Below are 288358 nucleotides of genomic sequence, written 5' to 3'. Positions count from 1 at the left end.
GTTTCTATATGTTTCTCATTCCCATTGTCCTGCCTTGTCCCCATAACCCCGTTCCCTAATTAATCAAGAACTTATCTCTCTCTGTCTTAAAGACACCCAGTGATTTGGCCTCCACAGCCTTCTGCAGCAAAGAGTTCCACAGATTCACCACCCTCTGGCTGAAGAAATTCCTCCTCATCTCTGTTTTAAAGGATCGTCCCTTCAGTCTGTGGCTATGCCCTCGCGTTCTAGTTTTTCCTACTGGTGGAAACATCCTCTCGACGTCCACTCTATCTAGGCATTTCAGTATCCTGTAAGTTACAATAAGATCCCCCCCTTATCCTTCTAAACTCGAACGAGTACAGTCCCAGAGTCCTCAAACACTCCTCATATGACAAGTTCATCACTCCAGGGATCATTGCTGTGAACATCCTCTGGACCCTTTCCAAGGCCAGCACATCCTTCCTTAGATACGGGACCCCATACTGTTCACAATACTCCAAATGGGGTCTGACCAGAGCCTTATACAATCTCAGAAGTACATCGCTGGTCTTGTATTCTAGCCCTCTTGACATGAATGCTAACATTGCATTTGCCTTCCTAACTGCCAACTGAACCTGCACGTTAACCTTTAGCAAATGTTGAACTAGGACCCTAAGTGCCTTTGTGCTTCTGATTTCCTAAACCTTTTCTCATTTAGAAAATAGTCTATGCCTCCATCAAAACCATCATCTCTTGATATTCGATGGCATTACCATCACTGAATCCCCCACTATCAACATCCTGGTTGTGAGCATTGACGAGGAACTGAACTGGTCTAGTCATATTAATACTGTGGCTACATGAGCTGGTCAAAGCTTAGGAATCCTAACTCACCTCTTGACTCCCCAAAGTCTGTCCACCACCTACCAGGCACAAGTCAGGAGTGTAATGGGATACTCCCCACTTGCCTGGATGAGTGAGGCTCCAACAATACTCCATAAGCTCAACACCACCCAGGACAAAGCAGCCCCACTTGATTTCTACCCCTCCACAAACATTCAAACCCTCCACCACTGACACACAGTAGCAGCCGTGTGTACCATCTACACGATGCACTGCAGGAACTCATCAAGGTTCCTTCGACAGCACCTTCCAAACCCATGACCACTGCCACCTAGAAGGACAAGAGCAGCTGAACTGTGGCACCCACCACCTGGAGGTTCCCCTCCAAGTCACTCACCACCCTGACTTGGAAATAGATTACTGTCGCTGGGTCAAAATCTTGGAAGTTCCTCCCCAACAGCACTGTGGGTGTACTTACACCGTATGAAATGAAAAATGAAAATCGCTTATTGTCACAAGTAGGCTTCAAATGAAGTTACTGTGAAAAGCCCCTACAGCGGTTCAAAAAGGCAGCTTGCCACCAACGTCTCAAGGACAATGAGGGCTGGGCAACAAATGACAGCCTTGCCAGCGAAGCCCACACCCTGTAAAAAAGAAAAAACAAAAGGTGGGCAGAGCAGAGGCAAATGGAATTCAATCCAGAAAAGTGTGAGGTAATGAAGTTGGGGAGGGCTAACGAGGCAAAGGTTTACACTATGAATTGTAGGACCCTTGAAAATATTGATGATCAGAGGGTCATACAATTCATATCCACACATCCCTGAAGGTGGCAGGGTGTGTAGACCAGGTGCTTAAGAAGGATTATGGGATACTTCCATTTGTTAGTTGAGATATAGAATACAAGTGCAGGGAGGTCATGTTGGAGTTGTTGGTTCGGCCTCAACTGGCGTATTGTGTACAGTTCTGATCACCACACTATAGGAAGGATGTGATTGCACTGGAGAAGGTGCGGAGGAGATTTACCAGGATGCTACCTGGGCTGGAGAGTCTGAGCAATGTGGAGAGATTAGCTAGGCCGTGGCTGCATTCCTTGGAGCAGCGAAGGTTGAGCGGGGACATGATAGATGTGTATAAGATGATGAGCAGCACAGATAGATTGGATAGGAAAGCAAATCTTACATTAGTATGAAGGGTCAGGGGGTGTAGGTTTAAGAGGTAGAAAACTACGGCCAAGGGGAGATTTGAGGAGAACCTTATTCACCCAGAGGATGGAGAGAGTTTGGAACTCACTGCCTGGAATGGCGATTGAATCAGAAACTCTTGCAACATTTAAGAAGTATTTAGATACTCACTTGCATTGCTGTAACTGCAGGCAACAATGGCCCAGCACTGGAAAATGGGGTCAGTAGCGTCAGGTCTTGTTGACCAGCGTGGACTGAATGACCTCCTCTGTGCTGTAAAAACCTATGAATCGACATGTTTAGAGAGTGAACATATGTGTGAATACAGATATACATCACAAAATCTTAGTATGCCAACATCCTGGGGGTTACCATTGACCATACACTGAACTGGACTAGTATAAATACTATGGCTACCAAAGCAAATCAGGGGCTAGGAGTCCTGCAGCAAATAACTCACCTGCTGACCTCCACCAACAAGGCACGAGTCAGGAATATGATGGAATACTCTCTACTTGCCTGGTTGAGTACGTTTCCAACACCATCCAGATCAAAGCAGCCCACTTGATTTGTGCCCCATCTACAAACATTCATTCCCTCCACTACCGACGCAGAGTAGCAGCCATGTTTACCATTGACAAGTTGCACTGCAGGAACTCACCAGGGCTTCTTAGGCAGCACCTTCCAAACCCATGACCACTGCAATCTAGAAGGACAATAATAATAATCTTTCTTGTCACAAGTAGGCTTACATTAACACTGCAATAACGTTATGGTGAAAAGCCCCTAGTGGCCACATTCCGGCGCCTGTTCAGGTACGCAGAGGGAGAATTCAGAATGTCCAATTCACCTAACAAGCAAGTCTTTCGGGACTTGCGGCAGAAAAGCGGTGCACCCGGAGGAAACCGACGCAGACGCAGGGAAAACGTGCAGACTCCACACAGACAGTGACCCGAACCTGGGACAGTGCTAACCACTATGCGACCGTGATGTCCAAGAGCAGCAGATAGTGGTAATACCAGGTATTGCGGTACCAGAGAGAGGAATAACCATTGGCTAGACCGCGAGGTCTACCATTGGGCAATGTACATAGCCCCGCCCTGAGAGGCGGGGTATAAGAACCAATGCCGTCCCAGCAGCCTTCACTTCTGTAACTTCGCTGCTGGGTACAGTTCTATCTGATTAAAGCTGAATCGATATGACTCAACGTGGACTCAAGCGTATTGATTGTGTATCAATTTAATCAGATAAGTACTTTTGAAGGATGGATCTCTGCATCAAGCCGGCGTGCCTTGAGCTCAGCCCGCACGCAGAAAACTCTGCCGCGATTTTTAAGCATTGGCTGGCATGCTTCCAGAGCTACCTCGAGACGGCTACCGACACCCCCAAGGAAAGGCAGAAAATAGACCTCCTACGCTCGCGGGTCAGCCCGGCGATCTACCCCCTGATCGAAGGGGCGGCGAACTATGATAAAGCCATGGAACTGCTGGAAGGACACTACATTCGTCCACTTAATCAGGTCTACGCCACTCACCTGCTGGCAATGAGACGGCAGAGCCCAGGTGAGACGCTAGAAGATTTCTACAGGGCACTGATCGTGCTGGGCCAAAACTGCGGCTGCCCAGCGGTGACGGCGAACGAGCACTCTGAACTTTTAATTTGAGTCGCTTTCGTGGCAGGTATGATCTCCCCCGACATTTGCCGAAGGCTGCTCGAAATGGAGACGCTGGGCCTCACTGACGCCCGGGCCCTGGCAGGGTCCATGGACGTGGCATACAAAAACCCCTTGCATACACCCCCGCGCGCACCGTGCCCCCCTGGGCTGCGTGGCACCCCGCCGCGGCAGCCCCCCAGACTTACCCGTTTAACCCCCAGACTTACCCGCTAACTCCGCAGGCCAACACTGCTTCTTCTGCGGCCAGGCGAATCACCCGCGCGCGCGCTGCCCAGCCCGCACCATCACCTGCAAAGGGTGCAGCAAGAAAGGCCACTATGCCGCGGTCTGCCTTGCCCGCGCGGTGAACGCGGTGTCCAATGACTACCCTCAGCCATTCCTCCAGCCGCCCGCTGCGCAACCACAGCCGTTCTTCCACATCCCGACCGTCCCAGGACCACCGCCGCACTCCCTTTTCCCAGCCCCGCCAGCCCAACGCGCACCACAGCCGTTGCGCCGCCAGGCAGCATCGCAGCCACAGCCATTCTTCCCCCCGGCAACCATGCTGGAGGAGTACGCTCAGCCATTTTGTCCCTCGCCGGTCCAATCGTCGGGGTCTCTGTCCCCGAACTCCATGGGCGATCCCTGGCCGGCGCCATCTTGGATGGGGCCTCAAGCCCCCAGCGCGGCTGGCTACGTGCTGCTGGACCAAAACTCCTTGCTGCAGCTGGCCTCCGTCACACTGGAGCAGCATGCGCCGCTAGTTTAGTCCTCCCTGCCGCCATCTCCGGACCCCACGTATGATCCACGCCCGGCGCTATCTTGGATGGGGCCTCAAGCCCCCAGCACGGCTGGCTACGCGCTGCCGGACCAAAACCCCCTGCTGCAGCTGGCCTCCGCCACGCTGGAGCAGCGTGCGCCGCCAGTTTGCTCCTCCCCGCTGCCATCTTCCGAGTCCCCGGACTCCACGTGTGATCCATGGCCGGCGCCATCTTGGATGGGGCCTCAAGCCCCCAGCGCGGCTGGCTACGCGCTGCCCGACCAAAACCCTTTGTTGCAGCTGGCCTCCGCCTCGTGGGAGCAGAGTGCGCCGCCATTTTGTCCCTCCCCGCCGCCATTTTGTTTCTCCCCGCCACCATCTTCGGAGTCCCCAGACTCCATGTGCGATCCATGGACGGTGCCATCTTGGATGGGGCCTCAAGCCCCCAACACGGCTGACGATGCGCTGCACGATCTTCACTCCTTGCTGCAGCTGGCCTCCATTACCCTGGACCAGAGTCGGCCCCGAACGCTAGCAAAGGCCACCACGACGATCGGCATCAACGGCCACATGACGTCATGCTTCATCGACTCCGGGAGCACGGAGAGCTTCGTCCACCCCGACACGGTAAGGCGCTGGTCTCTGGTCACCTACCCCACCCAACAAAGGATCTCCCTGGCCTCTGGGTCACACGCGGTGCAGATAAAAGGGTTCTGCCTCGCGAACCTCACCGTCCAAGGCAGGGAATTCCGCAATTTCCGCCTATACGTGCTGCTGCACCTCTGCGCAGCCACCCTTCTGGGACTGGATTTCCAGTGCCACCTACAAAGCCTTACTTTTAAATTCGGCGGCCCTCTACCCCACCTTACTGTTTGCGGCCTCGCGACCCTTAAGGTCGACCCGCCTTCCCTGTTTGCGAACCTCACCCCGGATTGCAAACCCGTCGCCACCAGGAGCAGACGGTACAGCGCCCAAGACCGGACTTTCATCAGGTCCGAGGTCCAAAGGCTGCTGAAGGAAGGGGTCATCGAAGCGAGCAACAGCCCCTGGAGGGCTCAAGTAGTGGTGGTAAAGACCGGGGAGAAGCATAGGTTGGTCCTCGACTATAGCCAGACCATCAACTGGTTTACGCAACTGGACGCGTACCCCCTCCCCCGTATTGCCGACCTGGTAAACAGGATCGCGCAATACAAAGTCTTCTCCACGGTGGATCTCAAGTCTGCCTACCACCAGCTACCCCTCAGTAATAGCGACCGCCAGTACACTCTGCCTTCGAAGCAGATGGGCGGCTCTGCCACTTTTTAAGGGTTCCCTTCGGTGTCACAAACGGGGTCTCGGTCTTCCAGCATGAGATGGACCGAATGGTTGACCGGTACGGCTTACACGCAACGTTCCCGTATCTTGACAACGTCACCATCTGCGGCTATGACCAGCAGGACCACGACACCAACCTCCGAAAATTTCTCCAGACCGCGCACCTCCTGAATCTGACCTACAATAAGGAGAAGTGCGTGTTTAGCACCGACCGTCTAGCCATCCTAGTCTACGTAGTGCGAAATGGAGTCATAGGCCCCGATCCCGAACGCATGCGCCCCCTTATGGAGTTCCCCCTTCCTCACTGCCCCAAGGCCCTAAAGCGCTGCCTTGGCTTCTTTAGCTACTATGCACAATGGGTCCCTAATTACGCCGACAAGGCTCGACTCCTAATCCAATCCACAACCTTCCCCCTGTCGACGGAGGCCCGCCAGGCCTTCTGCCGCATCAAAGCGGACATCGCAAAAGCCACGATGCGCGTCATCGACGAGTCCCTCCCCTTCCAGGTCGAGAGCGACGCGTCTGACGTAGCTCCGGCCGCCACCCTCAACCAAACGGGCAGCCCCGTGGCTTTCTTCTCCCGCACTCTCCGTGCCTCCGAAATTCGCCACTCCTCGGTCGAAAAGGAGGCCCAGGCCATAGTGGAAGTGCGGCACTGGAGGCATTACCTGGCCGACAGGAGATTCACTCTCCTCACGGACCAACGGTCCGTGGCCTTCATGTTCGATAATGCACAGCGGGGCAAGATTAAGAACGACAAGATCTTGCGGTGGAGGATCGAACTCTCTACCTTCAATTACGAGATCTTGTATCGTCTCGGGAAGCTGAACGAGCCTCCTGATGCCCTATCCCGTGGCACTTGTGCCACCGCACAAGTAGACCGCCTCCGAGCCCTCCACGAGGACCTATGCCACCCGGGAGTCACCCGGTTCTTCCATTTTGTTAAGTCCCGGAACCTGCCTTACTCCATCGAGGAGGTCAGGACTGTCACCAGGGACTGCCAAATCTGCGCAGAGTGCAAACCGCACTTCTACCGACCAGAGAGGGCGCATCTGATAAAGGCTTCCCGTCCCTTTGAACGCCTCAGCATGGACTTCAAAGGCCCCCTCCCCTCCACCAACCGCAACACGTATTTCCTGAACGTGATTGATGAGTACTCCCGGTTCCCATTCGCCATCCCCTGCCCAGACATGACCACAACCACCGTCATCAAGGCACTCCAAACTATTTTTACACTGTTCGGTTTCCCCGCATACATCCACAGTGATAGGGGATCCTCCTTTATGAGCGACGAGCTGCGTCAGTTCCTGCTTAGCAAAGGCATCGCCTCAAGCAGGACAACCAGCTACAACCCCCGGGGAAACGGGCAGGTAGAAAGGGAGAACGGAACGGTCTGGAAGACCGTACTGCTGGCCCTTCGGTCCAGGAATCTCCCAGTCTCCCGCTGGCAAGGAGTCCTCCCAGTGGCCCTGCACTCCATTCGGTCACTGCTATGTACTACCACAAACCAGACACCTCACGAACGTCTCCTTGTTTTCCCCAGGAAGTCCTCCGCAGCACCCGGAACTGTCCTGCTGCGGAAACATGCGAGGGCGCACAAGTCGGACTCGCTGGTCGAAAGGGTCCACCTGCTGCATGCCAACTCCCAGTACGCCTACGTAGCGTTCCCCGACCGTCGGCAAGATACGGTCTCCCTCCGGGACCTGGCGCCCTCCGGAGCCCCACGCGCGCCAGAGCCACTGCCCCCACCACCCCCCCCCCCTCCGTACCTGACCGGAGGGTCAGTACTGCCGCCAGAACCCCGACCCAGAGCCGAGCAGGCACCGACGCCCCCGACAGGCACCCCTTCCTTCTGCCCATCTTTCGACCTTACAGCGTTGCCTAGGGGTGACGAAACTGCCTGGGAGGAAGACACCACGTTCCCGGAGTCACTACTGACGAGGCCCTCACCAGGATCGCCGCCGAAACTTAGACGCTCCAGTAGGACGACCAGGCCGCGCGATCCTCTGATTGCAGCGCCATGAAGAAAATTAACAACGCAAGAACTTTCTTCGCAACCCTCGATAGCATGGTACCTGCAATACCTGGTCCTACCATGAAAAGGCGACAGTAATACTGGCCATCACCCCGCTGACTCTTTTTTTTAACAGGGGGTGAATGTGGTAATACCAGGTATTGCGGTACCAGAGAGAGGAATAACCATTGGCTAGACCGCGGGGTCTACCATTGGGCAATGTACATATACCCCACCTCTCAGGGCGGGGCTAAGAACCAATGCCATCCCAGCAGCCTTCACTTCTGTAACTTCGCTGCTGGGTACAGTTCTATCTGATTAAAGCTGAATCGATATGACTCCACGTGGACTCAAGCGTATTGATTGTGTATCACAGATACCTGTGAACCCCACCACCTGGAGGTTCCTCTCCAAGTCACCACCCTGACATACATAGATACATAGAGGATAGGAGCAGGTGGAGTCCTTTTGGCCCTTCGAGCATGCTCCACCATTCATCACGATCATGGCTGATCATACAACTCAATAGCCTAATCTTGCTTTCTCCCCATAGCCTTTGATCCCATTCTCTCCAAGTGCTATACCTAGCCGCCTCTTGAATATATTCAATGTTTAAGCATCAACTACTTCCTGTGGTAATGAATTCCACAGGCTCACCACTCTTTGGGTGAAGAAATGTCTCCTTATATCTGTCAGAAATGGTTTCCCCCGAAACCTCAGACTGTGACCCCTGGTTTTGGACACACCCATCTTCCCTGTATCTACCCTGTCTCGTCCATTAGAAATGTGTATGTCACTATGAGATCCCCCCTCATTCTTCTGAACTCCAGCAAGAACAATCCCAACTTAGTCAATCTCTCGTCATATGACAGTCCAACTTCGCTGCACTCCCTCGAGAGCAAGAACATCCTTCCTCAGAGAAGGAGACCAAAACTGCACACAATACTCCAAGTGTGGCCTCACCAAGGCCCTGTACAATTGCAGCAACACATCCCTGCTTCTATACTCGAAACCTCTCGCACTGAAGGCCAACATACCATTAGCCTTCTTTACCGCCTGCTGCACCTGCATGCTTACCTTCAGCGAATGGTGCATAACGACACCCAGGTCCCGCTGCACGCTCCCCTCTCCCAATTTACAACCATTCAAGTAGTAATCTGCCTTCCTGTTTTTGCTTCCAAGATGAATAACCTCACACTTATCCAAATTATACTGCAGCTGCCATTGATTTTCCCTCTCGCCCAATCTGTACAGATCATGCTGTAGGATCCCTGCATCCTCGTCACAGTTCACCCTCCCACCCAACTTGGTATCATCTGCAAACTTTGAGATGTTACATTTTGTACCCTCATCCAAATCATTAATGTATATTGTGGATAGCTGGGGTCGCAGCACCGATCCCTGTGGTACCCCACTGGTTACTGCCTGCCAATTTGAAAAGGACCCATTAATCCCTACTCTTTGTTTCCTCTCTGCCTAGCCAGCGATGCCAGATCCTGTAAATGAATTATTAACAGTCCATTTGACCTCTCCACACAACAAAACATAAGGCCCACCCCCTCCCTCCCCCACAGAAACTCCTGCCCACAACACATTTTGGTCCTGTTGTGCATCCTGTTCAACTTGACTATTTGAAAATAAACACTTGTTGGGGCTGTGCAGTACTGATGGTCTAGAGTGAGTTCAGTTCCAGGTATTGGCGCCTTTGTGAGGGCCACGAAGAATCCAGCACGAGTTGAAGGATAGAAAGAAATCACATTTATTTACAATAACATAGATATACAACAGCAGCAGCAACTCCCTTGCTGCTCACTCTCCTCTAGCTGGATCCAAACTGGCCAGCTTTATTTATGCGGGGAATCTGCTGATGATTTCTCCGCCCTCTCATTGGGGAAGCTCATACTTCCAAAGGATTGTGGGATTGCCATTAGTCCCCAGCCAGTGGTAAGCAGGCAGGTTATAACATCCTTCCTCCCCCAAAGTCCAAGGAATCCACCGAAGACCCTGGCGAAGGAGGGCGCTGGAACTCGTTTTGCCGCAGGCCGGACACCATTTGCACGCGGCGCTGGATCGGGCGGCGTGTAACGAGACGGAGACCGGCGCTTCCGTGATGACCGGCGTAACAGTTGTACATCCACAGCCCGTGGGCCCGAGGATTCCCCCTCTGAGGCGTCCTGTGTCTCCTTCTTGGAGTCGGAGTCCGCTGCCTCTGTCACCTCGGCGTCTCTATCTCCACGCGGTTCTGCAACGACCTGCGCAGGCTTTGAGTGCGGCACCAGAGGAAGATTGTGAGGAATACTTTCCACTGTGCCTGGTCTCTGTGGCTGTAGAAATGAGCTCCGGGGGCGGGGAATCTTTGGAAGGGAAGGTCGTCTGGACCGAACGTGGTCTACATACTTGCGCTGGAGACGACCCTGGGCTTGCACCTGGTAAGAGATAGGGCCCGTTTGGCGAAAGATTACACCAGGGACCCACTGGGCACCAACAGCAAAATTCCAAACGAACACTGGGTCACCGGGCGGAAAATGCCGAATCGGCCGATGCCGAGAAAAACCATGTCCCTGCCATCTTTGTGTGCGGCGTACTTTTGCGCCAATATCCGGGAAAACCAGGTGCGAAGTTTCTGGCCCATTAGGAGTTCCGCGGGAGCTACCCCAGTCACCGCATGTGGTCCAATATGAAAACAAAAAACGAGCCAGTCTCGTATCCATCGACCCGGAAGACTGCTTCTTTTTTAAAAAAAAAAAAATATTTTATTGAAACTTTTTGGTCAACCAACACAGTACATTGTGCATCCTTTACACAACATTATAACAACACAAATAACAATGACCTATTTTATAAACAGAAAATGAATAAATAATAAATAACAAAAATGAAAACTAACCCTAATTGGCAACTGCCTTATCACAAGTAACACTCTCCAAAAATATAATTTAACAGTCCAATATATAATTATCTGTAGCAACGACCTATACATATTATACAGTATATATTAACAACCCTGAGAGTCCTTCTGGTTCCTCCTCCCCCCCCCACCCCCGATCCTGGGCTGCTGCTGCTGCCTTCTTTTTTCCATTCCATCTATCTTTCTGCGAGGTATTCGACGAACGGTTGCCACCGCCTGGTGAACCCTTGAGCCGACCCCCTTAGAACGGACTTAATCCGCTCTAGCTTTATAAACCCTGCCATGTCATTTATCCAGGTCTCCACCCCTGGGGGCTTGGCATCTTTCCACATTAGCAATATCCTGCGCCGGGCTACTAGGGATGCAAAGGCCAAAACATCGGCCTCTCTCGCCTCCTGCACTCCCGGCTCTTGTGCAACCCCAAATATAGCCAAACCCCAGCTTGGTTCGACCCGGACCCCCACTACTTTTGAAAGCACCTTTGTCACCCCCATCCAAAACCCCTGTAGTGCCGGGCATGACCAAAACATATGGGTATGATTCACTGGGCTTCTCGAGCACCTCGCACACCTATCCTCCACCCCAAAAAATTTACTGAGCCGTGCGCCAGTCATATGCGCCCTGTGTAATACCTTAAACTGAATCAGGCTTAGCCTGGCACACGAGGATGACGAGTTTACCCTGCTTAGGGCATCTGCCCACAGCCCCTCCTCGATCTCCCCCCCCAGCTCTTCTTCCCATTTCCCTTTTAGTTCATCTACCATAGTCTCCCCTTCGTCCCTCATTTCCCTATATATATCTGACACCTTACCATCCCCCACCCATGTCTTTGAGATCACTCTGTCCTGCACCTCTTGTGTCGGGAGCTGCGGGAATTCCCTCACCTGTTGCCTCGCAAAAACCCTCAGTTGCATATACCTAAATGCATTCCCTTGGGGCAACCCATATTTCTCGGTCAGCGCTCCCAGACTCGCGAACTTCCCATCCACAAACAGATCTTTCAGTTGCGTTATTCCTGCTCTTTGCCACATTCCATATCCCCCATCCATTCCCCCGGGACAAACCTATGGTTGTTTCTTATCGGGGACCCCCCCCAAGGCTCCAGTCTTTCCCCTATGCCGTCTCCACTGTCCCCAAATCTTCAGTGTAGCCACCACCACCGGGCTTGTGGTGTAGTTCCTCGGTGAGAACGGCAATGGGGCTGTCACCATAGCCTGTAGGCTAGTCCCCCTACAGGACGCCCTCTCTAATCTCTTCCATGCCGCTCCCTCCTCCTCTCCCATCCACTTACTCACCATTGAAATATTAGTGGCCCAATAATACTCACTTAGGCTCGGTAGTGCCAGCCCCCCCCTATCCCTGCTACGCTGTAAGAATCCCTTCCTCACTCTCGGGGTCTTCCCGGCCCACACAAAACCCATGATGCTCTTTTCAATCCTTTTAAAAAAAGCCTTCGTGATCACCACCGGGAGGCACTGAAACACAAAGAGGAATCTCGGGAGGACCACCATCTTAACCGCCTGCACCCTCCCTGCCAGTGATAGGGATACCATATCCCACCTCTTGAAATCCTCCTCCATTTGTTCCACCAGCCGCGTTAAATTTAACCTATGCAATGTGTCCCAATTCTTGGCTATCTGGATCCCCAGGTAACGAAAGTCCCTTGTTACCTTCCTCAACGGTAGGTCCTCTATTTCTCTACTCTGCTCCCCTGGATGCACCACAAACAACTCACTTTTCCCCATGTTCAATTTATACCCTGAAAAATCCCTAAACTCCCCAAGTATCCGCATTATTTCTGGCATCCCCTCCGCCGGGTCTGCCACATATAGTAACAAATCGTCCGCATACAAAGATACCCGGTGTTCTTCTCCTCCTCTAAGTACTCCCCTCCACTTCTTGGAACCCCTCAACGCTATCGCCAGGGGCTCAATCGCCAGTGCAAACAATAATGGGGACAGAGGGCATCCCTGCCTTGTCCCTCTATGGAGCCGAAAATATGCAGATCCCCGTCCATTCGTGACCACGCTCGCCATCGGGGCCCTGTACAACAGCTGCACCCATCTAACATACCCCTCTCCAAAACCAAATCTCCTCAACACCTCCCACAAATAATCCCACTCCACTCTATCAAATGCTTTCTCGGCATCCATCGCCACTACTATCTCCATTTCCCCCACTGGTGGGGGCATCATCATTACCCCTAACAGCCTCCGTATATTCGTGTTCAGCTGTCTCCCCTTCACAAACCCAGTTTGGTCCTCGTGGACCACCCCCGGGACACATTCCTCTAATCTCATTGCCATTACCTTGGCCAGGATCTTGGCATCTACATTTAGGAGGGAAATAGGTCTATAAGACCCGCATTGTAGCGGGTCCTTTTCCTTCTTTAAGAGAAGCGATATCGTTGCTTCAGACATAGTCGGGGGCAGTTGTCCCCTTTCCTTTGCCTCATTAAAGGTCCTCGTCAATACCGGGGCGAGCAAGTCCACATATTTTCTATAGAATTTGACTGGGAATCCATCCGGTCCCGGGGCCTTTCCCGCCTGCATGCTCCTAATTCCTTTCACCACTTCTTCTACCTCGATCTGTGCTCCCAGTCCCACCCTTTCCTGCTCTTCCACCTTGGGAAATTCCAGCCGATCCAAAAAGCCCCTCATTCTCTCCCTCCCATCCGGGGGTTGAGCTTCATATAATTTTTTATAAAATGTCTTGAACACTCCATTCACTCTCTCCGCTCCCCGCTCCATCTGTCCTTCCTCATCCCTCACTCCCCCTATTTCCCTCGCTGCTCCCCTTTTCCTCAATTGGTGTGCCAGCAACCTGCTCGCCTTCTCCCCATATTCGTACTGTACACCCTGTGCCTTCCTCCATTGTGCCTCTGCAGTGCCCGTAGTCAGCAAGTCAAATTCTACATGTAGCCTTTGCCTTTCCCTGTACAGTCCCTCCTCCGGTGCTTCCGCATATTGTCTGTCCACCCTCAAAAGTTCTTGCAGCAACCGCTCCCGTTCCTTACTCTCCTGCTTCCCTTTATGTGCCCTTATTGATATCAGCTCCCCTCTAACCACCGCCTTCAGCGCCTCCCAGACCACTCCCACCTGGACCTCCCCATTATCATTGAGTTCCAAGTACTTTTCAATGCACCCCCTCACCCTTAGACACACACCCTCATCTGCCATTAGTCCCATGTCCATTCTCCAGGTTGGGCGCCCTCCTGTTTCCTCCCCTACCTCCAAGTCAACCCAGTGTGGAGCGTGATCCGAAATGGCTATAGCCGTATACTCCGTTCCCCTCACCTTCGGGATCAACGCCCTTCCCAGCACAAAAAAGTCTATTCGCGAGTAGACTTTATGGACATAGGAGAAAAACGAGAACTCCTTACTCCTAGGTCTGCTAAATCTCCACGGGTCTACACCTCCCATCTGCTCCATAAAATCTTTAAGTACCTTGGCTGCTGCCGGCCTCCTTCCAGTCCTGGACTTCGACCTATCCAGCCCTGGTTCCAACACCGTATTAAAATCTCCCCCCATTATCAGCTTTCCCATCTCTAGGTCCGGAATGCGTCCTAGCATCCTCCTCATAAAATTGGCATCATCCCAGTTCGGGGCATATACGTTTACCAAAACCACCGTCTCCCCCTGTAGTTTGCCACTCACCATCACGTATCTGCCCCCGTTATCCGCCATTATAGTCTTTGCCTCGAACATTACCCGCTTCCCCACTAATATAGCCACCCCCCTGTTTTTCGCATCTAGCCCCGAATGGAACACCTGCCCCACCCATCCTTTGCGTAGCCTAACCTGGTCTATCAGTTTCAGGTGCGTTTCCTGTAACATAACCACATCTGCCTTAAGTTTCTTAAGGTGTGCGAGTACCCGTGCCCTCTTTATCGGCCCGTTCAGCCCTCTCACGTTCCACGTGCTCAGCCGGGTTGGGGGGCTTCCTACCCCCCCCTTATCGATTAGCCATCCCCTTTTTCCAGCTCCTCACCCGGTTCCCACGCAGCTGTATCTCCCCCAGGCGGTGCCCCCCCGCCCATCCCCTCCCATACCAGCTCCCCCCTCTCCCCAGCAGCAGCAACCCAGTAATTCCCCCCTCCCACCCCCCCCCCCGCTAGATCCCCCGCTAGCGTAATTACTCCCCCCATGTTGCTCCCAGAAGTCAGCAAACTCTGGCCGACCTCGGCTTCCCCCCGTGACCTCGGCTCGCACCGTGCGATGCCCCCTCCTTCCTGCTTCTCTATTCCCGCCATGATTATCATAGTGCGGGAACCAAGCCCACGCTTCTCCCTTGGCCCCGCCCCCAATGGCCAACGCCCCATCTCCTCCACCTCCCCTCCTCCCCCATCACCACCTGAGGAAGAGATAAAAGTTACCACATCGCAGGATTAGTACATAAAACTCCTCTTTCCCCCCTTTTTAACCCCCCTCTTCGCCCCCCACATTCGCCCCACCACTTTGTTCAAACGTTCTTTTTAATAACCCGCTCATTCCAGTTTTTCTTCCACAATAAAAGTCCACGCTTCATCCGCCGTCTCAAAGTAGTGGTGCCTCCCTCGATATGTGACCCACAGTCTTGCCAGTTGCAGCATTCCAAATTTTATCTTCTTTTTATGAAGCACCGCCTTGGCCCGATTAAAGCTCGCCCTCCTTCTCGCCACCTCCGCACTCCAGTCTTGATAAACGCGGATCACCGCGTTCTCCCATTTACTGCTCCGAGTTTTCTTTGCCCATCTAAGGACCATTTCTCTATCCTTAAAATGGAGGAATCTCACCACTATGGCTCTGGGAATTTCTCCTGCTTTCGGTCCTCGCACCATCACTCGGTATGCTCCCTCCACCTCCAACGGACCCGCCGGGGCCTCCGCTCCCATTAACGAGTGCAGCATCGTGCTCACATATGCCCCGACGTCCGCTCCCTCCGCACCTTCAGGAAGACCAAGAATCCTCAGGTTGTTCCTCCTTGTGTTGTTCTCCAGTGCCTCCAACCTTTCCACACATCGTTTCTGATGTGCCTCATGCATCTCCGTCTTCACCACCAGGCCCTGTATGTCGTCCTCATTCTCGGCTGCCTTTGCCTTTACGACCCGAAGCTCCCGCTCCTGGGTCTTTTGTTCCTCCTTACGCCCTCCGATCGCCTGTCGTATCGGGGCCAACAGCTCTTTCTTCATTTCCTTTTTGAGCTCTTCCACACAGCATTTCAAGAACTCTTGTTGTTCAGGGCCCCATGTTAAACTGCCACCTTCCGATGCCATCTTGGTTTTTACTTGCCTTCCTTGCCGCTGTTCTAAAGGATCCACTGCAATCCGGCCACTTTTTCCTCCTTTTTTCATCCGTATCCAGGGGGGATTCCCTTCTGGTTTACCGCACAGTGTTTTTAGCCGTCAAAATTGCCGTTGGGGTTCCTATCAAGAACCCAAAAGTCAGTTTCACCGGGAGCTGCCAAAACGTGCGACTCAGCTGGTCATCGCCGCACCCGGAAGTCGGAAGACTGCTTCTTTAGGCCTCGTTTGAATGTCTGCACTGCGCGCACCGCCATCCAATTTGAAGCCGGGTGGTAAGGGGCAGTGCGGTTATGGCATACGCCGTTCATCTTCATGAACCTCGCAAACTCCTCACTTGTGAACGGAGTGCCTTTGTCCCTGACCACCTCGGGGAGTCTATGCGTACTGAAAGACAAACGCATCTTCTCGATTGTTGCGCAGGACGTTGTGCCTAACATCTTATGCACCTCTAACCATTTCGACTGGGCATCGATTAAGAGAAGGAACATGGATCCTTGAAAAGGGCCGGCGAAATCAACATGCAAGTGCGCCCAAGGCTGCCCTGGCCATTCCCAGTGATGTAGGGGCGCGGCCGGTGGAAGCTTCTGATGCTCCTGGCAAATGGAGCAGTTTTGGGCCACCTTCTCAATGTCGGTATTGAGGCCTAGCCACCAGGCATAACTCCGGGCCAACATTTTCATTTTGGTCACACCCGGATGCCCATTGCGCAAGTCTCTTAGTATTGCTCCTGTCCTTTTTCCGAACAATCACACGCGTCCCCCACAAAAGGATACCGTCTGATGCACAATCAATGACCACTAATGCGAGGTTGTAGTCCAACTGAAGGCTTTAATACGCTAGCTGTTTCCCCCAGCAGCTCAGGTACAGAAAGAAGGCTGCTGGGGCGGCACGGGCTCTTATACCCTGCCTTGCAGGGTGGAGCTACCATACAGCTTGACCAATAGGAAACATACAATATCTACCAATGGTGTTCCAGCATTACCAGGTACCGTAATACCTCTACACAGACTACCACATTCACCCCAATTCACCACCGCGGGGGTGGTGGATTGATATTACAAAATGGTAACATGGTAGAAATTATAGTTATGGAGGTATCGTAATACCTCCGTACACTGTTTTTGTCTTATTGTCGTACTATTTACGGATTCACAATTAACTATATACACTTTAAAATAAAGCAATCAGTCAATCGGGAGCCCTGGTCGTCCTCTGTGATCATCGAAGCTCTGGTGATGACGCCTGTGGAGGCTCGGGCGTCTGTGGCTCCGGGAGCGTGGCCTCGATCTCTGTGGCAGCTTCGACACCCCTAGTCGGCGCAGGTGGGGAAAACGGTTGACCTGGGAAGGGAGCACCTGCTCCCTTCCCAGGTGTTGGTGGGTGGGGGGGCCTAGACGGGGCCGGCGGAAGGACTGATCCTCCTGGGAAGGGGGCGGCTGTAAGGTGCACCATTGGGAGGGAGGGCGGGACTGGTGGCTGGGGTGTGCGTGGGGATCCGGTGGGCGGCAGGTCTCTTAGGGATCTTGCCGGCCGTCGGGATACGCCACGTAGGCATTAGCGTGGAGAAGGTGGACCCTCTCGACCAACGGGTCCACCTTGTGCGCCCGCAAGTGTTTTCGGAGCAAGGTGGGTCCGGAAGCTGCCAGCCAGTTCGGGAGCGAGGTCCCAGAGGAGGACTTCCTGGGGAAGACAAGGAGACGTTCGTGAGGTGTTTGGTTGGTCGTGGTACAAAGCAGTGACCGGATGGAGTGGAGGGCATCCGGAAGGACTTCCTGCCAGCGCTTCCGCTGGGAGATTCCTGGACCGTAGAGCCAGTAGGACGGTCTTCCAGACCGTTCCGTTCACCCTCTCTACCTGTCCGTTACACCGGAGGTTTTAACTGGTCGTCCTGCTCGAGGCGATGCCCTTGCTGAGCAGGAATTGACGCAGTTCGTCGTTCATAAAGATGCTATGGAGGGCCTTGGTGACGGTGGTTGCGGTCATGTCGGGGCAGGGGATGGCGAATTGGAACCGGGAGTACACGTCAATCACGTTCAGGAAGTATGTGTTGCGGTCGGTGGAGGGGAGGGGGCCTTTGAAGTCCATACTGAGGCGTTCAAAGGGACGGGAAGCCTTTATCAGGTGCGCTTTCTCTGGCCTGTAGAAGTGCGCTTTGCACTCCGCGCAGATTTGGCAATTCCTGGTCGCTGTCCTGACCTCCTCGATGGAGTCGGGCAAGTTGCGGGTCTTGATAAAGTGGAAGAAGTGAGTGACCCCCGGGTGGCAGAGGTCCTCGTGGAGGGCTCGGAGGTGGTCCACTTGTGCGTTGGCACATATGCAGCGGGACAGGGAATCAGGAGGCTCGTTTAGCTTCCCCGGATGATACAAGACCTCATAGTTGTAGGTGGAGAGTTCGATCATCCAACATAAGATCTTGTCGTTTTTTATCTTGACCCGCTGTGCACTATCAAACATGAAAGCAACCGATCGTTGGTCAGTGAGGAGAGTGAATCTCCTGCCGACCAGGTAATGCCTCCAATGTCGCACAGCTTCTACTATGGCCTGGGCCTCCTTTTCGACTGAGGAGTGGCGGATTTTGGAAGCATGGAGGGTACGTGAGAAGAAGGCCACGGGTCTGCCCGCTTGGTTGAGGGTGGCCGCCAGAGCTACGTCAGACGCATCGCTCTCGACCTGGAAGGGGAGGGACTCGTCGATGGCGTGCATCGTGGCCTTTGCAATGTCTGTTTTGATGCGGCTGAAGGCCTGGCGGGCCTCTATCGACAGGGGAAAAAATAGTGGATTGGATCAGGGGACGGGCCTTGTCCGCATAGTTGGGGACCCACTGGGCATAGTAAGTGAAGAACCCTAGGCAACTCTTCAGGGCCTTGGAGCAGTGAGGGAGGGGGGAACTCCATAAAGAGGCGCATGCGTTCAGGGTCGGGGCCTATAACTCCATATCGCATTACGTAGCCGAGGATGGCTAGGCGGTTGGTGCTAAACATGTATTTATCCTTGTTATACGTAAGGTTAAGGATCTTTGCGGTCTGGAGGAATTTTCAGAGGTCCTGCTGGTCGTGGCCGTAGATGGTGACATTATCGAGATACGGGAACATTGCCCGTAAACTGTACCGTCGGTGCATCTCGCGCTGGAAGACCGAGACCCCGTTAGTGACACCGAAGGGAACCCTTAAGAAGTGGTAGAGCTGCCCATCTGCCTCGAAGGCAGTGTACTTGCGGTCACTCGTGCGGATAGGGAACTGGTGGTAGGCAGACTTAAGATCCACCGTGGAGAAGACCTTGTAATGCGCGATCCTGTTTACCAGGTCGGCAATACGGGGGAGGGGGTACGCGTCCAGTTGCGTAAACCTGTTGATGGTCTGACTGTAGTCGATGACCATCCTATGCTTCTCCCCGGTCTTTACCACCACTACTTGAGCTCCCCAGGGACTGTTGCTAGGTTCAATGACTCCTTCCCTCAGTAGCCTTTGGACCTCTGACCTAATAAAGATCCGATCCTGGGCACTATACCGTCTGCTCCTGGTGGCGACGGGTTTGCAATCCGGGGTGAGGTTCACAAACAGGGAAGGCGGATCGACCTTGAGGGTCGCGAGGCTGCAGACAGTGAGAGGGGGTACAGGGCCGTCAAATTTGAAAGTTAGACTTTGGAGACTGCACTGGAAGTCTAAACCTAGGAGTGTGGCCACGCAGAGGTGGGGAAGGACGTAGAGCCGGTAATTTTTAAACTCCCTTCCATGGACCGTGAGGTTTGCTACACAAAACCCCTTTATCTCTACTGAGTGGGAACCGGAGGCCAGGGAGATTTTTTGATTAACAGGGTGGACGAGGAGAGAACAGCGCCTTACGGTGTCGGTGTGTATGAAGCTTTCGGTGCTCCCAGAGTTGATTAAGCAGGACGCCTCGTGCCCGTTGATTAGTACTGTTGTTGTAGCAGTTGAGAGTGTTCGAGGCCAGGACTGGTCCAGGGTCACCGAGGCTAATCGCAGCAGTTGAGTGTTCTCTTCGGGCGATGTGCGGTCAGCCGAGCTGGGGTCCTGGGAGTCCATCCAAGATGGCGGCTCCCATTGGTCGTACATAGCTGGGGGTGCACAAAATGTTAGCGCCCATCCATCGCATGTGGCGTCCGTGGGACAAGATGGCGGCGCCTGACGGCCGCACGTGGCCCTGGAGGAGGAAGCTGGCAGCGCCTACTGGCCGCACGGGGACCGTGGAGATGGTTGTGGTGGCGGTCCGCCACCGGAGACCATGGCAACCACACGGGCCTGGCAAACCACCACAAAGTGGCCCTTTTCACCGCATCCCTTGCAGGTGGATGCGCGGGCCGGGCAGCGCTGCCGGGGGTGCTTGGCCTGCCCGCAAAAGTAGCAGCGGGGCTCCCCGGGGTTGCCAGGCACAAGCTTGTGGGGAGCAGCACAAGCTTGTGGGGGGATGGGAGAAGTCTCGGGGTCGACTGCGGAGGGGTTTCACGCTGTCCAGGGGGATGCCGCGCGGTCAGGAATGTAAGCGTGGGCGTTTCGGGAGGCCACATCCAGGGAGTCTGCAAGGGCTCGTGCCTTCTTGAGGCCTAGGGTGTCTTTTTCCAGCAATCGCTGGCAGATTTGGGAGGACAGCATACCTGCAACGAAAGCGCCCCAGATCAAAAGTTCTGTGTGGTCACTTGCCGAAACTTGCGGGCAGCTGCAGTTTCTCCCGAACACCAGGAGTGCACGGTAGAATTCTTCCAGCGATTCCCCAGGGATTTGTTGCCTCGTTGCTAGCATATGTCAGGCGTAGACCTGATTTACAGGGCTAATGTAATGTGCTTTTATCAGCTCCATTGCTGCATCAAAGTCGTCCGCGTCCTCGATGAGGGTGTAAATTTCCAGGCTCACTCTTGAGCGCAGGACTTGCAATTTCTGTTCTCCCGTGGGTGTGTTTTCGGCCGTTCCGAGATATCCTTTAAAACACACCAGCCAGTGCTTGAAGGTTGCCGCAGAGTTCGCCGCGTGGGGGCTGAGTTGCAGACACTCCGGCTTCATTCGGAGCTCCATCCTTTTAAATCTAGCTTATTAAATTGATGCACGATCAATGACCACTAAAGCGAGGTTGTAGACCACTGAAGGCTATAATAAGCTAGATGTTTCCCCCAGCAGCTCAGGTACAGAAAGAAGTCTGCTGGGGTGGCACGGGCTCTTATACCCCGCCTTACAGGGTGGAGCTACCATACAGCTTGACCAGGTACCGTAATACCTCTACACAGACTACCATACCGTCTTCCACGCTAAATTCTGACAGCTTGGAGGAAAATGCCCGCAACTCGCCTGGGAGATGTCTATGCTGCCCACCATACAGGACTATGTCCACTCACGGATCTGTGATGCCGTGACAAAGTGTCCATAAAATTTAGGGTTGCAACCACCTCACCGGTCATGGGGGTCAACATGGGGCCAGTCGATAAAGGCAATCGGCTCAAAGAACAAAGAAATGTACAGCACAGGAACAGGCCCTTCGGCCCTCCAAGCCCGTGCCGACAATGCTGCCCGACTAAACTACAATCTTCTACACTTCCTGGGTCCGTATCCCTCTATTCCCATCCTATTCATGTATTTGTCAAGATGCCCCTTAAATGTCACTATCGTCCCTGCTTCCACCACCTCCTCCGGTAGCGAGTTCCAGGCACCCACTACCCTCTGCGTAAAAAACTTGCCTCGTACATCTACTCTAAACCTTGCCCCTCTCACCTTAAACCTATGCCCCCTAGTAATTGACCCCTCTACCCTGGGGAAAAGCCTCTGACTATCCACTCTGTCTATGCCCCTCATCATTTTGTAGACCTCTATCAGGTCTTCCCTCAACCTCCTTCGTTCCAGTGAGAACAAACCGAGTTGATTCAACCGCTCCTCATAGCTAATGCCCTCCAATACCAGGCAACATTCTGGTAAATCTCTTCTGCACCCTCTCTAAAGCCTCCACATCCTCCTGGTAGTGTGGCGACCAGAATTGAACACTATATTCCAAGTGTGGCCTAACTAGGATTCTATACAGCTGCAACATGACTTGCCAATTCTTATACTCAATGCCCCGGACAATGAAGGCAAGCATGCCGTATGCCTTCTTGACTACCTTCTCCACCTGTGTTGCCCTTTTCAATGACCTGTGGACCTGTACTCCTAGATCTCTTTGACTTTCAATACTCTTGAGGGTTCTACCATTCACTGTATATTCCCTACCTGCATTAAGCCTTCCAAAATGCATTACCTCACATTTGTCCGGATTAAACTCCATCTGCCATCTCTCCGCCCAAGTCTCCAAACAACCTAAATCCTGCTGTATCCTCTGACAATCCTCATCGCTATCCGCAATTCCACCAACCTTTGTGTCGTCTGCAAACTTACTAATCAGACCAGTTACATTTTCCTCCAAATCATTTATATGTACTACAAAGAGCAAAGGTCCCAGCACTGATCCCTGTGGAACACCACTGGTCACAGCCCTCCAATTAGAAAAGCATCCTTCCATTGCTACTCTCTGCCTTCTATGACCTAGCCAGTTCTGTATCCACCTTGCCAGCTCACCCCTGATCCTGTGTGACTTCACCTTTTGTACTAGTCTACCATGAGGGACCTTGTCAAAGGCCGTACTGAAGTCCATATAGACAACATCCACTGCCCTACCTGCATCAATCATCTTAGTGACCTCCTCGAAAAACTCTATCAAGTTAGTGAGACACGACCTTCCCTTCACAAAACCGTGCTGCCTCTCACTAATACGTCCATTTGCTTCCAAATGGGAGTAGATCCTGTCTCGAAGAATTCTCTCCAGTAATTTCCCTACCACTGAAGTAAGGCTCACCGGCCTGTAGTTCCCGGGATTATCCTTGCTACCCTTCTTAAACAGAGGAACAACATTGGCTATTCTCCAGTCCTCCGGGACATCCCCTGAAGACAGTGAGGATCCAAAGATTTCTGTCAAGGCCTCAGCAATTTCCTCTCCAGCATTCTGGGGTAGATCCCATCAGGCCCTGGGGACTTATCTACCTTAATGTTTTTTAAGACACCCAACACCTCGTCTTTTTGGATCTCAATGTTACCCAGGCTATCTACACACCCTTCTCCAGACTCAACGTCTACCAATTTCTTCTCTTTGGTGAATACTGATGCAAAGTATTCATTTAGTACCTCGCCCATTTCCTCTGGCTCCACACATAGATTCCCTTGCCTATCCTGCAGTGGGCCAACCCTTTCCCTGGCTACCCTCTTGCTTTTTATGTACGTATAAAAAGCCTTGGGATTTTCCTTAACCCTATTTGCCAATGGCTTTTCGTGACCCCTTCTAGCCCTCCTGACTCCTTGCTTAAGTTCCTTCCTACTTTCCTTATATTCCACGCAGGCTTCGTCTGTTCCCAGCCTTTTAGCCCTGACAAATGCTTCCTTTTTCTTTTTGACGAGGCCTACAATATCTCTCGTTATCCAAGGTTCCCTAAAATTGCCGTATTTATCCTTCTTCCTCACAGGAACATGCCGGTCCTGAATTCCTTTCAACTGACACTTGAAAGCCTCCCACATGTCAGATGTTGATTTGCCCTCAAACATCCGCCCCCAATCTATGTTCTTCAGTTCCCTCCTAATATTGGTATAATTAGCCTACCCCCAATTTAGCACATTCATCCTAGGACCACTCTTATCCTTGTCCACCAGTACTTTAAAACTTACTGAATTGTGGTCACTGTTACCGAAATGCTCCCCTACTGAAACATCTACCACCTGGCCGGACTCATTCCACAATACCAGGTCCAGTACCGCCCCGTCCCTAGTTGGACTATCTACATATTGTTTTAAGAAGCCCTCCTGGATGCTCCTTACAAACTCCGCCCCGTCTAAGCCCCTGGCACTAAGTGAGTCCCAGTCAATATTGGGTAAGTTGAAGTCTCCCATCACCAAAACCCTGTTGTTTTTACTCTTTTCCAAAATCTGTCTACCTATCTGCTCCTCTATCTCCCGCTGGCTGTTGGGAGGCCTGTAGTAAACCCCCAACATTGTGACTGCACCCTTCTTATTCCTGATCTCTACCCATATAGCTTCACTGCCCTCTGAGGTGTCCTCCCGCAGTACAGCTGTGATATTCTCCCGAACCAGTAGCGCAACTCCGCCTCCCCTTTTACATCCCCCTCTATCCCGCCTGAAACATCTACATCCTGGAACGTTTAGCTGCCAATCTTGCCCTTCCCTCAACCAGGTCTCTGTAATGGCAACAACATCTAGTTCCAAGTACTAATCCAAGCTCTAAGTTCATCTGCCTTACCCGTAATACTTCTTGCATTAAAACATATGCACTTCAGGCCACCAGACCCGCTGTGTTCAGCAACTTCTCCCTGTCTGCTCTGCCTCAGAGCCCCACTGTCCCTATTCCCTAGTTCTCCCTCAATGCTCTCACCTTCTGACCTATTGCTCCCGTGCCCACCCCCCTGCCATACTAGTTTAAACCCTCCCGTGTGACACTAGCAAACCTCGCGGCCAGGATATTTATGCCTCTCCGGTTTAGATGCAACCAGTCTTTCTTATATAGGTCACACCTGCCCCGGAAGAGCTCCCAGTGGGCCAGATAACGGAAACCCTCCCTCCTACACCAGCTGTTTAGCCACGTGTTTAGCTGCTCTATCTTCCTATTTCTAGCCTCACTGGCACATGGCACAGGGAGTAATCTCGAGATTACAACCCTCGAGGTCCTGTCTTTTAACCTTCTGCCAAGCTCCCTGAACACCTGCTGGAGGACCTCATGCCCCTTCCTGCCTATGTCGTTGGTACCAATATTTACAATGACCTCTGCCTGTTTGCCCTCCACCTTCAGGATGCCCTCTACCCGTTCGGAGACATCCTGGACCCTGGCACCAGGGAGGCAACATACCATCCTGGAGTCTCTTTCACGTCCACAGAAGCGCCTATCTGTGCCCCTGACTATCGAGTCCCCTATTACTATTACTCTTCTGCGCTCTGACCCTCCCTTCTGAACATCAGAGCCAGCTGTGGTGCCACTGCTCTGGCTGCTGCTGTTTTCCCCTGATCCCCCCGACAGTATCCAAAGGGTACCTGTTCGAGAGGGGGACAACCACGGGGGATTCCTGCACTGACTGCCTGCCCTTTCTGGTGGTCACCCATTTCTCTGCCTGCACCTTGGGTGTGACCACATTTACATAACTGCGATCTATGACGCTTTCCGCCACCTGCATGCTCCTAAGTGCATCCAATTGCTGCTCCAACCGAACCATGCGGTCTGTGAGGAGCTCCAGTTGGGTGCACTTTCTGCAGAGGAAGCCACCCGGGCCGCTGGAAGCCTCCCGGACCTGCCACATCTCACAGTCAGAGCACTGCACCCCTCTAACTGACATTGCGTCAATTAATTAAAATTAAAATTAAAAATGTTTTAAAAAAATATATATTTTAAAAAATGTTTCAAATTTACTGTTAACTATCTGTTTCCTAGCACTAGATTTCTAATAGAAATGCGAAAGCTAAATATAGTACTCTCCGATCTCTGGCTTAGATACCCCTCTTTTGTAAGGGCCACGAAGAATCCAGCACAAGTTTTAAGGCTACAAAGTTATAATGTTTATTTACTATAATAATATACACATAACAGTAGCAGTAACTTCCCTTGCTACCTTCTCCTTTCTGCTGGTTCCTGAACTGGCCAGCTTATTTATACTAGGAGTTTCTCCGTCCCCCTCATTGGGGAAGCTCATACTCCCATAGGATTGTGGGATAGTCATCAGTCCCCAGCCAATCGTAAGTAGGCAGGTTATAACATCCCTCCCCCCCCAAAGTCCAAGGAATCCACCGAAGACCCTGGCGAAGGAAGGCGTCAAACTCGTTTGGCCGCAGGCCGGACGCCATTTTCACGCGGCGCTGGATCAGGCGGCGTGTAACGAGACGGAGACCGGCGCTTCCGTGATGAACAGCGCGGTTGGACATCCACGGCCTGTGGACCCGAGGATTCCCCCTCTGATGCATCCTGTGTCTCCATCTCGGAGTCAGAGTCTGCTGCCTCCGTCATGTCAGCGTCTCTATCTCCATTCGGTCCCGTAACGACCTGCGCAGGCTTCGAGTGAGGCACCAGTGGAAGATTTTGAGGACTACCTTCCCTTGTCTCTGGTCTTTGCGGCTGTTGAAATGAGCTCCGGGGACGGGGAATCTTTTGAGTGGATGATCTTCTGGACCGGACGTGGTCTACGTGTTTTCGCTGGAGACGACCCTAGGCTTGCACTTGGTAAGATATAGGGCCCGTTTGGCGAAAGATTACACCAGGAACCCATTGGGCACCACCAGCAAAATTCCGCACGAATACTGGGTCACCGGGCGCAAACTGCCGAATCGGACGATGCCGAGACAATCCCTGTCCCTGCCGTTCTTGTGTGCGGCGTACTTTTGCGCCAATGTCCGGGAAGACCATACTAAGGCGGGTGCGAAGTCTTCGGCCCATTAGGAGTTCTGCGGGAGCTACCCCAGTCACTGCATGGGGGGTGGTCCTGTACGTAAACAAAAAGGGAGCCAGTCTTGTGTCCATTGATCCGGAAGACTGCTTCTTTAGGCCTCTTTTGAATGTTTGCACTGCACGCTCTGCCAACCCATTTGAAGCCGGGTGGTAAGGGGCAGTGTGGATATGGCGGATGCCGTTCATCTTTGTAAACCTAGCAAACTCCTCACTCGTGAATGGAGTGCCATTATCCGTGACCAGCACCTCGGGGAAGCCATGCGTACTAAATGATAAACGCATCTTTTCAATTGTTGCGCAGGACGTTGTCCCCTGCATCTTATGCACCTCCAGCCATTTGGACTGGGCGTCAATTAGTAGAAGGAACATGGATCCCTGAAAAGGGCCTGCGAAATCTGCATGTAAGCGTGCCCAAGGCCGCCCTGACCATTCCCAGTGATGTTGGGGCGCGGCCGGCGGAAGCTTCTGATGCTCCTGGCAAATGGAGCAGTTTTGGGCCACCTTCTCAATGTCGGTGTAGAGGCCTGGCCACCAGACATAACTCCGAGCCAACATTTTCATTTTGGTCACGCCCGGATGCCCATTGTGCAAGTCTGATAATATCAGCTCCTGGCCTTTTTCCGGGACAATCACACGCGTCCCCCACAAGAGGATGCCGTCTTCCACGCTGAACTCTGACAGCTTGGAGGAAAATGCCCGCAACTCGCCTGGGAGCTGTCTATGCTGCCCACCATACAGGACTATGTGCCGAACCTTTGACAGGACTGGCTCCGTCTGGGTCCACTCACGGATCTGTGATGCCGTGACAGGCAAGGTGTCCATAAAATTTAGGGTTGCAACCGCCTCACCGGTCGTGGGGGTCGACATGGGGCCGGTCGATAAAGGCAATCGGCTCAGTGCGTCGGCATTTGCTATCTGCGTACCTGGTTTGTGCTCCAGAGAATACTCGTATGCAGCAAGCAACAAAGCCCAGCGCTGGATCCGTGCAGAAGCAATGGGCGGTATTGGCTTATCCTCTCTGAAGAGTCCCAGCAGGGGCTTATGATCAGTCACGATAGTGAAATGGCGGCCGTACACATACTGGTGGAAGCGTTTCACCGCAAAAACCACTGGCAGGCCCTCCTTCTCGATCTGCGCCTACTTTTTCTCCGCTGCAGTCAATGTGCGGGAGGCGGAAGCTATCGGTCGCTCGGCCCCGTTCTCCATCTTGTGGGACAGGACGGCCCCAATACAATACAGGGATGCATCACATGTGACGAGCAAAGGCTTTCCCGGATCATAGTGGGTTAGTAACCCAGACGACGACAATTGTTGCTTTACCCGCCGGAAAGCGGTTTCTTGCGGCTGACCCCAAACCCAGGTGTGATTTTTCTTTAGCAGCAGGTGCAAGGGGGCCAGCGTAGTTGCCAGATTGGGCAGGAACTTCCCGTAATAGTTTACGAGACCGAGAAAAGGACGAAGATGCGAAGTGTCAGTCGGGGTGGGGGCATGTTGAATTGCACGCACCTTCTCTGCGACGGGCTGCAGACCCTCGCGGTCCACCCGATAACCTAGGTAGACTACTTCTTTTGCCTGAAATACGCACTTTGTGTGACGTAAACGGACTCCAGCCTCCGAAAGGCGTCTAAGGACAGCCTCCAGATTTTCCAAATGTTCTTGCTCCGACGTCCCTGTAATCAACACGTCATCTAGGTAGACAGCCACACGTGGTAAACCTCTCAAAATGCCCCCCATAACACATTGAAAAATTGCGCAGGCTGAGGATACTCCAAAAGGCAACCGTGTATATTCATACAGGCCCCGATGTGTGTTAATTGTTACATATGGTCGGGAGGCAGGGTCCAGCTCCAACTGTAGGTAGGCGTGACTCATATCTAATTTTGTGAATGAGAGTCCACCTGCAAGTTTCGCGTAGAGATCCTCTATGCGAGGCATTGGGTATCGGTCGAGTCGGGAAACTGTATTCACTGTAAGTTTATAGTCGCCACACAAGCGAACTGTGGCATCTGGCTTCATTACTGGTACAATTGGTGCTGCCCAGTCAGCAAAACGGACGGGCCTGATAACACCCAAACTCTCCAAACGAGTGAGCTCCCCTTCTACCTTCTCGAGCAAAGCGTAAGGCACTGGGCGCGCCCGGAAATAGCGCGGCGTGGCTCCTGGTTCAACTTGGATACAGGCTACGGCCCCTTTTATTTTCCCCAAACCAGGCTGGAATACCTCTGGGAATCGTCCTAGCACCTCAGTCAACCCTCCAGAAACTGTTTGGAGGATGTGCTGCCATTGCAACCGCAAATGGCGCAACCAGTCCCGACCCAACAGGCTGGGCCCATGGCCACGCACTACGATAAGTGGGAAACGCCCCTCCTGGCGTCCATAGACAACAGGGGTCATTGTAGTTCCTGCAATGTCCAGTGGTTCCCCCGTGTAGTTGGCCAACCTGGCCTGTGAGTCAGTTAATGTAAGGGTCTATATACCCTGCTTGATGCGGTCGAATGTCCTCTGGGCGATCACGGAGACCGCTGCGCCAGTATCCAACTCCATCTCCAGCGGGTGGCCATTGACCCGTACTGTCACCTTAATGGGGGCCACACGGGGAGCTGCCACACAATGCAGCTGCAGGCAGTCGTCCTCCATCTCCACGTCCCCAGGAGTGGTCGCCACAGGTTCATCCACATGGAAGGTACGGCCTCTGGGCTGGTCCCAGTTACGGCCCCTGGGCTGGTCCCAGTTTCGGTCGGAACGACGGCGCCTCTGGCGTCCCCAGGACCGCCGTCCGTGACGGGGTCGGCGCCTACAAGTCTGACACGGACATGGCTCCTCATCCATTGGCTCTGCAGAAGGCTCCCTTCGGGGAGGAATGTCCGATGGCCACTGGCGTTGGTCCGGTCATTGCCTCGCCCAAGGTACCGCAGGAGTGCGGAGGGACGTTTTTGGGCGGAAAGGGTTGCGCCCCAAGGCATGCACTTCCATTCCCTGTAGCTCCTGCACTCCCCGTTCTGCACTCTCTCGGTTCAATACTATTTGAATGGCCTGTTGAAAAGTCAATGTTGGCTCCGCTAACAACGTTCTCTGGGTTGCTGCATTGTTAATACCGCAAACCAAATGGTCGCGTAACATTTCTGACAAGGTCTCACCATAGTCACAGTATTCCGCAATCCCGCGTAGCCTGGATAAAAAAATCGGCAAGGGATTCTCCAGGGGTCCTCTCAGCGGTATTAAACCGGTAACGCTGGACTATCGTGGACGGGGTTGGGTTAAAGTGTTGCCCCACTATATTCACAAGTTCGTCAAACGTTTTGGTGTCCGGCGCAGCTGGGTACGTAAGGCTCCTAATCACCCCAAACATATGCGGCCCGCAGGCGGTGAGCAATATGACCACCTGCCGCTCGTTTTCGGTGATATTGTTTGCCCGGAAATAGTAACGCATCCGTTGTGTGTACTGGTTCCAGCTTTCCAGCGCAGCATCAAAAACATCCAAACGTCCGTACAGAGGCATGGTATAATAGAAAACAACTTCCAACCTGTCCAACAAAAATCCAGGGAGGTGGCTTCAGCAGTGTAGACAGCTATTCACTTTTACCTTCGTCACCAGTTTTGTAAGGGCCATGAAGAATCCAGCACAAGTTTTAAGGCTACAAAGTAATAACGTTTATTTACTATAATAACATACACATAACAGTAACAGTAACTTCCCTTGCTACCTTCTCCTTTCTGCTGGTTCCTGAACTGGCCAGATTATTTATACTAGGAGTTTCTCCACCCCCCTCATTGGGGAAGTTCATACTCCCATAGGATTGTGGGATAGTCATTAGTCCCCAGCCAATCGTAAGTAGGCAGGTTATAACACCCTCTAAATTATAATTAAGTAATTATGTTTAATTAGTTACCAATGCTTAATTTTTAAATTTAGTGTAGATTCCCAACCAGCCACTCAGGTCACAGCTTTTCTGTGATGTCACTTCAGTTTCCCCCCGACACACCCAATTTGAAAAAGGTATAAAAGTAAAAATGAGTAAACATCACTTACTTACCTTCTGAGTGTCTTAGATGTTCTCAGGTTCTCTCCCTGACAGAGACTGCTCCTCCTCCTCCGAACGGCTCCCGAAACTAGGCCGCGATCTTTTAAAATCTCCTCTCCGACTTGCAGCTCCCGCGCTTTTTAAATCTCCTGCGCTGTTTTCACTGTCCCGGCTCACTCCGCTCCCGCGCTGTTTTCACTGTCCCGGCTCACTCAGCTCCCGCGCAGTTTTCACTGTCCCGGCTCACTCAGCTCCCGTGCTGTTTTCACTGTCCCGGCTCACTCACCTCCCGCGCTGTTTTCAAAGTCCCGGCTCACTCACCTCCCGCGCTGTTTTCACTGTCCCGGCTCACTCACCTCCCGCGTTGTTTTCAAAGTCCCGGCTCACTCAGCTCCCGTGCTGTTTTCACTGTCCCGGCTCACTCACCTCCCGCGCTGTTTTCAAAGTCCCGGCTCACTCAGCTCCCGTGCTGTTTTCACTGTCCCGGCTCACTCAGCTCCCGCGCTGTTTTCACCGTCCCGGCTCACTCACCTCCCGCGCTGTTTTCACTGTCCCGGCTCACTCACCTCCCGCGCTGTTTTCAAAGTCCCGGCTCACTCAGCTCCCGCGCTGTTTTCAAAGTCCCGGCTCACTCAGCTCCCGTGCTGTTTTCACAGTCCCGGCTCACTCACCTCCCGCGCTGTTTTCAAAGTCCCGGCTCACTCAGCTCTCGTGCTGTTTTCACTGTCCCGGTCCTCTCTCCTCCCGCGCTGTTTTCACTGTCCCGGCTCTCTCTCCTCCCGCGCTGTTTTCACTGTCCCGGCTCTCTCTCCTCCCGCGCTGTTTTCACTGTCCCGGCTCACTCAGCTCCCACCCTGTTTTCAAAGTCCCGGCTCACTCAGCTCTCGCGCTGTTTTCACTGTCCCGGCTCACTCTGCTCCCGCGGTGTTTTCAAAGTCCCGGCTCACTCAGCTCTCGCGCTGTTTTCACTGTCCCGGCACACTCAGCTCCCGCGCTGTTTTCAAAGTCCCGGCTCACTCAGCTCTCGTGCTGTTTTCAAAGTCCCGGCTCACTCCGCTCTCGCGCTGTTTTCAAAGTCCCGGCTCACTCAGCTCTCGCGCTGTTTTCACTGTCCCGGCTCACTCTGCTCCCGCGGTGTTTTCAAAGTCCCGTCTCACTCAGCTCCCACCCTGTTTTCAAAGTCCCGGCTCACTCAGCTCCCACCCTGTTTTCAAAGTCCCGGCTCACTCAGCTCCCGCGCTGTTTTCAAAGTCCCGGCTCACTCCGCTCTCGCGCTGTTTTCACTGTCCCGGCTCTCTCTCCTCCCGCGCTGTTTTCACTGTCCCGGCTCTCTCTCCTCCTGCGCTGTTTTCACTGTCCCGGCTCACTCAGCTCTCGTGCTGTTTTCACTGTCCCGGCTCTCTCTCCTCCCGCGCTGTTTTCACTGTCCCGGCTGTCTCTCCTCCTGCGCTGTTTTCACTGTCCCGGCTCACTCAGCTCTCGTGCTGTTTTCGTGCTGATGCTCAGTGCATCAGCATTCGCTATCTGGGTTCCTGGTTTGTGCTCCAGAGAATACTCGTAGGCAGCGAGCAACAAAGCCCAGCGCTGGATCCGTGTGGAAGCAATGACCGGTATTGGATTATCATCTCGGAAAAGTCCCAGCAGGGGCTTATGATCAGTCACGATAGTGAAGTGGCGGCCATACACGTACTGGTGGAAGCGTTTCACCGCAAAGACCACCGCCAGGCCTTCCTTCTCGATCTGCGCGTACTTTTTCTCCGCTGCAGTCAATGTGTGGGAGGCGAAAGCTATCGACTGCTTGGCCCCGTTCTCCATCTTGTGGGACAGGACGGCCCCAATACCATACGGGGATGCATCACATATGATGAACAAAGGCTTTCCAGGATCATAGTGGGTTTGTAACCCAGACGACGCCAATTGTTGTTTTACCCGCCGGAAAGCAGTTTCTTGCGGCTGACCCCAAACCCAGGTGTGCTTCTTCTTTAACAGAAGGTGCAACGGGGCCAGCGTAGTTGCCAGATTGGGGAGGAACTTCCCATAATAATTTACGAGGCCGAGAAAATAACGAAGATGCGAAGCGTCAGTCGGGGCGGGGGCCTGTTGAATTGCCCGCACCTTATCTGCAACGGGGTGCAAACCTTCGCGGTCCACCCGATAACCCACGTAGATTACTTCCTTCGCCTGAAAGACACACTTTGTGCGACATAAACGGGCTCCAGCCTCCGAAAAGCGTCTAAGGACAGCCTCCAAATTTTCCAAATGTTCCTGCTCCGACGTCCCTGTAATCAAAACGTTGTCCAAGTAGACAGCAACATGCGGTAAACCTCTCAAAATGCCCTCCATGACACGTTGAAAAATAGCGCAGGCAGAGGATACTCCAAAGGGCAACCATGTATATTCATACAGGCCCCGGTATGTATTAATTGTTACATATGGCCGGGAGGCAGGGTCCAGCTCAAACTGTAGGTAGGCGTGACATATATCTAATTTTGTGAACGAGAGTCCGCCTGCAAGCTTCGTGCAGAGATCCTCTACGCGAGGCATTGAAGAAGGGTCGAGCCGGGAAGCCTTATTCACTGTAAGTTTATAGTCGCCGCACAAGCGAACTCTGGCATCTGGCTTCATTACAGGTACAATTGGTGCTGCCCAGTCAGCGAATCGGACGGGCCTGATAATACCCAAAGTCTCCAAACGAGTGAGCTCCCCTTCTACCTTCTCGAGCAAAGCATAAGGCACCGGGCGCGCCCGGAAATAACGCGGCGTGGCTCCTGGTTCGACTTGCGTACGGGCTACGACCCCTTTTATTTTCCCCAAACTGGGCTGGAATACATCTGGGTACCGCCCTAGCACCTCAGTCAACCCTTCAGAAACTGTTTGGAGGATGTGCTGCCACTGCAGCCGCAAATGGCGCAACAGGCTGGGCCCGTGGCCGCGCACCACGATAAGTGGGAAACGCCCCTCCTGGCGTCCATAAACAACAGGGATCATAATAGTTCCTGCGATGTCCAATGGTTCCCCCTTGTAGGTGGCCAACCTGGCCTGTGTGTCAGTTAATGTAAGGGTCTGTATACCCTGCTAGATGCAATCAAATGTCTTCTGGGCGATGACAGAGACGCTGCGCCAGTGTCCAACTCCATCTCAAGCGGGTGACCATTGACCCGTACTGTCACCTTAATGGGGGCCACACGGGGAGCTGCCACACAATGCAGCTGCAGGCAGTCGTCCTCCGTCCCAACGTCCTCAGGAGTAGTCGCCGCAGGTTCATCCAGATGGAAGGTATGGCCCCTGGGCTGGCCCTAGTTTCGGTCGGAACAATGGCGCCTCTGGCACCCCCAGGACCGGCATCCGCGACGGGGTCGGCGCCCACAAGTCTGACACGGACATGGCTCCTCATCCATTGGTTCTGGAGAAGGCTCCCTTCGGGGAGGAATATCCGACGGCCACTGGCGTCGATCCGGACGTCGCCTTGCCCAAGGTACCGCAGGGGTGCGGGGGGATGCTTTCGGACGGAAGGGGTTGCGCCCCAAGGCATGCACCTCCATTCCCTGTAGCTCCTGCACTCCCCGTTCTGCACTCTCTCGGGACAATACTATTTGAATGGCCTGTTGAAAAGTCAATGTTGGCTCAGCTAACAACTTTCTCTGGGTGGCCGCATTGTTAATACCGCAAACCAAACGGTCGTGTAACATTTCTGACAAGGTCTCGCCATAGTCACAGTACTCCGCAATCCAGCGTAGCCTGGATAGAAACTCGGTAAGGGATTCTCCTGGGGTCCTCTCAGCGGTATTAAACCGGTAACGCTGGACTATTGTGGAGAGGGTTGGGTTAAAATGCTGCCCCACTAAGTTCACAAGTTCATCAACATTTTGGTGTCCAGCGCAGCTGGGTACGTAAGGCTCCTAATCACCCCAAACGTATGCGGGCCGCAGGCGGTGAGCAATATGACTGCCTGGCGCTCGTTTTCGGTGATGTTGTTTGCCCGGAAATAGTAACGCATCCGTTGTGTGTACTGGTTCCAGCTTTCCAGCACAGCGTCAAAAACATCCAAACACACAGAAGAGGTGGTCGGGACGGGGGTCCCCCCTCTGGGGGACTGGAGGGTGAGGGAGGCGTGGATACGGGACTGGCCCAGAAAAGCAGATGGCTAATCGGCGGGGTGTGGGGGGGGGGGGGTGAGAGCCCCTCCAATCCGGCTGATAACGTGGAATGTGAGGGGCCTGAATGGGCCGGTGAAGAGGGCTCGAGTGTTCGCGCACTTAAAGGGACTGAAGGCGGACGTGGCCATGCTCCAAGAGACACACCTGAAGGTGGTGGACCAGGTCAGGTTAAGAAAGGGATGGGTAGGACAGGTATTCCACTCGGGACTGGACGCGAAGAATAGAGGGATGGCAATATTGGTGGGAAAGCGGGTGTCATTTGAGGCCAAGACTATTGTAGTGGACAATGGAGGGCGATATGTAATGGTGAGCAGTAGGCTGCAAGGGACGTGGGTGGTGTTGGTAAACGTATACGCCCCGAACTGGGATGATGCAGGATTCATGAAGCGCATGTTGGGGCGCATTCCGGACCTGGAGATAGGAGGCCTGATAATGGGAGGGGACTTCAATACAGTGTTGGATCCAGCACTGGACCGCTCCAAATCAAGGACTGGAAAGAGGCCGGCGGCGGCCAAGGTACTTAGGGCGTTTATGGATCAGATGGGGGGAGTGGACCCATGGCGGTTTGCAAGGCCGCAGGCCAGGGAGTTTTCTTTCTTCTCCCATGCACACAAAGCCTACTCCCGGAGAGATTTCTTTGTTCTGGGTAGGGCGCTTATCCCGAGGGTGGAAGGGACGGAGTATTCGGCTATAGCTGTTTCGGACCATGCCCCGCACTGGGTGGAACTGGAGCTGGGAGAGGAGCGGGACCAACGCCCGTTGTGGCGGCTGGATGTGGGACTGCTGGCGGACGAGGTGGTGTGTGGGAAGGTGAGGGGGTGTATCGAAAGGTACTTGGAGGCCAACGACAACGGAGAGGTGCGGGTGGGGGTGGTATGGGAGGCGTTGAAGGCGGTGATCAGGGGAGAGCTAATTTCTATTAGGGCGCATAGGGAGAAGACAGAGGGTATGGAAAGGGAGAGGTTAGTGGGGGAGATTTTGAGAGTGGACAGGAGATACGCAGAGGCCCCGGAGGAAAGATTATTTGGGGAAAGACGACGGCTCCAGACCTAGTTTGACCTGTTGACCACAGGGAAGGCGGAGGCACAGTGGAGGAAAGCGCGACCTACGAGTATGGGGAAAAGGCTAGTCGGATGCTGGCACACCAGCTCCGTAAGAGGATGGCAGCGAGGGAAATAGGGGGAGTCAAAGATGGAAGGGGAGCCACGGTTCGGAGTGCAACGAAAATAAACAAGGTATTCAAGGCCTTTTATGAAGAGCTGTACAGATCCCAGCCCCCAGCGGGGGAAGAGGGGATGAGACGATTCCTAGATCAGCTGAGATTCCCGAGGGTGGAGGAGCAAGAGGTGGCTGGTTTGGGGGCACCAATTGGGTTGGAGGAGCTGAGCAAAGGTTTGGGGAGCATGCAGGTTGGGAAGGCCCCGGCACCCGACGGATTCCTGGTGGAGTTCTACAGGAAGTACGCAGACCTGTTGGCCCTGCTACTGGTGAGGACCTTTAATGAGGCAAGAGAGGAGGGGACCCTGCCCCCGACAATGTCGGAAGCGACAATTTCTTTGATCCTAAAGCGGGACAAGGACCCACTGCAATGCGGATCGTACAGGCCGATCTCGCTCCTCGATGTGGATGCAAAGTTGCTGGCAAAAGTGCTGGCCACGAGGATCGAGGACTGTGTCCCCGGGGTAATCCACGAGGACCAGGCGGGATTTGTAAAGGGCAGGCAACTAAACACCAATGTGCGGCGGCTCTTAAACGTGATAATGATGCCATCGGAGGAGGGAGAGGCGGAGGTAGTGGCAGCTATGGACGCGGAGAAGGCCTTTGACCGAGTAGAGTGGGAGTACCTCTGGGAGGTACTGCGTAGGTTTGGGTTCGGGGTAGGGTTTATCAATTAGGTCAAGCTCCTTTACAGAGCCCTGATGGCGAGTGTAGTGACGAACTGGCAGAGGTCGGAGTACTTTCGCTTGTACCGAGGGAAGAGGCAGGGGTGCCCCCTGTCCCCCCTGTTGTTCGCATTGGCAATCGAACCATTGGCCACGTCATTGAGGGAGCCTAATAAATGGAGGGGGGTGGTCCGAGGGAGAGAAGAGCATTGGGTGTCGCTATATGCGGATGACCTGTTGCTGTATGTGGCGGATCCAATGGAGGGGATGGTGGAGGTCATGCAGACTCTAAGGGAGTTTGGGGAGTATTCGGGCTATAAGCTCAATGTAGGTAAGAGTGAGCTCTTTGTATTACAGGCGGGGGACCAAGAAAGAGGGATAGGGGACCTACCGCTGAGGAGGGCGGAGGGGAGCTTTCGGTATCTGGGGATCCAGATAGCCAGGAGTTGGGGGACCCTACATAAACTGAATCTGACGAGGTTGGTGGAGCAAATGGAGGAGGATTTCAAAAGATGGGACATGTTACCGCTCTCGCTGGCGGGTAGAGTGCAGTCGGTCAAAATGGTGGTCCTTCCGAGGTTTCTGTTTGTGTTTCAGTGCCTTCCCATCGTGATCACTAAGGCCTTTTTTAAGAGAGTAGGCAGGAGTATTATGGGGTTTGTGTGGGCGAATAAGACCCCGAGAGTAAGGAGAGGGTTCCTGGAACGCAGTAGGGACCGAGGAGGTTTGGCGCTGCCAAACCTGGGGAGCTACCACTGGGCAGCAAATGTGGCGATGATACGCAAGTGGGTTATGGAGGGAGAGGGGACGGCATGGAAAAGGATGGAGATGGCGTCCTGTAAAGGAACGAGCCTGGGGGCGTTGGTGACGGCACTGCTGCCACTCCCGCCGACAAAGCATACCACGAGCCCGGTGGTGGCAGCAACGCTAAGGATCTGGGGCCAGTGGAGACGGCACCGGGGTGCAATGGGAGCATCGGTGTGGTCCCCGATCAGGGGTAACCACCTGTTTGTACCGGGGAAGATGGACGGGGGGTTCCAGAGCTGGCATCGGGCGGGGATTGGAAGAATGGGGAACCTGTTCGTCGACGGGACGTTTGCGAGCAGAGGGGCACTGGAGGAGAAGTTCGAGTTACCCCCGGGAAATGCCTTTAGATATATGCAGGTGAGGGCTTTTGTGAGGCGACAGGTGAGGGAATTCCCGTTGCTCCCGGCACAAGAAGTTCAAGATAGGGTGATCTCGGGTGTATGGGTCGGGGAGGGCAAGGTGTCGGAAATACACCAGCAGTTGAAAGAAGAGGGGGAAGCGCTGGTAGAATAGTTGAAGGGTAAATGGGAGGAGGAGCTGGGGGAGGAGATCGAGGAAGGTCTGTGGGCTGATGCCCTAGGTAGGGTTAATTCCTCCTCCTCGTGTGCCAGGCTCAGCCTGATACAATTTAATGTGGTCCACAGAGCGCACTTGACGGGGGCGAGGTTGAGTAGGTTCTTTGGAGTAGAGGATAGATGTGGAAGGTGCTCAGGGAGCCCGGCGAACCATGTCCATATGTTTTGGTCATGCCCGGCACTGGAGGGGTTCTGGAGAGGAGTGGCGGGAGCAATATCTCAGGTGGTGAAAGTCCGGGTCAAGCCAAGCTGGGGGCTAGCAATATTTGAAGTAGTGGACGAACCGGGAGTGCAGGAGGCGAAAGAGGCCGGCATTCTGGCCTTTGCGTCCCTAGTAGCCCGGCGAAGGATCTTGCTAATGTGGAAGGAGGCGAAGCCCCCCAGCCTGGAGGCCTGGATAAATGATATGGCTGGGTTCATAAAGTTGGAGAGGATTAAGTTTGCCTTGAGAGGGTCTGCGCAGGGGTTCTACAGGCGGTGGCAACCGTTCCTAGACTATCTCGCGGAGCGTTAGAGGAAGGTCGGTCAGCAGCAGCAACCTTGGGGGGGTGGGGGGTGGAGGGGACATCCTGGGAGGGGGGAGGAGGTGGGGGGGAAAGGGGGGACTGCCTGGGAGGGTGGATGAGCAAGAGATAACATGAAGGGTTGGGGAAACTGGCACGTACGGGTGAGGGCCAGTGTACAAAGCTGTGTAAATATATCATTTTGCCATGTATATATCTTGCTCTGCGCAATTTCTCTTTTTTTTGTTACGGGGGGAGGGGTTATTGTTTGTAAGGGAGAAAAATTGTGTTAAAAAACTTTAATAAATATATATTTAAAAAAAAACATCCAAACGTCCGTACAGAGGCATGGTATAATAGAAAACAACTTCCAACCTGTATCCAACAAAAATCCAGGGAGCTGGCTTCAGCAGTGTAGACAGCTATTCACTTTAACCCTCGTCGCCAGTTTTGTGAGGGCCACGAAGAATCCAGCACGAGTTGAAGGATAGAAAGAAATAACATTTATTTACAATAACATATATACACAACAGCAGCAGCAGCAACTCCCTTGCTGCTCACTCTCCTCCAGCTGGTATCAAACTGGCCAGCTTTATTTATGCAGGGAATCTGCTGCTGATTTCTCCGCCCCCTCATTGGGAAAGCTCAAACTCCCAAAGGATTGTGGGATTGCCATTAGTCCCCAGCCAGTGGTAAGCAGGCAGGTTATAACAGGCGCTGTAATAATCCAGGAGACACAAAGAGAAAGGTTAAATTTATTTCAACTCAAAGGTAAAGTTGCAGCTGCGCCATACAACACTAGTATCCCAGCCCAGTGCTAACAGGAACTCTGAATCCCGGTCTGGGACTGTATTTAAAAGGCTCAATAATGAGTCCCATTTGGAGAGGCCTCAACCTGTTATCATGGGAACACAAACTCCACGAGCTGCAGAGAAAGATCAGTGAGTGATTCCTCATGATCCTCATCAGGTTGATCACATCCCGCTCCCCCAGTCCAGACCGCCCCCTTGCTTCCATGAACATGAGGCCTCCTTCGCACTTTGCGTACAGTCTTGAGACCATCGTCAGTGAAGTCGGACCTGGGGGCGTCGATGCGTCCTTGTTGATCGTCGAAGGGTCATTGATGGGGTTCTACCTCAACTTTGATTTTCGGCTGCGGATCTGTCACCTCACTTTCCTGCTCGGAGCCTGAGTCTTCATCCTCCTCGGGAAAAACTCGTGGGTGTATCATGGGTTTAGTTCCTTGCCCGGTGGTAGGTTCCAAAGACATTGGGGGCATCATCCTGCACAAAGTAGTCTCTGCAGTCGAGGGTTCCTCATTCTGAAGATGGTCCTTATGCTTTTTTACAGTCCGTTCCCTGGTCTTGACCTTGTATGACCCTGGGCCAGTCTTCTCCACTATCACTCCCGGGATCCAAGGCGACATGCCTCTGAAATTGCGAATACAAATGTAATCTCCAGGCCTGAAAGACCTGTTGGTATGTCAGGTATATTAACTTTTCTTTTGAGCCTCCTGTTTTGACATTGCAACTTAGGTTAGGAAACAGTAGACTGAGTCTGGTCCCTGCGTCGGCCCATCAGCAATTCCACTGGAGCAATCTCTGTTGTCACATGTGCCATGGTTGAAAAGGAACCAAACTTCTATTTTCTGTATTTTGGCTGTGGTAAAGATGCACACAAAACATCTAGTTCTTGACCAGTAAGATATTTTATTAACACTTGGAAAGATAACTAAAGAAACTATAATAGAAACGGTAATGATTAGTGAATTCTCCTGGAGCTACTTCTAATGCGACTGCCCTCTGATACCACTTACTACCAACTCCCGGATCTGTGGAGTCGCTTGGTGGATCTCTGTCCCCACCTGCTGGTCGGAGGTTGTATATCTATGCATATGCTTTTAATCACACAAACCATCTGGGTGTCGAGCGGGCGGTGGTCTGTTTCTTCATAATATTTTGAAACGTTTGGACCGCCAGCTCTGCCAAGCCATTAGAAGATGGGTAGTTAGGTGCCGCTCAAATGTTCTTCATCCAATTGGACTTTGTGAACGCCTGGAATTCCCTCCTGGTGAATGGAGGAGTCCTGTTGTCAGACACAATGACCTCCAGTATCCCATGAGTGAAAAATGATTGCCGGAGTTTTTCCATTGTGGCGCTGCAAGACGTGGAGGACATCCGATGTTTGTCCATCCATTTAGAATGGATGTCGACCAAGGTCAAAAACATTGACTCCATAAATGGCCTGACAAAGTCTGGTGTACCCGTTCCCAAGACTTGCCTGGCCATTCTCACGGGTGTAGCAAGGCCGATGGCAGGATCTTCTGATTCTCCTGACATGGCAGGCACTGTTTAACCAAACGTTCAATGTCAGAATCAAGCCTGGGCCACCAGACAGCTCTTGGTGAGCCTCTACATCTTGTAGACTCCTGGGTAACCACTCTGGAGCTCCTTTAAGATGGGGCACTGGCCAGGGTGAGAGACAGCCACTCGGGCTCCCCACAGGATGATGCTATATTCCACGCCGAATTCTTAATGTTTAGACAGGCAGGACTTCAAGTCCTCTGTTGAGTGTCCTTGAATTTCACCGTTTAGGATCATATGGTGCAGTTTAGGGGTCTTTCTAGCTTCATGTCTGGATCTGCCTGGCGGACACAGGCATGATGTCAATAAAATTCAAAGTCATGATGTCTTCACAAATTCTCGAGGAGGTGCGGAGGGGGAGAGGAGAGCTTGTGGGCAACACTAGGCAACTCAGAGATCACTGGCCATGTGCGGTCCCAGGCGGTGCTCGAAGCAGTATTCGAATGCCACCGAAAAGAGTGCTCAGCGCTGAATCTGAGCCAAGGCGCTGTGAGGGATCATTTTGTCCTCCTTAAAAAGTCCCAACGGGGATTTATGGTCCATGATTATCGTGAAATGTCAGCCGTAGATGTATGGATGTAATTTCTTCACGATGGGTATCACAGACAGACCCTCTTTTTCGATTTGGGACTAGCATTAATCTGCATCTGCCAGGGTTTGTGACACGTGGCAGAGGTCGCTCAGTGCCGTCATCCCAATGATGGGGAACGACTGCCCTCACTCCGTAGGGAGAGGCCTCACATGTCAGTGGCCTTGTGGGATCGGAGTGCGCCAAGGGTTTGCACGATAGCAGCTGTTTCACTTTTGTGAATGATTCGTCCTGCGTCGCCTGTCACGACCACTTCTGGTTTTTCTTTAGCAACGTTTGTAGGGATGCCAGGAAGGTGACCAGGTTGGGGATAAATTTTGCATAATAATTGATGAGGCCTGGGAACGAATTCAATTCCGTCGTGTTTTGTGGAGTTGGCGCCTCTTTTAGGGATTTAACTTTGTCCTCTATGGGGTGTAGCCGTCCTTGTCAACACGGTAACCGAGGTATGTCACCTTGCCCGTCTGAAAATGCACTTTTCCCTGCATCTGAGGTTCACTGCAGGACTTCCTCATTACTACGTGTTCTTTGGCAGTGACTCCTGTGATTAACATATCATCTCGGTACACTGCCATCCTAGTTTTGTAAGGGCCACGAAGAATCCAGCACGAGTTTTAAGGATACAAAGTAATAACATTTATTTACTATAACATATATACATAACAGTAGCAGTAACTTCCCTTGCTACATACTCCTTCCTGCTGGTTCCTGAACTGGCCAGCTTTATTTATACTAGGAATTTACTAGTGGTTTCTCCGCCCCCCTCATTGGGGAAGCTCATACTCCCACAGGATTGTGGGATAGTCATTAGTCCCCAGCCAATGGTAAGTAGGCAGGTTATAACACCTAGGAAACCCTTGAAGGATATTTTCCATTACACGCTGAAATATGGCTCACGCCGATGAGACTCCAAAAGGCAGATGGGAATATTGATACAACCCTTATGGGTGTTGATGGTGACCGATACTCTGGATGCCCTATCACATCCAGCTTGGTAAAGATGTGGCCTCCAGCCAGCACAGAGATCTTCTATACATGGCATGGAGTACCAGTCAAGGTGAAAGGTTCTGTTGACAGTCAAAGGCGGACTGACTTTTAGCACTGAGACCACCGTCGCAGCCCATTCCGCAAACTGTACCAGGCGTATTATGCCAAGGTGCACGAATTTCGGCCTCTACTTTGGCGAGCAAGGCATACGAGACGGGTTGTGCCCTGAAATATTTAGACAGGGCCTCCAGGCCCACGTAGATCTTTGCTCTTGCTCCTTTGATCTTGCCAAGGCCTTTCTGAAACACCACAGGATATTTCCCGGTGACTTCAAATAGGTTCCGGTTTAAAGATCTGCTGCCAGTCCAATTGGATTTTATGCAGCAATTTCTGCCCAGAAGACTGGCTCTTGGTCCTTGTATGACTATTAAGGGGAGTCAACATTGCACATGGGCAACCAGGTGGTGGTGGTTCCTTGATTCGTGGAGGCTCCTCCGTGCATGTAGCAGGGATATGGGCGTCATGCCAGCTTGGAGGGCTGTGGTCTCCCACAATGGAGATGGTGACTAGGGTGTCGACTTCCATTTCCAAGGGGTGACTGTTGACCCGGAGTTTAATGTTGATGGGGCAACATTTGGGCTGGTGATGCAGTTCAACGGCATTAGTTTGTCCAGTTCAGGCTGGTGGATTTGCAGGGCCCAGCCTGAGGTGCTTTTGGCTTCTGGCCTGGGTGGTAGGTGTACTGCTGATTCTGGCAGCCTTGCCTTGGTGTATTCTTCAGCAGGTACAACACCCTTCTGACTGCTCCATGAAATCCTCTGGGGAAGCTACTTGAACAGTCCTGGAGTTTCCGGGCCATTGACCCATGTCCCTGACTGCGTGATAAGTTAAAGTCGCCAGAGTCCCAGCTGACCATAGGCTGCTTTCGCCTTTGAGGTGGAGAGCTAACTGGTGGTGGTTTAACCTGAGGATCAGCACAGCTCAGGACAGAAGACGGGGTCTTCAGGAATAACTTCAACCGGTACACCAATTCAACCCATGTTGTTGGCCTTGTTCTGCATCACAAATCAACTGTCTAGCCCACTGAGCTAAACACTGGCTCCTGGCTAAGTAGTGACTAAGTAGTGGCTAAGTAGTGGGTGGGGCATGGAGGTATTGTCTACAAGGAGTCGGTTTCCAATATAGGGGACGTCCGACACTGAACGAAGAATTTACAATGCAGCAGGAGGCCATTCGACCCATCAATTCTGCACCGACCCTTGGAAAGAGCACCCCACTTAAGCCCCACATAACCCTATACCCATAACCCCACCTAACTTTCTTCGACACTAAGGGCAATTTATCTTGGCCAATCCACCCAACAGCACATCTTTGGACTGTGGGAGGAAAACGGAGCACCCAGACATGGGGAGAACATGTAGACTCCGCACAGACAGTGACCCAAGCCAGGAATCGAACCTTTAAGCCTGGAGCTGTGAATCAACCGTGCTAACCACTGTGCTAACCCACTGCCCCTGAGGACGCTGTAGTCCATTGAAGCTTGGTGTTCCTGGGCCCCTTTGTTTTGGCATTTTCCAGGGATAGCGCCAGATCAATGGTCCTTTTAAGATCAAGCTGTTTTCTTTTTTGTGACTTTGCTTATACCGCATACCAGTCAGTCCTGGCAGGGATGGCCCATACTCACAGTACTTGGCTAGTTTCCTAAGCCTGGTCAGGAACTCCATTACAGGGTCCCCAGTGAGTTTTTTGGCTGTATTAGACCTGCATCGCTGGAGAATAACCGATGACCTTGGGTCATAGTGGTTTGCCACAAAGTCCACCAGCTCAGTAAAAGTTTTAGACTCCGGGTAAGTCAGGCTCTTAAAAATGCCGAATGTCTGGGCTCTGCATGCAGTCAAGAGGATTACCTCCTGTCTGTTATCACCCTCTATGCCATTCGCCCAACAAAAGTAGTGCATTCTTTCGGCACACTGGTGTCGATCCTCCACATCCGCATCTTACGGCTCAAGTTCCCAAATAACGGCATTTCCGGGTTACCTTCCTACACTTGTCACTGGAGGTATTTTTCTTTTAAGTAAGGCTGCCTGGAATCCCATTCTAGCTCCTCGTTGCCCATGTAGTAATCCAGCAGACATGAAGATAAAGGTTAAACCAAATTTATTTGAACATAAAAGTAATGTTGCAACCGCCACACAAGAGTCCCAGCGGGGTCCATTAGGAACTCTCAGTCCAGGTCTCGGATGGTGTTTAAAAGGCTCGATAATGGGTCCTAGCTGGATGGGCCTCCGCCCACTACCATGGGAACTTGTATTCCACGAGCCCCACTGGGAGATCAATGAGTGATTTGTGGGAGTTATCACAGCCCCCAGGAACGATATCCTGGCATTGGAGGGAGCAGTGCAGAATCAGCTAAGGCTCAAATGGTTAAAATATAAGGATTCAAAGAACAATACAGCACAAGTGCAGGCCCTTCGGCCCTCCAAGCCTGTATCGGTCATGATACCAACCTTGGCCAAAACCCTTAGCCCTTCTCTGTGCCGTATCCCTCTATACCCATCCTATCTATGTATTTGTCAAGGTGCCTTTTCAACGCCGTTAATATATCTGCTTCCACAACCTCCCATGATAGCGCGTTCCAGGCACTCACCACCCTCTGTGTAAAACACCTGTCTTGCACATCTCCTCTAAACTTTGCCCCACGCACTTTAAACCTATGATTGACCTTTAACCTTGCGACTGACCCCTCCACACTGGGAAAGAGTGCCTGCCCATCCACTCTATCCATGTCCCTCATAATGTCCCTCTTGTAGACCTCTATCAAGTCACCCCTCAGCCTCCGTATTTCTAATGAAAACAGTCCAAGTCTATTCAGCCTCTCCACATAGCTAACAACCTCCAGACCAGGCAACATCCTGGTAAACCTCCTCTGCACCCTCTCCAAAACCTCCACATCCTTGTGGTAGTGTGGCAACCAGAATTGTGCTCAATATTCCAAGTGGGGCCTCACCAAGGTTCGATACAACTGTAGCATGACTTGCCAGTCTTTGTACTCAATGCCCCGTCCATTGAAGGCAAGCATTCCATCTGCTTTCTTGACTGCCTTATCCACTTCTGTTGCCAACTTCAAAGATCTGTGGACCTGCATACCCAGAGCATTCTGACTTTCTATATTTCTAAGAGCTTGCCATTTGCGGCATATTTCCCCTCTATGTTAGACCTACCAAAATGCATTACCTCACATTTGCCTGGATTCAACTCCATTTGCCATTTCTCCGCCCAAGTCTCCAACCTATCAATGTCCTGCTGTATCCTCTGACAATCCTCAACACTATCAGCTACTCCACCACCCTTGGCGTCATCCGTGAACTTAGTAATCAGACCAGCTACATTTTCCTCCAAATCGTTTATGTATATTTAAAACAACAGAGGCCCCATCATCGATCCCTGTGGAACACCACCTTCCATTCAGAAAAAACACACTTCTACTGCTGCCCTCTGCCTTCTGTGACTGAGCCAATTCCGTATCCAGCTTGCCATCTCACCTCTGATCCCGTGTGACTTCAACTTTTGTACCAGTCTGCCAAACAGAGGCACCTTGTCAAAGGCTTCTCTAATGTCAATGTAAACAACACTCCCCTCATCAATCATCTTTGTCACCTCCGGGAAATTACTCGTTTCATATCCTGGGCTCGTACTTCCTGGAGTAGAAGATTGAAAGCTGATCCCATTAAGATGATGTCAGATTGTGATCGGGTTCACAAAGAGCTCCTTGTGTTGCAGGGCGTGTCACTGTCCTCACTGAGTGTCACAGTGTGACAATCCCCCAGTGTCACTGTCCTCACTGAGTGTCACAGTGTGACAGTCCCCCAGTGTCACTGTCCTCACTGAGTGTCACAGTGTGACAATCCCCCAGTATCACTGTCCTCATTGAGTGTCACAGTGTGACAGTCCCCAGTGTCACTGTCCTCACTGAGTGTCACAGTGTAACAGCCCACCAGTGTCATTGTCCTCACTGAGTGTCACAGAGTGTGACAGCCCCCCAGTGTCCCTGTCTTTACTGAGTGTCACAGTGTGACAATCCCCCAGTGTCACTGTCCTCACTGAGTGTCACACTGTGATAATCCCCCAGTGTCACTGTCCTCACTGAGTGTCACAGTGTGTGACAGCACCCCAGTGTCACTGTCCTCACTGAGTGTCACAGTGTGACAGTCCCACGTGTCACTGTCCTCACTGAGTGTCACAGTGTGTGACAGCACCCCAGTGTCCCTGTCTTTACTGAGTGTCACAGTGTGACAATCCCCCAGTGTCACTGTCCTCACTGAGTGTCACAGTGTGTGACAGTCTCCCAGTGTCACTGTCCTCACTGAGTGTCACAGTGTGACAGTCTCCCAGTGTCACAGTCCTCACTAAGTATCACAGTGTGACAGTCCCCAGTGTCCCTGTCCTCACTGAGTGTCACAGTGTGACAGTCCCCCAGTGTCACTGTCCTCACTGAGTGTCACAGTGTGACAGTCTCCCAGTGTCACTGTCCTCACTGAGTGTCACAGTGTGACAGTCCCCAGTGTCACTGTCCTCACTGAGTGTCACAGTGTGACAGCCCCCCAGTGTCACTGTCCTCACTGAGTGTCACAGTGTGACAGTCCCCCAGTGTCACTGTCCTCACTTAGTGTCACAGTGTGACCGCCCCCCAGTGTCACTGTCCTCACTGAGTGTCACAGTGTGACAGTTCCCCCAGTGTCACTGTCCTCACTGAGTGTCACAGTGTGACAGCACCCAGTGTCACTGTCCTCACCGAGTGTCACAGTGTGACAATCCCCCACACTCACTGTCCTCACTGAGTGTCACAGTGTGACAGTCCCCAGTTTCACTGTCCTCACTGAGTGTCACGGTGTGACAGTCCCCAGTTTCACTGTCCTCACTGAGTGTCACGGTGTGACAGTCCCCAGTGTCACTGTCCACACTGAGTGTCACAGTGTGACAATCCCCCAGTGTCACTGTCCTCACTGAGTGTCACAGTGTGACAGTCCCCAGTGTCACTGCCCACACTGAGTGTCACAGTGTGACAATCCCCCAGTGTCACTGTCTTCACTGAGTGTCACAGTGTGTGACAGTCCCCCAGTGTCACTGTCCTCACTGAGTGTCACAATGTGTGACAGTCCCCCAGTGTCACTGTCCTCACTGAGTGTCACAGTGTGACAATCCCCCTGTGTCACTGTCCTCACTGAGTGTCACAGTGTGACAGTCCCCACTGTCACTGTCCTCACTGAGTGTCACAGTGTGACAGTCCCCAGTGTCACTGTCCTCACTGAGTGTCACAGTTTATGACAATCCCCCAGTGTCACTGTCCTCACTGAGTGTCACAGTGTATGACAGTCCCCAGTGTCACTGTCCTCACTGAGTGTCACAGTGTACAAAGAACAAAGAACAAAGAAATGTACAGCACAGGAACAGGCCATTTGGCCCTCCAAGCCCGTGCCGACCATGCTGCCCGACTAAACTACAATCGTCTACACTTTCTGGGTCCGTATCCCTCGATTCCCATCCTATTCATGTATTTGTCAAGATGCCCCTTTTATGTCCCTATCGTCCCTGCTTCCACCACCTCCTCCGGTAGCGAGTTCCAGGCACCCACTACCCTCTGCGTAAAAAACTTGCCTCGTACATCTACTCTAAACCTTGCCCCTCTCACCTTAAACCTATGCCCCCTAGTAATTGACCCCTCTACCCTGGGGAAAAGCCTCTGACTATCCACTCTGTCTATGCCCCTCATAATTTTGTAGACCTCTATCAGGTCTCCCCTCAACCTCCTTCGTTCCAGTGAGAACCAACCGAGTTTATTCAACCGCTCCTCATAGCTAATGCCCTCCATACCAGGCAACATTCTAGTAAATCTCTTCTGCACCCTCTCCAAAGTCTAAACATCCTTCTGGTAGTGTGGCGACCAGAATTGAACACTATACTCCAAGTGTGGCCTAACTAACAGCTGCAACATGACTTGCCAATTCTCATACTCAATGCCCCGGCCAATGAAGGCAAGCATGCCGTATGCCTTCTTGACTACCTTCTCCACCTGTGTTGCCCCTTTCAATGACCTGTGGACCTGTACTCCTAGATCTCTTTGACTTTCAATACTCTTGAGGGTTCTACCATTCACTGTATATTCCCTACCTGCATTAGACCTTCCAAAATGCATTACCTCACATTTGTCCGGATTAAACTCCATCTGCCATCTCTCCGCCCAAGTCTCCAAACAATCTAAATCCTGCTGTATCCTCCGACAGTCCTCATCGCTATCCGCAATTCCACCAACCTTTGTGTCGTCTGCAAACTTACTAATCAGACCAGTTACATTTTCCTCTAAATCATTTATATATACTACAAAGAGCAAAGGTCCCAGCACTGATCCCTATGGAATACCACTGGTCACAGCCCTCCAATTAGAAAAGCATCCTTCCATTGCTACTCTCTGCCTTCTATGACCTAGCCAGTTCTGTATCCACCTTGCCAGCTCCCCCCTGATCCCGTGTGACTTCACGTTTTGTACTAGTCTACCATGAGGGACCTTGTCAAAGGCCTTACTGAAGTCCATATAGACAACATCCACTGCCCTACCTGCATTCATCATCTTAGTGACCTCCTCGAAAAACTCTATCAACTTAGTGAGACACGACCTCCCCTTCACAAACCCATGCTGCCTCTCACTAATACGTCCATTTGCTTCCAAATGCGAGTAGATCCTGTGTATGACAATCCCCCAGTGTCACTGTCCTCACTGAGTGTCACAGTGTATGACAATCCCCCAGTGTCACTGACCTCACTGAGTGTCACAGTGTGTGACAATCCCCCGTGTCACTGTCCTCACTGAGTGTCACAGTGTATGACAGTCCCCAGTGTCACTGTCCTCACTGAGTGTCACAGTGTGTGACAGTCCCCAGTGTCACTGTCCTCACTGAGTGTCACAGTGTGACAGTCTCCCAGTGTCACTGTCCTCACTGAGTATCACAGTGTGGTTTATCAAGGAAGTGGAATCTCTTGTTAAGAGGAAGAAGGAGGCCTATGTGAAGATGAAGTGTGAAGTTTTGGTTGGGGCGATGGGTAGTTACAAGGTAGCGAGGAAGGATCTAAAGAGAGAGCTAAGACGAGCAAGGAGGGGACATGAGAAGTATTTGGCAGGAAGGATCAAGGAAAACCCAAAAGCTTTCTATAGGTATGTCAGGAATAAGCGAATGACTAGGGAAAGAGTAGGACCAGTCAAGGACAGGGATGGGAAATTGTGTGTGGAGTCTGAAGAGATAGGCGAGATACTAAATGAATATTTTTCTTCAGTATTCACTCAGGAAAAAGATAATGTTGTGGAGGAGAATGCTGAGCCCCAGGCTAATAGAATAGATGGCATTGAGGTATGTAGGGAAGAGGTGTTGGCAATTCTGGACAGGCTGAAAATAGATAAGTCCCCGGGACCGGATGGGATTTATCCTAGGATTCTCTGGGAGGCCAGGGAAGAGATTGCTGGACCTTTGGCTTTCATTTTTATGTCATCATTGGCTACAGGAATAGTGCCAGAGGACTGGAGGATAGCAAATGTGGTCCCTTTGTTCAAAAAGGGGAGCAGAGACAACCCCGGCAACTATAGACCGGTGAGCCTCACGTCTGTAGTGGGTAAAGTCTTGGAGGGGATTATAAGAGACAAGATTTATAATCATCTAGATAGGAATAATATGATCAGGGATAGTCAGCATGGCTTTGTGAAGGGTAGGTCATGCCTCACAAACCTTATTGAGTTCTTTGAGAAGGTGACTGAACAGGTAGACGAGGGTAGAGCAGTTGATGTGGTGTACATGGATTTCAGCAAAGCGTTTGATAAGGTTCCCCACGGTAGGCTATTGCAAAAAATACGGAGGCTGGGGATTGAGGGTGATTTAGAGATGTGGATCAGAAATTGGCTAGCTGAAAGAAGACAGAGGGTAGTGGTTGATGGGAAATGTTCAGAATGGAGTACAGTCACAAGTGGAGTACCACAAGGATCTGTTCTGGGGCCGTTGCTGTTTGTCATTTTTATCAATGACCTAGAGGAAGGCGCAGAAGGGTGGGTGAGTAAATTTGCAGACGATACTAAAGTCGGTGGTGTTGTCGATAGTGTGGAAGGATGTAGCAGGTTACAGAGGGATATAGATAAGCTGCAGAGCTGGGCTGAGAGGTGGCAAATGGAGTTTAATGTAGAGAAGTGTGAGGTGATTCACTTTGGAAGGAATAACAGGAATGCGGAATATTTGGCTAATGGTAAAGTTCTTGAAAGTGTGGATGAGCAGAGGGATCTAGGTGTCCATGTACATAGATCCCTGAGAGTTGCCACCCAGGTTGATAGGGTTGTGAAGAAGGCCTATGGAGTGTTGGCCTTTATTGGTAGAGGGATTGAGTTCCGGAGTCGGGAGGTCATGTTGCAGCTGTACAGAACTCTGGTACGGCCGCATTTGGAGTATTGCGTACAGTTCTGGTCACCGCATTATAGGAAGGACGTGGAGACTTTGGAGCGGGTACAGAGGAGATTTACCAGGATGTTGCCTGGTATGGAGGGAAAATCTTATGAGGAAAGGCTGATGGACTTGAGGTTGTTTTCGTTGGAGAGAAGAAGGTTAAGAGGAGACTTAATAGAGGCATACAAAATGATCAGGGGGTTGGGTAGGGTGGACAGTGAGAGCCTTCTCCCGCGGATGGATATGGCTGGCACGAGGGGACATAACTTTAAACTGAGGGGTAATAGATATAGGACAGAGGTCAGAGGTAGGTTCTTTACACAAAGAGTAGTGAGGCCGTGGAATGCCCTACCTGCTACAGTAGTGAACTCGCCAACATTGAGGGCATTTAAAAGTTTATTGGGTAAACATATGGATGATAATGGCATAGTGTAGGTTAGATGGCTTTTGTTTCGGTGCAACATCGTGGGCCGAAGGGCCTGTACTGCGCTGTATTGTTCTATGTTCTATGTGTGACAGTCCCCAGTGTCACTGTCCTCACTGAGTGTCACAGTGTGACAGTCTCCCAGTGTCACTGTCCTCACTGAGTGTCACAGTGTGACAGCCCCCCAGTGTCACTGGCCTCACTGAGTGTCACAGTGTGTGACAGTCTCCCAGTGTCCCTGTCCTCACTGAGTGTCACAGTGTGACAGCCCCCAGTGTCACTGTCCTCACTGAGTGTCACAGTGTGACAGTCTCCCAGTGTCACTGTCCTCACTGAGTGTCACAGTGTGGCAGTCTCCCAGTGTTACTGTCCTCACTGAGTGTCACAGTGTGGCAGTCTCCCAGTGTTACTGTCCTCACTGAGTGTCACGGTGTGGCAGTCTCCCAGTGTTACTGTCCTCACTGAGTGTCACACTGTGTGACAGTCCCACAGTGTCACTGTACTCACTGAGTGTCACAGTGTGACAATCCCCCAGTGTCACTGTCCTCACTGAGTGTCACAGTGTGTGACAGTCTCCCAGTGTCCCTGTCCTCACTGAGTGTCACAGTGTGACAGCCCCCAGTGTCACTGTCCTCACTGAGTGTCACAGTGTGACAGTCTCCCAGTGTCACTGTCCTCACTGAGTGTCACAGTGTGGCAGTCTCCCAGTGTTACTGTCCTCACTGAGTGTCACAGTGTGGCAGTCTCCCAGTGTTACTGTCCTCACTGAGTGTCACGGTGTGGCAGTCTCCCAGTGTTACTGTCCTCACTGAGTGTCACACTGTGTGACAGTCCCACAGTGTCACTGTACTCACTGAGTGTCACAGTGTGTGACGGTCTCCCAGTGTCAATGTCCTCACTGAGTCTGTGTGTGACAATCCCACAGTGTGTCACTGTACTCACTGAGTGTCACAGGGTGTGAGTGATTGAGTGGAGGTGAATGACAGAAAGCAGACTCCACCCATTCACAATGGTACAAAAGCAGGCCGTGTAGATGGAGTGAAACATTCTTACAAGGGAAAAACACTGAGCAAAGAGTCAACCAACTGAGGAAAGCGACCTTCACCCATTAACATGATTATTTGTGGGAAAGTGAGTAAATTTTCTCTTCAATAACCCGTTCATTGCAAAACAATTTCACAGCATTGATCAGAAATGTTTTCTGTGTGTCCTGACTTTTCTTTCTTTCCCTCAGGAGGTGCTGCTGCTTCTCGGCATCATCCAATGTTTGACTCACTCCACTGTGGAGGGAGAACAGAATCGTCGGGTTCGCAGGGTAAGTTTTCGAAATCATCTTGTAGAAAACTCTGTTACCCCCAAGCTTGCAGACAGCTCAGGAATGATAAAACCCTAAGAGGAACTTTACTCTGTATCTAACGCTGTGCTGTACCTGTCCTGGGAGTGTTTGATGGGAACAGTGCAGAGGGAGTTTTACTCTGTATCTAACCCCGTGCTGTACCTGTCCTGGGAGTGTTTGATGAGGACAGTGTAGAGGGAGCTTTACTCTGTATCTAACCCCGTGCTGTACCTGTCCTGGGAGTGTTTGATGGGGACAGTGTAGAGGGAGCTTTACTCTGTATCTAACCCCGTGCTGTACCTGTCCTGGGAGTGTTTGATGGGGACAGTGTAGAGGGAGCTTTACTCTGTATCTAACCCCGTGCTGTACCTGTCCTGGGAGTGTTTGATGGGAACAGTGTAGAGGGAGCTTTACTCTGTATCTAACCCCGTGCTGTCCCTGTCCTGGGAGTGTTTGATGGGGATAGTGTGGAGGAAGCTTTACTCTGAATGTAACCCCATGCTGTACCTGTCCTGGAGTGTTTGATGGGGACAGTGTAGAGGGAGCTTTACTCTGTATCTAACCCCATGCTGTGCCTGTCCTGGGAGTGTTTGATGGGAACAGTGTAGAGGGAGCTTTACTCTGTATCTAACCCCGTGCTGTCCCTGTCCTGGGAGTGTTTGATGGGGATAGTGTGGAGGAAGCTTTACTCTGAATGTAACCCCATGCTGTACCTGTCCTGGAGTGTTTGATGGGGACAGTGTAGAGGGAGCTTTACTCTGTATCTAACCCCATGCTGTGCCTGTCCTGGGAGTGTTTGATGGGGACAGTGTAGTGGAAGCTTTACTCTGTGTCTAACCCCGTGCTGTACCTGTCCTGGGAGTGTTTGATGGGGACAGTGTAGAGGGAGCTTTACTCTGTATCTAATCCTGTGTTGTACCTGTCCTGGGAGTGTTTGATGGGGACAGTGTAGAGGGAGCTTTACTCTGTATCTAATCCCGTGCTGTACCTGTCCTGGGAGTGTTTGATGGGGACAGTGTAGAGGGAGCTTTACTCTGTATCTAACCCCATGTTGTTCCTGTCCTGGGAGTGTTTGATGGGGACAGTGTAGAGGGAGCTTTACTCTGCATCTAATCCCGTGCTGTACCTCTCCTGGGAGTGTTTGATGGGGACAGTGTAGAGGGAGCTTCACTCTGTATGTAACGCCGTGCTGTACCTGTCCTGGGAGTGTTTGATGGGGACAGTGTAGAGGGAGCTTTACTCTGTATCTAACCCCATGTTGTTCCTGTCCTGGGAGTGTTTGATGGGGACAGTGTAGAGGGAGCTTTACTCTGCATCTAATCCCGTGCTGTACCTATCCTGGGAGTGTTTGATGGGGACAGTGTAGAGGGAGCTTCACTCTGTATGTAACGCCGTGCTGTACCTGTCCTGGGAGTGTTTGATTTGGACGGCATAGAGGAAGCTGTAGACTGTACCTAACCCTGGGCTGTACATGTCCTGGGAGTGTTTGATGGGGACAGTGTAGAGGGGCTTTACTCTGAATCTAACCACATGCTGTACCTGTTCACCAATGAATGGGAATGGTGGGAATGGGTGACCAACAGACAGAGGAAGAGTAGGAAGGCAGTGCAGGGATCCCCTGCGGTCATCTCCCTCCAAAACAGATTTACCATTTTGGAAACTGTTGGGGGAGATGGCTCACCAGGGGAAGGTGGCAGCAGCCAGGTTCATGGCACCGTGGCTGGCTCTGCTGCACAGAAGGGCGGGAAAAAGAGTGGCAGAGCTATAGTGATAGGGGATTCAATTGTAAGGGGAATAGACAGGCGTTTCTGCGGACGCAAACGAGAATCCAGGTTGGTATGTTGCCTCCCTGGTGCAAGGGTCAAGGATGTCTCGGAGCGGCTGCAGGGCATTCTGGAGGGGGAGGGTGAACAGCCAGCTGTCGTGGTGCATATAGGCACCAACGATATAGGTAAAAAACGGGATGAGGTCCTACAAGCTGAATTTAGGGAGTTAGGAGTTAAACTAAAAAGTAGGACCTCAAAGGTAGTAATCTCAGGATTGCTACCAGTGCCACGTGATAGTCAGAGTAGGAATGACAGGATAGCTAGGATGAATACGTGGCTTGAGAGATGGTGCAAGAGGGAGGGTTTCAAATTCCTGGGACATTGGGACCGGTTCTGGGGGAGGTGGGACCTATACAAATCGGACGGTTTGCATCTGGGTGGGACCGGAACCAATGTTCTCGGGGGTGTGTTTGCTAGTGCAGTTGGGGAGGGTTTAAACTAATGTGGCAGGGGGATGGGAACCGATGTAGGAAGTCAGTGGGGACAGAAACAAAAGGCAGGAAGGGAGAGTGTGTAAAGCATGACCTGAGAAAGCAGGGCAGAGAGCAAGGAAGCTCTACATTAAACTGCATTTATTTCAATGCAAGGGGCCTGACGGGCAAAGCGGATGAACTCAGGGATTGGACAGGCACATGGGACTGGGATATTATAGCTATGACTGAAACATGGCTAAGGGAGGGGCAGGACTGGCAGCTCAATGTTCCTGGGTACAGATGCTATAGAAAGGATAGAACAGGAGGTAAGAGAGGAGGGGGAGTGGCGTTTTTGATTAGGGAGAACATCACGGCAGTACTTAGAGGGGATATATCCGAGGGTTCGCCCACTGAGTCTATATGGGTGGAACTGAAAAATAAGAAGGGAGAGATCACCTTGGTAGGACTGTACTATAGGCCCCCAAATAGTCAGCGGGAAATTGAGGAGCAAATATGTAAGGAGATTACAGATAGCTGCAAGAATAATAGGGTGGTAGTAGTAGGGGACTTTAACTTTCCCAACATTGACTGGGACAGCCAGAGCATTAGGGGCTTGGATGGAGGGAAATTTGTTGAGTGTATTCAGGAGGAATTTCTCATTCAGTATGTGGATGGACCGACTAGAGAGGGGGCAAAACTTGACCTCGTCTTGGGAAATAAGGAAGGGCAAGTGACAGAAGTGCTAGTGAGAGATCACTTTGGGACAAGTGACCATAACTCCATTAGTTTTAAGATAGCTATGGAGAATGATAGGTCTGGCCCAAGAGTTAAAATTCTTAATTGGGGCAAGGCCAATTTTGATGGTATCAGACAGGAACTTGCAGAGGTAGATTGGGGGAGACTGTTGGCAGGCAAATGGACGGCTGGTAAATGGGAGGCTTTTAAAAATGTGTTAACCAGGGTGCAGGGTAAGCACATTCCCTTTAGAGTGAAGGGTAAGGCGGGTAGAAGTAGGGAACCCTGGATGACTCGAGATATTGAGACTCTGGTCAAAAAGAAGAAGGAGGCATATGACGTACATAAGCAACTGGGATCAAGTGGATCCCTTGAAGAGTATAGAGATTGTCGAAATAGAGTTAAGAGGGAAATCAGGAGGGCAAAAAGGGGACATGAAATTGCTTTGGCAAATAATGCAAGGGAGAATCCAAAGAGATTCTACAAATACATAAAGGGGAAAAGAGTAACTAGGGACAGAGTAGGGCCTCTTAAGGATCAACAAGGGCATCTATGTGCAGAGCCACAAGAGTTGGGTGAGATCCTGAATGAATATTTCTCATCGGTATTCACGGTGGAGAAAGGCATGGATGTTAGGAAACTAGGGGAAATAAATAGTGATGTCTTGAGAAGTGTGCATATTACAGAGGAGGAGGTGCTGGAAGTCTTAAAGCGCATCAAGGTAGATAAATCCCCGGGACCTGATGAAATGTATCCCAGGGTGTTGTGGGAGGCTAGGGAGGAAATTGCGGGTCCCCTAACAGAGATATTTGAATCATCGGCAGCCACAGGTGAGGGCCTGAAGATTGGAGAGTGGCGAATGTTGTGCCCTTGTTTAAGAAGGGCAGCAGGGAAAAGCCTGGGAACTACAGACCGGTGAGCCTAACGTCTGTAGTAGGTAAGTTGCTAGAAGGTATTCTGAGAGACAGGATCTACAAGCATTTAGAGAGGCAAGGACTGATTCGGGGCAGTCAGCATGGCTTTGTGCGTGGAAAATGGTGTCTCACAAATTTGATTGAGTTTTTGGAGGGGGTGACCAAGAAGGTAGATGAGGGCAGTGCAGTAGACGTTGTCTACATGGACTTTAGCAAAGCCTTTGACAAGGTACCGCATGGTAGGTTGTTGCAGAAGGTTAAAGCTCACGGGATCCAGGGTGAGGTTGCCAATTGGATTCAAAATTGGCTGGACGACAGAAGGCAGAGGGTGGTTGTAGAGGGTTGTTTTTCAAACTGGAGGCCTGTGGCCAGTGGTGTGCCTCAGGGATCGGTGCTGGGTCCACTGTTATTTGTGATTTATATTAATGATTTGGATGAGAATTTAGGAGGCATGGTTAGTAAGTTTGCAGATGACACCAAGATTGGTGGCACAGTGGATAGTGAAGAAGGTTATCTAGGATTGCAACGGGATCTTGATCAATTAGGCCAGTGGGCCGACGAATGGCAGATGGAGTTTAATTTGGATAAATGTGAGGTGATGCATTTTGGCAGATCGAATCAGGCCAGGACCTACTCAGTTAATGGTATGGCGTTGGGGAGAGTTATAGAACAAAGAGATCTAGGAGTACAGGTTCATAGCTCCTTGAAGGTGGAGTCGCAGGTGGACACGGTGGTGAAGAAGGCATTCGGCATGCTTGGTTTCATTGGTCAGAACATTGAATACAGGAGTTGGGACGTCTTGTTGAAGTTGTACAAGACATTGGTACGGCCACACTTGGAATACTGTGTGCAGTTCTGGTCACCCTATTATAGGAAGGATATTATTAAACTGGAAAGAGTGCAGAAAAGATTTACTAGGATGTTGCCGGGACTTGATGGTTTGAGTTATAAGGAGAGGCTGGATAGACTGGGACTTTTTTCCTTGGAGCGTAGGAGGCTTAGGGGTGATCTTATAGAGGTCTATAAAATAATGAGGGGCATAGATAAGGTAGATAGTCAACATCTTTTCCCAAAGGTAGGGGAGTCTAAAACTAGAGGGCATAGGTTTAAGGTGAGAGGGGAGAGATTCAGAAGGGCCCAGAGGGGCAATTTCTTCACTCAGAGGGTAGTGAGTGTCTGGAATGGGCTGCCAGAGGTAGTAGTAGAGGCGGGTACAATTGTGTCTTTTAAAAAACATTTAGATAGTTACATGGGTAAGATGGGTATAGCGGGTTATTGGCCAAGTGCGGGCAACTGGGACTAGCTTAATGGTAAAAACTGGGCGGCATGGACTGGTTGGGCCGAAGGGCCTGTTTCCATGCTGTAAACTTCTATGATTCTATGATTCTATGAATGCTTGCTCCTTCCTGAATCCATGGAGAAGTTGTATCTACCAGATTTTTTCTCCTCTGTGCAGCATACTAATTTTGAAACATTGCTAGAGGCACTGCAGGATCGAATCGCAGCTTTGGAAGAATTTGAACATGAGGGTAAGTTCGAGAATTGAACCATATATTGTTCTGCGAAAAGAAGGTGCAGCTTGTATTGCTGTGGTGTGTTTCGCTGTTTCACAACCTGCCTCAGAGTTTTTCTGGTAATGATGCACATGTTTGAGGTGAATGAATTATTTTAACATAGGAAGTTCGTAATCAGCAGATAAGATTCTTGAAACTGTAATGAGGGAAAAATTAAAACAACAATCTCTTGGACAGGCTGGGGCTCAATATGAAGATCCAGTGTGGAGTTTGGAATCATATCATAGAATTTAGCCATCAAGTCTGCACGGCCCTTGGAGAGAGCACCCTACCCAAGCCCACCCCCCCACCTCCAGCCTATCCCCGTAACCCCACCCCACCTTTTTCGACACTAAGGGCAATTTAGCGTGCCCAATCCACCTAACCTGCACATCTTTGGACTGTGGGAGGAAACCGGAGCACCCGGAGGAAACCCACGCACACACGGGGAGAACATGCAGACTTTGCACAGGCAGTGACCCAGCGGGGAATCGAACCTGGTATCCTGGCGCTGTGAAGCAATTGTGCTAACCACTGTGCTACCCCCAAAAAAGCGAGATGATCCTTCAACTTTTTGATGAGGGTTGGTAAAGGAAATATGATGGATGTTGTCTTTATGGATTTTTCAGAAGCATTGACAAGGTGCCAAATAAATAGCTCAGTAGCAATATTTAAATAACTTGGACACTGCCACAGTTAGGGGAGGGTCAATCCGTGGGCAAGAGCGGACATTATTCGGGACTGGGGGCACTGTGGGGGGGGGTTCCAGGGTGCGCGAGCCGGCCGAAGGGGGGACTATTTTGTGGGTCTGGTCCGCGAGCGGCCGCCGCCATGTAGGAAGGCGCGGCTGCTGTAGGCCATCGCTGTGTCCATGCGCGGCCACGAACCTGGCAGTTCTCTGGGGTGTATCTGCAGCTAGAGCCTGGTGCTCTCTGCCATCGTCCTGCTAGACCCCAGCAAAACGGGGAATCGGTGACCATTTTGCACCGGCTTTTGTGGCATCAAACATCACCGTTCCCATGCCGGCGTGGGGAGATAGGCCCAGAATCACAGAATCCAGCCCTGTATGTGTGAGAAAGAGAGAGAGGCTGTGTGTGAGGGAGAGAGGCTGTGTGTGAGGGGGAGAGGCTGTGTGTGAGGGAGAGAGGCTGTGTGTGAGGGAGAGAGGATGTGTGTGAGGGAGAGAGGATGTGTGTGAGGGGGAGAGGCTGTGTGTGAGGGAGAGAGACTGTCTGAGGGAGAGAGGCGGTATGTGAGGGGGAGAGGCTGTGTGTGAGGGGGAGAGGCTGTGTGTGAGGGGGAGAGGCTGTGTGTGAGGGAGAGAGGCTGTGTGTGAGAGAGAGAGGATGTGTGTGAGGGGGAGAGGCTGTGTGTGAGGGAGAGAGGATGTGTGTGAGGGAGAGAGGCTGTGTGTGAGGGAGAGAGGATGTGTGTGAGGGGGAGAGGCTGTGTGTGAGGGAGAGAGGATGTGTGTGAGGGAGAGAGGCTGTGTGTGAGGGAGAGAGGATGTGTGTGAGGGGGAGAGGCTCTGTGTGAGAAAGAGGAGAGTATGAGTGCCTGAGAGACAGAGAGGCTGTGGGTTTGAGAGAAACTGTGTGTGAGTGAGAGAGTGCGAGAGAGAGTGTGTGTGTGAGTGAGAGAGAGTGTGTGAGAGAAAGAGTGCGAGAGAGAGTGTGTGTGAGTGAGAGAGTGTGTGAGTGAGAGAGTGTGTGTGAGTGAGAGAGAGTGTGTGTGAGTGAGAGAGAGAGTGTGTGAGTGAGAGAGAGAATGTGTGTGAGTGAGAAAGAGGAGAGTGTGAGGGAAAGAGAGTGTGTGTGAGTGAGAAAGAGGAGAGTGTGAGGGAAAGAGAGTGTGTGTGACTGAGAAAGAGGAGAGTATGAGTTTCTGAGAGACAGAGAGGCAGGCTGTGGGTTTGAGGGAAACTGTGTGTGAGTGAGAGTGCGAGAGAGGCTGTGTGTGTGAGTGAGAGAGAGAGGGGCTGTGTGTGTGTGAGTGAGAGAGTGCGAGAGAGGCTGTATGTGTGAGTGAGAGAGACCGTGTGTGAGTGAGAGAGAGTGTGTGTGAGAGAGAGAGTGCGACAGAGGCTGTGTGTGCGAGTGAGAGAGTGCGAGAGAGGCTGTATGTGTGAGTGAGAGAGACTGTGTGAGAGAGAGACTGTGTGAGAGAGAGAGTGTGTGAGTGAGAGAGAGAGTGTAAGTGAGAGAGAGAGTGTGTGTGAGTGAGAGAGAGAGTGTGTGTGAGTGAGAGAGTGTGTGAGTGAGAAAGAGGAGAGTGTGAGGGAGAGAGAATGTGTGTGAGTGAGAAAGAGGAGAGTATGAGTGTCTGAGAGACAGAGAGGCTGTGGGTTTGAGGGAAACTGTGTGAGTGAGAGTGTGAGAGAGGCTATGTGTGTGAGAGAGAGAGAGAGGCTGTATGTGTGAGTGAAAGAGAGAGGGGCTGTGTGTGTGAGTGAGAGAGTGCGAGAGAGGCTGTATGTGTGAGTGAGAGACTGTGTGTGAGTGAGAGAGAGTGTGTGTGAGTGAGAGAGAGAGTGTGTGTGAGTGAGAGAGTGCGAGAGAGGCTGTATGTGTGAGTGAGAGAGACTGTGTGTGAGTGAGAGAGAGAGTGTGTGAGAGAGACTGTGTGTGAGTGAGAGAGAGTGTGTGAGAGAGACTGTGTGTGAGTGAGAGAGAGTGTGTGTGAGAGAGAGTGTGTGAGTGAGAGAGAGAGTGTGTGAGTGAGAGAGAGAGTGTAAGAGAGAGAGAGTGTGAGTGAGTTAGAGAGAGAGATTGTGTGTGAGTGAGAAAGAGGAGAGTGTGAGGGAGAGAGGGTGTGTGTGTGAGAAAGAGGAGAGTATGAGTGCCTGAGAGACAGAGAGAGAGGCTGTGGGCTTGAGAGAAACTGTGTGTGAGAGTGCGACAGAGGCTGTGTGTGTGAGTGAGAGAGTGCGAGAGAGTGTGTGTGTGAGTGAGAGAGAGTGTGTGTGTGAGAGAGAGAGTGTGTGTGAGTGAGAGAGAGAGAGTGTGTGAGTGAGAGAGAGAGTGTGTGTGAGTGAGAGAGAGAGTGTGTGTGAGTGTGAGAGAGAGAGCGTGTGTGAGTGAGAGAGTGTGTGTGAGTGAGAGAGAGAGAGTGTGTGTGAGTGAGAGAGTGTGTGTGAGTGAGAGAGAGGAGAGTGTGTGCGAGTGAGAGAGAGGAGAGTGTGTGCGAGTGTGAGAGAGAGGAGAGTGCGTGCGAGTGAGAGAGAGGATAGTGTGTGCGAGTGAGAGAGAGGAGAGTGTGTGCGAGTGAGAGAGAGGAGAGTGTGTGCGAGTGAGAGAGAGGAGAGTGTGTGCGAGTGAAAGAGGAGAGTGTGTGCGAGTGAGAGAGAGGAGAGTGTGTGCGAGTGAGAGAGAGGAGTGTGTGCGAGTGAGAGAGAGGATAGTGTGTGCGAGTGAGAGAGAGGAGAGTGTGTGCGAGTGAGAGAGAGGAGAGTGTGTGTGAGTGAGAGAGAGGAGTGTGTGAGAGTGAGAGAGAGGAGAGTGTGTGCGAGTGAGAGAGGAGAGTGTGTGTGAGTGAGAGAGAGGAGAATGTGTGTGAGTGAGAGAGGGGAGAGTGTGTGCGAGTGAGAGAGAGGAGTGTGTGCGAGTGAGAGAGAGGAGAGTATGTGTGAGAGAGAGGAGAGTGTGTGTGAGTGAGAGAGAGGAGAGTGTGTGTGAGTGAGAGAGAGGAGAGTGTGTGTGAGTGACAGAGAGGAGAGTGTGTGTGAGTGAGAGAGAGGAGAGTGTGTGTGAGTGAGAGAGAGGAGAGTGTGTGTGAGTGAGAGAGAGGAGAGTGTGTGTGAGTGAGAGAGAGGAGAGTGTGTGTGAGTGAGAGAGAGGAGAGTGTGTTTGAGTGAGAGAGAGGAGAGTGTGTGTGAGTGAGAGAGAGGAGAGTGTGTGAGTGAGAGAGAGGAGAGTGTGTTTGAGTGAGAGAGAGGAGAGTGCGTGCGAGTGTGAGAGAGAGGAGAGTGCGTGCGAGTGAGAGAGAGGAGAGTGCGTGCGAGTGAGAGAGAGGAGAGTGTGTGTGAGAGAGGAGAGTGTGTGCGAGTGAGAGAGAGGAGAGTGTATGCGAGTGAGAGACAGAGAGAGAGGCTGTGGGTTTGAGAGGGGTCTATTTGCCAGAGCGGCTGGAGAGGGTTTAAACTAAAATGCCAGGGGGATGGGAACCTATGCAAGAAGTCAGAGCAAGAGGGAGCAAGGACAAAAGCAAAAGGTAGAAGAGTGAATAAGAAAAGTGATAGGTGGAGAAACCAAGGCCAAAATTCAAACAGGGTGTGGTAGTCTGTGTTAGGAGGATTACGGTACCTCGTAATGCCGGAATACCATTGGTGGAATATGTACTTGTTCCCATTGGTTAGTTGTTAGCTCCGCCCTGCAAGGCGGGGTATAAGAGCCCGTGCCGCCCCAGCAGCTTTCTTCTGTACCTGCGCTGCTGGGGGAAACATCGAGCGTATTAAAGCCTTCAATTGTCTCCAATCTCGCTTCTGGGGTTATTGATCGTGCAGCAATTTAATACGCTAGTTTTTAAAGAATGGAGCTCCAAATCAAGCCGGAGTGTCTGCAACTCAGCCCCCACGCGACAAACTCAGCGGCAACATTCAAGCACTGGCTGGCGTGCTTCAACGGATATCTCGGAACGGCCAAAAACACACCCACAGGAGAACAGAAACTACAAGTTCTGCACTCAAGGGTGAGCCCAGAAATCTACACCCTCATCGAGGACGCGGTCGATTTCGATGCAGCAATGGAGCTGCTGAAAGGACATTATATTCGCCCTGTAAACCAGGTCTACGCCCGACATCTACTAGCGACGAGGCGACAAATCCCTGGGGAATCACTGGAAGAATTCTACTGTGCGCTCCTGGTGTTGGGGAGAAACTGCAGCTGCTCTCAAGTTTAGGCGAGCGACCACACAGAACTTTTGATCCGGGACGATTTCGTTGCAGGTATGCTGTCCTCCCAAATCCGCCAACGATTGCTGGAGAAAGAGACACTAGGCCTCAAGGAGACACGGGCCCTTGCTAGCTCCCTGGATGTGGCCTCCCGAAAAGCCCGCGCTTACGTCCCCAACCGCACGGCAGCCCCCTGGGCAGCGTGGAACCCCCCCCCGCGGCTGACCCAAAGGCATCTCCCATCCCCCCACAAGCTTGTGCTGCGAGATGGCTTGGCAACCCCGGGGGGGCCCCACTGCTATTTTTGCGGGCAAGCCAAGCACCCCCAACAGCGCTGTCCGACCCGTTCATCCCTCTGCAAGGGATGCGGCAAAAAGGGCCACTTTGTGGGGGTATTCCAGGCCCGGGCGGTCGCTGCGGTCTCCGGAGGCGAATACGGACCGCCACAACAACCCTCTCCACGGTCCCCATGCGGCCAGCGGGCGCCGCCATCTTCCTCCTCCAGGGCCATGTGCGACCAATGGGCGCCGCCATCTTGGATGGACTCCCAGGATCCCAGTTCGGCTGACACACACCGCCCGAAGAGAACATTCAACTGCTGCCACGAGTAGCTCGATGACCCTGGACCAGTCTCGGCCCCGAACACTCTCGACTGCTACGACGACGGTGCTTATCAGTGGGCATGAAACGCCCTGCCTAATCGACTCTGGGAGCGCGGAGAGCTTTATACACCCCAGCACGGTAAGACGCTGTTCTCTCCCTGTCCACCCCGTTAATCAAAAAATCTCCCTGGCCTCCGATTCTCACTCAGTAGCGATCAAAGGGTTTTGTGTAGCTAACCTCACGGTCCAGGGAAGGGAGTTCAAAAACTACCGACTCTACGTCCTTTCCCACCTCTGCGCGGCCACACTCCTCGGGTTGGACTTTCAGTGCAACCTCCAAAGTCTAACTTTCAAATTCGGCGGCCCTATAGGTCGATCCGCCTTCCTTGTTTGCGAACCTCACCCCGGATTGCAAACCAGTCGTCACCAAGGAGCAGATGGTATCGTGCCCAGGACCGGATCTTTATTAGGTCAGAGGTCCAACGGTTACAGAGGGAAGGTGTCATTGAGACTAGCAACAGCCCCTGGAGAGCTCAAGTAGTGGTTGTAAAGACCGGGAGAAGCATAGGATGGTCATCGACTACAGTCAGACCATCAACAGGTTCACGCAGCTTGTCGCGTACCCTCTTCCCCGCATATCCGACCTGGTCAACAGGATCACGCAATACAAGGTCTTCTCCACGGTGGACCTTAAGTCCGCCTACCACCAGCTCCCCATCCGCACTAGTGACCGCAAATTCACTGCCTTCGAAGCAGCTCTACCACTTCTTAAGGGTTCCCTTCGGTGTCACTAATGGGATCTCGGTCTTCCAACGGGAGATGGACCGAATGGTTGACCGGTACGGTTTACAGGCCACATTCTGGTACCTCGATAATATCACCATCTGCGGCCACGACCAGCAGGACAACGACACCAACCTCCAAAAATTCCTCCAGACCGCAAAAATCCTTAACCTCACGTATAACAAGGATAAATGCGTGTTCTGCACCGACCGCCTAGCCATCCTCGGCTACGTAGTGCATAATGGAGTTATAGGTCATTACCACAGGAAGTAGTTGATGCTAAAACTTTGAATATATTCAAGAGGCGGCTGGATATGGCACTTGGGGAGAATGGGATCAAAGGCTATGGGAGGAAAGCAGGATCAGGCTATTGAGTTGGATGATCAGCCATGATTGTGATGAATGGCGGAGCAGGCTCGAAGGGCCAAAAGGCCTCCTCCTGCTCCTATCTGCTATGTATCTATGAGAGAGGCTGTGTGTGAGTGAGAGAGGCTGTGTGTGAGAGTGAGAGAAAGAGGCTGTCTGTGAGGGAGAGAGAGAGGCTGTGTGTGATTGAGAGAAAGAGGCTGTCTGTGAGGGAGTGAGAGAGGCTGTGTGTGAGTGAGAGAGAGGCTGTGTGTGTGTGAGAGAGAGGCTGTGTGTGTGAGTGAGAGAGAGGCTGTATGTGAGTGAGAGAGGCTGTGTGTGTGTGTGTGAGAGAGAGGGTGTGTGTGTGTGAGTGAGAGGCTGTGTGTGTGTGAGAGAGAGGCTGTGTGTGTGTGTCAGAGAGAGGGTGTGTGTGTGTGAGAGAGAGGCTGTGTGTGTGAGAGGCTGTGTGTGTGAGAGAGAGAGAGGCTGTGTGTGTGTGTGTGTGTGAGTGAGAGCTGTGTGTGTGTGTGTGAGAGAGAGAGGCTGTGTGTGTGAGAGGCTGTGTGTGTGTTTCAGAGAGAGAGAGGCTGTGTGTGTGTGTGTGAGAGAGAGGCTGTGTGTGTGTTTCAGAGAGAGGTTGTGTGTGTGTGTGTGTGTGTGTGAGAGAGAGGCTGTGTGTGTGTGAGAGAGAGGCTGTGTGTGTGTGAGAGAGAGGCTGTGTGTGTGTGAGAGAGAGGCTGTGTGTGTGTGAGAGAGAGATGCTATGTGTGTGTGTGTGTGAGAGAGAGGCTGTGTGAGAGAGAGAGAGGCTGTGTGTGTGAGTGAGAGAGAGGCTGTGTGTGTGAGTGAGAGAGGCTGTGTGAGTGAGAGAGAGGCTGTGTGAGTGAGAGAGAGGCTGTGTGTGTGAGTGAGAGAAAGAGGCTGTGTATGTGAGAGGGAGAGAGGCTGTGAATGAGGGAGAGAGAGGCTGTGTGTGTGAGGGAGTTGAGAATGTGTGTGTGTGATAGAGAGAGAGGCTACGTGAGAGATGTGTTCTGTGTTATAACCATTGCAATGATGTACACAAAACATGTACTTATTGTTTTTTTGTGAAACTAATTTTCTATAATAAACAGAAGAACTGTTTATTACAAAGCAGACACCACAACTAAGCAGGTGGTCACGTTGTCACTCATCAATGTCAACTGTTAGCACAATTCACCATTGGTTTATTATTGCCTTACAAAAACATTAAAAAAATAAAACTAAGATTGAAATGTAGAATTGCAATCACGTTAAGCAGTAAAACCAACATTACCAAGCTTAAAAGCCCATGAAACATGTGGTGGTATGTATTAGGGGCAATACGGTACACCACGTGTCGACGGGCTATTGGTGGAGGGATGCCAGGTCCTGATAGGATCTGCCGCCTACTGGACTCCACCCAGAAATGCCGGTATAAGAACCCAGTTTTCCCTCCATTTCCCTCAGCAGCTGCATTCTGTAACCACGCTGCTGGGGATAAAGTTCTGCTTAATAAAGCCTTCAATTGACATTACCTCAACCTGCCTCACGTCATATTGACGGTGCTACAAAACAAATGTCCCAGTTATCAAGAGAAAACAATGTAAAATCTTTCCAATTGCAAAATCATTGTTTTTTGCACAGGAAGTTACAAATATCCAATTTCCTGATGTGCAGGCTTCCTCAATGTATTTCAGCATAAGTGTACTAATCCTAAAAATATTTGCATTTACAAAATACTTGATCAAAATATTTTCAATTCTACAAGTGGTACATAAAAATCAACTGAAGACAATGGCAGATCTTCAGTCATTCTGATCGCTTGCAGATTCAGTTTTCTGTTCCTCATCAGCTTTTGTTTCACCATTTTGAGCTATTTACTTCTTTCCTTTGGCTTGTTCCTTGGGTTTCGGTGAAAGCTTCCTCGCACGCTTCTGTGGTTTGGAATCTTCCTTGGCCGTAGCGGCAGCAGCATTATTTTCCAATCTACGAGATCTTCTGAGCGGCTTAGCCACTTTATCAGATTTTTGGTCGCCTTCACTTTGGGTCGCCTTTTTAGGAGCCATGGTTGCAAAATTTAAAAAGTGGATCGGCTTCCAGAAATAAACGCACTCCTGGAGCTCTAACGTTGCTGCCACGGTTGCAAGTTTCAACTCAAAACATCTACTTGTTTGACGAGAAAGATGGTTTATTAACAAACAAGTGGAAAAATAGCTAACAAACTATATTACAGATGATGGCTACTAAATGAATTCAGTAAATTCTCCTCGAGCTCCTCTTTTTCTAAAAATATTTTTATTCTCCTCCTTTTTCATGTTTTCATCAAATATACACCCACTAACAAATAATCAACAATAACAAATCCAATGGGAGGCCCCTGGTCAACAGCCCCTTTATCCTACCCACCTCCAAACAACCCCCAACATTTTAAATACAAAGTAAGAAAGAAAAAGGAGTTGCAATCATCCCGTACATAATCACCAATAACCTATACATTCCAAACCCCCCTTAATGTTCGATGTCATTCAATTCTTGAAAGTGCATGATAAACAAAGTCCATGAATTGTAGAACCCTTCCATCCTTCCCCTCAACTCGATCTTCAGTGGTTTCTCGAGTGGTAAGAACTCCACCGCCACGCCGAGGCACAGGGCAGAGAAAGTGACCTCCACCCCAACAGCACCTTCCATCGGGTGATCTGCGAGGTGATCCGCACCATCGCTGCCTCTGCACCCGCCTCCAACCCCGGCTGATCCAACACCCCGAATATGGCTTCTAGGGTGCACCATCCTCCCGATTACCCTGAAGACCTCCCTCCAATACCCCTCCAGTTTTGGACAGAACTTAAACATATGAACGTGATTTGCGGGGCCCCCCTCACAGTGTTCACAAACATCCTCCACCCCCTCAAAGAGTCAGCTCATCCTTGTCCTCGTGAGGTGCGTTCTATACACCACCTGCAACTGTATCAGCCCCAACCTCGCACATGGCATTCACCCTCCTGAGCACCTCACACCACAACCCCTCCTCCATACCCTCCCCCAACTCTTCCTCCCACTTCGCCTCCAGTGATACCTTGTTCTCCCCCAGAATTACCCATAAATCACTGACACCACCCTCTTTTCCACTCCCCCTGTCGTCAATACCTCCTCCAACAGTGTGGGGCCGACGCCATCGGAAAGCTCTGTAATCCATCATGGCGAAATCTCGGACCTGCATATCCCTAAATATCTCCCCCTGCCCCAACCCATAATTCTCCCCCACTCCTCCAGCATTGCAAACCGCCCCCCCAGAAACAAACGTGATGGCCAAAGGTTCAATCACAAGCGCAAACAACAGGGGGAATTAGGACATCCCTGCCTAGTCCCTCGGTGCAGAGCAAAATACCCCAAACTCATGCTATTCATGTGGACTCTCGCCCTTGGCTCCTTGTATAGTAATCTTACCCAATCCACAAACCACGGCCCAATCCCAAACCGCAATAAAACCGCCTTCAAATACCCCACTACCCGGTCTAACGCCTTCTTGGCATCCAGCGCCACCACCACCTCCATCTCCCTCCCCTCCGCTGGTGCCAGAACCACATTCAGTAACCTCCTAATATTTGAAAAGAGCTGCCCCCATCTGATCTTCCCCTATCACCTTTGGGAGGCACTCCGCCAACCTACCCGGCAACACCTTCGTATCCACATTCAAGAGTGATGTGGGCCTATAAGATCCTGTTGGATCCTTATCCTTCTTTAGCAGCAAGGAGATCGATGCCTGCCTCAATGGCTGTGACAACACCCCTTTCCCTATCACCTCCTCAATCATCCCCACCATCAGCAGCGCCAACTTATCCCTAAGTTTCGTATAGTACTCCGCCGGAAACCCATCTGGCTTTGCTACCTTCCCCGACTGCATCCTCCCAATCTCTTCCATTATCTCCTGCTCCCCTACTGATCTCCCCAATGTGGCCATATCCTCCTCCCCCAACCTTTGCCACTCCACCCTCTCCTCTTAATCTATCTTTGCTTTAACATTATCACCTCCCCCCTCACCACCGCCTTCAGAGCTTCCCTACCACCGGCTGCGAAACCTCCCCTGTACAATTAAACCCACATATTCTTCAATTACTTTCCCAATCTTATCACAAAACCCTCGGTCCTCCAACAGCCCCACATTCAATCTCCACCCCGACCTCTGCACTGCCCCCTTATCCAACACCATATCCACCCAATGTGGTGCATGATCCGATATTGCAATTGCCGAATATTTCGACCCCTTAACCCTGCCCAACAGCACCTTCCCCACCACAAAAAAAAAATCCATCCTCGAATAGACCTTATGGACCGAAGAGAAAAACAAATACTCCCGCTCCCTCGGGTGCAAAAACCTCCAAGGGTTCACTCGTCCCATTTCCTCCCCAAGTCCAGTCAACGCCTTCGCCCCCCCTGACTGGGCGAGCAGCCGCGACCTGTCCAATCTTGGCTCCTGTACCAAGTTCCAGTCTCCACCCACTATCAACTCATGCAAGTCGGGGATGGCCCAACACACCTTCTTCGCAAACCCTACATCATCCCGGTCAGGGCCAGATACGCTTACCAATGCCATCAACCTCCCCTCGCTGCGCTGTCACTATCACATACCTACCTCCCTGATCCGCCACCACTTTCTCCATTTGGAACCACACTCTTTTACTAACCAGGTCTGCAACCCCCCCTCACCCCCCTCCCCATGCCCAGCCATCAAAATCCAAGTAAAACACCTGACTAACCCAGCCCTTCCCGAGCCTTACCGATCCTTCGCCCTCAAGTGAGTCTCCTACAGCATCACAAGGTCCGCCTTCAAGCTCTTCAGGTGCGCTAAGCACCCTTGACGCCTTCACTGGGCCTCCCAACCCTCACGTTCCAGCCAACAGGGGGTCTCCGCCCCCTCCCCTCCTTCCTATCCCCCATCATCATAACTCCGGGCCCTGCCCTCTGGGCCTTACTAGCCCCTATCCATTGTTAACTTTGAACCCCTCCCCCTCTCGAAAAAACCCCACCCAGTATCGAACCCCTCCCCCACCCCCGCCTGTTTACCCCTCCGAGGCTCATCGAAACCTGCTCACCAGGCCCCAATGTCCATAACCCCTCCCCTCACCACAACTCCGTTCATTAGCCGACTAAAGCTTGCTCATGCGGGCCCCTCTCCCCTCCGGCTCAGTCCCAGAAAAACAACTAGAAAATAACTTACGGCCCCCTCAAACCCGCATATCCCATGCAAAATACACATCTTAGAAAGAACCATCGCTACAAAGAACAACTTTACCACTATAACGGCATGGAGTAAAAACATAAACCAAAACTGCATTTATACACTCTCCCAACTCCCCTTCCACAGTCCAAAACTCATCTTCAGCCTCATTCCTTACTTCCATCCCAAGCCTTCTGCCTTCACAAACGCCTCCACTGTCTCAAAATAGAAGTCTCTGGAGTTGTAGGTCACCCTGAACTTTGCTGGATTCACTTCTCCAAACCACACCCCACTGTTGTACAATGTCTTCTTCGGCCGAAAGCCGTTCACCTCCTTGCCAGTTATCATAGAATGTACAGTGCAAAAGGAGGCCATTCGGCCCATCGAGTCTGCATTGGCCTTGGAAAGAGCACCCTACCTAAGCCCATATCTCCACCCTATCCCCACACCTCCACCCTATCTCCGCAACCCCACCTAACCATTTTTGGACACTAAGGGGCAATTTAGCATGGCCAATCCACCTAACCTACGCATCTTTGGACTGTGGGAGGAAACCAGAGCCCCCGGAGGAAACCCACGCACACTCGGGTAGAACGTGCAGACTCTGCACAGACAGTGACACAAGCCAGGAACCGAACCTGGGACCCTGGAGCTGTGAAGCAACTGTGCGAACCACTGTGCTACAGTGCTGCCCTGTGTTTTTTTTTTCAAAAGAATCATAGAATCTACAGTGCAGAAGGAGGCCATTCGGCCCATCGAGTCTGCACCGGCTGGTGGAAAGAGCACCCAAGCCCACGCCGCCACCCCATCCCCGTAACCCAGTGACCCCACCTAAACTTTTTTGAACACTAAGGGCAATTTATCATGGCCAATCCACCTAATCTTTGAACTGGGGGCGGAAACTGGGGCACTGGAGGAAACCCATGCGGACACGGGGAGAACTTGCAGACTCCGCACAGACAATGATCCACGTCGGGAATCGAACCCGGGACCCTGGAGCTGTGAATAAACTGTGCTAGCGACTGTGCTACCATGCTGCCCCCAGCATCAAGTCCTGGTAAATGCGTATACGAGCACCAGCTCGCTGTACCTCCCGCGCCTGCTTTGCCCAGTTCAAAACCTTCTCCTTCATGTGGTACCTGTGAAAATAGATGATCACTGCCCTTGGCAGCTCATTCGCCTTTGGTTTAGGCCTCAACGACCGATGAGCCCGCTCCCGTTCATACCAAGAGGGTTTCTCTCCCTACCCCATCAACTCTGCCAACATCTTGGTAAGGTACTCCGTCAGCCTCGGGCCTCCACCCCCTGGTCAAGCCCACAATCCTCACATTTTGCCGCCTTGAATGGTTTTCCAAGTCCTCCAACTTTGCTCGCAGCCCCTTACTGGCCACGACGACCCTCTGTAGCTCATTCCCCCATTGAGGTGAGCTGATCGCTGTGCTGCGATATGGCCTACTCCACTCTCTTCATCTTATCGCCCAGCTCTCACACCTCGACCGATGTCTTCGCCACAGCCATCCTTACCGGGGCAATTGCCTCCTCCGCCAATGCCTTCAATGCCACCGCCATCTTTTTCCTCATCAGCTCCATATGCTTTGCAACCTGCTTCTCCAACTCCAGTCATCTTCTCTGCTGGAAGCAGTGCGCCCCCACCCAACAACCCAAACTCTACCATCTTGTCACCTCCGGGGCTGGCCCTTTCACTCAATGGTGATCCCTCACTCCCTCCCTTTGTCACGGCTGTTTTCCTCTTGACTCTTTGACATTCTTCGCCTTCTTTATGCCTTCCTACACCCAATCATTCACAAATTGCCCCTGGGACCAGGCATTAAAACTCTTAAAAACAAGCTTTGAGCGGAGCCACCCAACGTGCGACTTCCCTTCTTCATGCCGCCACCGGAAGTCTCCTCCTCGAGCTGCTCTAAGTGCGACTATCCTCTTGTAAGACTCACTACCAACTGGCGGTGTCTGAAATCACATGGTAGATCTCTATCGCCACCTGCTGGTCAGAAGTTGTATTGATAACTATACAGAATTGTGCACAGCAGATCACCACAAGAGAAGCTGTGAGTGAGTGAGAGAGAGGCTATGTCAGAGATAGAGAGAGGCTGTGTGTGTATGTATGTGTGTGCGAATGTGTGTGTGAGGGAGAGAGAGGCTGTGTGTGTGAGGGAGAGAGAGGCTGCGTGTGAGGGAGAGAGAGGCTGCGTGTGAGGGAGAGAGAGGCTGTGTGTGAGGGAGAGAGGCTGTGTGTGTGCGGGAGTTGAGAATATGTGTGAGAGGGAGGGAAAGGGTGTGTGTCTGTGTGTGAGTGAGGGAGTTGAAAATGTGTGAGGGTGAGAGAGAGGCTGTGTATGAGGGAGAGTGAGGCTGTGTGTGTGAGAGGTTGTTTGTGAGGGAGAGAGAGGCTATGTGTGAGAGAGGCTATGTATGAGGGAGAGTTTGTATGTGAGGGAGAGAGAGAGGGTGTGTGTTTGTGTGAGAGAGAGAAAGACTATATGAGAGAGGCTGTGTGTGTGTGTGTGTATATATATATAGGGGCAGCACGGTAGCATTGTGGATAGCACAATTGCTTCACAGCTCTAGGGTCCCAGGTTCGATTTCGGCTTGGGTCACTGTCTGTGTGGAGTCTGCACATCCTCCCCGTGTGTGCGTGGGTTTCCTCCGGGTGCTCCGGTTTCCTCCCACAGACCAAGGATGTGCAGGTTAGGTGGATTGGCCATGATAAATTGCCCTTAGTGTCCAAAATTGCCCTTAGTGTTGGGTGGGGTTACTGGGTTATGGGGATAGGGTGGAGGTGTTGACCTTGGGTAGGGTGCTCTTTCCAAGAGCTCGTGCAGACTTGATGGGCCGAATGGCCTCCTTCTGCACTGTAAATTCTATGATTATATATATGGGTGTATGTGTGAGAGAGAGATGGAGGGTGTGTAGAGAGAGGCTGTGTGTGTGTGTGTGAGAGAGAGAGGCTGTGTGTGTGAGAGAGAGAGGCTGTGTGTGTGAGAGAGAGAGGCTGTGTGTGTGAGAGAGAGAGAGGCTGTGTGTGTGAGGTAGGTTGTTTGTGTGTGAGAGATAGGCTGTGCGTGAGTGAGATAGAGGCTGTGTGGCTGAGAGAGGTTGTGTGTGAGAGAGGCTGTGTGTGTATGTGAGAGAGAGGCTGTGTGTGTGAGAGATTGTGTGTGAGTGAGAGGCTGTGTGAGTGAGAGGCTGTGGGTGTGTGAGAGAGACTCTGTGTGTGTGTTTGAGAGAGGCTGTGCGTGTGTGTGTGTGTGAGAGAGAAGCTGTGTGTGAGAGAGAGAGGCTGTGCATGTGTGTGAGAGAGAGAAGCTGTGTGTGAGAGAGAGAGGCTGTGTGTGTCTGAGAGGCTGAGTGTGTGTCTGAGAGAGAGGTTGTGTGTGTGAGAGGCTGTGTGTGTGTGTGTGAGAGAGAGGCTGTGTGTGTCTGAGAGGCTGTGTGTGTGTGAGAGAGAGGCTGTGCGTGTGTGTGAGAGTGAGAGGCTGTGTCTGAGAGAGAGGCTGTGTGTGTGTGTGTGTGTGTGTGTGAGTGTGAGAGAGGCTGTGTGTGTGAGTGAGAGAGAGGCTGTGTGGCTGAGAGAGGTTGTGTGTGAGAGAGGCTGTGTGTGTATGTGAGAGAGAGGCTGTGTGTGTGAGAGATTGTGTGTGAGTGAGAGGCTGTGTGAGTGAGAGGCTGTGGGTGTGTGAGAGAGACTCTGTGTGTGTGTTTGAGAGAGGCTGTGCGTGTGTGTGTGTGTGAGAGAGAAGCTGTGTGTGAGAGAGAGAGGCTGTGCATGTGTGTGAGAGAGAGAAGCTGTGTGTGAGAGAGAGAGGCTGTGTGTGTCTGAGAGGCTGAGTGTGTGTCTGAGAGAGAGGTTGTGTGTGTGAGAGGCTGTGTGTGTGTGTGTGTGAGAGAGAGGCTGTGTGTGTCTGAGAGGCTGTGTGTGTGTGACAGAGAGGCTGTGCGTGTGTGTGAGAGTGAGAGGCTGTGTCTGAGAGAGAGGCTGTGTGTGTGTGTGTGTGTGTGTGTGAGTGTGAGAGAGGCTGTGTGTGTGAGTGAGAGAGGGGCTGTGTGTGTGAGAGAGAGGCTGTGTGTGTGAAAGAGAGGATGTCTGTTTCTGAGAGGCTGTGTGTGTGTCTGAGAGAGAGAGGCTGTATGTGTGAGAGAGAGAGGCTGTGCGTGTGTGTGTGCGAGAGAGAGAGGCTGTGTGTCTGAGAGGCTGTGAGTGTGTGTCTGAGAGAGAGGCTGTGTGTGTCTGAGAGGCTGTGTGTGAGAGAGAGGCTGTGTGTGTGAGAGAGAGAGAGGCTGTGCATGTGTGTGTGCGAGAGAGAGAGGCTGTGTGTGAGAGAGGCTGTGTGTGTGAGAGAGAGAGAGGCTGTGCATGTGTGTGTGCGAGAGAGAGAGAGGCTGTGAGTGTGTGTCTGAGAGAGAGGCTGTGTGTGTGTGAGAGAGGCTGTGTGTGTGAGAGAGAGAGGCTGTGTGTGAGAGAGGCTGTGTGTGTGAGAGAGAGAGAGGCTGTGCATGTGTGTGTGCGAGAGAGAGAGGCTGTGTGTGAGAGAGAGAGGCTGTGAGTGTGTGTCTGAGAGAGAGGCTGTGTGTGAGAGAGGCTGAGTGTGAGAGAGAGAGGCTGTGCATGTGTGTGTGCGAGAGAGAGAGACTGTGTGTGAGAGAGGCTGTGAGTGTGTGTCTGAGAGAGAGGCTGTGTGTGTGAGAGAGAGAGGCTGTGAGTCTGTGTGTGACAGAGGCTGTGGGTGTGAGAGAGAGAGGCTGTGAGTGTGTGTCTGAGAGAGAGACTGTGTGTGAGAGAGGCTGTGAGTGTGAGAGAGAGAGGCTGTGCATGTGTGTGTGCGAGAGAGAGAGGCTGTGTGTGAGAGAGGCTGTGAGTGTGTGTCTGAGAGAGAGGCTGTGTGTGTGAGAGAGAGAGGCTGTGTGTGAGAGAGGCTGTGAGTGTGTGTCTGAGAGAGAGGCTGTGTGTGTCTGAGAGGCTGTGAGTGTGAGAGAGAGAGAGGCTGTGTGTGTCTGAGAGGCTGAGTGTGTGTGTCTGAGAGAGAGGGGCTGTGCGTGAGTGAGATAGAGGCTGTGTGTGTGAGAGAGGTTGTGTGAGAGAGAGACTGTATGTGAACAAGGTGTGTGTATGAGAGCGAGAGAGAGATTAAGGCCGTTGCGATTCACTTTCCCCGCCGGTAGGGCAGCCCTGCCCGTGGGTTTCCGGGGACCGAGTGGTGGCTTCAATGGGAAATTCCATTGATAAGCAGCAAGAAGACCGAATCCTGCTGCTAGCAAATGCGGCGCGGCCGAGAAACACGCAGCTGTGGGACCTGAGAACCCAGCCCAAAGTGTGTGTGCTTCTTTTGGCTGTGAGTCTGATATGAGAATCCAGCACTCCAGTCACAGTGGTTAGCAGTTGCCTCACAGTGCCAGGGTCCCAGGTTCAATTCCCGGCTTGAGTCTGTCTGTGCGGAGCCTGCACGTTCTCCCCGTGTCTGCGTGGGTTTCCCCCGGGTGCTCCGGTTTCCTCCCACAAGTCCCGATAGACGTGCTGATAGGTAATTTGGACATTGTGAATTCTCCCTCAGTCAACCTGAACAGGCGCTGGAGTGTGGCTTTTCACAGTAACCTCATTGAAGTGTTAATGTAAGCCCACTTGTGACACTAACAAAGATTATTATTATTTAATGAATCTGTGACCATAAGCAGAATCACTTCTTCCCATTAAAAATGACAAAATGTTAAAACTTAAATATTTGTTGAGAGGCAACTTTAATAAGGAATACATGTCGGAGATAGAAAAGACCCTTATACAATTGTTTTTGTATGTTGACACCTATTGAGCTAAAACAGTCAACTTTTTGTGGTTTAATTCTTCACAATAATGAGAATGATTGTCAGGGGTTCTGGTTGGAGAAGTAGCGGTAATCCTCGACTAGGAGATTTGGCAGACAGGTGGAATTTAATACAGAGATATGTGAGATGATGTATTTGGACAGAAGGGGCTGCATAGTGTAATACAGAGTTAATGACACAGAGCTGGGGGTGCATGTACACAGGGCCCTGAATGTGGCTTGGCCAATTGAGAGAGTGGTTAGTAAATCATAGAATTTGCAGTGCAGAAGGAGGCCATTCGGTCCATTGAGTCTGCACAGGCCCTTGGAAAGAGCACTCCACTTAAGCCCACACCTCCACCCTATCCCCGTAACCCCACCTAACCTATTGGGCCCTAAGGACAATTTAGCATGGCCAATCCACCTAACCTGCACATCTTTGGACTGTGGGAGGAAACCGGAGCACCTGGAGGAAACCCACTCAGGCACTGGGGAGAACGTGCAGACTCCACAGGGTCACCTGAGGCCACAATTGAACCCGGGTCCCTGGAGCTGTGAGGCAGCAGTGCTAACCACTGTGCCACCGATAAAATAGAGGTACTGAGTACGAAAACAGGCATGCTGAATGTCTATAAACCTCTGGTTAGGGTACAGCTACAGTATTGTGTCCAGTCATTTACAAAAGATGTTAGGGCCCTCCTGCAGAGGAGAGTAACCAGGTTGGTTCCTGGGATGGGGAATTTAAGCTAGAAGGTTAGTTAGAAGAAGCTGGGGTTCTCTTTGGAAGAGCGGAAATTGAGGAGAAATTTTACAGAGGGGTACAAGATGTTTATATAAGGTGGACATTGGCTCGTGGTTCAATGACTTGGTGACGCAGATTAAAAGTGCTGGGTGAGCGATGCAGGGGGAACGTGAGGCCGAAGCTTTTTCACAGAGCGAGTGGTAATCACGTGGAACTTACTTCTATGAGGAGGATAGCAGATGATGAACTGCAAGAGTAAACTGGAAGGACACTTGAGGAAAGTAAACCTGGGATAGGGCGGGGGAGTGGGCTGAGGTAGGGTGATCTTTCAGAGGGTCAGTGCAGATCTGATGGGCTGAATGACCCGCTTCTGCACTATAGGGATTCCATGGTTCTTGAGGAAAGTAAACCTGCAGGGCCACTGGGATAGAACGGGGGAACGGAGTCAACTGCACTGATCTATGGAGAGTCAGAATGAACACAATGGACCTGAATGTCCTCCTTATAATTTGTAATTCCTCTATAATTATATAAAACACGAAATTCAAGTTCCAGAAAGATCCTACTCTTGACATGATCCGATCATCAGCCATGGAAACGAGTATCGTTGGCTAAGCCATCGTTAATTGCCCTTGAGGTGGTGGTGGTGAGCCGCTTCTTGAACCGCTGCAGTCCCTGTGGTGTAGGTACACCTCCAGTTAGGGAGCAGGATCCCGGATGTTCACCCAGCGACAGTGAAGGAACGGCCGATATATTTCCTTTTTTTATATAAATGTTTTTATTGAATATTTGGTATCCAGAACAGATATAAATATGAACAAACATTAGGAGTAAAAAAAGAGAAAGCAAAAAATAAGACTTAACACAAACTATTTAAACAAAGATCGGCTTCAACTATTTCCATACGTACATCAGTTTCCTTTCTTTTTCCTCCTTACAGTATTTGCAGTGGTGATTGTGGCCCCTGTGTTTCGCGTCCCACTGCTTTTTTCTTTGTTTCCCTCTCCCCCTTTGGTTCAGGTTGCTGCACCTGCCCCTACCCCCCACCTTATGTCCCGTGTTTCTCTTGTTGGGCATGGTTGAGTTCCATGTTTCCCCCCACACGGGCAGCACGGTGGCAGTGGATAGCACTGCTCCTCACGGTGCCGAGGTCCCAGGTTCGATCCCGGCTCTGGGTCACTGCCCGTGTGGAGTTTGCACATTCTCCCTGTGTTTGCGTGGGTTTCACACCCACAACCCCAAAGATGTGCAGAGTAGGTGGATTGGCCACGCTAAATTGCCCCTTAATTATTAAAAAATGAATTGTGTACTCTAAATTTATTAAAAAAAAATGTTTTCCCCCACACCCCTCACCTTCCTTACTGTGTCATGGTGCCGCTATATTTCCAAACTGGGGTGGTGAGCAACTTGTGTTCCAATGTATCTGCTGCTCTTGTCCTTGTGGGAGGTAGAGTCGCGGGTCAGCAAGGTGCTACCAAAGCAGCCTCCACGAGTTGCGACATCTTGAAGATGGCACACATTGCTGCCACTGTGCAGCAGTGGTGGAGGGAGTGAATGAATAGGGTGCCGATCAAGTGGGCTGCTTACGGATGCTGCTCAGTTTCGTCAGTGGTTTTTGGAGGCATTTTCATCCAGCCAAGTGGGGAATATTCCATCGCACACCTGACTTGGGGCTGGTGGGCAGGTTTTTGGAGAGTCTGGAGGTGAGTTAGCCACCGTAGGATTCCCAGCCTCTGACCTACCACATTATTTATATGGTTGGCTCCAGTTCAGTTTCCGGTCAATGATAACCCTCAGGATGTTGAGAGTGGGAGATTCAGCGGTGGTAATGCCATTGAATGTCAAGGGAAGACAGTTAGATTATCTGTTGGTGGGCGATGACCATTTCTGGCAAGTCATGCTACAGTTGTACAGAACCTTGGTAAGGCCGCACTTGGAATATTGAGCACAATTCTGGTTGCCACATTACCAAAAGGACGTGGAGGCTTTGGAGAGGGTGCAGAGGAGGTTTACTAGGATGTTGTGTGGTCTCGAGGGTGTTAGCTATTTGGATGGGCCGAATAGACTCGGACTGATTTCATTAGAACGATGGAGGTTGAGGGGTGACCTGATAGAGTTCTACAAGATTATGAGGGGCATGGCTAGAATGGATGGGCATGCACTCTTTCCCAGGGTAGAGGGGTCAGTCACCAGGGGGCATAGTTTTAAGGTCCGTGGGGCAACGTTTAGAGGAGATGTGTGAGGCAGTTTTTTAATGCAGAAGGTGGTGAGTGCCTGGAACGCAATGTCAGGGGAGGCTGTGGAAGCAGATAGATTAACGACGTTCAAAGGGATCTTGACAAACACATGGATAGGATGGGTATAGAGGGATACGCCACAAGCAAGTACTGAGGGTTTTGGCTAAGGTTGGTATCATGACCTGTACAGGCTTGGAGGGCCGTAGGGCCTGTGTCTGTGCTGTATTGTTTTTTGTGCGAATATTCCGTGTGGACTCCTGGAATGGCTATCTTGTGTGCATTTTGTAGCCTTGGTTGTCTTGTTATTTTTTTGTTATAATGTAGCTAATCTGCTGTTCTCAATTCTCTCTCTCACACAGAGGAACATGACCACCATGCCACGCTCTTTGCTGTGTCCCTCTCGCAGGGTAACATGGTCCAAACAGGAGACCCTATCGTGTACAACCAGGTTTCTCTGAACCGGGAAGAAGGCTACAACAGCACAACTGGAGTCTTCACCTGCCCTATTGCTGGCGTGTACTTCTTCACCTACAGCTGTCTCCCAGCTCTAGGCGTGGAGACCTCCGTTGCCTTCTTGAAGAATGGGATCGGACTCAGCAACATCCACACTATCCTTCCTGGCGGTAGCACCCAGCAAGCCGAGCGCAGCGAGCTGATTCTCCTCCAGCTTGGGGACACGGTGTCGGTTGTGCTGGAGATCGGGTCCCTGCTGAACAATGGCAATTCCTTGAAGTTTACTGGATACCGGGTCTCAGATTAAAGCCCGCTCCTCCACCAGGCCTTATGGCCCTGCGCCTGCATTCACTCCATCTTTCCCGTCCACTCACTCTCACCCTTTTTTCCCCTTCCCCTCTGCCAATCTGAAGAGTTGGACATGGCTCTCTCGTCCAGGGTTGGCTTGGGCCTTTGCAGCGTCGTAATCCAAGTTGTGAAAGTGTAAACAGCAGGAATGTGGAATTGTGCGTTTTCTTTATGTATCGCCTATCTCTCAATCTCTTTCATTGTGGATCAATAATAAAAGAATCGGTTTAGCATCCGTTTGTGCATCGCGTTTCTCTTTCCGAGAATATTTGATAGACGAGTGCTTTGAGGCCTGGAGTGTGGAGAGTGTAGCGTGATCGAGGGGTGCGGGGAACAGGGGGCTTTGGGGTTTCAAATGCTCCCCAACAATGGGGAGTTTTCTCACCTGGTGTCTGGGTCAGCTGTTATTGATGCTTAAGGTGTTGTTAATAAGCCTCCACTGATGGTTCAACTCTATCTCCACTTCGAGATAGCTGAGTGGCTTGTTTGTGAGGCAGCTGAGAATCAGCTACATTGGGTGTGACACAGGAGTGACATATATTGAAGCAGACAGGATGAGTGTTGCAGATTTCCTTCCCTAAAGGACATGAGTGGTACAGTGGTTAGCACTGCTGCCTCATAACGCCAGGGTCCCAGGTTCAATTCCAGCCTCGGGTGACTGTGTGGAGTTTGCACTTTCTCCCCGTGTCTGCATGGGGTTTCCTCCGGGTGCTCCGGTTTTCTCTCAACGTCTAAAGAAGTGGTAGAGATTAATTGGCTATGTTAAGTTGCCCCCCTAGTGTCCAGAGATCTACCTGCACTCTGTGTCAGCCAAGGTTCTTGAAGCATAGGCTAATGTCCACTCTGTCCCATCGATGCGACACCTCCCCGATGCCACATTTGGCAACGCACATGATTAGGAGTGGTTTAGGTGGGTCATAGTGTCAGTACCCTGGAGGATAATAATTGGTGCTTTACTTTGGCAAATGCCTCCTCTTGTGGCGTCTTCCATGCCCATTTCTGGTGCTTTTTAAAAAAAAAAAAGAGTGCATGCAGCCGCAACAGTATGGTTGCCAGATTTGGAATAAATTTTCCATAATAGTTAACAAGCCCTTACCGCTGTCATATTCTCTGGTGTTGAGGCTTGTAGGTCGGATTTCTCTTCCACTGTGTGCAAACTGTCCTTGTCAACCCGGTATCCCAGGTATATGACCTCTCTTGCTTGGAAGACGCACTTACCCCTTTTCAGGCAGGCACCTACCGGCGAAGGCTTTCTTCTAGGTTATCTAGGTGTTCGTCCTCAGAGGCTCCTGTAATCAATACGTTGTCCAGGTAGACCACCACCCTGGGAGCATTTGAAGGATGCTCTCCACAACCCGCTGGAAGATACTCCAAATGGAAGCCTGGTGTATTCATACAATCCCCTGTGGGTATTGATGGTCACATGTTTCCTAGGTGGAGGTTTGCATGGTTCATGTCCAATTTAGAGAAACAATAGCCCCCAGCCAACTTCTCATATAGGTCTTCCATACAAGTGGACGGTCTTGTCAGGCTTCAGCACTGGGACCACTGATGCTGCCCATTCTGCAAATTGAACTGGGTGAATAATCTCCAAATTCTCCAGCCTGCTCAGCCGGGCGTGTGGAACTTGATGCCCTGAAATATTTGGGTTAGGCCTCTGGGTCCACATAAACATTGGCCATTGCCCTCTTTATCTTCACTAAGCCGTCTTAGATGACTTCCGGGTATTTTCCCAGGACCTCATGCAATCCGCGTGTACCTATTCTAAAGATCTGTTGCCAATCTAGGCAGAGCCTCTGTAACCAGTCACAGCCCAGATGACTGGGTCCGGGTCCCTGCACCATTACCGGTGGTAGTCAAACTGATTGTGGGCCATAGGTAACCGGAGTCGTCGTTGCCCCAATAACGTTAATGGGTCTCCGGCATTCTTTACCAGCCGTGCCTTAGTGCCCTTTAGGCTCAGGTCCTGGATCCTTGAATGGATTTTCCAGTACGTTTGTTGTGCAATGATCGTGACAGTGGCCCATGTTTCTCTTTCCATATCCAAGGGATGGCCATTCATCTGGAAAGTTATCTTGATTCTTTTGGTGCCATAATGCAAGTTAGTTGCATGCAACCATCTACATCCGGCTGGGTTAAATGTAGAGCCCAGGCTCAGGATAGTTGTGTCACCCAACCAGGACCACTCATTCACTGTTGATTCTGACACTCGCGGCCCCCATGGATCCTGCGACCACAGCATCTTTACCAGTCTTTTTCCTGGACTTTAAGGGAGATGTCCCGTCAGACTGCGGTGGTTCTTGGCCAATGGGTCTGACCACAATGTTGCTCAAGTGGCAATTGGGTCTTGGGGGATGGCATTACTCGCTGGAATGGGGGGGGGGGGGGGGGGGGGGGCAGGTAACGCTCTGCACATCAATGTCCATGGAGCTCTGGATTTCCTGGACTCCCTTTCTCATATTTTCATGTGAGTGGGATGATTCTTTTTAGATCCAAGGACAGTTCCACCCACAATTTCCATTGGGTCACTTTGTTATCAATGCCACACCCTAGGCGGTCTCGTAACATCTCTGGGGGGGGGATGGCCCGTGGTCACAATTCTCCTCCAGCTTGTGAAGGCGTGTCAGGAATTCCGTTACCTATTCCCCCGGGGTTTGCCCGGCTATGTTGAACCTGTACCTCTGCACAATCACTGATGTTTTGGGGTCATAAATGGTCTGCAAAAAGCATTACAAACACATTATAATCGAATCTGGGGCTGCTGGGCCCCTACCTCCTTTTTTACCCTCCTCTCCACCCCCCCGCCCCATCCATTGCTGATATCTTAACTACTTTCTATTTTCGAAGACGTCGATGAACAGCTGCCATCTCTGGGCAAACCCCTTCACAGCCCCTCTCAAGGTGAACTTTATCTTCTCCAGCCTGAGGAACTCTGCTAGGTCGCTCGCCCACACCCCCGGTTTCAGCGGCCCCGAGTCCCGCCATCCCAATAAGATCCGTCTCTGGCTAGCAGGGAGGCAAAGGCCAAGGCATCGCCCTCTCTCGCAGTCTGGACTCCTGGTCTTCTGCCACTCCAAAGATTGCCACTTCTGGACTTGGGACCACCTTCACCCTCAAGACCTCAGACAGAACGTCAGCAAACCCCCGCCAGAATCCCTCCAGCTTTGGACAGGCTCCAAACATATGGACATGATTATCAGGCCCACCCGGCAACCACCCACCTATCCTCCATCCCTTCAAAAAACCTACTCCCCCTGGTCACAATCATATGTGCCCTGTGATCCACTTTAAACTGAATAAGGCTAAGCCTAGCACACAAAAAGGATACATTCACCCTCCTCAGAGCCTCCTCCCGCAGCCCAGCCTCCACCTCCCTTCCTAACTCTTCCTCTCATTTACGCTTCACTACCCCGATCAGAGCTTCCAGTCCATTAACTCTTTATAGCTTTCCCCTCCCCTACCCGTTCTTGACACCACCTTGTCCTGCAGCCCCTGGGACGACAGGTCGGCATCTGCCTCCTGACAAAATCCATCACCTGTAAAGACCGGAATCCATTCCTGGTGGGCAATTCAAACTCTTCCATCAGCCCCTTTGGAAAGCTGCCCTCAACGTATAGATTTCCAAACCACTAAATCCCCACCCAGCCCCCCTGGACAAACCAATAATTCCCACAGATTGGTGCCCTAATCAAGGCCCCCTTGAGCCTCAGGTATTGCCGCCCCTGTCCACACGCCCTCAGGGCTGCCAACAGCAACCTGCTTGTACCTGGCTGGTGAGAACGGTAGCGGTGCCGTCAACAGTACCCCCAAGCTCGAGGCCTTATAAGAGACTGCCGCCATCCGTTCCCATAGCGACCCCTCCCCACTACCCACTTCCTGACCATGGCTATATTCGCCGCCCCAATAATAATTCATCAAATTTGGAACAACTAAACTTCATCGCCTCCGCTCAAGCAGCACCTTCTTAACCCGTGGGGCTTTACCCGACCAAACAAATCTCGATATCAGTGCATTCACCCTCCAAACAAAAGCCTTAGGAATGAAGATTGGGAGATTCTGGAAAACAAATAAGGGATCTGACACTCCCCAGTCAGGAGAACCATCATCTTCACCAATTGCACCCGTCCCGCCAACGACAGCAGGAGTACATCGCACCTCCTAAAATCCCCTTTCATTTGCTCCCCCAACCGAGCCAGATTCAGCTTATGCAGCTGCTCCCGTCCCCGCGCCATGTGAATGCCCGAATACCTGAAGCTCACTCCCACTACCCTAAACGACAACTCCCCCAACCTCCTCTCCTGCCCCCTGTAGGTGAGGCATTTGATCACACTGAAAGTTGGGACTCCGCAGGCAGTCAGGACTATTACCTTTTGCCGTCATCTCCGCCAATACCACTCACCTGGAAGAAATACCATATTCATTTGGTATATTGGGCCCAATTGCCATGACTGTGTCAAAGGCCACAAGCCTTCCAAAAAGCAGCACATTTAAATTCTCTCCACCTTGTACTCAAAGAACAAATAAATGTACAGCACAGGAACAGGCCCTTCGGCCCTCCAAGCCCGTGCCGACCATGCTGCCCGACTAAACTACAATCTTCTACACTTCCTGGGTCCGTATCCCTCTATTCCCATCCTATTCATGTATTTGTCAAGATGCCCCTTAAATGTCACTATCGTCCCTGCTTCCACCACCTCCTCCGGTTGCGATTTCCAGGCACCCACTACCTTCTGTGTTTAAAAAAAACTGACTCGTACATCTACTCTAAACCTTGCCCCTCGCACCTTAAACCTACGCCCCCTAGTAATTGACCCCTCTACCCCAGGGAAAAGCCTCTGACTATCCAATCTGTCTATGCCCCTCATAATTTTGTAGACCTCTATCAGGTCGCCCCTTAACCTCCTTCGTTCCAGCGAGAACAAACCGAGTTTATTCAACCGCTCCTCATAGCTAATGCCCTCCATACCAGGCAACATTCTGGTAAATCTCTTCTGCTCCCTCTCTAAAGCCTCCACGCCCTTCTGGTAGTGTGGCGACCAGAATTGAACACTATACTTCAAGTGTGGCCTAACTAAGGTTCTCTCCAGCTGTAACATGACTTGCCAATTCTTATGCTCAATGCCCCGGCCAATGAAGGCAAGCATGCCGTATGCCTTCTTGACTACCTTCTCCACCTGTGTTGCCCCTTTCAGTGACCTGTGGACCTGTACTCCTAGATCTCTCTGACTTTCAATACCCTGGAGGGTTCTACCATTCACTGTATATTCCCTACCTGCATTAGACCTTCCAAAATGCATAACCTCACATTTGTCCGGATTAAACTCCATCTGCCATCTCTCCGCCCAAGTCGCCAAACAATCTAAATCCTGCTGTATCCTCTGACAGTCCTCATCGCTATCCGCAATTCCACCAACCTTTGTGTCGTCTGCAAACTTACTAATCAGACCAGTAACATTTTCCTCCAAATCATTTATATATACTACAAAGAGCCAAGGTCCCAGCACTGATCCCTGTGGAACACCACTGGTCACGGCCATCCAATTAGAAAAGCATCCTTCCATTGCTACTCTCTGCCTTCTATGACCTAGCCAGTTCTGTATCCACCTTGCCAGCTCACCCCTGATCCCGTGTGTCTTCACCTTTTGTACTAGTCTACCATGAGGGACCTTGTCAAAGGCCTTACTAAAGTCCATATAGACACCATCCACTGCCCTACCTGCATCAATCATCTTAGTGACCTCCTCGAAAAACTCTATCAAGTTAGTGAGACACGACCTCCCCTTCACAAAACCATGCTGCCTCTCACTAATACGTCCATTTGCTTCCAAATGGGAGTAGATCCTGTCTCGAAGAATTCTCTCCAGTAATTTCCCTCCCACTGAAGTAAGGCTCACCGGCCTGTAGTTCCCTGGATTATCCTTGCTACCCTTCTTAAACAAATTCAAGAGCGGTTCCGATGACCAGAATTGTAGCCATGTATAAAATGTTCAAGACACCGGCGAAGGTGATCCAAACATAACTTTACTTACTTGTCAAAAGCAAATTCCACAATGCAGTGCTCAGCACACAGGTCCCAACCGGGCCTACCGTTCTTGCTGATCTAAATCTGGGCTGGCATTTAAGGGTTGACTTCTTGAGCCCAAGTTGATAAGCCTCTGTCCATCAGTGGGGGAGCTTGTAATCCGCGAGCTCCACGGAGTGATCAATTGCGTGGTCGCCATGGGTTTCATGAGGGTTACCGCCATCTCGTAAATTCTCCCCACTTCCCAACTTTCCATCTCACCAGTTCACATCAGGATCAGGGAGATCCAGACTGGGGAGTGTCTGAGATCACTTATAACCCACTCCCATTGATCAGGAACAGAGAGATCCCACACTGCGAGTGTCTGAGATCACTTATAAACCACTCCCATTGACCAGGAACAGAGAGATCCCACACTGCGAGTGTCTGAGATCACTTATAAACCACTCCCATTGGCCAGGAACATGGAGATTCCAGATTGCGAGTGTTGAAATCATTCAAAAAACACTCCCATTGATCAGGAACAGAGAGATCCCAGACTGCGAATTTCTGAGATCACTTATAAACCACTCGTATAGATCAGGTAGAGGGAGATCCCACACATCTGTAACCCGGTCCCTCCCATTGGGGGACAGCTGAACCCCCACCCTGCCCCACATGCCAACCGCCATGGCCAAGTGCCCCGACCACCATCTACCCAACCCCTGGGCTGCGTGCGTTGGACAGTCTAATGGTGTCGTTGTATGCCCCCCCCCCCCCCCCCGCATCCCCCCACCTTCCCCCCCTCGGAGAAGGCTGCGCAAAACCGGCATGAGCGGTAGGAGACCGGAGGGGGGTAACCAGAATTGCGCCCTCACCTTGCCGAACAGAGGGCACTGGATGTAGTTGGTGGCCCGGAGGAAAGGGAGGTTACTGAGGTGGAGTTTGGCGGCGGGCGAGGAAGTGAGACTCTGCTTAGTTGCGGATCCCCATAACAGATGTGTGGACCCACCCCCCTCACACACGCACACCCTCCTCACCCCTGCATCCCACATCCCCTCACCACCCCCCCCCCCCCCCCCCCAGATCCCGGCCTGCTGTCTAATCCAAAATATTCAACACCCTGACTTGGAAATATATCGCCGTTCTTCACAGTAGCTGTCTTAATCCTGGAACTCCCTCCCTTACAGCACAGTGGGTGTATCTACACCCACATGAACTGCAGCAGTTCAAGGCAGCTCACCACCACCCGCTCAAAAGGCCACGAGGGACGGACAACAATGCTGGGCCTAGCCAGCGACGCTCACATCTCATAAACATATTAAAAAAAACACAGGCAGACACAACACATACGCAGACAAAAGCAGCACACACACAAGTAGACAACACAGGCTGACGGGATACACACTGCTATACAGCGACTCAAACGGAGACACCCACACAAAAAGAGGGAGACAAGTTTAAGTTGGTTCCAGGAGCTTTATTGAGATTGAATTGGTGAGCACAGAGCTGTACCAACGCACTTTAAAGGTGGCAGCGTTTATCTCAGTGCCGTCAGTGCATCTCGTGAACATGGGAATCACGTTCCCAGCGTCAGTGTGGCACGAAGGGTCAAACACTGGAAAGACCCCAGTGAGAGACCTGACTGCACACTGCGAAGATCCCAACAATGACTGGAGCCTTCCACTGCGCTCTCCCCCCACCCCCCCCACCTGAACCAGCTAAACCATGACTTAGTGGCTCCATTCTGGACAAAGGAACATGGTGAATAAAAAAGTCTAACAATTAAAAAATCCTGAAAATAAAAGCTAAGAGAAAGCGGTTTTCACTACTTCTGGGTGAAGCTGAGATCTGGATGCTGGGAGTTTAGATTCAATTGCAGGATTAATGCAAGTGCTTAATAGAGCCTTAAACCCACACCCAGCACCAAACACCTCCCCTCCTTCCTCCCCAGGAGCATCTAAATGACCCACCACCCTAAGGAGTGGCTAGCAGATCCTTGCACAACAACAGACCGTTCCCACCTTCCCCAACATATCAAGGAGCTAACAGACCCCCCCACCCCACATCCCGAAAATAGACACCTTACCACTAGCCAATGTGACTCGCAAAGGACCAAGTTTCCCGGACCAGTGACAGAAATCTGGATTTCTGACCACCAAGCTAGTCTCTCAGATCACCTCCCCACCAGGTCACAGGGTAGCCAGGAACAGGGGTCGAGGGGGAGATGTGGGGGGAGACCCTTAGCCCAGACTCGCTTGGACTGAAAGGGGAAGCGGCCACGAGGTGCCAGCTTCACATGGCCATCAACAAGGTGATGGGGCAGTGGTCAGAGCCCAGGGCCTTGCAGCGGATCTTACTGTCACACAGGTTAGGGAGGAGGGCCTTGGACAGCACAAAGTAGTCGAGCCTCCAGCCCACATTCTTGGCTCGGCAGTGGCCCAGGTAGGTCCAGAAGGTGTAGGCGTGGCAGGTATCAGGATACAGGTGCCGATAGCTGTCAATGAAGCCCTCAGCCAAGACATTCCCAAAACCCTGTCTCTCCTCGGCAGTGAAGCCAGCCGACTTCTTGTTGGTTTTAAAATTTTTCAGGTCGATCTCCTGATGAGCTACATTCAGATCTCCACACAGGATCACCGGCTTCTTACTCTCCAGCCCTTTGATGTAGGCGAGGAAATCCACATCCCAGGTCTTCCGGTAATCCAGACGTACCAAGCCCCGGCCAGAATTCGGCACGTACACAGTGACCAGGAAATACTTGCTGAACTCGGCAGTGATAACTCGGCCTTCATTGTCATGTTCTTCCACTCCTAGCAACCAGGGTAAAAAAACAAAAAGGGATTGGTCCACTCGGAGTATAAACAATGACTGTGATTGGTCCACTAGGGTTATAAACAAAGGCTGTGATTGGTTCACTCGGGCTATAAACAAAGGCTGTGATTGGTTCACTCGGGCTATAAACAAAGGCTGTGATTGGTCAACTGGGGTTATAACAAGGACAGTGATTGATCGATTAGGGTTATACACAAGGACACGGATTGGTCCATAGGGGATAAATACAGCACGTAGTTCAGTTACATAGTAAAAGATGCCAATGTACTTCACCAGTGGTATTGTCAATGGACTAGAAACCAGAAATCCAGGGTAATGCTCTGGGGACCTGGATTTGAATCCTGCCACTGCAGATGGTGAAATTTGAAATGAATAAAATCTGGAATTAAGAGTCTAAAGATGACCATGAAACCATTGCCGGTGGTGATAAAAACTATTCTGGTTCTTCACTAATGTATTTTAGGGAAGGAAATCTGCCGTCCTTACCTGGTTTGGTCCTCATGTGACTCCAGATCCACATGTGGTTGAATCTTTAAAAAATAAATTTAGCTTACCCAATTCATTTCTTCCAATTAAGGGGCAATTTAGCGTGGCCAATCCACCAACCTGTACATCTTTTGGGTTGTGGGGACGAAACCCACGCAGACACGGGGAGCATTTCCAAAATCCACACGGACAGTGACCCAGATCCGGGATCGAACCTGGCGCCACCATACTACCCTCACATGGGTTGACTCTTAACTGCCTCCTCAAGGAGAATTAGGGATGCGGCAATAAATGCTGGCCAGCCAGAGATGTCTACATCCCACGAACAAATTTAAAAAACACCTTGCAAGAATCAACCAGAAACACAACAGCACGCTTTGAAAAGGGAGGTTTGGACAGCTGATCGTGTATTCATTCAAAGAGGTCTGAGGAGAGGGAGAAGCAGACAGAGACGAGAGAGGTGAGACAGAGAGGTGAGCGAGCAAGAGAAAGGAGAGAGCGAGGGGGAGGAGAGAGAGAAGTGACAGACAAATTGTGAGAAAAGAGACAGAGAAAGGGAAAAGAGAGAGTGAGGGAAGAGAGTAAGGGACGAGAGAGAGAGTAAGGGACGAGAGTGAGAAAAGAGAGAGCGAGAATGAGGAGATGGCGCGTGCGCATGGAAGTTAAAGACAGCAAAGAATGAGTGAGGAGGGAGCGAGATAGAGACGAGAGAGAGGAGCGGGAGAGAGAATGGAAAGGGAGACGTAGTGAAGGACGGTAGAGCGAGGGAAGGGAGAGGGATGTAGGGAAGGATGAGGGGGGTAGGGAAGGACAAGAGAGATAGGGAAGGGAGGGAGGGGAAGCAAGGGAGAGAGAAGCGAGGGGGAGAGGAAGGGAGTGAGGGGGAGAGGGGGAAGTGGAAAGAGGGAGGGGAAGAGGGGGGGTGAGGAAGAGAGGGGGCGTGGAAGGAAGGAGAGAGGGGAAGGAGGGAAAAGGGAGGGGGACGGAAGGGAGAGGGGAGGGAGGGAGGGCGGGAAAGAAGGGAGGGCAGGAAAGAAGGGAGGGAAAGAGGGAAGGAGGGAGGGAAAGGAGGGAAGAAAGGAGAGGTTTGAAAGGAGGGTGGGAGGGAAGGAAAGAAGGGAGGGCGTGTACAGAACAGAGCGAGGCGGGTAAGGAGGGAAGGAAAGTGGAGGGGAGGAAGGAAAGGAGGAGGGAGGCAGGGAGGGGAAGGGGAGGGAGCGAGGTAGGGAGTGGGAAGGGGAGGGAGGGGACGAGGGCAGGGCTGGATGGAAGGTGGGAGGGAAGGGAGTGAGGGGAGGGGGCAGGGAAGGAAGGGAATTAGGAAAGATGGGTAGGAGGGAAAGAAGGGAGGGAGGGAAAGAGGGGAGGGAGGGAAAGAGGGGAGGGAGGGAAAGAGGGGAGGGAGGGAAATGGGCAGAAGGTAGAGAGAGAGAGAGAAAGAGAGAGAAAGGGAATGAGAGGGGGGGAGAGGAGTGAGAAGCGAGACAGGGGAAGCGAGAGAGAGGGAAGCAGAGCGGTTCAGAGAGGCGCAAACAGCTCTCAGGGCCTCGAGCTGCTGAACATACGGCTGTCAATGGGCAGCAAGGGAACCGGGCATGCTAAGGAGGGTAGTATTGGAGGAGCGGAGAGATTCCAGAGGGTTGGAAGCTCACCGAGGTAAAGGAGAGTGAAACTCAGAGAGGGTTTCCAATCTTCAAATCTGAACAGCACAGACGTAGACCATTCGGCCCATCATGCATGCGTTGTCTCTTTGAAAAAGACTTGTCCAATTTAATCCCAGACGTCACCCTTTCTCTCCATGACCCTATAAACAAGCTCTCTTCAAAGACAGGACCAAATTGCTGTTGAAATTACCCATGGCCCAGCAAGATAAGTTCAGGAGTTGGTTAAAAAAGCCCATCAGCGAGGGCTGGCCATTCCTGTGAAGGAATTATTAATAACACGCGAGCTCCGAGAGTGAAAGGAATCTCCAATCCCGGGACGGTGAAGAATACGCAGAGTAAAGAGCGGGAGAGGAAAACCTACCAATTCCAAAGGTGACGTCCAGCGGTTTGATCTTGCACAACATTCCCACACCACTGTAGCCCTCCTTGTCCCGGGATGAACTCCAGTACTGGTGTGGGTATTCAGCCATGTCCCTTCACTTCAGCGGGCAGCTGTTTCTCTGCACACTTTGTCTCCTGGAGACAGAGGATGTCAGGAGTCTCGGCAGTCACCCACTGCAAGGGGGGGCAAACACACAATCACAACTGGTTAGAGTACAGACTGAGGTGACAGGGTGAGGGAGAGGAGGGGTAAGGGGAGTGTTGTGGATGGGTAAGAGACACTGATGTACAGTCAGGCTGTGTGAACGAGGTCCGCACCTCGAGGCTGTTCTTCTTCACCCAGGCCCGAAGCCCATCCACATTCCAGGAGGTGATCTTCAGGTCGCTCCGTTTTCCACCCCCTGTCAACACGTTGTCTGGAGTGTCCTCAAAGGCGGTAGCAGCAGGAGGAGCCTCCCCATCCTTGCACAGCTTCATCAGCAGCCTTCCCCCCACCGCGTTTAGTCTTCTTGCGCACAGGTTCTGAGGGGCCGAGGAAAATAGTTAGAATCCAGTTCGTACAGATGGTCCGGGGAGCGTCGCGGGACCAGTTACAGTGACCTCAGAAAACGTCTGTGGTCATTGAACAGAGTCATGGGGGAAGCAGGTGACAGGAGGAGGAGGGGGCCAGGCGGAGGAGGAGGAGGGGGGGAAGGAAGGATGAATGGGAGGGGGTGACAGGGTGAGGGAGAGGAACGACAGGGTGAGCGGGAGGAGGGGCAAGGAGAGGGGGGCAGGAGGAGGAGGGGACAGGGTGAGGGGAATAGGGGAGGGAACAGCAGGAGGGACAGGGGCAGGGTGAGGGGGGGCGAAGGTCAGGCAGAGGAGGAGGGGGGACAGGATGGTGGGAGGACAGGGTGAGGAGGGGGGTGGGGGGAGGAGGAAGGGGAGGGCGACGGGGGCGGGCGGAGAGGGCGACGGGGCGGGGGGGGGGCGGAGAGGGCGACGGGGGGGGCGGAAGAGGGCGACGGGGCGGGGCGGAGGGGGGCGGAGAGGGCGACGGGGCGGGCGGAGAGGGCGACGGGGGCGAGGGGGGCGGAGGGGGCGAGGGGGGCGGGGGGGGCGAGGGGGGCGGAGGGGGCGAGGGGGGCGGAGGGGGCGAGGGGGGCGGGGGGGCGGAGAGGGCGAGGGGGGCGGAGAGGGCGAGGGGGGCGGAGAGGGCGAGGGGGGCGGAGAGGGCGAGGGGGGGGCGGAGAGGGCGAGGGGGGCGGAGAGGGCGACGGGGGCGGAGGGGGCGAGGGGGGCGGAGGGGGCGGAGAGGGCGACGGGGGCGGAGGGGGCGAGGGGGGCGGAGGGGGCGGAGGGGGCGAGGGGGGCGGGAGGAGAGGGCGACGGGGGCGGGCGGAGGGGGGCGACGGGGCGGGGGGGGCGGAGGGGGCGACGGGGCGGGGGGGGGGCGGAGAGGGCGACGGGGCGGGGGCGGAGAGGGCGACGGGGGCGGAGGGGGCGAGGGGGGGCGGAGGGGGCGGAGGGGGCGAGGGGGGCGGAGGAGAGGGCGGGGGGGGGGGGCGGAGAGGGCGACGGGGCGGGGGCGGAGAGGGCGACGGGGGCGGGCGGAGGGGGGCGAGGGGGGCGGAGGGGGCGGAGGGGGCGAGGGGGGCGGAGGGGGCGACGGGGGCGACGGGGCGGGCGGAGGGGGCGACGGGGCGGGGGGGGGGCGGAGGGGGCGGGGAGGGGGCGGAGAGGGCGGAGGGGCGACGGGGGCGGAGGGGCGACGGGGGCGGAGGGGCGACGGGGGCGGAGAGGGCGACGGGGGCGGAGAGGGCGACGGGGGCGGAAGAGGGCGACGGGGGCGGAGAGGGGCGACGGGGGCGGAGAGGGCGACGGGGGCGGAGAGGGCGACGGGGGCGGAGAGGGCGACGGGGGCGGAGAGGGCGACGGGGGCGGAGAGGGCGACGGGGGCGGAGAGGGCGACGGGGGCGGAGAGGGCGACGGGGGCGGAGAGGGCGACGGGGGCGGAGAGGGCGACGGGGGCGGAGAGGGCGACGGGGGCGGAGAGGGCGACGGGGGCGGAGAGGGCGACGGGGGCGGAGAGGGCGACGGGGGCGGAGAGGGCGACGGGGGCGGAGAGGGCGACGGGGGCGGAGAGGGCGACGGGGGCGGAGAGAGGGCGACGGGGGCGGAGAGGGCGACGGGGGCGGAGAGGGCGACGGGGGCGGAGAGGGCGACGGGGGCGGAGAGGGCGACGGGGGCGGAGAGGGCGACGGGGGGCGGAGAGGGCGACGGGGGCGGAGAGGGCGACGGGGGCGGAGAGGGCGACGGGGGCGGAGAGGGCGACGGGGGCGGAGAGGGCGACGGGGGCGGAGAGGGCGACGGGGGCGGAGAGGGCGACGGGGGCGGAGAGGGCGACGGGGGCGGAGAGGGCGACGGGGGCGGAGAGGGCGACGGGGGCGGAGAGGGCGACGGGGGCGGAGAGGGCGACGGGGGCGGAGAGGGCGACGGGGGCGGAGAGGGCGACGGGGGCGGAGAGGGCGACGGGGGCGGAGAGGGCGACGGGGGCGGAGAGGGCGACGGGGGCGGAGAGGGGGCGACGGGGGCGGAGGGGGCGACGGGGGCGGAGGGGGCGACGGGGGCGGAGGGGGCGACGGGGGGCGGAGGGGGCGACGGGGGCGGAGGGGGCGACGGGGGCGGAGGGGGGCGACGGGGGGCGGAGGGGGCGACGGGGGCGGAGGGGCGACGGGGGCGGAGGGGGCGACGGGGGCGGAGGGGGCGACGGGGGGCGGGAGGGGGCGACGGGGGCGGAGGGGGCGACGGGGGCGGAGGGGGCGACGGGGGCGGAAGGGGGCGACGGGGGCGGACGGGGGGCGACGGGGGCGACGGCGGGGGCGGAGGGGGCGACGGGGGCGGAGGGGGCGACGGGGGCGGAGGGGGCGGAGGGGGCGACGGGGGCGACGGGGGCGGAGGGGGGCGGAGGGGGCGGAGGGGGCGGAGGGGGCGACGGGGGCGGAGGGGGCGACGGGGGCGGAGGGGGCGACGGGGGCGGAGGGGGCGACGGGGCGAGGGGGCGACGGGGGCGGAGGGGGCGACGGGGGCGACGGGGGGCGGAGGGGGGCGAGGGGGCGACGGGGGCGGAGGGGGCGACGGGGGCGACGGGGGCGACGGGGGCGGAGGGGCCGACGGGGGCGACGGGGGCGGAGGGGGCGACGGGGGCGAGGGGGCGACGGGGGCGGAGGGGGCGACGGGGGCGACGGGGGCGGAGGGGCGACGGGGGGCGGAGGGGGCGACGGGGGCGGAGGGGGCGACGGGGGCGGAGGGGCGACGGGGGCGGAGGGGGCGACGGGGGCGGAGGGGGCGACGGGGGCGGGAGGGGCGACGGGGGCGGAGGGGGCGACGGGGGCGGAAGAGGGCGACGGGGGGCGGAGAGGGCGACGGGGGGCGGAGAGGGCGACGGGGGCGGAGAGGGCGACGGGGGCGGAGAGGGCGACGGGGGCGGAGAGGGCGACGGGGGGCGGATGAGGGCGACGGGGGCGGAGAGGGCGACGGGGGCGAGAGGGCGACGGGGGCGGAGAGGGCGACGGGGGGCGGAGAGGGCGACGGGGCGGAGAGGGCGACGGGGGCGGAGAGGGCGACGGGGAGAGGCGACGGGCGAGAGGGCGACGGGGGCGACGGAGGGCGACGGGGGCGGAGAGGGCGACGGGGGCGGAGAGGGCGACGGGGGCGGAGAGGGCGACGGGGGCGGAGAGGGCGACGGGGCGGAGAGGGCGACGGGGGCGGAGAGGGCGACGGGGCGGAGAGGGCGACGGGGGCGGAGAGGGCGACGGGGGGCGGAGAGGGCGACGGGGGCGGAGAGGGCGACGGGGGCGGAGAGGGCGACGGGGGGCGGAGAGGGCGACGGGGGCGGAGAGGGCGACGGGGGCGGAGAGGGCGACGGGGGCGAGAGGGCGACGGGGGCGGAAGAGGGCGACGGGGGCGGAGAGGGCGACGGGGGCGGAGAGGGCGACGGGGGCGGAGAGGGCGACGGGGGCGGAGAGGGCGACGGGGGCGGAGAGGGCGACGGGGGCGGAGAGGGCGACGGGGGCGGAGAGGGCGACGGGGGCGGAGAGGGCGACGGGGGCGGAGAGGGCGACGGGGGCGGAGAGGGCGACGGGGGCGGAGAGGGCGACGGGGGCGGAGAGGGCGACGGGGGCGGAGAGGGCGACGGGGGCGGAGAGGGCGACGGGGGCGGAGAGGGCGACGGGGGCGGAGAGGGCGACGGGGGCGGAGAGGGCGACGGGGGCGGAGAGGGCGACGGGGGCGGAGAGGGCGACGGGGGCGGAGAGGGCGACGGGGGCGGAGAGGGCGACGGGGCGGAGAGGGCGACGGGGGCGAGAGGGCGACGGGGGCGGAGAGGGCGACGGGGGCGGAGAGGGCGACGGGGGCGGAGAGGGCGACGGGGGCGGAGAGGGCGACGGGGGCGGAGAGGGCGACGGGGGCGGAGAGGGCGACGGGGCGGAGAGGGGCGGACGGGGGGGCGGAGAGGGCGACGGGGGCGGAGAGGGCGACGGGGGCGGAGAGGGCGACGGGGGCGGAGAGGGGGCGACGGGGGCGGAGAGGGCGACGGGGGCGGAGAGGGCGACGGGGGCGGAGAGGGGCGACGGGGCGAGAGGGCGACGGGGGCGGAGAGGGCGACGGGGGGCGGAGAGGGCGACGGGGGCGGAGAGGGGCGACGGGGGCGGAGAGGGCGACGGGGGCGGAGAGGGCGACGGGGGCGGAGAGGGCGACGGGGGCGGAGAGGGCGACGGGGGCGAGAGGGCGACGGGGGCGGAGAGGGCGACGGGGGCGGAGAGGGCGACGGGGGCGGAGAGGGCGACGGGGGCGGAGAGGGCGACGGGGGCGGAGAGGGCGACGGGGGCGGAGAGGGCGACGGGGGCGGAGAGGGCGACGGGGGGCGGAGAGGGGCGACGGGGGGGGGGCGGGGAGAGGGCGACGGGGGCGGAGAGGGCGACGGGGGCGGAGAGGGCGACGGGGGCGGTGAGGGCGACGGGGGCGGAGAGGGCGACGGGGGCGGAGAGGGCGACGGGGGCGAGAGGGCGACGGGGGCGAGAGGGCGACGGGGCGGAGAGGGCGACGGGGGCGGAGAGGGCGCGGGGGCGGAGAGGGCGACGGGGGCGGAGAGGGCGACGGGGGCGGATCGAGGGCGACGGGGGCGGAGAGGCGACGGGGGCGGAGAGGGCGACGGGGGCGGAGAGGGCGACGGGGGCGGAGAGGGCGACGGGGGCGGAGAGGGCGACGGGGGCGGAGAGGGCGACGGGGGCGGAGAGGGCGACGGGGGCGGAGAGGGCGACGGGGCGAGAGGGCGACGGGGGCGGAGAGGGCGACGGGGGCGGAGAGGGCGACGGGGGCGGAGAGGGCGACGGGGGCGGAGAGGGCGACGGGGGCGGAGAGGGCGACGGGGGCGGAGAGGGCGGACGGGGGCGGAGAGGGCGACGGGGGGCGGAGAGGGCGACGGGGGCGGAGAGGGCGACGGGGGCGGAGAGGGCGACGGGGGCGGAGAGGGCGACGGGGGCGGAGAGGGCGACGGGGGCGGAGAGGGCGACGGGGGCGGAGAGGGCGACGGGGGGCGGAGAGGGCGACGGGGGCGGAGAGGGCGACGGGGGCGGAGAGGGCGACGGGGGCGGAGGAGGGCGACGGGGGGCGGAGAGGGCGACGGGGGCGGAGAGGGCGACGGGGGCGGAAGAGGGCGACGGGGGCGGAGAGGGCGACGGGGGGCGGAGAGGGCGACGGGGGCGGAGAGGGCGACGGGGGCGGAGAGGGCGACGGGGGCGGAGAGGGGCGACGGGGGCGGAGAGGGGCGACGGGGGCGGAGAGGGCGACGGGGGCGGAGAGGGCGACGGGGGCGGAGAGGGCGACGGGGGCGGAGAGGCGACGGGGGCGGAGGAGGGCGACGGGGGGCGGAGAGGGGCGACGGGGGCGGAGAGGGCGACGGGGGCGGAGAGGGCGACGGGGGCGGAGAGGGCGACGGGGGCGGAGAGGGCGACGGGGGCGGGAGAGGGCGACGGGGGCGGTAGAGGGCGACGGGGGCGGAGAGGGCGACGGGGGCGGAGAGGGCGACGGGGGCGGAGAGGGCGACGGGGGCGGAGAGGGCTGACGGGGCGAGAGGGCGACGGGGGCGGAGAGGCGACGGGGCGGAGGGCGACGGGCGAGAGGGCGACGGGGGCGGAGGAGGGCGACGGGGGCGGAGAGCGACGGGGGCGGAGAGGCGACGGGCGGAGAGGGCGACGGGGGCGGAGAGGGCGACGGGGGCGGAGAGGGCGACGGGGGCGGAGAGGGCGACGGGGGCGGAGAGGGCGACGGGGGCGGAGAGGGCGACTGGGGGCGGAGAGGGCGACGGGGCGGAGAGGGCGACGGGGCGGAGAGGGCGACGGGGGCGGAGAGGCGACGGGGCGGAGAGGGCGACGGGGGCGGAGAGGGCGACGGGGGCGGAGAGGGCGACGGGGGCGGAGAGGGCGACGGGGGCGGAGAGGGCGACGGGGGCGGAGAGGGCGACGGGGGCGGAGGAGGGCGACGGGGGCGGAGAGGGCGACGGGGGCGGAGAGGGCGACGGGGGCGGAGAGGGCGACGGGGGCGGAGAGGGCGACGGGGCGGAGAGGGCGACGGGGGCGGAGAGGGCGACGGGGGCGGAGAGGGCGACGGGGGCGGAGAGGGCGACGGGGCGGAGAGGGCGACGGGGGCGGAGAGGGCGACGGGGGCGGAGAGGGCGACGGGGGCGGAGAGGGCGACGGGGCGAGAGGGCGACGGGGCGGAGAGGGCGACGGGGGCGGAGAGGGCGACGGGGGCGGAGAGGGCGACGGGGGCGGAGGAGGGCGACGGGGGCGGAGAGGGCGACGGGGGCGGAGAGGGCGACGGGGCGGAGAGGGCGACGGGCGGAGAGGGCGACGGGGGCGGAGAGGGCGACGGGGGCGGAGAGGCGACGGGGGCGAGAGGGCGACTGGGGGCGGGAGAGGGCGACGGGGGCGGAGAGGGCGACGGGGGCGGAGAGGGCGACGGGGGCGGAGAGGGCGACGGGGGCGGAGAGGGCGACGGGGGCGGAGAGGCGACGGGGGCGGAGAGGGCGACGGGGGCGGAGAGGGCGACGGGGGCGGAGAGGGCGACGGGGGCGGAGAGGGCGACGGGGGCGGAGAGGGCGACGGGGGCGGAGAGGGCGACGGGGGCGGAGAGGGCGACGGGGGCGGAGAGGGCGACGGGGGGCGGAGAGGGCGACGGGGGCGGAGAGGGCGACGGGGGCGGAGAGGGCGACGGGGGCGGAGAGGGCGACGGGGGCGGAGAGGGCGACGGGGGCGGAGAGGGCGACGGGGGCGGAGAGGGCGACGGGGGCGGAGAGGGCGACGGGGGCGGAGAGGGCGACGGGGGCGGAGAGGCGACGGGGCGGAGAGGGCGACGGGGGCGGAGAGGGCGACGGGGGCGGAGAGGGCGACGGGGGCGGAGAGGGCGACGGGGGCGGAGAGGGCGACGGGGGCGGAGAGGGCGACGGGGGGCGGAGAGGGCGACGGGGGCGGAGAGGGCGACGGGGGCGGAGAGGGCGACGGGGGCGGAGAGGGCGACGGGGGCGGAGAGGGCGACGGGGGCGGAGAGGGCGACGGGGGCGGAGAGGGCGACGGGGGCGGAGAGGGCGACGGGGGCGGAGAGGGCGACGGGGGCGGAGAGGGCGACGGGGGCGGAGAGGGCGACGGGGGCGGAGAGGGCGACGGGGGCGGAGAGGGCGACGGGGGCGGAGAGGGCGACGGGGGCGGAGAGGGCGACGGGGGCGGAGAGGGGCGACGGGGGCGGAGGGGGCGACGGGGGCGGAGGGGGCGACGGGGGCGGAGGGGGCGACGGGGGCGGAGGGGGCGACGGGGGCGGAGAGGGCGACGGGGGCGACGGGGGCGGAGGAGAGGGCGACGGGGGCGGAGGAGAGGGCGACGGGGCGGGGGGGGCGGGCGGAGAGGGCGACGGGGCGGGCGGAGGGGGCGATGGGGCGGGGGGGGGCGGAGAGGGCGACGGGGCGGGGGGGGCGGAGAGGGCGACGGGGCGGGGGGGGCGGAGAGGGCGACGGGGGCGGGGGGGGGGCGGAGAGGGCGATGGGGCGGAGGGGGCGACGGGGGCGGAGAGGGCGACGGGGGCGGAGAGGGCGACGGGGGCGGAGAGGGCGACGGGGGCGGAGAGGGCGACGGGGGCGGAGAGGGCGACGGGGGCGGAGAGGGCGACGGGGGCGGAGAGGGCGACGGGGGCGGAGAGGGCGACGGGGGCGGAGAGGGCGGAAGGGGGCGACGGGGGCGGAGGGGGCGACGGGGGCGGAGGGGGCGACGGGGGCGGAGGGGGCGACGGGGGCGGAGGGGGCCACGGGGGCGGAGAGGGCGACGGGGGCGGAGAGGGCGACGGGGGCGGAGAGGGCGACGGGCGGGCGGAGCGGGCCACCGGGCCGGGGGGGGGGGGGGGAGCGGGCCACCGGGCCGGGGGGGTGGGAGCGGGCCACCGGGCGGGGGGGTGGGAGCGGGCCACCGGGCGGGGGGGGGGGGGGGAGAGCGGGCCACCGGGCGGGCGGGCGAGGGGGTGACCGGGCGGGCGGGCGAGGGGGTGACCGGGCGGGCGGGCGACCGGGCGAGGGGGGCGACCGGGCGAGGGGGCGACCGGGCGGGCGGGCGAGGGGGCGACCGGGCGGGCGGGCGAGGGGGCGACCGGGCGGGCGGGCGAGGGGGCGACCGGGCGGGCGGGGGAGGGGGCGACCGGACGGGCGGGGGAGGGGGCGACAGGACGGGCGGGGGAGGGGGCGACCGGGAGGGCGGGGGAGAGGGCGACAGGGCGGGGAAGAGGGCGACAGGGGGGGGGGGGGGGGGAGAGGGCGACAGGGGGGGGGGAGAGGGCAACAGGGGGGGAAGAGGGCGACAGGGGGGGGGGAAGAGGGCGACAGGGGGGGGAGAGGGCGACAGGGGGGGGGGAAGAGGGCGACAGGGGGGGGAGAGGGCGACAGGGGGGGGGAGAGGGCGACAGGGGGGGGAGAGGGCGACAGGGGGGGGAGAGGGCGACAGGGGGGGGAGAGGGCGACAGGGGGGGGAGAGGGCGACAGGGGGGGGGAGAGGGCGACAGGGGGGGGAGAGGGCGACAGGGGGGGGAGAGGGCGACAGGGGGGGGAGAGGGCGACAGGGGGGGGAGAGGGCGACAGGGGGGGGAGAGGGCGACAGGGGGGGGAGAGGGCGACAGGGGGGGGGGGGAGAGGGCGACAGGGGGGGGGAGAGGGCGACAGGGGGGGGGAGAGGGCGACAGGGGGGGGGAGAGGGCGACAGGGGGGGGAGAGGGCGACAGGGGGGGAGAGGGCGACAGGGGGGGAGAGGGCGACAGGGGGGGAGAGGGCGACAGGGGGGGAGAGGGCGACAGGGGGGGAGAGGGCGACAGGGGGGGAGAGGGCGACAGGGGGGGAGAGGGCGACAGGGGGGGAGAGGGCGACAGGGGGGGAGAGGGCGACAGGGGGGGAGAGGGCAACAGGGGGGGAGAGGGCGACAGGGGGGGAGAGGGCGACAGGGGGGGAGAGGGCGACAGGGGGGGAGAGGGCGTTAGGGGGGGAGAGAGGGCGACAGGGGGGGGGAAGAGGGCGACAGGGGGGGGGAGAGGGCGACAGGGGGGGGGAGAGGGCGACAGGGGGGGGGGAGAGGGCGACAGGGGGGGGGGGAGAGGGCGACAGGGGGGGGGAAGAGGGCGACAGGGGGGGGAGAGGGCGACAGGGGGGGGGAGGTGGCGACAGGGGGGGGAGAGGGCGACAGGGGGGGGAGAGGGCGACAGGGGGGGGAGAGGGCGACAGGGGGGGGGGAGAGGGCGACAGGGGGGGGGGAGAGGGCGACAGGGGGGGGGGAGAGGGCGACAGGGGGGGGGAGAGGGCGACAGGGGGGGGGGGAGAGGGCGACAGGGGGGGGAGAGGGCGACAGGGGGGGGAGAGGGCGACAGGGGGGGGGAGAGGGCGACAGGGGGGGGGAGAGGGCGACAGGGGGGGGGAGAGGGCGACAGGGGGGGGGGGAGAGGGCGACAGGGGGGGGGGAGAGGGCGACAGGGGGGGGGGAGAGGGCGACAGGGGGGGGGAGAGGGCGACAGGGGGGGGGAGAGGGCGACAGGGGGGGGAGAGGGCGACAGGGGGGGGAGAGGGCGACAGGGGGGGGGAGAGGGCGACAGGGGGGGGGAGAGGGCGACAGGGGGGGGGAGAGGGCGACAGGGGGGGGGGGAGAGGGCGACAGGGGGGGGGAGAGGGCGACAGGGGGGGGGAGAGGGCGACAGGGGGGGGGGAGAGGGCGACAGGGGGGGGGAGAGGGCGACAGGGGGGGGGAGAGGGCGACAGGGGGGGGGAGAGGGCGACAGGGGGGGGGAGAGGGCGACGGGGGGGGAGAGGGCGACAGGGGGGGGAGAGGGCGACAGGGGGGGGGAGAGGGCGACAGGGGGGGGGAGAGGGCGACAGGGGGGGGGAGAGGGCGACGGGGGGGGGGGAAGAGGGCGACGGGGGGGGAGAGGGCGACGGGGGGGAGAGGGCGACAGGGGGGGAGAGGGCGACAGGGGGGGAGAGGGCGACAGGGGGGGGGGGAAAGAGGGCGACAGGGGGGGGGGAAGAGGGCGACGGGGGGGGGGAAGAGGGCGACAGGGGGGGGGAAGAGGGCGACAGGGGGGGGGGAAGAGGGCGACGGGTGGGGGAGAGGGCGACAGGGGTGGGGGAGAGGGCGACAGGGGGGGGAAGAGGGCGACAGGGGGGGGAAGAGGGCGACGGGGGGGGGAAGAGGGTGACGGGGGGGGGGGGGGGAAAGGGCGACAGGGGGGGGAAGAGGGCGACAGGGGGGGAAGAGGGCGACAGGGGGGGAAGAGGGCGACAGGGGGGGGAAGAGGGCGACGGGGGGGGGGAAGAGGGCGACGGGGGGGGGGGAAGAGGGCGACGGGGGGGGGGAAGAGGGCGACGGGAAGAGGGCGACGGGGGGGGGGGGAAAGAGGGCGACAGGGGGGGGGAAAGAGGGTGACAGGGGGGGGAAGAGGACGACAGGGTGGGGGAAGAGGGTGACAGGGTAGGGGGAAGAGGGTGGAGGGGGCAGGGTACGAAATGTGGACGGGGGGGGGGGGGGGGGAGAACCTGGACGCAGGGAACATGGTCAGGGTGAGGGGAAACCATGGACATTTAACAGATTCGGAATTCCCAAATGTAGCATGACTCCAGACCCCATGAAGTCTCTTAGCTTCAGATCAAACATGGGAAAGGATACCTCCTGCGGATACCGCATACTGTCCACTTTCAGCTGCAGTCAGTACTCCTTGTTGAACACCACTCGGAGGAAGCACTGAGGGTGGTGTGAGCACAGAATGTACTCTGGGTGGGGGATGTCAATATCTACCACCAAGACTGGCTTGGTAGTACCACCACAGACCGATCTGGCCGGGTTTAAAAGGACACAAGTGCTGAGCTGGGACTGGAGCAGGAGGTGAGGGAACCAACAAGAGGGAAAAACATACTTGACCTCATCCTCAGCAACCTGACTGCTGCAGATGCCTCTGTCCATGACAGTATATGTCAGAGTGACCACCGCACAGTCCTTGTGGAGCCAAAGTCCCGTCTTCACATTGAAGGTACCCTCCATCATGTTGTGTGGCATTACCACCGTGCTAAATGGAACAGACTTTGAGCAGAATTATACCCAACCACAATCTGCAACCTCATGGCCTGCCACATCCCCACTCTATCATTACCACAAAGAACAAAGAAAAGTACAGCACAAGAACAGGCCCTTCGGCCCTCCTAGCCTGCGCCGACCATGCTGCCCATCTAAACTAAAATCTTCCCCACTTCCGGGGTCTGTATCCCTATATTCCCATCCTGTTCATGTATTTGTCAAGATGCCCCTTAAACGTCACTATCGTCCCTGCTTCCATCACCTCCTCCGGCAGCGAGTTCCAGGCACCCACTACCCTCTGTGTAAAAAGTTTGCCTCGTACGTCTCATCTAAACCTTACCCCTCACACCTTAAACCTATGCCTCCTAGTATTTGACCCCTTTACCCTGGGAAAAAGCCTCTGACTATCCACTCTGTCTATGCCCCTCATAATTTTTTAGACCTCTATCAAGTCGCCCCTCAACCATCTTCGTTCCAGTGATAACAAACCAAGTTTATTCAACTTCTTTTCATAGCTAATGCCCTCCATACCAGGCAACGTCCTGGTAAATCTCTTCTGCACTCTCTCTAAAGCCTCCACAATTGAATACTATACTCCAAGTATGGCCGAACTAAGGTTCTACACAGCTGCAACATGACTTACCAATTTTTATACTCAATGCCCCGGCCAATGAAGGCAAGCATGCCGTATGCCTTCTTGACTACCTTCTCCACCTTTGTTGCCCCTTTCAGTGACCTGTGGACCTGTACACCTAGATCTCTCTGACTGTCAATACTCTTGAGGGTTCAACCATTCACTGTTTCAAACCTACCTGTATTAGATCTTCCAAAATGCATCATCTCACATTTGTCAGAATTAAACTCCATCTGCCATCTCGCTGCCCAAGTCTCCAAATGATCTAAATCCTGCTGTATCCTCTGACAGTCCTCATCGCTATCCGCAATTCCACCAACCTTTGTGTCGTCCGCAAATTTACTAATCAGACCAGTTACATTTTCCTCGAAATCATTTATATATACTATGAACAGCAAAGGTCCCAGCACTGATCCCTGCGGAACACCACTAGTCACAGCCCTCCAATTAGAAAAGCACCCTTCCATTGCTACTCTCTGTCTTCTATGACCCGAGCCAGTTCTGTATCCATCTTGCCAGCTCACCTCTGATCCTGTGTTACTTCACCTTTTGTACCAGTCTGCCATGAGGGACCATGTCAAAGGCCTTACTGAAGTCCATATACACAACATCCACTGCCCTACCTGCATCAATCATCTTTGTGACCTCCTCGAAAAACTCGATATCAAGTTAGTGAGACACGACCTTCCCTTCACAAAACCGTGCTGCCTCTCGCTAATTCGATCCCTTGCTTCCAAATGGGAGTAGATCCTGTCTCGAAGAATTCTCTCCAGTAATTTCCCTACCACTGACGTAAGTATGACCGGCCTGTAGTTCTCTGGATTATCATAGTTATCATAGAATTTACAGTGCAGAAGGAGGCCATTCGGCCCATCGAGTCTGCACCGGCTCTTGGAAAGAGCACCCTACCCAAGGTCAACACCTCCACCCTATCCCCATAACCCAGTAACCCCACCCAACACTAAGGGCAATTTATCATTGGCCAAACCACCTAACCTGCACATCTTTGGACTGTGAGAGGAAACCGGAGCACCCGGAGGAAACCCACGCACACACGGGGAGGATGTGCAGACTCCGCACAGACAGTGACCGAAGCCGGAATCAAACCTGGGACCCTGGAGCTGTGAAGCAATTGTGCTATCCACAATGCTACCGTGCTGCCCAATTATCCTTGCTACCCTTCTTAAACAAAGGAACAACAGGGCGTTCTCCAGTCCTCCGGGACATAACCTGAAGACAATGAGGATCCAAAGATTTCTGTCAAGGCCTCAGCAATTTTCTCTCTTGCCTCCTTCAGTATTCTGGGGTAGATCCCATCAGGCCCTGGGGACGTATCCACCTTAATATTTTTCAAGACGCCCAACACCTCGTCTTTTTGGATCTCAGTGTGACCCAGGCTATCTACACACCCTTCGCCAGACTCAACATCCACCAATTCCTTCTCTTTGGTGAATACTGATGCAAAGTATTCATTTCGTACCTCGCCCATTTCCTCTGGCTCCACACATAGATTCCCTCCCTGTCCTTCAGTGGGCCAACCCTTTCCCTGGCTACCCTCTTGCTTTTTATGTACGTGTAAAAAGCCTTGGGATTTTCCTTATCCCTATTTGCCAATAATGTTTTGTGACCCCTTTTAGCTCTCCTGACTCCTTGCTTAAGTTCCTTCCTACTTTCCTTATATTCCACACAGGCTTCGTCTGTTCCCAGCCTTCTAGCCCGGACAAATGCCTCTTTTTTTCTTTTTGACAAGACCTACAATATCCCTCGTTATCCAAGGTTCCCGAAAATTGCCATATTTATCCTTCTTCCTCACAGGAACATGAATTCCTTTCAACTGACATTTGAAAGCCTCCCACATGTAAGATATTGATTTGCTCTCAAACATCCGCCCCCCAATCTATGTTCTTCAGTTCCCGCCTAACATTGTTATAATTAGCCTTCCCCTAATTTAGCACATTCACCCGAGGACCACTCTTATCCTTGTCCACCAGCACTTTAAAACTTACTGAATTGTGGTCACTGCTCCCGAAATGCTACCCTACTGAAACTTCTACCACCTGGCCGGGCTCATTCCCCAATACCAGGTCCAGTACAGCCCCAAGCCAGGGAATCAACCCTGGTTCAATGAAGAGTGTAGGAGATCATGCTAGGACCAACATCAGGCGTGTCGAAAAATGAGCTGTCAAACTGGTGAAGCTGCAGCACAGGACTACCTTTGTGCCAAACAGCATAAGCAGCAAGTAATAGACAGAGCTAAGCAATCCCACAATCAATATGTCAGATCTAAGCTCTGCAGTCCTGCCACATCCAGCTGTGAAGGGCGGTGGACAATTAAACAACTCACTGGAGGAGGAAGTTCCGAGTGGATGATAGAGGTCCCCAGCATCGCAGATGACAGTCTGCAGCCAATTTGCTTCACCCGTGATATGAAGAAACAGCTGAAGGCACTGGACATTGCAAAGGCCCTGACAATATTCTGGCAATACTATTGAAGACTTGTGCTCCAGAACATGCCTCACCTCTCGTCACTGTTCCGGTCCAGCTACAACACCAGCATCCATCTGGCAATGTGGAAACTTACCCCAGGTATCCTGTACACAAGAAATAGGACAAATCAAATCTGCCAATTACTACCCACTTAGTCTAATCTTGATCAGAAAAGTGATGGAAGGAGTCAGCAACAGTGCTATCAAGTGACACTTACTCGCCAATAACCTGGTCATGGACACAAAATTTGGGTTCTGCCAGGGTCACTCAGCTTCTGATCTCATTCCAGCCTTGATTCAAACATGGACAAAAGATCTGAATTCCAGAGGTGAGGTGAGAGGGACTGCTTTTGACATCAAGGCAGCATTTGATTGAGTATGACAAAGAGCCCGAGCAAAAAACGAGTCAATGGGAATCAGGGGGGAATCTCTCTGCTGGTTGGAGTCATACTTGGCACAAAGGAAGATGGTTGTGGTGGTTGGAGATCAATCATCTCAGCTCCAGGACATCACTGCTTACCAAGATGGCGCCGGAGCGAGGCGACTCTCTGCGAGCTCTCCCCTACAGATCCACTTTTTACTTAACTTATACTCGTTCTAATATTTTAAAAATTAATTCTAAAACTAACATTATTCCTAACCTCTCATCCGATGCCAGTGCTTATGTAGTTACATTGTATATGTTGTGTTGCCCTATTATGTATGTTCTTTTATTCCCTTTTCTTCTCATGTACTTAATGATCTGTTGAGCTGCTCGCAGAAAAATACTTTTCACTGTACCTCGGTACACGTGATAATAAACAAATCCAATCCAATCCAAGAGTTCCTCAGGGTCGTGTCCTAGGCCCAACCATCTTCAGTTGCTTCATCAATGACCATGTTTACATAAGATCAGGTGTGGGAATGTCGCGAAAGGCACTGACGCATTCCACTTGTAAGTGCAGCAAGACCTGGCCATTATCCAGACTTGGGCTGACGAGTGGCAAGTAACATTCACGCCACAAAGTGCAGGCCATGACCATCACCAACAAGAGAGAATCTAACTACTGCCCTTTGACATTCAATGGCATTATCATCGCCAAATCCTCCACTATCCTACGGCAATAAATGCTGGCCCAGCCAGCGAAGCCCCCATCCCACAAAAATGAATAGAATGCTACTGTGGGGCAGCACGGTAGCATTGTGGATAGCACAATTGCTTCACAGCTCCAGGGTCCCAGGTTCGATTCCGGCTTGGGTCACTGTCTGTGCGGAGTCTGCACATCCTCCCCGTGTGTGCGTGGGTTTCCTCCAGGTGCTCGGGTTTCCTCTCACAGTCCAAAGATGTGCAGGTTAGGTGGATTGGCCATGATAAATTGCCCTTAGTGTCCAAAATTGCCCTTAGTATTGGGTGGGGTTACTGGGATTATGGGGATAGGGTGGAGGTGTTGACCTTGGGTAGGGTTAGCCGCTTCTGAGATACGTTCCCTGACTCCACCCCCTTCACATTCTGTTCAAGTTTCTATTATTCATCATTGGGATGTGGGTGCCACTGGCCAGGCCAGCATTTATTGGCCATTGTTAATTGCCCTTGGAAAGGTGATGGTGAGCTGCCTTCTTGAACCGTTGCAGTCCATGTGGCGTAGTTACATCCAATGTGCTGTTGGGGAGGGAGTTCCAGGAGTTTGACCCAGCGACAGTGAAGGAGTGAAGGATATATTTCCAAGGCAGGAGTTCCTCAGGGCAGTAGGGTTCCCAGGTATCTGCTGCTCTTATCCTTCTAGATGGTAGTGGTCATAGGTTTGGAAGGTGCTGCCTGAGGACCCTTGGTGAGTCCATCTTGTAGATGGTACACACGGCTGCCACTGTTCGTCGGTGATGGGGGGAGTGAATGTTTGTGGAAGGGGTTCCAATCAAGAGGGCTGCTTTGTTCTGGATGGTTTTGAGATTTTAAGTGATGTTGGAGCTGCACTCACCCAGGGAAGTGGGGAGTATTCCATCACAATTCTGAATTAAGCCTTGTAGACAGGCTTTGGGGGAATCAGGAAGTGAGTTACTCGCCTCTGACATGCTCTTGTAGCTACAATATCTATATGGCTGGTCTAGTTCAGTTTCTGATCAATGGTATTCCCCACTATCAAAACCCTGGGGAATTCAGCGACGGTAAGGCCATTGAATGCCAAGGGACGGTGGTTAGGTCCTCTCTTTGAGAGATGGAAATTGCCTGGCACGTGTGTGATGCAAATATAGAATTTACAGTGCAGAAGGAGGCCATTTGGCCCATCGAGTCTACACCGGCCCCTGTCAGAGCACCCTACCTAAGCCCACACCTCCACCCTATCCCCGTTACCCAGCAACACCACTAAACCTTTGGTTACAATGGGGCAATTTAGCGTGACCAATCCACCCAACCTGCTAATCTTTGGACTGTGGGAGGAAACCGGAGCATCAGGAGGAAACCTACGCAGACACAGGGAGAACGCGCAGACTCCGCAGACAGTGACCCGAGCCGGGAATTGAATCCGGGTCCCTGGCGCTGTGAAGCAACAGTGCTAACCACTGTGCTACCGTGCCGCCCCTTGTAACTATCCACTAGTCAGACGAAGGCTGGACATTGCCCAGGTCTTGCTGTATTTGGACATGGACTGCTTCATTATCTGAGGAGTTGCGAATGGGTTTGAACATTATGCAGTCATCTGCAAACATTCCCACTTCTGACCTTATGATGGAAGGGAGGTCATTGATGAAGCAGCTGAAGATGGTTGGGCCTAGGGCACTACGCTGAGGAACTCCTGTAGTGATGTCCCAGGACTGAGATGACTGACCTCCAACAACCACAATCATCTTCCTTTTTGTCAAGTTTGACTCCAATCAGTGGGGAGCTTTCTCTCTGATTCCCATTGACTCCAGTTCTGCTGGGGTTCCTGGATGCCATTGTTATGGGCCAGGGCTTAGAAACTCCAAAGTATATTCTGAAGTCAACCTGATCTATAACCTTTATGTTGAATTTGGCTAGGATGAGCACATGAGCCTTCACTACAGGTAAATCAAAACAAGCGTTATTCTAAGTACTTAATTTTTCTTTTACTTTACAAGAGTTACAAAACCAGAGCTCAGAGTGTGGACAGGGGAAAGCCCCTAATCCAGCTCCTTGCCTGCTCCAAAAAACAATTCAAATTGAATCCAATTCATGGTCCCCACAATGGAGACATACCAGATCCAGGCATTGCACCTCACTTCATGCTTATCTTAGCTAAAAGGCCGAGAAGCGATATTCTAAGAACTTAGTTAACACACACAGCAAGAATTTTTATCAATTACAAAGATAAATATACCGCCCAGCCACAGTAATCTATGTGTAACACTTAATGAATTCCTCCTTAACTGTTCCAATTCAAAAACACAATCAAATAAATCAAAAATCCCTTTTTTCAAAGGCAGGGTCCAGCATTCTACATTCTCACTTGAATGAGACTGGCTTTCCCCAACTGTTTTTACAATGAAAATAGAGAGAGAGACAGGGAACAGTTCTTTCTTCTGGAGTCCACAGCAGTCCATACTGAAAATGAAACCAAAACAGCTCACCACAGGGCAGCTCCACCTGCACAATGACATCACTGAAGCCATGTGATAAAAGGGACACTCACATGACAGCCATACTCAGTCAAATATCAAGGGCACTCACTCTCACCTCATCTCTGACATTCAGCTCTTTTGTCCATGTTTGAACCAAGGCTGAAATCAAGTCTGGAGCTGAGGGACCCTGGCAGTACACAAACTGAGCATCAGTGAGCAGGGGATTGCGAAGTAAGCGCCACTTGATAGCACTGTTGATATCTCCTTCCATCACTTTACTGATATCAAATTGGCTAAAGACTGGCATGTATGATGCACGGGACCTCCAGAGGAGACGCGATGGATCATCCACTCAGCACGTCAGGCTGAAGATTATTGTGAATGACTCAGCCTTGTCGTTTGCATAGATGTGCTGGGTTCCCCCATCATTGTGGATTAGGATTTTTGTGGAGTCCCCTCTCGTGAGCTATTTAATTGTCCATCACCATTCATGGCTGGATGTGGCAGGACTACAGAGCTTAGATCTGATGTGTTTATTGTGGGATCACTTAGCACCGGCTATCAGTCGCTGCTTATGTTATTTGACACTCAAGTAGTCCGATGTTATATCTTCACCAGGTTGACACCTCATTTTTAGGTATGTCTGGTGTTGCTCCTGGCATGCACTCTGCACTCTTTATTGAACCAGGGTTAAACCCTGGCTTGGTGGTAATGGTAGAGTGAGGGATATGCTGGGTCATGAGGTTACAGATTGTGGCTGAGTACAATACGGTTGCTACGGATGCTGCACAACGCCTCATGGATGCCCAGTCTCAAGTTGTTAGATCTGTTCGAAGTCTATCCCATTTAGCATGCTGGGAGCCTCACAAAAAACAATGGCAGGTCTCCTCAATGTGAAGACGGGACTTTGTCTCCACAAGTTGGTTACGCTTTGGACAGTTACATCTGCAGCGGGCAGATTAGTGAGGATGTAGTAGGTTTTTCCCCATATGTTGGTTTTCTCACCACCTGCTGGCGGTCCTAGTCTAGTAGATATGTCCACAGCTCGGTCTGTGGTGGTGCTACTGACCCACTTTTGATGACGGATATTGAAGTACCCCACCCAGAGTACATTCTGTACCTTTGTTACTCCCTGTGTCCTCTAAGTCGTGGTCAACATGGAGAACTGATTCATCAGCTGAGTGGGGGGTGGGTGGAGAGACAGTACATGCTTTTTTTGATGAAAGTCATCACAATGGTGGCACGGTAGCACAAGTGGCTAGCACTGTGGCTTCACAGCACCAGGGTCCCAGGTTTGATTCCCCGCTGGGTCACTGTCTGTGCGGAGTCAGCATATTCTCCCTGTGTCTGCGTGGTGTCATGAGACTGTCACTTTAAAGAAATGTTTGGCTGCTCATGTCATTGCAGTGATGTCAGAGTGTGGGTGGAGCTGAGCTCTGGCTCTGCTTTTTAGTTTCACTTTGAGAAAAGCTTGTGTGTGTCTGTCTTTTTGGTTTTGTTTTCAGTGTTGGAGCTGAAGCCAGGCAAAGCAGGTGTACTGCTGTTCTCTCTGCCATGAAAAGACTGTCTCTTGATCATTTGGTGAATTCAGAATTATAAATGTTCTGAGTAGTGACTTTAACCTGATGTGCATCTGTTAAAAGTTATGTTTTTTGTAAGTCTTCTGGATGTTAAAAGGACAGCGTACGCATGACTTAGTGTTGTATTCTTTGGGGGTTGTATTTGAATTAATGGTTGCTAAGATGTTCACTGTTTGTTTTAAAAATGTTAGAACATGGAACATAGAACATTACAGCGCAGTACAGGCCCTTCGGCCCTCGATGTTGCGCCGACCTGTGAAACCACTCTAAAGCCCATCTACACTATTCCCTTATCGTCCATAGGTCTATCCAATGACATTTGAAATTTGAATGCCCTTAGTGTTGGCGAGTCCACTACTGTTGCAGGCAGGGCATTCCACGCCCTTACTACTCTCTGAGTAAAGAACTTCTGACATCTGTCTTATATCTATCTCCCCCAATTTAAAGCTATGTCCCCTCGTGCTAGACATCACCATCTGAGGAAAGAGGATATCACTGTCCACCCTATCCAATCCTCTGATCATCATGTATGCCTCAATTAAGTCACCTCTTAACCTTCTTCTCTCTAACGAAAACAGCCTCAAGTCCCTCAGCCTTTCCTCATAAGATAGAACAAAGAACAAAGAAATGTACAGCACAGGAACAGGCCCTTCGGCCCTCCAAGCCCGTGCCGACCATGCTGCCCGACTAAACTCCAATCTTCTACACTTCCTGGGTCCATATCCCTCTATTCCCATCCTATTCATGTAATTGTCAAGATGCCCCTTAAATGTCACTATCGTCCCTGCTTCCACCACCTCCTCCGGTAGCGAGTTCCAGGCACCCACTACCCTCTGCGTAAAAAAACTTGCCTCGTACATCTACTCTAAACCTTGCCCCTCTCACCTTAAACCTATGCCCCCTAGTAATTGACCCCACTATCCTGGGAAAAAGCCTCTGACTATCCACTCTGTCTATGCCCCTCATAATTTTGTAGACCTCTATCAGGTCTCCCCTCAACCTCCTTCGTTCCAGTGAGAACAAACCGAGTTTATTCAACCGCTCCTCATAGCTAATGCCCTCCATACCAGGCAACATTCTGGTAAATCTCTTCTGCACCCTCTCTAAAGCCTCCACATCCTTCTGGTAGTGTGGCGACCAGAATTGAACACTATACTCCAAGTGTGGCCTAACTAAGGTTCTATACAGCTGCAACATAACTTACCAATTCTTATACTCAATGCCCCGGCCAATGAAGGCAAGCATGCCGTATGCCTTCTTGACTACCTTCTCCACCTGTGTTGCCCCTTTCAATGACCTGTGGATCTGTACTCCTAGATCTCTTTGACTTTCAATACTCTTGAGGGTTCTACCATTCACTGTATATTCCCTACCTGCATTAGACCTTCCAAAATGCATTACCTCACATTTGTCCGGATTAAACTCCATCTGCCATCTCTCCGCCCAAGTCTCCAAACAATCTAAATCCTGCTGTATCCTCTGACAGTCTTCATCGCTATCCGCAATTCCACCAACCTTTGTGTCATCTGCAAACTTACTAATCAGACCAGTTACATTTTCCTCCAAATCATTTATATATACAACAAAGAGCAAAGGTCCCAGCACTGATCCCTGTGGAACACCACTGGTCACAGCCCTCCAATTAGAGAAGCATCCTTCCATTGCTACTCTCTGCCTTCTATGACCCTGATCCCGTGTGACTTCACCTTTTGTACTAGTCTACCATGAGGGACCTTGTCAAAGGCCTTACTGAAGTCCATATAGACAATATCCACTGACCTACCTGCATCAATCATCTTCGTGACCTCCTCGAAAAACTCTATCAAGTTAGTGAGACACGACCTCCCCTTCACAAAACCATGCTGCCCCTCACTAATACGTCCATTTGCTTCCAAATGGGAGTAGATCCTGTCTCGAAGAATTCTCTCCAGTAATTTCCCTACCACTGAAGTAAGGCTCACCGGCCTGTAGTTCCCGGGATTATCCTTGCTACCCTTCTTAAACAGAGGAACAACATTGGCTATTCTCCAGTCCTCCGGGACATCCCCTGAAGACAGTGAAGATCCAAAGATTTCTGTCAAGGCCTCAGCAATTTCCTCTCCAGCCTCCTTCAGTATTCTGGGGTAGATCCCATCAGGCCCTGGGGACTTATCTACCGTAATATTCTTTAAGACACCCAACACCTCGTCTTTTTGGATCGCAATGTGACCCAGGCTATCTACACACCCTTCTCCAGACTCAACATCCAACAATTTCTTCTCTTTGGTGAATACTGATGCAAAGTATTCATTTAGTACCTCGCCCATTTCCTCTGGATCCACACATAGATTCCCTTGCCTATCCTTCAGTGGGCCAACCCTTTCCCTGGCTACCCTCTTGCTTTTTATGTACGTGTAAAAAGCCTTGGGATTTTCCTTAACCCTATTTGCCAATGACTTTTCGTGACCCCTTCTAGCCCTCCTGACTCCTTGCTTAAGTTCCTTCCTACGTTCCTTATATTCCACGCAGGCTTCGTCTGTTCCCAGCCTTTTAGCCCTGACACATGCCTCCTTTTTCTTTTTGACGAGGCCTACAATATCTCTCGTTATCCAAGGTTCCCGAAAATTGCCGTATTTATCCTTCTTCCTCACAGGAACATGCCGGTCCTGAATTCCTTTCAAGTGACACTTGAAAGCCTCCCACATGTCAGATGTTGATTTGCCCTCAAACATCCGCCCCCATTCTATGTTCTTCAGTTCCTGCCTAATATTGTTATAATTAGCCTTCCCCCAATTTAGCACATTCATCCTAGGACCACTCTTATCCTTGTCCACCGGTACTTTAAAACTTACTGAATTGTGGTCACTGTTACCGAAATGCTCCCCTACTGAAACATCTACCACCTGGCCGGGCTCATTCCCCAATACCAGGTCCAGTACCGCCACTTCCCCAGTTAGACTGTCTACATATTGTTTTAAGAAGCCCTCCTGGATGCTCCTTACAAACTCCGCCCCGTCTAAGCCCCTGGCACTAAGTGAGTCCCAGTCAATATTGGGTAAGTTGAAGTCTCCCATCACCAAAACCCTGTTGTTTTTACTCTTTTCCAAAATCTGTCTACCTATCTGCTCCTCTATCTCCCGCTGGCTGTTGGGAGGCCTGTAGTAAACCCCCAACATTGTGACTGCACCCTTCTTATTCCTGATCTCTACCCATATAGCCTCACTGCCCTCTGAGGTGTCCTCCCGCAGTACAGCTGTGATATTCTCCCGAACCAGTAGCGCAACTCCGCCTCCCCTTTTACATCCCCCTCTATCCAGCCTGAAACATCTAAATCCTGGAACGTTTAGCTGCCAATCCTGCCCTTCCCTCAATCAGGTCTCTGTAATGGCAACAACATCATAGTTCCAAGTACTAATCCAAGCTCTAAGTTCATCTGCCTTACCCGTAATACTTCTTGCATTAAAACATATGCACTTCAGGCCACCAGACCCGCTGTGTTCAGCAACTTCTCCCTGTCTGCTCTGCCTCAGAGCCCCACTGTCCCTATTCCCTAGTTCTTCCTCAATGCTCTCACCTTCTGACCTATTGCTCCCGTGCCCACCCCCCTGCCATACTAGTTTAAACCCTCCCGTGACACTAGCAAACCTCGTGGCCAGGATATTTATGCCTCTCCGGTTTAGATGCAACCCGTCCTTCTTATAGAGGTGACACCTGCCCCGGAAGAGCTCCCAGTGGTCCAGATAACGGAAACTCTCCCTCCTACACCAGCTGTTTAGCCACGTGTTTAGCTGCTCTATCTTCCTATTTCTAGCCTCACTGGCACGTGGCACAGGGAGTAATCCCGAGATTACAACCCTAGAGGTCCTGTCTTTTAACTTTCTGCCTAGCTCCCTGAACTCCTGCTGCAGGACCTCATGCCCCTTCCTGCCTATGTCATTAGTACCAATGTGTACAACGACCTCTGCCGGTTTGCCCTCCCCCTTCAGGATGCCCTCTACCCGGTCGGAGACATCCTGGACCCTGGCACCAGGGAGGCAACATACCATCCTGGAGTCTCTTTCACGTCCACAGAAGCGCCTATCTGTGCCCCTGACTATAGAGTCCCCTATTACTATTGCTCTTCTGCGCTTTGACCCTCCCTTCTGAACATCAGAGCCAGCCATGGTGCCACTGCTCTGGCTGCTGCTGTTTTCCCCTGATAGGCTATCCCCCCCGACAGTATCCAAAGGGGTATATCTGTTCGAGAGGGGGACAACCACAGGGGATTCCTGCACTGACTGCCTGCCCTTTCTGGTGGTCACCCATTTCTCTGCCTGCACCTTGGGTGTAACCACATTTACATAACTGCGATCTATGACGCTTTCCGCCACCTGCATGCTCCTAAGTGCATCCAATTGCTGCTCCAACCGAACCATGCGGTCTGTGAGGAGCTCCAGTTGGGTGCACTTTCTGCAGATGAAGCCATCCGGGACGCTGGAAGCCTCCCGGACCTGCCACATCTCACAGTCAGAGCACTGCACCCCTCTAACTGACATTGCGTCAATTAATTAAAATTAAAAAAATTAAAAAAAATATGTATCTATTTAAAAAAAAATTTCAAAGTTACTGCTAGCTATCTGTTTCCTAGCACTAGATTTCTAATAGAAATGCGAAAGCTAAATATAGTACTCTCCGATCTCTGGCTTAGATACCCCTCTAAATTATAATTAAGTAATTATGTTTAATTAGTTACCAATGCTTAATTTTAAAAATTTAGTGTAGATTCCCAACCAGCCACTCAGGTCACAGCTTTTCTGTGATGTCGCTTCAGTTTCCCCCCGACACACAATTTGAAAAAGGTATAAAAGTAAAAATGAGTAAAAATCACTTACTTACCTTCTTACCTTCGGAGTGTCTTAGATGTTCGCAGGTTCTCTCCCTGCCAGATGCTCCTCCACCTCCGAACCTTGACCTGCACAATGCTCCCTGAAATCACTTGCGCACCGCTCCCACTGAAATCGACTGCTGAAGATCGTCCCTCCATACCAGGCAACATTCTGGTAAATCTCCTCTGCACCCTTTCCAATGCTTCCACATCCTTCCTATAATGGGGCATCCAGAATTGCACGCAATACTCCAAATGCGGCCGCACCAGAGTTTTGTACAGCAGCAACATGACTTCATGGCTCCGAAACTCAATCCCTCTACACACCGTACGCCTTCTTAACAACCCTCTCAACGTGAGTGGCAACTTTCAGGTATCTATGTACATGGACACCGAGATCTCTCTGTTCATCCACACTGCCAAGAATCTTACCACTAGCCCAGTACTCGGTCTTCCTGTCATTCCTTCCAAAATGAATCACCTCACACTTTTCTGCATTAAACTGCATTTGCCACCTCTCAGCCCAGCGCTGCTGCTTATCTATGTCCCTCTGTAACTTGTAACATCCTTCCACACTGTCCACAACTCCACTGACTTTAGTGTCATCTGCAAATTTACTCACCCATCCTTCTACGCCCTCCTCCAGGTCATTTATAAAAATGACGAACAGCAGTGGCCCCAAAACAGATCCTTGTGGTACACCACTAGTAACTGGACTCCAGTCTGAACACTTCCCATCAACCACCACCCTTTGTCTTCTTCCAGCTAGCCAATTTCTGATCCAAACTGCTAAATCTCCCTGAATCCCATGCTTCCGTATTTTCTGCAGTAGCTTACCGTGGGGAACCTTATCAAACGCTTTACTGAAATCCATATACACCACATCAACTGCTTTACCCTCATCCACCTGTTTGGTCACCTTCTCAAAGAACTCAATAAGGTTTGTGAGGCAGGACCTACCCTTCACAAAACCGTGTTGACTATGTCTAATCAAATTATTCCTTTCCAGATGATTATACACCCTTAACTTGAGTTTATAGAATAAACATTGTTTTGCTTTAAAAAATACTTTTCCATTTCTGCTGTACCACACCTATAGAGTGGGCCGTGTGCTTCCCATAGCACAATCTATTAAAGGTTGTGGGTGAGCTGAACTCCCATGATACACTTTGGGGTTCTCTAAACCCTGGCCAATAACAGGGGGTTTCCTCCGGGTGCTCCGGTTTCCTCCCACAGTCCAAAGACGTACAGGTTAGGTGGATTGGCCATGATAATTGTGGCCAAAAAGGTTAGGAGGGGTTATTGGGTTACGGCGATAGGGTGGAAGTGAGGGCTTAAGTGGGTCGGTGTAGACTCGATGGGCCGAATGGCATCCTTCTGCACTATGTTCTAATCCACGGAGGAACATGAACTGCTATGGAGTGATATGACTGGTGCTGATTTAACTTCAGGGTCATCACAGCTCAGGAGAGGGACCTTCATGCATGACCTCAGCTGGTACGGGAACTGAGCCCACGCTCTTGGCATCGCTCCGCATCACAAAGCAACCGTCCAGACAACTGAGCTAAACTGACCTGGCACGGTGGCAAAGTGGTTAGCACTGCTGCCTCACCGCGCCTGGGACCCAGGTTCAATTCTGGCCTCGGGTCACAGTCTGTACGAACTTTGTACATCCCCCCTTGACTGCGTGGGTTTCCTCCGGGTGTTGTTTCTCCCCAGTCCAAAAAAGTGCAGGTTAGGTGGGGTTACAGGGCTAGGGTGAGGGGGACTAGGTAGTGTGGTCTTTCAGAGGGTCAGTACAGATTTTATGGCCCAAATAGCCTCCTTCTCCGCTAAAGGGGTTCTGTGGACTCCAGAAGAGGTTTCCTTGCCCATGTTTGTCCTGATGCCATGGTGTCTGGAGGTGGGGGTGACGGTCACACTGGGAGGTGGGTCACCATGGGAGGGGTTATTCCCTGTTATTCCCCGGTTATTACCCGCTTGCTGTTGTCCTGTCTCCACCGCCTCCTCTTTCTGCGCTCGTTTCGGCATCTTCCACAACCCGAGAGAAAGAGAACCAACACGAGGCCTGGGAGCCGAGCTCCGTGCTGGGACCAGACCGCAGTCACAGAGCTCCGAGCTGGGGCCTGGGGACCAGCAGCCCTCGGGCGGAGCTCCGCGTTGGAGCGCGATCTGCGGGAGCGAGCTCCGCGCTGAGACCGTTCGTCTCGGGGGCGGGCCGGGGAGACGAGCACAAGGGGTCTCCGCGGCTCGGAAGGCACGGGCCGGGGAGCAACTGCGCACGCTCAGTTTGGCCGGGAAGCGGACCGGAAACGCACTGTCTGGCGAATTGGGAGGAGGGGGAAGCGGGAATGGATAGCTGGAGGGACCGGAAATCTGCGAAGTAAATTTAACGGGGCGGATTAGAAGACGCCCGGGTGAAAGGCTTCCCCCGGACACCGGAAGTGATCTGAAGCCGGGTGAGAAAGTGAATTTAAAATGAATCAAAGTTAAAGATTGGGTTATAGAGGAGGAGATTTGAGAGTGAGGGGGTTCTTCTATGATTAACCAGTCAAACTAGTTATCAAGGTTTTGGCAAAGCGAAATTCATGCTTAAATAACATTGACCGTCTTTCTGCAATTAACACTTGCTGTGGACAAGGGGGAAACATTTGATGGGCTTTACTTAGAAAGGTTATTATGAAAAATAATAGCTCACAGATACTAATTGTCATGGATTGAAATTGGCTCGTGAACAGCAAACACAGTTGACATAAATGTGTCTTTTCCTGGTTGTCAGGATGTGATGATTAATGACCCACAGGGATCAGTGCTGGGACCTGAATTGCTTCCGCTTCATGGAAGGGGAAGGTGGTGACGTTAATTTTTAATAGTCTTTATTTTTAAAAAATATTTCTTTATTCTCCTTTTTTGCATTTTCTCCCAAATTTATACCCACCAACAATAAACAATAATCAGTAATAAACAATAATAGGTAACAAATATGTAAATCCCCATATTGATAACAACGATCCCATCCTCCCACCAAACCCAAAACATTCGCCCACATGTTCACCATGTTCACTCACAACTGAGTAAAAGGAATCAGGAATCACCCATGGCCACCATTAACACCCCCCCCCCCAACTAATGTTCGATGTTATCCAGTTCTTGAAAGTGCATAATGAATAATGCCCATCCATCCTTCTTCTCAGTTCAAACTTAACTTTCTCAAGAGTCAAGAATTCCAACAGATCCCCCCCACCATGCCAGGGCACAGCGTGGAGAGGCTGCCCTCCAACCCATCAGGATCCGCCTTGGTGCGATCAACGAGGCGAAGGCTACAACATCTGCCTCCGTTTCCAACCCTGGCTGGTCCGACACCCCGAATATGGCCTCCCGGGAGCCCGGGTCCAGTTTCATGTGCACCACTTTGGAAATTATCCTAAAAACCTCCTTCCAGTAATTCTTGAGCTTTGGACAGGACCAAAACAAATGAACGTGGTTAGCGGGGTCCCCCCCGCCCCCCCGCAACGTTCACACACATCTTCTACTCCTTCAAAGAATCGGCTCAATGTTACCTTCATGAGGTGTGCTCTGTGTACTACCTTCAGCTGTATCAGCCCCAACCTCGCGCACGAGGTGGAGGCATTCATTCTCCGGAGCACCTCACACCAGAACCCCTCCTCTATATCATCTCCCAACTCTTCCTCCCACTTTGCTTTGATCCCTTCCAGCGGTGCCTTCTCCTCCAAAATAGGTCCATAGACCACTGACACTACCCCCTTCTCCAGTCCCCATGTCGTCAGCACCTCCTCCAGCAATGTGGAGGCCGGCTCCTCCGGGAAGTTCCGTGTCTCCTTTCTAGCAAAATCTCGAACCTGCACGTATCTAAACAATCAAAAGCAGCACAGTAGCATTGTGGGTAGCACAATTGCTTCACAGCTCCAGGGTCCCAGGTTCGATTCCGGCTTGGGTCACTGTCTGTGCGGAGTCTGCACATCCTCCCCGTGTGTGCGTGGGATTCCTCCGGGTGCTCCGGTTTCCTCCCACAGTCTAAAGATGTGCAGGTTAGGTGGCTTGGCCATGATAAATTGCCCTTAGTGTCCAAAATTGCACTTAGGGTTGGGTGGGGTTACTGGGTTATGGGGATAGGGTGGAGGTGTTGACCTTGGGTGCTCTTTTCAAGAGCCAGTGTAGACTCAATGGGCCGAATGGCCTCCTTCTGCACTGTAAATTCTGTGTATCATCTATGTATTTCTCCCTGTTCCAGCCTGTACTTTGCTTCTCGCTCCTTCAATCCTGCATACCAACCCCAAGAAACAAATCCTTCAGTGTCTTAATCCCCTTCTCCTCCCATTTCTGAAAATTTTCATCCCACCTCCCTGGCTCAAATCTGTGGTTCCCCCGAATCGGCATTTCCCTTGACCCTGCCCCCAGCCCGAAGTGCTGGTGAAACTGCCTCTAAATTCTCAAGGAAGCTATTATTACCGGACTCCCTGAGTACTTCCCCGGGGCTATCGGGAGCGGCGCCGTTGCTAGCGCTTTCAGTCCCGAACCCCTGCACAAACTCTCCTCCATTCTGACCCACTGGGAATCAACCCCTCTGACCCAGCTCCGTACCTTCTCGACATTCGCCACCCAGTAATAATACATCAGGTTAGGAAGACCCAACCCCCCTGCCTTCCCCTCTGTCGTAGCACCTTTCTAACTCTGCCCAAATTATGTCTTTTGGGACTTGTGGGACGAAACCGGAGCACCCGGAGGAAACCCACGCAGACACCGGGAGAATATGCAGACTCCACACAGGGTGACCCAAGTCGGGAATCGAACCTGGGATCCTGGAGCTGTGAAGCAACAGTGCTAACCACTGTGCTACCTGGTGTTGTAATTGGCCCGTAATCCAGACACCCAGTGTAATGGTCCGGGGGACCTGGGTTTGAAGCTCACCTGGGTAGATGGTCAAATTAGCATTCAATAATAATCTGGAAATAAAAATGCAATGATGACCGTTGCCATAAAACCCCATCTGGTTCACTAATGTCCTTTAGGGAAGGAAATTTGCTGCCCTTACCTGGTCTGACTTACATGTGACACCAGTTGACTAAATGCCGTCTGAATTAAGACTTACTTTGTTCGGGGGTCACTGCACCGGTCACGGTCAATGTTGGTTCGTGTTGCTGGGTGACCCGGGCAGGACGCAGACGTGAAGAGAGAGCGATTTGAACTTGGGGCTTAACTCTTATAGTCCCCAGGGGCTTCCCGCCTTTCGGGGCGGACCCTGTACCTGGTCCCAAGTGATTGGACTTTGTCCCAATCGCTTGGTTCGATTTCTCCAATACTGGCGCGGTTCCCTGATCGATTGGCGGTCTTGAGGTGCTCGTTCACCTCCTTTGTGTTGGCTCCTGCTGGCGCCGAGGAGTCTGGCTTTGCTTTGTGTGTTCAAAATGTTACTTATTGTTCCCGGGGATTGCTCATCAGTATGCAGATGGCTGCTATATTGTTATGCTGATGGTCGCTGGTATCGATGTTGTCTGGCCTTTGCAGAGGTAAATACACAGCAAACCTGCAGCTGCTGGTTTCTGTCTATGTTGGCTGACTTTCCCATCAGCCTTTGCCGTTCGCCATTTTAAATCGGGAGTTGGCCAATTTAGGTGGCTACAACCCGCGCTGCTGGCCTTGTTCTGCATTACAAGTCAGCTGTATAGCCCACTGTGCTAAACCAGCCCCATAGCCTGCAGAAGCAGAGTCTTTGAACATATTTAAGGCAGAGCTAGCTCAGGGAAGGCAAGAATGTGGGATTGAGGTTACAATCAGGTCAGCCACGATCTTATTGAATGGCAGGGTGCGCTCGAGGAGCACAGTGGCCCACTCCCGTTCCCAATTCGTATGTCTTTTCATAGGATGAGAGTTTGTCTAAATTGGGTGCATATTCTTTGGAGTTTAGACAAATGATCGGCAATCTCATTGAAAAGTATGACATTCTAAAGGGGTTTGACAGGGTGGACGCTGAGAGATTGTTTCCGCTGGTCAGGGAATCAGTCTCAGGACAATGGACGGATCATTTAGGACTGAGATGAGAAATTACTTCACTCAAAAGGTTGTGAATCTTTGGAATTCTCTTCCCCAGAGGGTCGCGGGTGCCCTGCCTCGTTAAATACACTTAAGACTGAGGGACGCAGATTTTTGGCGTCTCAGAGAATTAAGGGATATGGGGAGTGGGCAGGAAAATGGAGTTGAAGCCCAAGATCAACCATTATTGTGTAGAATGGAGGAGCAGGTTTGTTGGGCAGAATAACCTACTCCTGCTCCTATTCCCTTTGTGTGCTTTCATGTTCTGCCACAGAGATCCCTGCACGGCATTGTATATAGCACATGTGCACATATATGTGTGTCTAAAGAATAATATAGGCTCATGTACATAATATACATGTGTCTATAAAATAATATAGGCTCGTATACACTATATATACACGTGTCTATAAAATAATATATGATCACATAGATGATATATATATGTCTATAAAATAGTATAGGATTGTATACAATATATTTGTGCGTCTGTAAAATAATATAGGATTGTATGCACGACATATATGTATATCTATAAAATATAGGAGTATATACATGATATATATGTGTATCTATGAAATTGTTTTATGACAGAAATATATCTCTACCTTTGTTAGCCAGTATGTGGTGTTTTGGTTACAATCATGACATTAATCTAGAAATTGGGCAGCTGTACATCGGACTCAGGTGGAGGTTGGTTCTGTCCTTTGAGCCCGTTGCTGCTCTTCAATAAGATCATGACCGATCTGGCCGTGCTCTCAACTCCATCTTCCTGCCAGTCCTCTCTGACTCTGGACTCCCTTCTATCAGTAATCTGTCAAACTCGGCCATGGACATATTCAATGAGCTAGCCTCCATGCTCTCTCCAAGCATAAAGAATTCTCGTCATCTCCCATTCTGAAAGGGAGACTCCCTTTAAACTGATCATGTCTCCCCCATAAAAGGAACCATCCTTCCGGTCCCCAACCTGTCCAGCCCCCTCAGAATCTTTGCATGTTTCAATAAGATCACCTCTTAGTCTTCTAAACTCCAGTGGCTAAAGGTCCAATCTGCTCAACCTTTCCTCATCGATACATAAGAACACCAGAGCTAGGAGCAGGAGTAGGCAATTCAGCCCCTCAAACCTACTCCGCCGTTCAATACTATCGTGGCTGATTTCCTCTCGACATCAACTCCACAGTCCTGCCCGTTCTCTGAAATGCTTCAACCCATTTCTAATTAAAAATCTTTCTATCTACTCCTTAAATTTACTCAAAGTCCCAGCTACCACCACACTCCTGGTGTAGTGAATTCCAGATATTCCTGACCCTTTGAGAGAAGTAATTTCTCCTTATTACAGAACTGGCTCGGTCACAGGAGACAGAGGGTAGCAGTGGAAGGCTGCTTTTCTGAATGGAGGGCTGTGACAAGTGGTGTTCCACAGGGATCAGTGCTGTGACTTTTGCTGTTTGTTCTATATATATACTGCACTGCACTGGCAAATTCTATGATCTATGATATAAATGATTTGGAGTAAGATGTAACTGGTCTGATTAGTAAGTTTGCGGACGACTCAAAGATTGGTGTAATTATGGATAGCGATGAGGACTGTCTGAGAATACAGCAAGATATCGATTGGTTGGAGACTTGGGTGGAGAGATGACAGGAGTTTAAGCCGATTAAATTTGAGCTAATGCATTTTGGAAGGTCTAATACAGTGGGAAATAACAGTAAATGGCAGAACCCTCAAGAGTATTGACAGGCAGAGGGATCTGGGTGTACAAGTCCACAGGTCACTGAAAGTGGTAATGCAGGTGGAGAAGGTAGTCAAGGCAGCATATGACATGATTGCCTTCATCGACCGGGCATTGAGTATAAAAATTGGCAAGTCATGTTGCAGCTGCATTGAACCTAATTTAGGCCACACTTGGAATATAGTGTTCAATTCTGGTCGCCACACAGCCATGGAGATTTTGGAGAGGATACAGAAGAGGATGTTGCCTGGTATGGAGGGTTTTAGCTATGAGGAGAGGTTGGATAAACTCATTTTGTTCTCACTGGAAAGATGGAGGTTGCGGTCTACAAATTTATGAGGGGCATGGACAGAGTGGATAGTCAGAAGGTTTTTCCCAGGTTGGAAGAGTCAATTACTAGGGGGCCATAGGTTTAAGGTGCGAGGGGTAAGGTTTAGAGGAGATGTGCGAGGGAAGGTTTTTCCAGAAAGGCTAGTGGGTGTCTGGAACTCCTTGCCTGAGGGGGTGGTGGAAGCAGGTACCATAGTGATGTTTAAGGGGCGTCTTGACAAATACATGAATAGGATGGGAATAGAGGGATCCGGACCCTGGAAGTGTAGAAGATTTTAGGTTTGACGGGCAGTATGGTCGGCACAAGCTTGGAGGGCCGAAGGGCCTGTTCCTGTGCTGTACTTTTCTTCGTTCTTTGCTCATCTCAGTTTTAAATCTGCCAGCCCTTATCCGAAAACTATGACCTCTCATTCTAGATTTCCCCACAAGAGGAAGCATCCGCTCTGTCTCTACTTTGACAATACCTTTTCTCATCTTATTTACCTGAATTAGATCTCATCTCATTATTCTAATCTCGGGAGTGTATAGGTCGAAACAGCTCATTCTCTCTTCATAAGACAAACCCCTCACCTTTGGAATCAATCAGAACCTCCTCTGAACTGCCTCCAATGCAACTACATCTCTCCTCAAAAAAAGGGACCAAAACTGTGCACAATACTCCAAGTGGGGTTTCACCAATGCCTTGTATAGTTCCGGCGACACTTCCCTATTTTTATACTCTATCTCTTTGGCTATAAATCCAAAATAAAGGTGAACCCTTTTATCCTGCCAATGCGTTTCGTAGTCCTCCTGCGAGCTGTTTCTCATGAATTTAAATCTTATTTCACATTCGGGGACCAAAACTGGACACAGAACTCTGATGTGGTCTCACCAAGGTTCTGTGCAACCAGTAAAACCTCCTTTCGTTGATATTCCATTGCCCTTGTAATTGGCCGTTAGTTAAAGGGGAACACAGTTCAGTTATAGGAGAGGGCAGTGACACCAGAGCTCAAACGGCAGAGCAAATGTGCATATTGTGTAAGAAGCAGAAATGCTAATCCGTCAGCCTTTTTTTCATCTGCCCTTCAGGGTGTTGCCATGACGATCGTTATCGGATTTGAGGGCAGTGCCAATAAAATTGGTGTTGGCATCATTAAGGATGGCGTGGTATTGTCCAATCCGAGAAGGACTTACATTACACCACCTGGGCAAGGTAGGCAACAGAGATCGCATGTAAACAGGGCACAGAGATATTGTCAACAATCCAATCCAGCAGAGTGGGTGGTTTATGTAACAAATTACAGACACCCGGGAGTGAGTTTCAGACTGGAATCTAACCGAGGAGATTCTGGGTGGTTTATATATAGAATAACAGATACCTGGGAGTGAGTTACAGACTGGAATCTAATTGAGGGCTTTCGGGAGGGTTTATATATAGAATAATAGATACCCTGGAGTGAGTTACAGACTGGAATCTAATCAAAGAGGTTCTGGGTGGTTTATATATTGAATAACAGATACCCGGGAGTGAGTTGCAGACTGGAATCTAATCAAGGGTTTCGGGAGGGTATATATATAGAATAACAGATACCCGGGAGTGAGTTACAGACTGGAATCTAATCGAGAGGTTCGGGGTGGTTTATATATTGAATAACAGATACCCGGGAGTGAGTTTCAGACTGGAATCTAATCGAGAGGTTCGGGGTGGTTTATATATAGAATAACAGATACCCGGGAGTGAGTTGCAGACTGGAATCTAATCAAGGGTTTCGGGAGGGTATATATATAGAATAACAGATACCCAGGAGTGAGTTACAGACTGGAATCTAATCGAGAGGTTCGGGGTGGTTTATATATTGAATAACAGATACCCGGGAGTGAGTTACAGACTGGAATCTAATCGAGAGGTTCGGGGTGGTTTATATATAGAATAACAGATACCCGGGAGTGAGTTACAGACTGGAATCTAATCGAGGGGTTCGGCGTGGTTTATATATTGAATAACAGATACCCGGGAGTGAGTTACAGACTGGAATCTAATCGAGGGGTTCGGGGTGGTTTATATATAGAATAACAGATACCCGGGAGTGAGTTACAGACTGAAATCTAATCGAGGGGTTCGGGGTGGTTTATATATAGAATAACAGATACCCGGGAGTGAGTTGCAGACTGGAATCAAACCGAGGGGTTCTGTGTGGCTTATATAGAGATTAAGTAAGGTGGAGTCGACTTAGTCCCAGATGACCTAAGGCTGCTTTCTCCTTTGAGGGGAGAGCTGACTGGTGGTAGTTTAAGCTGAGGAGCACCATACGTCAGGCGAGGGACAAGGTTAATAACAGATACCCGGGAGCGGGTGACGTTCTAGAATCTATTCGAGATGTTCGGGATGGTTTATATATGGAATATCAGATACCCGGGAGTGAATTACAGACTGGAATCTAATAAAGGCATCCAGTGGGGATCCATTCGAGGGTGTGGGTTTATGTATGAATGAACTGATAACTGATGTGAATTATGGAATGGTGCCTAATCTCGTACATTGTTGAAGGTTTCCTGCCGAGTGACACAGCCAAACATCACCGGGCTTGTGTTCTCGATGTGACGAGTGATGCCTTGGAACTGGCAGGTATCAAACCAGAGGAGATCGATTGTATTGCTTACACAAAAGGTATGAAAATCAAACCAGGGGTGACATGAATCTGCCTCTGTGGAATAGTATAAACCTGGGGCATCAACAAGATGAGCAGGGCAGGGTAGGTTAAGGAATGAGTCTGGGTGCATGAAGGATGTGTCTGGGGTGGGGGATAAAGGATGGGTCTGGGTGACGGGGGTGGTGGTGGTGAAGGATGGGTCTGGGAGTCTGGGGGGGGTGGTGGTGAAGGATAGGTTTGGGATCAGGGGGGTGAAGGATGGGTTTGGGTGTCAGTGGGGGTGAAGGATGGGTGAAGGATGGGTCTGGATGTCGGGGGGGTGAAGGATGGGTCTGGGTGGGGGAAGGATGGGTCTGGGTGTCGGTGGGGGACTGAAGGATGGGTCTGAGTATCTGGGGGGTTGAAGGATGGGTCTGGGTGTCGGGGGGGTGAAGGATGGCTCAGGGTGGATGAAGGATGGGTCTGGGTGTCAGGCTGGGTTAAGGATGGGTCTGGGTGTCAGGGGGGTGAATGGTGGGTCTGGGAGTCGGGGGGGGGGGTGAAGGATGGGTCTGGGTGTCAGGGTGGGTGAAGGATGGGTCTGGCTGTCAGGGTGGGTGAAGGATGGGTCTGGGTGTCAGGGTTGGGGAAGGATGGGTCTGGGTGCCAGGGGGAGTGAAGGATGGGTCTGGGTGTCAGCGGGGGTGAAGGATCGGTCTGGGTGTCTGGGGGGGGGGGGGGGTGAAGGATGGGTCTAGGTGTCAGGGTGGGTGAAGAATAGGTCTGGGTGTCAGGGGGGGTTGAAGGATAGGTCTGGGTGTCAGGGTGGGTGAGGGATGGGTCTGGGTGTCAGGGTGGGTGAAGGATGGGTCTGGGTGTCAGGGTGGGTGAGGGATGGGTCTGGGTGTCAGGGGGGGGTAAAGGATGGGTTGGGGTGTCAGGGGGGTTGAAGGATGGGTCTGGGTGTCAGTGGGGGGTGAAGGATGGGTCTGGGTGTCTGGGGGGAGGGGTGAAGGATGGGTCTGGGTGTCAGGGGGGGTGAAGGATGGGTCCGGGTGTCAGGGTGGGTGAAGGGTGGGTCTGGGTGTCAGGGGGGGTGAAGGATGGGTTTGGGTATCTGGGGGAGGGGTGAAGGATGGGTCTGGGCGTCAGGAGGGGTGAAGGATGGGTTTGGGTATCTGGGGGAGGGGTGAAGGATGGGTCTGGGCGTCAGGGTGGGTGAAGGATGGGACTGGGTGTCAGGGGGGGTTGAAGGATAGGTCTGGGTGTCAGGGTGGGTGAGGGATGGGTCTGGGTGTTTGGGGGGAGGGGTGAAGATTGGGTCTGGGTGTCAGGGGGGGTGAAGGATGGGTCCGGGTGTCAGGGTGGGTGAAGGGTGGGTCTGGGTGTCAGGGGGGGTGAAGGATGGGTTTGGGTATCTGGGGGAGGGGTGAAGGATGGGTCTGGGCGTCAGGAGGGGTGAAGGATGGGTCTGGGTGTCTGGGGGAGGGGTGTAGGCTGGGTCTGGGTGTCAGGGTGGGTGAAGGATGGGACTGGGTGTCAGGAGGGGTGAAGAATGGGTCTGGGTCTCGGGGGGGGGGTGAAGGATGGGTCTGGGTATCGGGGTGAAGGATGGGTCTTGGTGAGTGAAGGATGGGTCTGGGTGTCATGGTGGGTGAAGGATGGGTCTGGGTGTCAAGGGGGGTGAAGGATGGGTCTGGGTGTCATGGTGGGTGAAGGATGGGTCTGGGTCTCGGGGGGGGGGGGGGGGTGAAGGATGGGTCTGGGTATCAGGGGTGTGAAGGATGGGTCTGGGTGGGTGGAGGATGGGTCTGGGTGTCAGGGTGGGTGAGCGAGGGTCTGGGTGTCAGGGTGGGTGAAGAATGGGTCTGGGTGGGTGGAGGATGGGTCTGGGTGGGTGGAGGATGGGTCTGGGTGTCAGGGTGGGTGAGCGAGGGTCTGGGTGTCAGGGTGGGTTAGCGAGGGTCTGGGTGTCTGGGTGGGTGAGCGAGGGTCTGGGCGTCAGGGTGGGTTAGCGAGGGTCTGGGTGTCTGGGTGGGTGAGCGAGGGTCTGGGTGTCAGGGTGGGTGAGGGAGTGTCTGGGTGTCAGGGTGGGTTAGCGAGGGTCTGGGTGTCAGGGTGGGCTAGCAAAGGTCTGGGTGTCAGGGTGGGTGAGCGAGGGTCTGGGTGTCAGGGTGGGTGAGCGATCGTCTGGGTGTCAGGGGGGGTGAGGGAGTGTCTGGGTGTCAGGGTGGGTTAGCGAGGGTCTGGGTGTCAGGCTGGGTGAAGGATGGGTCTGGGTGTCAGGGTGGGTGAAAGATGGGTCTGGGTGACTGGGGGTGGGTGAAGGATGGGTCTGGGTGACTGGGGGTGGGTGAAAGATGGGTCTGGGTGACTGGGGGTGGGTGAAGGATGGGTCTGGATGGGTGAAGGATGGGTCTGGATGGGTGGAGGATGGGTCTGGGTGTCAGGGAGAGTGAAGGATGGGTCTGGGTGTCAGGGTGGGTGAAGGATGGGTCTGGGTGTCTGGGGGTGGAGGATGGGTCTGGGTATCTGTCGGGTGGTGAAAGTTGGGTCTGGGTGTCAGGGGGGGGGGTGAAGGATGGGTCTGGGTATCGGGTGTGAAGGATGGGTCTGGGTGGGTGGAGGATGGGTCTGGGTGTCAGGGTGGGTGAGCGAGGGTCTGGGTGTCAGGGTGGGTGAAGGATGGGTCTGGGTGGGTGGAGGATGGGTCTGGGTGGGTGGAGGATGGGTCTGGGTGTCAGGGTGGGTGAGCGAGGGTCTGGGTGTCAGGGTGGGTTAGCGAGGGTCTGGGTGTCTGGGTGGGTGAGCGAGGGTCTGGGCGTCAGGGTGGGTTAGCGAGGGTCTGGGTGTCTGGGTGGGTGAGCGAGGGTCTGGGTGTCAGGGTGGGTGAGGGAGTGTCTGGGTGTCAGGGTGGGTTAGCGAGGGTCTGGGTGTCAGGGTGGGCTAGCAAAGGTCTGGGTGTCAGGGTGGGTGAGCGAGGGTCTGGGTGTCAGGGTGGGTGAGCGATCGTCTGGGTGTCAGGGGGGTGAGGGAGTGTCTGGGTGTCAGGGTGGGTTAGCGAGGGTCTGGGTGTCAGGCTGGGTGAAGGATGGGTCTGGGTGTCAGGGTGGGTGAAAGATGGGTCTGGGTGACTGGGGGTGGGTGAAGGATGGGTCTGGGTGACTGGGGGTGGGTGAAAGATGGGTCTGGGTGACTGGGGGTGGGTGAAGGATGGGTCTGGATGGGTGAAGGATGGGTCTGGATGGGTGGAGGATGGGTCTGGGTGTCAGGGAGAGTGAAGGATGGGTCTGGGTGTCAGGGTGGGTGAAGGATGGGTCTGGGTGTCTGGGGGTGGAGGATGGGTCTGGGTATCTGTCGGGTGGTGAAAGTTGGGTCTGGGTGTCAGGGGGGGGGTGAAGGATGGGTTTGGGTGTCGGGGGGTGAAGGATAGGTCTGGATGTCAGGGGGGGGTGAAGGATGGGTCTTGGTGTCAGGGTGGGTGAAGGATGGGTCTGAGTATCTGGGGAGTGAAGGATGGGTCTGGGTGTCAGGGTGGGTGAAGGATGGTCTGGGGGCCGGGTTGGGGGGGTGAAGGATGGGTCTGGGTGTCATGGTGGGTGAAGGATGGGTGTGGGTATCTGGGTGGGTGAAGGATGGGTCTGGGTGTCAGGGAGAGTGAAGGATGGGCCTGGGTGTCAGGGTGGGTGAAGGATGGGTCTGGGTGTCAGGGTGGGTGAAGGATGGTCTGGGGGCCGGGGTGGGGGGGCACGGTGAAGGATGGGTCTGGGTGTCATGGTGGGTGAAGGATGGTTGTGGGTATCTGGGTGGGTGAAGGATGGGTCTGGGTGTCAGGGAGAGTGAAGGATGGGGCTGGGTGCCATTGGGGGGGGGCGAAGGATGGGTCTGGGTATCGGGGGGGGGGTGAAGGATGGGTCTTGGTGGGTGAAGGATGGGTCTGGGTGTCCGGGGGGTGAAGGATGGGTCTGGGTGGGTGGAGGATGGGTCTGGGTGTCAGGGTGGGTGAGGGAGGGTCTGGGTGTCAGGGTGGGTTAGCGAGAGTCTGGGTGTCTGGGTAGGTGAGCGAGGGTCTGTGTGTCAGGGTGGATTAGCAAGGGTCTGGGTGTCAGGGTGGGTGAGCGAGAGTCTGGGTTTCAGGGGGGTGAGGGAGGGTCTGGGTGTCAGGGTGGGTTAGCGATGGTCTGGGTGTCAGGCTGGGTGAAGGATGGGTCTGGGTGTCGGGTGGGTGAAGGATGGGTCTGGGTGTCAGGGTGGGTGAAGGATGGGTCTGGGTGGGTGGAGGATGGGTCTGGGTGTCAGGGTGGGTGAGGGAGGGTCTGTGTGTCAGGGTGGATTAGCAAGGGTCTGGGTGTCAGGGTGGGTGAGCGAGAGTCTGGGTTTCAGGGGGGTGAGGGAGGGTCTGGGTGTCAGGGTGGGTGAAGGATGGGTCTGGGTGTCAGGGTGGGTGAAGGATGGGCCTTGGTGTCAGGGTGGGTGAACGATGGGTCTGGGTGACTGGGGGTGCGTGAAGGATGGGTCTGGGTGTCAGGGGGGTGAAGGATGGGTCTGAATGGGTGAAGGATAGGTCTGGGTGTCTGGGGGTGAAGGATGGGTCTGGGTGGGTGAAGGATGGGTCTGTGTGTCAGGGAGAGTGAAGGATGGGTCTGGGTGTCAGGGGGGGTGAGGGATGGGTCTGGGCATCTGACGGGTGGTGAAAGTTGGGTCTGTGTGTCAGAGGGGGGTGAAGATTGGTCTGTGTGTCAGGGAGAGTGAAGGATAGGTCTGGGTGTCGGCGGGTGAAGGATAGGTCTGGGTGTCGGGGGTGAAGGATAGGTCTGGGTGTCGGGGGGTGAAGGATAGGTCTGGGTGTCGGGGGGTGAAGGATAGGTCTGGGTGTCGGGGGGTGAAGGATAGGTCTGGGTGTCGGGGGGTGAAGGATAGGTCTGGGTGTCGGGGGGGGTGAAGGATGGGTCTGGGTGTCAGGGGGGGTGAAGGATAGGTCTAGGTGTCAGGGTGCGTGAAGGATAGGTCTGAGTATCTGGGGAGTGAAGGATGGGTCGGGGTGTCAGGGAGAGTGAAGGATGGGTCTGGGTGTCAGGGTGGGTGAAGGATGGGTCTGGGGGCCGGGTTGGGGGGGGTGAAGGATGGGTCTGGGTGTCATGGTGGGTGAAGGATGGGTGTGGGTATCTGGGTGGGTCAAGGATGGGTCTGGGTGTCAGGATGGGTGAAGGATGGGTCTGGGTGTCTGGGAGGTAAGGATTGGTCTGGGTTTCAGAGTGGGTGAGGGAGGGGCTGGGTGTCTGGGTCGGTGAGGGAGGGTCTGGGTGTCTGGGGGGTGAGGGAGGGTCTGGGTACTGGGTGGGTGAGCGAGGGTCTGGGTGTCTGAGTGGATGAGCGAGGGTTTGGATGTCAGGGTGGGTTAGCGAGGGTCTGGGTGTCGGGGGTGAGGGAGGATCTGTGTGTCTGTGTGGGTGAGCGAGGGTCTGGGGGGTGAGGGAGGATCTGGGTGTCTGGGTGGGTGAGCGAGGGTCTGGGCGTCAGGGTGGGTTAGCGAGGGTCTGGGTGTCAGGGTGGGTGAGCGAGGGTCTGGGTGTCAGGGGGGTGAGGGAGGGTCTGGGTGTCAGGGTGGGTTAGCGAGGGTCTGGGTGTCAGGGTGGGTTAGCGAGGGTCTGGGTGTCAGGGTGGGTTAGCGAAGGTCTGGGTGTCTGGGTGGGTTAGCGAGGGTCTGGGTGTCAGGGTGGGTGAGCGAGGGCCTGGGTGTCTGGGTGGGTGAGCGAGGGGCTGGGTGTCCGGGTGGGTGAGCGAGGGTCTGTGTGTCTGGGTGGGCGAGCGAGGGTCTGGATATCAGGGTGGGTAAAGGATGGGTCTGGGTGTCAGGGTGGGTGAAGGATGGTCTGGGGGCCGGGTTGGGGGGGTGAAGGATGGGTCTGGGTGTCATGGTGGGTGAAGGATGGGTGTGGGTATCTGGGTGGGTGAAGGATGGGTCTGGGTGTCAGGGAGAGTGAAGGATGGGCCTGGGTGTCAGGGTGGGTGAAGAATGGGTCTGGGTGTCAGGGTGGGTGAAGGATGGTCTGGGGGCCGGGGTGGGGGGGCACGGTGAAGGATGGGTCTGGGTGTCATGGTGGGTGAAGGATGGTTGTGGGTATCTGGGTGGGTGAAGGATGGGTCTGGGTGTCAGGGAGAGTGAAGGATGGGGCTGGGTGCCATTGGGGGGGGGGGAAGGATGGGTCTGGGTATCGGGGGGGGGTGAAGGATGGGTCTTGGTGGGTGAAGGATGGGTCTGGGTGTCCGGGGGGTGAAGGATGGGTCTGGGTGGGTGGAGGATGGGTCTGGGTGTCAGGGTGGGTGAGGGAGGGTCTGGGTGTCAGGGTGGGTTAGCGAGAGTCTGGGTGTCTGGGTAGGTGAGCGAGGGTCTGTGTGTCAGGGTGGATTAGCAAGGGTCTGGGTGTCAGGGTGGGTGAGCGAGAGTCTGGGTTTCAGGGGGGTGAGGGAGGGTCTGGGTGTCAGGGTGGGTTAGCGATGGTCTGGGTGTCAGGCTGGGTGAAGGATGGGTCTGGGTGTCGGGTGGGTGAAGGATGGGTCTGGGTGTCAGGGTGGGTGAAGGATGGGTCTGGGTGGGTGGAGGATGGGTCTGGGTGTCAGGGTGGGTGAGGGAGGGTCTGTGTGTCAGGGTGGATTAGCAAGGGTCTGGGTGTCAGGGTGGGTGAGCGAGAGTCTGGGTTTCAGGGGGGTGAGGGAGGGTCTGGGTGTCAGGGTGGGTGAAGGATGGGTCTGGGTGTCAGGGTGGGTGAAGGATGGGCCTTGGTGTCAGGGTGGGTGAACGATGGGTCTGGGTGACTGGGGGTGCGTGAAGGATGGGTCTGGGTGTCAGGGGGGTGAAGGATGGGTCTGAATGGGTGAAGGATAGGTCTGGGTGTCTGGGGGTGAAGGATGGGTCTGGGTGGGTGAAGGATGGGTCTGTGTGTCAGGGAGAGTGAAGGATGGGTCTGGGTGTCAGGGGGGGTGAGGGATGGGTCTGGGCATCTGACGGGTGGTGAAAGTTGGGTCTGTGTGTCAGAGGGGGGTGAAGGATGGGTCTGTGTGTCAGGGAGAGTGAAGGATAGGTCTGGGTGTCGGGGGGTGAAGGATAGGTCTGGGTGTCGGGGGTGAAGGATAGGTCTGGGTGTCGGGGGGTGAAGGATAGGTCTGGGTGTCGGGGGGTGAAGGATAGGTCTGGGTGTCGGGGGGTGAAGGATAGGTCTGGGTGTCGGGGGGTGAAGGATAGGTCTGGGTGTCGGGGGGGGTGAAGGATGGGTCTGGGTGTCAGGGGGGGTGAAGGATAGGTCTAGGTGTCAGGGTGCGTGAAGGATAGGTCTGAGTATCTGGGGAGTGAAGGATGGGTCGGGGTGTCAGGGAGAGTGAAGGATGGGTCTGGGTGTCAGGGTGGGTGAAGGATGGGTCTGGGGGCCGGGTTGGGGGGGGTGAAGGATGGGTCTGGGTGTCATGGTGGGTGAAGGATGGGTGTGGGTATCTGGGTGGGTCAAGGATGGGTCTGGGTGTCAGGATGGGTGAAGGATGGGTCTGGGTGTCTGGGAGGTAAGGATTGGTCTGGGTTTCAGAGTGGGTGAGGGAGGGGCTGGGTGTCTGGGTCGGTGAGGGAGGGTCTGGGTGTCTGGGGGGTGAGGGAGGGTCTGGGTACTGGGTGGGTGAGCGAGGGTCTGGGTGTCTGAGTGGATGAGCGAGGGTTTGGATGTCAGGGTGGGTTAGCGAGGGTCTGGGTGTCGGGGGTGAGGGAGGATCTGTGTGTCTGTGTGGGTGAGCGAGGGTCTGGGGGGTGAGGGAGGATCTGGGTGTCTGGGTGGGTGAGCGAGGGTCTGGGCGTCAGGGTGGGTTAGCGAGGGTCTGGGTGTCAGGGTGGGTGAGCGAGGGTCTGGGTGTCAGGGGGGTGAGGGAGGGTCTGGGTGTCAGGGTGGGTTAGCGAGGGTCTGGGTGTCAGGGTGGGTTAGCGAGGGTCTGGGTGTCAGGGTGGGTTAGCGAAGGTCTGGGTGTCTGGGTGGGTTAGCGAGGGTCTGGGTGTCAGGGTGGGTGAGCGAGGGCCTGGGTGTCTGGGTGGGTGAGCGAGGGGCTGGGTGTCCGGGTGGGTGAGCGAGGGTCTGTGTGTCTGGGTGGGTGAGCGAGGGTCTGGATATCAGGGTGGGTAAAGGATGGGTCTGGGTGTCAGGTGGGTGAAGGATGGGTCTGGGTGTCTGGGGGGTGAAGGATGGGACTGGGTGTCAGGGTGGGTGGAGGATGGGCCCGGTATCAGGGCGGGGGGTGGTGAAGGATGGGCCTGGGGATCAGGGTGGGTGAAGGATGGGTCTGAGTATCTGGGGGGTGAAGGATAGGTCTCAGTGTCAGGGTGGGTGAAGGATGGGTCTGAGTATCTGGGGGGTGAAAGATTGTTCTGAGTGTCAGGGTGGGTGAAGGTTGGTCAGGGTGTCAGAGTAGGTGAAGGAGGGTCAAGATGTGTGAGGGGGGTTCTGGGTTTCAGGGTGGGTGAAGGTAGGTTCGGGTGTCAGAGTAGGTGAAGGAGGGTCTGGGTGTCAGGGTGGGTGAGGGGGGTCTGGGTGTCAGGGTGGGTGAGGGGGTTCTGGGTTTCCGGGTAGGTGAATGAGGGTCTGGGTTTCAGGGTGGGTGAAGGAGGTCTGCGTGTCAGGGTGGGTGAAGGAGGGTCTGGGTTTCAGGGTGGGTGAAGGATGGGTCTGGGTGTCAGAGTGGGTGAAGGAGGGTCAGGGTTTCAGGGTGGGTGAGGGAGGGTCTGGGTGTCAGAGTGGGTGAAGGAGGGTCTGGGTTGCAGGGTGGGTGAAGGAGGGTCTGGGTGTCAGGGTGGGTGAAGGAGGGTCTGCGTGTCAGGGTGGGTGAAGGAGGGTCTGGGTGTCAGAGTGGGTGAGGGGGGTCTGGGTGTCAGGGTGGGTGAGGGGGGGTCTGGGTTTCAGGATGGGTGAAGGAAGGTCAGAGTTTCAGGGTGGGTGAGGGAGGGTCTGGGTGTCAGAGTGGGTGAAGGAGGATCTGGGTTTCAGGGTGGGTGAAGGAGGGTCTGGGTGTCAGGGTGTGTGAAGGAGGGTCTGGGCTTCAGGGTGGGCGAAGGTAGGTTTGGGTGTCAGAGTAGGTGCAGGAGGGTCAGGATGGGTGAGGGGTGTCAGGGTTTCAGGGTGGGTGAAGGTTGGTCCGGGTGTCAGAGTAGGTGAAGGAGGGTCTGGGTGTCAGGGTGGGTGAGGGGGGTCTGGGTGTCAGGGTGGGTGAGGGGGGTCTGGGTTTCAGGGTGGGAGAAGGAGGGTCTGGGTTTCAGGGTGGGTGAAGGAGGGTCTGGGTGTCAGGGTGTGTGAAGGAGGGTCTGGGTTTCAGGGTGGGTGAAGGATGGGTCTGGGTGTCAGGGTGGGTGAGGGGGATCTGGGTTTCAGGGTGGGTGAATGAGGGTAAGGGTTTCAGGGTGGGTGAAGGAGGGTCTGGGTTGCAGGGTGGGTGAAGGAGGGTCTGGGTGTCAGGGTGGGTGAAGGAGGGTAAGGGTTTCAGGGTGGGTGAGGGAGGGTCTGGGTGTCAGAGTGGGTGAAGGAGGGTCTGGGTTGCAGGGTGGGTGAAGGAGGGTCTGGGTGTCAGGGTGGGTGAAGGAGGGTCTGGGTTTCAGGGTGGGTGCAGGAGGGTCTGCGTGTCAGGGTGGGTGAAGGAGGGTCTGGGGTTCAGGGTGGGTGAAGGATGGGTCTGGGTGTCAGAGTGGGTGAAGGAGGGTCTGGGTGTCAGAGTAGGTGAAGGAGGGTCTGGGTTTCAGGGTGGGTGAAGGATGGGTCTGGGATAGGAGGAGTGGTCATCGATGAGGGAGTTACAGGATTAGAGGGGTGGTCATTGTAGGGAAATTTAGAGAATTAGAGGCTTTTTCTTGAATTGGAGAGTTTGGGGATTATAGAAATAATCTTCTATGGGGAGGGTGGTTACGGGATTAAATTGCATGTCTCCGATGGGAGAGTTAAGGAACCAGAGGGGTCGTTTCACTGGGTGAATTATGCAATTAGAGAGGTGGTCTTTGATGAGCATTAGGGAATTGTAGGGGTCATTTTGATGGGCGAGTTACCGGATTAGAGTGGTGGACATGGATGTTGATGGGTGAGTTACAGGATTGGAGGGGTGGTCTTCGATGGGAGAGTAAGCGGAATGAAGGGGTTGTTTCGATGGGAGAGTTTGGATTTAGAGTGGTGGACATTGATGGGAGAATTAGGGGATTATAGGGATGCTCTTCGATGGGAGAGGTAAGGGATTAGATTTCTAGTATTCAATGGGAAGGTATGGGGACTAGAGGCATTGACGGGAGAGTTAGGGGATTATCAATAATAATAATCTTTATTAGTGTCACAAGTCGGCTGACATTAACACTGCAATTAAGTTATTATGAATACCCCCTAGTCGCCACACTCCAGCACCTGTTCGGGTACACTGAGGGAGAATTCAGAATGTTCGATTCATCTAACAGCACGTCTTTCGGGACTTCTGCGAGGAAACCCAGAGGAAACCCACACAAACACGGGGAGAACGTGTAGACTCCGTACAGACAGTGACCCAAGCCTGGGACAGGAATCAAACCTGGGACCCTGGAGTGTGGTGCAACAGTGGTACCCACTGTGCTACCGTGCGGGAGGGTCTTCAGTGGGAGAGTCGAGGGTTTGGAGAGTTGGTCTTCAATGGGAGGGTTAGTTGATTCGAGGGATGGACATTGATGGAAGAGTTCGGAGGTTAGAAAGTCTTCGAAGGGAGGGTAAGGGAATTAGAGGAATGTTCGTTGATGGGACAGTAGGGGACAAGAGGGATGGTCTTCAATGGGAGAGTTAGGGAATAAGAGGGATAGTCTCAAAGGACAAAGAAAAGTACAGCACAGGAACAGGCTCTTCGACCCTCCAAGCCTGTACTGACTGTGCTGCCTGTCTAACCCAAATAGATAGAGTGGAGAGTTGGGCAGAGAAATGGCAGATGGAGTTCAATCCAGGCAAATGCGAGGTGATGCATTTTGGAAGATCCAATTCAAGAGCGAACTGTACGGTAAATGAAAAAGCTCTGGGGAAAATTAATGTACAGAGAGACCTGGTGTTCAGTTCCATTGTACCCTGAAGGTGGCTGCACTGGTCGATAGAGTGGTCAAGAAGGCATACGGCATTCTTTCCTTCATCGGAAGGGGTATTGAGTACAAGAGTTGGCAGGTCATGTTATAGTTGGAGAAGACTTTGGTTCGGCCACATTTGGAATACTGCGTGCAGTTCTGGTCGCCACATTACCAAAAGGATGTGGATGCTTTGGAGAAGGTGCAGAGGAGGTTCACCAGGATGTTGCCTGGTATGGAGGGCGCTAGCTGTGAAGAGAGGTTGAATAGATTAGGATTATTTTCATCAGAAAGACGGAGGTTGAGGGGGGACCTCATTGAGGTCTACAAAATCATGAGAGATATAGACAGGGTGGATAGCAAGAAGCTTTTTCCTAGAGTGGGGGACTCAATTACTAGTGGTCACGAGGTCAAGGTGAGAGGGGAAAAGTTTCAGGGAGATATACGTGGAAAGTTCTTTACGCAGAGGGTGGTGGGTGCCTAGAACGCATTGCCGGCGAAGGTGGTAGAGGCGGGCACGATAGCATCATTTAAGATGTGTCTAGACAGATACATGAATGGGCAGGGAGCAGAGGGATACAGATCCTTAGAAAATACGCAACAGTTTTAGATAGAGGATCTGGATCGGCGCAGGCTTGGAGGACCGAAGGGCCTGTTCCTGTGCTGTAATTTTTCTTTGTACTTTGTTCTTCTTTGTTCAAAACATTCCACAATTCCATATCCCTCTAATCCCATCCTATTTGTGTATTTGTCAAGACACACCTTAAGCGTCACCATCGTACCTACTTCTACCACCTCTTCGGCAGCGAGTTCCAGGCACCCACTACTCTCTGCGTATAAAACTTCCCTCGCACATCTCCTCTAAACTTTGCCCTCGCACCTTAGACCTGTGTTGCCTAGTAATTGACTCTTCCACCCTGGGCAAAGCTTCACTATCCACTCTGTCCATGCCCCTCATAATTTTATAGACTTTTATCAGGCCGCCCCTCAACCCCCATTGTTCCAGTGAGAACAAACCGAGTTTAGAACATAGAACATAGAACATTACAGCGCAGTACAGGCCCTTCGGCCCTCGATGTTGCGCCGACCTGTGAAACCACTCTAAAGCCCATCTACACTATTCCCTTATCGTCCATATGTCTATCCAATGACCATTTGAATGCCCTTAGTGTTGGCGAGTCCACTACTGTTGCAGGCAGGGCATTCCACGCCCTTACTACTCTCTGAGTAAAGAACCTACCTCTGACATCTGTCTTATATCTATCTCCCCTCAATTTAAAGCTATGTCCCCTCGTGCTAGACATCACCATCTGAGGAAAAAGGCTCTCACTGTCCACCCTATCCAATCCTCTGATCATCTTGTATGCCTCAATTAAGTCACCTCTTAACCTTCTCTCTAACAAAAACAGCCTCAGGTCCCTCAGCCTTTCCTCATAAGATCTTCCCCCATACCAGGCAACATTCTGGTAAATCTCCTCTGCACCCTTTCCAATGCTTCCACATCCTTCCTATAATGCGGCGACCAGAATTGCACGCAATAATCCAAATGAGGCCGCACCTGAGTTTTGCACAGCTGCAACATGACCTCATGGCTCCGAAACTCAATCCCTCTACCAATAAAAGCTAACACACCGTACGCCTTCTTAACAACCCTCTCAACATGAGTGGCAACTTTCAGGGATCTATGTACATGGACACCGAGATCTCTCTGCTCATCCACACTGCCAAGAATCTTACCATTAGCCCAGTATTCTGTCTTCCTGTTATTCCTTCCAAAATGAATCACCTCACACTTTTCTGCATTAAACTCCATTTGCCACCTCTCAGCCCAGCTCTGCAGCTTATCTATGTCCCTCTGTAGCCTGCAACCTCCTTCCGCACTGTCCACAACTACACCGACTAGTGTAATCTGCAAATTTACTCATCCATCCTTCTACCCCCTCCTCCAGGTCATTTATAAAAATGACAAACAGCAGTGGCCCCAAAACAGATCCTTGTGGTACACCACTAGTAACTGGACTCCAGTCTGAACACTTCCCATCAACCACCATCCTTTGTCTTCTTCCAGCTAGCCAATTTCTGATCCAAACTGCTAAATCACCCTGAATCCCATGCTTCCGTATTTTCTGCAGTAGCCTACCATGGGGAACTTAATCAAACGCTTTACTGAAATCCATATACGCCACATCAACTGCTTTACCCTCATCCACCTGTTTGGTCACCTTCTCAAAGAACTCAATAAGGTTTGTGAGGCACGACCTACCCTTCACAAAACCGTGTTGACTATGTGTAATCAAATTATTCCTTTCCAGATGATTATACACCACTGAGTGCTGAATTTGGTGCATTTGAGTGCGATAGTGAGAGTTTGGTGACCGAGGGAGTTAGGTGAGGAGGGAGTAAGGTGCTCCTTTCATTTTGTTTCCGACATTTCCGCGAAGAGAGCCAGGAGTTTACAGGAAGTGTAGCTGACTGGGAGCAGAGTCGGAGGGCGGAGGTCCAGTTGGTCCACAGGGCAGCTATATTCTGTAAGGTAAGAGGGGATGGAGGCTAGGCCAGTTGCGTGCTCCTCCTGTAGGATGTGGGTGGTGAGGGATACCACCGGTGTCCCCACTGACTATACCTGCGGGAAGTGCACCCAACTTCAGCTCCTCAAAGACCGTGTTAGGGAACTGGAGCTGAAGCTGGATGAACTTCGGATCATCCGGGAGGCAGAGGAGGTGATTGAGAAGAGTTACAAGGAGGTAACCACACCCAAGGTACAGGACAAGAATAGCTGGGTTACAGTCAGGGGGAAAAAAACAAACAGGCAGAAAGTGCAGGGATCCCTCGTGGCCGTTCCCCTTCAAAACAAGTATACCGTTTTGGATGCTGTTGGGGGGGATGACCTACCGGGGGAAGGCCCTAGCGGCCAGGTCTCTGGCACTGAGTCTGGCTCTGGGGCTCAGAAGGGAAGGGGGGAGAATAGAAAAGCAATAGTTGTAGGAGATTCAATGGTTAGGGGAATAGATAGGAGATTCTGTGGTCGCGAGCGAGACTCCCGGAAGGTATGTTGCCTCCCGGGTGCCAGGGCCAGGGATGTCTCGGATCGTGTCTTCAGGATCCTTAAGGGGGAGGGGGAGCAGCCAGAAGTCGTGGTGCACATTGGTACCAATGACATAGGTAGGAAAAGGGGTGTGGAGGTAATAAACAAGTTTAGGGAGTTAGGCTGGAAGTTAAAAGCCAGGACAGACAGAGTTGTCATCTCTGGTTTGTTGCCGGTGCCACGTGATAGCGAGGCTAGGAATAGGGAGAGAGTGCAGTTGAACACGTGGCTGCAGGAATGGTGTAGGAGGGAGGGCTTCAGGTATTTGGATAATTGGAGCGCATTCTGGGGAAGGTGGGACCTGTACAAGCAGGACGGGTTGCATCTGAACCAGAGGGGCACCAATATCCTGGGAGGGAGGTTTTCTAGTACTCTTCGGGAGGGTTTAAACTAATTTGGTAGGGGAATGGGAACCGGATTTGTAGTCCAGCAACTAAGGTAGCCGATATTCAGGACGCCAAAGCGTGTAATGAGGCAGTGGGGAAGGGAACACTGACAAAGGAGAGTACTTGCAGGCACGGAGAGGGGTTGAAGTGTGTATACTTCAACGCAAGAAGCATCAGGAATAAGGTGGGTGAACTTAAGGCATGGATCGGTACTTGGGACTACGATGTGGTGGCCATCACGGAAACTTGGATAGAAGAGGGGCAGAAATGGTTGTTGGAGGTCCCTGGTTATAGATGTTTCAATAAGATTAGGGAGGGTGGTAAAAGAGGTGGGGGGTGGCATTATTAATTAGAGATAGTATAACAGCTGCAGAAAGGCAGTTCGAGGAGTATCAGCCTAATGAGGTAGTATGGGTTGAAGTCAGAAATAGGAAAGGAGCAGTCACCTTGTTAGGAGTTTTCTATAGGCCCCCCCAATAGTAGCAGAGATGTGGAGGAACAGATTGGGAAACAGATTTTGGAAAGGTGCAGAAGTCATAGGGTAGTAGTCATGGGCGACTTTAACTTCCCAAATATTGAGTGGAAACTCTTTAGATCAAATAGTTTGGATGGGGTAGTGTTTGTGCAGTGTGTCCAGGAAGCTTTTCTAACGCAGTATGTAGATTGTCCGACCAGAGGAGGGGCAATATTGGATTTAGTACTGGGTAATGAGCCAGGGCAAGTGATAGATTTGTTAGTGGGGGAGCATTTTAGAGATAGTGACCACAATTCTGTGACTTTCACTTCAGTAATGGAGAGGGATAGGTACGTGCAACAGGGCAAGGTTTACAATTGGGGGAAGGGTAAATACGATGTTGTCAGACAAGAATTGAAGTGCAGAAGTTGGGAACAGAGGCTGGCAGGGAAGGACACAAGTGAAATGTGGAACTTGTTCAAGGAACAGGTGCTACATGTCCTTGATATGTATGTCCCTGTCAGGCAGGGAAGAGATGGTCGAGTGAGGGAACCATGGTTGACAAGAGAGGTTGAATGTCTTGTTAAGAGGAAAAAGGTGACTTATGTAAGGCTGAGGAAACAAGGTTCAGACAGGGCATTGGAGGGATACAAGATAGCCAGGAGGGAACTGAAGAAAGGGATTAGGAGAGCTAAGAGAGGGCATGAACAATCTTTGGCGGGTAGGATCAAGGAAAACCCCAAGGCCTTTTACACATATGTGAGAAATATGAGAATGACTAGAGCGAGGGTCGGTCCGATCAAGGACAGTAGCGGGAGATTGTGTATTGAGTCTGAAGAGATAGGAGAGGTCTTGAACGATATTGTTGGAGAGGACAGTGTGAAACAGATTGGTAAGCTCGAGGAAATACTTGTTAGGAAGGAAGATGTGTTGGGCATTTTGAAAAACCTGAGGATAGACAAGTCCCCCGGGCCTGACGGGATATATCCAAGGATTCTATGGGAAGCAAGAGATGAAATTGCAGAGCCGTTGGCAATGATCTTTTCGTCCTCACTGTCAACAGGGGTGGTACCAGGGGATTGGAGAGTGGCGAATGTCGTGCCCCTGTTCAAAAAAGGGACTAGGGATAACCCTGGGAATTACAGGCCAGTTAGTCTTACTTCGGTGGTAGGCAAAGTAATGGAAAGGGTACTGAAGGATAGGATTTCTGAGCATCTGGAAAGACACTGCTTGATTAGGGATAGTCAGCACGGATTTGTGAGCGGTAGGTCTTGCCTTACAAATCTTATTGAATTCTTTGAGGAGGTGACCAAGCATGTGGATGAAGGTAAAGCAGTGGATGTAGTGTACATGGATTTTAGTAAGGCATTTGATAAAGTTCCCCATGGTAGGCTTCTGCAGAAAGTAAGGAGGCATGGGATAGTGGGAAATTTGGCCAGTTGGATAACGAACTGGCTAACCGATAGAAGTCAGAGAGTGGTGGTGGATGGCAAATATTCAGCCTGGATCCCAGTTACCAGTGGCGTACCGCAGGGATCAGTTCTGGGTCCTCTGCTGTTTGTGATTTTCATTAATGACTTGGATGAGGGAGTTGAAGGGTGGGTCAGTAAATTTGCAGACGATACGAAGATTGGTGGAATTGTGGATAGTAAGGAGGGCTGTTGTCGGCTGCAAAGAGACATAGATAGGATGCAGAGCTAGGCTGAGAAGTGGCGGATGGAGTTTAACCCTGAAAAGTGTGAGGTTGTCCATTTTGGAAGGACAAATATGAATGCGGAATACAGGGTTGACGGTAGAGTTCTTGGCAATGTGGAGGAGCAGAGAGATCTTGGGGTCTATGTTCATACATCTTTGAAAGTTGCCACTCAAGTGGATAGAGCTGTGAAGAAGGCCTATGGTGTGCTCGCGTTCATTAACAGAGGGATTGAATTTAAGAGCCGTGAGGTGATGATGCAGCTGTACAAAACTTTGGTAAGGCCACATTTGGAGTACTGTGTACAGTTCTGGTCGCCTCATTTTAGGAAGGATGTGGAAGCTTTGGAAAAGGTGCAAAGAAGATTTACCAGGATGTTGCCTGGCATGGACAGTAGGTCTTACGAGGAAAGGTTGAGGGTGCTAGGCCTTTTCTCATTAGAACGGAGAAGGATGAGGGGCGACTTGATAGAGGTTTATAAGATGATCAGGGGAATAGATAGAGTAGACAGTCAGAGACTTTTTCCCCGGGTGGAACAAACCATTACAAGGGGACATAAATTTAAGGTGAAAGGTGGAAGATATAGGAGGGATATCAGAGGTAGGTTCTTTACCCAGAGAGTAGTGGGGGCATGGAATGCACTGCCTGTGGAAGTAGTTGAGTCGGAAACATTAGGGACCTTCAAGCAGCTATTGGATAGGTACATGGATTACAGTTAAATGATATAGTGTAGATTTATTTGTTCTCAAGGGCAGCACGGTAGCATTGTGGATAGCACAATTGCTTCACAGCTCCAGGGTCCCAGGTTCGATTCCGGCTTGGGTCACTGTCTGTGCGGAGTCTGCACGTCCTCCCCGTGTCTGCGTGTGTTTCCTCCGGGTGCTCCGGTTTCCTCCCACAATCCAAAGATGTGCGGGTTAGGTGAATTGGCCAATGATAAATTGCCCTTAATGTCCAAATTGCCCTTGGTGTTGGTGGAGGTGTTAGTTTGGGTGGGGTGCTCTTTCCGGGGGCTGGTGCAGACTCGGGGGGCCGAATGGCCTCCTTCTGCACTGTAAATTCAATGATAATCTATGATTAATCTAGGACAAAGGTTCGGCACAACATCGTGGGCCGAAGGGCCTGTTCTGTGCTGTATTTTCTATGTTCTATCTCTTATAAACCTTTCCAAGATTTTGCCCACAACAGAAGTAAGGCTCACTGGTCTATAGTTACCGGGGTTGTCTCTACTCCCCTTCTTGAACAAGGGGACAACATTTGCTATCCTCTAGTCTTCTGGCACTATTCCTGTAGACAAAGATGACTTAAAGATCAAAGCCAACCTCTCCTCAGAGCTAATGCCCTCCATACCAGGCAACATCCTCGTAAGCTGCTTCTGTACCTTCTGCAAAGCGTCCACTTCCATCTAGTGGTATGGCATCCTAAATTGAACACTATACTCCAAGTGTGGCCTAACTCGGGTTCTATACAACTGCAGCATGATTTGACAATTTTAATACTCAATGCCCCAGCCGATGAAGGCAAGCATGTCGTTTGTAACATTGACTACCTTCTCCATATGCGTTGCCACTTGCAGTGACCTGTAGATCCATCGTGTCACCCTTCCACTGCTACCATCTGTCTTCCATGACCATGCCCGTTCTGTTCCATCTTGCCAGCTCTCCATTGATCCCATGTGACTTCACCTTCTGTACCAGTCTGCCATGAGGGATCTTGTCACAGTCCTTACCGAAGTCCATGCAGACAACATCCACTGCCCTACCATCATCAATCATCTTTGTCACTTCCTCAAAAAACTCAATTAAGTTAGTGATACACGACCTCCCCTTCACAAAACCATGCTGCCCTTTGCTAATACGTCCACTTGCTTCCAAATGGGAGTAAATCCTGACTCGAAGAATCCTCTCCAATAATTTCCCTACCACTGACAGAAGGCTCATCGGCTTGTAATTTCCAGGATTATCCTTATTTCTTAAAGGAACGACATTAGCCATTCTCCAGTTGACTGGAACCTCCTCTATATAGATACATATAGAATGTACAGTGCAGAAGGAGCCCATTCGGCCCATCGAGTCTGCACCGGCCCTTGGATTCCTATTATGGAAAGAGCATGCCTCTACCCTGTCCCCGTAACCCAGAAATGCCAGAGATGAGGTGAGAGTGACTGCCCTTGACATCAAGAGCAAGAGTATTGACAGTCAGAGAGATCTTGGTGTATAGGTCCACAGGTCACTGAAAGGGCAACACAGGCGGAGAAGGTAGTCAAGAAGGCATACGGCATGCTTGCCTTCATTGGCCGGGGCATTGAGTATAAAAATTGGCAAGTCATGTTGCAGCTGTACAGAACCTTAGTTAGGCCACACTTGGAGTATAGTGTTCAATTCTGGTCGCCACACTACCAGAAGATTGTGGAGACTTTACAGAGGGTGCAGAAGAGATTTACCAGGATGTTGCCTGGTATGGAGGGCATTAGCTATGAGGAGAGGTTGAATAAACTTGGTTTGTTCTCACTGGGACAAAAGAGGTTGAGGGGGCGACATGATAGAGGTCTACACATTTACGAGGGGCGTAGACAGAGTGGATAGTCAGAGACTTTTTCCCAGGGTAGAGGGGTCAATTACTAGGGGGCATAGGTTTAAGATGCGAGGGGCAAGATTTAGAGGAGATGTACGAGGTAAGTTTTTTTACACAGAGGATAGTGGGTGCCTGGAACTCGCTGCTGGAGGAGGTGGTGTAAGCAGGGACGATAGTGATGTTTAAGGGGCATCTTGCCAAATACATGAATAGGATGGGAATAGAACATAGAACATAGAACAGTACAGCACAGAACAGGCCCCTTCGGCTCTCGATGTTGTGTCAAGCCTTGTCCGAAACCAAGATCAAGCTATCCCACTCCCTGTCATTCTGGTGTGCTCCATGTGCGTATCCAATAACCGCTTGAAAGTTCCTAAAGTGTCCAACTCCACTATCACAGCAGGCAGTCCATTCCACACCCCAACCACTCTCTGAGTAAAGAACCTACCTCGGACGTCCCTCCTATATCGCCAACCCTGAACCTTATAGTTACGTCCCCTTGTAGCAGCAACATCCACCCGAGGAAATAGTCTCTGAACGTCAACTCTATCTATCCCCCTCATTATCTTATAAACCTCTATTAAGTCACCTCTCATCCTCCTCCGCTCCAAAGAGAAAAGCCCTAGCTCCCTCAACCTTTCCTCATAAGACCTATCCTGCAAACCAGGCGGCATCCTGGTAAATCTCCTTTGCACCCTTTCCAATGCTTCCACATCTTTCCTATAGTGAGGTGACCAGAACTGCACACAATACTCCAAATGTGGTCTACCCAGGGTCATTCACAGTTGCAGCATAACCCCACAGCTCTTAAACTCAAGGCCCCTGTTAATAAACGCTAACACACTATAGGCCTTCTTCACGACTCTATCCACTTGAGTGGCAACCTTCAGAGATCTGTGGACATGAACCCCAAGACCTCTCTGTTCCTCCACATTCCTCAGAACCCTGCCGTTGACCCTGTAATCCGCATTCAAATTTTTCCTACCAAAATGAATCACCTCGCACTTATCAGGGTTAAACTCCATCTGCCATTTTTCGACCCAGCTCTGCATCCTATCAATGTCTCTTTGCAGCCTACAACAGCCCTCCACCTCATCCACTACTACACCAATCTTGGTGTCATCAGCAAATTTACTGACCCATCCTTCAGCCCCCTCCTCCAAGTCATTGATAAAAATCACGAATAGCAGAGGACTCAGCACTGATCCCTTTGGTACACCGCTGGTAACTGGTCTCCAGTCTGAAAATTTTCCATCCACCACCACTCTCTGTCTTCTATGTGATAGCCAGTTACTTATCCAATTGGCCAAATTTCCCTCTATCCCACACCTCCTTACTTTCTTCATGAGCCGACCATGGGGAATCGAGGGATACCGGCCCCGGAAGTGTAGAAGATTTTAGTTTCGACGGGCAGCATGGTTGGCGCAGTCTTGGAGGGCCGAAGGGCCTGTTCCTTGCTTTACTTTTCTTTGTTCTTTATTCTTTGTTCTATCAAGGCAGCATTTGAACGAGTGTGGTATCAAGGAACCCTAGCTAAACTGGAGTCAATGGGAGTCAGGGGGAAATCTCTCCGCTGGTTGGAGTCATACCTGGCACAAAGGAAGATGGTTGTGGTGGTTGGAGTCCAATCGTCTCAGCTCCAGGACAACACTGCAGGAGTTCCTCAGGGTAGTGTCCTAGGCCCAACCATCTTCAGCTGCTTCATCAATAACCTACCTTCCATCATAAGGTCAGACGTGGGGATATTTGCGGATGACTGCACAATGTTCAACACCATTCGTGACTCCTCAGATAATGAAGCTGTCCATATTCAAATGTAGCAAGACCTGGACAATATCCAGGCTTGGGCTGACAAGTGACAAGTTACATTCGCGCATTACAAGTATCAGGCAAATACCATCTCCTACAAGAGAGTATCTAACATCGCTCCTTGGCATTACCATCGCTGAATCCCTCACAATGGGGGTTACCATTGATCGGAAACTGAACTGGACTAGCCACATTAATACTGTGGCTACCAGGGCTGGTCAAAGGCTAGGAATCTTACGGTGAGTAACTCACCTCCTGACCCCCCAAAGCTTGTCAACCATCTACAAAGCACAAGCAGCCCTGCTTGATTGCTCCTCCTTCCACAAACATTCAAACACTCCACCACCGAAGAACAGTGGCAGTCTTGTGTACCAACTGCAAGATGCACTGCAGTAACTCACCAAGGTTCCTTCGACAGCACCTTCCAAACCCACAAGCATTACTATCTAGAAGGACAGGAGCAGCTGATACCTGGGAACCTAAAGAATCCCTTCCAAATCACTCACCACCCTGACTTGGAAATATATCGCCGTTCCTTTGCTGTCGCTGGGACAGAATCCTGGAGCTCCCTCCCCAACAGCACAGTGGATATACCTACACCTGAAGGACTGCAGCGGTTCAAGAAGGCAACACACCACAATCTTCTGAAAGGCAACTAGAGATGGGCAATAAATACTGGGCTAACCAGCGACACCCATATCCCTTTTTTTTTTCTTTTTTCGCTTATTGTCACAGGTATGCTTCAAATGAAGTTACTGTGAAAAGCCCCTAGTCGCCACATTCCGGTGCTGTTCGGGGAGGCTGGTACGGAAATTGAACCGTGCTGCTGGCCTGCCTTGGTCTGCTTTCAAAGCCAGCGATTTAGCCCTGTGCTAAACCAGCCACCATAAATGAATAAAATTACAAAATCCTAACAGGATTAGATCTAATCCCGTAAATGAATTAAAAAAAAAAGTAACGCCACCTAACCTTTTGGACAATAACGGGCAATTTAGCATGGTCAATCCACCAAACAGGCACATCTTAGGATTGGGAGGAAACCGGAGCACCCGGACGAAACCTGCGCAGACACGGGGAGGAAGTGCAAACTCCACACAGACACCCGAGGCTGGAATTGAACCCGGGTCCCTGGAGCTGTGAGGTAGCAGTGCTAACCATTGTGCCACCGTGACACCTGGTAGCCAGTGGGATACCAAGAAATTCTGTCATGGCCCCAGCAATTTCCTCCCTTGCCTCTCTCAGTATTTTGGGGACCTATCTTCTCGGAATTATTGGATTGTTTCTTTGTCTTGACAGGTCCTGGAATGGGAGCCCCTCTGGTCTGTGTTGCAATCGTTGCCCGAACATTATCTCAGCTCTGGAAGAAACCACTCCTGGGGATTAACCACTGTATCGGACACATTGAGATGGGCCGTTTAATCACAGGAGCAAAAAACCCTACAGTATTGTATGTCAGCGGCGGTAACACTCAGGTACAGTTAATCCGACAGTTCATAGAAGCATACACCGAAAAAAGAAGCAGGAGGAGGCCATTCGGCCCTTCGAGCCTGCTCTGCAATTCACAGTTGATTACCAAATTCAATCCCATATCCCTTGATTCTTGAGCCCCAAGAGTATATCTAATTTCCTTCGTAAAATTTGTTTAGTAGTTTTTGTTCAACTACTTTGTATGTCAGTGAATTCCACAGATTCACAGATCCGCCACTCTCTGGTTGAAGAAGTTTCTCCTCACCTCAGTCCTAAAAGGTTTATCCTTATCTTCAAACTATGACCCCTAATTCTGGACTCCCCCACCACCGGGAACATTCTTTCTGAATCTACCCCGTCTAATCCTGTTAGAATTTTGTAAATTTCTTTGCAACCCCCTCTTACTCTTCTAAACACCAATTAATATAATCCTAACTGATTTATTCACTTTTCATATGACAGTCCCACCATTCCAGGAATTAGCCTGATAAACCTGCGCTGCACTCCCTCCAGAGCAAGAACACCCTTCCTTAGATAAGGACACCAAAACTGCACACAATACTCCAGGTACAGCCTCACCAATGCCTTATACAATTGCAGTAAAACATCTCCATGCCTATACTCAAATCCTCTCACTACGAAGGCCAACATATTATTAGCCATCTTTACTGTCTGCAGTACCTGCATGCTTACTTTCAGTGACTGATGCATGATGACACCACGCTCTCGCTGAGTACCCACCATTCTCAATTTACACTCATTCCAATAATAATTTGCCTTCTCTATTTTTGCTACCAAAGCGGATACTACACATTTATCCACTTTATACTGCATCTGCCATGTATGTGCCCGCTCACTCAGCCTGTCCAAATATCCCTCAAGCATCTCTACATCCTCCTCACAGCTCACCCGCCACCCAACTTTGTATCATTTGCAAATTTGGAGATAATACATTTAGTTCACTCGTCCAAATCATTAATATATGATGTGAACAGTGGGGTCCTAGCACAGATCCCTGTGATATCCCACTAGTCACTGGACAATAAGGGAATAGTGTAGATGGGCTTTAGAGTGGTTTCACAGGTCAGCGCAACATCGAGGGCCGAAGGGCCTGTACTGCTGTAATGTTCTATGTCAATCGGAAAAAGACAAATTTATTTCAACTTTTTGCTTTCTCTCTGCAAAACAGCTTCTGTCCACCTCCAAACACTACCTGCAATCCCATGATTATAACTTAGTACACTGCGCTGTGAAACCACATTGAAAGCCTTGGGCAGCACGGTACCACAAGTGGCTAGCACTGTAGCTTCACAGCGCCAGGGTCCCAGGTTTGATTCCCCGCTGGGTCACTGTCTGTGCGGAGTCTGCACGTTCTCCCCATGTTTGCGTGGGTTTCCTCCGGGTGCTCCGGTTTCCTCCCACAGTCCAAAGACGTGCAGGTTAGGTGGATTGGCCGTGATAAGTTGCCCTGAGTGACCAAAAGGTTTAGGAGGGGTTATTGGGTTGCGGGGGATAGGGTGGAAGTGAAGACTTAAGTGGGTGGGTGCAGACTCAATGGGCCGAATGGCGTCCTTCTGCACTGTATGTTCTATGTTTTCATTAAACCACATCTATCGGTTTTCCCTGGCCAAGTCTACTAGTTACATCTTCAAAGAATTCTCGTAGATTTTGGGGCGCAAGGTGGCACAGTGGTTAGCACTGCTGCTTCACAGCTCCAGGGTCCCAGGTTCAATTCCGGTCTCTGGTGACTGTCGTTTGCACTTCCTCCCTGTGTCTTCATGGGTTTACTCCGGGTGCTCCGGTTTCCTCCCAAAGTCCAAAGACGTGCCTGTTAGGTGGATTGGCCATGCTAAATTGCTCTTTAGTTTCCAAAGGTTAGATCGGGCTATTGGGTTATGGGGATAGGGTGGGGGCGTACGGTGCTCTTTCCAAGGGTTGGTGCAGACCCTATGGGCCAAATGGCTTCGTTCTGCACTGTAAATTCTATGATTTGTCAAGCATGATTTCCCTTTCATAAATCCATACTGACTTTGCCTGATTTTTCAATTGCTTCCAAATGCTGTGCTATGAAATGCTTGATAATGGGCTCTCGCAACTTCACTGCCACCAACGTTAGGCACACTGGTCTATAGTTCCCTGTTACTCTCTATCTCCCTTTTTGAACAGCGCGGCTACATTCACTACCCTCCAATGAGAAGGAACCATTCCAAAGTCTCCAGAATTATGGAAAATGACCGCCAATGGAATCACTATTTCTAGGGCCACTTCATGAATGACTCTGGGATGAAGATTATTAGACCCTGGAGAATTAACCCTACAGTACTGTATGTCAGTGCGAAACACACCGATACAGCTAACCCAGCAGTACTGTATGTCAGTGCGAAATACACAGATACAGTTCACCCTACAGTACTGTATGTCAGTGCGAAACACACAGATACAGTTAACCCTACAGTACTGTCTGCCAGTGAGAAACACACAGATATAGTTAACCCGACAGTACTGTCTGCCAGTGAGAAACACACAGATATAGTTAGCACTACAGTACTGTATGTCGGTGAGAGAAACACCGATATAGTTAACCCTACAGTACTGTATGTCAGTGACAAACACACAGATATAGTTAGCTCTACAGTACTGTATGTCAGTGAGAAACACTGATACAGTTAACCCTACTGTACTGTATGTCTGTGAGAGAAACACCAATACAGTTAATCCTACAGTACTGTATGTCAGTGAGAGAAACACCGATACAGTTAACCCTACAGTACTGTATGTCAGTGAGAAACACACAGATAGTTAACCCTGCAGTACTGTATGTTAGTGAGAAACACACAGATACAGTTAACCCTACAGTACTGTATGTCAGTGAGAAACACACAGATACAGTTAACCCTACAGTACTGTATGTCAGTGAGAAACACACAGATACAGTTAAGCCAACAGTACTGTATGTCAGTGGGAGAAACATCGATACAGTTAACCCTACAGTACTGTATGTCAGTGAGAAACACACAGATACAGTTAACCCGACAGTACTGTATGTCAGTGAGAAACACACAGATACAGTTAACCCCAAAATACTGTAGGTCCGTGAGAAACACACAGATATAGTTAACCCTACAGTAGCGTATGTCAGTGAGAAACACACAGATATAGTTAACCCTACAGTACTGTATGTCAGTGAGAAACACACTGATACAGTTAACCCTGCAGTACTGTATGTCAGTGAGAAACACACAGATACAGTTAACCCCAAAATACTGTAGGTCCGTGAGAAACACACAGATATAGTTAACCCTACAGTAGCGTATGTCAGTGAGAAACACACAGATATAGTTAACCCTACAGTACTGTATGTCAGAGAGAAACACACCGATACAGTTAACCCTACAGTACTGCATGTCAGTGAGAAACACAAAGATACAGTTAACCCTAATGTACTGTATGTCAGTGAGAAACACGCCGATACAGTTAACCCTGCAGTACTGTATGTCAGTGAGAAACACACAGATACAGTTAACCCTACAGTACTGTCTGCCAGTGAGAAACACACAGATATAGTTAGCACTACAGTACTGTATGTCGGTGAGAGAAACACCGATATAGTTAACCCTACAGTACTGTATGTCAGTGACAAACACACAGATATAGTTAGCTCTACAGTACTGTATGTCAGTGAGAAACACTGATACAGTTAACCCTACTGTACTGTATGTCTGTGAGAGAAACACCAATACAGTTAATCCTACAGTACTGTATGTCAGTGAGAGAAACACCGATACAGTTAACCCTACAGTACTGTATGTCAGTGAGAAACACACAGATAGTTAACCCTGCAGTACTGTATGTTAGTGAGAAACACACAGATACAGTTAACCCTACAGTACTGTATGTCAGTGAGAAACACACAGATACAGTTAACCCTACAGTACTGTATGTCAGTGAGAAACACACAGATACAGTTAAGCCAACAGTACTGTATGTCAGTGGGAGAAACATCGATACAGTTAACCCTACAGTACTGTATGTCAGTGAGAAACACACAGATACAGTTAACCCGACAGTACTGTATGTCAGTGAGAAACACACAGATACAGTTAACCCCAAAATACTGTAGGTCCGTGAGAAACACACAGATATAGTTAACCCTACAGTAGCGTATGTCAGTGAGAAACACACAGATATAGTTAACCCTACAGTACTGTATGTCAGTGAGAAACACACTGATACAGTTAACCCTGCAGTACTGTATGTCAGTGAGAAACACACAGATACAGTTAACCCCAAAATACTGTAGGTCCGTGAGAAACACACAGATATAGTTAACCCTACAGTAGCGTATGTCAGTGAGAAACACACAGATATAGTTAACCCTACAGTACTGTATGTCAGAGAGAAACACACCGATACAGTTAACCCTACAGTACTGCATGTCAGTGAGAAACACAAAGATACAGTTAACCCTAATGTACTGTATGTCAGTGAGAAACACGCCGATACAGTTAACCCTGCAGTACTGTATGTCAGTGAGAAACACACAGATACAGTTAACCCTACAGTACTGCATGTCAGTGAGAAACACACAGATACAGTTAACCCTAATGTACTGTATGTCAGTGAGAAACACACCGATACAGTTAACCCTGCAGTACTGTATGTCAGTGAGAAACACACAGATACAGTTAACCCGACAGTACTGCATGTCAGTGAGAAACACACAGATACAGTTAACCCGACAGTACTGTCTGCCAGTGAGAAACACACAGATATAGTTAGCACTACAGTACTGTATGTCGGTGAGAGAAACACCGATATAGTTAACCCTACAGTACTGTATGTCAGTGACAAACACACAGATATAGTTAGCTCTACAGTACTGTATGTCAGTGAGAAACACTGATACAGTTAACCCTACTGTACTGTATGTCTGTGAGAGAAACACCAATACAGTTAATCCTACAGTACTGTATGTCAGTGAGAGAAACACCGATACAGTTAACCCTACAGTACTGTATGTCAGTGAGAAACACACAGATAGTTAACCCTGCAGTACTGTATGTTAGTGAGAAACACACAGATACAGTTAACCCTACAGTACTGTATGTCAGTGAGAAACACACAGATACAGTTAACCCTACAGTACTGTATGTCAGTGAGAAACACACAGATACAGTTAAGCCAACAGATTTGATTGAGTTTTTTGAGGGAGTGACCAAGAAGGTAGATGAGGGTAGTGCAGTAGACGTTGTCTACATGGACTTTAGCAAAGCCTTTGACAAGGTACCGCATGGTAGGTTGTTGCAGAAGGTTAAAGCTCACGGGATCCAGGGTGAGGTTGCCAATTGGATTCAAAATTGGCTGGACGACAGAAGGCAGAGGGTGGTTGTAGAGGGTTGTTTTTCAAACTGGAGGCCTGTGACCAGTGGTGTGCCTCAGGGATCGGTGCTGGGTCCACTGTTATTTGTGATTTATATTAATGATTTGGATGAGAATTTAGGAGGCATGGTTAGTAAGTTTGCAGATGACACCAAGATTGGTGGCATAGTGGATAGTGAAGAAGGTTATCTAGGATTGCAACGGGATCTTGATCAATTAGGCCAGTGGGCCGACGAATGGCAGATGGAGTTTAATTTAGATAAATGTGAGGTGATGCATTTTGGCAGATCGAATCAGGCCAGGACCTACTCAGTTAATGGTATGGCGTTGGGGAGAGTTATAGAACAAAGAGATCTAGGAGTACAGGTTCATAGCTCCTTGAAGGTGGAGTCGCAGGTGGACAGGGTGGTGAAGAAGGCATTCGGCATGCTTGGTTTCATTGGTCAGAACATTGAATATAGGAGTTGGGACGTCTTGTTGAAGTTGTACAGGACATTGGTACGGCCACACTTGGAATACTGTGTGCAGTTCTGGTCACCCTATTATAGAAAGGATATTATTAAACTAGAAAGAGTGCAGAAAAGATTTACTAGGATGTTGCCGGGACTTCATGGTTTGAGTTATAAGGAGAGGCTGGATAGACTGGGACTTTTTTCCCTGGAGCGTAGGAGGCTTAGGGGTGATCTTATAGAGGTCTATAAAATAATGAGGGGCATAGATAAGGTAGATAGTCAACATCTTTTCCCAAAGGTAGGGGAGTCTAAAACTAGAGGGCATAGGTTTAAGGTGAGAGGGGAGAGATTCAGAAGGGCCCAGAGGGGCAATTTCTTCACTCAGAGGGTAGTGAGTGTCTGGAATGGGCTGCCAGAGGTAGTAGTAGAAGCGGGTACAATTGTGTCTTTCAAAAAGCATTTAGATGGTTACATGGGTAAGATGGGTATAGAGGGTTATGGGCCAAGTGCGGGCAACTGGGACTAGCTTAATGGTAAAAAACTGGGCGGCATGGACTGGTTGGGCCGAAGGGCCTGTTTCCATGCTGTAAACTTCTATGATTCTATGATTCTAGTACTGTATGTCAGTGGGAGAAACATCGATACAGTTAACCCTACAGTACTGTATGTCAGTGAGAAACACACAGATACAGTTAACCCGACAGTACTGTATGTCAGTGAGAAACACACAGATACAGTTAACCCCAAAATACTGTAGGTCCGTGAGAAACACACAGATATAGTTAACCCTACAGTAGCGTATGTCAGTGAGAAACACACAGATATAGTTAACCCTACAGTACTGTATGTCAGTGAGAAACACACTGATACAGTTAACCCTGCAGTACTGTATGTCAGTGAGAAACACACAGATACAGTTAACCCCAAAATACTGTAGGTCCGTGAGAAACACACAGATATAGTTAACCCTACAGTAGCGTATGTCAGTGAGAAACACACAGATATAGTTAACCCTACAGTACTGTATGTCAGAGAGAAACACACCGATACAGTTAACCCTACAGTACTGCATGTCAGTGAGAAACACAAAGATACAGTTAACCCTAATGTACTGTATGTCAGTGAGAAACACGCCGATACAGTTAACCCTGCAGTACTGTATGTCAGTGAGAAACACACAGATACAGTTAACCCTACAGTACTGCATGTCAGTGAGAAACACACAGATACAGTTAACCCTAATGTACTGTATGTCAGTGAGAAACACACCGATACAGTTAACCCTGCAGTACTGTATGTCAGTGAGAAACACACAGATACAGTTAACCCGACAGTACTGCATGTCAGTGAGAAACACACAGATACAGTTAACCCTAATGTACTGTATGTCAGTGAGAAACACACAGTTATAGTTAACCCTACGGTACTGTATGCCAGTGAGAAACACACCGATACAGTTCACCCTACAGTACTGTCTGCCAGTGAGAAACACACAGATACAGTTAACCCTACAGTACTGTCTGCCAGTGAGAAACACACAGATATAGTTAACCCTACAGTACTGTATGTTAGTGAGAAACACACAGATACAGTTAACCCTACAGTACTGTATGTTAGTGAGAAACACACAGATACAGTTAACCCTACAGTACTGTATGTTAGTGAGAAACACACAGATACAGTTAACCTGCAGTACTGTATGTTAGTGAGAAACACACAGATACAGTTACCCTACAGTACTGTATGTCAGTGAGAGAAACACGCCGATACAGTTAACCCTACAGTACTGTATGTCTGTGAGAGAAACACCAATACAGTTAATCCTACAGTACTGTATGTCAGTGAGAAACACTGATACAGTTAACCCTACAGTATGCTATGTCAATGAAAGACACACACAGATACAGTTAACCCTGCAGTACTGTTTGTCAGTGAGAAAAACACACCGATACAGTTAACCCTACAGTACTGTACATCAGTGAGAAACACACCGAAACAGTTAACCACACGGTACTGTATGTCAATGAGAAACACACCGAGACAGTTAACCCTACAGTACTGTATGTCAGTGAGAAACACAAGATACAGTTAACCCTACAGTATTGTATGTCAGTGAGAAACACACATACAGTAAACAGTACAGCACTGTATGTCAGTGAGCGAAACACACAGATACAGTTAACCCTACAATACTGTATGTCGGTGAGAAACACACCGATACAGTTAACCCCACAGTACTGTAAGTCAGTGAGAAACACACAGATAATGAACCCTACAGTACTGTATGTCAGTGGGATACACACTGATACAGTTATCCCTACAGTACCGTATGTCACTGAGCGAAACACAGATACAGCAGTACTGTATGTCAGTGAGAAACACACAGATACAGTTAACCCTACTGTACTGTATGTTAGTGAGAAACACACAGATACAATTAACCCTACAGTATTGTATGTCAGTCAGAAAAACACAGATACAGTTAACCCTGCAGTACTGTATGTCAGTGAGAAACACACAGATACAGTTAACCCTACAGTACTGTATGTCAGTGAGAAACACACAGATACAGTTAACCCTACAGTTCTGTATGTCAGTGAGAAACACACAGATACAGTTAACCCTGCAGCATTGTATGTCAGAGAGAAACACACAGATATGTTAACCCTACAGTACTGTATGTTAGTGAGAAACACACAGATACAGTTAACCCTACTGTACTGTATGTCAGTGAGAAACACACATATAGTTAACCCTAGAGCACTGTATGTCAGTGAGAAACACTGATACAGTTAACCCTACAGTACTGTATGTCAGTGAGAAACACTGATACAGTTAACCCTACAGTACCGTATGTCAGTGAGAAACACACAGATACAGTGAACCCTACAGTACTGTACATCAGTGAGAAACACACCGATACAGTTAACCCTACAGTACTGTACATCAGTGAGAAACACGCAGATACAGTTAACCCTACAGTACAGTATGTCAGTGAGAAACACACAGATACAGTTAACCCTACAGTACTGTATGTCAGTGAGAAACACACAGATACAGTTAACCCTGCAGTACTGTATGCCAGTGAGAAACACACAGTTATAGTTAACCCTACGGTACTGTATGCCAGTGAGAAACACACCGATACAGTTCACCCTACAGTACTGCATGTCAGTGAGAAACACACAGATACAGTTAACCCTTCAGTACTGTCTGCCAGTGAGAAACACACAGATATAGTTAACCCTACAGTACTGCATGTCAGTGAGAAACACACAGATAGTTAACCCTGCAGTACTGTATGTCAGTGAGAAACACACCGATACAGTTAACCCTGCAGTACTGTATGTCAGTGAGAAACACACAGATAGTTAACCCTGCAGTACTGTATGTCAGTGAGAAACACACCGATACAGTTAACCCTGCAGTACTGTATGTCAGTGAGAAACACACCGATAGTTAACCCTGCAGTACTGTATGTCAGTGAGAAACACACCGATACAGTTAACCCTACAGTACTGTATGTCAGTGAGAAACACACCGATACAGTTAACCCTACAGTACTGTCTGCCAGTGAGAAACACACAGATACAGTTAACCCTACAGTACTGCATGTCAGTGAGAAACACACAGATACAGTTAACCCTTCAGTACTGTCTGCCAGTGAGAAACACACAGATATAGTTAACCCTACAGTACTGCATGTCAGTGAGAAACACACAGATAGTTAACCCTGCAGTACTGTATGTCAGTGAGAAACACACCGATACAGTTAACCCTGCAGTACTGTATGTCAGTGAGAAACACACAGATAGTTAACCCTGCAGTACTGTATGTCAGTGAGAAACACACCGATACAGTTAACCCTGCAGTACTGTATGTCAGTGAGAAACACACCGATAGTTAACCCTGCAGTACTGTATGTCAGTGAGAGAAACACACAGATACAGTTCACTCTACAGTACCGTATGTCAGAGAGAAACAGAGACACAGGTTTAAAAAAAAATTTAAAAAAAAAGTTTTTTCTGAACTATCAACAACAAAATGTAAAAGCAACCCAATAGAATTAAATACAAAACAACACAAAACACCCCAGTGACCCCCTCCCCCTATACATAATTAATAAATTAAATCCCGCCGAAACACATAGCAAACATAGCAAATATATACACCCTCTCAGATCCCCCAGTCTAGACAAACAAAAATAAAATAGAACACCCCCCCCCCGGATTGCTGCTGCTGCTGACCATTGTCCACCGTTCTGCCATGAAGTCTAAGAACGGTTGCCACCGCCTGAAAAACCCTTGCACCGATCCCCTTAAGGCAAATTTCACCCTCTCACACAGACACAGTTAACTCTATAGTACTGTATGTCACTGAGAAACACACAGATACAGTTAACCCTACAGTACTGTATGTCAGTGAGAGAAACACACCAATACAGTTAACCCTACAGTACTGTACGTCAGAGAGAAACACATCGACACAGTTTAAAGAAAAACTTTTTTTATTAGAGTTTTGCAAAATATCAACAACAAAATCTAAAAGGAACCCAATAGAATTAAATGCAAAACAAATCAAAACACCCCAGTGCCCCCCTCCCCCCTATATATAAATAATAAATTAACACCCGCCAAAACACATAGCAAACATAGCAAATATATACACCCCTCAGATCCCCCAGTATAGACAAACAGAAAAAAAAATAGAACCCCCGCCCCCCCCTTTCCCCCCCGGGTTGCTGCTGCTGCCGACTATTGTCTACCGTTCTGCCAGGAAGTCTAAGAATGGCCTGAAAAAACCTTGCACCGATCCCCTTAAGGCAAATTTCACCCTCTCACACAGACACAGTTAACCCTACAGTACTGTATGTCAATAAGAAACACACTGATACAGTTAACCCTACAGTACTGTATGTCAGTGAGAAACACAAGATACAGTTAACTCTACAGTACTGTATGTCAGTGAAAAACACGAGATACAGTTAACTCTACAGTGTTGTATGTCAGTGATAAACACACAGATACAGTTAACCCTACAGTACTGTATGTCAGTGAAAAACACGAGATACAGTTAACTCTACAGTGTTGTATGTCAGTGATAAACACAGATACAGTTAACCCTACAGTACTGCATGTCAGTGAGAAACTCACAGATGCAGTTAACCCTACCGTCCTGTATGTCAGTGAGAAACACACTGATACAGTTAACCTTACTGTACAGTCTGCCAGTGAGTAACACACAGATACAGTTAACCCTACAGTACTGTATGTCAGTGAGTAACACACAGATACAGTTCACCCTACAGTACTGTATGTCAATGAGAAACACACAGATACAGTTAACCCTACAGTACTGGACGTTAGTGAGTGAAACACAGATACAGTTAACCCCAAAATATTGTATGTCCGTGAGAAACACACAGATACAGTTAACCCTACAGTACTGTATGTCAGTGAGAAACACACAGATACAGTTAACCCCAAAATACTGTAGGTCCGTGAGAAACACACAGATATAGTTAACCCTACAGTAGCGTATGTCAGTGAGAAACACACAGATACAGTTAACCCTACAGTCCTGTATGTCATTGAGAAACACACGGATACAGTTAACCCTACTGTACTGCCTGCCAGTGAGAAACACACAGATACAGTTAACCCTACAGTACTGTATGTCAGTGAGAAACATACAGATACAGTTAACCCGACTACTGTATGTCAGTGAGAAACACACCGATACAGTTAACCCTATTGTACTGTTTGTCAGTGAGAAACACACCAATACAGTTAACCCTACTCGACTGTCTGCCAGTGAGAATCACTCAGATACAGTTAACCCTCCAGTACTGTATGTCAGTGAGAAACACACAGATACAGTTAACCAGATAGTACCGTACGTCAGTGAGAGAAACACGCAATACAGTTAACCCTACAGTACTGTATGTCAGTGAGAAACACACAGATACAGTTAACCCAAATACTGTATGTCAGTGAGAAACACACCAATACAGTTAATCCTATTGTACTGTATGTCAGTGAGAAACACACAGATACAGTTAACCCTACAGTACTGTATGTCAGTGAGAAACACACCAATACAGTTAATCCTACTCTACTGTCTGCCAGTGAGAATCACTCAGATACAGTTAACCCTCCAGTACTGTCTGCCAGTGAGAAACACACAGATACAGTTAACCCCAAAATACTGTATGTCCGTGAGAAACACACAGATACAGTTAACTCTACAGTACTGTATGTCAGTGAGAAATACACAGATACAGTTAACCCTACTCTACTGTATGTCAGTGAGAAACACACCAATACAGTTAACCCTACAGTACTGTATGTCAGTGAGAAACACACAGATACAGTTAACCCAACAGTACTGTATCTCGGTGAGAAACACACAGATACAGTTAACCCGATAGTGCCGTATGTCAGTGAGAGAAACACGCAGATACAGTTAACCCTACAGTACTGTATGTCAGTGAGAAACACACCAATACATTTAACCCGATAATACTGTATGTCAGTGATAGAAACACGCAGATACAGTTAACCCTACAGTACTGTATGTCAGTGAGAAACATACAGATACAGTTAACCCTATTGGACTGTATGTCAGTGAGAAACACACCAATACAGTAACCCTACTCTACTGTCTGCCCGTGAGAAACACACAGATACAGTTAACCCTACTCTACTGTCTGCCAGTGAGAATCACTCAGATACAGTTCACCCTCCAGTACTGTCTGCCAGTGAGAAACACACAGATACAGTTTACCCTACTCTACCGTATGTCAGTGAGAGAAACACACAGATACAGTTAACCCGACAGTACTGAATATCAGTGAGCGAAACACACCGATACAGTGAACTCTACAGTACTGTATGTCAGTAAGAAACATACTGCATCCCACCCCATGCTATTGTTAAGTAATGGGTTCAGAGACATTGCAATTAGTTGTCTCATTTATGTTATGTATCCGTTAATTGTCACTGATATGTAAAGGGGCTTCAGGCGGCCTCTGTCAGGTGATGTATAGTTAGAGTTTTGTGCAAAGTCTGTCGGAATGAAATAAATGTGTGTTTGTGAAAAAGGAACGGAACTTTAGACTCTTGATATCACAGCAACTAAAACGTCTAACAATTGGTAGCAGAGGATGGTTGCTGTGTAAATGTGGATCGTTGAAAGATACAACTTTTCCAGAGTAAACCAAGGAGTGAAAGAGAAATGAAAAAAAAAAAGGGATATATGGCTGAACCGAGTATAAAGATGGCTGGATATGACTATCCTCCCTTATTTTCTGAAAGGGAATCGCACGACCAATGGAGAAGTGCAGTCGTTATGTGGACTAAAGTAACTGCTTTGGGAAAGAGAAAACAAGGTATGGCATTGGCTCTTTCTCTACCATATGGCAGTAAAATCCGAAACAAAGTGATTTCTGAGCTGGAATTGGAAGAGTTAGACTCAGAAGAAGGTCTGGAGACTTTATTACATTATATGGATAAGATGTATAAGAAAGATGACTTGTTAAGTGTATGAAGCATGGTCGGATTTTGATAAGTTCTGGAAAATGGAGGATATCTCCATGGAAGACTGTATAATGGAATTTGGCAGACTATATAAAAGTCTGCAGAAACACAACCTGGAATTTCCACAGTCTGTGTTGGCCTTTAAATTACTTGATGTGGAGATGCCGGCGTTGGACTGGGGTGAGCACAGTAAGAAGTCTTACAACACCAGGTTAAAGTCCAACAGGTTTGTTTCGATGTCACTAGCTTTCGGAGCGCTGCTCCTTCCTCAGGTGAATGAAGAGGTATGTTCCAGAAACACATATATAGACAAATTCAAAGATGCCAAACAATGCTTGGAATTACTTGACTGTGCTAGAGTGAGCAACATGGATATGCTCCTGGTTTTGACAGGAGTTCAGTTTACTTATAAGGCTACCTTATTCGAACAGATGACAAAAGCTTTACAAAGGTTTCTGGGGAAACATTAGATTCCGATCGCTCTGATGACCTAAATAGGTCAGCCTGCAATAAGGCAGAATATGGAAGATACACTAACAGGATGGTGAAATTGTACGGCTACGAACAGGGCTCAAGACTATAGAAGGAGACCGAGACAAGGAAATTATGAAGACGGAAACCCAGTTAGAACCTACAGTAGGAAGATGAACCCCAGAAATGCACGGGGCATGATAAATCGATGTTTTCGATGTGACTCTCAATACCATTATGCTTTCAACTGTCCAACTCATTATGATAGAGTGTTTGAAGTGACACATGACACGGAAGAGTCAGAAGAGGAAAAAGATAGTGAACAGAAAGAAGCATTGTCCTATTGACAAACAGTTTTACGCCGGTAATGAGGGTGTTGGTTGCAGGATCCTTCAACTGTGCTGTATTGGTCAGTGGCTGCACATCTACTGTGTGTGGAATTGACTGGTTAAAATGTTACCTGGACTCTTTGAATGCTGAAAATCGTAACAAGGTTAAGGAATTTGAAAGTTCCACAAGTTTCAGGTTTGGGGATGATAATACTCTGAAGTCGCTGAAAAGAGTGCTGATCCCTTGCAATATTGCTGGAGTGAATCATTTCATTAGCACAGATGTTGTATCAAGTGAGATACCTTTGCTTCTGAGCAGACCGTCGATGAAGAAGGCACACATGAAATTGGATATGGAACAGGATAAGGCAACAGTTTTTGGAAAGACGGTGGACTTACAATTTACACAGTCGGGACACTATTGTATTCCATTACTGACAAATAATATTTCAAGTAGAGTGGTTAAGGATGTGTTAATGGCAGGTGAAAATGGGACTTTAGCTGATAAAAAGCTTGTGGTATTAAAACTGCATAGGCAATTTGCACATCCGTCTCCTCGGTGGCTGAAAAATTTGTTAAAGAATGCAGGGGTAACGGATGACGACTATACTAAACTGATAGAACAGGTTAGTGACCGCTGTGAAGTTTGTAGGAAGTACAAAAGGACACCAGCACGACCGATAGTAACCCTACCTTTGGCCGGGGATTTTAACGACATTGTGGCCATGGACCCTAAGATCTGGGATAAAGCAAATAATATATTCATTTTGCATTTTGTAGATTTAGCAACCAGATTTAGTCAATTAACGATTGTACGAAGTAAAGAAAAGAGAGTAATTCTGGATCAAATCGTGGAAAAATGGATAGGGACAGGAATGGGTCCACCGGCAAAATTCCTTCCGGACAATGGGGGAGAATTTGCTAATGATGAGTTTAGGGATATGTGTGAAAACATGAATATCAGAGTTATGAATACGGCTGCAGAAAGCCCATTTAGTAATGGTGTCTGTGAAAGAAATCATGCTGTCATCGATGACGTGCTGCGGAAAATTTTCGCAGATCGACCAAATTGCAGGCTAAATTCAGCTTTAGCATGGGCAGTACATGCAAAGAATTCATTGCAAATGGTTGGGGGCTATAGTCCTTATCAATTAGTGTTTGGTAGAAATCCTAAAATTCTGTCCATTTTGGATGACCAGCCTCCAGCTTGGGAGGGGACTACAATTAGCTCTGGTTTTGCTGAACATTTAAATGCATTACACAGCAGTAGAAAAGCTTTTTTGGAAGCAGAAGTTTCTGAAAGAATTCACAGAGCTTTATGACATAACGTACGGCCATCAGATGCCGTTTTTCAGCGAGGAGGCATGGTATACTATAAGAGAGACAATTCTAATGAATGGAAAGGCCCGGGGAAGATCATAGGCATAGATGGCAAAACAATTATTTTGCAACATGGTAATCAAACTGTTAGGGTCCATTCATCAAGGATAATGGGTACAGATTACAAATTTTCAAATTTAGACAGGGCAGACAGACATGACGAGGTACCAGAGTCATCTGGTACGCATGTGTTACAGAACTATGAGGACCAATTAACTTATATAGACAGGGTGCGCGATTCTCCGACCCCCCGCCGGGTCGGTGAATCGGCGGCGGCTGGCGTGAATCCCGCCCCCACCGTGTCCCGAATTCTCCGCCACCAGAGAATCGGCGGGGGCGGGAATCGCGCCGCGCCGGTCGGCGGGCCCACCCCTGGCGATTCTCTGGCCCGCGATGGGCTGAAATCCCGCCGCTGTCAACTATCTCCCGCCAGCGTGGATTCAACCACCTATTGAACGGCGGGAGCAGGCGGCGCGGGCGGGCTCCGGGGTCCTGGGGGGGGTGGGGCGACGGGCGATCTGGCCTCGGGGATGCCCCCACGGTGGCCTGGTCCGCGATCAGGGCCCACCAATCCGCGGGCGGGCCTGTGCTGTGGGGGCACTCTTTTTCTTCCGCCTTCGCCATGGTCTTCACTGTGGCGGAGGCGGAAGAGACCCCCTCCCCTGCGCATGCGCGGGGATGCCGTGAGCGGCTGCTGATGCCCCCGCGCATGCGTCGCCCGGCGAAGACCTTTCAGCACTGGCTGGCATGGCGCCAAAAGCCTTTCCCGCCAGCCGGCGGAGCGGAATCCACTCTGGCGCGGGCCTAGACCCTCAAGGTGAGGTGAGGACTTAGCCCCTAAAGGTGCGGAGAATTCCGCACCTTTGGGGCGGCCTGACGCTGGAGTGGTTCCCGCAACTCCATTACGCCAGAACCCCCCGCCCCGCTGGGTAGGGGAGAATCCTGCCCAAGGTTTCTGTGGAGGAACACAACACTTCTGATGAATTAGAACAGGCCATTTTTCCGAAAGGGCAACTGCCAAAAGTTGGTACAAAAGTGACATACTTGCCTGAAGGGTCTAGTGAATGGAAGGATGCAACTGTTATTAATAGAGCAGGGAAGGCCACTGGAAAGTATAAACATTGGTTGAATGTACAGCATTCAGGGGAAGGAGTCAAGACAATGGATTGGGAAAATGAAGTTCAAAAATGGAAGGCACAGAAACGCAGTGCCAGTTCAAATAGTACATCGGATAGTGAACAGGTCCACAGGAAAAGGTCGAGAACTATTGAAAGGACATCCCACAGCAGAAGGGAAAGATCAAGCAGTAGCAGTACAGAACGAGATACCAGGCGGGAGAGGGGACGTAGTTTATCAAGATCTCGGAACATGAGTAAGACTACGAATACTAATAGGAGTAGAAGCCTACAAGCACGTGAGATTTTGGTGGCTTCAAATAAATTAGATGAAAAAGTTATCAAAGAAGCTAAACAGCAATTTGGGGTATACACGGAAGTACCGGATAGGGGACAAAGAGCTCTATCTCACAGATGGATTTGCACGGAAAAAGTTCTTCAGGATGGAACTTATAAGGCAAAGGCCAGGCTTGTGGCAAGGGGATTTGAAAAAAACTTAGAAGATCAGGATTTAAGGGTAGACTCACCTACAGCAGGAAAGGTTATTTTAAAGATCTTCTTGGCTCTATTAGCCACAAAGGCATGGGAATGCAAATCTATAGATATAAAAGCTGCCTTTTTGCAGGGGCATCAGCTCCAGAGAGACACTTTTCTCCGTCCTCCTAAAGAAGCAGCTAACACTGAAGGGGTACTCTGGAAGTTGAACATATGTGTTTATGGATTAAATGATGCATCTAGAGTCTGGTATTTTTCGGTAAGGTCAGTTTTGTTAAAGTTAGTCTGTTGCCAGTTGAAAGCAGATCCTGCAATGTATAAAGGAAATCTTTCTGGCAGTTTTATGATGCATGTCGATGATTTTTTGTGGGGTGGGACTAGTGATTTTGAAGCTATTGTGATCTCTGGTTTGAGGAAAGAATTTGGGGTTGGAAGTCAGGCTTCCGGTGCATTTAAATATATTGTGTTGCTAACTTTGCCTTAGTTTAACTGCTCTGTTTTATCACCTTTGCTCTTGAGTCGCCAGGTATCCTTTTTAAAAAAAAAAAAAATTTATTAAAGTTTTTTAACACAATTTTTCTCCCTTACAAACAATAACCCCCCCTTCGTAACAAAAAAAACGTGAAATTGCGCAGAGCAAGATATATACATAGCAAAATTATATATTTACACAGCTTTGTGCACTGGCCCTCACGCGTACGTGCCAGTTTCCCCAACCCTTCATGTTATCTCTTGCTCATCCACCCTCCCAGGCAGTCCCCCCTTCCCCCCCCCCGGCCCCCCCCTCCCAGGACGTCCCCTCCACCCGCCCCCCCCAAGGTTGCTGCTGCTGACCGACCTTCCTCTAACGCTCCACGAGATAGTCTAGGAACGGTTGCCACCGCCTGTAGTACCCCTGCGCAGACCCTCTCAAGGCGAACCTAATCCTCTCCAACTTTATGAACCCAGCCATATCATTTATCCAGGCCTCCAGGCTGGGGTCTTCGCCTCCTTCCACATTAGCAAGATCCTTCGCCGGGCTACTAGGGACGCAAAGGCCAGAATGCCGGCCTCTTTCGCCTCCTGCACTCCCTGCTGTGAAATGAAGAGTCTAAAGTTCTTGTTCCTTTTCACCAAACACCCTTTATTTCACTTCCACAGCCTCTGCACAAAACTCTTAACAACACACCACCTGCCAGAGGCCACCTGAAGCCCCTTTACATATCAGTGTCAATTAATGGATACTTAACATAAATGAGACAACTAATTGCAATGTCTCTTCACCCATTACTTAACAGTCTCCCCTTCCTTGGAGAAAAAAAATAATTAGGTGAAAACAAAATTTCAAGAAACTCAAAACACACATGATGTCCCCCCCCTTTTTTTTGTTTGGACGAGAAAGAAAAAAAACAGTCACAGAAACAAATGCCCTTCATTAACAATATCCAAAAGTGTCTGTGAACTCGCCCCTCTTTTCGTAAAACAGTCTGACAGTTGATAGCTCCTGTCAACCCATTTAATTTTTGTTATTTCCCCTCTGTCCAACATCTGCTTCAAACTTGCGATGTCTATCCGTAACCTCTTTTCATTGACACTTTTTGTAGAGTACACATTTTCCCACAGGGATTTATTGTCAATGTGACAATCAATAGGCATATTACCCAAATCCCCAATCCCAAAATTTCTGTCAATATCATACTTGTATAAAAAGCCATATCCACCGCCTCGACAAGGCTTAACGTCTCAGCAGCCAAAGTGCTTTTTACCACTCTCCTTATTTTCTTTGTTTCCCACACAAGTGGGCAACATTTACCATTGTTCCCCAAAAGGAAAATTATAAAACCTCCTGCGCTTGAAACCCCATCACATAAATTTCCGTAGGACGCATCACTATAAACTATGAGTTTAAAGTGCTTAAGGTCACCTAAAACCGGGAACTTCAAAACACGCTCCTGCATTTTTAGTTTGGCCAACGCTTTATTTGCTCTTATTATGTCTTCCACTTTGGGATCATTCATTTTTGTACTCAACTCTAAGACATCAAAACTCACGTCCGGTCTAGTCTGTCTACCTAACCAGTTCAGTTGCCCAATTAAACTTCGCAGTTGCTCTTTTTCTATCTTTGAAACCATTGTGTCTTTTTGTGAAACTCGGCCATGACTAATTGTTATTGGGGTGATGCTTTCCAAATACGATTGATGACGTAAAGTTGTCCCTAACTTAGTCTGTCCAATTTCCAGTCCAAAATATTTAAATGCACCAGAAGCCTGACTTCCAACCCTGAATTCTTTCCACAAACCAGAGATTACAATAGCTTCAAAATCACTAGTCCCAGTCCACAAAAAATCAGCCTAACTTTAACAAAACTGACCTTACCGAAAAATACCAGACTCTAGATGCATCATTTAATCCATATACACATATGTTCAACTTCCAGAGTACCCCTTCTGTGTTAGCTGCTTCTTTAGGAGGATGGAGAAAAGTGTCTCTCTGGAGCAAAAAGGCAGATTTTATATCTATAGTTTTGCATTCCCATGCCTTTGTGGCTAATAGAGCCAAGAAGACCTTTAAAATAACCTTTCCTGCTGTAGGTGAATCTACCCTTAAATTCTGATCTTCTAAGTTTTCTTCAAATCCCCTTGCCACGAGCCTGGCCTTTGCCTTATAAGTTCCATCCGGAAGAACCTTTTCCGTGCAAATCCATCTGTGGGATAGAGCTCTTTGTTCCCTAGCCGGCACTTCCGTGTATACCCCAAATTCACTCCAACTATGCAATTCTTGCTGTTTAGCTTCTTTAATAACTTTTTCATCTAATTTATTTGAAGCCACCAAAATCTCATGTGCATGTGGGCTTCTACTCCTATTAGTATTCGTAGTCTTACTCATGTTCCGAGATCTTGATAAACTACGTCCCCTCTCCCGCCTGGTATCTCGTTCTGTACTGCGACTGCTTGATCTTTCCCTTCTGCTGTGGGATGCCATTTCAATAGTTCTCGACCTTTTTCTGCGGACCTGTTCACTATCTGATGTACTATTTGAACTGGCACTGCGTTTCTGTAGCCTCCATTTTTGAACTTCGTTTCCCCAATCCATTGTCTTGACTCCTTCCCCTGAATGCTGTACATTCAACCAATGTTTATACTTTCCAGTGGCCTTCCCTGCTCTACTAATAACAGTTGCATCCTTCCATTGACTAGACCCTTCAGGCAAGTATGTCACTTTTGTACCAACTTTTGGCAGTTGCCCTTTCGGAAAAATGGCCTGTTTTAATTCACCAGAAGTGTTGTGTTCCTCCACAGAAACCCTGTCTATATCAGTTAATTGGTCCTCATAGTTCTGTAACACATGCGTACCAGATGACTCTGGTCCCTCGTCATGTCTGTCTACTCAGGCTAAATTTGAAAATTTGAAATCTGTACTCATTATCCTTGATGAATGGACCCTAACAGTTTGATTACCATGTTGCAAAATAATTGTTTTGCCATCTATGCCTATGATCTTCCCTGGGCCTTTCCATTCATTAGAATTGTCTCTCTCATAGTATACCATGCCTCCTTGCTGAAAAATGGCATCTGATGGCCATACGTTATGTCATAAAGCTCTGTGAATTCTTTCAGAAACTTCTGCTTCCAAAAAAGCTTTTCTACTGCTATGTAATGCATTTAAATGTTCAGCAAAACCAGAGCTAATTGTAGTCCCCTCCCAAGCTGGACGGAATTTTAGGATTTCTACCAAACACTATTTGATGATAACCTTCTGCAACCATCTGCAATGAATTCTTTGCATGTACTGCCCATGCTAAAGCTGAATTTAGCCTGCAATTTGGTCGATCTGCCAAAATTTTCCAAAGCATGTCATCGATGACAGCATAATTTCTTTCACAGACACCATTACTAAATGGGCTTTCTGCAGCCGTATTCATAACTCTGATATTCATGTTTTCACATATATCCCTAAACTCATCATTAGCAAATTCTCCCCCATTGTCCGTGAGAAATTTTGCCGGTGGACCCATCCCTGTCCCTATCCATTTTTCCACGATTTGATCCAGAATTACTCTCTTTTCTTTACTTCGTACAATCGTTGATTTACTAAATCTGGTTGCTAAATCTACAAAATGCAAAATGAATATATTATTTGCTTTTTACCAGATCTTAAAGTCCATGGCCACAATGTCGTTAAAATCCCTGGCCAAAGGTAGGGTTACTATCGGTCGTGCTGGTGTCCTTCTGTACTTCCTACAAACTTCACAGCGTTCACTAACCTGTTCTATCAGTTTAGTATAGTTGTCATCCCTTACCCCCGCATCCTTTAATAAATTTTTCAGCCTCCGAGGAGACGGATGTGCAAATTGCCTATGCAGTTTTAATACCACAAGCTTTTTATCAGCTAAAGTCCCATTTTCAACTGCCATTAACACATCCTTAACCACTCTACTTGAAATATTATTTGTCAGTAATGGAATACAATAGTGTCCCGACTGTGTAAATTGTAAGTCCACAGTCTTTCCAAAAACTGTTGCCTTGTCCTGTTCCATATCCAGTTTCATCTGTGTGCTTTCTTCATCGATGGTCTGCTCAGAAGCAAAGGTATCTCACTTGATACAACATCCGTGCTAATGAAATGATTCACTCCGGCAATATTGCAAGGGATCAGCACTCTTTTCAGCGACTTCAGAGTATTATCATCCCCAAAACCTGAAACTTGTGGAACTTTCAAATTCCTTAACCTTGTTACGATTTTCAGCATTCAAGAGTCCAGGTAACATTTTAACCAGTCAATTCCACACACAGTAGATGTGCAGCCACTGTCCAATACAGCACAGTTGAAGGATTCTGCAACCAACACCCTCATTACCGGCGTAAAACTGCTTGTCAATAGGACAATGCCTTCTTTCTGGTCACTATCTTATTCCTCTTCTGACTCTTCCGTGTCATGTGTCGCTTCAAACACTCTATCATAACGAGTTGGACAGTTGAAAGCATAATGGTATTGAGAGTCACATCGAAAATATCGATTTATCATGCCCCATGCATTTCTGGGGTTCATCTTCCTATTGTAGGTTCTAACTGGGTTTCAGTCTTCATAATTTCCTTGTCTCGGTCTCCGTCTATAGACTTGAGCCCTGTTCGTAGCCATGCAATTTTGCCATCCTGTTACTAGTGTATCATCCATATTCTGCCTTATTGCAGGCAGACCTATTTGGGTCATCAGAGCCATCGGAATTGAATGTTTCCCCAGAAACTTTTGTAAAGCTTTTGTCATCTGTTCAAATAAGGTATCCTTATCAGTAAACTGAACTCCTGTCAAAACCAGGAACCTATCCATGTTGATCACTCTAGCACAGTCAAGTAATTTAAAGGCCAACACAGACTGTGGAAATTCCAGGTTGTGTTTCTGCAGACTTTTATATAGTCTGCCAAATTCCATTATATAGTCTTCCATGGAGATATCCTCCATTTTCCGGAATTTATCAAAATCCGACCATGCTTCATACACTTAACAAGTCATCTTTCTTATACATCTTATCCATATAATGTAATAAAGTCTCCAGACCTTCTTCTGAGTCTAACTCTTCCAATTCCAGCTCAGAAAGCACTTTGTTTCGGATTTTACTGCCATATGGTAGAGAAAGAGCCAATGCCATACCTTGTTTTCTCTTTCCCAAAGCAGTTACTTTAGTCCACATAACTACTGCACTTCTCCATTGGTCGTATGATTCCCTTTCAGAAAATAAGGGAGGATAGTCATATCCAGCCATCTTTATCCTGGGTTCAGCCATGTATCTTTTTTTTTCCTTCTCACTCACTCCTTGGTTTGATCAGGAAAAGTTGTATCTTTCAAACCTTCACATTTGCACAGCAACCATCCTCTGCTACCATTGTTAGACGTTTTAGTTGCTGTGAAATGAAGAGTCTAAAGTTCTTGTTCCTTTTCACCAAACACCCTTTATTTCACTTCCACAGCCTCTGCACAAAACTCTTAACAACACACCTCCTGACAGAGGCCACCTGAAGCCCCTTTACATATCAGTGTCAATTAATGGATACTTAACATAAATGAGACAACTAATTACAATGTCTCTTAATCCATTACTTAACACCCCGTGCTGTACCTGCTCTGGGAGTGTTTGATGGGGATAGTGTAGAGGGAACTTTACTCTGTATCTAACCCCGTGCTGTACCTGTCCTGGGAGTGTTTGATGGGGACAGTGTATAAGGAGCTTTACTCTGTATCTAACCCCGTGCTGTACCTGTCCTGGGGACAGTATAGAGGATATCTTGCTCATGTGCTGATCAAAGTTTGGTTTGTCACAGGTGATTGCGTATTCCGAACATCGTTATCGAATATTTGGTGAAACTATCGACATTGCGGTGGGGAATTGTTTGGATCGATTTGCCCGTGTCCTGATGGTATGAATGTATTTTGTAGGACCAGTGTATAGTTGCTGTTACTGTAGCCTTACTACCTGATTTGTGCTGTCCTTGCCGATCTCGTTGTGAGGTGAACGATACTGAGCCTTCGCAAGTGACCTGCAGCAATTATCATTTCAATTGTGGAGTTATACTATTCAGTCTCTTTGCATTAATTACAGAGTTAGCATTCACCACAGAAACCGACCAGACTCTTGGTCAATCCATCACCCCTGTCTCACTGACGTGGATTGGGGCGTCACTCTCACCAGGAACATTTTCTGGGAAGCTTCTTGCTGACATTCCCACAGCTCATTCTGCACAGGCAGGCGGACATGGGGACAGGATGGGAAGACAAGGGCAGGATATGGGCAGGGTCAGGAGGAGACAGGGACAGGATGGGGAGACAGGGACAGGATGTGGAGAGAAACGGGGAGACAGGATGTGGAAGGGGACAGGGGAGACAAGGACAGGATGTGGAGAGGGCCAGGGAGAGACAGGGACAGGATGTTAGATTGGGGAGAGTTACTTAAAGGGATGACAGTGGATAGACAATGGCAAACACTCAAGGAATGCATGGGGGAACTACAGCAACTATTCATTCCTGTCTGGCACAAAAGCAAAGGGGGTAAGAGAGCCAATCCATGGCTTACAAAGGAAATTAGAAATAGTATCCGATACAAGGGTGAAGCATACAGATTGGCCAAGGTCTGAGGATTGGGAGCAGTTTAGAATTCAGCAAAGAAGGACAAAGGGATTGATTAAGAAGGGGAAAGTACAGTACGAAAGGAAGCTTGCAGGGAACATAAAGACTGACACTAAGAGTTTCTATAGATATGTGAAGAGAAAGAGCCCCCTACAGAATTCTTTGAAGAGGTAATCAGAAGGTGTTTGACAAAGTCCCGCTTAAGAGATTATTGTGCAAAAATAAAGCGCATGGGATTGGGGGAATTGTATTGAGGTGGATAGAAAACTGGTTGGCAGAGAGGAAACAAACAGGAGGGATTAATGGGCCTTTTCAAATTGGCAGGCAGTTACTAGTGGGGTACCACAGGGATCGGTGCTGGGACCCCAGCTATTCACAATATATATTAATGATTTGGATGAGGGAACAAAATGAAACATCTCAAAGTTTTCACTTGATACCAAATTAGGTGGGAGGGTGAATTGTGACGAGGATGCAGGGATCCTACAGCAAGATCTGGACTGATTGGGCGAGTGTGCAAACCAATGGCAGATGCAGTATAATTTGGATAAGTGTGAGGCTATTCATTTTGGAAGCAAAAACAGGAAGGCAGATTACTACTTGAATGGTTGTAAATTGGGAGAGGGGAGTGTGCAGCGGGACCTGGGTGTCCTTGTGCACCAGTCGCTGAAGGTATGTATGCAGGTGCAGCAGGCAGTAAAGAAGGCTAATGGTATGTTGGCCTTCATTGCGAGAGGTTTTGAGCATAGAAGCAGGATGTGTTGCTGCAATTGTACAGGGCCTTGGTGAGGCCACACTTGGAGTATTGTGCACAGTGTTGGTCTCCTTCGCTGAGGGAGGATTATCTTGCTCTCGAGGGAGTGCAGCAAAGGTTTACCAGACTGATTCCAGGGATGGCGGAACTGTCATATGAGGAGAGGTTGACTAGTTTGGGATTGTTCTTGCTGGAGTTCAGAAGAATGAGGGGGGATCTCACAGAGACTTATAAAATTCTAACAGGACTAGACTGGGTAGATGCAGGGAAGATGTTACCAATGATAGGTGTGTCCAGAACCAGGGATCATAGCCTGAGGATTCAGGGTAAACCATTTCGGACAGAGATAAGGAGACATTTCTTCACACAAAGAGTGGTGAGCCTGTGGAATTCATTACCACAGGAAGTAGTTGATGCTAAAACTTTGAATATATTCAAGAAGCAGCTGGATATAGCACTTGGGGAGAATGGGATCAAAGGCTATGGGGGGAAAGCAGGACTAGGCTATTGAGTTGGATGATCAGCCTTGATCGTGATGAATGGCGGAGCATGCTCGAAGGTCAAAAAGGCCACCTGCTGCTCCTATCTTCTATGTATCTATGTGGAGAGGGACGGGGGGACAGGATGTGGAGAGGGACAGGGGGAGACAGGGACAGGATGTGGAGAGGGACCGGGGAGACGGACAGGATGTGGATTGGGACAGAGGGCGACAGGAATAGGATCTGGAGAGGGACAGGATGTGGACCGGGTCAGGGGTAGGTAGGGACAGGATGTGGAGAGGGACAAGGGGAAACAGAGACAGATGTGGAGAAAGTCAAAGGGAGATAGGGACTGGATACGGAGTGGGACAGGAACAGGATGCGGAGTGGGACTGGAATTGGATGCAGAGTGGGACATAGATATTATCATAGAATTTACAGTGCCGAAGGAGGCCATTCAGCCCATCGAGTCTGCACAGGCTCTTGGAAAGAGCACCCTACCCAAGCCCATACCACCCTATCCCCATAACCCAGTAACCCCACTCAACCAACACTAAGGGCAATTTTGGACGCTAAGGGCAATTTGGCATGGCCAATCCACCTAACCTGCACATCTTTGGACTGTGGGAGGAAACCGGAGCACCCAGAGGAAACTCACGCACACACGGGGAGAATGTGCAGACTCCGCACAGACAGTGACCCAGCCGGGAATCGAACCTGGGACCCTGGAGCTGTGAAGCAATTGTGCTAACCACTATGCTACCGTGCTGCCCATGCTGGGACAGGGGGAGACAGGGACAGGATTTGGAGAGGGACAAGGGAGACCGGATGTGGAGAGGGACCGGGGGGAGAGGACATACTGTTAATGATGGTGACCCCGAGGAACAAAGCTATCGCCCATCTCCACTTCGGAGCCATTGATGTAGACAGGGGTGTGCGTCGGACTACGCTTCCTGAAGTCGATGATCAGTTCCTTGGTCTTTCCAATATTTAGAGAGAGATTGTTTTCAGTACATCATGCAACCAAGTGATCTATCTTCCTTCTGTAGTCTGATTTGTCATTGTTTGAGATATGACTCACCACAGTCGTATCATCCGCAAACTTATAGACCGAATTGGAGTTAAATCTTGCCACACAGTCATGTGTGCATATGGAGTACAGTAGAGGACTGAGCACACATCCTTGCAGGGTCCTGGTGTTGAGGACTATTGTGGAGGAGATGCTGTTCCCTATCCTGACAGCTTGCGGTCTGTTGGTGAGGAAGTCAAGGATCCAGCTGCACAGGGAGGGATCAAGTCCCAAGATTGCAGAGGTTATTAGTCTTGTGATAATAGGGTTGAAGGCGGCGCTGTAGTCTATGGACAGCAGGTGTCCTTGTTGTCGAGGTGTTTGAGTGTTGATTGTAGGGCCAGAGAGATACCATCTGCTGTGGACCGGTTGCGGCGATAGGCGAACTGCAATAGATCGAGACAGTCTGGGAGGCTGGCGTTGGTCCATCTCATGACTAGCCACTCAAAGCATTTTGTGATAACAGACGTCAGGGCTACCGGTCGGTAGTCGTTGAAGCACGCAACCTTGATCTTTTTTAGTACTGGTATTATGGTGTTCTTCTTGACGCAGGCAGGGAACAGGGAGGGGAGGAGTGAGGTGTTGAATATATCTGCGAATACACAAGCCAACTGGTCTGCGCCAGCTCTGAGTGCTCACCCAGGGATTCCGTCGGGGCCCATCACTTTCCGTGGGTTCACTTTCAAGAAGGCAGCTCTAACCTCTGAGGCTGTAATAGTGGGTATGGGGTGTCCAGGACTGTTGGGGCAGGTGGCACTGTTGCTTTGGCTGACTGTTCAAAGCGGACATATAACTTGTTCAGTTCATCGGGGAGGGATGCTCCAGCCCCAGGGATTCCGCCTGGCCTTGCTTTGTAGCCTGTGATCTCGTGTAAGCCCTGCCATAGACGTCATTGTTTTGTGTAGGATTGGGACTCTAGTTTGATGCGGTACTGTCTTTTGGCGACCCTGATGGCATTACGTACATCGTACCTGGATTTCTTATATAGAACAGCGTCATCAGACTTGAACGTCTCCATCCGGAACTTCAGCAGGGAGTGAACCCTTTGGTTGAGCCAGGGTTTCCGATTGGGGAATGCCCGTATTGTCTTCTTTGGTACACAGTCCTCGACACACTTAACTCATGAAGTCTGTGACGGTGATTGCATACTCCTCCAGGTTAGCAGCCGCGGCCTTGAATATGGACCAATCCACAGTCTCCAAGCAGTCGCGGAAGATGTCCTCCGATTCCTCGGACCAGCACTGCACGATTTTCCTGACTGGCTCAGCCCACTTGAGTTGCTGTTTGTGAGCCAGAAGTAGGAGAACGACTTGTGGTCGGATTTGCCAAAGTGAGGTCGGGGAATGGTGTGGTAGGCACCTTTGATGCTCAGGTAGCAGTGGTCCAGGGTGTTTGCACCTCTGATGGGGCAGGAGATACATTGATGGTTTTTGGGTAGGACCTTCCTGAGGTTGGCCAGGTTGAAGTCTCCAGCCACGATTGTCAGGGCTTTAGGGTGATTTGTTTCTTGGTTATTGATGGTGGATTGTAGTTCGTCAAGTGCTTTCTTCACTTCGGTCTGGGGTGGGATGTAGACTGCTGGTCCACTCACGTTGATGCAACAGTCAAGACAGCCCAACAAAGTCTCTACTTCCTACGGAAGCTAAAGAAATTTGGCATGTCTGCATCAACTCTCACAAACATCTACAGATGTGCCATAGAGAGCATCCTATCCGGCTGCATCACAGCTTGCTATGGCAACTACTCATCCAAAGATCGCAAGATACTGCAGTGTGGTGAACTCAGCCTAACGCATCACACAAACTTGCCACCCTCCCATTGATTCTGTATAAATTTCCCACTGCCTCAGGAAGGCAGACAGATTTGTCAGAGACCCCTCACACCCAGGCTTCAACCTCTTCCAGACACTTCCATCAGGCAGAAGGTACAGAAGTCTGAAGACTCGCACATCCAGACATAGGGAACAGCTTCTTTCCCACAGCTACAAGACTCCTCAACGACTCCCCCTCGGACTGATCTGTTCCCTGTAAGAACACTATTCATAACACCCTATGCTGCTCTCCAATCAGTATTTGTTGATGAACCATTTGTCAATGTATTCTGTCAATTATTTTTCATTTGTCTCCTATGTACGTATTGTGCATGTTCCCTTGGCTGCAGAAAAATAATTGTCACTGTACTTTGGTACAATAAATATCAATCAATCAACGTGGAGAGGGATAGGGACTGGATGTGGAGAGGGACGGGGGGTGAGGGCGTGGAGAGGGGTAGGGACCGGATGTGGAGAGGGACGGGGGGAGACAGCAACAGGATGTGGAGAGGTACAAGGGGAGACAGGATGTGGAGAGGGACAAGTGGAGACTAGGACAGAACATGGAGCATGACACGGACAGGATGTGGAGCGGGACAGGGGGAGAGAACACGGAGAGAGCCAGGGACCGGATGTGGAGAGGGTCGGGGGGAGACAGGGACCGGATGTGTAGAGGGTCGGGGGGAGACAGGGATCGGATGTGGAGAGGGACAGGAGGAGACAGGGACAAGGTATGGAGAGGGACACAGGGACAGGATGTGGAGAGGGACGGGGGAGACTAGGACAGGATGTGGAACGTGACACGGACAGGATGTGGAGAGGGACAAGGGGAGACAGGGACAAGGTATGGAGAGGGACACAGGGACCGGATGTGGAGAGGGGCAGGGGGGATAGGATGTGGAGAGAGCCGGGACCGGATGTGGAAAGGGACGGGGGGAGACAGGGACAGGATGTGGAGAGGGACAAGGAGAGGCAGGATGTGGAGAGGGACACAGGGACCGGATGTGGAGAGGGACGGGGGGAGAGGATGTGGAGAGAGCCGGGATCGGATGTGGATTGGGACGGGGGGAGATAGGGACCGGATGTGGAGAGGGACGGGGGGAGACAGGGACCGGATGTGGAGAGGGACGGGAGGTGACAGGGAAAGGGTGTGGAGCGGGACAGTGGGAGAGGATGTGGAGAGGGACAGGGGGAGCCAGGGACAGGATGTGGAGCGGGACAGGGGGAGACAGGATGTGGAGAGGGACAGGGGGAGAGGACACGGAGAGCGACAGGGGAGACTAGGACAGGTCGAGGAACATGACACGGACAGGATGTGGAGCGGGGCAGGGGGAGAGGATATGGAGAGAGCCAGAGACCGGAGGTGGAGAGGGACGGCGGAGACAGGGACAGGATGTGGAGAGGGACAAGGGGAGGCAGGGTGTAGAGAGGGACACAGGGACAGGATGTGGAGAGGGCCGGGGGCGAGAGGATGTGGAGAGAGCCGGGATCGGATGTGGAGAGGGACGGGGGAGACAGGGACCGGATGTGGAGAGGGACAGGGGGAGACAGGATGTGGAGCGGGACAGGGGGAGAGGATGTGTAGAGAGCCAGGGACCGATGGTGGAGAGGGACAAGGGGAGACAGGATGTGGAGAGGGACGGGGAGACTAGGACAGGACGTGGAACGTGACACGGACAGGATGTGGAGAGGGACAAAGGGAGACAGGGACAAGGTATGGAGAGGGACACAGGGACCGGATGTGGAGAGGGGCGGGGGAGATAGGATGTGGAGAGAGCCGGGACCGGATGTGGAAAGGGACGGGGGAGACAGGGACAGGATGTGGAGAGGGACAAGGGGAGGCAGAATGTAGAGAGGGACAGGGGGACAGGATGTGGAGAGGGACACAGGGACCGGATGTGGAGAGAGCCGGGATCGGATGTGGATTGGGACGGGGGGAGACAGGGACCGGATGTGGAGAGGGACGGGGGAAGACAGGGACCGGATGTGGAGAGGGACGGGAGGTGACAGGGAAAGGGTGTGGAGCGGGACAGGGGGAGAGGATGTGGAGAGGGACAGGGGGAGGCAGGGACAGGATGTGGAGCGGGACAAGAGGAAACGGGATGTGGAGAGGGACAGTGGGGAGACAGGGACCGGATGTAGAGAGGGTCGGGGGGAGACAGGAACCGGATGTGGAGAATGTCGGGGGGGAGACAGGGACCGGATGTGGAGAGGGACAGGGGAGACGGACTGGTTATGAAGAGGGCCAGAGGGTGACCGGCACATGGGACACGTGTAGACGGAGAACGGTAATATTGAGATATAGGTCAGGCGGAGTGGAACAGGCAGATCGAGTCAGATTTCTGCCATTTTCTGATGTATGATTTATTTTCTATTAGATTTCCAATGACCCCAGCCCTGGCTTCAACATTGAACAAATGGCTAAGAGGTGAGCCCATTGTACAGAGTGACAGTCTAACAGGACACCAGCATGAAGGGCAGCGATTGGGAACAGGGACAGAGTGATGGTGAACTGAATGAGACGGTGAAGGGGGAAAACGGGAAAGAGTGGCGGGGAGCATGGAGAGATTGTGAGGGAGAGCGGGAAGAGATTGTGCTGGGGAGTGGAGAGATTGGGAGGGGGCGTGGGGAGGGAGGGCGAAGGGGAGCAGGTAGTGAGGGGGAGCAGGGAGGGAGGGTGAGGGGGAGCACGGAGGGAGGGTGAGGGGGAGCAGGGTGGGAGTGCGAGGTGGAGACGGGAGGGAGGGTGAGGGGGAGCAGGGAGTGTGAGGGGGAGCAGGGAGGGAGGGTGTGGGGGAGACGGGAGGGAGGGCGAGGGGGAGCAGGGAGGGAGGGTGAGGGGAGCAGGGAGGGAGGCGAGGGGGAGCAGGGAGGGAGGGTGAGGGGGAGCAGGGAGGGAGGGTGAGGGTACAGGGAGGGAGGGTGAGGGGGAGCAGGGAGGGAAGGTGAGGGGGAGCAGGGAGGGAGGGTGTGGGGGAGACGGGAGGGAGTGTGAGGGGGAGTAGGGAGGAAGGGCAAGGGGGACCAGGGAGGGAGGGTGAGGGGGAGCAGGGAGGGAGGGTGAGGGGGAGCAGGGAGGGAGGGTGAGGGGGAGCAGAGAGGGAGGGTGAGGGGGAGCAGGATGGGAGGGCGAGGGGAAGCAGGGAGGGAGGGGTAGGGGGAGCAGGGAGGGTGAGGGGGAGCAGGGAGGGTGAGGGGGAGCAGGGAGGGAGAGGGGGAGCAGGGAGGGAGAGGGGGAGCAGGGAGGGAGGGTGAGGGGGAGCAGGGAGGGAAGGTGAGGGGGAGCAGGGAGGGAGGGTGTGGGGGAGACGGGAGGGAGTGTGAGGGGGAGTAGGGAGGAAGGGCAAGGGGGACCAGGGAGGGAGGGTGAGGGGGAGCAGGGAGGGAGGGTGAGGGGGAGCAGGGAGGGTGAGGGGGAGCAGGGAGGGAGGGTGAGGGGGAGCAGGATGGGAGGGCGAGGGGAAGCAGGGAGGGAGGGGTAGGGGGAGCAGTGAGGGGGAGCAGGGAGGGTGAGGGGGAGCAGGGAGGGAGAGGGGGAGCAGGGAGGGAGGGTGAGGGGGAGCAGGGAGGGAGGGTGAGGGGGAGCAGGGAGGGAGGGTGAGGGGGAGCAGGGAGGGAGGATGAGGGGGAGCAGGGAGGGAGGGCGAGGGGGAGCAGGGAGGGAGGGTTAGGGGGAGCAGGGAAGGTGAGGGGGAGCAGGGAGGGAGGGTGAGGGGGAGCAGGGACTGCGAGGGGGAGCAGGGAGGGTGGGCAAGGGGGAGCAGGGAGTGAGGGTGAGGGGGAGCAGGGAGGGAGGGCGAGGGGGAGCAGGGACTGCGAGGGGGAGCAGGGAGGGTGGGCAAGGGGGAGCAGGGAGTGAGGGTGAGGGGGAGCAGGGAGGGAGGGCGAGGGGGAGCAGGGAGGGTGAGGGGGAGCAGGGAGGGAGGGTGAGGGGGAGCAGGGAGGGAGGGTGAGGGGAAGCACGGAGGGAGGGTGAGGGGGAGCAGGGAGGGAGGGTGAGGGGGAGCAGGGAGGGTGAGTGGGAGCAGGGAGGGGGGGCGAGGGGGAGCAGGGAGGGAGGGCGAGGGGGAGCAGGGAGGGAGGGCGAGGTGGAACAGGGAGGGAGGGTGAGGGGGAGCAGGGTGGGAGGGTGAGGGGGAGCAGTGAGGGAGGGTGAGGGGGAGCAGGAAGGGAGGGTGAGGGGGAGCAGGGAGGGAGGGTGAGGGGGAGCAGGGAGGGAGGGCAAGTGGGAGCAGGGAGGGCGAGGGGGAGCAGGGATGGAGGGTGAGGGTTAGCAGGGTGGGAGGGTGATGGGGAGCAGGGAGGGTGAGGGGGAGCAGGGAGGGAGGGCGAGGGGGAGCAGGGAGGGTGGGCGTGGGGGAGCAGGGAGGGTGTGGGGGAGCAGTGTGGGAGGGCGAGGGGGAGCAGGGAGGGAGGGTGAGGGGAGCAGGGAGGGAGGGTGAGGGGGAGCAAGGAGGGTGAGGGTGAGCAGGGAGGGTGGGTGGGGGGGAGCAGGGAGTGTGGGGGGAGCAGGGAGGGAGGGTGTGGGGGAGCAGGGAGGGTGAGGGGGAGCAGGGAGGGTGAGGTGGAGCAGGGAAGGCGGGCGAGGGAGCAGGCTGGGAGGGTGAGGGGGTGCAGGGTGGGAGGGCGAGGGGGAGCAGGGAGGGAGGGCGAGGGGGAGCAGGGAGGGAGGGTGAGGGGGAGCAGGGAGGGAGGGTGAGGGGGAGCAGGGAGGGAGGGCGAGGGGGAGCAGGGAGGGCGAGGGGGAGCAGGGAGGGAGGGTGAGGGGTAGCAGGGTGGAAGGGCGAGGGGGAGCAGGGAGGGAGGGTGAGGGGGAGCAGGGAGGGAGGGCAAGGGGGAGCAGGGAGGGTGGGCGAGGGGGAGCAGGGAGGGTGCAGGGGAGCAGTGTGGGAGGGCGAGCGGGAGCAGGGAGGGTGAGGGGGAGCAGGGAGGGAGGGTGTGGGGGAGCAGGGAGGGTGAGGGGGAGCAGGGAGAGAGGGTGAGGGAGCAGGGTGAGAGGGCGAGGGGGAGCAGGGAGGGAGAGCGAGGGGGAGGAGGGAGGGCGAGGGGAGCAGGGAGGGAGGGCGAGGGGGAGCAGTGAGGGAGGGTGAGGGGGAGCAGTGAGGGAGGGTGAGGGGGAGAAGGGAGGGAGGGTGAGGGGGAGCAGGGTGGCATGTTGAAGGGGAGCAGGGAGGGAGGGTGAGGGGGAGCAGGGAGGGAGGGTGAGGGGTAGCAGGGAGGGAGGGCGAGTGGAAGCAGGGAGCGAGGGCGAGGGGGAGCAGGGAGGGAGCGTGAGGGGGAGCATGGAGGGAGGGTGAGGGGGAGCAGGAAGGGAGGGAGAGGGGGGCAGGGAAGGAGCGTGAGGGGGAGCAGGGAGGGAGGGCGAGGGGGAGCAGGGAGGGTGGGTGAGGGGGGCAGGGAGGGAGGGTGAGGGGGAGCAGGGAGGGAGGGCGAGAGGGAGCAGGGAGCGTCAGAGAGAGCAGGGAGGGGGAGTGAGGGGGAGCAGGGAGGGAGGGTGAGGGGGAGCAGGGTGGGAGGGTGAGGGGGAGCAGGGTGGGAGGGTGAGGGGGGCAGGGAGGGAGGACGATGGGGAGCAGGGAAGGTGGGCGAGTGGGAGTAGGGAGGGAGAGTGAGGGGGAGCAAGGAGGAAGGGTGAGGGGGAGCAGGGAGGGAGGGTGAGGGGGACCAGGGAGGGAGGGCGAGGGAGAGCAGGGAGGGAGGGTGAGGGCGAGCAGGGAGGGAGGGTGAGGGGGAGGCAGGGCGATGGGGAGCAGGGAGTGAGGGCGAGGGGGAGAGGGAGGGAGGGTGAGGGGGAGCAGAGAGAGCGAGGGGGAGCAGGGAGGGAGGGCGAGGGGGAGCAGGGAGGGAGGGTGAGGGGGAGCTAAGTGTGAGGGGGAGCAGGGAGGGAGGGTGAGGGGGAGCTAAGTGTGAGGGGGAGCAGGGAGGGAGGGTGAGGGAGATCAGGGAGGGAGGGCGAGGGGGAGCAGGGTGGGTGAGGGGTAGCAGGGAGGGAGGGCTAAATGGAGCAGTGACGGAGCGTAAGGGGGAGCGGGGAGGGAGGGTGAGGGGAGCACTGATGTTGGGCGATGGGGAGCAGGGAGGGAGGGCAAGGGGGAGCAGTGAGGGAGGATGAGGGCCAGCAGGGAGGGAGGCCGAGGGGCAGCAGAGTGGGCGAGGGGGAACAGGGAGGGAGGGCGAGGGGGAGCAGGGAGGGAGGGTGTGGGGGAGCAGGGAGGGAGTGTGAGGGGGAGCAGGGAGGGAGTGTGAGGGGGAGCAGGGAGGGAGTGTGAGGGGGAGCAGGGAGGGAGGGTGAGGGGGAGCAGGGAGGGCGAGGGGGAGCAGGAAGGGCGAGGGGGAGCAGGGAGGGTGAGGGGGCGCAGGGAGGGATGGCGAGGGGGAGCAGGGAGGGAGCGTGAGGGGGTGCTAAGGGTGAGGGGGAGCAGGGAGGGAGCGCGAGGGGGAGCAGGGAGGAAGTCGAGGGGGAGCAGGGAGGGTGAGGGGGAGCAGGGAGGGACGGCGAGATGGAGCAGGGACGGAGGGCGAGGGGGAGCAGGGACGGAGGGCGAGGGGGAGCAGGGAGGGAGCGTGAGGGGGAGCAGGGAGGGAGCGTGAGGGGGTGCTAAGGGTGAGGGGGAGCAGGGAGTGAGGGCGAGGAGGAGCAGGGAGGGTATGTGAGGGGGAGCAGGGAGGGTCAGGGGGAGCAGGGAGAGAGGGTGCGGGGGAGCAGGGAGGGAGGGTGAGGGGGAGCAGGGAAGGAGGGTGAGGGTGAGCAGGGAAGGAGGGTGAGGGGGAGCAGGGATGGAGGGCGAGGTGGAGCGGGGAGAGAGGGCGAGGGGGAGCAGGGAGGGAGGGTGTGGGGGAGGGAGGGTGAGGGGCAGCAGAGTGGGCGAGGGGGAGCAGGGAGGGAGGGTGAGGGGGAACAGGGAGGGAGGGCGAGGGGGAGCAGGGAGCGAGGGTGTGGGGGAGCAGGGAGGGAGGGTGAGGGGGAGCAGGGAGGGAGTGTGAGGGGGAGCAGCGAGGGAGGGCGAGGGGGAGCAGGGAGTGAGGGCGAGGGGGAGCAGGGAGGGAGGGTGAGGGGGAGCAGGGAGGGCGAGGGGGAGCAGGGAGGGCGAGGGGGAGCAGGGAGAGTGAGGGGGCGCAGGGAGGGATGGTGAGGGGGAGCAGGGAGGGAGCGTGAGGGGGTGCTAAGGGTGAGGGGGAGCTGGGCGGGAGGGCGAGGGGGAGCAGGGAGGAAGTCGAGGGGGAGCAGGGAGGGTGAGGGGGAGCAGGGAGGGACGGCGAGATGGAGCTGGGACGGAGGGCGAGGGGGAGCAGGGATGGAGGGCGAGGGGGAGCAGGGAGGGAGCGTGAGGGGGTGCTAAGGGTGAGGGGGAGCAGGGAGGGAGGGCGAGGGGGAGCAGGGAGGGTGAGGGGGAGCTGGGAGGGAGGGCGAGATGGAGCAGGGACGGAGGGCGAGGGGGAGCAGGGATGGAGGGAGAGCAGGGAGCGTGAGGGGGAGCACGGAGGGAGGGTGAGGGGGAGCAGGGAAGGAGGGCGAGGGGGAGCAGGGAGGGAGGGCGAGGGGGAGCAGGGAGGGTATGTGAGGGGGAGCAGGGAGGGTCAGGGGGAGCAGGGAGAGAGGGTGCGGGGGAGCAGGGAGAGAGGGTGCGGGGGAGCAGGGAGGGAGGGTGAGGGGGAGCAGGGAAGGAGGGTGAGGGGGAGCAGGGAGGGAGGGCGGGGGGGAGCGGGGAGAGAGGGCGAGGGGGAGCAGGGAGGGAGGGCGAGGGGAGCAGTGTGGGAGGGGGAGGGGGAACAAGGAGGGAGGGTGAGGGGGAGCATGAAGAGAGGGTGACGGGGAGCAGGGAGAGAGGGTGAGGGGGAGCAGGGAGGGTGAGGGGGAGTAGGGATGGAGGGTAACGGGGAGCGGGGAGGGAGGGTGAGGGGGAGTAGGGAGGGCGAACGGGAGCAGGGAGGAGTACAAAGGGGAATGGAGATGGTGAAGGGAGTGGGAAGTTGGGTGGGGATCCGCCAAAGCAGGCCCAGAATGCAGCGAATGTCCAGTCGCTGTACTGTCGTAATTCTGGTTTCTGGACCTGTGTTGGAGAATAACCGAGCTGGTCCACCAGGTTTAAACCTGGCTCATTGTCTCCTGTCTTTCTCGTTCAGATGCACAGGCTGTGATTCTCACTAACTCTTCACCGCTTTCGTTTAGGGGAAGAAAGTTGGTGGATTTGCCCTACACTGTGAAAGGAATGGACGTCTCTTTTTCCGGAATTCTCTCCTATATTGAGGTGCGGGCAGGGTATAAATTGGTGCCATGTGCACAGGAAGAGCACAAGAGGCCACCACATCTGTAACCATGCCAGTTTCATCCAATCAGTGTTTAGTCTCATTATCCACCCATTCAGACTGTGTCCCATTGACGGACCCCCTCCGACCGTGTCCCATTGACGGACCCCCTCCGACTGTGTCCCATTGACGGACCCCCTCCGACCGTGTCCCATTGACGGACCCCCTCCGACTGTGTCCCATTGACGGACCCCCTCCGACTGTGTCCCATTGACGGACCCCCTCCGACTATGTACCATTGACGGACCCCCTCCGACTGTGTCCCATTGACGGACCCCCTCCGACTGTGTCCCATTGACGGACCCCCTCCGACTGTGTCCCATTGACGGACCCCCTCCGACTGTGTCCCATTGACGGACCCCCTCCGACTGTGTCCCATTGACGGACCCCCTCCGACTGTGTCCCATTGACGGACCCCCTCCGACTATGTCCCATTGACGGACCCCCTCCGACTATGTCCCATTGACGGACCCCCTCCGACTGTGTCCCATTGACGGATCCCCTCCGACTGTGTCCCATTGACGGACCCCCTCCGACTATGTCCCATTGACGGACCCCCTCCGACTGTGTCCCATTGACGGACCCCCTCCGACTGTGTCCCATTGACGGACCCCCTCCGACTGTGTCCCATTGACGGACCCCCTCCGACTGTGTCCCATTGACGGACCCCCTCCGACTGTGTCCCATTGATGGACCCCCTCCGACTGTGTCCCATTGACGGACCCCCTCCGACTGTGTCCCATTGACGGACCCCCTCCGACTCTGTCCCATTGACGGACCCCCTCCGACTGTGTCCCATTGACGGACCCCCTCCGACTGTGTCCCATTGACGGACCCCCTCCGACTGTGTCCCATTGACGGACCCCCTCCGACTGTGTCCCATTGACGGACCCCCTCCAACTGTGTCCCATTGACGGAACCCCTCCGACTGTGTCCCATTGACGGACCCCCTCCGACTGTGTCCCATTGACGGACCCCCTCCAACTGTGACCCATTGACGGATCCCCTCCGACTGTGTCCCATTGACTGACCCCCTCACACTGTGTCCATTGACGGACCCCCACCGACTGTGTTCCATTGACGGAACCCCTCCGACTGTGTCCCATTGACGGACCCCCTCCGACTGTGTCCCTTTGACGGATCCCCTCCGACTGTGTCCCATTGACGGACCCCCACCGACTGTGTCCCATTGACGGACCCCCACCGACTGTGTCCCATTGACGGATCCCCTCCGACTGTGTCCCATTGACGGATCCCCACCGACTGTGTCCGATTGATCATTCTCCCTGATTTGTTTAGTCTGCACCTTTTATATTCTTTAGGAGGTTGCACACCGCATGTTGTCTACTGGAGAATGCACTCCTGAAGATCTCTGCTTCTCACTTCAGGTAATCCCGCTTTGAAACGTCCAGAATCTCCTTTTCCGCAGTTCCATGTTAATTTTAGACGGAAATGGTGTGAACATCAAGATAGTTCACGGTTCAATCTGGCCATTGCATGATGGAGAATATCAGCACAATCAGAGAGATATACACAGGGAATACAGAGAGAGAGAGAGAGAGCGTTAGAGAGAGATATACACAGGGAATACAGAGAGGTCAGAGCGTTAGAGAGAGATATACACAGGGAATACAGAGAGAGATCAGAGAGTTAGAGTGAGAGAGACACAGGGAATACAGAGAGAGATCAGAGAGTTAGAGAGAGATATACACAGGGAATACAGAGAGAGGTCAGAGCGTTAGAGAGAAATATACACAGGGAATACAGAGAGAGATCAGAGAGTTAGAGTGAGAGAGACACATGGAATACAGAGAGAGATCAGAGAGTTAGAGAGATATATACACAGGGAATACAGAGAGAGATCAGAGCGTTAGAGATATACACAGGGAATACAGCGAAAGATTAGAGAGTTAGAGAGAGATATACACAGGGAATACGGAGAGAGATCAGAGAGTTAGAGCGAGATATACACAGGGAATACAGCGAAAGATCAGAGTTAGAGAGAGATATACACTGTGAATACAGAGAGAGATCAGAGAGTTAGAGCGAGATATACACAGGGAATACAGAGAGAGACAGAAAGTTAGAGCGAGATATACACAGGGAATACAGAGAGAGGTCAGAGCGTTAGAGATATACACAGGGAATACAGAGAGAGATCAGAGAGTTAGAGAGAGATATACACAGGGAATACAGAGAGGTCAGAGCATTAGAGATATACACAGGAATACAGAGAGATCAGAGCATTAGAGAGCGAGATATACACAGGGAATACAGAGAGATAAGGGACGGGATTCTCCGACCCCCGCCGCCCCGACGCCGGCTGCCGTATTCTCTGGCGCCGTTTTTCGGGTGGGTACGGGATTCCCACCACGCCAGTCGGGGGCCGTTGACAGCAGTGGGTTACGTATGGTCCCACACGGGGGGACCTGGCAGGTAGGTCGGCGTGGGCGGGTAGTGGGGGGAGTGGGGGAGCGGTGGGATCCGATCCCGGGCGGGGGCCCCCGCGGTGGTCTGGCAAGCGATCGGGGCCCACCAATCTGCAGGCGGACCTGTTCCGTGGGGGCATGTATTCTTTCCGCGTCGGCCCCTGTAGGGCTCCCCCATGGCCGGCGCGGAAGAGAACCCCCGCACATGCGCCAAAATACGACGGTCGATCTGCGCATGTACCGAATCAGGCCGGGGATTCTGCGAGATCACAACGGCCATTCCGCGCATGCGCGAACACACGCGGTCCTTTCGGCGCCGGCTGGAGTGGCGCCAACCTAGCCCCCTAGACAGGTGAGAATTCCACACCTTGGGGGCCCATTGACGCCGGAGTCATTGGCGCCGGTTTTCCCGCCGGCGTGTGGACTTAGTCGGGAGAATCCCTGCCAAGAGTTTTATAGAGCGATACACAGCGAATACAGAGGGAGATATACAAAGGAAATGAAGAGAGAGATCAGCGAGTTAGAGAGAGAGATACACAGGGAATAAAGAGAGATCAGAGTTAGAGAGAGACACTCACAGGGAATGCAGTGAGTTAGAGAGAGATGTTCTAAATTGGAAAATGGAGAGGATGTTTCCACTTGTAGGAAAAACTAGAACCCGAGGGCACAATCTCAGAGCAAAGGGACAATCCTTTAAAACAGAGATGAGGAGGAATTTTTTCAGCCAGAGGGTGGTGAATCTGTGGAACTCTTTGCCATAGAAGGCTGTGGAGGCCAATTTACTGAGTGTCTTTAATTCAAAGATAGATAGGTTCTTGATTAATAAGCGGATCAGGGGTTATGGGGAGAAGGCAGGAGAATGGGGATGAGAAAATATCAGCCATGATTGAATGGCGGAGCAGACTCGATGGGCAAAGTGACCTAATTCTGCTCCTTTGTCTTATGGTCTTATATACACAGGGAATGCAGAGCGAGATCAAAGAGTTAGAGAAAGATATACACAGGAATGCAGAGAGAGATCAGAGAGTTAGAGAGAGATATACACCGGGAATACAGAGAGAGATCAGAGAGTTGGAGAGAGATATACACAGGGAATACAGATAGAGATTAGAGAGTTAGAGAGAGATATACACAGGGAATACAGAGAGAGATTAGAGAGTTAGAGAGAGATATACACAGGGTATACAGAGAGAGATCAGTGAGTTAGAGAGAGATATACACAGGGAATACAGAGAGAGATTAGAGAGTTAGAGAGAGATATACACAGGGAATACAGAGAGATGTCAGAGAGTTAGAGAGATATATAAACAGGGAATAAAGAGAGAGATCAGAGTCAGAGAGAGATATACACAGGGAATACAGAGAGAGGTCAGCATTAGAGAGAGATATACACACGGAATACAGAGAGAGATCAGAGAGAGGTATACACAGGGAATACAAAGAGAGATCAGAGAGTTAGAGAGAGATATACACAGGGAATACAGAGAGATCAGAGCGATGGAGAGATATATACAGCAAATACAGAGAGAGATCAATGAGTTAGAGATATACACAGGGAATACAGAGAGAGATCAGTGAGTGAGAGAAAAATCCAAGGAATGCAGAGAGCGATTAGAGCGATAGTAGAGATATACACAGGGAATACAGAGAGAGATCAGAGAGTTAGAGAGAGATATACACAGGAAATACAGAGGGAGATCAGTGTTAGAGAGAGATATACACAGAATACAGAGAGCGATTAGAGTGTTAATAGAGATATACACAGGGAATACAGAGAGAGATCAGAGAGTTAGAGAGAGATATACACAGGGAATACAGAAAGAGATCAGAGAGTTAGAGAGAGGTATACACACGGAATACAGAGAGAGATCAGAGCGTTAGAGAGAGATATACACAGGGAATACAGAGAGAGATCAGAGCGTTAGAGAGAGATATACACAGGGAATACAGAGAGGTCAGAGCGTTAGAGAGAGATATACACAGTATTACAGAGAGGTCAGAGCGTTAGAGAGAGATATACACAGGGAATACAGAGAGCGATTAGAGAGTTAGAAAGAGATATACACAGGGAATACAGAGAGAGATCAGAGCGTTAGAGAGAGATATACAGAGGGAATACAGAGAGGTCAGAGCGTTAGAGAGAGATATACACAGGAATACAGAGAGGTCAGAGCGTTAGAGAGAGATATACACAGGGAATACAGAGAGATCAGAGAGTTAGAGCGAGATATACACAGGGAATACAGAGAGGTTAGAGAGAGATATAAACAGGGTATACAGGGAGCGATTAGAGAGTTAGAAAGAGATATACACAGGGAATACAGAGGGAGATCAGAGCGTTAGAGAGAGATATACACGGAATACAGAGAGCAATTAGAGCGTTAGAGATGTACACAGGGAATACAGAGAGAGATCAGAGAGTTAGAGAGAGATATGCACAGGGAATACAGAGAGGTCAGAGCGTTAGAGAGAGATATACACAGGAATACAGAGAGGTCAGAGCGTTAGAGAGAGATATACACATGGAATACAGAGAGCGATTAGAGAGTTAGGTAGAGATATACACAGGGAATACAGAGAGAGATCAGAATGTTAGAGAGAGATATACACAGGGAATACAGCGAAAGATCAGAGTTAGAGAGAGATATACACTGGGAATACGGAGAGAGATCAGAGAGTTAGAGCGAGATATACACAGGGAATACAGCGAAACATCAGAGTTAGAGAGAGATATACCCTGTGAATACAGAGAGAGATCAGAGAGTTAGAGCGAGATATACACAGGGAATACAGAGAGAGATCAGAAAGTTAGAGCGAGATATAGACAGGGAATACAGAGAGAGGTCAGAGCGTTAGAGAGAGATATACACAGGGAATACAGAGAGAGATCAGAGAGTTAGAGAGAGATATACACTGGGAATGCAGAGAGAGATCAGTTCGTTAGAGAGAGATATACACAGGGAATACAGAGAGGTCAGAGCGTTAGAGAGAGATATACACAGGGAATACAGAGAGCGATTAGAGAGTTAGAAAGAGATATACACAGGGAATACAGAGAGAGATCAGAGCGTTAGAGAGAGATATACACAGGGAATACAGAGAGGTCAGAGCGTTAGAGAGAGATATACACAGGAATACAGAGAGGTCAGAGCGTTAGAGAGAGATATACACAGGGAAATCAGAGAGCGATTAGAGAGTTAGAAAGAGATATACACAGGGAATACAGAGAGCGATTCGAGAGTTAGAAAGAGATATACACAGGGAATACAGAGAGATCAGAGAGTTAGAGCGAGATATACACAGGGAAGACAGAGAGGTCAGAGCGTTAGAGAGAGATATACACAGGAATACAGAGAGGTCAGAGCGTTAGAGAGAGATATACACAGGGAAATCAGAGAGCGATTAGAGAGTTAGAAAGAGATATACACAGGGAATACAGAGAGCGATTAGAGAGTTAGAAAGAGATATACACAGGGAATACAGAGAGTTCAGAGAGTTAGAGCGAGATATACACAGGGAATACAGAGAGGTCAGAGCGTTAGAGAGAGATATACACAGGGTATACAGAGAGCGATTAGAGAGTTAGAAAGAGATATACACAGGGAATACAGAGAGAGATCAGAGCGTTAGAGAGAGAGATATACTCAGGGAATACAGAGAGCGATTAGAGAGTTAGAAAGAGATATACACAGGGAATAGAGAGAGAGATCAGAGCGTTAGAGAGAGAGATATACACAGGGAATACAGAGAGATAAGGGACGGGATTCTCCGACCCCCGACGCCGGCTGCCGTATTCTCTGGCGCCGTTTTTCGGGCGGGTACGGGATTCCCACCACGCCAGTCGGGGGCCGTTGACAGCAGTGGGTTACGTATGGTCCCACACGGGGGGACCTGGCAGGTAGGTCGGCGTTAGCGGGTCGTGGGGGGGAGAGGGGGAGCGGTGGGATCCGATCCCGGGCGGGGGCACCCGCGGTGGCCTGGCAAGCGATCGGGGCCCACCAATCTGCAGGCGGGCCTGTTCCGTGGGGGCACGTATTCTTTCCGCGTTGGCCCCTGTAGGGCTCCCCCATGGCCGGCGCGGAAGAGAACCCCCGCACATGCGCCAAAATACGACGGTTGGTCTGCGCATGTACGGAATCAGGCCGGGGATTCTGCGAGATCACAACGGCCAGTCCGCGCATGCGCGAACACACGCGGTCCTTTCGGCGCCGGCTGGAGCGGCGCCAACCTAGGTCCCTAGACAGGTGAGAATTCCACACCTTGGGGGCCCATTGACGCCGGAGTCATTGGCGCCGGTTTTCCCGCTGGCGTGTGGACTTAGTCGGGAGAATCCCTGCCAAGAGTTTTATAGAGCGATACACAGCGAATACAGAGGGCGATATACAAAGGAAATGAAGAGAGAGATCAGTGAGTTAGAGAGAGAGATACACAGGGAATAAAGAGAGATCAGAGTTAGAGAGAGACACTCACAGGGAAAGCAGTGAGTTAGAGAGAGATATTCTAAATTGGAAAATGGAGAGGATGTTTCCACTTGTAGGAAAAACTAGAACCCGAGGGCACAATCTCAGACCAAAGGGACAATCCTTTAAAACAGAGATGAGGAGGAATTTTTTCAGCCAGAGGGTGGTGAATCTGTGGAACTCTTTGCCACAGAAGGCTGTGGAGGCCAATTCACTGAGTGTCTTTAATTCAAAGATAGATAGGTTCTTGATTAATAAGCGGATCAGGGGTTATGGGGAGAAGGCAGGAGAATGGGGATGAGAAAATATCAGCCATGATTGAATGGCGGAGCAGACTCGATGGGTAAAGTGACCTAATTCTGCTCCTTTGTCTTATGGTCTTATATACACAGGGAATGCAGAGCGAGATCAAAGAGTTAGAGAAAGATATACACAGGAATGCAGAGAGAGATCAGAGAGTTAGAGAGAGATATACACAGGGAATACAGAGAGAGATCAGTGTGTTAGAGAGAGATATACACAGGGAATACAGAGAGAGATTAGAGAGTTGGAGAGAGATATACACAGGGTATACAGAGAGAGATCAGTGAGTTAGAGAGAGATATACACAGGAATGCAGAGAGAGATCAGAGAGTTAGAGAGAGATATACACAGGGAATACAGAGAGAGATCAGTGTGTTAGAGAGAGATATACACAGGGAATACAGAGAGAGATTAGAGAGTTAGAGAGAGATATACACAGGGAATACAGAGAGATGTCAGAGAGTTAGAGAGAGATATACACAGGAAATACAGAGGGAGATCAGTGTTAGAGAGAGATATACACAGAATACAGAGAGTGATTAGAGTGTTAATAGAGATATACACAGGGAATACAGAGAGAGATCAGAGCGTTAGAGAGAGATATACACGGAATACAGAGAGCAATTAGAGCGTTAGAGATGTACACAGGGAATACAGAGAGAGATCAGAGAGTTAGAGAGAGATATACACAGGGAATACAGAGAGAGATCAGAGAGTTAGAGAGAGATATACACACGGAATACAGAGAGAGATCAGAGCGTTAGAGAGAGATATACACAGGGAATACAGAGATAGATCAGAGAGTTAGAGAGAGATATACACAGGGAATACAGAGAGAGATCAGTGAGTTAGAGAGAGATATACACAGGGAATACAGAGAGAGATTAGAGAGTTAGAGAGAGATATACACAGGGAATACAGAGAGATGTCAGAGTGTTAGAGAGATATATAAACAGGGAATAAAGAGAGAGATCAGAGTCAGAGAGAGATATACACAGGGAATACAGAGAGAGGTCAGCATTAGAGAGAGATATACACAGGGAATACAGAGAGAGATCAGAGAGAGGTATACACAGGGAATACAAAGAGAGATCAGAGAGTTAGAGAGAGATATACACAGGGAATACAGAGAGATCAGAGTGTTGGAGAGATATACACAGCAAATACAGAGAGAGATCAGTGAGTTAGAGATATACACAGGGAATGCAGAGAGAGATCAGTGAGTGAGAGATATACGCAAGGAATGCAGAGAGCGATTAGAGCGATAGTAGAGATATACACAGGGAATACAGAGAGAGATAAGGGGCAGGATTCACCACCCCCCGCCGCCCCGACGCTCGCTGCCATATTGTCCGGCGCCATTTTTCGGGCGGGTGCGGGATTCCCACCACGCCGATTGGGGGCCATTGACAGAGTTAGAGAGAGATATACACCGAGAATACAGAGAGAGATCAGAGAGTTAGAGAGAGATATACACAGGGAATACAGAGAGAGATCAGAGAGAGTGATATACACAGGGAATATAGAGAGAGAGATCAGAGCGTTATAGATATACACAGGGAATACAGAGAGATCAGAGCGTTAGAGAGAGATATTCACGGAATACAGAGAGAGATCAGAGAGCTAGTGAGAGATATACACAAGGAATACAGAGCGAGATCAGTGAGGTAGAGAGAGATATGCACAGGGAATACAGAGAGAGGTCAGAGAGTTAGAGATATACACAAGGAATACAGAGAGAGGTCGGAGAGTTAGAGATACATAAGGCGCTCAAAAGTTACAAGTTTGCTAGGAAGGACCTAAAGAGTGAGCTAAGAAGAGCCAGGAGGGGACATGAGAATTCTTTGGCAGGTAGGATCAAGGATAACCCTAAAGCTTTCTATAGATATGTCAGGAATAAAAGAATGACTAGGGTAAGAGTGGGGCCAGTCAAGGACAGTAGTGGGAAGTTGTGCGTGGAGTCCGAGGAAATAGGAGAGGTGCTAAATGAATATTTTTCGTCAGTATTCCCACAGGAAAAAGACAATGTTGTCGAGGAGAATACTGAGATACAGCTATTAGACTAGAAGGGCTTGAGGTTCTTAAGGAGGAAGTGTTAGCAATTCTGGAAAGTGTGAAAATAGATAGGTCCCCTGGGCCGGATGGGATTTATCCTAGGATTCTCTGGGAAGCTAGGGAGGAGATTGCTGAGCCTATGGCTTTAATCTTTATGTCATCATTGTCTACAGGAATAGTGCCAGAAGACTGGAGGATAGCAAATGTTGTCCCCTTGTTCAAGAAGGGGAGTGGAGATAACCCCGGTAACTATAGACCAGTGAGCCTTACTTCTGTTGTGGGCAAAGTCTTGGAAAGGTTGATAAGAGATAGGATGTACAATCATCTGGAAAGGAATAATTTAATTAGAGATAGCCAACACGGTTTGGTGAAGGGTAGGTCATGCCTCACAAACCTTATTGAGTTCTTTGAGAAGGTGACCAAACAGGTGGACGAGGGTAAAGCAGTTGATGTGGTGTATATGGATTTCAGTAAAGCATTTAATTAGGTTCCCCACGGTAGGCTATTGCAGAAAATACAGAGGCATGGGATTCAGGGTGACTTAGCAGTTTGGATCAGAAATTGGCTAGCTGGAAGAAGGCAAAGGGTGGTGGTTGATGGGAAATGTTCAGCCTGGAGTCCAGTTACTCGTGGTGTACCACAAGGATCTGTTTTGGGGCCACTGCTGTTTGTCATTTTTATAAATGACCTGGAGGATGGCGTAGAAGGATGGGTGAGTAAATTTGCCGATGACACTAAAGTCGGTGGAGTTGTGGACAGTGCGGAAGGATGTAACACATTACAGAGGGACATTGATAAGTTGCAGAGCTGAGATGTGGCAAATGGAGTTTAATGCAGAAAATTGTGAGGTAATTCATTTTGGAAGGAATAACAGGAAGGCAGAGAGAGTACTGGGCAAATGGTAACATTCTTGGTAGTGTGGATGAGCAGAGAGATCTTGGTGTCCATGTACATAGATCCCTGAACGTTGCCACCCAGGTTGAGAGGGTTAAGAAGGCATACGGTGTATTAACTTTTATTGGTAGAGGGATTGAGTTTTGGAGCCATGAGGTCATGTTGCAGCTCTACAAAACTCTGGTGCAGCCGCATTTGGAGTATTGCGTGCAGTTCTGGTCACCGCATTATAGGAAGGATGTGGAAGCATTGGAAAGGGTGCAGAGGAGATTTACCAGGATGTTGCCTGGTCTGAAGGATTTCTATTGTTCGGTTACCAGTAGCACTTTGTGATTTACTGGAACTCAGTAGAAATTTAAATTTAAACTTCTCAGGTGCCAATAAGAATTGTTTTATTTGTCTTCTATTGATTACAATTTGAAAGTAATTTAAAGGGCAATTCGTGACAATTTGAAAGCTTTCAAAAGAATCACAGACATTATCTTCTTGCTGAGGCAGACAGCTCGACAATAACTTTTAAAGGTCAAAGTCTGAAAATGAAATATGAAAGAGAGAGAGAGAGAGCTAATCTAAAGCTAAACTCCAACATAACTAAAACACCAAAAACACACAAAAAACACACTCCAAAACTGGTTTTATGCTGGCTTGGCTATTGTAACAATGGAGACTTCATGTATTCTCTTCATGCAATGCTGGACAATGATTTGCAAAATGTCGAGAAAGTTGGAATCAAATATATATTTGATTCAATGTTTTATAAACTGTCCATTAAAATGTTTCCGCCTTATAAGTTATGGAATGTGGTTCACGCTGTAATCACTAATGGCCCAAAAAGAGAACAATGGAGCTTTTAAGTTACTGGACTCTTGTCATCTCGTTGTCATGGAATTCAGCCCTTGTCCTTGAGTTAAAAGTGTTTGTTTTATCAGAGTTCGGTGTTACCTAAAGACTATGTAAAATGAATTTGCAGAATATATGTCTCTTCAATCCTTAATTTAAAACGGGGGCTTAATATTTATGCTTAAATCTTTTACCTATATTCGTTGTATTAGAAATACCTGGCTTCTACAGAAGACCTTATGAGGGAAGGCTGAGGGACTTGAGGTTATTTTCTTTAGAAAGAAGAAGGTTAAGAGGTGACTTAATTGAGGCATACAAGATGATCAGAGGATTAGATAGGGTGGACAGTGAGAGCCTTTTTCCTCGGATGGTGATACAAAGAACAACAAAGAACAAAGAAATGTACAGCACAGGAACAGGCCCTTCGGCCCTCCAAGCCCGTGCCGACCATACTGCCCGACTAAACTACAATCTTCTACACTTCCTGGGTCCGTATCCTTCTATTCCCATCCTATTCATATATTTGTCAAGATGCCCCTTAAATGTCCCTATCGTCCCTGCCTCCACTACCTCCTCCGGTAGTGAGTTCCAGGCACCCACTACCCTCTGCGTAAAAAACTTGCCTCGTACATCTACTCTAAACTTTGCCCCTCTCACCTTAAACCTATGCCCCCTAGTAATTGACCCCTCTACCCTGGGGAAAAGCCTCTGACTATCCACTCTGTCTATGCCCCTCATAATTTTGTATACCTCTATCAGGTCGCCCCTCAACCTCCTTCGTTCCAGTGAGAACAAACCGAGTTTATTCAATCGCTCCTCATAGCTTATGCCCTCCATACCAGGCAACATTCTGGTAAATCTCTTCTGCACCCTCTCTAAAGCCTCCACATCCTTCTGGTAGTGTGGCGACCAGAATTGAACACTATACTCCAAGTGTGGCCTAACTAAGGTTCTATACAGCTGCAACATGACTTGCCAATTCTTATACTCAATGCCCCGGCCAATGAAGGCAAGCATGCCGTATGCCTTCTTGACTACCTTCTCCACCTGTGTAGCCCCTTTCAGTGATCTGTGGACCTGTACTCCTAGATCTCTTTGACTTTCAATACTCTTGAGGGTTCTACCATTCACTGTATATTCCCTACCTGCATTAGCCCTTCCAAAATGCATTACCTCACATTTGTCCAGGTTAAACTCCATCTGCCATCTCTCCGCCCAAGTCTCCAGACAATCTAAATCCTGCTGTATCCTCAGACAGTCCTCATCGCTATCCGCAATTCCACCAGCCTTTGTGTCGTCTGCAAACTTACTAATCAGACCAGTTACATTTTCCTCCAAATCATTTATATATACTACAAAGAGCAAAGGTCCCAGCACTGATCCCTGTGGAACACCACTGGTCACAGCCCTCCAATTAGAAAAGCATCCCTCCATTGCTACCCTCTGCCTTCTATGGCCTAGCCAGTTCTGTATCCACATTGCCAGTTCACCCCTGATCCCGTGTGACTTCACCTTTTGTACTAGTCTACCATGAGGGACCTTGTCAAAGGCCTTACTGAAGTCCATATAGACAACATCTACTGCCCTACCTGATGTCGAGCACGAGGGGACAAAGCTTTAAATTGAGGGGTAATAGATATAGGACAGATGTCAGAGGTAGGTTCTTTACTCAGAGAGTAGTAAGGGCGTGGAATGCCCTGCCTGTAACAGTAGTGGACTCGCCAACATTAAGGGTATTTAAATGGTCATTGGATAAACATGGATGATAAGGGAATTGTGTAGATGGGCTTTAGAGTGGTTTCACAGGTCGGCGCAACGTCGAGGGCCGAAGGGCCTGTACTGCGCTGTAATGTTCTGTGTTCTATGTTCTATATGAGAGAGATCACAGAGTTAGCAAGAGATATACACAGGGAATACAGAGAGAGGTCAGAGTGTTAGAGGGAGATATACACAGGGAATACAGACAGAGATCAGAGAGAGAGAGATATACACAGGTAATTCAGAGAGATCAGAGCGTTAGAGATATACACAGGCAATACAGAGAGAGATCAGAGAGTTAGAGAGAGATATACACAGGGAATACAGAGAGAGATCAGAGAGTTAGAGAGAGATATACACAGGGAATACAGAGAGTCCAGAATGACACCCATCATTCTTTGTAAGCATGTCGCTTCATGGAAGGATATACCGGTGTGCTGACTGACTCTCGCTCTCTCTGTTTCTAGGAAACCCTGTTTGCCATGTTGGTGGAGACCACAGAACGGGCAATGGCACATTGTGCATCTGAAGAAGTGTTGATTGTCGGAGGGGTCGGATGTATGTATATCGGGGGGGGACTTCAGATGAGGGTGTGGGGTGGGGCCAGAGCGTGCGGTTGAAAGTAGTACTGAGCATGAGGCAGGCCGGTATTTCTGAGCGTGGGGGTTGGGGATATTTGTAAGGATGTGTGGGAGAGTTTGTAGGTGTAGGTGGAAAGTTCTTGGGTTGATAGTGGGGGTAAGTTCTGAATTTTAAAGGCAGGGCTGAAGTGTGAGAGGTGGGTGGTGTGTCAGGGATGCAGTGGAGGGTGAGGGTCTGAGGAGAATTGTCCATATTTGTAGATGAGGCAGAGCATCTGATACTGATGGCTGGAGATGGGAGGAGAGTTGGAGGGACAGAGTGTGTGCGGAGTTTTGTCGTGTCGGGGATCGGTCACAGGTCAGAGGGTTCATTCAGGTGAGAGGTTGCTCTGCAATAACGTTAGTGGTGTGGCTTGGGGTCAAAGGGAATTATTGGAGAGACATCAAGGGTGAAGGTGATTTCTTGGATTTGCGACAGAGGACATGGTGAGTTCAGGGGTGACAGGATGTCAATGTTCAAATTTCTCTATTTACCATTGCATCTTCAGGATTTAGATTTCCGAGATCAATGGCAACTGGACAACATTAGAATGTGAGTGTGGGAGAGTGAAGACCATTTCCAAACCCTGTAGAGATTGATGGGTTCGTGCAGTGTGAGTGTGGGAGAGTGAAGACCATTTCCAAACCCTGTAGAGATTGATGGGTTTGGCAGTGTGAGTGTGGGAGAGTGAAGACCATTTCCAAACCCTGTAGAGATTGATGGGGTTGTTGCAGTGTGAGTGTGGGATAGTGTGGACCATTCCAAACCCCGTAGAGATTGATGGGGTTGTTGCAGTGTGAGTGTGGGAGAGTGAAGACCATTTCCAAACCCTGTAGAGATTGATGGGTTTGGCAGTGTGAGTGTGGGAGAGTGAAGACCATTTCCAAAACCCTGTAGAGATTGATGGGTTAGTGCAGTGTGAGTGTGCGAGAGTGTTGACCATTTCCAAACCCTGTAGAGATTGATGGGGTTATTGCAGTGTGAGTGTGTGAGAGTGTGGACCATTTCCAAACTCTGTAGAGATTGATGGGGTTGTTGCAGTGTGAGTGTAGGAGAGGGTGGACCGTTTCCCAAACTCTGTAGAGATTGATGGGTTAGAGCTGTGTGAGTGCGCGAGAGTGTGGACCATTTCCAAACTCTGTAGAGATTGATGGGTTAGTGCAGTGTGAGTGTGGGAGAGTGAGGACCATTCCAAACCCTGTAGAGATTGATGGGGTTGTTGCAGTGTGAGTGCGCGAAAGTGTGGACCATTTCCAAACTCTGTAGAGATTGATGGGGTTATTGCAGTGTGAGTGTGGGAGAGTGTGGACCATTCCAAACCCTGTAGAGATTGATGGGGTTGTTGCAGTGTAAGTGCGCGAGAGTGTGGACCATTTCCAAACTCTGTACAGATTGATGGGTTAGTGCAGTGTGAGTGTGCGAGAGTGTGGACCATTTCCCAAACCCTTTAGAGATTGATGGGGTTGTTGCAGTGTGAGTGCGCGAGAGTGTGGACCATTTCCAAACCCTGTAGAGATTGATGGGTTTGTGCAGTGTGAGTGTGGGAGAGTCTGGAGCATTCCAAACCCTGTAGAGATTGATGGGTTAGTGCAGTGTGAGTGCGCGAGAGTGTGGACCATTCCAAACCCTGTAGAGATTGATGGGTTAGTGCAGTGTGAGTGTGGGAGAGTGCGGACCATTCCAAACCCTAACCCTTTAGAGATTGATGGGGTTGTTGCAGTGTGAGTGCGCGAGAGTGTGGACCATTTCCAAACTCTGTAGAGATTGATGGGTTAGTGCAGTGTGAGTGTGCGAGAGTGTGGACCATTTCCAAACCCTGTAGAGATTGATGGGTTATTGCAGTGTGAGTGTGGGAGAGTCTGGAGCATTCCAAACCCTGTAGAGATTGATGGGGTTGTTGCAGTGTGAGTGCGCGAGAGTGTGGACCATTTCCAAACTCTGTACAGATTGATGGGTTAGTGCAGTGTGAGTGTGCGAGAGTGTGGACCATTTCCCAAACCCTTTAGAGATTGATGGGGTTGTTGCAGTGTGAGTGCGCGAGAGTGTGGACCATTTCCAAACCCTGTAGAGATTGATGGGTTAGTGCAGTGTGAGTGTGGGAGAGTGCGGACCATTCCAAACCCTAACCCTTTAGAGATTGATGGGGTTGTTGCAGTGTGAGTGCGCGAGAGTGTGGACCATTTCCAAACTCTGTAGAGATTGATGGGTTAGTGCAGTGTGAGTGTGCGAGAGTGTGGACCATTTCCAAACCCTGTAGAGATTGATGGGTTAGTGCAGTGTGAGTGTGGGAGAGTCTGGAGCATTCCAAACCCTGTAGAGATTGATGGGTTAGTGCAGTGTGAGTGCGCGAGAGTGTGGACCATTCCAAACCCTGTAGTGATTGATGGGTTGGCAGTGTGAGTGTGGGAGAGTGTGGACCATTCCAAACCTTAACCCTGTAGAGATTGATGGGTTAGTGCAGTGTGAGTGTGCGAGAGTGTGGACATTCCAAACCCTGTAGTGATTGATGGGGTTGTTGCAGTGTGAGTGTGGGAGAGTGTGGACCATTCCAAACCCTGTGCAGATTGATGGGGTTATTGCAGTGTGAGTGTAGGAGAGGGTGGACCATTTCCAAACCCTGTAGAGATTGATGGGGTTGTTGCAGTGTGAGTGTGCGAGAGTGTTGACCATTTCCAAACCCTGTGCAGATTGATGGGGTTATTGCAGTGTGAGTGTAGGAGAGGGTGGACCATTTCCCAAACTCTGTAGCGATTGATGGGTTAGAGCAGTGTGAGTGCGCGACATTGTGAACCATTTCCAAACTCTGTAGAGATTGACGGGGTTATTGCAGTGTGAGTGTGCGAGATTGTGGACCATTCCAAACCCTGTAGTGATTGATGGGGTTGTTGCAGTGTGAGTGTGCGAGAGTGTGGACCATTTCCAAATACTGTAGAGATTGATGGATTAGTGCAGTGTGAGTGTGGGAGAGTTTGGACCATTCCAAACCCTGTAGAGATTGATGGGTTAGTGCAGTTTGAGTGTGCGAGAGTGTGGACATTCCAAACCCTGTAGTGATTGATGGGGTTGTTGCAGTGTGAGTGTGCGAGAGTGTGGACCATTTCCAAACTCTGTAGAGATTGATGGGGTTGTTGCAGTGTGAGTGTGCGAGAGTGTGGACCATTCTAAACCCTGCAGAGGTTGATGGGTTTGGCAGTGTGAGTGTGCGAGAGTGTGGACGATTTCCAAATACTGCAGGGATTGATGGGGTTGTTGCAGTGTGAGTGCGCGAGAGTGTGGACCATTTCCAAACTCTGTAGAGGTTGATGGGGTTGTTGCAGTGTGAGTGTGGGAGAGTGTGGACCTTTCTAAACCCTGCAGAGATTGATGGGCTAGTGCAGTGTGAGTGTGGGAGAGTGTGGACCATTCGAAACTCTGTAGAGATTGATGGGTTAGTGCAGTGTGAGTGCGTGAGAGTGTGGAACATTTCCCAACCTCTGTAGAGATTGATGGGTTAGAGCAGTGTGAGTGCGTGAGAGTGTGGACCATTCCAAACCCTGCAGAGATTGATGGGTTTGGCAGTGTGAGTGTGCGAGTGTGGACCATTTCCAAATCCTGCAGAGATTGATCGGTTAGTGCATAGTATCATAGTATCATAGAATTTACAGTGCAGAAGGAGGCCATTCGGCCCATCGAGTCTGCACCGACTCTTGGAAAGAGCACCCTACCTTGGGTCCACACCTCCACCCTATCCCCACAACCCAGTAACCCCACCCTACACTAAGGGCAATTTTGGACACTATGGGCAATTTAGCATGGCCAATCCACCTAACCCGCACATCTTTGGACTGTGGGAGGAAACCGGAGCACCCGGAGGAAACCCACGCACACACGGGGAGGATGTGCAGACTCCGCACAGACAGTGACCCAAGCCGGAATCGAACCTGGGACCCTGGAGCTGTGAAGCATTTGTGCTATCCACAATGCTACCGTGCTGCCCGTGTGAGTGTGGGAGAGTGTGGACCATTCCAAACTCTGTAGAGATTGATGGGGTTGTTGCAGTGTGAGTGCGCGAGAGTGTGGACCATTTCCCAAACCCTGTAGCGATTGATGGGTTGGCAGTGTGAGTGTGGGAGAGTGTGGACCATTCCAAACCTTAACCCTGTAGAGATTGATGGGTTAGTGCAGTGTGAGTGTGCGAGAGTGTGGACCGATCCAAACTCTGTAGAGATTGATGGGTTAGTGCAGTGTGAGTGTGGGAGAGTGTGGACCATTCCAAACCCCGTAGAGATTGATGGGGTTGTTGCAGTGTGAGTGTGGGAGAGTGAAGACCATTTCCAAACCCTGTAGAGATTGATGGGTTAGTGCAGTGTGAGTGTGGGAGAGTGAAGACCATTTCCAAACCCTGTAGAGATTGATGGGGTTGTTGCAGTGTGAGTGTGGGATAGTGTGGACCATTCCAAACCCCGTAGAGATTGATGGGGTTGTTGCAGTGTGAGTGTAGGAGAGGGTGGACCGTTTCCCAAACTCTGTAGAGATTGATGGGTTAGTGCAGTGTGAGTGTGCGAGAGTGTGGACCGATCCAAACTCTGTAGAGATTGATGGGGTTGTTGCAGTGTGAGTGCGCGAGAGTGTGGACCATTTCCAAACTCTGTACAGATTGATGGGTTAGTGCAGTGTGAGTGTGCGAGAGTGTGGACCATTTCCCAAACCCTTTAGAGATTGATGGGGTTGTTGCAGTGTGAGTGCGCGAGAGTGTGGACCATTTCCAAACCCTGTAGAGATTGATGGGTTTGTGCAGTGTGAGTGTGGGAGAGTCTGGAGCATTCCAAACCCTGTAGAGATTGATGGGTTAGTGCAGTGTGAGTGTGGGAGAGTGCGGACCATTCCAAACCCTAACCCTTTAGAGATTGATGGGGTTGTTGCAGTGTGAGTGCGCGAGAGTGTGGACCATTTCCAAACTCTGTAGAGATTGATGGGTTAGTGCAGTGTGAGTGTGCGAGAGTGTGGACCATTTCCAAACCCTGTAGAGATTGATGGGTTAGTGCAGTGTGAGTGTGGGAGAGTCTGGAGCATTCCAAACCCTGTAGAGATTGATGGGTTGGCAGTGTGAGTGTGGGAGAGTGTGGACCATTCCAAACCTTAACCCTGTAGAGATTGATGGGTTAGTGCAGTGTGAGTGTGCGAGAGTGTGGACCATTCCAAACCTTAACCCTGTAGAGATTGATGGGTTAGTGCAGTGTGAGTGTGCGAGAGTGTGGACCGATCCAAACTCTGTAGAGATTGATGGGTTAGTGCAGTGTGAGTGTGGGAGAGTGTGGACCATTCCAAACCCTGTAGAGATTGATGGGGTTGTTGCAGTGTGAGTGCGCGAGAGTGTGGACCATTTCCAAACCCTGTGCAGATTGATGGGGTTATTGCAGTGTGAGTGTAGGAGAGGGTGGACCATTTCCCAAACTCTGTAGCGATTGATGGGTTAGAGCAGTGTGAGTGCGCGACATTGTGAACCATTTCCAAACTCTGTAGAGATTGACGGGGTTATTGCAGTGTGAGTGTGCGAGATTGTGGACCATTCCAAACCCTGTAGTGATTGATGGGGTTGTTGCAGTGTGAGTGTGCGAGAGTGTGGACCATTTCCAAATACTGTAGAGATTGATGGATTAGTGCAGTGTGAGTGTGGAAGAGTTTGGACCATTCCAAACCCTGTAGAGATTGATGGGTTAGTGCAGTGTGAGTGTGCGAGAGTGTGGACATTCCAAACCCTGTAGTGATTGATGGGGTTGTTGCAGTGTGAGTGCGCGAAAGTGTGGACCATTTCCAAATACTGCAGGGATTGATGGGGTTGTTGCAGTGTGAGTGTGCGAGAGTGTGGACATTCCAAACTCTGTAGAGATTGATGGGGTTGTTGCAGTGTGAGTGTGTGAGAGTGTGGACATTCCAAACTCTGTAGAGATTGATGGGGTTGTTGCAGTGTGAGTGTGCGAGAGTGTGGACCATTCCAAACCTTAACCCTGTAGAGATTGATGGGTTAGTGCAGTGTGAGTGTGCGAGAGTGTGGACCATTCCAAACCTTAACCCTGTAGAGATTGATGGGTTAGTGCAGTGTGAGTGTGCGAGAGTGTGGACCGATCCAAACTCTGTAGAGATTGATGGGTTAGTGCAGTGTGAGTGTGGGAGAGTGTGGACCATTCCAAACCCTGTAGAGATTGATGGGGTTGTTGCAGTGTGAGTGCGCGAGAGTGTGGACCATTTCCAAACCCTGTGCAGATTGATGGGGTTATTGCAGTGTGAGTGTAGGAGAGGGTGGACCATTTCCCAAACTCTGTAGCGATTGATGGGTTAGAGCAGTGTGAGTGCGCGACATTGTGAACCATTTCCAAACTCTGTAGAGATTGACGGGGTTATTGCAGTGTGAGTGTGCGAGATTGTGGACCATTCCAAACCCTGTAGTGATTGATGGGGTTGTTGCAGTGTGAGTGTGCGAGAGTGTGGACCATTTCCAAATACTGTAGAGATTGATGGATTAGTGCAGTGTGAGTGTGGAAGAGTTTGGACCATTCCAAACCCTGTAGAGATTGATGGGTTAGTGCAGTGTGAGTGTGCGAGAGTGTGGACATTCCAAACCCTGTAGTGATTGATGGGGTTGTTGCAGTGTGAGTGCGCGAAAGTGTGGACCATTTCCAAATACTGCAGGGATTGATGGGGTTGTTGCAGTGTGAGTGTGCGAGAGTGTGGACATTCCAAACTCTGTAGAGATTGATGGGGTTGTTGCAGTGTGAGTGTGTGAGAGTGTGGACATTCCAAACTCTGTAGAGATTGATGGGGTTGTTGCAGTGTGAGTGTGCGAGAGTGTGGACCATTTCCAAACTCTGTAGAGATTGATGGGGTTGTTGCAGTGTGAGTGTGGGAGAGTGTGGACCATTTCCAAACTCTGTAGAGATTGATGGGGTTGTTGCAGTGTGAGTGTGCGAGAGTGTGGACCATTCTAAACCCTGCAGAGGTTGATGGGTTTGGCAGTGTGAGTGTGCGAGAGTGTGGACGATTTCCAAATACTGCAGGGATTGATGGGGTTGTTGCAGTGTGAGTGCGCGAGAGTGTGGACCATTTCCAAACTCTGTAGAGGTTGATGGGGTTGTTGCAGTGTGAGTGTGGGAGAGTGTGGACCTTTCTAAACCCTGCAGAGATTGATGGGCTAGTGCAGTGTGAGTGTGGGAGAGTGTGGACCATTCGAAACTCTGTAGAGATTGATGGGTTAGTGCAGTGTGAGTGCGTGAGAGTGTGGAACATTTCCCAACCTCTGTAGAGATTGATGGGTTAGAGCAGTGTGAGTGCGTGAGAGTGTGGACCATTCCAAACCCTGCAGAGATTGATGGGTTTGGCAGTGTGAGTGTGCGAGTGTGGACCATTTCCAAATCCTGCAGAGATTGATCGGTTAGTGCATAGTATCATAGTATCATAGAATTTACAGTGCAGAAGGAGGCCATTCGGCCCATCGAGTCTGCACCGACTCTTGGAAAGAGCACCCTACCTAAGGTCCACACCTCCACCCTATCCCCACAACCCAGTAACCCCACCCTACACTAAGGGCAATTTTGGACACTATGGGCAATTTAGCATGGCCAATCCACCTAACCCGCACATCTTTGGACTGTGGGAGGAAACCGGAGCACCCGGAGGAAACCCACGCACACACGGGGAGGATGTGCAGACTCCGCACAGACAGTGACCCAAGCCGGAATCGAACCTGGGACCCTGGAGCTGTGAAGCATTTGTGCTATCCACAATGCTACCGTGCTGCCCGTGTGAGTGTGGGAGAGTGTGGACCATTCCAAACTCTGTAGAGATTGATGGGGTTGTTGCAGTGTGAGTGCGCGAGAGTGTGGACCATTTCCCAAACCCTGTAGCGATTGATGGGTTGGCAGTGTGAGTGTGGGAGAGTGTGGACCATTCCAAACCTTAACCCTGTAGAGATTGATGGGTTAGTGCAGTGTGAGTGTGCGAGAGTGTGGACCGATCCAAACTCTGTAGAGATTGATGGGTTAGTGCAGTGTGAGTGTGGGAGAGTGTGGACCATTCCAAACCCCGTAGAGATTGATGGGGTTGTTGCAGTGTGAGTGTGGGAGAGTGAAGACCATTTCCAAACCCTGTAGAGATTGATGGGTTAGTGCAGTGTGAGTGTGGGAGAGTGAAGACCATTTCCAAACCCTGTAGAGATTGATGGGGTTGTTGCAGTGTGAGTGTGGGATAGTGTGGACCATTCCAAACCCCGTAGAGATTGATGGGGTTGTTGCAGTGTGAGTGTAGGAGAGGGTGGACCGTTTCCCAAACTCTGTAGAGATTGATGGGTTAGAGCAGTGTGAGTGCGCGAGAGTGTGGACCATTTCCAAACTCTGTAGAGATTGATGGGTTAATGCAGTGTGAGTGTGCGAGAGGGTGGACCATTTCCCAAACCCTGTAGAGATTGATGGGTTAGTGCAGTGTGAGTGTGCGAGAGTGTTGACCATTTCCAAACCCTGTAGAGATTGATGGGGTTATTGCAGTGTGAGTGTGTGAGAGTGTGGACCATTTCCAAACTCTGTAGAGATTGATGGGGTTGTTGCAGTGTGAGTGTAGGAGAGGGTGGACCGTTTCCCAAACTCTGTAGAGATTGATGGGTTAGAGCAGTGTGAGTGCGCGAGAGTGTGGACCATTTCCAAACTCTGTAGAGATTGATGGGTTAGTGCAGTGTGAGTGTGGGAGAGTGAGGACCATTCCAAACCCTGTAGAGATTGATGGGGTTGTTGCAGTGTGAGTGCGCGAAAGTGTGGACCATTTCCAAACTCTGTAGAGATTGATGGGGTTATTGCAGTGTGAGTGTGGGAGAGTGTGGACCATTCCAAACCCTGTAGAGATTGATGGGGTTGTTGCAGTGTGAGTGCGCGAGAGTGTGGACCATTTCCAAACTCTGTACAGATTGATGGGTTAGTGCAGTGTGAGTGTGCGAGAGTGTGGACCATTTCCCAAACCCTTTAGAGATTGATGGGGTTGTTGCAGTGTGAGTGCGCGAGAGTGTGGACCATTTCCAAACCCTGTAGAGATTGATGGGTTAGTGCAGTGTGAGTGTGGGAGAGTCTGGAGCATTCCAAACCCTGTAGAGATTGATGGGTTAGTGCAGTGTGAGTGTGGGAGAGTGCGGACCATTCCAAACCCTAACCCTTTAGAGATTGATGGGGTTGTTGCAGTGTGAGTGCGCGAGAGTGTGGACCATTTCCAAACTCTGTAGAGATTGATGGGTTAGTGCAGTGTGAGTGTGCGAGAGTGTGGACCATTTCCAAACCCTGTAGAGATTGATGGGTTATTGCAGTGTGAGTGTGGGAGAGTCTGGAGCATTCCAAACCCTGTAGAGATTGATGGGGTTGTTGCAGTGTGAGTGCGCGAGAGTGTGGACCATTTCCAAACTCTGTACAGATTGATGGGTTAGTGCAGTGTGAGTGTGCGAGAGTGTGGACCATTTCCCAAACCCTTTAGAGATTGATGGGGTTGTTGCAGTGTGAGTGCGCGAGAGTGTGGACCATTTCCAAACCCTGTAGAGATTGATGGGTTAGTGCAGTGTGAGTGTGGGAGAGTGCGGACCATTCCAAACCCTAACCCTTTAGAGATTGATGGGGTTGTTGCAGTGTGAGTGCGCGAGAGTGTGGACCATTTCCAAACTCTGTAGAGATTGATGGGTTAGTGCAGTGTGAGTGTGCGAGAGTGTGGACCATTTCCAAACCCTGTAGAGATTGATGGGTTAGTGCAGTGTGAGTGTGGGAGAGTCTGGAGCATTCCAAACCCTGTAGAGATTGATGGGTTAGTGCAGTGTGAGTGCGCGAGAGTGTGGACCATTCCAAACCCTGTAGTGATTGATGGGTTGGCAGTGTGAGTGTGGGAGAGTGTGGACCATTCCAAACCTTAACCCTGTAGAGATTGATGGGTTAGTGCAGTGTGAGTGTGCGAGAGTGTGGACATTCCAAACCCTGTAGTGATTGATGGGGTTGTTGCAGTGTGAGTGTGGGAGAGTGTGGACCATTCCAAACCCTGTGCAGATTGATGGGGTTATTGCAGTGTGAGTGTAGGAGAGGGTGGACCATTTCCAAACCCTGTAGAGATTGATGGGGTTGTTGCAGTGTGAGTGTGCGAGAGTGTTGACCATTTCCAAACCCTGTGCAGATTGATGGGGTTATTGCAGTGTGAGTGTAGGAGAGGGTGGACCATTTCCCAAACTCTGTAGCGATTGATGGGTTAGAGCAGTGTGAGTGCGCGACATTGTGAACCATTTCCAAACTCTGTAGAGATTGACGGGGTTATTGCAGTGTGAGTGTGCGAGATTGTGGACCATTCCAAACCCTGTAGTGATTGATGGGGTTGTTGCAGTGTGAGTGTGCGAGAGTGTGGACCATTTCCAAATACTGTAGAGATTGATGGATTAGTGCAGTGTGAGTGTGGGAGAGTTTGGACCATTCCAAACCCTGTAGAGATTGATGGGTTAGTGCAGTGTGAGTGTGCGAGAGTGTGGACATTCCAAACCCTGTAGTGATTGATGGGGTTGTTGCAGTGTGAGTGTGCGAGAGTGTGGACCATTTCCAAACTCTGTAGAGATTGATGGGGTTGTTGCAGTGTGAGTGTGCGAGAGTGTGGACCATTCTAAACCCTGCAGAGGTTGATGGGTTTGGCAGTGTGAGTGTGCGAGAGTGTGGACGATTTCCAAATACTGCAGGGATTGATGGGGTTGTTGCAGTGTGAGTGCGCGAGAGTGTGGACCATTTCCAAACTCTGTAGAGGTTGATGGGGTTGTTGCAGTGTGAGTGTGGGAGAGTGTGGACCATTCGAAACTCTGTAGAGATTGATGGGTTAGTGCAGTGTGAGTGCGTGAGAGTGTGGAACATTTCCCAACCTCTGTAGAGATTGATGGGTTAGAGCAGTGTGAGTGCGTGAGAGTGTGGACCATTCCAAACCCTGCAGAGATTGATGGGTTTGGCAGTGTGAGTGTGCGAGTGTGGACCATTTCCAAATCCTGCAGAGATTGATCGGTTAGTGCATAGTATCATAGTATCATAGAATTTACAGTGCAGAAGGAGGCCATTCGGCCCATCGAGTCTGCACCGACTCTTGGAAAGAGCACCCTACCTAAGGTCCACACCTCCACCCTATCCCCACAACCCAGTAACCCCACCCTACACTAAGGGCAATTTTGGACACTATGGGCAATTTAGCATGGCCAATCCACCTAACCCGCACATCTTTGGACTGTGGGAGGAAACCGGAGCACCCGGAGGAAACCCACGCACACACGGGGAGGATGTGCAGACTCCGCACAGACAGTGACCCAAGCCGGAATCGAACCTGGGACCCTGGAGCTGTGAAGCATTTGTGCTATCCACAATGCTACCGTGCTGCCCGTGTGAGTGTGGGAGAGTGTGGACCATTCCAAACTCTGTAGAGATTGATGGGGTTGTTGCAGTGTGAGTGCGCGAGAGTGTGGACCATTTCCCAAACCCTGTAGCGATTGATGGGTTGGCAGTGTGAGTGTGGGAGAGTGTGGACCATTCCAAACCTTAACCCTGTAGAGATTGATGGGTTAGTGCAGTGTGAGTGTGCGAGAGTGTGGACCGATCCAAACTCTGTAGAGATTGATGGGTTAGTGCAGTGTGAGTGTGGGAGAGTGTGGACCATTCCAAACCCCGTAGAGATTGATGGGGTTGTTGCAGTGTGAGTGTGGGAGAGTGAAGACCATTTCCAAACCCTGTAGAGATTGATGGGTTAGTGCAGTGTGAGTGTGGGAGAGTGAAGACCATTTCCAAACCCTGTAGAGATTGATGGGGTTGTTGCAGTGTGAGTGTGGGATAGTGTGGACCATTCCAAACCCCGTAGAGATTGATGGGGTTGTTGCAGTGTGAGTGTAGGAGAGGGTGGACCGTTTCCCAAACTCTGTAGAGATTGATGGGTTAGTGCAGTGTGAGTGTGCGAGAGTGTGGACCATTTCCCAAACCCTTTAGAGATTGATGGGGTTGTTGCAGTGTGAGTGCGCGAGAGTGTGGACCATTTCCAAACCCTGTAGAGATTGATGGGTTTGTGCAGTGTGAGTGTGGGAGAGTCTGGAGCATTCCAAACCCTGTAGAGATTGATGGGTTAGTGCAGTGTGAGTGTGGGAGAGTGCGGACCATTCCAAACCCTAACCCTTTAGAGATTGATGGGGTTGTTGCAGTGTGAGTGCGCGAGAGTGTGGACCATTTCCAAACTTTGTAGAGATTGATGGGTTAGTGCAGTGTGAGTGTGCGAGAGTGTGGACCATTTCCAAACCCTGTAGAGATTGATGGGTTAGTGCAGTGTGAGTGTGGGAGAGTCTGGAGCATTCCAAACCCTGTAGAGATTGATGGGGTTGTTGCAGTGTGAGTGCGCGAGAGTGTGGACCATTTCCAAACTCTGTACAGATTGATGGGTTAGTGCAGTGTGAGTGTGCGAGAGTGTGGACCATTTCCCAAACCCTTTAGAGATTGATGGGGTTGTTGCAGTGTGAGTGCGCGAGAGTGTGGACCATTTCCAAACCCTGTAGAGATTGATGGGTTAGTGCAGTGTGAGTGTGGGAGAGTGCGGACCATTCCAAACCCTAACCCTTTAGAGATTGATGGGGTTGTTGCAGTGTGAGTGCGCGAGAGTGTGGACCATTTCCAAACTCTGTAGAGATTGATGGGTTAGTGCAGTGTGAGTGTGCGAGAGTGTGGACCATTTCCAAACCCTGTAGAGATTGATGGGTTAGTGCAGTGTGAGTGTGGGAGAGTCTGGAGCATTCCAAACCCTGTAGAGATTGATGGGTTGGCAGTGTGAGTGTGGGAGAGTGTGGACCATTCCAAACCTTAACCCTGTAGAGATTGATGGGTTAGTGCAGTGTGAGTGTGCGAGAGTGTGGACCATTCCAAACCTTAACCCTGTAGAGATTGATGGGTTAGTGCAGTGTGAGTGTGCGAGAGTGTGGACCGATCCAAACTCTGTAGAGATTGATGGGTTAGTGCAGTGTGAGTGTGGGAGAGTGTGGACCATTCCAAACCCTGTAGAGATTGATGGGGTTGTTGCAGTGTGAGTGCGCGAGAGTGTGGACCATTTCCAAACCCTGTGCAGATTGATGGGGTTATTGCAGTGTGAGTGTAGGAGAGGGTGGACCATTTCCCAAACTCTGTAGCGATTGATGGGTTAGAGCAGTGTGAGTGCGCGACATTGTGAACCATTTCCAAACTCTGTAGAGATTGACGGGGTTATTGCAGTGTGAGTGTGCGAGATTGTGGACCATTCCAAACCCTGTAGTGATTGATGGGGTTGTTGCAGTGTGAGTGTGCGAGAGTGAGGACCATTTCCAAATACTGTAGAGATTGATGGATTAGTGCAGTGTGAGTGTGGAAGAGTTTGGACCATTCCAAACCCTGTAGAGATTGATGGGTTAGTGCAGTGTGAGTGTGCGAGAGTGTGGACATTCCAAACCCTGTAGTGATTGATGGGGTTGTTGCAGTGTGAGTGCGCGAGAGTGTGGACATTCCAAACTCTGTAGAGATTGATGGGGTTGTTGCAGTGTGAGTGTGCGAGAGTGTGGACCATTCCAAACCTTAACCCTGTAGAGATTGATGGGTTAGTGCAGTGTGAGTGTGCGAGAGTGTGGACCATTCCAAACCTTAACCCTGTAGAGATTGATGGGTTAGTGCAGTGTGAGTGTGCGAGAGTGTGGACCGATCCAAACTCTGTAGAGATTGATGGGTTAGTGCAGTGTGAGTGTGGGAGAGTGTGGACCATTCCAAACCCTGTAGAGATTGATGGGGTTGTTGCAGTGTGAGTGCGCGAGAGTGTGGACCATTTCCAAACCCTGTGCAGATTGATGGGGTTATTGCAGTGTGAGTGTAGGAGAGGGTGGACCATTTCCCAAACTCTGTAGCGATTGATGGGTTAGAGCAGTGTGAGTGCGCGACATTGTGAACCATTTCCAAACTCTGTAGAGATTGACGGGGTTATTGCAGTGTGAGTGTGCGAGATTGTGGACCATTCCAAACCCTGTAGTGATTGATGGGGTTGTTGCAGTGTGAGTGTGCGAGAGTGTGGACCATTTCCAAATACTGTAGAGATTGATGGATTAGTGCAGTGTGAGTGTGGAAGAGTTTGGACCATTCCAAACCCTGTAGAGATTGATGGGTTAGTGCAGTGTGAGTGTGCGAGAGTGTGGACATTCCAAACCCTGTAGTGATTGATGGGGTTGTTGCAGTGTGAGTGCGCGAAAGTGTGGACCATTTCCAAATACTGCAGGGATTGATGGGGTTGTTGCAGTGTGAGTGTGCGAGAGTGTGGACATTCCAAACTCTGTAGAGATTGATGGGGTTGTTGCAGTGTGAGTGTGTGAGAGTGTGGACATTCCAAACTCTGTAGAGATTGATGGGGTTGTTGCAGTGTGAGTGTGCGAGAGTGTGGACCATTTCCAAACTCTGTAGAGGTTGATGGGGTTGTTGCAGTGTGAGTGTGGGAGAGTGTGGACCTTTCTAAACCCTGCAGAGATTTATGGGCTAGTGCAGTGTGAGTGTGGGAGAGTGTGGACCATTCGAAACTCTGTAGAGATTGATGGGTTAGTGCAGTGTGAGTGCGTGAGAGTGTGGAACATTTCCCAACCTCTGTAGAGATTGATGGGTTAGAGCAGTGTGAGTGCGTGAGAGTGTGGACCATTCCAAACCCTGCAGAGATTGATGGGTTTGGCAGTGTGAGTGTGCGAGTGTGGACCATTTCCAAATCCTGCAGAGATTGATCGGTTAGTGCATAGTATCATAGTATCATAGAATTTACAGTGCAGAAGGAGGCCATTCGGCCCATCGAGTCTGCACCGACTCTTGGAAAGAGCACCCTACCTAAGGTCCACACCTCCACCCTATCCCCACAACCCAGTAACCCCACCCTACACTAAGGGCAATTTTGGACACTATGGGCAATTTAGCATGGCCAATCCACCTAACCCGCACATCTTTGGACTGTGGGAGGAAACCGGAGCACCCGGAGGAAACCCACGCACACACGGGGAGGATGTGCAGACTCCGCACAGACAGTGACCCAAGCCGGAATCGAACCTGGGACCCTGGAGCTGTGAAGCATTTGTGCTATCCACAATGCTACCGTGCTGCCCGTGTGAGTGTGGGAGAGTGTGGACCATTCCAAACTCTGTAGAGATTGATGGGGTTGTTGCAGTGTGAGTGCGCGAGAGTGTGGACCATTTCCCAAACCCTGTAGCGATTGATGGGTTGGCAGTGTGAGTGTGGGAGAGTGTGGACCATTCCAAACCTTAACCCTGTAGAGATTGATGGGTTAGTGCAGTGTGAGTGTGCGAGAGTGTGGACCGATCCAAACTCTGTAGAGATTGATGGGTTAGTGCAGTGTGAGTGTGGGAGAGTGTGGACCATTCCAAACCCCGTAGAGATTGATGGGGTTGTTGCAGTGTGAGTGTGGGAGAGTGAAGACCATTTCCAAACCCTGTAGAGATTGATGGGTTAGTGCAGTGTGAGTGTGGGAGAGTGAAGACCATTTCCAAACCCTGTAGAGATTGATGGGGTTGTTGCAGTGTGAGTGTGGGATAGTGTGGACCATTCCAAACCCCGTAGAGATTGATGGGGTTGTTGCAGTGTGAGTGTAGGAGAGGGTGGACCGTTTCCCAAACTCTGTAGAGATTGATGGGTTAGAGCAGTGTGAGTGCGCGAGAGTGTGGACCATTTCCAAACTCTGTAGAGATTGATGGGTTAATGCAGTGTGAGTGTGCGAGAGGGTGGACCATTTCCCAAACCCTGTAGAGATTGATGGGTTAGTGCAGTGTGAGTGTGCGAGAGTGTTGACCATTTCCAAACCCTGTAGAGATTGATGGGGTTATTGCAGTGTGAGTGTGTGAGAGTGTGGACCATTTCCAAACTCTGTAGAGATTGATGGGGTTGTTGCAGTGTGAGTGTAGGAGAGGGTGGACCGTTTCCCAAACTCTGTAGAGATTGATGGGTTAGAGCAGTGTGAGTGCGCGAGAGTGTGGACCATTTCCAAACTCTGTAGAGATTGATGGGTTAGTGCAGTGTGAGTGTGGGAGAGTGAGGACCATTCCAAACCCTGTAGAGATTGATGGGGTTGTTGCAGTGTGAGTGCGCGAAAGTGTGGACCATTTCCAAACTCTGTAGAGATTGATGGGGTTATTGCAGTGTGAGTGTGGGAGAGTGTGGACCATTCCAAACCCTGTAGAGATTGATGGGGTTGTTGCAGTGTGAGTGCGCGAGAGTGTGGACCATTTCCAAACTCTGTACAGATTGATGGGTTAGTGCAGTGTGAGTGTGCGAGAGTGTGGACCATTTCCCAAACCCTTTAGAGATTGATGGGGTTGTTGCAGTGTGAGTGCGCGAGAGTGTGGACCATTTCCAAACCCTGTAGAGATTGATGGGTTAGTGCAGTGTGAGTGTGGGAGAGTCTGGACCATTCCAAACCCTGTAGAGATTGATGGGGTTGTTGCAGTGTGAGTGCGCGAGAGTGTGGACCATTTCCAAACTCTGTACAGATTGATGGGTTAGTGCAGTGTGAGTGTGCGAGAGTGTGGACCATTTCCCAAACCCTTTAGAGATTGATGGGGTTGTTGCAGTGTGAGTGCGCGAGAGTGTGGACCATTTCCAAACCCTGTAGAGATTGATGGGTTTGTGCAGTGTGAGTGTGGGAGAGTCTGGAGCATTCCAAACCCTGTAGAGATTGATGGGTTAGTGCAGTGTGAGTGCGCGAGAGTGCGGACCATTTCCCAAACCCTGTAGAGATTGATGGGTTAGTGCAGTGTGAGTGTGGGAGAGTGCGGACCATTCCAAACCCTAACCCTTTAGAGATTGATGGGGTTGTTGCAGTGTGAGTGCGCGAGAGTGTGGACCATTTCCAAACTCTGTAGAGATTGATGGGTTAGTGCAGTGTGAGTGTGCGAGAGTGTGGACCATTTCCAAACCCTGTAGAGATTGATGGGTTAGTGCAGTGTGAGTGTGGGAGAGTCTGGAGCATTCCAAACCCTGTAGAGATTGATGGGGTTGTTGCAGTGTGAGTGCGCGAGAGTGTGGACCATTTCCAAACTCTGTAGAGATTGATGGGTTAGTGCAGTGTGAGTGTGCGAGAGTGTGGACCATTTCCCAAACCCTTTAGAGATTGATGGGGTTGTTGCAGTGTGAGTGCGCGAGAGTGTGGACCATTTCCAAACTCTGTAGAGATTGATGGGTTAGTGCAGTGTGAGTGTGCGAGAGTGTGGACCATTTCCAAACCCTGTAGAGATTGATGGGTTAGTGCAGTGTGAGTGTGGGAGAGTCTGGAGCATTCCAAACCCTGTAGAGATTGATGGGTTAGTGCAGTGTGAGTGTGCGAGAGTGTGGACCATTCCAAACCCTGTAGCGATTGATGGGTTGGCAGTGTGAGTGTGGGAGAGTGTGGACCATTCCAAACCTTAACCCTGTAGAGATTGATGGGTTAGTGCAGTGTGAGTGTGCGAGAGTGTGGACCGATCCAAACTCTGTAGAGATTGATGGGTTAGTGCAGTGTGAGTGTGGGAGAGTGTGGACCATTCCAAACCCCGTAGTGATTGATGGGGTTCGTGCAGTGTGAGTGTGCGAGAGTGTGGACCATTTCCAAACCCTGCAGAGATTGATGGGTTAGTGCATTGTGAGTGTGCGAGTGTGGACCATTTCCAAACTCTGTAGAGATTGATGGGTTAGTGCAGTGAGTGTGGGAGAGTGTTGACCATTTCCAAACCCTGCAGAGATTGATGGGTTAGAGCAGTGTGAGTGTGCGAGAGTGTGGACCATTTCCAAACTCTGTAGAGATTGATGGGTTAGTGCAGTGAGTGTGGGAGAGTGTTGACCATTTCCAAACCCTGTAGAGATTGATGGGGTTGTTGCAGTGTGAGTGTGCGAGAGTGTTGACCATTTCCAAACCCTGTGGAGATTGATGGTGTTATTGCAGTGTGAGTGTAGGAGAGGGTGGACCATTTCCCAAACTCTGTAGCGATTGATGGGTTAGAGCAGTGTGAGTGCGCGACATTGTGAACCATTTCCAAACTCTGTAGAGATTGACGGGGTTATTGCAGTGTGAGTGTGCGAGAGCGTGGACCATTTCCAAACCCTGTAGAAATTGATGGGTTAGTGCAGTGTGAGTGTGCGAGATTGTGGACCATTCCAAACCCTGTAGTGATTGATGGGGTTGTTGCAGTGTGAGTGTGCGAGAGTGTGGACCATTTCCAAATACTGTAGAGATTGATGGATTAGTGCAGTGTGAGTGTGGGAGAGTTTGGACCATTTCCAAACCCTGTAGAGATTGATGGGTTAGTGCAGTGTGAGTGTGCGAGAGTGTGGACATTCCAAACCCTGTAGCGATTGATGGGGTTGTTGCAGTGTGAGTGTGCGAGAGTGTGGACCATTTCCAAACTCTGTAGAGATTGATGGGGTTGTTGCAGTGTGAGTGTGCGAGAGTGTGGACCATTCTAAACCCTGCAGAGGTTGATGGGTTTGGCAGTGTGAGTGTGCGAGGGTGTGGACGATTTCCAAATACTGCAGGGATTGATGGGGTTGTTGCAGTGTGAGTGCGCGAGAGTGTGGACCATTTCCAAACTCTGTAGAGGTTGATGGGGTTGTTGCAGTGTGAGTGTGGGAGAGTGTGGACCTTTCTAAACCCTGCAGAGATTGATGGGCTAGTGCAGTGTGAGTGTGGGAGAGTGTGGACCATTCGAAACTCTGTAGAGATTGATGGGTTAGTGCAGTGTGAGTGCGTGAGAGTGTGGAACATTTCCCAACCTCTGTAGAGATTGATGGGTTAGAGCAGTGTGAGTGCGCGAGAGTGTGGACCATTCCAAACCCTGTAGCGATTGATGGGGTTGTTGCAGTGTGAGTGCGCGAGAGTGTGGACCATTCCAAACCCTGTAGAGATTGATGGGTTAGTGCAGTGTGAGTGTGGGAGAGTGGGGACCATTCCAAACCCTGTAGAGATTGATGGGTTGTTGCAGTGTGAGTGTGCGAGAGTGTGGACCATTTCCAAACCCTGTAGAGATTGATGGGGTTGTTGCAGTGTGAGTGTGCGAGAGTGTGGACCATTTCCAAACTCTGTAGAGATTGATGGGGTTGTTGCAGTGTGAGTGTGCGAGAGTGTGGACCATTTCCAAACTCTGTAGAGATTGATGGGGTTGTTGCAGTGTGAGTGTGCGAGAGTGTGGACCATTCTAAACCCTGCAGAGGTTGATGGGTTTGGCAGTGTGAGTGTGCGAGGGTGTGGACGATTTCCAAATACTGCAGGGATTGATGGGGTTGTTGCAGTGTGAGTGCGCGAGAGTGTGGACCATTTCCAAACTCTGTAGAGGTTGATGGGGTTGTTGCAGTGTGAGTGTGGGAGAGTGTGGACCTTTCTAAACCCTGCAGAGATTGATGGGTTAGTGCAGTGTGAGTGTGGGAGAGTCTGGAGCATTCCAAACCCTGTAGAGATTGATGGGTTAGTGCAGTGTGAGTGTGCGAGAGTGTGGACCATTCCAAACCCTGTAGCGATTGATGGGTTGGCAGTGTGAGTGTGGGAGAGTGTGGACCATTCCAAACCTTAACCCTGTAGAGATTGATGGGTTAGTGCAGTGTGAGTGTGCGAGAGTGTGGACCGATCCAAACTCTGTAGAGATTGATGGGTTAGTGCAGTGTGAGTGTGGGAGAGTGTGGACCATTCCAAACCCCGTAGTGATTGATGGGGTTCGTGCAGTGTGAGTGTGCGAGAGTGTGGACCATTTCCAAACCCTGCAGAGATTGATGGGTTAGTGCATTGTGAGTGTGCGAGTGTGGACCATTTCCAAACTCTGTAGAGATTGATGGGTTAGTGCAGTGAGTGTGGGAGAGTGTTGACCATTTCCAAACCCTGCAGAGATTGATGGGTTAGAGCAGTGTGAGTGTGCGAGAGTGTGGACCATTTCCAAACTCTGTAGAGATTGATGGGTTAGTGCAGTGAGTGTGGGAGAGTGTTGACCATTTCCAAACCCTGTAGAGATTGATGGGGTTGTTGCAGTGTGAGTGTGCGAGAGTGTTGACCATTTCCAAACCCTGTGGAGATTGATGGTGTTATTGCAGTGTGAGTGTAGGAGAGGGTGGACCATTTCCCAAACTCTGTAGCGATTGATGGGTTAGAGCAGTGTGAGTGCGCGACATTGTGAACCATTTCCAAACTCTGTAGAGATTGACGGGGTTATTGCAGTGTGAGTGTGCGAGAGCGTGGACCATTTCCAAACCCTGTAGAAATTGATGGGTTAGTGCAGTGTGAGTGTGCGAGATTGTGGACCATTCCAAACCCTGTAGTGATTGATGGGGTTGTTGCAGTGTGAGTGTGCGAGAGTGTGGACCATTTCCAAATACTGTAGAGATTGATGGATTAGTGCAGTGTGAGTGTGGGAGAGTTTGGACCATTTCCAAACCCTGTAGAGATTGATGGGTTAGTGCAGTGTGAGTGTGCGAGAGTGTGGACATTCCAAACCCTGTAGCGATTGATGGGGTTGTTGCAGTGTGAGTGTGCGAGAGTGTGGACCATTTCCAAACTCTGTAGAGATTGATGGGGTTGTTGCAGTGTGAGTGTGCGAGAGTGTGGACCATTCTAAACCCTGCAGAGGTTGATGGGTTTGGCAGTGTGAGTGTGCGAGGGTGTGGACGATTTCCAAATACTGCAGGGATTGATGGGGTTGTTGCAGTGTGAGTGCGCGAGAGTGTGGACCATTTCCAAACTCTGTAGAGGTTGATGGGGTTGTTGCAGTGTGAGTGTGGGAGAGTGTGGACCTTTCGAAACCCTGCAGAGATTGATGGGCCAGTGCAGTGTGAGTGTGGGAGAGTGTGGACCATTCGAAACTCTGTAGAGATTGATGGGTTAGTGCAGTGTGAGTGCGTGAGAGTGTGGAACATTTCCCAACCTCTGTAGAGATTGATGGGTTAGAGCAGTGTGAGTGCGCGAGAGTGTGGACCATTCCAAACCCTGTAGCGATTGATGGGGTTGTTGCAGTGTGAGTGCGCGAGAGTGTGGACCATTCCAAACCCTGTAGAGATTGATGGGTTAGTGCAGTGTGAGTGTGGGAGAGTGGGGACCATTCCAAACCCTGTAGAGATTGATGGGTTGTTGCAGTGTGAGTGTGCGAGAGTGTGGACCATTTCCAAACCCTGTAGAGATTGATGGGGTTGTTGCAGTGTGAGTGTGCGAGAGTGTGGACCATTTCCAAACTCTGTAGAGATTGATGGGGTTGTTGCAGTGTGAGTGTGCGAGAGTGTGGACCATTTCCAAACTCTGTAGAGATTGATGGGGTTGTTGCAGTGTGAGTGTGCGAGAGTGTGGACCATTCTAAACCCTGCAGAGGTTGATGGGTTTGGCAGTGTGAGTGTGCGAGGGTGTGGACGATTTCCAAATACTGCAGGGATTGATGGGGTTGTTGCAGTGTGAGTGCGCGAGAGTGTGGACCATTTCCAAACTCTGTAGAGGTTGATGGGGTTGTTGCAGTGTGAGTGTGGGAGAGTGTGGACCTTTCTAAACCCTGCAGAGATTGATGGGCTAGTGCAGTGTGAGTGTGCGAGAGTGTGGACCATTCTAAACCCTGCAGAGGTTGATGGGTTTGGCAGTGTGAGTGTGCGAGGGTGTGGACGATTTCCAAATACTGCAGGGATTGATGGGGTTGTTGCAGTGTGAGTGCGCGAGAGTGTGGACCATTTCCAAACTCTGTAGAGGTTGATGGGGTTGTTGCAGTGTGAGTGTGGGAGAGTGTGGACCTTTCTAAACCCTGCAGAGATTGATGGGCTAGTGCAGTGTGAGTGTGGGAGAGTGTGGACCATTCGAAACTCTGTAGAGATTGATGGGTTAGTGCAGTGTGAGTGTGCGAGAGTGTGGAACATTTCCCAACCTCTGTAGAGATTGATGGGTTAGAGCAGTGTGAGTGCGCGAGAGTGTGGACCATTCCAAACCCTGCAGAGATTGATGGGTTTGGCAGTGTGAGTGTGCGAGTGTGGACCATTTCCAAATCCTGCAGAGATTGATCGGTTAGTGCATAGTATCATAGAATTTACAGTGCAGAAGGAGGCCATTCGGCCCATCGAGTCTGCACCGACTCTTGGAAAGAGCACCCTACCTAAGGTCCACACCTCCACCCTATCCCCACAACCCAGTAACCCCACCCTACACTAAGGGCAATTTTGGACACTATGGGCAATTTAGCATGGCCAATCCACCTAACCCGCACATCTTTGGACTGTGGGAGGAAACCGGAGCACCCGGAGGAAACCCACGCACACACGGGGAGGATGTGCAGACTCCGCACAGACAGTGACCCAAGCCGGAATCGAACCTGGGACCCTGGAGCTGTGAAGCATTTGTGCTATCCACAATGCTACCGTGCTGCCCGTGTGAGTGTGGGAGAGTGTGGACCATTCCAAACTCTGTAGAGATTGATGGGGTTGTTGCAGTGTGAGTGTGCGAGAGTGTGGACCATTTCCCAAACCCTGTAGCGATTGATCGGTTAGTGCAGTGTGAGTGTGCGAGAGTGTGGACCATTCCAAACCCTGTAGTGATTGATGGGGTTGTTGCCGTGTGAGTGTGCGAGAGTGTGGACCTTTCTAGTAATTCACAGACCCAGGGTAATGATCTGGGGATCCGGGTTTGAATTCCACCAGACCAAGTGATGACATTTAAATAATAAAATATCTGAAATTAAAAGTCTTAATGAAGACCATTGTCGATTGTAATAAAAACCCATCTGGTTCACTAATGTCCTTTAGGAAGGAAATCTGCCATCCTTACCTGGCCTACATGAGACTCCAGACCCACAGCAATGTGATTGACTCTTAAATGCCCTCTGAAATGGCCCAGCAAGCCATTCAGTTATATCCAAACAGTACGAAAACACGAAAAATAAATGAAACTGGACCAACCACCCAGCATGTACCTAGGCCTCAAGAACGGCAGGGGTTCAAGAAGGCAACCCACCTCCACTTTCTGAAGGGCAATTAGGGATGGGCAATAAATGCTGGCCTAACCTGCAACGCCCACATCCCGTAAAATGAATTGTTTACTAATCTTTGTAGAGATAGATTGGTCGGTACAGTGTGACTAACAGGCAGTAATTAGTCAGACGCTGGTTGGAGATGTTGACTGTAGATATTGAGAAGTGGAATAGCACATTTGGACAAAGAATTCCACAATACCAACATATTGAAGGTGATTTTACAGAGTGAAGAGAGGGGTAGGGAGTGTTTTCACTGATGCTCGGGATGATGAATGGGAGACGGACAGGAATTTGTTTACCGTAGCCACTAGCTTGCGAAGAGGGATTAAATTTGGGAGTTGCCATAGGCTGTCAACCTGATGAATACCAGCGTTCTGTGTCTTGTTTTAGGTAATCTGCACTTGCAAGAGATGATGGCGGCAATGTGTGACGCACGAGGAGCCAAACTCTTTGCCACAGATGAAAGGTCAGTTTGATTGTCTTCATTGATTTTATTCTGACAGTAAAGCTTTTTCCCACACACTGTTCTTGATTCCTCACTTTCAACCCAAGATTCTAATATTTGATTTTGTTTTTTTCTTCATTCCTGTGTTGGGGTGTCAGTGACTTTTCTCTGTGCAAGATTGCAAACATTTTAGGCCTGTGAAGGAAGATGTTATAAGCGGCGTGTTTTTAAAATTTATTCATGAGATGTGGGCGTCGCTGGCTAGGCTAGCATTTATTACCCGTCCCTAATTGCCCTTTGCGAAGCTGCCTCCTTGAACAGCGGCAGTCCATGTGGTGCAGGTACACTCACCATGCTGTTAGGGAGGAAGTTCTAGGATGTTGACCCAGCGACAGTGAAGAAATGGCCAGTATATTTCCAAGTTAGGATGTGAGTGACTTGGTGGGGAACTTCACAGGTGGCGTTCCCAGGTATCTGCTGCTCTTGTCCTTCTGCATTGTAGTGGTCGTGGGTTTGGAAAGTGCTGCCGAACAACCCTTGGTGAGTTGCTGCAGTCCATCTTGTAGATGGTACACACAGCTGCTACTGTGCGTCGGTGGTTTGGGAGTGACTGTTTAAGCTGATATATGGTGTGCCAATCAAACGGGCTGCTTTGTCCTCGATGATGCTGAACTTCTTGAGTGTTGTTGGAGGAGCACTCATCCAGACAACTGGGGAATATTCCATTACACTCCTGGCTTGTGCCCTGTTGGTGGTGGACAGGCTTTGGGGAGTCAGGAGGTGCAGGATTCCCAACCTCTGACTTGCTCTGCGAACCACAATATGTATATGCTTGGGTCCAGTTCAGTTTCTGGTAAATTGTAACCCACAAGATGTTCATAGTTGGTGATTCAGCGATAGTGAAGTGTTATGGGCGAGGTGTTTTCAGAACCCCAAAATGTATCATGGAGTTGAACCAATCTCTCCCTTTAATGTATTTGTTGCTTTTCCTAGCACACGGCTTGTTCCCTAGGTGTGGAATTACAATTATGGACACGTGGGTTTTTAAACACAAAACAATGTTTATTCCATGAACTCAACTTAACATCTTAAATAAACATTGGATCTCTTAACACCCCTTACTTCAAAGATAACTCAGAAAATATTGCAACAGTAAATAACTCCTTAAAATGTTCCTTCAAACTTTCAAGAGACTTAACACCTTTAAACAAAATCACATCAGGTTAAAGGCTTTACAATTATGAGTTTAAATCACCCAAATGATCCAGAGATAGTCTTTCATGGCAGAGATCCAGCTCACTGCAAAACACAGACACACACCCAGCTCTTTCCTCCAAACTGCAAAACTAAACTGCAAAATAGCTGATCTAAAGCCCAGCTCCACCCACTCTCTGACATCACGGTTTTCTTAAAGGTACATTGCTTAAACATCCATGTCTTAAAGGTACTCTCACATGACACCTCCCCCCAAGAAAAAAAAAACCCATCAACTTCAAGATGGTTTCATTTTTCACTTTTGCACCATCCACTAAGAAATGTACACAGTAAATATACATTTTAATTTAAAGAAAACAACACACTCAACCAGGTATAATAATATATGCAATTTTTCTTTGTTCTGCTTCCTCCAACCAAAATCCTTCTCGATTGACAGTCTCTTTGAACAATAAATTCTCTGCACGATCCATCCATTCCTCTACTCCTCGGCAATTCTCTTTAGAGTCAGATACTTTAGTTCAATCTGACCACAGAGTCCCTTGCAATTCTCCAATACAGGAACATTGGTGATCACAGCTTTCAGGCAGTCAAATGCCTGTTGAAAGTCCGCTGTCCATTGAATTTTTTTACGTTTCTTCAGCAATTCCATCAGTGGAGTAATCATGCCACAAAACTCTTGCACAGCTGTTCGACCAAATCCACTCATGCTAAGAGATCGCATTGCCTCCCTTCGTCTTGAGGGTATCGGAAACTCCTCAAGGAAAGTGATTCGGGCTTCTCCAAATTCACTTTCGGCTAGGTTCATCACCAAACCCGCTACCTGAAGTCGATCGAAGAACTCCATACGATGTTTTAAATGCTCTTTCCATGTTTGGAAGTTGGAAATAAAAGCAGATTGTCCCACTTTCTCAATGCAATCCTTCAAATGTGGAATAGGATAAGAGTCCGTTCTTGTAAATGCATTCAACTTTCTATAGTCCACACACAACCGTTGGGTACTCTCTGGTTTAAGTACCATCACTATGGGTGAGCTCCATTGGCTGCACCCCACTTCAATTATGCCATTCTTCAGCATATCCTCAATCTCTCTGTTAACCTGTGCCAATTTTAAAAGGTCAAGTCTATATGGATGTTGTTTGATCGGAACAGCATTTCCCACATCTACATCATGTATAGCCATTTTAGTACTTCCCAATTTATCTCTACAAACTTTCCCATGTGATATGAATAACTCTTTCAGGTCAGTTTGTTTTTCCTCTGGAAGGTAACTTAACAATTCATCCCAATTTTTAAGAACATCCTCATTTTACAATTTAATTTGAGGTATGTCAAATTCATAGTCATCTGGATTTGGTTTGTCACTTAGAGTTAGAATCATTATAACCTCCTTTTTCTCTCCTTCCCTTTCAAAGTACCTTTTAAGCATATTCACATGACACTCGGTGAGTCTTCCTTCTATCTGGTGTTTTTACCACATAATTCACCTCACTTAATTTCCTTTCAATCGGATACGGTCCACAAAACCTAACTTTTAAAGGCTCCCCTATCACTGGTAACAACACTAAAACTTTATCTCCACTGGCAAAACTATGAACATTAGATTTCTTGTCCGCTACCCATTTCATCACATTTTGTGCAACTTTCAAATGTTGTCTAGCTAATTCACCTGCTCTATTTAATCGTTCCCTAAAATTTGACACGTAATCCAATAGTGCAATTTCTGATTTCTCACCCACCAATTTTTCCTTAATCAATTTAAGTGGTCCTCTTACCTCATGACCAAAAAATTAGTTCAAAAGGACTAAATTTGGTAGACTCATTAGGTGCATCCCTAATTGCAAACAATACGAATGGGATTCCTTTATCCCAATCCTCTGAATAATCTTGACAATACGCCCTCAACATTGTCTTTAATATCTGATGCCACCTTTCTAACGCTCCCTGCAATTCTGGATGGTACGCAGTTGATTTCAATTGTTTTAGTCCTCAGCTCTCCATAACTTCTTTGAAGTAAAATTTGTTTCTTGATCCGATTGAATTTCTGTGGGTAGTAAAGAATTTAAGTAACTCCTCCACAATCCTTCTGGCTGTAATATTATGTACTGGGATGGCCTCTGGAAACCTAGTAAACACATCCATTACAGTCAAAAGATATTGATTCCCACTTTTTGTTTTAGGAAGCGGTCCTACACAATTGATTAGGACCCTTGTAAATGGTTCCTCAAATGCTGGAATGGGTATTAAGGGCGCTGGTTTTATCACTGCTTGAGGTTTCCCTATCACTTGACATGTGTGACATGATTGACAAAATTTAACTACATCTTTATGTGTAGTCCAGGCCAACAAAAAGGATTTTAGCTTGAGTTTTCCTTATTCCCAAATGACCTCCCACTGGTACCTCATGTGCATCTCCAACACCTCCTTTCTATACCCTACCGGCAATACTACTTGATGAACTTCTGCCCACTTTTCATCTGCCTGCATATGTACAGGTCTCCATTTTCTCATCAAAACATCATTTTTACGGTAATTACACTCTGGTATACTCTCAGATTCCTCTTCCGTAAATGCTTTCTGATATATCCGTTTTATTTCTACATCTTTCTGTTGTCACTCCGCCAATTTCCCTGAACTAAAATTATCCGCCTCATCCTCCACCTGTTCTTGTTCTTTTTCAACCATCTGATCAAAAATCGTTTCTGATAATTGTACTTCAACTTCATCTTCACTCTTTGATTTCTCCTCTTGTCTTAACCTGTGACTTTGCGACCTTGTTACTACACAATCCGGAAAAATCCCAGGATATTCGTCCTTCAACACTTCAGTTGACTAATTTTCCACTGGCTTATCAACCACAGTAGGCATCACTCCACCTGCGATCCAGCGATATCATTACCCAAGATAAACTGTATTCCTGGACAAGATAGTTTATCTATTACTCCTACTACCACTTCACCACTCTTCACTGGACTTTCCAACCTTACCTTATATAATAGACCACTCCTACTCCTCTCACCCTGAATTCCACATATCACCAACTTTTCTGGCAACATTCTTCCCAAACTACATAATTCCTCATCTCTTACCATTAAAGATTGACTAGCCCCTGTATCTCTTAAAATTGTGACTTCTTTACCTGCTCCTCCTGATACACATGAGTAAACCTTACCCACACAAGTAAATTCTTTAAAGACATCTGACACCATCTTAACAATTACTTCTTGAACAGGCTGTACAATCGTTTGCACCTCCTTCGCTTCCCTTGGGCTTTCCTTTACCACTCTAACAAACCCCACTGTCTTATCCTGTTTTACCACATCAGCCTTCCCAGTGCTTTTCTTCAACCACCAACACTGTGACTTTACATGGCCTAGTTTATTCCAGTGAAAACATCTGAAACTTTTCATTTCTTTTCCACCCTCCTGGATTTCTTTTTTAATCTGAGGTATACTCTCTTTACTGTCTCCCATCAGATCACCTTTATTTACCTTTGCCACTTGAGTATTTCTCATGTCCCCAGTTTCTATCCCTCACCGGCTGAAACTGATGTCGGAAACCAATCTTTGATTTATGAACTAATTCATAATCATCTGCCATTTCCGCTGCTAACCTCGCAGTTCTAACCCTCTGTTCTTCCACATGAGTTCTCACTACATCAGGAATTGAATTTTTAAACTCCTCCAAAAGTATAATTTCTCTGAGAGCTTCATACGTTTGGTCTATTTTCAAAGCCCTTATCTACCTGTCAAAATTACTCTGTTTGAGACTTTCAAACTCCATGTATGTTTGACCAAATTCTTTCCTTAAATTTCTAAACCTTTGTCTGTAAGCTTCAGGCACTAGCTCATATGCACCTAAGATGGATTTCTTCACCTCCTCATACGTTCCAGATACCTCCTCCGGTAGTGATGCAAACACTTCACTAGCTCTACCTACCAGCTTTGTTTGAATCAGTAACACCCACATGACCTGTGGCGATTTCATTTGTTTAGCTACCTTCTCAAATGAAATGAAAAAGGCTTCCACTTCCTTCTCGTCAAATCTTGGCAATGCTTGGACATATTTAAATAGATTTCCACCAACCCTTCGACAATGACGCTCTTTCTCACTATCCTCATCACTATCATCCAACTGTATGTTTCCCTTTACGTCTGCCAATTTTAACTGATTGTCATGTTTCATAGCCATTTTCTGAAGTTCAAACTCCCTCTCTTTATCTTTTTCCCTGATCTGTATCTCCCTTTCTTTTTCTTATTGTTCTGCTAGGGCTATTCTTTCTTTTCTCCTTTCTTCTCTCTCCTTTTCTTTTTCCTCTCTCACTCTTTCTCTTTCTTTTTCCTCTCTCTCTCTTTTTCCTCTCTCTCACTCTCGTATTCAAGCTGCTTTAATTCTTTCTCATGTTCCATTTGTTTAATTTGCAACTGAATTTTTGCCATTTCCAATGAGTCAAACTCTATCTCAGGCAACTTTAAATGCTTAACCACCGCCATAATTACCTCATCTTTTAGCATTTTTTCAGGTAATGTTAACTGCAATGTTCTTGCCAAATCGAACAGTCTGTTTTAGTCTCTGTCCGTAAGGTACTGCGTGTGACCGTCTCCACCCCCAAAAACTTCTGAGCCTCTGAAAGAGCCATTGTCCACAACTCACTCCCCACTTAAACTAGAATACCACACCTGAAAAGCAACCACAATATGCTCACCTCTCACTGTCTTTAAGTTCACTAAGCCAATCCAATAGATAGACTTTTATCCCAGACGAGCCCCCAATTTGTTATGGGCGAGGCATTTTCAGAACCCCAAAATGTATCATGGAGTTCAACCAAGCTCTCCCTTTAATGTATTTGTTGGTTTTCTGAGCACATGGATTACAATTATGGACACGTGGGTTTTTAAACACAAAACAATGTTTATTCCATGAACTCAACTTGACATCTTAAATAAACATTGGATCTCTTAACACCCCTTACTTCAAAGATAACTCAGAAAATATTGCAACAGTAAATAACTCCTTAAAAAGTTCCTTCAAACTTCCAAGAGACTTAACACCTTTAAACAGAATCACATCAGGTTAAAGGCTTTACAATTATGAGTTTAAATCACCCAAATGATCCAGAGGTAGTCTTTCATGGCAGAGATCCAGCTCACTGCAAAACACAGACACACACCCAGCTCTTTTCCTACAAATTGCAAAACTAAACTGCAAAATGGCTGATCTAAAGCCCAGCTCCACCCACTCTCTGACATCACTGTTTTCTTAAAGGTACATTGCTTAAACATCCATGTCTTAAAGGTACGTTCACATAACAAAAGCCATTGAATATAAGGAGCGATGGTTTGATTCTCTCTTGTTGGATATAACTATTGCCTGGCACTTGTGTGGCACGAATGTTACTTGCTACTTTAGCCAAGCCTGGATATTGTCCTGGTCTTGTTGCATTTAGACATGGACTGCTTCATTATCTGAGGAGTCATGAATGGTGCTGAACATTGTGCAACCAACAATGAACACCACTTCTGACCTCATGGTGGAAACAAGGTCATTGATGAAGCAGCTGAAGTGGTTGGGCCTGACAAGCTCCTGCAGTGATGTCCTGGAACTGAGATAACTGACCTCCAACCACCACAACCATCTCCCTTTTGTGCAAGGTATGACTCCAACCAGTGGAGAGTTTTCCCCAATTCCCATTGATTCCAGTTTAGTTACGGCTCCTTGCTGCCATCCTCGGTCAAAAGCTGCCTTGATGTCAAGGGCAGTCACTCTCACCTCACCTCTGGAGTTGAGCTTTTGTTGTCCATGTTTGAGTCAAGGCTGAAATGCCAGAAGCTGAGCAGCTGAGAGACTCTGGGGGAAGCTGAGATGAATCATCCACTCAGCACTTTCTGCTGAAGATTATTGCAAATGCTTCAGCATTATCTTTTGCACTGATATGCTGGGCTGTTCAATTATTAAGGATGGGGCTATTTGTGGGTCCTCCTCCTCCAGTGAATTGTTTAGTGGTCTACCATTGGATGTGGCAGGAGTGCAGAGCATAGATCGTTGTGTAATTGCTTAATCCTGTCTATTACCTGCTGATTATGCTTTTCGACATGCAAGTAATCTGTTGTCGCTTCATCAGCTTAACCTCATATTTTAAATATGCTTGGTGCTGCTGACATGTCCTCCTTCAATTGTATAAACCTGGATATGTGTAAATGCCCATCTTCTAATATCTTTGCTTATCACCACAGCTGACCAAAGTTTACTCATTCCAGATTCTGTATTGATAATGGCGCTATGATTGCACAGGCTGGATGGGAGATGTTCCGAGCAGGACATGTGACTGCACTGGAAGATTCGTGGATCACTCAGAGGTAGGGATACAATTCCCTTTAATTGAAAACTTGTCTGAGACCCATAGAACCTCTGAACAGATGATAATTAAATTAATAATGAATCATGTTAACACTCTTAATATTCTGAGGCCTATTATGTGAATAAATCTTAAACACGATAATATTCAGAGTATCATATTAATGAATCATATTAATACATTAATATTCCAAAGGTTATTATATTTACAAATTATATTCACACCCACTAATATCCTGAGAATTATTATATTAAAAAATCATACTAACATGCTAATATTTGGAGGATGATCCCATTAATAAATTATTGACACTAATATCCTGATGGATATTAGATTGAATCATATTAACACATGCTATTATTCAGAGATTTATTATATCCATATATCAAATTAACACTTGTTATTACGCTGACCATTATTGTATTGAAAAGTCATATTAATACACAATTATTCTGAGGATTGTTATATCGATCAATCATGTTACAAATGCGAATATTCAGTGGTATATTATATTAAATCACATTAACACACACTAATATTCTGAGGATGGTTATATTAATAATTCGCATTAACATGCTAATATTCGGTGGTATATTATGCTAATAAATCACATTAACACACTAATATTCTGAGTATGGTTATATTAATAAATCGCATTAACACATGCTAATATTCTAAGGATGGTTTTATTAATAAATCACATTAACACGCAAATATCCTGAGGCTGGTTTTATTAATAAATCACACTGACACATGCTCATATTCTGTGGATGGTTATATTAACAAATCACAACACACGCTAATATTCTGAGGATGGTTATATTAATAAATCACATCACATGCTAATATTCTGAGGATGGTTATATTAATAAATCCCACTGAAACATGCTAGTATTCTGAGGATGGTTATATCAAAAAATTATATTAACAGACACTAATATTCTGAGGATGGTTATATTAATATTTATATTAATATTCATATTCTGAGGATGGTTATATACATAAATCACATTAACACCCGCTAATATTCTGAGGATCATTGTATTAAAAAATCACATTAACACACGCTAATATTCTGAAGACGGTTTTATTGATAAATTACCTTGACGGACTCTCATATTCTGTGGATGGTTATATTAATAAATCACAACACACGCTAATATTCTGAGGATGGTTATATTAATAAATCACATCACATGCTAATATTCTGAGGATGGTTATATTAATAAATCACACTGAAACATGCTAGTATTCTGAGGATGGTTATATCAAAAAATTATATTAACAGACACTAATATTCTGAGGATGGTTATATTAATAAATCACACTGAAACATGCTAGTATTCTGAGGATGGTTATTTTAATAAATTATATTAATAGACACTAATATTCTGAGGATGGTTATATTAATAAATCACATTAACATACGCTAATATTCTGCAGATGGTTATATTAATAAATCACAACAACACACGCTAATTATCTGAGGATGGTTGTATAAATAAATAGCATTAACACACGCTAATAGTCTGAGGATGGTTCTATGAATAAATTACATTGACACACTCTAATATGCTGAGGATGGCTTTATTAATAAATCACACTGACACATGCTAATATTGGGTGGTATATTATACTAATAAATCACAACACGCTAATATTCTGAGGATGGTTATATTAATAAACCGCATTAATACGCTAATATTCTAAGGATAGTTTTATTAATAACTCACATTAACACACTTATATTCTGAGGATTATTATATAAATATATCCCATTATAACACGCTAATATTCTGAGGATCATTATATTTTAAAAAATCACATTAACACACGCTAATAATCTGAGGATGGTTTTATTAATAAATCACATTGACGGACTCTAATATGCTGAGGATGGCTTTATTAATAAATCACATTCAAACGCTAATATTCTGAGGATGGTTTTATTAATAAATCACACTGACACATGCTTATATTCTGAGGATATTTTATTAATAAATCACATTAACAGACGCTAATAATTTGAGGATGGTTATGTTAAAGAATCACATTAACAGACACTAATATTCTGAGGATGGTTATATTAATAAATCACATTAATATACGCTAATATTCTGAGGATAGTTATAAATCACATTAATATACCCTAATATTCTGAGGATGGCTATAAATCACATTGACAGACGCTAATATTCTGAGGATGGTTATACAAATAAATCACATTATTACGCTAATAATTTGAAGATGGTTATATTAATAAATCTCATTAGCAAATGCTAATATTCTGAGGATGGTTATATTAATAAATCACATTAACACGCACCAATACTCTGAGGATGGTTATATTAATAAATCACATTAACACGCACCAATACTCTGAGGATGGTTATATTAATAAATCACATTAACATGTACCAATATTCTGAGAATTGCTATATTAATAAACCACATAATGCACGCTAACATTCTGAGGATGGTTTTATTAATAAATCACATTAACACACACCAATATTCTGAGGATGGTTATATTAATAAATCACAGTAACACACACTAATATTCTGAGGATGTTTATATTAGTAAATCATATTGAAACACGTTAATATTCTGAGGATGGTTATCTTAATAAATCACTAGCACATGCTAATATTCTGAGGATGGTGAGAAATCACATTGTCACGTGCTAATATTCTGAGGATGGTTATATTAATAAGTCACAACACACTAATAGTCTACTGATGGTTATATTAAAAGATCACATTAACACATGCTAATATTCTGTGGATGGTTATATTGATAAATCACATTGACCCAAGCTAATATTTTGCGGATGGTTATATTAATAAATCACATTGACATACACTAATATTCTGAGGATGATTATGTTAACAAATCATATGAACACTAATAGTCTGAGCATTATATTAAATTACATTAACACACAAATATACTGAGAATGATTATATTAAAACATAATGACACAAAACATAAAACACAATATTCTGGAGATTGTTATATTAATAAATCATTAACACACTAATGTCCTGAGCATGATTAATAAAATATTAATGGGCTAATATACTGAGAATGGTTATATTAATGAAACAACACAGTAACATTTTGAAGGTTATTATATTAAATCATATTAATGAATGCTAATATTGTGAGGATTATTATATTCTAATTCGTATTAACACATGCCAACATTCTGAGGATTATTGTATTATAAATCATTTTAAAACATGCTAAAATTCTGAAGGTTATATTATAAATCTTATCAACACACGTTAATGTTCCGAGGATCATTGCATTCCAAAGATGCGCAGGTTAGGTGGATTGGTCATACTAAATTGCCCCTTCGGGTATGGTTGCAGTGATAGAGCGAGGGATTGGGCCTGGGTAGGGTGGTCTTTCGAAGGGTCGGTGCAGACCCGATGGACCGAATGGCCTCCTGCACTGTAGGGATTCTCTGATTCTAGAAATCACATTAAAGCACTCTAATGTTCTGAGGATTATTATATTATAATTCACATAAACAGATGCTGATATTAAATTTGGGGTTTATTATGTTTTGTTCATGAGCTGGATGTCAGCATTTAATGTCCATCACTAATTGTCTTGGAGAAGGTTGTGGTTAATGCTGCTTGGCAGTGCTGTTGAAGACCCCTTCTATCACTTTGCTGATGATCGAGATTAGACCGATGGGGCAGTGATCGCCTGGTTTGGGTTTGTCCTGCTTTTTGTGTGCAAGGTAGACCTGTGAGATTTTCCACATTGCCGGGTACTGGAACAGCTTGACGAGGGGTGCGGCAAGTTCTGGAACACGTCTTCAGTACTATTGCCAGAATATAAGAAATCCAGGTATGACATATGGAAAGCCATCAGGGACGCCAAAAGACAATACCAGATCAAACTAGAGTCCCAGACCACAATGACACATAGAACATACAGTGCAAAGGAGGCCATTCGGCCCATCGAGTCTGCACCGACCCACTTAAGCCCTCACTTCCACCCTAACCCCAAAACCCCTCCTAACCTTTTTGGTCACTAAGGGCAATTTATCATGGCCAATCCACCTAACCTGCACGTCTTTGGACTGTGGGAGGAAACCGGAGCACCCGGAGGAAACCCAACGCAGACACGGGGAGAACGTGCAGACTCCACACAGACAGTAAACCAGCGGGGAATCGAACCTGGGACCCTGGTGCTGTGAAGCCATGGTGCTATCCACTTGTGCTACTGTACTGCCCTAAACCCACAACGTTATGGCAGGGCTTACACAAGAGCAAGGACAGGCAGAATCTCTGGGACTGGAGCATCCCTCCCCGATGAACTGAACAAGTTCTATGCCCGCTTTGAACAGTCAGCCATTACCACAGTGCCACCTGTCCCAACAGCCCTGGACACACCCATACCCACTATTACAGCCTCAGAGGTAAGAGCTGCCGACTTGAAAGTGAACCCACAAAAAGCGATGGGTCCCACGGAGTCCCTGGGCGAGCACTCTGAGCCCGCGCAGACCAGCTGGCGAATGTATTCGCAGATATCTTCAACACCTCATTCCTCCGCTCTGAGGTCGCCACCTCCTTCAAGAAGACTCCCATTATATCAGTACCAAAGAAGACAAGGTAGCTTGCCTCAACGACTACCGATCGGTGGCCCTTATGTCAGTTATGAAATGCTTCGAGTGGCTAGTCATAAGACGGATTAACGTTAGCTTCTCAGACAATCCATTGCAGTTCGCCTATCACCGCAAACTGTCCACAGCAGATTTCCCTAGCCTTACAATCAAAACTCGAACACCTCGACAACAAGGACACCTACGTGAGACTGCTGTTCATAGACTACAGCTCCGCCTTCAACACCATTATCCCGACAAAACTAATAACCAAACTCTGCAATCTTGGACTTGATCCCTCCCTGTGCAGCTGGATCCTTGACTTCCTCAGCAACAGGCCGCAATCTGTCAGGATAGGCAACAGCACCTCCTCCACAATAGTCCTCAACATCGGGGCCCCGCAAGGATGTGTGCTCAGTCCTCTACTGTACTCCCTAGGAATTAACAACTGTAGCAAGATTTAACTCCAATTTGATCTATAAGTTTGCGGATGATACGACTGTGGTGGGTCGTATCTTGGCCCAAGATCGCAAGAAACTGCAGAGTGTGGTGAACTCAGCCCCCCATTGATTCTGTCTTCAACTACCGCTGCCTCAAGAAGGCAGACAGCATTTTTAGAGACCCTTCCCACCCAGGCTTTGCCCTCTTCCAGACCCTTCCTTCAGGCAGAAGATACAGAAGTCTGAAGACCCACACATCCAGACAGGATGTGAACAGCTTTTTCCCCACAGCTACTAAACTCCTCAATGACTCTCCCTGTCAGAACACTATTCACAACGCCCTATGCTGCTCTTGCTCATATATTTACTTTGTTTGGCCCTTGTTCCGCACTGTAACCAATCACTATAAGTCGGTGTACCATTTGTCAATGTACTCTGTTGATTATTCTTTTTGTCGACTGTGTACGTTCCCTGCAGAAAAATACTTTTTACTGCACTTCGGTACATGTGACAATCAATCAATATTGTAAGGACCTTTGCAGCATCAAATGCCTTCAGCCGTTTCCTGATATCACATGGAGTGAATCAAATTGTCAAAATCTATGATGTACGGGACTTCCAGAGGAAGCCGAAATGGATTATCCACTCGGCACGTCCAGCTGAAGATTATTGCGAATGATTCAGCATTATCTTTTGCACTGATGTGCTGGGCTCCTCCATCATTGAGGATTGGAATTTTATGGAACCTCTCCGCCACTGAGTTGTTTAATTGTCCATCACTATTCATGGCTGGATGTGGAAGGACTGCAGAGCTTAGATCTGACCTGTTGGCTGTGTGATCGGTTAGCTCTGTCTATCACTTGCTGCTTATACCGTTTGACACAAAAGTAATCTTGTGTTGTAGCTTCACCAGGTTGACACCTCATTTCTCAGTGTGCCTGATGTTGCTCCTGGCATGCCCTCCTGATCTCTGCATTGAATCTGGGTTGTTCCTCTGGCTTGGTGGTAATTGTTCAGGATACGGCAGGTCGCGAGGTTACAGATTGTGGTTGAGTACAATTTTGTTGCTGCTGATGGCCCACAACGCTTCATGGATGTCCAGTCTCAAGTTGCTAGATCTGTTTAAAGCCTATCCTATTTGGCATGATGGTAGTGCCACACAACACGATAGAGGGTATTCTCAATGTGTGGAGAGGTCTTTGACTTCACAAGGACTGTGCGGTGATTAGTCCTTTCGCCAATGTATCTGCAGCACGCAGCTTGGTGAGGATGAGGTCAGGTATGTTTTTCCCTCTAGTTGGTTCTATCGCTACCTGCTGCAGTTCCAACCTGGTAGCTATTGTAGCCACTTAAAATGGCCAACTCCCAATTCAAAATGGCGAACGGCAAAGGCTGATGGGAAAGTCAGCCAACAAGACAAAAACCAGCAGCTGCAGGTTGGCTGTGTATTTACCTCTGGAAATGCCAGACAATATCGATACCAGCAACCATCAGCATAACAAAACAACAGCCATCTGCATACTAATGAGCAATCCCCGGGAACAATAAGCAACATTTAGACACGCAAAGCAAAACCAGACTCTTCGGCGCCAGCAGGAGCCTACACAAAAGGAGGTGAACGAACACCTCAAGACCGCCCATCGATCAGGGAACCGCTCCAGCATTGGAGAAAATCGAACCAAGCGATTGGGACAAAATCCAATCACTTGGGACCAGGTACAGGGTCCGCCCCGAAAGGCGGGAAACCCCTGGGGACTATAAGAATTGAGCCCCAAGTTCAAATCGCTCCCTTCTTCTTCACCTCTCCACTCTCTTCACGCTCTTCTTCCTGCCCGGGTCACCCAGCAACAACGAACCAGCATTGACCGTGACCGGAGCAGTGATCATCGAACTCGTAAGTCTTAATTTAACGCTCGCTACGAGATAGGCGCTCCTAGCTACCAATCCGTACCAACTTCGAATCCCGCAGGCTCAGAACCCGAACGAAAGGCCATTCGTTTCTCTGACCTGGTGGGCCAGTCCGAAGTTAGGTATAGGCCTGTTAGTTGTAGAAGTAGCTTAGACGTAGAATTTGTGCATGAGTAGCGATTACTGTGTACAATAAATGTACTTTGATTTAAATCTTACTAATCGGTGTATTGGATTATTGATCATTACTCGGACTTGAACCTCGTGGCGGTATCATAAAGATACCTGGCGACTCGAGAGCAAAGGTAATAAAACAGAGCAATTGAACTAAGACAAAGTTAGCAACACTATGTCCTTTAGGACCCAGCCAGCTTGGTCTGTGGTGGTACTACTGAGCCACTCTTGGCGATGAACATTTAATCATCCACCCAGAGTATATTCTGCGCTCTTGCCACCCTCCGTGATGGAGGAGAACTGATTCATCAGCTGAGGGTGGCCAGTACGTGGTAACCAGCAGGAGGTAACCTCGCCCATGTTTAACCTGAAACTTCATGGGGCTCAGAGTCAATGTTGAGGACACCCAGGGACACTTCCTCCCGATTGTATACTACTGTGATGCTCCTCTGCTGGGTCTACCCTGCCAGTGAGACTGGACATACCCAGGAATGGTGATAGTGGTGTCTGGGACATTGTAAAGTATGATTCTGTGAGTGTGACTATGTCAGGCTGTTGCTTGACTAGTCTGTGAGATAGCTCTCCCAACTTTGGCACACGCCTCTGCACGTTAGTCAGGAGGACTTTGCAGGGTCAATGGAGCTGGGTTTACTGGTGTTCTTTCTTGTATCTCGGTTGATACCGGGTAATGTGTGCTGTTTAATTCATTTTAGATTTTTTTGTAGGGGTTTGATATAACTGAGTCACTTGCTGTGCCACTCCAGCGGACAGTTAAGTATCACGTAGGCCAGATGGAGTCGGCATAGCAGATAAGAAGATAAATTAGCAGTACTGATATCAGCCTTGTGCTAATGATAATAAATGACATGAATGAGTGATTGCCCATGTTCTTCTCTGGCAGGTACCGGACAGATGAGGTGGAGGTTACATGGCGGATTTAAAGGATGATCTCCAGGGTCGAGGTGTCAGCCTGTGAAACAGCAGTGTCTGGGAATGACGCCAAGATTTAAACCCTTATTTTCCTAACCTTCCTAACCTAGGCACAGACTGATTCTTAGCAAACAACTCAAAATCAAACCGTGGAACTTTTAACAATGAATAAAACAAGGTTTTAAAGTTTGAACGACAGATTCAAGAGATAAGTGAAAAGTTTATTGACTGACTGTGGATTCAGTCAATCACAGCTGTCTTGTCTGTTGTAGGGATTGGATGAGGCTACAGAGGTAACCTGGTGTTGTAAGACTTCTTACTGTGCTACAAGTGTAGGGAGGATTGTAGGGGCTGGAGGTCGTTGCAAAGATAGGGATGGTTGTAGGTGCAGAAGAGATAGTGAGGGGTGCAGGGGATGGATGGCGTTACAGACAACAAAGGTTTTTAGGGGCTGGAGGAGGTCATAGAGATGGGGAAGGCTCTGGGAGCTGGAGAAGGTTACAGTGATAGGGGCTGGAGTAAGTATAGATAGGGAGGGTTGTAGAGTCAGGGAGGGATGCAGGGGATGGAAGGGGTTAAAGATGGGAAGGTTCGTAGGGGCTCATGGAGGTTGCCGAGATAGGGAAGGGTGCACACGATAGAGGGGGTTACAGAGATAGGAAGGATTGTAGGGGCTGGAGGAGGTTGCAACGGTGAGGAGGGTTGTCAGGGCTGGAGTAGATTACAGAGATAGGGAGGGCTGTGGTGGCTAGAGGAGGTTACAGAAATAGGGAGAGTTGTAGGGCTGGAGGAGGTTACAAAGATAAGGTTGTCGGGCTGTGGTAGGTTACAAAGATGAGGAGGGTTGTAGGGGCTGGAGCAGGTTACAGAGGTGGGGAGGGTTCTTGACTTGGATCTATATCGCTGTCCCTTCACTGTCGCTGGGTCAGAATCCTGGAATTCCCTCCCTGTTACAACTCTCTGGGCTAGTGTGCGTTCCAACTCCAAACCCACTTGGCCCAGCATCACAACACAAGTGAAGTGATCAATAATACTTATCAAAATACCCAAAATCTTTGGTCCTTGTTTGCCCAAGAATTGCAGTCACCTGGGGCGAGATTCTCCTACCCCCCGCCGGGTCGGAGAATTGCCAGGGGCTGGCGTGAATCCTGCCCCCGCCAGTTGCCGAATTCTCCGGCACCGGATATTTGGCGGGGGCGGGAATCGCGTCGCGCCGGTTGGCGGGCCCCCCCCCCCCCGCGATTCTCCGGCCCGAATGGGCCAAAGTCCCGCTGCTAGAATGCCTGTCCCGCTGGCGTAGATTAAACCACCTACCTTACCGGCAGGACAAGGCGGCGCGGGTCCTGGGGGGGGCGATTTGGCCCCGGGGGGGGTGCCCCCACGGTGGCCTGGCCAGCGATCGGGGCCCGCTGATCCGCGGGCGGGCGTGTGCCATGGGGGCACTCTTTTCCTTCCGCCTTCGCCACGGTCTCCACCATGGCGGAGGCGGAAGAGACTCCCTCCACAGCGCATGCGCGGGGATGCCGTGAGCGGCCGCTAACACTTCCGCGCATGCGCCGCCCGGAGATGTCATTTCCGCGCCAGCTGGCGGGGCACCAAAGGCCTTTTCCGCCAGCTGGTGGGGGCGGAAATTAGACCGGCGCGGGCCTAGCCCCTTAAGGTTGGGGCTCGGTCCCCCAAGATGCGGAGGATTCCGCACCTTTGGGGCGGCGCGATGCCCGACTGATTTGCACCGTTTTGGGCGCCGGTCGGCGGACATCGCGCCGATACCGGAGAACTTCACCCCAGGTTTGTAAATGTAAACATACTTTTTATTAATAAGAAGAACTGTAATCAAATATGCAGCAAATACAACTGGTTAACTATTATCCAATTCCTAATTATTTGCTTTAACTTGTCCCTACACGCACACCCACACACATAAGACAGACAACCAGAGATGGGAAAGGAAAAATAAGAGTCTTCGTTGCCGATGGTGGGTTTTAGCACCTTACTTCTCCACAAACCTTTTTTTCTATTTGAGGCTTTTACTGTAGTTTCATTCAGGTCTCTGTAGTTTCAGGAATACAGCACTCTCAGCCTTTCTGGAGAGATAAAGAGCAGGTTATTGTCTGAGTGCTGAATTTGGGTGCATTTGAGTGCTATGGTGAGAGTTTGGTGAAAGAGTGATTTTAAGGGTTCATTTTTATCTAAAGTCTAGTCTTTTATTTAGTTAATTAACTTAAAGGTTGCTGTTTGGTTTAGACCTTTTATAGGGCCTTACTACTCTAATTTAGAACATAGAAAAATACAGCACAGAACAGGCCCTTCGGCTCACGATGTTGTGCCGAACCTTTGTCCTAGATTAATCACAGATTATCATAGAATTTATAGTGCAGAAGGAGGCCATTCGGCCCATCGAGTCTGCACCGGCTCTTGGAAAGAGCACCCTATCCAAGGTCAACACCTCCACCCAACACTAAGGGCAATTTTGGACATTAAGGGCAATCTATCATGGCCAATCCACATAACCTGCACATCTTTGGACTGTGGGAGGAAGCCGGAGCACCCGGAGGAAACCCACGCAGACACGGGGAGAACATGAAGACTCGGCACAGACAGTGACCCAAGCTGGGAATCAAACCTGGGACCCTGGATCTGTGAAGCAATTGTGCTATCCACAATGCTACCGTGCTGCCCTTAAGAACATATTAATCTACACTATATCATTCTACCGTAATCCATGTACCTATCCAGTAGCTGCCTGAAGGTCCCTAATGTTTCCGACTCAACTACTTCCACAGGCAGTGCATTCCATGCCCCCACTACTCTCTGGGTAAAGAACCTACCTCTGACATCCCCCCTATATCTTCCATCATTCACCTTAAATTTATGTCCCCTTGTAATGGTTTGTTCCACCCGGGGGAAAAGTCTCTGACCGTCTACTCTATCTATTCCCCTGATCACCTTATAAACCTCTGTCAAGTCACCCCTCATCCTTCTCCATTCTAATGAGAAACGGCCTAGCACCCTCAACCTTTCCTCGTAAGACCTACTCTCCATTCCAGGCAACATCCTGGTAAATCTCCTTTGCACCTTTTCCAAAGCTTCCCCATCCTTCCTAAAATGAGGCGACCAGAACTGTACACAGTACTCCAAATGTGCCCTTACCAAAGTTTTGTACAGCTGCATCATCACCTCACGGCTCTTAAATTCAATCCCTCTGTTAATGAACGCGAGCACACCATAGGCCTTCTTCACAGCTCTATCCACTTGAGTGGCAACTTTCAAAGATGTATGAACATAGACTCCAAGATCTCTCTGCTCCTCCACATTGCCAAGAACTCTACCGTTAACCCTATATTCCGCATTCATATTTGTCCTTCCAAAATGGACAACCTCACACTTTTCAGGGTTAAACTCCATCTGCCACTTCTCAGCCCAGCTCTGCATCCTATCTATGTCTCTTTGCAGCCGACAACAGCCCTCCTCACTATCCACAACTCCACCAATCTTCGTATTGTCTGCAAATTTACTGATCCACCCTTCAACTCCCTCATCCAAGTTATTAATGAAAATCACAAACAGCAGAGGATCCAGAACTCATCCCTGCGGTACACCACTGGTAAACAGGCAGAATATTTGCCATCCACCATCCCTCTCTGACTTCTATCGGTTAGCCAGTTTGTTATCCAACTGGCCAAATTTCCCACTATCCAATGCCTCCTTACTTTCTGCATAAGCCTACCATGGGGAACCTTATCAAATGCCTTACTAAAATCCATGTACACTACATCCACTGCTTTACCTTCATCCACATGCTTGGTCACCTCCTCAAAGAATTCAATAAGACTTGTAACGCAAGACCTATCCCTCACAAATCCGTGCTGACTATCCCTAATCAAGCAGTGTCTTTCCAGATGCTCAGAAATACTATCCTTCAGTACCCTTTCCATTACTTTGCCGACCACCGAAGTAAGACTAACTGGCCTGTAATTCCCAGGGTTATCCCTAGTCCCTTTTTTGAACAGGGGCACGACATTCGCCACTCTCCAATCCCCTGGTACCACCACTGTTGACAGTGAGGACGATCAGATCATTGCCAACGGCTCTGCAATTTCATCTCTTGCTTCCCAAAGAATCCTTGGATATATCCCGTCAGGCCCGGGGGACTTGTCTATCCTCAAGTTTTTCAAAATGCCCAACACATCTTCCTTCCTAACAAGTATTTCCTCAGTTTACCAGTCTGTTTCACACTGTCCTCTCCAACAATATGGCCCCTCTCATTTGTAAATACAGAAGAAAAGTACTCATTCAAGACCTCTCCTATCTCTTCAGACTTAATACACAATCTCCCGCTACTGTCCTTGATCGGACGTACCCTCGCTCGAGTCATTCTCATATTTCTCACATGTGTGTAAAAGGCCTTGGGGTTTTCCTTGATCCTACCCGCCAAAGATTGTTCATGCCCTCTCTTAGCTCTCCTAATCCCTTTCTTCAGTTCCCTCCTGGCTATCTTGTATCCCTCCAGCGCCCTGTTGGAACCTTGTTTCCTCAGCCTTACTTAAGTCTCCTTCTTCGTCTTAACAAGACATTGAACCTCTCTTGTCAACCATGGTTCCCTCATTCAACCATCTCTTCCCTGCCTGACAGGGACATACATATCAAGGACATGTAGTACCTGTTCCTTGAACAAGTTCCACATTTCACTTGTGTCCTTCCTTGACAGCCTATGTTCCCAACTTATGCACTTCAATTCTTGTCTGACAACATCGTATTTACCCATCCCCCAATTGTAAACCTTGCCCTGTTGCACGCACCTATCCCTCTCCATTACTAAAGTGAAAGTCACAAAATTGTGGTCACTATCTCCAAAATTCTCCCCCACTAACAAATCTATCACTTGTCCTGGTTCATTACCAAGTACCAAATCCATTATGGCCTCCCCTCTGGTCGGACAATCTACAAACTGCGTTAGAAAAGCTTCCTGGACACACTGCACAAACACCACCCCATCCACACTATTTGATCTAAAGAGTTTCCACTCAATGTTTGGGAAGTTGAAGTCACCCATGACTACTACCCTGTGACTTCTGCACCTTTCGAAAATCTGTTTCCCAATCTGTTCCTCCACATCTCTGCTACTATTGGGGGGCCTAGAGAAAACTCCTAACAAGGTGACTGCTCCTTTCCTATTTCTGACTTCAGCCCATACTACCTCAGTAGGCATATACTCCTCGAACTGCCTTGCTGCAGCTGTTATACTATCTCTAATTAACAATGCCACCCCACTCCTCTTTTACCACCCTCCCTAATCTTATTGAAATATCTAAAACCAGGGACCTCCAACAACCATTTATGCCCCTCTTCTATCCAAGTTTCCGTGATGGCCACCACATCGTAGTCCCAAGTACCAATCCGTGCCTTAGGTTCACCCACCTTATTCTTGATGCTCCTTGCGTTGTGGTATACACACTTCAATCCATTTCTGTGCCTGCAAGTACTCTCCTTTGTGAGTGTTCCCTTCCCCCCTGCCTCACTACCCACTTTGGCGTCCTGAATATCGGTTACCTTACTTGCTGGACCAAAATCCGGTTCCCATTTCCCTGCCAAATTAGTTTAAACCCTCCCGAAGAGTACTAGAAAACCTCCCTCCCAGGATATTGGTGCCCCTCTGGTTCAGATGCAACCTGTCCTGTTTGTACAGGTCCCACCTTCCCCAGAATGCGCTCCAATTATCCAAATACCTGAAGCCCTCCCTCCTACATCATTCCTGCAGCCACGTGTTCAACTGCACTCTCTCCCTATTCCTAGCCTTGCTATCACGTGGCACCGGCAACAAACCAGAGATGACAACTCTGTCCTGGCTTTTAACTTCCAGCTAACTCCCTAAACTTGTTTATTACCTCCACACCCCTTTTCCTACCTACGTCGTTGGTACCGATGTGCACCACGACTTCTGGCTGCTCCCCCTCCCCTTAAGGAGCCTGAAGACACGATCTGAGACACCCCTGGCCCTGGCACCCGGGAGACAACATACCTTCCGGGAGTCTCGCTCGCGACCACAGAATCCCCTATCTATTCCCCTAACCATTGAATCTCCTCCTACTATTGCTTTTCTATTCTCCCCCCTTCCGTTCTGAGCCCCAGAGCCAGACTCAGTGCCAGAGACCTGGCCGCTAGAACCTTCCCCCGGTAGGTCATGCCCCCCAACAGCATCCAAAACGGTATACTTGTTTTGAAGGGGAACGGCCACGAGGGATCCCTGCACTGTCTGCCTGTTTGTTTTCTTTCCCCTGACTGTAACCCAGCGACTCTTGTCCTGTACCTTGGGTGTGGTTTCCTCCCTGGAACTCTTCTCCCTCACCCCATCTGCCTCCCGGATGATCCGAGGTTCATCCAGCTTCAGCTCCAGTTCCCTAACACTGTCTTTGAGGAGCTGGAGTTGGGTGCACTTCCCGCAGGTATAGTCAGCGGGGACACCGGTGGTATCCCTCACCACCCACATCCTACAGGAGGAGCATGCAACTGGCCTAGCCTCCATCCCCTCTTACCTTACAGAATATAACTGCCCTGTGGACCAACTGGACCTCCGCCCTCCGACTCTGCTCCCAGTCAGCTGCACTCTCTGTAAACGCCTGGCTCCCTTCTCGCTCTTTGCGAAAATGTAGGAAACAAAATGAAAGGAGCACCTTACTCCCTCCTCACTTAACTCCCTCAGTAACCAAACTCTCACTATCGCACTCAAATGCACCAAATTCAGCACTCAGCGCAAACAAAAAAAAAATATATATATCTTTTTTTTGTATGTGTTTTGTGTTTTTATTATTTTTTTTTTGTGTGTGTTTTTTGTGATATTATGACCTGCACGTTTATCTGCACGTACAGGAGTTAAGCCAGCATCCACCACTGACACTGGTGTGATGCTGGGTGTGAAAACCAAGGAAAAGAACATAAAGGAACTGATGGATAAAACAAAAGTGGGGAGTGCCCCAAAACAACGAGTGGAGCACAGCCCGAAAAGAACGAGAAAGGAAACAAAAACTTATCAAAAACCCGTCAAATTAAAGCATGAGAATCGGGGTAGATAAGGCAATCCAACCCTTGCGGTGCCTACCGAGTACGGAAGCCCTTGAGTGTGCCCGTGGACACTGCATGCTCCCGCTCCAGGGACACCTGGCCGCGAATGAGGCAGCAGAAGATGGGCAGACAGTCAGGCTGGACAACCCCCTCGGTCGCCCGCTGCTTGGACCTGTAAATGGCAAGTTTGGCCATGCCCAGGAGCAGGTTCACGCGGAGGTCCTCCGCCTTTCCTGACCCCCTCCGCACCAGATGCCCGTAGATCAGGAGCGAGGGGCTGAAGTGCAAATAAAACCTCAACAACAACGTTGTCAAGAAACCAAAAAAGGAGTGCAGCCTTGGACAGACAACATAAACGTGCTCGACGGTCTCCACCAGGCCGCAAAAGTGGCAGGTCTCTGGCAGAGCCGTGAAGTGATTTAAACGATAATTGCACAGCACTGCCATGCGCAGCACCCTCCACCCCAGGTCCCCTAGTTTTATGGGGAGGACACCTCCGTAGAGGGACCTCCAGTGGGGAGCACCGCCGCTGGATGGCAACAAGGCACGCCAAGGCGTGTCCGGGCGGCGGGCGAGGGCAAGGAGGTGGAAAGTGTCCAAAAGCAGGCCGTACAGCAAACCCCTCCGCGCAGTGCGAAAGGGCATGGAGGATATTTCCATGAGATGGCTGTGGCTGTGGGGCACCAACACCAGGGGATGGTTCTGGGGTTTGGGACTAATGTGGAATTCTGTCCGAGCAGGGGTCCACTCAGACGGGATACCACCGCACAACCGCCGTCTCAAGCCAAGTGTGCTTACGGGGCCGAGCCCGACCATTTTGAGGCCTTGGATACCATTGGCTGCACACCGGACAGACACCGCTCTACGCCTGGCAAGCTCGAAGGGTGTCATCCAGCCCGCCCCTCCGCCACCCAGCATGTCCCCGATCCTGGTCACCCTGTCATCCACAGCCCTCCGCTCCACCAGCCACCTGAATGGATATTTGCGGAGGTGCGGATTCCTGAGCAGCGGCTCCCTTACAACAGCCACCACTCCTGACGGGGGAGAGCTGCGGTGCGTGGCGACCGTGTTCCAGACTTTGAGAAGGTCCTGGTACAAGACGGGCAGCGCCAACAAAGAGTTCCGATGACCATTCCGGTCAACGAACAGGAGCTGCACGTCATAGTTCAGGCCGTGCACCTGGCGGAAGAAATACGTTGCCAGGGCACACCATCGTGGAGGAGGCTCAACGTACAGGTATCGCTGCAGAGTCTGAAGGCGGAAAGTCGCAATCTGGGTGCGAAGGCACACCAGCGCCAAACCGTCCTCCGCAATCGGGAGACTCAAGACCTCCGCAGTGACCCAGTGCAATCGATTGTCCCAGAAGAACCGAAGCAGGGTTCTCTGGATGCGTGTGACAAAGTCAGGGGAGGAGTCAAAGTGACCAGCCGATACCATAGCATAGAGGCAATCAGCTGATTTATGACGAGAACTCGACCCCTGTGGGACAGCACTCGGAGAAGTCCTGTCCAGCTCCCCCAAGCGAGTGGTGACCTTGGTCTCCAGCTCCTGCCAGTTCGCCGGCCAGGCTTTTTCTGCCGGGCAAAGATGGACTCCCAAGTAGAGGATGTTGGTCCGATTCCAGCTAAAGGGCCTGAGCTCCTCCGGGAGGGGGTCCATCTGCCACGGACCGACCAGGAGGCCGGAACATTTAGCCCAGTTGATCCTAGCAGAGGACGCGGCGGAGTACACAGCCTGGCCCTCTCGCATCCTCCGCAGGTCACCGGGGTCAGTGAACATGAGGAGCACGTCATCAGCGTAAACCGAGAGGACCACCGCCATGTCCGGCTCGCGCAGAACCAGCCCCGACAACCTCCTCCGCAGGAGGCGCAGGAAAGGCTCCACGCACACAGAATAAAGTTGGCTGGACAAGGGGCAGCCCTGACGCACCCCTCTCCCAAACTGAAGGGGCGCCGCCAGGGACCCGTTAACCTTAATCAGACACTCTGAGGCGACGTACAATAATCGGATCCAGGCGACGAAGTGCATCCCGAACCCGAAAGCTCACAGTGTCCCGAGTAAATACTCGTGCCCCACCCTGTCGAACGCCTTCTCCTGATCAAGAGACAGGAAGGCCCTCGACATACCAGTCCTCTGGGTAAAATGAATAACGCCCCGGACCAAATGGATGTTATTGTAAATGGTGCGGTCCGGGACTGTGTAGGACTGGTCAGGGTGAATCATGTGGTCCAGCACGGGGCCAAGGTGTAAAGACATTGCCTTGGCAAAGATTTTGTAGTCCGTGCTGAGGAGGGAGACCGGTCACCAGTTTTTAAGCAGGCAGAGATCCACCTTCTTGGGCAGCAGGGCAATGACGGCCAAGCGCCATGAAAGGGGCATCTCCCTGGTCGCAATAGATTCTCCCAGGACCCCCGCATAGTCGCTCCCCAGGATGTCCCAGCACGCCCTGAAGAACTCCACGGTCAGCCCGTCCAGCCCTGGGGTTTTGCCTGGTGACACGCTGTCCAGGGCGCCAGTCAGCTCTTGGAGGTTGATGATTTGATCGAGCCTCCCGGCGCCCTCTGGGCCGACCTGCGGCAGGTCCACCCACAGACTTCTGCAAGCATCCTCGCTGGACAGATCCGAGAGAAGATGTCGGAATAAAAGTCCATAATCAGGGTCCTGACCCCCTCCAGATCCCTCCTCCGGATCCGAGACGAGGGACCTGTTGTCGGCCAGCAGCGTAGAAATCGGCCGACGGGCCCCATGTCCTCTTTCCAGCGAGTAGAAAAAGGGGGAGCCGCGGTCCATGTCCGTCAGGAGATTGATCCGCACGTACGCGCCGCGGGACCCGGCAAGTTGCAGGTCCCGCAGCGCCCCCTTCTTCTCTCTGTACACCCGCCCCAGAGCCGGGTCCTCATCGGGCTGAGCAAGACATGACTCCAGATCGAAGAGTTTCTCAGCCAATTTGGCAATCGTGGAGTTCCGCCCTGCGTAGACCCCGTGAGTCTTGCCCACGTCCCACCATAGCCTCAAGGAGGGGAAGCCACCCTGCTTCCTTCTCCAACCGGCCCAGAAACGGCGAAACGAGTCCAGGAACCGCTCGTCCTCCAGCAGCAGGTTGTTAAAGTGCCAGTACGCAGACCGTGTCTGAGAGCGGGACGGGGCGAGCCCCGCCACACCAGGTGGTGGTCCAAGCACGGCACCTGCTCCACTGAGGCCGCCGGAACGCTGGGCAAGTACGTCTTGGAAATATAAAGACGGTCGATTCTAGACGCTCTGAACGGAGGGCGCACAAAGGTGTACACCCTCAATTCAGGATGGAGAGTCCGCCAGACGTCCACCAAGTCGAAGGACCTAACCAGGTCCCTCAACTTCACCACAGCCGCTGAGCTGCGCTGGACTCCACCATGGTCCTTGTCCTGGAGGGTGCAATTAAAATCCCCTCCGAGGACGATGCACTCGCCCACCGGGATGGTGCCTCGATCAGTGGACACTTTTTTGTAAAAAAGTCACCTGCTGCGGCCCGACCAGGGGAGCGTAGACATTCACAAAGTGAAGCACCACATCCCCGACGCGGACTGTTAAGTGAAACAGACGGCCTGGCACTGGCTCCTTGACCCCCCAAGATCTCCGGCTGAAAATGTGGAGCCAACAAGATAGCCACCCCGCCCGAACTTGGGGCCACGTGACTCATGAAGACTCCTCCTTGCCACTTCAGGGTCCACTGAGCTTCGTCACCCGGAATGGCATGGGCTTCCTGCTGGAAGCACACCCCGTACTTTCCGTCCCGAAGGACAGAGAAGAACTGGAAACGGCGATGTGCGTCCTTGCTGCCGTTGATGTTGAGGCTGGCCATGGTTACCTCCATGTCAGTTGTAGTGTGTATCCGTCATCAATCACCTCAGTGCACAGAGGAGTGGAAGTTCAACGCCCTCAGGAGCCCCGCGAGGAAGAGAACAGCTTGGTGCTGCTCCCCTTGGTCCTGATCGAAATCTTTCGCCTCTCTGGCATAGACGCTGGTGGACTCGAGGAGCAGCCCCAGATTTCCCCAGCTGTCCAGGGCCAGCTGCACACAGTCCTGGTGACCGTGATGTGTTTTCATAAATGCTCGGAGTTCTCCCGAGGAGATGAGTGGCGACTCGGTGCCGGGTGTGAGGGCGCCCTCTGCCTCGCTGCAGAGAGCATCTAAATCCTCCTCACCCGTCACCGAGCAGCCTTCCTCCTCCGAGCGGTCACCACCTGAGCCCGAGTCCCCTGCCACATGGAGTGTGGCGGGCAACACGGGCCCACCGGCTAGCCCTAGGCCCGGGTCGATCCCATCCCCAGGATCGTCCTCAGGCGGGTCCCTCGCAGGCTCCCCCCCGCGACTCAGGGTCCGTGGGTGGCAGCGGCTCCGACCCCGCCACCACCGTCGATGCCGGGCCCTCGGAGAGACCCAGGAAAACTGCCGGGAACATCTCCGGGATGGAACCTGGGCTCCCTGGCATCGTTTGCACGGTTGTGGTGAGCAGGTAGCCTTCGTCGCCGTCGCCCGCCCACGACCCGAATATATAGGGACTCCGGTGGCTGCCGCCGGCCCCCGGCGATGAACAAAAGGAGATGACCGGGGAGTAAAACTCCACCGGACGGAACGAGCCCTCGGGGGGTCACGTCTCCGCCCGACCCCGGGTCTCCCTGCTCGGGGGATGACGGCAGCTCAGACGCCTGGGCGGCCTTGGAGACCGCCCTGGCTTTCTTTTTAGCGGGGCTGGGCGTCAGGGTGATGGGAATAAACACCGGAGACACCCAACCCGGAGAGGGGGCAGCGAGACCCACCACCTCCTCTGGCTCAGACAGGTGACGCTTACGGGGGACAGTCCCACCTTGCTGCAGGACCTCCACCCTGGAGAGCCCTTGGCAGCATCGCCCCCCTCTGCATCGCCCACTTCCTGGGGCCGTGGCGAGGCTGGTGCAGCCTCCAGCTCGGGGCCAAACACAGGCTCCCCACCGCTCCCCGGAGCCCGTGTGGTGGTCTCTCCGGGTCCCTCATGTTGTTGTGAGGCGGCGATAACCCGAGGTGAGGCTGTGGCCTTGGAATTGATTGAAACGGGCAAGGGGTCAGCACCCATGATGGGACCAAGGAGTGAATGGGTCCTTTCCGACCGCCGTGCCGTCTTCTTTTTTGCCTTTTTGGGCTGCCTCTGGTCTAGCGGAGGCTCCCTCTCCCCCCGCCAGCAGCTGCGATGTTATCGGGGGCCGGCTGCTGGGCAGATGATGAGGTGGTAGAGGAGAGGGGGGCAGTGCCAGCCGCAGCCACCGCGTAGGTGGTGTTGACGGCGGCCGTTAGGGTGGGGCAGTTCCGGCGAATATGCCCCAGCCCTCTGCAGGCATTGCACCGAATGCCGCCGCCGACCCGGTGGACCGCCTGCTCGGCCCGCAGGAACAACACGGCCTTGCCGTACATCCGCGAGGTGGCTACGTTGGCCGAGGGGCCGAAAACCGCGGCCATCGCATGGGTGCACACCTTGATGGTCATTGTGGGGTGGGCATAGCTTCGCCCCCAGTCGCCACGTTAGTAGGTGGAAGGGTGTGGGGGCCGCAGAGGCAACGGAAGGTCGAGAGGCTGCTGCCCCCACATAAGTGCTTGGCCGAGTGGAGGATGCCCCAGAGGTGCTGGCCAAACCCACCCCTGGTTCAACCCGGCAGTGTGTAAAACAATTAAAAGGGAAAGGAGGTAGGGACGTGACACCTTACGCACAGGTCCCACAAGGGAATGTGCTGCAGAGCAGTGGGGCAGCGTTCTTCAGCCCTGGAGGGGCCCAAGGTAATGTCCAAAACTGCCCCACACGCGCAACAGGTGGTAATAAGGTGGGCGGATGACGCTCTTCAGCCCTGTAGGGTCCCGAAACAAAGTATTTTGTTGCAGCCCCAGGTCGTCCCACTCCCACCTCAGGCAGATGGGTGGGAGGGCAGAAGGCTGGCAGCAGGATCTTCACCCCAAGAGGTAGGCGCAGCACCAGGCCCCAGCTGGTCCCAATCCCACCTCAGGCAGAGGGGTGGGAGGACAGAAGGCTGGGCCTGCAGCCTGGATGGTCCCACACCCACCTCAGGCAGAGGGATGGGAGGACAGAAGGCCGGGCCTGCAGTCCCAGGTGGTCCCACTCCCACCTCAGGCAGAGGGATGGGAGGACAGAAGACTGGGCCTGCAGCCTGGATGGTCCCACTCCCACCTCAGGCAGAGGGATGGGAGGACAGAAGGCTGGGCCTGCAGCCTGGATGGTCCCACCCACCTCAGGCAGAGGGGTGGGAGGACAGAAGGCCGGGCCTGCAGTCCCAGGTGGTCCCACTCCCACCTCAGGCAGAGGGGTGGGAGGACAGAAGGCAGGCAGCAGGGCCTTCACCCCAGGAGGGTGCCTACAGCACCAGGCCTCAGGTACTCCCACTCCCACCACAGCACAGGGTGGGAGGACAGAAGGTAGGGCAGGTAAAGGGTGGGGATTAGGCAGGAGACTGTGCAGCATTCACCTTCAAGTTGTTTGGTTTAGAAGAAGGTGAATTTTCAATCAGCTTTAAAGAAAGGTTCAACTTGTAGCTACTTGCAGCTGGAGCTTGTTAATTAGTTAATTGGGTTAGGCCAGTTTTCAGATTCCCAGTATAAAGGTGAACCAGCTACAGTGCAGACTTTCTTTGCACTGAGTGCTGAATTTGGGTGCATTTAAGTGCCATAGTGAGAGTTTGGTGACAGAGAGTTAGGTGAGGAGGGAGTAAGGTGCTCCTTTCATTCATTTCCTACATTTCCTCAAAGAGCGTGATGGGAGCCGGGAGTTTACAGAGAGTGCAGCTAACTGGGAGCAGAGTCGGAGGGCTGAGTTCCAGTTGGTCCACAGGGCAGCTATATTCTGTAAGGTAAGAGGGGATGGAGGCTAGGGCCATTGAATGCTCCTCCTGTAGGATGTGGGTTGTGAGGGATACCACCAGTGTCCCCGCTGACTATACCTGTGGGAAGTGCACCCAACTCCAGCTCCTCAGAGACGTGTTAGAGAACTGTAGCTGGAGCTGGATGAACTTTGGATCATCCAGGAGGCAGATGGGGTGATAGAGAAGAGTTACAGGGAGGTAACCACACCCAAGGTACAGGACAAGAGTAGCTGAATTACAGTCAGGGGAAAGAAAACAAATGGGCAGACAGTGCAGGGATTCCCATTCCCCTTCAAAACAAGTATACTGTTTTGGATGCTATTGGGGGCGATGTCCCACCGGGGGAAAGGCCCTAGCGGCCAGGTCTCTGCACTGAGTCTGGCTCTGTGGGGGAGAATAGAAAAGCAATAGTGATAGGAGACACAATGGTTAGGGGAATAGATAGGAGATTCTGTGGTCGCTAGTGAGACTTCCGGAAGGTATGTTGCCTCCCAGGTTCCAGAGCCAGGGATGTCTCGGATCGAGTCTACAGGATTCTTAAGGGGGAGGGGGAACAACCAGAAATCATGGTGCACATAGGCACCAACCTCATAGCTAAGAAAAGGGATGAGGATCTAAAAAGTGATTTTAGGGGGTTAAGTTGGAAGCTAAAGAGCAGGACAAGCAGAATAGTGATCTCTGGATTGCTATCGGTGCCACGTGCAAGTGAGGCAAGGAACAGAGAGCGAGTGCAGCCGGAGAAGTGGCTAAAGGGCTGGTGCAGGAGGGAAGGCTTCAGATATGTGGATCATTGGGATATCTTCTGGGGAAGGTGGGAACTGTACATGAAGGACGGATTGCACCTAAACTGGAGGGGCACCAATATCATGTGTGGGCGGTTTGCTAGAGCTCTTCGGGAGGGTTTAAACTAGTTTGGCAGGGGGATGGGAACCAGAGCTATGAATCAGAGGATAGGGTAGCTGTTGAGCAGGCAGAAATAGTATGCAGCAAGTCTGTGAGGAAGGATAGACAGTTGATAGGGCAAGGTTGCACTCAGTGGAATGGGTTAAAGTGTGTCTGTTTCAATGCAAGGGGTGTCAGGAATAAGGGAGATGAACTTAGAGCATGGATCAGTACTTGGAACTATGATGTTGTGGCCATTACGGAGACATGGATTTCACAATGGCAGGAATTGTTGTTAGATGTTCTGGGATTTAGGGGGTTTAAGAAGAATAGGGAGGGAAGTAAAAGAGAAGGGGAAGTGGCACTGTTAATCAGGAAGTGCACCACAGCTGCAGAAAAGGAGGTAGTTGAGGAGGGTCTACTGAGTCAGTATGGGTGGAAGTCAGAAACAAGAAAAGAGCAGTCACTTTATTGGAAGTTTTCTATAGACCCCCCCAATAGCAGCAGAGAGATGGAGAAACAGATTGGGCGGCAGTTCTTGGAAAAGTGCAGAAGTAACAGAGTTGTTCTCATGGGTGACTTCAACTTCCCTAATATTGACTGGAACCTCAGTGCAAAAGGTTTGGATGGAGCAGATTTATCAGGTGTGTACAGGTAGGATTCCTGACTCTTATGTAGATAGACCGACTAGGGGGGAGGCCATATTGGAGTTGGTGCTCGGCAACGAACCAGGCCAGGTGTCAGATGTCTCAGTGGGAGAGCATTTTGGTGACAGCGACCACAACTCCTTGACCTTTACCATTGTCATGGAGAGGGATAGGAACAGACAGTATGGGAAGGTATTTAATTGGGGGAGGAAATTATACTGCTATTAGACAGGAGCTGAGGAGCATAAAGTGGGAACAATTGTTCTTAGGGAAATGCACAATAGTGATGCGGGGATTGTTTAAGGAGCACTTGCTGCGAGTGCTGAATTGTTTTGTCCCACTGAGACGAGGAAGGAATGGTAAGGTGAAGGAGACTTGGATGACAAGAGAAGTGGAGCTTCTGGTCAAGAGGAAGAAAGAAGCTTACGTAAGGTTGAGGAAGCAAGGATCTGACAAGGTAGCCAGGAAGGAACTCAAAAATGGACTGAGGAGAGCTAGAAGGGGACATGAAAAAGCCCTGGCGGAAAGGATTAGGGAAAACCCCAAGGCGTTCTACACTAATGTGAGAAATAAGAGGATGATCAGAGTGAGAGTAGGGCCGATCAAGGATGGTGGAGGGAACTTGTGCCTAGAGTCTGAAGAGATGGGGGAGGCCCTAAATGAATACTTTGCTTCAGTATTCACGAGAGAGAGGGACCTTGTTGCCCATGAGAACAGTGAACCAGGTTAATAGACTCGAACAGGTTGATATTAAGAAGGAGGATGTGCTGGAGATTTTGAAAAGCATCAGGATAGATAAGTCCCCTGGGCCTGACGGAATATACCCACGGTTACTACAGGAAGCGAGGGAGGAGATTATTGCGCCGTTGGCGATGATCTTTGCGTCCTCACTCTCCACTGGACTAGTACCGGATGATTGGAGGGAGGCGAATGTTGTTCCCCTATCCAAGAAAGAGAATAGGGAAATCCCTGGGAATTACAGACCCATCAGACTTACGTCTGTGGTGAGCAAAATATTGGAAAGGATTCTGAGAGACAGGATTTATGATTATTTAGAAAAACATAGTTTGATTAAAGATAGTCAGCATGGCTTTCTGAGGGGCAGGTTATGCCTCACAAGCCTCATTGAATTCTTTGAGGATGTGATGAGACACATTGATGAAGGTCAGGCAGTGGATGTGGTGTATATGGATTTCAGTAAGGCATTTGATAAGGTTCCCCATGGTAGGCTCATTCAGAAAGTTAGGGGGCATGGGAACAGGGAAATTTGGCTGTCTGGATACAGAATTGGCTGGCCGAAAGAAGACAGCGAGTGGTAGTGGATGGAAAGTATTCCGCCTGGAAGTCGGTGACCAATGGTGTCTCGCAAGGATCTGTACTGGGACCTCTGCTCTTTGTGGTTTTCATAAATGACTTGGATGAGGAAGTGGAAGGGCGGGTTAGTATGTTTGCCGATGACACAAAGGTTGGTGGAGTTGTAGATAGTGTTGAGGGTTGGTGCAGCTAACAACAGGACATTGACAGGATGCAGAGCTGGGCTGAGAAGTGGGAGATGGAGTTCAACCTTGATAAATGTGAGGTGATTCATTTTGGAAGGTCGAATTTGAATGCTGAATACAGGGTTAAAGGCAGGATTCTTGGAAGTGTGGAGGAACAGAGGGATCTTTGGGGACCCCTCAAAGTTGTCACCCAGGTTAATAGGGTTGTTAAGAAGGCGTATGGTGTGTTGGCTTTCATTAACAGGGGGATTGACTTTAAGAGCCGCAAGGTTTTTCTGCAGCTTTATAAAACTCTAGTTAGACCACACTTAGAATATTGTGTCCAGTTCTGGTTGCCTCATTATAGGAAGGATGTGGATGCTTTTGAGAGGGTGCAGAGGAGATTTACCAGGACACTGCCTGGACTGGAGGGCATATCTTATGAAGAAAGGTTGAGGGAGCTAGGGCTTTTCTCACTGGAGCGAAGAAGGCAGAGAGGTGACTTGATGGAGGTGTACAAGATGATGAGAGGCATGGATAGAGTGGATAGCCAGAGACTTTTCCCCAGGGTGGAAATGGCTGTCACGAGGGGACATAAGTTTAAGGTGATTGGAGGAAGGTATAGGGGAGATGTCAGAGGTAGGATCTTTACACAGAGAGTGGTGTGTGTGTGGAATGCACTGCCAGCAGAGGTGGTGGAGTCAGAGTCATTAGGGACATTTAAGCGACTCTTAGACAGGCACATGGACAGCAGTAAATTGAAGGGGTGTAGGTTAGGTTGATCGAAGATTAGGATAAATGGTCGGCAAAACATCGTGGGCTGAATGGCCTGTGCTGTTCTATGTTCTATGTTTCTGTTTGCAGACTGTAATTGTTTCCATGTAGATTTATTCAATCTCTGCAGCTTCAGTAATACAGTACTCACATCCTTTCTGGAGAGGCAGACAAAGCAGGTCCTTGTCTTGCTGTTGCTACTCACCTGCTCCCTCAGGTCTCTGAGAACCATCCCACTGGGATAGGATCCAATTGCCACATGTTAATAGGCAAAGTGCGGTCTTTTAATTGGCCACCAGTCAATCAGTCAATTAATTTGTCAAAGCTAACAGACAGAGCAAGTGGAAAATATTTGTTCGCTTAGACAAAGAGTCATCGGACTCGAAACATTAGCTCTTTTCTCTCCCTACAGATACTGCCAGACTTGCTGAGATTTTCCAGCATTTTCTTTTTCGTTTCAGATTCCAGCATCCGCAGTAATTTGCTTTTATCCAGATACATGTCCATTAATGGATCATAGAATTTACAGTGCAGAAGGAAGCCATTCAGCCCATCAAGTTTTCACCGGCTCTTGAAAAGAGCACCCTACCCAAGCCAACTTCTCCACCCCACCCCCATAACCCAGAACCCCACCCAACTCTAAGGGCATTTTTGGACACTAAGGGCACTTTAGCATGGCCAATCCACCTAACCTGCACATCTTTGGACTGTGGGAGGAAGCCGCAGCACCCGGAGGAAACCCACGCACACACGGGGAGAATGTGCAGACTCTGCACATATAGTGGCCCAAGCTGGGAATCGAACCTGGGACCCTGGGGCTGTGAAGCAATTGTGCTAACCACTGTGCTACCGTGCTGCCCATCAAGCATCCATGGATCAAAAATGCTAATGGCAAAAATAAAGGAATGGGAAATGAGAGAATAAACAGGAAGCACCATTGCACTCCCTAACAGCAATGTGGGTGTGCCTACACCTGACGGACTACATGAACAACTGCTGGCTGAGCCAGAAACGGCAACATCCCTTGAATTAATTTCAAAAAATGACCAGGAAAATTTATTAAATAAAGGTCAATAAATAAAGATCTGTAAAATACTCATTTTTATTCTTAAAAATCTACAAGGTTTTATGCTGACTAGCCATGACTCTGACCAGTGGAATTTCAAACCTGACAAACCAACAGAGTCTCCATATATTTTCTTAAGCGCTAATGCCCCTTCCCGGAGCTGCGTGAAGTTTCTTTTCATTTCTAAAGAAGAATTCTGGCCACTAGAGGCCCTATGTCTCCGAGGTCAAAGGCTGTTAAAAGGCTGACTCCTAAAATCCAATGTGGGGTCTGACCATTACCTGCTGTGAAACACAATGGGTTTCAACCTCGTGAGTCAAGCTGAAACCACTCTGTCACATGACCCAGACTTCAGCTGTTTGAATTCCTTTAAATTAATAAGCGGTTGGATAACATAGAACATACAGTGCAGAAGGAGGCCATTCAGCCCATCAAGTCTGCACCAACCCACATTAAGCCCTCACTTCCACCCTATCCCTGTAACCCAATAACCACTCCTAACCCTTTTGGACACTAAGGGCAATTTAGCATGGCCAATCCACCTAACCTGCACATCTTTGGACTGTGGGAGGAAACCGAGCAACCAGAGGAAACCCACGCAGACACGGGGAGAACGTGCAGACTCCGCACAGACAGTGACCCAGTGGGGAATCGAACCTGGGACCCTGGCGCTGTGAAGCCACAATGCTATCCACTTGTGCTACCGTGGATCTTCTGTGCCTTTTTGATCTACGATGGAAATAGTAAACCCTGGCAAACTGATATCCACCACCTTACAATCAAACAGATAACAGCAGAAAGCACTCCATCCGTATACAATTGCCTGACCCTCATCTGTACTCTGAACTTGGGGAACATTGGAACTGGTGCCTTAAGTCTATTTTAACTTTACGTGTTAACCTCGTGGAAGTCTCACTTCTGAAATAGATGGCTCACCCTGCGACAGTCAACCAGCCTCCATTGGAAGGAGCTCTCGATTCTGGACTCATGATAACCATAATTGCATTATTGTGATCTGCTCCTGAGCTCTTTCTCTTATCCCTCTTGTATAAATGCAAAAGAGGCCGACCTTCAACTACGAGATCTTGTATCGTCCCGGAAAGCTGAACGAGCCGTCCGATGCCCTATCCCGCGGCATATGTGCCAACGCACAAATTAACCGCCTCCAAACCCTCCACGAGGACCTCTGCCACCCGGGGGTCACTCGGTTTTACCACTTTATCAAGTCCCACAACCTCCCATACTCTTTAGAGGAGGTCCGTACAGTCACAAGGGACTGCCACATCTGCGCAGAGTGCAAACCGCATTTTTTCAGGCCGGATGGTGCGCACCTGATTAAGGCTTCCCGCCCCTTTGAACGCCTCAGTCTGGATTTCAAAGGACCCCTCCCCTCCACCGACCGCAACATATACTTCCTTAATGTGGTGGACGAGTACTCCCGCTTCCCATTCGCCATCCCCTGCTCTGACATGACCGCGGCCACAGTCATTAAAGCCCTGAACACCATCTTCACACTGTTCGGTTGCCCCGCTTAAGTCCACAGCGACAGGGGGTCCTCCTTCATGAGTGACGAGCTGCGCCAGTTCCTGCTCAGCAACGGTATAGCCTCGAGCAGGACGACCAGCTACAACCCCCGGGGGAACGGGCAAGTCGAGAGGGAGAACGGCACGGTCTGGAAGACCGTCCTACTGGCCCTACGGTCCAGGGACCTCCCAGTTTCACGGTGGCAGGAGGTCCTCCCGGACGCCCTCCACTCCATCCGGTCACCACTGTGTACTAGCACTAACCAAACGCCTCATGAGCGCCTCCTTGTCTTCCCCAGGAAGTCCTCCTCTGGAACGTCGCTGCCGACCTGGCTGGCGGCCCCAGGACCCATCTGGCTCCGAAAACATGTGCGGGCGCACAAGTCGGACCCGTTGGTCGAAAGGGTTCACCTACTTCACGGGAACCCGCAGTACGCTTACATGGAGTACCCCGACGGCCGACAGGACACGGTCTCCCTGCGAGATCTGGCGCCCGTCGGCAACACCCCCCCCCCCCCCGACACCAATCACCCAACCCCCCCCTTCCTGCCACCGCCGCACCCCGCGACCGCCCCCTTCCCAGGAGGATCGGTCCTCCTCCCAGGCCCGGCCAGGAATGAAGCCCAAGCTGAAACCGTAAGGCTCCCGGAGACGACAACACCGGAACAAGCACCACCACCACCACCGGGACCGAGGCGATCGACACGGACGACTAGACCGCCCGACCGACTCGTGGCGTCGATCTAACAGTACATTATGTGGACTTTTAACGAGAATATTTTGTCTTTTCCTGACGATTACTGTAAATAGTTTGAAACAAAAAAACCCTTGTACATACTGTAATAACATGCAAAAGTTTTCCTCCCAGGACCAGCCTTGTAAACCCTTACCACCATGAGAAGCATCACCCCGCCGGGTTCATTTTTAAAAAGGGGTGAATGTGGTAGTATGCATTAGGGGTCATGTGGGACTGTGAAGCCGTGATGTCATTGGCTGACAGATCCCGGGTCCTGGTTGGACATTGACCTCTAGCTCCGCCCTGAAGGCGGAGTATAAGTACCTGGAGTCCTCCCCCGCAGGCAGTCTACTACTGAACTGCGGGGGAACAGTCACACTTAATAAAGCCTCATCGACTTCACTCTATTCGTCTCTCGGAGTCTTTGTGCGCTACAGTGTGGATATTATTGGGCAGCCAATGTGGCGATGATCTGTTGTAAGTGGGTAATGGAGGGAGAGGGGTGGCGTGGAAGAGGCTAGAGATGGTGTCCTGTGTGGGCACGAGCCTGAGGGCGCTGGAGACGGCACCCATTTATTGCAATTTATTGCTCTTGCCGACAAGGTACAGCACGAGTCCGGTGGTGGCAGCGACGCTGAAGATCTGGGGGCAGTGGAGGCGACACAGGGGCGAGGTGGGCCTCGGTTTGGTCCCCGATTTGGGAGAATCATCAGTTCGTCCTGGAAAGGATGGATAGGGGGTTTCGGAGCTGGCATCGGGCAAGGATTGGAAGAATAGGGGACCTGTTCATCGATGGGACGTTTGCGAGCCTAGAGCGATACCCCCGGGAAACGCTTTCAGGTACATGCAAGAGTTCGTGAGGTGGCAGGTGAGGGAATTCGAGCTGCTTCTGGCACGTGGGATTCAGGACAGGGTGATTTCTGGTGTTTGGGATGGAGAAGGCAAGGTTTCGGTGATTTACCAGGAGCTGAAGGAAGAGGAGGAGGCCTCGGTGGAGGAGTTAAAGGGCAAGTGGGAGGAGGAGCTTGGGGAGGGGATAGATGGAGGTCTGTGGGCTGATGCCCTGAGTAGGGTTAATTCTTCCTCCTCTTGCGCCAGGCTCAGCCTAATACAGTTCAAAGTTACTCACAGAACGCATATGACAAGGGTGAGGTTGTGTAGGTTCTTTGGGGTGGAGGACAGATGTGGGAGGTGCTCGGGGAGCCCGGCAAATCATGTCCATATGTTCTGGTCATGCCCGGCGCTGGATGGGTTTTGGAGGGGTTTTGCGAGGACGATGTCCAAGGTGGTGAACGCCCGGGTCAAGCTGAGCTGGGGATTGGCATTATTTGGGGTATCGGACGAGCTGGGAGTGCAGGAGGCGAAAGAGGCCGGTATTCTGGCCTTTGCGTCCCTGGTAGCCCGGCGGAGGATTTTGCTACTATGGAAAGATGCAAAGCCCCCTAGTGCGGAAGCTTGGATCAATGACATGGCAGGGTTCATCAAGCTGGAGAGGATAAAGTTTGCCTTGCGAAGGTCTGTGCAAGGTTTCCTCAGGCGGTGGCAACCGTTCCTAGACTATCTCACGGAGCGTTAGGAGGAGGTCAGCAGCAGCAGCAGCCTAAAGGTGGTGGGGGGGGGGGGGGGGGGGTTCTTTTGGGGCGGCGTTTGGGTGAAGGTGGGGGGGGGGGGTTCCCTATTTGTGTTTTTAAATGTTATATGGGGGGTTATTGTATATGGGGGAAATCCTGATATAATTTCTGATTGTTTTGTTCTTGTTTCTTTCTTTTTGTTTGTTGAAAATTTGTTGAAAAATTTGAATAAATATATATTTTTTTTAAAACTATTGCCGGAATATTGTCAGGGCCCATAGACTTTGCATTGCCTTGATATCATGTGGAGTGAATTATATTGGTTGAAGACTGACATCTGTGATGCTGGGGACTGCCGGAGGAGACCGAGAAGGATCATCGAGTCGGCATTTCTGGCTGAAGATTGTTGCAAATGCTTCAGCCTTGTATTTGCAATATGTGGTGGGCCCCACTGTGATTGAGGATGGGGATAATTGTGGAGCCTCCTCCTCCAGTGAGATTTTAATTGTTCACCACAATTCACGACTGAATGTGGCAGAACTGCAGAGCTTAGATCTGATGCGTTTGTTGCGGGATCGCTTAGCTATGTCTACTACTTGCTGCTTATGTTGTTTGGCACACAAGTGGTCCTGTGTTGTAGCTTCCCCAGGTTGACACCTCATTTTTCTGTATGGCTGACTCTGAAAATGAAAAGATGTTGCATTCCAGGGTTTCGTTGTATTTTGTCCAGTTGATTTTCCAGACAATACATCGCATCTCCTTGGGGCTGTTCGCTGAGGCAAATACAATATCCTCATCTCTGTCTTAAATGCACGCCCGTTGCTTTTAAACAGTGAGCCCTAGTTTTAGTTTCTACCACATTGAAGCTGTCACTTCCCCTCAGGATCATATAGGTTTCAATCAAGTCGCCTCTTCCCAACTCCAGATGTCTAGCCTGCCCAACCATTCTTCTCACGACGACACACCCATTCCAGGAATTAGTCTGGGAAACCTTCTCTGATCTGCTTCTAATGCATTGACACCATTACTTAAATAAGGAGACAGATACTATACAGATTACTTCAAATGTGGCCTCACCAATGCCCCGTTTAACTGAAACATAACTCTTGCATTTGCATCCCGTTGCAATAAATGATAAAATTCCATTTGTTTTGTCATATACTTCCTGCACCTGCATACTAGCCTTTTGTGATTCATGAAATAGGACACTGACATAGTTTTGCATCTGAGCTGTGCAATCTCTCCCCATTTCGATAAGATTTTCCCCTTAATCCGTCCTGACAAGTTGGATAATTTCACATTGTCCCACTATATATTCCATTTGTCAGGTCTTTGGGCACTCACTAACCTTACCCATCTCACTTAGTATCCTCGTTACATCCTTTCACAATTTACTTTCCTTTCTATCTTTGTGTCATCAGCAAATTTAGCTACTCAATTTACTGTCCCTCCAACCAAAACGTGTATATAAAATGCAAAGGGTTGAGGCTCCAGCGCTGATCCCTGTAGCACACCACTTGTCGCATTCAAAGGAGGAATGCTCTCTTTGAGAACTGTTTCCTTTTAAATAACGATAGGCGCTCTTATTATCTGTCTTTGTTTTTCCAGCTAACTTTCTCTCCGAATCTGCTTTCCCTTCCTGATTAAACTAATGGTAATTCTTTGCTTTTTATTAAATTATTTTGTGTAACCTTCTGACCTCGCAACCATTTTAGCGGAATTAAATGTGTCATGGACAGGAGGGGGGGTTAATTTAAACACCCCTGGTTTTTCCAAACTGTCCGTTCCGCCACCAGAAAGGTGCTTTTGATTTCTGATTTCCAGCTTTATAAATCGTAGCAGATTTTCTCCGAAACCATCAGTTTGCAACGTCCGAACCCTCCATTAATAATCCCACAGCTAACTCGAAATTATGGACAAGAAGAGGGTTGGTTAAATTTACATGCACACAAAACGTGGGCAAGGTGTTGCACGACACCCAGCCCTTTGCTAGTGTCGCACGGGAGGGTTTAAACTAGTATGGCAGGGGGGTGGGCACGGGAGCAATAGGTCAGAAGGTGAGAGCATTGAGGGAGAACTAGAGAATAGGGCCAGTATGGCTCTCAGGCAAGCAGACAGAGTGAAGTTGCTGAACACAGCGGGTCTGGTGGCCTGAAGTGCATATGTTTTAATGCAAGAAGTATTACGGGTAAGGCAGATGAACTTAGAGCTTGGATTAGTACTTGGAACTATGATGTTGTTGCCATTAAAGAGACCTGGTTGAGGGAAGGGCAAGATTGGCAGCTAAACGTTCCAGGATTTAGATGTTTCAGGCAGGATAGAGGGGGATGTAAAAGGGGAGGCGGAGTTGTGCTACTGGTTAGGGAGAATATCACAGCTGTACTACGGGAGGACACCTCAGAGGGCAGTGAGGCTATATGGGTAGATATCAGGAATAAGAAGGGTGCAGTCACAATGTTGGTGGTTTACGACAGGCCTCTCAACAGCCAGCGGGAGATAGAGGAGCAGATAGGTAGACAGTTTTTGGAAAAGAGTAAAAACAGGGTTGTTGTGATGGGAGACTTCAACTTCCCCAATATTGACTGGGACTCACTTAGTGCCAGGGGCTTAGATGGGGCGGAGTTTGTAAGGAGCATCCAGGAGGGCTTCTTAAAACAATATGTAGACAGTCCAACTAGGGAAGGGGCTGTACTGGACTTGGTATTGGGGAATGAGCCCGGCCAGGTGGTACAAGTTTCAGTAGGGGAGCATTTCGGGAACAGTGACCACAATTCAGTAAGTTTTAAAGTGCTGGGGGACAAGGATAAGAGTGGTCCTCGGGTGAATGTACTAAATTGGGGGAAGGCTGATTATAACAATATTAGGCGGGAACTGAAGAACCTAGATTGCAGGCGGATGTTTGAGGGTAAATCAATATCTGACATGTGGGAGGCTTTCAAGTGTCAGTTGAAAGGAATTCAGGACCGGCATGTTCCTGTGAGGAAGAAGGATAAATACGGCAATTTCCGGGAACCTTGGATAACGAGAGATATTGTAGGCCTCGTCAAAAAGAAAAAGGAGCATTCATCAGGGCTAAAAGGCTGGGAACAGACGAAGCCTGTGTGGAATATAAGGAAAGTAGAAGGAACTTAAGCAAGGAGTCAGGAGGACTAAAAGGGGTCACGAAAGGTTATTGGCAATAAGGGTGAAGGAAAATCCCAAAAGCTTTTTACACATACATAGAAAGCAAGAGGGTAGCCAGGGAAAGGGTTGGCCCACTGAAGGATAGGCAAGGGAATCTATGTGTGGAGCCAGAGGAAATGGGCGAGGTACGAAATTAATACTTTGCATCAGTATTCACCAAAGAGAAGGAATTGGTAGATGTTGATCTGGAGAAGGGTGTGTAGATAGCCTGCATCACATTGAGATCCAAAAAGACGAGGTGTTGGGCGTCTTGAAAAATATTAAGGTAGATAAGTCCCCAGGGCCTGATGTGATCCACCCCAGAATACTGAAGGAGGCTAGAGAGGAAATTGCTGAGGCCCTGACAGAAATCTTTGGATCCTCACTGTCTTCAGGTAATGTCACGGAGGACTGGAGAATAGCCAATGTTGTTTCTCTGTTTAAGAAGGGTAGCAAGGATAATCCAGAGAACTAGAGGCCTTACATCAGCGGTTGGGAAATTACTGGAGAGAATTCTTTGAGACAGGATCTATTCCCAAAGGGGAAGAGATTACAAAGCTGATTGATGCAGGTAGGGCAGTGGATGTTGTCTATATGGACTTCAGGAAGGCCTTTGACAAGGTCCCTCATGGTAGACTAGTGCAAAAGGTGAAGTCACATGGGATCAGGGGTGAGCTGGTAAGGTGGATACAGAACTGGCTAGGTCATAGAAGGCAGAGAGTAGCAATGGAAGGATGCTTTTCTAATTGGAGGGCTGTGACTAGTGGTGTTCCGCAGGGATGAGTGCTGGGATCTTTGCTGTTTGTAGTATATCTGAATGATTTGGAGGAAAATGTAACTGGTCTGATTAGTAAGTTTGCAGACGACACAAAGGTTGGCGGAATTGCGGATAGCAATGAGGACTGTCAGAGAATGCAGCAGGATTTAGATTGTTTGGCGACTTGAGCGGAGAGATGGCAGATGGAGTTTAATCCGGACAAATGTGAGGTAATGCGTTTTGGAAGGTCTAATGCCGGTAGGGAATATACAGTGAATGGTAGAACCCCCAAGAGTATTGAAAGTCAGAGAGATCGAGGTGTACAGGTCCACAGGTCACTGAAAGGGGCAACACAGGTGGAGAAGGTAGTCAAGAAGGAATACGGCATGCTTGCCTTCATTGGCCGGGGCATTGAGTATAAGAATTGGCAAGTCATGTTGCAGCTGTATAGAACCTTAGTTAGGCCACACTTGGAGTATAGTGTTCAATTCTGGTCGCCACACTACCAAAAGGATGTGGAGGCTTTAGAGAGGGTGCAGAAGAGATTTACCAGAATGTTGCCTGGTATGGAGGGCATTAGCTATGAGGAGCGGTTTGTTCTCACTGGAACAACGGAGGTTGAGGGGCGACCTGACAGAGGTCTACAAAATTATGAGGGGCATAGACAGAGTGGATAGTCAGAGGCTTTTCCCCAGGGTAGAGGGGTCAATTACTAGGGGGCATAGGTTTAAGGTGAGAGGGGCAAGGTTTAGAGTAGATGTACGAGGTAAGTTTTTTTACACAGAGGGTAGTGGGTGCCTGGAACTCGCTGCCGGAGGAGGTGGTGGAAGCAGGGACGATAGTGACATTTAAGGGGCATCTTGACAAATACATGAATGGGTTGGGAATAGGGGGATACGGACCCAGGAAGTGTAGAAAATTGTAGTTTAGTCGGGCAGCATGGTCGGCACGGGCTTGGAGGGCCGAAGGGCCTGTTCCTGTCCTGTACTTTTCTTTGTTCTTTGTTGTTAATTTTACTCATACAATAAAAGAAAGAAAAGGGGTGGAAAGAATGTTCAGGGCATCACAATGATAAACCTAACAGTTCTGGTTTTACGTGACTTCAGAATGCAAAGTTCCTTCAGCGGGCTGACAGGATGACTGTTGTAGGGTTATCCGTCTTTCCAGCAGCCAGGACTTCCACGATGGGAGGAGGCATGTAGAGATAAATTTGTGTTTTGGAGTGGATAAATGTGGGGCCATCAACACCACACTGGAGATGAGGAGAAATAAAGTTGCCATTGCCCCTGGCTGGACGGGCAGACATCTCGGCTGCTAATCCACTGTGTCGATTTGACTGGAATTGTTCTGCTATGCGAAGAATGTTACATTCCAGGGTTTTGTTGGCTTTTGAGTTATTCGGAAACGTCCTCAAGGCAGCATGTGACGACGTTGGAGTCACAATTTTTCTTGTCCGCTGGCCGGGACACACCTCTGCCAATAGAAGAAAAGAAAATACCTTCATTTCATTTCATTCTGTTTCATATTTTCTCGTGGAAGGAGAAATATGAAGTTCAGAAGACACAGGTATTTTCACATTCAAGCCGGCCCACCAGGCTCTCCTTTTTTAGAGAGCTGGCAGTTTCGCCCTACATTTTCTTCCGTTTTTGGAGGTTGAAACTAAAGAGAAAGTATCCGCAAAAGGTCATTGTCTGGACGTGGGATTCGCAAAGATGTGTGTGACTCTGGAGGATCTGAATGTTTTCGTTTGGGTGGGGGAGGATATTATCATAGAAATTTACAGTGCAGAAGGAGGCCATTCGGCCCATCGAATCTGCACCGGCTCTTGGAAAGAGCACCCTACCCAAGATCCACACCTCCACCCTATCCCCATAACCCAGTAACCTCACCCAACACTAAGGGCAATTTTGGACAATAAGGGCAATTTAGCATGGTCAATCCACCTAACCTGCACATCTTTGGACTGTGGGAGGAAACCGGAGCACCCGGAGGAAAACCACGCACACACGGGGAGGATGTGCAGACTCCGCACAGACAGTGACCCAAGCCCGGAATCGAACCTGGGACCCTAGAGCTGTGAAGCAATTGTGCTATCCGCAATGCTACCGTGCTGCCCTGAATCTGGTGCATGGTTAGCCATTCCAACGTCCTCCACACATGTCATCGATAGAGTCTCTGGTTGTTGCTGGATATTTAAGATTCAGGAGGCTGATCGTGGCCAAGCTGCACTGGGCGATTGACAGTTATGGACACCTCACTGTGGATGGGCCAGTTGCTGGGATCATAGTGAGGATTTGATCTTGTCCAGAGTAATTCCTGCCTATTGACTTGGGTGGCATGGGAATTGAGTTGTTCAGGCCCAAGGACTGTGGCTTTGCAGCACATTGGGGGAGTGGCTGTTAGAATGAGACATTGATCGCTTCAGAGAATTCTGGTTCAGGGTATGAGTGAACAAAACTGGAGATTGCCAGCTTCTGGTGTGGGCAACTTTTGGTGGAAATGCAGCAGGTGGGCAGCTTGCTCCAATACTTCCTGTATGGGTCTCCTCGGCTTTCATACTGAACATGGCTACAAACATTAGCCTGGTGGCGTGGGCACGGAGTCCAATTTGGTCGAGGTTCATCCACTCGTCATTTGATTGATGGGGTCTGTGCCATTTCGGGTGCTGCTGCCTCATGGGGTATGGTCAGTTCTTGTTGTTCCTTGGATTGGCTAATCACGTGGGCAAGGCAAACCGTCATAAAGTTGTCAGCAAAATTAATCACTGGTTTCCTGGCCGGGACTTTTTTCTTTGGAGGGAGTGCATTGCTAACAAGTTCCATGTTCTCCGGAACACCAGTGCCCTCGAGTAGAGGTGCTGCTCCAATTATGTTCCCTGATGACTTTTTGATTGGGAGAGGCAGTTTCCTCACCATCTCGGGCGGCATTGGGAATTTCATCGGTCTTTCTGCAGTCAGAGAAGGTTTTGGTAACCAAACAGCCAGCTCCTTTTGATATAAATCTGGGCAAGGTGGTTTCCTCTCCAAAGGGAATGTCTATTCACAGGTTTTCCTGGAATCCCGCTTCTGAAATTGAAAATAATGTTTCTCCTGCCCCTCTAAACATGGTGCGGACCCCTTTCGTACACAGTTTTCTGGACTATTCTGTGCCCCTATTTATTGCGGGAAATAAGCGTTAGGCTAGCCATATTTCAGGGAAGTAACATTTTCCTTCCGGCTGAACAGTGTGTTTTCTTTCAGGTAATTCGGCTGCGTGGGACAGCACCCTCATTATTTATTTTCTGCTTTGTGAATTATCTGAGCCCTTATTAACTTGGGGATATTTGAAGAACTATTGCAGATCTTGGAGTCATTGAGCAGAAAACCAGTCCCCCCACCGAAACCCATTGTGTTTTGGAGCAGGTAACAGTGAGGTCTTTAGCACCAGTTTGGACATTAGGAGCCACAAGCTGCTGCTATTGACCATAGCTGGCTGAGGCAGACATCTCCCTTACTATACTATTGTCTAGCCTGGAGTATCCATGCAATACCAGGAGTGTAATATTCGAGGACTAGTGGGGTGGTAATCTTTGTTCACTTCCAAATCGCTCAGAAATTTCACAAAGCCAGCATTTGATCTGCTGCAGCCATGTCCCGAGTCCAGTATTTTTTATTTTGGGAAACAGGTTTCTGAAAATAAAGCACCCATGGTGATGCAGCATTCTTTCTCCCTCCCTCTGGCACGGGTAATCACAATCTTCAAACTTTGGAAGGACTCATAAAAATGTAATCATATCCAGACTGGGCTTTGGGTTGGAGGTATCAGAATTCCTCACAGAGGCACAGAAACAGGCACACACGCAGCCACACACATGCACATACACACAGACACATATACACAAAGGCAAACAAACAGACACACAAATAAACTCACCGATACACACGCAGATAGATACAGGCACAAAACAGACACAGGCACACAAAAAATGCAGACAAACAGATACACAAATAGAGACAGATATTCACACAGACAGATACACATGCAGACATACAAACACATGCACACACACAGCCACACAAACACAGACACGCACAAACAGACACACAAATAGACAGACACAGATAGATACACACGCAATGACAGACACAGACCACAAAAACAGGCACACAAACAAAAACACAATTACACAGATACACAGACAGATACACATCACACACACACATATACAGACAGACACAGGCACACACAGTGACACACAAACACAGGAGCACACACAGACATGCACACACTCAGGTATACATACAGACATACACAGACACACAAACACAGGCTCACACGCATACACACAAACACAGACACACACAGATACGCACACACACAGGTACACACAAATACAGGCACACATGCACACACACACACACGATTCTGCAGAGACAGGCAGTGAAAAATAAAACTTCGAGTAAGAAACAAATACCATTGACAGAGTTCCCATTCTGTGGATCTAAAGTTCTTTTGTGTGAAGACGATCTGCACCTGGTAGATACATACGAGACGGCAGGCCCGAAGCCAGGGCGCGATGTAGTCATGTTCCACATCGGGTGGCTCCTGCCTAGAATGTGTTTTTTTAAAGAAGTTTGAAGTCCGGTCCCAGGGGAATTTTTGAGGAATATAAAAAAGGAAAAGAATTGTTTTTTGAAATAAATCATTTTTTTTTGAAGGATTGAAGAAAGAACAAAAAATAAAAATAATAAGTTGTTAAAGGATGCGAAAAGCAGCGGCAAAGAAGGGAGGACACATGGGCCGCCGAATGAGAGGACCAGCAAAAGTGCTGACAAGATGGCGGATGCCGGACCGCATGCCGTGGGGCCGCACTGCTTACAGTGAAGGAGATGACTGAGGTGATGGCTATGGAGCTGGGAATGCAGTTTGCGAGGCACCTGGAGGCTTTGAGGAAGGAGATGGCAGTCACATTGAAGTCATTGTTGGAGGCGGCAATCACCCCGGTAAGGGTAGCTGTGGCAAAGACGAGGTGAGAGATCAGGAAGACAAGATGAAGGAAGTGGAGGAGGCCGTGATGCAGCACAGCGACCCGCTCACCTCGATGGGGAACGAGCTGTGGAGGGTGGTGGAGGTCAACAGAGGACTCTGAGCAAAGCTCAAGGACTTGGAGAACCACTCGTGGCGGCACAATCTGAAAATTGTGGGCTTGCCCGAAGGGACAGAGGGCTCAAGGCCAACAGAGTACATTGCTAAGATGCTGGCAGAGTTGTTTGGGGAGGGGGTATTAGCTGGACTGAGCTCATCGGTCATTAAGGCCGAAGCCCAAAGTAAATGAACCGCCAAGAGCAGTAATTATCTGCTTCCCTAAATGCCGCATGAAGGAGGTGTTACGCTGGGCAAAGCAGAAGGTGCAGTGGGAATTCGGATTTACCAGGACTTGATGGTGAAGTTGGAAAAAAGACGAGTGGCGTTCAGCCGAGCGAAGGTGGCACTGTACAACAACAAGGTGCGATTTGGTATGGTATACCCGGCGAAGCTGAGGGAGACGTACAACGCCAAATGCTTTTATTTCGAAACAGTGGAGGCGGCTGAGGTGTTCGTGAAGGCAGAAGGCTTGGGACAGACATGAAGAGCGGAGCTGGGAGAGAGACTGCTGACTGTGATTGGGGAGCTGGAAAATGTATAAATGCTATAACTTTCTTTTCATTGACGTGTATGGTAATTTACTTCACTTCACATTGTTACAGAGTTCAAGTTATTGTTTGGGGTGATTAGCATTCTTTGTGCGATGGATATATCTTATTTTAGTAAATTGTATTGTTGGATTGTTGTTTTGTTTTCTCTGGGATTGGGTGGGAGGGGACTGTATACCTTATGAGGGGTGGGGGGGGAGGGTGGGGGACACACACACCACCCCCGCTAGCTAACTAAAGTCGGCTAGTGAACGGAGGTGAGGTGAGAGGAAGGCTGCGGACATTGGAGCCTGGTTAGCAGTTTTTGTTGGGCCTACGAGGCGAGCAAGTGGAGGGGGGCACGGGATTGATACTGGGAGACGTTTTTCCGAGAGGAAGTGTAGAGGGGGATTCTGGGAGGGGGGAAGGGGTTCGATGTTAATAATGGATAGGGGCGGGTCAGGCTCATGGGGCAGGGCCCGGTGGTATGATGATGTTGGATAAGAAGGGTGGGGGGGGGCTGAGAGACCCCCAGTTAGGATAGTCACGTGAAACGTGAGGGGGTTAGGAGGTCCAGTCAAGAGGTCAAGTGTGCTTGCGCATCTTAAAAGTTTGAAAGCCGATGTAGCAATGCTGCAGGAGACTCACTTGAGGGTGAAGGACCAGGTGAGACTTAAAAAGGGCTGAGTTAGTCAGATGTTTCATTCAGGAATTGATGGAAGGGCTCGAGGGGTAGCGGTAATGGTCAGCAAAACAGTACGGTTCCAGATGGAGAAAGTGGTTGCAGATCAGTGCGGTAGATATGTGATTGTGACAGGGGCTCTGGAGGGGAGATTCATGGCGCTGGTAAGTGGGACAATGTGGGATTCTCGAAGAAAGTGTTTGGGGCCAACACCGACTTGGACACACAAGAACTGATAGTGGTGGGGGTGTGTGTATGCTGGAACTTGGTGCAGGAGCCAAGTTTGGACAGGTCACGGCCGCGCTCGCTGGTCCCATCAGGTGTTGGCTGGGCTAATGGTGGAAATGGGAAGGGTGGACCTTTGGAGGTTTCTGTACCCGAGGGAGCGGAAGTACTCATTTTTCTCAGCAGTCCATAAGGTATACTCGCGGATCGACTTTTTTGTGGTGGGGAAAGCTTTGCTGGCCGGGGTTAAGGGGTCAGAGTACTCAGCAATTGCAGTATTAGATCATATTCCGCATTGGGTGGATATGGTACTGGAGAAGGTGGTAGCACAGAGGCCGGTGTGGAAATAAGACATGGGACTGTTGGGGGACCGAGGGTTCTGTGACAAAATTGAAAAAGTATTTGAGGAATATGTAAGTTTCAACTGTACGGGTGAGGTGTCGAAGGCCGTTGTCTGGGAGGCTGTAAAGGTGGTGGTGAGGGATGAGGTGATCTCATTTCAGGCCAGGGTGGACAAAGAGAGGTTGGAGCGGCAGGGGGTAATAGATGAGATGTTGGAGGTAGATAGGAGGTATGCAGAAGATGGGGACCCAGCGAAGTTGGAAAAGAGGAAGGAACTACAGGCGAGCTTTGATCAACTATATACCAGAAGGTCAACTGAGGTGCAGTTTATGAGCACGGAGATAAGGTATGATAGCTGGTCAGCTTCGGAGGGAGGGGGCGGTAAGGAAAATTGTTCAGGTGAGGGACAGGGCAGAGAAGTTGGTGGTGGCTCTGGATCTAACAAACAAGGTCTTTGAGGAATTCTATGAGAGGTTGTACAGGTCAGAGCCATGTGGGGGAGACCGGGAGATGCAGGAATTTCTAGATGGGCTGGAGTATCCGAAGTTAGGGTAGGTGGCGGGGCTGGATGGGTCTCCGGTGGAATATTATAAAAAATTCAAGGACAAGCTGGCACCCCTGATGCTGGGGATGTTTGAGGAGGCGATAGGGAAGTGGGTTTTGCCACAAACCTTGGGGCAGGCATCGATTTCCCTGTTGCTTAAAAAAGTTAAGGATCCAACAGAGTTTGGGTCGTATGGGCCCGTATCACTTTTAAACGTGGAAACAAAAGTATTGGCGAAGATACTGGCAGGTAGGCTGGAGGAGTGCCTCCCGAAGATGATAGGTGAAGATCAGACATGGTTAGAAAGAGGGAGGCAGCTCTTTTCAAATGTTGGAAGGTTATTGTACGTGGTTATGGCACCGGCGGAGGGGAAGAAACAGAGGTGGTTGTGGCACTGGATGCTGAGAAGGCGTTTGACCAGATAGAATGGGGGTACTTGATGGCAGTTTGGGAGCCGTTTGACCAAGATTTATGGACTGGGTAAAGCTGCTATAGAAGGAGCTGAGGGCGAGTGTCCGCACAAATAATATCAGCTCGAGATACTTTTCTCTCCACTGTGGGACTCGGCAGGGATGTCCTATGTCCCCCGTCCTGTTTGCACTCGCGATTGAGTCATTGGCCAACGCATTAAGAAGTTCGGTGGAAGGAAAGAGATAGTGCGCGGGGGAGGAAGGGGGGGGGGGGGGAGTGTCAGAGCAGAGGGTGTCCTTATATGCCGATGACTCATTCTGCATGCTGTAACCGAGTGGGAATATTGGAGCTACTTCAAGTGTTTGGGTCTTTCTCGGGTTACAAATTAAATCTAGACAAGAGTGCGTATTTTGTGGTGTCTCGGTCGGGGGTGGGGGCAGGGGTGGGAGGGGGGGTGCTGCCATTCCGTAGGGCAGGGACTCACTTTAGATACCTGGGAGTGCAGGTTGCCTGGGAAAGGGGGGTGGGGGGGGGGGGGGGGGGGGGCTCCGCAGGTACAACATTTCTAGTTTGGTGGGGAGAGTGAAAGCCGATCTGGCAAGGTGGGATGGTCTCCCTCTGTCACTGGTGGGTCGGGTACAGGCGGTTAAAATGAACTTGTTGCCGCGATTTCTGTTTATTTTCCAATGCCTGCCAATTTTCCTGCCAAAGACATTTTTAGAGCGATTGAAGGAATGATTACCTCGTTCATATGGGGAGGGAAGGTGGCCAGAGGTAGAAATGTGCTGCTACAGAGGGGCAGGCAGGCAGGGGTTTGGGTCTTGCGAACCAGATGTATCATTACTGGGCTGCGAATGTGGAGAAGGTGCGGAGCTGGGTCAGAGATGGTGATCCCAGTGGGTCAGAATGGAGGAGAGTTTATGCAGGGGGTCGGGATGAAAGCACTCGCAACAGCGCCGTCCCCGATGACCCCGGGGAAATACTCAGTGAGTCCGGTAATAATAGCTTCATTGAGAATTTGGAGGCAGTTTTGCCACCACTTCGGGTTAGGGCAGGGTCAAGGGAAATGTCGATTTGGGGAAACCACAGATTTGAGAAAGGGAGATGGGATGGAAATTTTCGGAAATGTGAGAAGGAGATTAAAACTCTAAATGGGGCTCGGTTTGCAGGATTGAAGGAGCTGGAAGCGAATTATGGGCTGGAGCAGGGGGAAATTTTTAGATACATGCAGGTTCGAGATTTTGCCAGAAAGGAGATACAGAGCTTCACGGGAGAGCCGGCCTCCACATTGCTGGAGGAGGTGCTGACGACAGGGGGACTGGATCAGGGGGTAGTGTCGGCGGTTTACGGAGACACTTTGGAAGAGAAGAAGGCACCACTGGAAGGGATCAAAGCAAAGTGGGAGGAAGAGTTGGGAGATGGTATGGAGGAGGGGTTCTGGTGTGAGGTGCTATGGACAGTGAACGCCTCCACCTTGTGTGCGAGGTTGGGGCTGATACAGCTGAAGGTCGATGAGCCGATTCTTTGAGTGGCTAGAAGATGTGTGTGAACGTTGAGGGGGGGTGGGGGGGGGTGCCCATAAATCACGCGCATATGTTTTGGCCCTGTCCAAAGCTGCAGGATTACTGGAAGGAGGTTTTTAGGGTAATCTCTAAAGTGGTGCACGTGAAACTCGACCCGGGCCCTCAGGAGGCCATGTTCGAGGTGTCGGACCAGCCGGGGTTGGAAACGGGTGCGGGAGCAGATGTTGTAGCCTTTGCCTCGTTGATCGCCTGAAGGCAGATTCTGATGTGATGGAGAGCAACCTCTCCACCCTGTTCCTTGGCGTGGCGGGGGCACCGTTGGAATTCTTGACTCTTGAGAAGGTTACGTTTTAACTGACGGGAAGAATGGAGGGGTTCTACAATTCATGCGCATTGTTCATTATGCACTTTTAAGAACTGGATAACATTGAACATTATTTTTGGGGGGTGGGGTTGGGAGGGCTGGGGGGGGGGGGGACTCTATGTGTTAATGGTGACTATGGATGTTTCCTGATTTCTTTTTATCATTTGTTTATGTTAACATGCAGGCTAATGTTTGGAGGTTGGTGGGAGGATGGGAACGTTGTTATTGCTATGCGGACTGACATTATGGGCGTCATTCTCCGCCGGCGGGAGTCTCCGTTCTGCCGGCACCGGCGGGTTTCCCGACGGCGTGGGGCTGCCCCACAATGGGAAACCCCATTGACCTGCCGGTGTTACGGAGACTCCCGCCGGCCGGTCAGCGCAGAAATGTGGCGGGGCGGGTAGGAGAATTTCGCCCCATATTTGTTATTGATTATTGTTTATTGGTGGGCGCAAATTTGGGAGAAAATGTGAGAAAAGAGGAGAATAAAGAATATTAATAAAAACATAGCAACAGAGAAATGTGAAATGAAACAATAACATTCTGGAAACGCTCAATGATTTTCTTCCCCCAAATGACAGCCTACTGCTCCCACTGGGAAACTGAAGTAAAATTTAAAAAAAGTGAAGTATTAGTGATTCTGTACAACGAGTAACAGGACTCATTCTCACTGCATATGTGGAAGTAAATGCTGTGGTTGCTGCCAACACTACATGCTAATGACATGCCCAGGTAAATGGCTGTGCTATATATGTGGATCAACATGCACAGGATGCAGGTGTGGTAATCACATTATCAGCAGGAAGAGAGTATGCTGTAAATCTTAACGCTGGACTAACAGTAATGGATGTTGGGCACCAAGGGTTAGGAGGGAAGGATTTGCAGATGGGATGCTATTTAATTTTACCACTCTCACAAACTCTCCCTCACTATCTCCGAAATGTAACTGGGTTCTAAGTTGCCTCATCGACAGTGAGGAAATCTGGTAGACACTCAATGATTGAAATCTTCCCTTCCAAAGAATCCCTAGAATTTCTACAGTGCCGAAGGAGGCCATTCGGCCCATCGAGTTTGCACTCATCATCCAAAAGAGGGCCCTATCTAGGCCCACTCCCCTACGCAAGTCTGTACCCCTGATCATTGATCAAGTCCATTACACCGAACCTGCACATCTTTGGATAGTGGGAGGAAAGCTGAGCACCCAGAGCGAGCCCACTGAGACACAGGTAGAACATACAAACTCCACACAGCCACCCAAGATCTGAATCAAACCCAGATCCTTGGCACTGTGAGGTAGCAGGGTTAACCACTGTGCCACCTTGCTGCCCTTGATTGAATGCATTGAACAATTGGAGCAAACAGATTTATCAGCACGTTCCTCAACTGCTCTCGGAACTTAGTCTGGGTCATCGCATAAATGACAGTGTTTGTGCAGCAACTCAGGATCTGCAGCATGAAGCCCAATTCCCCCACAAATGAATGGATCCACAGAGTACGATAACCCAAAAAGTAAATCCGGTACCATATAGAATAAACCATGAGCGTTGACCATAGAAGGATGAAATTGGCTGAGATAGCAATGAGTAAAATGATGGATTTCTTTCGACTCTCCATTTCCGTGTCTCCAGCACTCTCCCTACTTTTGTGAGCCTTGAGTCTCCTGCGGGCTTTGCTGGTCACTAAAATGTGCCTGACAGTGAAAACATTCAGCAGCAGAATCAGAACAAATGGGACACCCGGGGTTAAAATGTGATGTACGAATTCAATTGATGTCCAGAATGTAGACTGCACAATTTTATCATCAATCTCACAGAACCAGGGATTGTTCCCAACCTTATACCAACTGCTTAACATAAAATACCAGAAAATGTTCTTTAAACAGCTCAGCGCTGTCACTGTTCCCAGAACCATAGCCGCAGTTTTTTCGGTGCAATATTTGCTGCTCAACTTTGAACTACAAATGGCCACAAATCGATCAAAGGTGAAAGTGACAGTGAACCAGACAGAACAGTCAGTGGCTGCATAAAGCAGGACAGCGTGGATATTACACACACGGATGGGAAACACAATATTAAAAAACTGTTTCCGAAAAGTAATTGGAATGTGTCTCAATATCAGGTCGAGGATAAGGACCAGTAGATCGGCCACTGACATCGCTACCAGGTAACGGGTGACACATTTGGAGAGGCCACAGTCTTTTCGAATGAACGTGACAATCGTGACGATGTTAACTGTGCGGAAACAAAATAAATAATGCAATTACCCACCAGTCTGGAGAAAATATTACCAGTTTGATGCAGGGGATATTGAGATTTTCAAATCTGCTCCTGTATCATTTGATAGATTGAAATTAATGGACCTGAAACATCGGACGAGAAGGCTCATGGAAAAATGGAATGAAATAGAGACTAGATAACAAAAGATGGAGGTGAGGAGGGAGGCAAAGTGTGAATACCAGAGAGGCGGGGTTAACAGTGGGACCCAGGGGTGCTGTATCATTTCAGGAATGACGCGTTGGCCAGAGGTGTTGATGGAGCCTGGTTGGAGAGGTGAGGGCGCGGGGAGGGGGTGGGGGGGGGGCGATTCAGTAGAGCCGGGGTAGGCGTCTTTTAGTAGAGACAAAGAAGTTGGGGAAATCGATGAATCAGTCGTGTGTAACCGACAGAGGGGAGATGTGGAATCCGTTTTCCTTTTTCCAACTTTCATACTTACTGCAGAAAAATGGATTTCTCAGAGAGTTCTGTCCAGAGTATGTTCCCTCAGGGTCTTTCTTTCTTTGATTGACTAACCTCTAGATAGTCAATACAAATGCCAGTTATAGAATGCTTCAAAACATGCCCATGTATAACATCCGATATAACTTGTTTGATTGATCATAAATTGTCTCCTTGTCCTGTGACCATGGTTTCAGCTGCCCACTATCTCACCATGACCAACCTGTGACTTCCTCCTCTGTTTTCCCAACAAGTCCAATTGAAATATTATATGACAATAGTGGGATGGATGTAAAGGGGAACTGTGGGAAATCGGGTGAAGACAGTTAACAATTCACACCAATAATAACCAGAAAGACAAGAATCCACTCTGCCAGAGTGTGTGCAGGCCAGGAGCAAGGACAGGAAAGGGGACAATTCCTAAAGTGGCATTCGCACACTCACATACACTCTGGCACAATTCAACACTGTACCCCCCCTCCCCCCCCCCCCCCCCCCCCGCCCCCCACCCCCCAACCTCCAGTTTGCACCCTCGCACATGCAAGCAAACAAGCACACACACAAACTCATGCTCCCACAGGCTCTCACACTCTGACAGACAGAAACATTAACTGTCTGTCCCCATTTTTCGTCTCTCCCATACAGATGCAGAGACTGATGTACAATCTCTCTCTGTCTACAGCAGGATTTAGATCGTTTAGAGACTTGGGCGGAGAGATGGCAGATGGAGGGTAATCCAGACAAATGTGAGGTAATGCATTTTGGAAGGTCTAATGCAGGTAGGGAATATACAGTGAATGGTAGAACCCTCAAGAGTATTGAAAGTCAGAGAGATCTAGGTGTACAGGTCCACAGGTCACTGAAAGGGGCAACAGAGGTGGAGAAGGTAGTCAAGAAGGCATACGGCATGCTTGCCTTCATTGGCCGGGGCATTGAGTAAAAGAATTGGCAAGTCATGTTGCAGCTGTATAGAACCTTAGTTAGGCCACACTTGGGGTATAGTGTTCAATTCTGGTCGCCACACTACCAGAAAGATGTGGAGGCTTTAGAGAGGGTGCAGAAGAGATTTACCAGGATGTTGCCTGGTATGGAGGGCATTAGCTATGAGGAGCGGTTGAATAAACCCGGTTTGTTCTCATTGGAATGACGGAGGTTGAGGGGCGGCCTGATAGAGGTCGACAAAATTATGAGGGGCATAGACAGAGTGGATAGTCAGAAGCTTTTCCCCAGGGTAGAGGGGTCAATTACTAGGGGGCATATGTTTAAGGTGCGTGGGGCAAGATATAGAGTAGATGTACGAGGCAAGCCTTTTACACAGACAGTAGCAGGTGTCTGGAACTCGCTGCCGGAGGAGGTGGTGGAAGCAGGGACGATCATGACATTTAAGGGGCATCTTGTCAAATGCATGAATAGGATGGGAATAGAGTGATACGGAACCAGGAAATGTAGAAGATTCATATTTAATCGGGCAGCATGGTCGGCACGGGCTTGGAGGGCCGAAGGGCCTGTTCCCGTGCTGTACTTTTCTTTGTTCTTCTGTGTCTCTCTGTCTCGGTATCTCACCATCTCTCTCTCACACGCACACTGACTGACATACACACAATACCTCTCTCGTTTTCTCTCTCTCTGTCTCACACACAGACTGGTACTAAAGAAAAAATAACAAAGAACAATACAGCACAGGGACAGGCCCTTCTGCTCTCCACACCTGTACTGTGCACATCCTTGTGCCATATCCCTCTATTCACATCCTATCCACGTGTTTGCCAAGATGCCTTTTGAATGCCGTTAATGTATCTGTTTCCACAGCCTCCCCTGGCAACGTGTTCCAGGCACTCACCACCCTCTGCGTAAAAAACCTGCCTTGCACACCTCCTCTAAACTTTGCCCCACGGACCTTAACCTTATGCCCCCTGGTGACTGATCCCTCTTTCCTGGGAAATAGTGCCTGCCCATCCACTCTATCCATGCCCGTCATAATCGTGTAGACCTCTTGTCAGGTCACCCCTCAACCTCCGTCTTTCTAATGAAAACGTCCGAGTTTATTGAGCCTCTCCACATAGCTAACACCCTCCAAGCCAGGCAACATCCTGGTAAACCTCCTCTGCACCCTTGTGCAATATTCCAGTGCGGTCTTACCAAGGTTCTATACAACTGTAGCATGACTTGACAGTTTTTATACTCGATGCCCCATCCAATGAAGGCAAGCATTCCATATGCTTTCTTGACTACCTTGTCCATTTGTGTTGCCACCTTCAAAGATCTGTGGAAATGCACGCCCAGATCCCTCTCACTTTCTATATTCCCAAGTGGTTTGCCATTTCTGGTATATTTCCCCTCTATGTTAGACCTACCAAAATGCATTACCTCACATTTGTCCGGATTAAACTCCATTTTCCATTTCTCTGCCCAAGTCTCCAACCTATCTATGTCCTGCTGCATATTTTGATAATCTTCAATACTATCTGCCATCCCACCAACCTTGGTGTCATCCGCAAATTTACTAATCAGACCGGCTACATTTTTGTCCAAATCGTTTATGTACACTACAAACAACAGAGGCCCAAGCACAGATCCCTGTAGAACAACACTAGTCACAATCGTCCAGTCAGAAAAACACCCTTCTTCTGCTAACCATTTGCCTTCAGCGGCCGAGCCAGTTCTGTATCCATCTTACCACCTCACCTCTGATGCTGTTGACCTCACCTTTTGTACCAGTGTGCCATGAAGCACCTTGTCAAAGGCTTTACTGAAATCCATGTAAACAAATATCCACCGCCCTCCACTCATCAATCATCTTTGTCACCTCCTCAAAAAATTCGATCAAGTTAGTGAGGCACCACCTCCCCTTCACAAAACCATGCTGTCTATCGCTAATGAGTCCATTTGTTTCCAAATGGGTATAAATCCTGTCCCTGAGAATTCTCTCCAATTATTTACCTACTACCGATGTGAGGCTCACTGGCGTATAGTTTCCAGGATTATTCCTGCTACCTTTCTTAAACAGCGGCACCACATTAGCTCCAGTCCTCTCAGATTTCACCTACAGCCAATGAGGATACAAAGATGTCAGTCAAGGCCCCAGCAATTTCCTCCCTTGCTTCCTTCAGTATTCTGGGGGTAAATCCCATCCGGTCCAGAAATGAAATGAAATGAAAATCGCTTATTGTCACAAGTAGGCTTCGATGAAGTTACTGTGAAAAGCCCTTAGTCGCCACTTTCCGGCGCCTGTTCGGGGACATTGGTACGGGAATTGAACCGTGCTGCTGACCTGTCTTGGTCTGCTTTCAAAGCCAGCGATTTAGCCCGGTGCTAAACAGCCCCAGGAGACTTATCGACCTTAATGTATTTTAAAGGACGCAATACCTACTCCTTTGTGTTCACCCAACACCCCCCCCCCCGCCCTCTCTCTCTCACACACACACACAGACTGATGTACACACAATACCTCTCTAGTTTTCTCTCCCTCTGTTGTGCACACACAAACTGATATACACACAATCCATCTCTCTCTTGCTCATACACACACTCAGCTACTCAGTACACTCTCTCTCGTCTCACACACGTGCACAGAGACTGATATACACCCAAGCTCTGACTTGTTCATTCTTCCTCTCTCTCTTTCTCTCCCACACACCCAGAAACTAATGTAGACATAATCTCTTTAACTCATTCTTTCTCTCTCCACACCCACTCAGAGACCAACGTACAAACAAGAGCGTTAGCTTAGAAGGTGGAATAACTGAAGGGGAAATAGAGAACAAAAGTAAGAGAACAACAACATCACCCTGTCTGCTCAAACACTGTGGTGTGAAGTATTTTTATTTCAATGCCAGTTTAGCAGGTAAGGCGGATGAATTTAGAGCATTGATTAGTGCATGGAACTATAATGTTGTGGCTATAACAGTAACGTGGATAAAGAACAAACTAAGAAAATTACAGCACAGGAACAGGCCAAACGGCCCTCCCAGCCTGTGCCGATCCAGATCCTTTATCTAAACCTGTCGCCTATTTTCCAAGGATCTACTTCCCTCTGTTCCCCGCCCGTTCATATATCTGTCTAGATGCATCTTGAATGATGCTATTGTGCCCGCCTCTACCACCTCCGCTGGCAAAGCGTTCCAGGCGCCCACCACCCTCTGCGTAAAAAACTTTCCACGCACATCTCCCTTAAACTTTCCCCCTCTCACCTTGAAATCGTGACCTCTTGTAATTGACACCCCCACTCTTGGAAAAAGCTTGTTGCTATCCACCCTGTCCATACCTCTCAAAATGTTGTAGACCTCAATCATGTCCCCCCTCAACCCCCGTCTTTCCAACGAAAACAATCCTAATCTACTCAACCTTTCTTCATAGCTAGCACCCTCCATACCAGTCAACATCCTGGTGAACCTCCTCTGCACCCTCTCTAAAGCATCCACATCCTTCTGGTAATGTGGCGACCAGAACTGCACACAGTATTCCAAATGTGGCCTAACCAAAGTCTCATACAACTGTAACATGACCTGCCGACTCTTGTACTCAATACCCTGTTCGATGAAGGGAAGCATGCTGTATGCCTTCTTGACCACTCTATCGACTTGTGTTGCCACCTTCAGGGTACAATGGACCTGAACTTCCAGATCTCGCTGTACATCAAGTTTCCCCAGAACTCTTCCATTGACCGTATAGTCCGCTCTTGAATTAGATCTTCCAAAATGCATTACCTCGCATTTGCCTGGATTGAACTCCATCTGCCATTTCTCTGCCCAACTCTCCAATCTATCTATATTTGGCTGTATTCTCGGACAGTCCTCCTCGCTATCTGCAACTCCACCAATCTTAATATCATCTGCAAACTTGCTACTCAGACCACCTATACCTTCGTCCAGATCATTTATGTATATCACAAACAACAGTGGTCTGAGCACGGATCCCTGTGGAACACCACGAGTCACCTTTCTCCATTTTGAGACACACCCTTCCACCACTACTCTCTGTCTCCTGTTGCCCAGCCAGTTCTTTATCCATCTAGCTAGTACACCCTGAACCCCATACAACTTCACTTTTTCCATCAACCTGCCAGGGGAAACTTTATCAAACGCCTTACTGAAGACCATGTATATGACATCTACACCCCTTCCCTCATCAATTAACGTTGTCACTTCCTCAAACAATTCTATTAGGTCTGTAAGACATGACCTTCCCATGCTGCCTATTACTGATGAGTCTATTTTCTTCCAAATGTGAACAGATCCTATCCCTCAGTATCTTCTCCAACAGTTTGCTTACCACTGACGTCAAGCTCACAGATCTATAATTCCCTGGATTATCCCTGCTACCCTTCTTAAACAAAGGGACAACATTAGCAATTCTCCAGTCCTCCAGGACCTCACGTGCTCAAGGATGCTGCAAAGATATCTGTTAAGGCTCCAGCTATTTCGTCCCTCGCTTCCCTCAGTAACCTGGGATAGATCCCATCCGGACCTGGGGACTTGTCCACCTTAATGCCTTTTAGAATACCCAAAACTTCCCCTTCCTTATGCCGACTTGACCTAGAGTGTTTAAACATCTATCCCTACCCTCAACATCCGTCATGTCCCTCTCCTTGGTGAATACCGATGCAAAGTACTCATTAAGAATCTCACACATTTCCTCTGACTCCATGCATAAATTCCCTCTTTTGTCTTTGAGTGGGTCAATCCTTTCTCTAGTTACCCTCTTGTTCCTTATATATGAATAAAAGGCTTTGGGATTTTCCTTAACCCTGTTAGCCAAATATATGTCATGACCCCTTTTAGCCCTCTTTATTGCACGTTTGAGATTTGTCCTACTTTCCCGATATTCCTCCAAAGCTTCATCAATTTTAAGTCGCCTAGATCTTATGTATGCTTCCTTTTTCATCTTAGCTGGTCTCACAATTCCACCCGTCATCCATGGTTCCCTAATCTTGCCATTTCTATCCCTCATTTTCACAGGTACATGTCTGTCCTGCACTCTAATCAACTTTTCCTTAAAAGACTCCCACATTTCAAATGTGGATTTACCTTTAAACAGCTGCTCCCAATCCACATTCCCTAGCTCCTGCCGAATTTTGTTATAATTGGCCTTTCCCCAATTTAGCACTCTTCCTTTAGGACCACTCTCGTCTTTGTCCATGAGTATTCTAAAACTTATGGAATTGTGATCGCTATTCCCAAAGTAATCACCGACTGAAACTTCAACCACCTGGCCGGGATCATTCCCCAATACCAGGTCCAGTATGGCCCCTTCCGAGTTGGACGATTTACATACTGCACTAAAAAACTCTCCTGGATGCTCCTTACAAATTCTGCTCCATCTATGCCTCCAACACTTGAGTCCCATTTGATGTTGGGGAAGTTAAAATCTCCCATCACAACCACCCTATTGCTCCTACATTTTTCCATAATCTGTCTACATATTTGTACCTCTACTTCACGCTCGCTTTTGGAAGTTTCAACAATGTTACTGCACCCTTCCTATTTCTTAGCTCTACCCATAGTGCCTCCGTGCTCGAATCCTCCATCGTGCCCACCTTAATCACAGCTGTGATATCATCTCTGACCAGTAATGCAACTCCTCCACCTCTTTTACCTCCCTCTCTATCCCTCCTGAAGCATCTATACCCTGGGATATTTCGTTGCCAGTCTTGCCCTTCACTCAACCAAGTCTCAGTAATACCAATAACATCATAATCCCAGGTACTAATCCAAGTCCTAAATTTATCTGCCTTACCTGCTACACTTCTCGCATTAAAACAAATGCAACTCAGACCACCTGTCCCTTTGCATTCTTCATCTCTTCCCTGTCTATTCCCTGAGTCACATTGAGCTTATTATCTAGTACCTTACTGGCTTTATTTCTTTACTGACCTCTAACTTCCTAATCTGGTTCCCACCTGGTTTCCATTTTCCCAAAGGAAGGGCAGGATTGCAGCTGAACGTTGGAGGATGTAGATGCTTCAGGGGAGATAGAGGGGGATGTAAAAGGGGTGGGGGAGCAGCATTACAGGTTAAGAAAGATCGTATAGCCACACTGCAGGAGGACACCTTGGAGGGCTCATACAATAAGGCAATCTGCGTAGAGCTCAGGAACAGGAACGGGGCAATCAAAATGTTGGGGGAATATTACAGGCCCCCAAACTGCCAGCAAGAGATGGAGGAGCAGATAGGTAGAGAGATTGTGGATAGGTGCAAAAGCAACAGCGTTGTTTTGGTAGGTGATTTTATCTTCCCCAGTATTGACAGAGACTCATTTCGTGCTAGGGGCTTGGATTGGGCAGAGTTTGCAAGCTGTATCCAGGAAGGCTTCTTGATGCAATTTGAAGATAGTCCAACTACGGAAATGGCAGTACTGCACCTGGTATTGGGAAATGAGCCTGCACAAATGGATGAGGTTAACCCTTTGGGGGTAGTGTCCATAATTCCGTACGTTTTAGGGTTCTTTTTGACAGGGGTGTTGGTAACCCTCGCAATAAGGTGCTAAATTGGGGAAAGGCAAATTAGTACAACATTGGACAGGAATTTAACAATTTGGATTGGGTGCGGCTATTGGAGGGTAAATCAACATCAGACATATGGGATTCTTTCAAGCGACGTTGATTAGGATTCAGGAAAGTCACATTCCCAAGAGAGTGAAGCATAAGTATGGAACGTTGAGGGAATCTTGGATAACGAGGGATATTGTGAACCCTGTCAAAAAGAAAAAGGAGGCCAGAAGGATGGAGACAGTGGAATCGTTAGAGGAATGTAAAGAAAGTAGGAAGATACTTAAGCAGGTGTGGTACAGCAGAAATGGAAAAGTGTTTTGTAAGGCAAAACAATGTTTTAGGGAAATTTGGAGGGCTAGGAGGGGGTCATGAAAAGTCCTTGAGAAGAAGAATTTGGTTTTTATTCAGATGTAAAAAGCAAGAGGATGGCCAGCGAAAGGATTGGACCATGTAAGCTCAATGGGGGGAATCTATGTGTTGAGCCAGAGGAAATGGGCGAGGTACAAAATGAGTACTTTGCATCAGTGTTCTGTCATGTGAGAGTACCTTTAGGAAATGGGTGTTTAAGAATTCTACATTTAGGAAATGGTTTAAACACCCATTGTGACAACAGTGATGTCACTGATGTGACATCAGTGATGTCAGAGTGTGGGTGGAGCTGGGCTGTCTGTCAGCTTTTTACTTTCATTTTAGGCTGCTTGCTGCAGGGTGTGTTTTAGTTTTGTTTTCAGAGTTGGAGCTGAAGCCAGACAGAGCAGGTGTACTGTTGATCTCTCTGCCACGAAAATAATATCTTTTGATCATTTGGTGAATTCAGAAATATAAATGATTTCAGTAGTGAATGTAAACCTGATGTGCTATTGTTAAAATGTGTTTATTTTGTCTTCTGGATGTTGTTTGGGAAGTTATTAAGGATTACTTGGTGTTGTATTATTTGGGGGTTATATTTGAATTAATGGTGGCTAAGATGTTCACTGTATTTTTTGAAAAGGTTAACTTGAGTTCGTAGAATAAACATTGTTTTGCTTTAAAAAATACTTTTTAATTTCTGCTGTACCACTCCTGCAGAGTGGGCCGTGTGCTCCCCATACCACAATCTATTAAAAGTTGTGGGTCAGCTGAACTCCATGATACACTTTGGGGTTCTGTAAATCCTGGCCCATAACAGTTCACCAAAGAAAAGGACTTTGTGGAAGATGTTTTTGGGCAGGGTGTGTGGATAGTCTGGGTGATGTTGACTTCAAAAAGGAGGAGGTATTGGGTGTTTTAAAATATATTAATGTTTCGTGGGTCAGATGCGATTTGACCTCAGAATACTGAGGAAAGCAAAGGAGGAAATTTCTGGGGTCTTGACTGACATCTTCCAAAAGTTAATTTGGAATAGCCCAAGTCACTTACATTGACCATACAATCGGACCGGGTCGAACCGTCACATGGGATGTGAAACCAATAGTTATTGAGGAGTTTCCGATACCCTCAAGACGAAGGGAATAATGCAGTTTCTTGGCATGAGTGGATTTGATCGAACATTTGTGCAAACGTTTTGTATCGCGATTGCTCCACTGATGGACTTGCTGAAGAAAAGTCGAAAATTTCAATAGACAGCGGAGTTTCAACAGGCATTTGACAGCCTGAAAGCTGTGATAAGCAATGCTTATGTGTTGGAGAATTACAAGAGACTCTGTGATCAGATTGAACGAAGGTATCTGACTTTAAAGAGAAATGCCGAGGCGTAGAGAAATGGACGGATCTTGCAAGGACCTTCATGTTCAAAGAGACTGTCAATCGAGAAGGATTTCAGAAAGAGGAAGAAGAACAAAAATGGACTATATTATTATATATCATTGCGTGTATTGTTTTTTGAAACGAAAAAGTATGTTTACTGTGTGCATTTCTTAAGGGATGGTGAAAAATCAAACCATCTTGAAGTTGATGTTTTTTTTCTTGGGGGGAGGTGTCATGTCAGAGTACCTTTAAGAACTGGGTGTTTAAGAAATGTACCTTTAAGAAATGGGTGTTTGTCAGTGATGTCAGAGTGTGGGTGGAGCTGGGCTGTCTGTCAGCTTTTTACTTTCGTTTTAAGCTGTTTGCTGCAGGGTGTGTTTTAGTTTTGTTTTCAGTGTTGAACTGAAGCCAGACAGAGCAGATGTACTGTTTATCTCTCTGCCACGAAAAGACTATCTCTTGATCATTTGCTGAATTCAGAATTAGAAATATTTTCACTAGTGAATGTAAACCTGATATGCTTCTGTTAAAAGGTGTTTCTTCTGTCTTCTGGATGTTGTTTGGGAAGTTATCAAGGATCACTTAGTGTTGTATTCTTTGGGGGTTGTATTTGAGTTGATGGTTGCAAAGATGTTCACTGTATGTTTTAAAAATGTTAACTTGAGTTCATAGAATCAACATTGTTTTGCTTTAAAAAATACATTTCAGTTCTGCTGCACCACACCTGCACCACACCTGTGTGCTGCCCATACCACAATCTATTAAAATTGGTGGGTCAGGTGAACTCCATGCTACACTTTGGGGTTATCTAAAGCCTGGCCCATAACTGTTCACCAAAGAAAAATATTTTGTGGAAGATGTTTTTGGGTAGGGTGTGTGGATAGTCTGGGTGATGTTGACCTTAAAAAGGAGGAGGTATTGGGTGTTTTAAAATATATTAAGTTCTCCTGGGTCGGATGGGATTTGCCCCCAGAATATTGAGGAAAGCAAAGGAGGAAATTTCTGGGGTCTTGACTGACATCTTCCAAAAGTTAATTTGGAATCGCCCAAGTCACTTTCCTTGACCATACAATAGGACCGGGTCGAACCGTCACTTGGGATGTGAAACCAATAGTTATTGAGGAGTTTCCGATACCCTTAAGACGAAGGGAAATAATGCGATTTCTTGGCATGAGTGGATTTGATCGAACATTTGTGCAAAAGTTTTGTAGCGCAATTGCTCCACTGATGGACTTGCTGAAGAAAAGTCGAAAATGTCAATGGACAGCGAAGTTTCAACAGGCATTTGACAGCCTGAAAGCTGTGATAACCAATGCTTATGTGTTGGAGAATTACAAGAGACTCTGTGATCAGATTGAACAAAAGTATCTGACTTTAAAGAGAAATGCCGAGACGTAGAGAAATGGACGGATCTTGCAAGGACCTTCATGTTCAAAGAGACTGTCAATCGAGAAGGATTTCAGTTAGAGGAAGAAGAACAAAAATGGACTATATTATTGTATATCATTGCGTGTATTGTTTTTTGAAACCAAAACGTATGTTTACTGTGTGCATTTCTTAAGGGATGGTGAAAAATCAAACCATCTTGAAGTTGATGGTTTTTTTCTTGGGGGGTGGTGTCATGTCAGAGTACCTTTAAGAACTGGGGGTTTAAGAAATGTACCTTTAAGAAATGGGTGCTTGTCAATGATGTCAGAGTGTGGGTGGAGCTGGGCTGTCTGTCAGCTTTTTACTGGGGTCTTGACTGACATCTTGAAATCCTCGTTGGCTGCAGGTGACAGCCCAGAGGACTGGAGAATAGCTAAAGTGGTACCGCTGTTTAGAAAGGTTGCAGGGATAATCCTGGAAACTATGTACCGGTGAGCCTCATGTCGGCAGCCGGTAAATAATTGGAGAGAATTCCCATGGACAGGACTTATACCCATTTGGAAACAAATCAGCGATAGACAGTATGGTTTTGTGAAGGGGAGGTCATTCCTCACGAACTATCGAGTTTTTTGAGGAGGTGACAGAGATAATTAATGAGGGGAGTGCGGTGGATGTTGTTTACATGGACTTCAATAAAGCCTTTGACAAGGTGCCTCATGAAAGACTGGTACAAAAGGTGAAGTCACACGGGATCAGAGGTGAGGTGGCAAGATGGATACAGAACTGACTCGGTCACAGAAGGCAGAGGGTAGCAGTAGAAGGGTATTCTTGTGAATAGAAGGTTGTGACTAATGGTGTTCCACAGGGATCGGTCCTGGGGCTTCTGTTCTTTGAGGAAGACATAAATGATTTGGAGGCAAATGCAGCTGGTC

General features: G+C 50.8%; 3 protein-coding genes across 3 annotated transcripts; 2 read left to right on the top strand and 1 right to left on the bottom strand.

The window, feature by feature from the left end:
• The first annotated feature begins 52142 nt into the window (after nt 1–52142).
• LOC140398983 (cerebellin-3-like) lies at nt 52143–79611 on the top strand. Its single transcript, XM_072488007.1, has 4 exons — nt 52143–52298; nt 52402–52482; nt 57848–57920; nt 78935–79611. The coding sequence occupies exons 1-4, from the start codon at nt 52281–52283 to the stop codon at nt 79333–79335; spliced, it is 573 nt and encodes a 190-aa protein (XP_072344108.1). The 5' UTR covers nt 52143–52280; the 3' UTR covers nt 79336–79611.
• A 7907-nt stretch (nt 79612–87518) lies between these two features.
• Nucleotides 87519–117592, bottom strand: apex1 (APEX nuclease (multifunctional DNA repair enzyme) 1). The gene is given in 5 exon segments (XM_072488006.1): nt 87519–88187; nt 90721–90829; nt 90831–90914; nt 91059–91262; nt 117442–117592. Coding segments are annotated over 4 exon segments (867 nt in total). The 5' UTR covers nt 91218–91262; nt 117442–117592; the 3' UTR covers nt 87519–87672.
• A 175-nt stretch (nt 117593–117767) lies between these two features.
• Nucleotides 117768–238047, top strand: osgep (O-sialoglycoprotein endopeptidase). The gene is made up of 12 exons (XM_072488005.1): nt 117768–117924; nt 124648–124771; nt 126107–126226; nt 148566–148741; nt 172192–172287; nt 179484–179533; nt 185276–185354; nt 186735–186800; nt 198619–198709; nt 222159–222234; nt 229686–229784; nt 237826–238047. The coding sequence occupies exons 2-12, from the start codon at nt 124657–124659 to the stop codon at nt 237863–237865; spliced, it is 1008 nt and encodes a 335-aa protein (XP_072344106.1). The 5' UTR covers nt 117768–117924; nt 124648–124656; the 3' UTR covers nt 237866–238047.
• Nucleotides 238048–288358: the final 50311 nt, after the last annotated feature.

The sequence above is a fragment of the Scyliorhinus torazame genome, chromosome 22 (assembly GCF_047496885.1).
Source record: "Scyliorhinus torazame isolate Kashiwa2021f chromosome 22, sScyTor2.1, whole genome shotgun sequence".
Taxonomy (NCBI): Eukaryota; Metazoa; Chordata; class Chondrichthyes; order Carcharhiniformes; family Scyliorhinidae; genus Scyliorhinus; species Scyliorhinus torazame.
This window is presented reverse-complemented; position numbering and strand designations above follow the sequence as displayed.

Excerpts from the sequence above, each read along its gene's own strand:
- osgep (XM_072488005.1), top strand. The coding sequence starts at position 124,657 with ATGACGATCGTTATCGGATTTGAGGGCAGTGCCAATAAAATTGGTGTT. Across the intron at positions 179,534-185,275 it reads ATTGAACAAATGGCTAAGAG|GGGAAGAAAGTTGGTGGATT; the intron begins GTGAGCCCATTG and ends GCTTTCGTTTAG. Across the intron at positions 229,785-237,825 it reads GATTCGTGGATCACTCAGAG|GTACCGGACAGATGAGGTGG; the intron begins GTAGGGATACAA and ends CTTCTCTGGCAG.
- LOC140398983 (XM_072488007.1), top strand. Across the intron at positions 52,483-57,847 it reads AGAATCGTCGGGTTCGCAGG|CATACTAATTTTGAAACATT; the intron begins GTAAGTTTTCGA and ends TCCTCTGTGCAG. Across the intron at positions 57,921-78,934 it reads GGAAGAATTTGAACATGAGG|AGGAACATGACCACCATGCC; the intron begins GTAAGTTCGAGA and ends TCTCTCACACAG.